At 43.8% G+C, this 238,380-nt stretch overlaps 1 long non-coding RNA gene across 1 annotated transcript; it reads right to left on the reverse strand.

The window, feature by feature from the left end:
- Window positions 1-64,214: 64,214 nt before the first annotated feature.
- On the reverse strand, window positions 64,215-209,469 carry LOC307181116. The gene is made up of 4 exons (XR_013825911.1): window positions 209,351-209,469; window positions 204,609-204,694; window positions 199,875-199,956; window positions 64,215-64,300 (listed from the first exon to the last, which is right to left on the reverse strand). It is a non-coding gene; the product is annotated as an uncharacterized lncRNA (long non-coding RNA).
- Window positions 209,470-238,380: the final 28,911 nt, after the last annotated feature.

The raw sequence follows: 238,380 nt of genomic DNA on the forward strand, positions 1-238,380 counted from the left end.
TCAACTACCCAGGTTTTAGGTATTCTTCCTACAGCTAAAACATGCATGTGGAACCTAGAGTATGATCAACCATGTGATCGGGAGACGTGTTCAAATATGTCTCAGTTTTCCTCCCCTGGTACTCGGGTGCAACATTCCAGACGCTTTACTAACACTCTCCCCACTTGGAGAGTCAGCGCCTTTAACCTCCTGTTTGGCACAGTTTGCAATTTCTGCGGAAGATGAACAGGAATAGCGAGAACCAATGAGAGGCTAGCTGGAGGTGTCTGGACGGGCAAATTTAACTCTCATTTCCCAACAGGAAGAGGAAATAACCAAAGGCTCAGCGTGCCGTACCGGAACCAGATTAGGGCCTGAAGCCATCCTGCGGTGTTGCGGCCAGCTCAAAAGAAACCGAGTTGAAGAAAGGAGCTCAGGGGCACTGTAATTCACAAACCTGCAGAGTTATAAATGACAGCTATCGTCCAAAAATAGACTGAAGTAAGGCTGCCAAGAGGACTTGAAAGCGGGGCAGAATTGCAGGAAACCGATTTCAGGAGGTAGACTGGAATTGCATTGAAAGCATAGGAAAAGAGGCAGAACGTCCACAATGATGCACTTGGCCAAAAAGGGCGTATGCGTTTTTTCCTGAATATATTCAGGAAAAAACGCATACGCCCTTTTTGGCCAACCAAGCAAGCTTGCAAAGGAAATCTGCACTACAATGAAGTCTCACTTCCCCCCGGTCAAAAGGGCCATCTGAAAAAAGTGTAAAATCCAGAAAGGCAGGACAGGCCATGGAGAACTGGGAGCCTTGTTATGCTGATGGGCGGGATGTAAATTGCCAACAACCACTCGGGAGAAGTGTATGGTGTTTCCTGAAACATCTAAAAAACAAAGCAACAGAGCCTAGGGCACTGCCACTTATGGTCCTATAGCTTAGGGAAATTAAAATCAAAAAGACACAGCCACCCCAAAGTTTGGAACGGCTCTGTTTACAAGAACCTCGTTTACAGTACAAGTTCAACATCGCAGAAAGTGAAAAATGGATAAAGAACTTGTGGTACTTACGTACAATGCAGTATCACTCAGCAATGAAATCTATGTCATCAGGCCCGTAGCAGCATAATGAGTAGATTCAGGTACGATGATTCTAACTGAAATAAGTCACACAGAAAAAGAAACATCATAAGATATCAGTAATACATGGAATGTAAACTTGGCTACACAGGAACTGAATTACAGAACAGAACAGGGGCTAAAATTTAGAAAACCAACTTATGCTTGCTTAAGGGTAAAGGTGAGTTGGGGTGCTGCATAAAACCAGAGATTGAAATGAGCACAGATAAAGTTCCTTAAGCCAAATATGGAATAGACAAGAGCTACTCCTTGCTCAACGAAATGGACTCAACACCGCATATTAAACGCCTAAGAATGTACCTGACTAGTAAGTATCTTAAAACCTATAGATTGCTATGTCTCTGAAAGAGAATCAAGCATGTGTACAGGGGCATAAACGCAGCAGTGATAGGATTGGAGAGGTTCGGCGAGCAAATGAAGACCCTTTGAAGTCATATTGCATGGTACCCATTCCACGGGTTTCAACTACCCAGGTTTTAGGTATTCTTCCTTCAGCTAAAACATGCATGTGGAACCTAGAGTATGATCAACCATGTGATCGGGAGACGTGTTCAAATATGTCTCAGTTTTCCTACCCTGGTACTCGGGTGCAACATTCCAGACGCTTTACTAACACTCTCCCCAGTTGGAGAGTCAGCGCCTTTAACCTCCTGTTTGGCCCAGTTTGCAATTTCTGCGGAAGATGAACAGGAATAGCGAGAACCAATGAGAGGCTAGCTGGAGGTGTCTGGACGGGCAAATTTAACTCTCATTTCCCACCAGGAAGAGGAAATAACCAAAGGCTCAGCGTGCCTTACCAGAAACAGATTAGGGCCTGAAGCCATCCTGCGGTGTTGCGGCCAGCTCAAAAGAAAGCGAGTGGAAGAAAGGAGCTCAGGGGCACTGTAATTCACAAACCTGCAGAGTTATAAATGACAGCTATCGTCCAAAAATAGACTGAAGTAAGGCTGCCAAGAGGACTTGAAAGCGGGGCAGAATTGCAGGAAACCGATTTCAGGAGGTAGACTGGAATTGCATTGAAAGCATAGGAAAAGAGGCAGAACATCCACAATGATGCACTTGGCCAAAAAGGGCGTATGCGTTTTTTCCTGAATATATTCAGGAAAAAACGCATACGCCCTTTTTGGCCAACCAAGCAAGCTTGCAAAGGAAATCTGCACTACAATGAAGTCTCACTTCCCCCCGGTCAAAAGGGCCATCTGAAAAAAGTGTAAAATCCAGAAAGGCAGGACAGGCCATGGAGAACTGGGAGCCTTGTTATGCTGATGGGCGGGATGTAAATTGCCAACAACCACTCGGGAGAAGTGTATGGTGTTTCCTGAAACATCTAAAAAACAAAGCAACAGAGCCTAGGGCACTTCCACTTATGGTCCTATAGCTTAGGGAAATTAAAATCAAAAAGACACAGCCACCCCAAAGTTTGGGACGCCTCTGTTTACAAGAACCTCGTTTACAGTACAAGTTCAACATCGCAGAAAGTGAAAAATGGATAAAGAAGTTGTGGTATTTACTTACAAAGCAATATCACTCAGCAATGAAATCTGTGTCATCAGGCCCTTAGCAGCACAATGAGTGGATTCAGGTATGATGATTCTAACTGAAGTAAGTCACACAGAAAAAGAAACATCATAAGATATCAGTAATACACGGAATGTAAACTTGGCTACACAGGAACTGAATTACAGAACAGAACAGGGTCTCAAATTTAGAAAACCAACTTATGCTTGCTTAAGGATAAAGGTGAGTTGGGGTGCTGCATAAAACCAGAGATTGAAATGAGCACAGATAAAGTTCCTTAAGTCAAATATGGAATAGACAAGAGCTACTCCTTGCTCAACGAAATGGACTCAACACCGCATATTAAACGCCTAAGAATGTACCTGACTAGTAAGTATCTTAAAACCTATGGATTGCTATGTCTCCGAAAGAGAATCAAGCATGTGTACAGGGGCATAAACGCAGCAGTGATAGGATTGGAGAGGTTCGGTGAGCAAATGAAGACCCTTTGAAGTCATATTGCATGGTACCCATTACACGGGTCTTAACTCTCCAGGTTTAAGGTATTCTTCCTTCAGCTAAAACATGCATGTGGAACCCAAGTATGATCAACCATGTGAACGGGAGACGTGTTCAAATATGTCTCAGTTTTCCTTCCCTGGTACTCGGGTGCAACATTCCAGACACTTTACTAACACTCTCCCCACTTGGAGAGTCAGCGCCTTTAACCTCCTGTTTGGCACAGGTGGCAATTTCTGCGGAAGATGAACAGGAATAGTGAGAACCAATGAGAGGCTAGATGGAGGTGTCTGGACGGGCAAATTTAACTCTCATTTCCCAACAGGAAGAGGAAATAACCAAAGGCTCAGCATGCCGTGCCGGAACCAGATTAGGGCCTGAAGCCATCCTGCGGTGTTGCGGCCAGCTCAAAAGAAAGCGAGTTGAAGAAAGGAGCTCAGGGGCACTGTAATTCACAAACCTGCAGAGTTATAAATGACAGCTATCGTCCAAAAATAGACTGAAGTAAGGCTGCCAAGAGGACTTGAAAGCGGGGCAGAATTGCAGGAAACCGATTTCAGGAGGTAGACTGGAATTGCATTGAAAGCATAGGAAAAGAAGCAGAACATCCACAATGATGCACTTGGCCAAAAAGGGCGTATGCGTTTTTTCCTGAATATATTCAGGAAAAAACGCATACGCCCTTTTTGGCCAACCAAGCAAGCTTGCAAAGGAAATCTGCACTACAATGAAGTCTCACTTCCCCCCAGTCAAAAGGGCCATCTGAAAAAAGTGTAAAATCCAGAAAGGCAGGACAGGCCATGGAGAACTGGGAGCCTTGTTATGCTGATGGGCGGGATGTAAATTGCCAACAACCACTCGGGAGAAGTGTATGGTGTTTCCTGAAACATCTAAAAAACAAAGCAACAGAGCCTAGGGCACTTCCACTTATGGTCCTATAGCTTAGGGAAATTAAAATCAAAAAGACACAGCCACCCCAAAGTTTGGAACGGCTCTGTTTACAAGAACCTCGTTTACAGTACAAGTTCAACATCGCAGAAAGTGAAAAATGGATAAAGAACTTGTGGTACTTACGTACAATGCAGTATCACTCAGCAATGAAATCTATGTCATCAGGCCCGTAGCAACATAATGAGTAGATTCAGGTACGATGATTCTAACTGAAATAAGTCACACAGAAAAAGAAACATCATAAGATATCACTAATACACGGAATGTAAACTTGGCTACACAGGAACTGAATTCCAAAACAGAACAGGTTCTCAAATTTAGAAAACCAACTTATGCTTGCTTAAAGGGAAAGGTGAGTTGGGTTGCTGCATAAAACCAGAGATTGAAATGAGCACAGATAAAGTTCCTTAAGCCAAATATGGAATAGACAAGAGCTACTCCTTGCTCAACGAAATGGACTCAACACCGCATATTAAACGCCTAAGAATGTACCTGACTAGTAAGTATCTTAAAACCTATGGATTGCTATGTCTCTGAAAGAGAATCAAGCATGTGTACAGGGGCATAAACGCAGCAGTGATAGGATTGGAGAGGTTCGGTGAGCAAATGAAGACCCTTTGAAGTCATATTGCATGGTACCCATTCCACGGGTTTCAACTACCCAGGTTTAAGGTATTCTTCCTTCAGCTAAAACATGCATGTGGAACCTAGAGTATGATCAACCATGTGATCGGGAGACGTGTTCAAATATGTCTCAGTTTTCCTCCCCTGGTACTCGGGTGCAACATTCCAGACGCTTTACTAACACTCTCCCCACTTGGAGAGTCAGTCCCTTTAACCTCCTGTTTGGCCCAGTTTGCAATTTCTGTGGAAGATGAACAGGAATAGCGAGAACCAATGAGAGGCTAGCTGGAGGTGTCTGGACGGGCAAATTTAACTCTCATTTCCCACCAGGAAGAGGAAATAACCAAAGGCTCAGCGTGCCGTACCGGAACCAGATTAGGGCCTGAAGCTATCCTGCGGTGTTGCGGCCAGCTCAAAAGAAAGCGAGTTGAAGAAAGGAGCTCAGGGGCACTGTAATTCACAACCCTGCAGAGTTATAAATGACAGCTATCGTCCAAAAATAGACTGAAGTAAGGCTGCCAAGAGGACTTGAAAGCGGGGCAGAATTGCAGGAAACCGATTTCAGGAGGTAGACTGGAATTGCATTGAAAGCATAGGAAAAGAGGCAGAACGTCCACAATGATGCACTTGGCCAAAAAGGGCGTATGCGTTTTTTTCCTGAATATATTCAGGAAAAAACGCATACGCCCTTTTTGGCCAACCAAGCAAGCTTGCAAAGGAAATCTGCACTACAATGAAGTCTCACTTCCCCCTGGTCAAAAGGGCCATCTGAAAAAAGTGTAAAATCCAGAAAGGCAGGACAGGCCATGGAGAACTGGGAGCCTTGTTATGCTGATGGGCGGGATGTAAATTGCCAACAGACACTCGGGAGAAGTGTATGGTGTTTCCTGAAACATCTAAAAAACAAAGCAACAGAGCCTAGGGCACTTCCACTTATGGTCCTATAGCTTAGGGAAATTAAAATCAAAAAGACACAGCCACCCCAAAGTTTGGGACGCCTCTGTTTACAAGAACCTCGTTTACAGTACAAGTTCAACATCGCAGAAAGTGAAAAATGGATAAAGAAGTTGTGGTATTTACTTACAAAGCAATATCACTCAGCAATGAAATCTATGTCATCAGGCACTTAGCATCACAATGAGTGGATTCAGGTATGATGATTCTAACTGAAATAAGTCACACAGAAAAAGAAACATCATAAGATATCAGTAATACACGGAATGTAAACTTGGCTACACAGGAACTGAATTACAGAACAGAACAGGGTCTCAAATTTAGAAAACCAACTTATGCTTGCTTAAGGGTAAAGGTGAGTTGGGGTGCTGCATAAAACCAGAGATTGAAATGAGCACAGATAAAGTTCCTTAAGTCAAATATGGAATAGACAAGAGCTACTCCTTGCTCAACGAAATGGACTCAACACCGCATATTAAACGCCTAAGAATGTACCTGACTAGTAAATATCGGAAAACCTATGGATTGCTATGTCTCCGAAAGAGAATCAAGCATGTGTACAGGGGCATAAACGCAGCAGTGATAGGATTGGAGAGGTTCGGTGAGCAAATGAAGACCCTTTGAAGTCATATTGCATGGTAGCCATTACACGGGTCTCAACTCTCCAGGTTTAAGGTATTCTTCCTTCAGCTAAAACATGCATGTGGAACCCAGATTATGATCAACCATGTGAACGGGAGACGTGTTCAAATATGTCTCAGTTTTCCTCCCCTGGTACTCGGGTGCAACATTCCAGACGCTTTACTAACACTCTCCCGACTTGGAGAGTCAGTCCCTTTAACCTCCTGTTTGGCCCAGTTTGCAATTTCTGCGGAAGATGAACAGGAATAGCGAGAACCAATGAGAGACTAGCTGGAGGTGTCTGAACGGGCAAATTTAACTCTCATTTCCCACCAGGAAGAGGAATTAACTAAAGACTCAGCATGCCGGGCCGGAACCAGATTAGGGCCTGAAGCCATCCTGCGGTGTTGCGGCCAGGTCACAAGAAAGCGAGTTGAAGAAAGGAGCTCAGGGACACTGTAATTCACAAACCTGCAGACTTATAAATGACAGCTATCGTCCAAAAATAGACTGAAGTAAGGCTGCCAAGAGGACTTGAAAGCGGGGCAGAATTGCAGGAAACCGATTTCAGGAGGTAGACTGGAATTGCATTGAAAGCATAGGAAAAGAGGCAGAACGTCCACAATGATGCACTTGGCCAAAAAGGGCGTATGCGTTTTTTCCTGAACATATTCAGGAAAAAACGCATACGCCCTTTTTGGCCAACCAAGCAAGCTTGCAAAGGAAATCTGCACTACAATGAAGTCTCACTTCCCCCCGGTCAAAAGGGCCATCTGAAAAAAGTGTAAAATCCAGAAAGGCAACAGGCCATTGAGAACTGGGAGCCTTGTTATGCTGATGGGCGGGATGTAAATTGCCAACAGACACTCGGGAGAAGTGTATGGTGTTTCCTGAAACATCTAAAAAACAAAGCAACAGAGCCTAGGGCACTTCCACTTATGGTCCTATAGCTTAGGGAAATTAAAATCAAAAAGACACAGCCACCCCAAAGTTTGGAACGGCTCTGTTTACAAGAACCTCGTTTACAGTACAAGTTCAACATCGCAGAAAGTGAAAAATGGATAAAGAACTTGTGGTACTTACGTACAATGCAGTATCACTCAGCAATGAAATCTATGTCATCATGCCCGTAACAGCATAATTAGTAGATTCAGGTACGATGATTCTAACTGAAATAAGTCACACAGAAAAAGAAACATCATAAGATATCACTAATACACGGAATGTAAACTTGGCTACACAGGAACTGAATTCCAAAACAGAACAGGTTCTCAAATTTAGAAAACCAACTTATGCTTGCTTAAGGGGAAAGGTGAGTTGGGTTGCTGCATAAAACCAGAGATTGAAATGAGCACAGATAAAGTTCCTTAAGCCAAATATGGAATAGACAAGAGCTACTCCTTGCTCAACGAAATGGACTCAACACCGCATATTAAATGCCTAAGAATGTACCTGACTAGTAAGTATCTTAAAACCTATGGATTGCTATGTATCCGAAAAAGAATCAAGCATGTGTACAGGGGCATAAATGCAGCAGTGATAGGATTGGAGAGGTTCGGTGAGCAAATGAAGACCCTTTGAAGTCATATTGAATTGTACCCATTCCACGGGTTTCAACTACCCAGGTTTTAGGTATTCTTCCTTCAGCTAAAACATGCATGTGGAACCCAGAGTATGATCAACCATGTGATCGGGAGACGTGTTCAAATATGTCTCAGTTTTCCTCCCCTGGTACTCGGGTGCAACATTCCAGACGCTTTACTAACACTCTCCCCACTTGGAGAGTCAGCGCCTTTAACCTCCTGTTTGGCACAGTTTGCAATTTCTGCGGAAGATGAACAGGAATAGCGAGAACCAATGAGAGGCTAGCTGGAGGTGTCTGGACGGGCAAATTTAACTCTCATTTCCCAACAGGAAGAGGAAATAACCAAAGGCTCAGCGTGCCGTACCGGAACCAGATTAGGGCCTGAAGCCATCCTGCGGTGTTGCGGCCAGCTCAAAACAAACCGAGTTGAAGAAAGGAGCTCAGGGGCACTGTAATTCACAAACCTGCAGAGTTATAAATGACAGCTATCGTCCAAAAATAGACTGAAGTAAGGCTGCCAAGAGGACTTGAAAGCGGGGCAGAATTGCAGGAAACCGATTTCAGGAGGTAGACTGGAATTGCATTGAAAGCATAGGAAAAGAGGCAGAACGTCCACAATGATGCACTTGGCCAAAAAGGGCGTATGCGTTTTTTCCTGAATATATTCAGGAAAAAAAGCATACGCCCTTTTTGGCCAACCAAGCAAGCTTACAAAGGAAATCTGCACTACAATGAAGTCTCACTTCCCCCCGGGCAAAAGGGCCATCTGAAAAAAGTGTAAAATCCAGAAAGGCAGGACAGGCCATGGAGAACTGCGAGCCTTGTTATGCTGATGGGCGGGATGTAAATTGCCAACAACCACTCGGGAGAAGTGTATGGTGTTTCCTGAAACATCTAAAAAACAAAGCAACAGAGCCTAGGGCACTTTCACTTATGGTCCTATAGCTTAGGGAAATTAAAATCAAAAAGACACAGCCACCCCAAAGTTTGGAACGGCTCTGTTTACAAGAACCTCGTTTACAGTACAAGTTCAACATCGCAGAAAGTGAAAAATGGATAAAGAACTTGTGGTACTTACGTACAATGCAGTATCACTCAGCAATGAAATCTATGTCATCAGGCCCGTAGCAGCATAATGAGTAGATTCAGGTACGATGATTCTAACTGAAATAAGTCACACAGAAAAAGAAACATCATAAGATATCACTAATACACGGAATGTAAACTTGGCTACACAGGAACTGAATTCCAAAACAGAACAGGTTCTCAAATTTAGAAAACCAACTTATGCTTGCTTAAGGGGAAAGGTGAGTTGGGTTGCTGCATAAAACCAGAGATTGAAATGAGCACAGATAAAGTTCCTTAAGCCAAATATGGAATAGACAAGAGCTACTCCTTGCTCAACGAAATGGACTCAACACCGCATATTAAACGCCTAAGAATGTACCTGACTAGTAAGTATCTTAAAACCTATGGATTGCTATGTATCCGAAAAAGAATCAAGCATGTGTACAGGGGCATAAATGCAGCAGTGATAGGATTGGAGAGGTTCGGTGAGCAAATGAAGACCCTTTGAAGTCATATTGCATGGTACCCATTCCACGGGTTTCAACTACCCAGGTTTTAGGTATTCTTCCTACAGCTAAAACATGCATGTGGAACCTAGAGTATGATCAACCATGTGATCGGGAGACGTGTTCAAATATGTCTCAGTTTTCCTCCCCTGGTACTCGGGTGCAACATTCCAGACGCTTTACTAACACTCTCCCCACTTGGAGAGTCAGCGCCTTTAACCTCCTGTTTGGCACAGTTTGCAATTTCTGCGGAAGATGAACAGGAATAGCGAGAACCAATGAGAGGCTAGCTGGAGGTGTCTGGACGGGCAAATTTAACTCTCATTTCCCAACAGGAAGAGGAAATAACCAAAGGCTCAGCGTGCCGTACCGGAACCAGATTAGGGCCTGAAGCCATCCTGCGGTGTTGCGGCCAGCTCAAAAGAAAGCGAGTTGAAGAAAGGAGCTCAGGGGCACTGTAATTCACAAACCTGCAGAGTTATAAATGACAGCTATCGTCCAAAAATAGACTGAAGTAAGGCTGCCAAGAGGACTTGAAAGCGGGGCAGAATTGCAGGAAACCGATTTCAGGAGGTAGACTGGAATTGCATTGAAAGCATAGGAAAAGAGGCAGAACGTCCACAATGATGCACTTGGCCAAAAAGGGCGTATGCGTTTTTTCCTGAATATATTCAGGAAAAAACGCATACGCCCTTTTTGGCCAACCAAGCAAGCTTGCAAAGGAAATCTGCACTACAATGAAGTCTCACTTCCCCCCGGTCAAAAGGGCCATCTGAAAAAAGTGTAAAATCCAGAAAGGCAGGACAGGCCATGGAGAACTGGGAGCCTTGTTATGCTGATGGGCGGGATGTAAATTGCCAACAGACACTCGGGAGAAGTGTATGGTGTTTCCTGAAACATCTAAAAAACAAAGCAACAGAGCCTAGGGCACTTCCACTTATGGTCCTATAGCTTAGGGAAATTAAAATCAAAAAGACACAGCCACCCCAAAGTTTGGGACGCCTCTGTTTACAAGAACCTCGTTTACAGTACAAGTTCAACATCGCAGAAAGTGAAAAGTGGATAAAGAAGTTGTGGTATTTACTTACAAAGCAATATCACTCAGCAATGAAATCTCTGTCATCAGGCCCTTAGCAGCACAATGAGTGGATTCAGGTATGATGATTCTAACTGAAATAAGTCACACAGAAAAAGAAACATCATAAGATATCAGTAATACACGGAATGTAAACTTGGCTACACAGGAACTGAATTACAGAACAGAACAGGGTCTCAAATTTAGAAAACCAACTTATGCTTGCTTAAGGGTAAAGGTGAGTTGGGGTGCTGCATAAAACCAGAGATTGAAATGAGCACAGATAAAGTTCCTTAAGTCAAATATGGAATAGACAAGAGCTACTCCTTGCTCAACGAAATGGACTCAACACCGCATATTAAACGCCTAAGAATGTACCTGACTAGTAAGTATCTTAAAACCTATGGATTGCTATGTCTCCGAAAGAGAATCAAGCATGTGTACAGGGGCATAAATGCAGCAGTGATAGGATTGGAGAAGTTCGGTGAGCAAATGAAGACCCTTTGAAGTCATATTGCATGGTACCCATTACACGGGTCTCAACTCTCCAGGTTTAAGGTATTCTTCCTTCAGCTAAAACATGCATGTGGAACCCAAGTATGATCAACCATGTGAACGGGAGACGTGTTCAAATATGTCTCAGTTTTCCTCCCCTGGTACTCGGGTGCAACATTCCAGACGCTTTACTAACACTCTCCCGACTTGGAAAGTCAGCGCCTTTAACCTCCTGTTTGGCCCAGTTTGCAAATTCTGCGGAAGATGAACAGGAATAGCGAGAACCAATGAGAGGCTAGCTGGAGGTGTCTGGACGGGCAAATTTAACTCTCATTTCCCACCAGGAAGAGGAAATAACCAAAGGCTGAGCGTGCCGTACCGGAACCAGATTAGGGCCTGAAGCCATCCTGCGGTGTTGCGGCCAGCTCAAAAGAAAGCGAGTTGAAGAAAGGAGCTCAGGGGCACTGTAATTCACAAACCTGCAGAGTTATAAATGACAGCTATCGTCCAAAAATAGACTGAAGTAAGGTTGCCAAGAGGACTTGAAAGCGGGGCAGAATTGCAGGAAACCGATTTCAGGAGGTAGACTGGAATTGCATTGAAAGCATAGGAAAAGAGGCAGAACGTCCACAATGATGCACTTGGCCAAAAAGGGCGTATGCGTTTTTTCCTGAATATATTCAGGAAAAAACGCATACGCCCTTTTTGGCCAACCAAGCAAGCTTGCAAAGGAAATCTGCACTACAATGAAGTCTCACTTCCCCCCGGTCAAAAGGGCCATCTGAAAAAAGTGCAAAATCCAGAAAGGCAGGACAGGCCATGGAGAACTGGGAGCCTTGTTATGCTGATGGGCGGGATGTAAATTGCCAACAACCACTCGGGAGAAGTGTATGGTGTTTCCTGAAACATCTAAAAAACAAAGCAACAGAACCTAGGGCACTTCCACTTATGGTCCTATAGCTTAGGGAAATTAAAATCAAAAAGACACAGCCACCCCAAAGTTTGGAACGGCTCTGTTTACAAGAACCTCGTTTACAGTACAAGTTCAACATCGCAGAAAGTGAAAAATGGATAAAGAAGTTGTGGTATTTACTTACAAAGCAATATCACTCAGCAATGAAATCTGTGTCATCAGGCCCTTAGCAGCACAATGAGTGGATTCAGGTATGATGATTCTAACTGAAGTAAGTCACACAGAAAAAGAAACATCATAAGATATCAGTAATACACGGAATGTAAACTTGGCTACACAGGAACTGAATTACAGAACAGAACAGGGTCTCAAATTTAGAAAACCAACTTATGCTTGCTTAAGGGTAAAGGTGAGTTGGGGTGCTGCATAAAACCAGAGATTGAAATGAGCACAGATAAAGTTCCTTAAGTCAAATATGGAATAGACAAGAGCTACTCCTTGCTCAACGAAATGGACTCAACACCGCATATTAAACGCCTAAGAATGTACCTGACTAGTAAGTATCTTAAAACCTATGGATTGCTATGTCTCCGAAAGAGAATCAAGCATGTGTACAGGGGCATAAACGCAGCAGTGATAGGATTGGAGAGGTTCGGTGAGCAAATGAAGACCCTTTGAAGTCATATTGCATGGTACCCATTACACGGGTCTTAACTCTCCAGGTTTAAGGTATTCTTCCTTCAGCTAAAACATGCATGTGGAACCCAAGTATGATCAACCATGTGAACGGGAGACGTGTTCAAATATGTCTCAGTTTTCCTTCCCTGGTACTCGGGTGCAACATTCCAGACGCTTTACTAACACTCTCCCCACTTGGAGAGTCAGCGCCTTTAACCTCCTGTTTGGCACAGGTGGCAATTTCTGCGGAAGATGAACAGGAATAGCGAGAACCAATGAGAGGCTAGATGGAGGTGTCTGGACGGGCAAATTTAACTCTCATTTCCCAACAGGAAGAGGAAATTACCAAAGGCTTAGCATGCCGTGTCAGAACCAGATTAGGGCCTGAAGCCATCCTGCGGTGTTGCGGCCAGCTCAAAAGAAAGCGAGTTGAAGAAAGGAGCTCAGGGGCACTGTAATTCACAAACCTGCAGACTTATAAATGACAGCTATCGTCCAAAAATAGACTGAAGTAAGGCTGCCAAGAGGACTTGAAAGCGGGGCAGAATTGCAGGAAACCGATTTCAGGAGGTAGACTGGAATTGCATTGAAAGCATAGGAAAAGAGGCAGAACGTCCACAATGATGCACTTGGCCAAAAAGGGCGTATGCGTTTTTTCCTGAATATATTCAGGAAAAAACGCATACGCCCTTTTTGGCCAACCAAGCAAGCTTGCAAAGGAAATCTGCACTACAATGAAGTCTCACTTCCCCCCGGTCAAAAGGGCCATCTGAAAAAAGTGTAAAATCCAGAAAGGCAGGACAGGCCATGGAGAACTGGGAGCCTTGTTATGCTGATGGGCGGGATGTAAATTGCCAACAGACACTCGGGAGAAGTGTATGGTGTTTCCTGAAACATCTAAAAAACAAAGCAACAGAGCCTAGGGCACTGCCACTTATGGTCCTATAGCTTAGGGAAATTAAAATCAAAAAGACACAGCCACCCCAAAGTTTGGGACGCCTCTGTTTACAAGAACCTCGTTTACAGTACAAGTTCAACATCGCAGAAAGTGAAAAATGGATAAAGAAGTTGTGGTATTTACTTACAAAGCAATATCACTCAGCAATGAAATCTATGTCATCAGGCCCTTAGCATCACAATGAGTGGATTCAGGTATGATGATTCTAACTGAAATAAGTCACACAGAAAAAGAAACATCATAAGATATCAGTAATACACGGAATGTAAACTTGGCTACACAGGAACTGAATTACAGAACAGAACAGGGTCTCAAATTTAGAAAACCATCTTATGCTTGCTTAAGGGTAAAGGTGAGTTGGGGTGCTGCATAAAACCAGAGATTGAAATGAGCACAGATAAAGTTTCTTAAGCCAAATATGGAATAGACAAGAGCTACTCCTTGCTCAACGAAATGGACTCAAGACCACACATTAAATGCCTAAGAATGTTCCTGACTAGTAAGTATCTTAAAACCTATGGATTGCTATGTCTCCGAAAGAGAATCAAGCATGTGTACAGGGGCATAAACGCAGCAGTGATAGGATTGGAGAGGTTCGGTGAGCAAATGAAGACCCTTTGAAGTCATATTGCATGGTACCCATTCCACGGGTTTCAACTACCCATGTTTAAGGTATTCTTCCTTCAGCTAAAACATGCATGTGGAACCTAGAGTATGATCAACCATGTGATCGGGAGACGTGTTCAAATATGTCTCAGTTTTCCTCCCCTGGTACTCGGGTGCAACATTCCAGACGCTTTACTAACACTCTCCCCACTTGGAGAGTCAGTCCCTTTAACCTCCTGTTTGGCCCAGTTTGCAATTTCTGCGGAAGATGAACAGGAATAGCGAGAACCAATGAGAGACTAGCTGGAGGTGTCTGGACGGGCAAATTTAACTCTCATTTCCCACCAGTAAGAGGAAATAACCAAAGGCTCAGCGTGCCGTGCCGGAACCAGATTAGGGCCTGAAGCCATCCTGCGGTGTTGCGGCCAGGTCACAAGAAAGCAAGTTGAAGAAAGGAGCTCAGGGGCACTGTAATTCACAAACCTGCAGAGTTATAAATGACAGCTATCGTCCAAAAATAGACTGAAGTAAGGCTGCCAAGAGGACTTGAAAGCGGGGCAGAATTGCAGGAAACCGATTTCAGGACGTAGACTGGAATTGCATTGAAAGCATAGGAAAAGAGGCAGAACGTCCACAATGATGCACTTGGCCAAAAAGGGCGTATGCGTTTTTTCCTGAATATATTCAGGAAAAAACGCATACGCCCTTTTTGGCCAACCAAGCAAGCTTGCAAAGGAAATCTGCACTACAATGAAGTCTCAATTCCCCCCGGTCTAAAGGGCCATCTGAAAAAAGTGTAAAATCCAGAAAGGCAGGACAGGCCATGGAGAACTGGGAGCCTTGTTATGCTGATGGGCAGGATGTAAATTGCCAACAACCACTCGGGAGAAGTGTATGGTGTTTCCTGAAACATCTAAAAAACAAAGCAACAGAACCTAGGGCACTTCCACTTATGGTCCTATAGCTTAGGGAAATTAAAATCAAAAAGACACAGCCACCCCAAAGTTTGGAACGGCTCTGTTTACAAGAACCTCGTTTACAGTACAAGTTCAACATCGCAGAAAGTGAAAAATGGATAAAGAAGTTGTGGTATTTACTTACAAAGCAATATCACTCAGCAATGAAATCTGTGTCATCAGGCCCTTAGCAGCACAATGAGTGGATTCAGGTATGATGATTCTAACTGAAATAAGTCACACAGAAAAAGAAACATCATAAGATATCAGTAATACACGGAATGTAAACTTGGCAACACAGGAACTGAATTACAGAACAGAACAGGGTCTCAAATTTAGAAAACCAACTTATGCTTGCTTAAGGGTAAAGGTGAGTTGGGGTGCTGCATAAAACCAGAGATTGAAATGAGCACAGATAAAGTTCCTTAAGCCAAATATGGAATAGACAAGAGCTACTCCTTGCTCAACGAAATGGACTCAACACCGCATATTAAACGCCTAAGAATGTACCTGACTAGTAAGTATCTTAAAACCTATAGATTGCTATGTCTCTGAAAGAGAATCAAGCATGTGTACAGGGGCATAAACGCAGCAGTGATAGGATTGGAGAGGTTCGGTGAGCAAATGAAGACCCTTTGAAGTCATATTGCATGGTACCCATTCCACGGGTTTCAACTACCCAGGTTTTAGGTATTCTTCCTTCAGCTAAAACATGCATGTGGAACCTAGAGTATGATCAACCATGTGATCGGGAGACGTGTTCAAATATGTCTCAGTTTTCCTCCCCTGGTACTCGGGTGCAACATTCCAGACGCTTTACTAACACTCTCCCCACTTGGAGAGTCAGCGCCTTTAACCTCCTGTTTGGCACAGTTTGCAATTTCTGTGGAAGATGAACAGGAATAGCGAGAACCAATGAGAGGCTAGCTGGAGGTGTCTGGACGGGCAAATTTAACTCTCATTTCCCACCAGGAAGAGGAAATAACCAAAGGCTCAGCGTGCCGTGCCAGAACCAGATTAGGGCCTGAAGCCATACTGCGGTGTTGCGGCCAGCTCAAAAGAAAGCGAGTTGAAGAAAGGAGCTCAGGGGCACTGTAATTCACAAACCTGCAGAGTTATAAATGACAGCTATCGTCCAAAAATAGACTGAAGTAAGGCTGCCAAGAGGACTTGAACGCGGGGCAGAATTGCAGGAAACCGATTTCAGGAGGTAGACTGGAATTGCATTGAAAGCATAGGAAAAGAGGCAGAACGTCCACAATGATGCACTTGGCCAAAAAGGGCGTATGTGTTTTTTCCTGAATATATTCAGGAAAAAACGCATACGCCCTTTTTGGCCAACCAAGCAAGCTTGCAAAGGAAATCTGCACTACAATGAAGTCTCACTTCCCCCCGGTCAAAAGGGCCATCTGAAAAAAGTGTAAAATCCAGAAAGGCAACAGGCCATTGAGAACTGGGAGCCTTGTTATGCTGATGGGCGGGATGTAAATTGCCAACAGACACTCGGGAGAAGTGTATGGTGTTTCCTGAAACATCTAAAAAACAAAGCAACAGAGCCTAGGGCACTTCCACTTATGGTCCTATAGCTTAGGGAAATTAAAATCAAAAAGACACAGCCACCCCAAAGTTTGGAACGGCTCTGTTTACAAGAACCTCGTTTACAGTACAAGTTCAACATCGCAGAAAGTGAAAAATGGATAAAGAACTTGTGGTACTTACGTACAATGCAGTATCACTCAGCAATGAAATCTATGTCATCATGCCCGTAACAGCATAATTAGTAGATTCAGGTACGATGATTCTAACTGAAATAAGTCACACAGAAAAAGAAACATCATAAGATATCACTAATACACGGAATGTAAACTTGGCTACACAGGAACTGAATTCCAAAACAGAACAGGTTCTCAAATTTAGAAAACCAACTTATGCTTGCTTAAGGGGAAAGGTGAGTTGGGTTGCTGCATAAAACCAGAGATTGAAATGAGCACAGATAAAGTTCCTTAAGCCAAATATGGAATAGACAAGAGCTACTCCTTGCTCAACGAAATGGACTCAACACCGCATATTAAATGCCTAAGAATGTACCTGACTAGTAAGTATCTTAAAACCTATGGATTGCTATGTATCCGAAAAAGAATCAAGCATGTGTACAGGGGCATAAATGCAGCAGTGATAGGATTGGAGAGGTTCGGTGAGCAAATGAAGACCCTTTGAAGTCATATTGAATTGTACCCATTCCACGGGTTTCAACTACCCAGGTTTTAGGTATTCTTCCTTCAGCTAAAACATGCATGTGGAACCCAGAGTATGATCAACCATGTGAACGGGAGACGTGTTCAAATATGTCTCAGTTTTCCTCCCCTGGTACTCGGGTGCAACATTGCAGACGCTTTACTAACACTCTCCCCACTTGGAGAGTCAGCGCCTTTAACCTCCTGTTTGGCACAGTTTGCAATTTCTGCGGAAGATGAACAGGAATAGCGAGAACCAATGAGAGGCTAGCTGGAGGTGTCTGGACGGGCAAATTTAACTCTCATTTCCCACCAGGAAGAGGAAATAACCAAAGGCTCAGCGTGCCGTACCGGAACCAGATTAGGGCCTGAAGCCATCCTGCGGTGTTGCGGCCAGCTCAAAACAAACCGAGTTGAAGAAAGGAGCTCAGGGGCACTGTAATTCACAAACCTGCAGAGTTATAAATGACAGCTATCGTCCAAAAATAGACTGAAGTAAGGCTGCCAAGAGGACTTGAAAGCAGGGCAGAATTGCAGGAAACCGATTTCAGGAGGTAGACTGGAATTGCATTGAAAGCATAGGAAAAGAGGCAGAACGTCCACAATGATGCACTTGGCCAAAAAGGGCGTATGCGTTTTTTCCTGAATATATTCAGGAAAAAAAGCATACGCCCTTTTTGGCCAACCAAGCAAGCTTACAAAGGAAATCTGCACTACAATGAAGTCTCACTTCCCCCCGGGCAAAAGGGCCATCTGAAAAAAGTGTAAAATCCAGAAAGGCAGGACAGGCCATGGAGAACTGCGAGCCTTGTTATGCTGATGGGCGGGATGTAAATTGCCAACAACCACTCGGGAGAAGTGTATGGTGTTTCCTGAAACATCTAAAAAACAAAGCAACAGAGCCTAGGGCACTTTCACTTATGGTCCTATAGCTTAGGGAAATTAAAATCAAAAAGACACAGCCACCCCAAAGTTTGGAACGGCTCTGTTTACAAGAACCTCGTTTACAGTACAAGTTCAACATCGCAGAAAGTGAAAAATGGATAAAGAACTTGTGGTACTTACGTACAATGCAGTATCACTCAGCAATGAAATCTATGTCATCAGGCCCGTAGCAGCATAATGAGTAGATTCAGGTACGATGATTCTAACTGAAATAAGTCACACAGAAAAAGAAACATCATAAGATATCACTAATACACGGAATGTAAACTTGGCTACACAGGAACTGAATTCCAAAACAGAACAGGTTCTCAAATTTAGAAAACCAACTTATGCTTGCTTAAGGGGAAAGGTGAGTTGGGTTGCTGCATAAAACCAGAGATTGAAATGAGCACAGATAAAGTTCCTTAAGCCAAATATGGAATAGACAAGAGCTACTCCTTGCTCAACGAAATGGACTCAACACCGCATATTAAACGCCTAAGAATGTACCTGACTAGTAAGTATCTTAAAACCTATGGATTGCTATGTATCCGAAAAAGAATCAAGCATGTGTACAGGGGCATAAATGCAGCAGTGATAGGATTGGAGAGGTTCGGTGAGCAAATGAAGACCCTTTGAAGTCATATTGCATGGTACCCATTCCACGGGTTTCAACTACCCAGGTTTTAGGTATTCTTCCTACAGCTAAAACATGCATGTGGAACCTAGAGTATGATCAACCATGTGATCGGGAGACGTGTTCAAATATGTCTCAGTTTTCCTCCCCTGGTACTCGGGTGCAACATTCCAGACGCTTTACTAACACTCTGCCCACTTGGAGAGTCAGCGCCTTTAACCTCCTGTTTGGCACAGTTTGCAATTTCTGCGGAAGATGAACAGGAATAGCGAGAACCAATGAGAGGCTAGCTGGAGGTGTCTGGACGGGCAAATTTAACTCTCATTTCCCAACAGGAAGAGGAAATAACCAAAGGCTCAGCGTGCCGTACCGGAACCAGATTAGGGCCTGAAGCCATCCTGCGGTGTTGCGGCCAGCTCAAAAGAAACCGAGTTGAAGAAAGGAGCTCAGGGGCACTGTAATTCACAAACCTGCAGAGTTATAAATGACAGCTATCGTCCAAAAATAGACTGAAGTAAGGCTGCCAAGAGGACTTGAAAGCGGGGCAGAATTGCAGGAAACCGATTTCAGGAGGTAGACTGGAATTGCATTGAAAGCATAGGAAAAGAGGCAGAACGTCCACAATGATGCACTTGGCCAAAAAGGGCGTATGCGTTTTTTCCTGAATATATTCAGGAAAAAACGCATACGCCCTTTTTGGCCAACCAAGCAAGCTTGCAAAGGAAATCTGCACTACAATGAAGTCTCACTTCCCCCCGGTCAAAAGAGCCATCTGAAAAAAGTGTAAAATCCAGAAAGGCAGGACAGGCCATGGAGAACTGGGAGCCTTGTTATGCTGATGGGCGGGATGTAAATTGCCAACAGACACTCGGGAGAAGTGTATGGTGTTTCCTGAAACATCTAAAAAACAAAGCAACAGAGCCTAGGGCACTTCCACTTATGGTCCTATAGCTTAGGGAAATTAAAATCAAAAAGACACAGCCACCCCAAAGTTTGGGACGCCTCTGTTTACAAGAACCTCGTTTACAGTACAAGTTCAACATCGCAGAAAGTGAAAAGTGGATAAAGAAGTTGTGGTATTTACTTACAAAGCAATATCACTCAGCAATGAAATCTCTGTCATCAGGCCCTTAGCAGCACAATGAGTGGATTCAGGTATGATGATTCTAACTGAAATAAGTCACACAGAAAAAGAAACATCATAAGATATCAGTAATACACGGAATGTAAACTTGGCTACACAGGAACTGAATTACAGAACAGAACAGGGTCTCAAATTTAGAAAACCAACTTATGCTTGCTTAAGGGTAAAGGTGAGTTGGGGTGCTGCATAAAACCAGAGATTGAAATGAGCACAGATAAAGTTCCTTAAGTCAAATATGGAATAGACAAGAGCTACTCCTTGCTCAACGAAATGGACTCAACACCGCATATTAAACGCCTAAGAATGTACCTGACTAGTAAGTATCTTAAAACCTATGGATTGCTATGTCTCCGAAAGAGAATCAAGCATGTGTACAGGGGCATAAATGCAGCAGTGATAGGATTGGAGAAGTTCGGTGAGCAAATGAAGACCCTTTGAAGTCATATTGCATGGTACCCATTACACGGGTCTCAACTCTCCAGGTTTAAGGTATTCTTCCTTCAGCTAAAACATGCATGTGGAACCCAAGTATGATCAACCATGTGAACGGGAGACGTGTTCAAATATGTCTCAGTTTTCCTCCCCTGGTACTCGGGTGCAACATTCCAGACGCTTTACTAACACTCTCCCGACTTGGAAAGTCAGCGCCTTTAACCTCCTGTTTGGCCCAGTTTGCAAATTCTGCGGAAGATGAACAGGAATAGCGAGAACCAATGAGAGGCTAGCTGGAGGTGTCTGGACGGGCAAATTTAACTCTCATTTCCCACCAGGAAGAGGAAATAACCAAAGGCTGAGCGTGCCGTACCGGAACCAGATTAGGGCCTGAAGCCATCCTGCGGTGTTGCGGCCAGCTCAAAAGAAAGCGAGTTGAAGAAAGGAGCTCAGGGGCACTGTAATTCACAAACCTGCAGAGTTATAAATGACAGCTATCGTCCAAAAATAGACTGAAGTAAGGTTGCCAAGAAGACTTGAAAGCGGGGCAGAATTGCAGGAAACCGATTTCAGGAGGTAGACTGGAATTGCATTGAAAGCATAGGAAAAGAGGCAGAACGTCCACAATGATGCACTTGGCCAAAAAGGGCGTATGCGTTTTTTCCTGAATATATTCAGGAAAAAACGCATACGCCCTTTTTGGCCAACCAAGCAAGCTTGCAAAGGAAATCTGCACTACAATGAAGTCTCACTTCCCCCCGGTCAAAAGGGCCATCTGAAAAAAGTGCAAAATCCAGAAAGGCAGGACAGGCCATGGAGAACTGGGAGCCTTGTTATGCTGATGGGCGGGATGTAAGTTGCCAACAACCACTCGGGAGAAGTGTATGGTGTTTCCTGAAACATCTAAAAAACAAAGCAACAGAACCTAGGGCACTTCCACTTATGGTCCTATAGCTTAGGGAAATTAAAATCAAAAAGACACAGCCACCCCAAAGTTTGGAACGGCTCTGTTTACAAGAACCTCGTTTACAGTACAAGTTCAACATCGCAGAAAGTGAAAAATGGATAAAGAAGTTGTGGTATTTACTTACAAAGCAATATCACTCAGCAATGAAATCTGTGTCATCAGGCCCTTAGCAGCACAATGAGTGGATTCAGGTATGATGATTCTAACTGAAGTAAGTCACACAGAAAAAGAAACATCATAAGATATCAGTAATACACGGAATGTAAACTTGGCTACACAGGAACTGAATTACAGAACAGAACAGGGTCTCAAATTTAGAAAACCAACTTATGCTTGCTTAAGGGTAAAGGTGAGTTGGGGTGCTGCATAAAACCAGAGATTGAAATGAGCACAGATAAAGTTCCTTAAGTCAAATATGGAATAGACAAGAGCTACTCCTTGCTCAACGAAATGGACTCAACACCGCATATTAAACGCCTAAGAATGTACCTGACTAGTAAGTATCTTAAAACCTATGGATTGCTATGTCTCCGAAAGAGAATCAAGCATGTGTACAGGGGCATAAACGCAGCAGTGATAGGATTGGAGAGGTTCGGTGAGCAAATGAAGACCCTTTGAAGTCATATTGCATGGTACCCATTACACGGGTCTTAACTCTCCAGGTTTAAGGTATTCTTCCTTCAGCTAAAACATGCATGTGGAACCCAAGTATGATCAACCATGTGAACGGGAGACGTGTTCAAATATGTCTCAGTTTTCCTTCCCTGGTACTCGGGTGCAACATTCCAGACGCTTTACTAACACTCTCCCCACTTGGAGAGTCAGCGCCTTTAACCTCCTGTTTGGCACAGGTGGCAATTTCTGCGGAAGATGAACAGGAATAGCGAGAACCAATGAGAGGCTAGATGGAGGTGTCTGGACGGGCAAATTTAACTCTCATTTCCCAACAGGAAGAGGAAATAACCAAAGGCTTAGCATGCCGTGTCAGAACCAGATTAGGGCCTGAAGCCATCCTGCGGTGTTGCGGCCAGCTCAAAAGAAAGCGAGTTGAAGAAAGGAGCTCAGGGGCACTGTAATTCACAAACCTGCAGAGTTATAAATGACAGCTATCGTCCAAAAATAGACTGAAGTAAGGCTGCCAAGAGGACTTGAAAGCGGGGCAGAATTGCAGGAAACCAATTTCAGGAGGTAGACTGGAATTGCATTGAAAGCATAGGAAAAGAGGCAGAACGTCCACAATGATGCACTTGGCCAAAAAGGGCGTATGCGTTTTTTCCTGAATATATTCAGGAAAAAACGCATACGCCCTTTTTGGCCAACCAAGCAAGCTTGCAAAGGAAATCTGCACTACAATGAAGTCTCACTTCCCCCCGGTCAAAAGGGCCATCTGAAAAAAGTGTAAAATCCAGAAAGGCAGGACAGGCCATGGAGAACTGGGAGCCTTGTTATGCTGATGGGCGGGATGTAAATTGCCAACAGACACTCGGGAGAAGTGTATGGTGTTTCCTGAAACATCTAAAAAACAAAGCAACAGAGCCTAGGGCACTGCCACTTATGGTCCTATAGCTTAGGGAAATTAAAATCAAAAAGACACAGCCACCCCAAAGTTTGGGACGCCTCTGTTTACAAGAACCTCGTTTACAGTACAAGTTCAACATCGCAGAAAGTGAAAAATGGATAAAGAAGTTGTGGTATTTACTTACAAAGCAATATCACTCAGCAATGAAATCTATGTCATCAGGCCCTTAGCATCACAATGAGTGGATTCAGGTATGATGATTCTAACTGAAATAAGTCACACAGAAAAAGAAACATCATAAGATATCAGTAATACACGGAATGTAAACTTGGCTACACAGGAACTGAATTACAGAACAGAACAGGGTCTCAAATTTAGAAAACCATCTTATGCTTGCTTAAGGGTAAAGGTGAGTTGGGGTGCTGCATAAAACCAGAGATTGAAATGAGCACAGATAAAGTTTCTTAAGCCAAATATGGAATAGACAAGAGCTACTCCTTGCTCAACGAAATGGACTCAACACCACACATTAAATGCCTAAGAATGTTCCTGACTAGTAAGTATCTTAAAACCTATGGATTGCTATGTCTCCGAAAGAGAATCAAGCATGTGTACAGGGGCATAAACGCAGCAGTGATAGGATTGGAGAGGTTCGGTGAGCAAATGAAGACCCTTTGAAGTCATATTGCATGGTACCCATTCCACGGGTTTCAACTACCCATGTTTAAGGTATTCTTCCTTCAGCTAAAACATGCATGTGGAACCTAGAGTATGATCAACCATGTGATCGGGAGACGTGTTCAAATATGTCTCAGTTTTCCTCCCCTGGTACTCGGGTGCAACATTCCAGACGCTTTACTAACACTCTCCCCACTTGGAGAGTCAGTCCCTTTAACCTCCTGTTTGGCCCAGTTTGCAATTTCTGCGGAAGATGAACAGGAATAGCGAGAACCAATGAGAGACTAGCTGGAGGTGTCTGGACGGGCAAATTTAACTCTCATTTCCCACCAGTAAGAGGAAATAACCAAAGGCTCAGCGTGCCGTGCCGGAACCAGATTAGGGCCTGAAGCCATCCTGCGGTGTTGCGGCCAGGTCACAAGAAAGCGAGTTGAAGAAAGGAGCTCAGGGGCACTGTAATTCACAAACCTGCAGAGTTATAAATGACAGCTATCGTCCAAAAATAGACTGAAGTAAGGCTGCCAAGAGGACTTGAAAGCGGGGCAGAATTGCAGGAAACCGATTTCAGGACGTAGACTGGAATTGCATTGAAAGCATAGGAAAAGAGGCAGAACGTCCACAATGATGCACTTGGCCAAAAAGGGCGTATGCGTTTTTTCCTGAATATATTCAGGAAAAAACGCATACGCCCTTTTTGGCCAACCAAGCAAGCTTGCAAAGGAAATCTGCACTACAATGAAGTCTCACTTCCCCCCGGTCTAAAGGGCCATCTGAAAAAAGTGTAAAATCCAGAAAGGCAGGACAGGCCATGGAGAACTGGGAGCCTTGTTATGCTGATGGGCAGGATGTAAATTGCCAACAACCACTCGGGAGAAGTGTATGGTGTTTCCTGAAACATCTAAAAAACAAAGCAACAGAACCTAGGGCACTTCCACTTATGGTCCTATAGCTTAGGGAAATTAAAATCAAAAAGACACAGCCACCCCAAAGTTTGGAACGGCTCTGTTTACAAGAACCTCGTTTACAGTACAAGTTCAACATCGCAGAAAGTGAAAAATGGATAAAGAAGTTGTGGTATTTACTTACAAAGCAATATCACTCAGCAATGAAATCTGTGTCATCAGGCCCTTAGCAGCACAATGAGTGGATTCAGGTATGATGATTCTAACTGAAATAAGTCACACAGAAAAAGAAACATCATAAGATATCAGTAATACACGGAATGTAAACTTGGCTACACAGGAACTGAATTACAGAACAGAACAGGGTCTCAAATTTAGAAAACCAACTTATGCTTGCTTAAGGGGAAAGGTGAGTTGGGGTGCTGCATAAAACCAGAGATTGAAATGAGCACAGATAAAGTTCCTTAAGCCAAATATGGAATAGACAAGAGCTACTCCTTGCTCAACGAAATGGACTCAACACCGCATATTAAACGCCTAAGAATGTACCTGACTAGTAATATCTTAAAACCTATAGATTGCTATGTCTCTGAAAGAGAATCAAGCATGTGTACAGGGGCATAAACGCAGCAGTGATAGGATTGGAGAGGTTCGGTGAGCAAATGAAGACCCTTTGAAGTCATATTGCATGGTACCCATTCCACGGGTTTCAACTACCCAGGTTTTAGGTATTCTTCCTTCAGCTAAAACATGCATGTGGAACCTAGAGTATGATCAACCATGTGATCGGGAGACGTGTTCAAATATGTCTCAGTTTTCCTCCCCTGATACTCGGGTGCAACATTCCAGACGCTTTACTAACACTCTCCCCACTTGGAGAGTCAGCGCCTTTAACCTCCTGTTTGGCACAGTTTGCAATTTCTGTGGAAGATGAACAGGAATAGCGAGAACCAATGAGAGGCTAGCTGGAGGTGTCTGGACGGGCAAATTTAACTCTCATTTCCCACCAGGAGGAGGAAATAACCAAAGGCTCAGCGTGCCGTGCCAGAACCAGATTAGGGCCTGAAGCCATCCTGCGGTGTTGCGGCCAGCTCAAAGAAAGCGAGTTGAAGAAAGGAGCTCAGGGGCACTGTAATTCACAAACCTGCAGAGTTATAAATGACAGCTATCGTCCAAAAATAGACTGAAGTAAGGCTGCCAAGAGGACTTGAACGCGGGGCAGAATTGCAGGAAACCGATTTCAGGAGGTAGACTGGAATTGCATTGAAAGCATAGGAAAAGAGGCAGAACGTCCACAATGATGCACTTGGCCAAAAAGGGCGTATGTGTTTTTTCCTGAATATATTCAGGAAAAAACGCATACGCCCTTTTTGGCCAACCAAGCAAGCTTGCAAAGGAAATCTGCACTACAATGAAGTCTCACTTCCCCCCGGTCAAAAGGGCCATCTGAAAAAAGTGTAAAATCCAGAAAGGCAGGACAGGCCATGGAGAACTGGGAGCCTTGTTATGCTGATGGGCGGGATGTAAATTGCCAACAGACACTCGGGAGAAGTGTATGGTGTTTCCCGAAACATCTAAAAAACAAAGCAACAGAGCCTAGGGCACTGCCACTTATGGTCCTATAGCTTAGGGAAATTAAAATCAAAAAGACACAGCCACCCCAAAGTTTGGAACGGCTCTGTTTACAAGAGCCTCGTTTACAGTACAAGTTCAACATCGCAGAAAGTGAAAAATGGATAAAGAACTTGTGGTACTTACGTACAATGCAGTATCACTCAGCAATGAAATCTATGTCATCAGGCCCGTAGCAGCATAATGAGTAGATTCAGGTACGATGATTCTAACTGAAATAAGTCACACAGAAAAAGAAACATCATAAGATATCACTAATACACGGAATGTAAACTTGGCTACACAGGAACTGAATTCCAAAACAGAACAGGTTCTCAAATTTAGAAAACCAACTTATGCTTGCTTAAAGGGAAAGGTGAGTTGGGTTGCTGCATAAAACCAGAGATTGAAATGAGCACAGATAAAGTTCCTTAAGCCAAATATGGAATAGACAAGAGCTACTCCTTGCTCAACGAAATGGACTCAACACCGCATATTAAATGCCTAAGAATGTACCTGACTAGTAAGTATCTTAAAACCTTTGGATTGCTATGTCTCCGAAAGAGAATCAAGCATGTGTACAGGGGCATAAACGCAGCAGTGATAGGATTGGAGAGGTTCGGTGAGCAAATGAAGACCCTTTGAAGTCATATTGCATGGTACCCATTCCACGGGTTTCAACTACCCAGGTTTTAGGTATTCTTCCTTCAGCTAAAACATGCATGTGGAACCCAGAGTATGATCAACCATGTGATCGGGAGACGTGTTCAAATATGTCTCAGTTTTCCTCCCCTGGTACTCTGGTGCAACATTCCAGACGCTTTACTAACACTCTCCCCACTTGGAGAGTCAGCGCCTTTAACCTCCTGTTTGGCACAGGTTGCAATTTCTGCGGAAGATGAACAGGAATAGCGAGAACCAATGAGAGGCTAGATGGAGGTGTCTGGACGGGCAAATTTAACTCTCATTTCCCAACAGGAAGAGGAAATAACCAAAGGCTCAGCATGCCGTGCCGGAACCAGATTAGGGCCTGAAGCCATCCTGCGGTGTTGCGGCCAGGTCACAAGAAAGCGAGTTGAAGAAAGGAGCTCAGGGGCACTGTAATTCACAAACCTGCAGAGTTATAAATGACAGCTATCGTCCAAAAATAGACTGAAGTAAGGCTGCCAAGAGGACTTGAAAGCGGGGCAGAATTGCAGGAAACCGATTTCAGGACGTAGACTGGAATTGCATTGAAAGCATAGGAAAAGAGGCAGAACGTCCACAATGATGCACTTGGCCAAAAAGGGCGTATGCGTTTTTTCCTGAATATATTCAGGAAAAAACGCATACGCCCTTTTTGGCCAACCAAGCAAGCTTGCAAAGGAAATCTGCACTACAATGAAGTCTCACTTCCCCCCGGTCTAAAGGGCCATCTGAAAAAAGTGTAAAATCCAGAAAGGCAGGACAGGCCATGGAGAACTGGGAGCCTTGTTATGCTGATGGGCAGGATGTAAATTGCCAACAACCACTCGGGAGAAGTGTATGGTGTTTCCTGAAACATCTAAAAAACAAAGCAACAGAACCTAGGGCACTTCCACTTATGGTCCTATAGCTTAGGGAAATTAAAATCAAAAAGACACAGCCACCCCAAAGTTTGGGACGGCTCTGTTTACAAGAACCTCGTTTACAGTACAAGTTCAACATCGCAGAAAGTGAAAAATGGATAAAGAAGTTGTGGTATTTACTTACAAAGCAATATCACTCAGCAATGAAATCTATGTCATCAGGCCCTTAGCATCATAATGAGTGGATTCAGGTATGATGATTCTAACTGAAATAAGTCACACAGAAAAAGAAACATCATAAGATATCAGTAATACACGGAATGTAAACTTGGCTACACAGGAACTGAATTACAGAACAGAACAGGGTCTCAAATTTAGAAAACCAACTTATGCTTGCTTAAGGGGAAAGGTGAGTTGGGGTGCTGCATAAAACCAGAGATTGAAATGAGCACAGATAAAGTTCCTTAAGCCAAATATGGAATAGACAAGAGCTACTCCTTGCTCAACGAAATGGACTCAACACCCCATATTAAACGCCTAAGAATGTACCTGACTAGTAAGTATCTTAAAACCTATGGATTGCTATGTCTCCAAAAGAGAATCAAGCATGTGTACAGGGGCATAAACGCAGCAGTGATAGGATTGGAGAGGTTCGGTGAGCAAATGAAGACCCTTTGAAGTCATATTGCATGGTACCCATTCCACGGGTCTCAACTCTCCAGGTTTAAGGTATTCTTCCTTCAGCTAAAACATGCATGTGGAACCCAGAGTATGATCAACCATGTGAACGGGAGACGTGTTCAAATATGTCTCAGTTTTCCTCCCCTGGTACTCGGGTGCAACATTCCAGACGCTTTACTAACACTCTCCCGACTTGGAGAGTCAGTCCCTTTAACCTCCTGTTTGGCCCAGTTTGCAATTTCTGCGGAAGATGAACAGGAATAGCGAGAACCAATGAGAGACTAGCTGGAGGTGTCTGAACGGGCAAATTTAACTCTCATTTCCCACCAGGAAGAGGAATTAACTAAAGACTCAGCATGCCGGGCCGGAACCAGATTAGGGCCTGAAGCCATCCTGCGGTGTTGCGGCCAGGTCACAAGAAAGCGAGTTGAAGAAAGGAGCTCAGGGACACTGTAATTCACAAACCTGCAGAGTTATAAATGACAGCTATCGTCCAAAAATATACTGAAGTAAGGCTGCCAAGAGGACTTGAAAGCGGGGCAGAATTGCAGGAATCCGATTTCAGGAGGTAGACTGGAATTGCATTGAAAGCATAGGAAAAGAGGCAGAACGTCCACAATGATGCACTTGGCGAAAAAGGGCGTATGCGTTTTTTCCTGAACATATTCAGGAAAAAACGCATACGCTCTTTTTGGCCAACCAAGCAAGCTTGCAAAGGAAATCTGCACTACAATGAAGTCTCACTTCCCCCCGGTCAAAAGGGCCATCTGAAAAAAGTGTAAAATCCAGAAAGGCAACAGGCCATTGAGAACTGGGAGCCTTGTTATGCTGATGGGCGGGATGTAAATTGCCAACAGACACTCGGGAGAAGTGTATGGTGTTTCCTGAAACATCTAAAAAACAAAGCAACAGAGCCTAGGGCACTGCCACTTATGGTCCTATAGCTTAGGGAAATTAAAATCAAAAAGACACAGCCACCCCAAAGTTTGGAACGGCTCTGTTTACAAGAACCTCGTTTAGAGTACAAGTTCAACATCGCAGAAAGTGAAAAATGGATAAAGAACTTGTGGTACTTACGTACAATGCAGTATCACTCAGCAATGAAATCTATGTCATCATGCCCGTAGCAGCATAATGAGTAGATTCAGGTACGATGATTCTAACTGAAATAAGTCACACAGAAAAAGAAACATCATAAGATATCAGTAATACACGGAATGTAAACTTGGCTACACAGGAACTGAATTCCAAAACAGAACAGGGTCTCAAATTTAGAAAACCAACTTATGCTTGCTTAAGGGGAAAGGTGAGTTGGGTTGCTGCATAAAACCAGAGATTGAAATGAGCACAGATAAAGTTCCTTAAGCCAAATATGGAATAGACAAGAGCTACTCCTTGCTCAACGAAATGGACTCAACACCGCATATTAAACGCCTAAGAATGTACCTGACTAGTAAGTATCTTAAAACCTATGGATTGCTATGTATCCGAAAATGAATCAAGCATGTGTACAGGGGCATAAATGCAGCAGTGATAGGATTGGAGAGGTTCGGTGAGCAAATGAAGACCCTTTGAAGTCATATTGCATGGTACCCATTCCACGGGTTTCAACTACCCAGGTTTTAGGTATTCTTCCTACAGCTAAAACATGCATGTGGAACCCAGAGTATGATCAACCATGTGATCGGGAGACGTGTTCAAATATGTCTCAGTTTTCCTCCCCTGGTACTCGGGTGCAACATTCCAGACGCTTTACTAACACTCTCCCCACTTGGAGAGTCAGCGCCTTTAACCTCCTGTTTGGCACAGTTTGCAATTTCTGCGGAAGATGAACAGGAATAGCGAGAACCAATGAGAGGCTAGCTGGAGGTGTCTGGACGGGCAAATTTAACTCTCATTTCCCAACAGGAAGAGGAAATAACCAAAGGCTCAGCGTGCCGTACCGGAACCAGATTAGGGCCTGAAGCCATCCTGCGGTGTTGCGGCCAGCTCAAAAGAAAGCGAGTTGAAGAAAGGAGCTCAGGGGCACTGTAATTCACAAACCTGCAGAGTTATAAATGACAGCTATCGTCCAAAAATAGACTGAAGTAAGGCTGCCAAGAGGACTTGAAAGCGGGGCAGAATTGCAGGAAACCGATTTCAGGAGGTAGACTGGAATTGCATTGAAAGCATAGGAAAAGAGGCAGAACGTCCACAATGATGCACTTGGCCAAAAAGGGCGTATGCGTTTTTTCCTGAATATATTCAGGAAAAAACGCATACGCCCTTTTTGGCCAACCAAGCAAGCTTGCAAAGGAAATCTGCACTACAATGAAGTCTCACTTCCCCCCGGTCAAAAGGGCCATCTGAAAAAAGTGTAAAATCCAGAAAGGCAGGACAGGCCATGGAGAACTGGGAGCCTTGTTATGCTGATGGGCGGGATGTAAATTGCCAACAGACACTCGGGAGAAGTGTATGGTGTTTCCTGAAACATCTAAAAAACAAAGCAACAGAACCTAGGGCACTTCCACTTATGGTCCTATAGCTTAGGGAAATTAAAATCAAAAAGACGCAGCCACCCAAAGTTTGGAACGGCTCTGTTTACAAGAAACTCGTTTACAGTACAAGTTCAACATCGCAGAAAGTGAAAAATGGATAAAGAAGTTGAGGTATTTACTTACAAAGCAATATCACTCAGCAATGAAATCTATGTCATCAGGCCCTTAGCATCACAATGAGTGGATTCAGGTACGATGATTCTAACTGAAATAAGTCACACAGAAAAAGAAACATCATAAGATATCAGTAATACACGGAATGTAAACTTGGCTACACAGGAACTGAATTACAGAACAGAACAGGGTCTCAAATTTAGAAAACCAACTTATGCTTGCTTAAGGGTAAAGGTGAGTTGGGGTGCTGCATAAAACCAGAGATTGAAATGAGCACAGATAAAGTTCCTTAAGTCAAATATGGAATAGACAAGAGCTACTCCTTGCTCAACGAAATGGACTCAACACCGCATATTAAACGCCTAAGAATGTACCTGACTAGTAAGTATCTTAAAACCTATGGATTGCTATGTCTCCGAAAGAGAATCAAGCATGTGTACAGGGGCATAAATGCAGCAGTGATAGGATTGGAGAGGTTCGGTGAGCAAATGAAGACCCTTTGAAGTCATATTGCATGGTACCCATTACACGGGTCTTAACTCTCCAGGTTTAAGGTATTCTTCCTTCAGCTAAAACATGCATGTGGAACCCAAGTATGATCAACCATGTGAACGGGAGACGTGTTCAAATATGTCTCAGTTTTCCTTACCTGGTACTCGGGTGCAACATTCCAGACGCTTTACTAACACTCTCCCCACTTGGAGAGTCAGCGCCTTTAACCTCCTGTTTGGCACAGGTGGCAATTTCTGCGGAAGATGAACAGGAATAGCGAGAACCAATGAGAGGCTAGATGGAGGTGTCTGGACGGGCAAATTTAACTCTCATTTCCCAACAGGAAGAGGAAATTACCAAAGGCTTAGCATGCCGTGTCAGAACCAGATTAGGGCCTGAAGCCATCCTGCGGTGTTGCGGCCAGCTCAAAAGAAAGCGAGTTGAAGAAAGGAGCTCAGGGGCACTGTAATTCACAAACCTGCAGACTTATAAATGACAGCTATCGTCCAAAAATAGACTGAAGTAAGGCTGCCAAGAGGACTTGAAAGCGGGGCAGAATTGCAGGAAACCGATTTCAGGAGGTAGACTGGAATTGCATTGAAAGCATAGGAAAAGAGGCAGAACATCCACAATGATGCACTTGGCCAAAAAGGGCGTATGCGTTTTTTCCTGAATATATTCAGGAAAAAACGCATACGCCCTTTTTGGCCAACCAAGCAAGCTTGCAAAGGAAATCTGCACTACAATGAAGTCTCACTTCCCCCCGGTCAAAAGGGCCATCTGAAAAAAGTGTAAAATCCAGAAAGGCAGGACAGGCCATGGAGAACTGGGAGCCTTGTTATGCTGATGGGCGGGATGTAAATTGCCAACAGACACTCGGGAGAAGTGTATGGTGTTTCCTGAAACATCTAAAAAACAAAGCAACAGAGCCTAGGGCACTGCCACTTATGGTCCTATAGCTTAGGGAAATTAAAATCAAAAAGACACAGCCACCCCAAAGTTTGGGACGCCTCTGTTTACAAGAACCTCGTTTACAGTACAAGTTCAACATCGCAGAAAGTGAAAAATGGATAAAGAAGTTGTGGTATTTACTTACAAAGCAATATCACTCAGCAATGAAATCTATGTCATCAGGCCCTTAGCATCACAATGAGTGGATTCAGGTATGATGATTCTAACTGAAATAAGTCACACAGAAAAAGAAACATCATAAGATATCAGTAATACACGGAATGTATACTTGGCTACACAGGAACTGAATTACAGAACAGAACAGGGTCTCAAATTTAGAAAACCATCTTATGCTTGCTTAAGGGTAAAGGTGAGTTGGGGTGCTGCATAAAACCAGAGACTGAAATGAGCACAGATAAAGTTCCTTAAGCCAAATATGGAATAGACAAGAGCTACTCCTTGCTCAACGAAATGGACTCAACACCGCATATTAAATGCCTAAGAATGTACCTGACTAGTAAGTATCTTAAAACCTATGGATTGCTATGTATCCGAAAAAGAATCAAGCATGTGTACAGGGGCATAAATGCAGCAGTGATAGGATTGGAGAGGTTCGGTGAGCAAATGAAGACCCTTTGAAGTCATATTGAATTGTACCCATTCCACGGGTTTCAACTACCCAGGTTTTAGGTATTCTTCCTTCAGCTAAAACATGCATGTGGAACCCAGAGTATGATCAACCATGTGAACGGGAGACGTGTTCAAATATGTCTCAGTTTTCCTCCCCTGGTACTCGGCTGCAACATTCCAGACGCTTTACTAACACTCTCCCCACTTGGAGAGTCAGCGCCTTTAACCTCCTGTTTGGCACACTTTGCAATTTCTGCGGAAGATGAACAGGAATAGCGAGAACCAATGAGAGGCTAGCTGGAGGTGTCTGGACGGGCAAATTTAACTCTCATTTCCCACCAGGAAGAGGAAATAACCAAAGGCTCAGCGTGCCGTACCGGAACCAGATTAGGGCCTGAAGCCATCCTGCGGTGTTGCGGCCAGCTCAAAACAAACCGAGTTGAAGAAAGGAGCTCAGGGGCACTGTAATTCACAAACCTGCAGAGTTATAAATGACAGCTATCGTCCAAAAATAGACTGAAGTAAGGCTGCCAAGAGGACTTGAAAGCGGGGCAGAATTGCAGGAAACCGATTTCAGGAGGTAGACTGGAATTGCATTGAAAGCATAGGAAAAGAGGCAGAACGTCCACAATGATGCACTTGGCCAAAAAGGGCGTATGCGTTTTTTCCTGAATATATTCAGGAAAAAAAGCATACGCCCTTTTTGGCCAACCAAGCAAGCTTACAAAGGAAATCTGCACTACAATGAAGTCTCACTTCCCCCCGGGCAAAAGGGCCATCTGAAAAAAGTGTAAAATCCAGAAAGGCAGGACAGGCCATGGAGAACTGCGAGCCTTGTTATGCTGATGGGCGGGATGTAAATTGCCAACAGACACTTGGGAGAAGTGTATGGTGTTTCCTGAAACATCTAAAAAACAAAGCAACAGAGCCTAGGGCACTGCCACTTATGGTCCTATAGCTTAGGGAAATTAAAATCAAAAAGACACAGCCACCCCAAAGTTTGGAACGGCTCTGTTTACAAGAACCTCGTTTAGAGTACAAGTTCAACATCGCAGAAAGTGAAAAATGGATAAAGAACTTGTGGTACTTACGTACAATGCAGTATCACTCAGCAATGAAATCTATGTCATCATGCCCGTAGCAGCATAATGAGTAGATTCAGGTACGATGATTCTAACTGAAATAAGTCACACAGAAAAAGAAACATCATAAGATATCAGTAATACACGGAATGTAAACTTGGCTACACAGGAACTGAATTCCAAAACAGAACAGGGTCTCAAATTTAGAAAACCAACTTATGCTTGCTTAAGGGGAAAGGTGAGTTGGGTTGCTGCATAAAACCAGAGATTGAAATGAGCACAGATAAAGTTCCTTAAGCCAAATATGGAATAGACAAGAGCTACTCCTTGCTCAACGAAATGGACTCAACACCGCATATTAAACGCCTAAGAATGTACCTGACTAGTAAGTATCTTAAAACCTATGGATTGCTATGTATCCGAAAAAGAATCAAGCATGTGTACAGGGGCATAAATGCAGCAGTGATAGGATTGGAGAGGTTCGGTGAGCAAATGAAGACCCTTTGAAGTCATATTGCATGGTACCCATTCCACGGGTTTCAACTACCCAGGTTTTAGGTATTCTTCCTACAGCTAAAACATGCATGTGGAACCCAGAGTATGATCAACCATGTGATCGGGAGACGTGTTCAAATATGTCTCAGTTTTCCTCCCCTGGTACTCGGGTGCAACATTCCAGACGCTTTACTAACACTCTCCCCACTTGGAGAGTCAGCGCCTTTAACCTCCTGTTTGGCACAGTTTGCAATTTCTGCGGAAGATGAACAGGAATAGCGAGAACCAATGAGAGGCTAGCTGGAGGTGTCTGGACGGGCAAATTTAACTCTCATTTCCCAACAGGAAGAGGAAATAACCAAAGGCTCAGCGTGCCGTACCGGAACCAGATTAGGGCCTGAAGCCATCCTGCGGTGTTGCGGCCAGCTCAAAAGAAAGCGAGTTGAAGAAAGGAGCTCAGGGGCACTGTAATTCACAAACCTGCAGAGTTATAAATGACAGCTATCGTCCAAAAATAGACTGAAGTAAGGCTGCCAAGAGGACTTGAAAGCGGGGCAGAATTGCAGGAAACCGATTTCAGGAGGTAGACTGGAATTGCATTGAAAGCATAGGAAAAGAGGCAGAACGTCCACAATGATGCACTTGGCCAAAAAGGGCGTATGCGTTTTTTCCTGAATATATTCAGGAAAAAACGCATACGCCCTTTTTGGCCAACCAAGCAAGCTTGCAAAGGAAATCTGCACTACAATGAAGTCTCACTTCCCCCCGGTCAAAAGGGCCATCTGAAAAAAGTGTAAAATCCAGAAAGGCAGGACAGGCCATGGAGAACTGGGAGCCTTGTTATGCTGATGGGCGGGATGTAAATTGCCAACAGACACTCGGGAGAAGTGTATGGTGTTTCCTGAAACATCTAAAAAACAAAGCAACAGAACCTAGGGCACTTCCACTTATGGTCCTATAGCTTAGGGAAATTAAAATCAAAAAGACGCAGCCACCCAAAGTTTGGAACGGCTCTGTTTACAAGAAACTCGTTTACAGTACAAGTTCAACATCGCAGAAAGTGAAAAATGGATAAAGAAGTTGAGGTATTTACTTACAAAGCAATATCACTCAGCAATGAAATCTATGTCATCAGGCCCTTAGCATCACAATGAGTGGATTCAGGTACGATGATTCTAACTGAAATAAGTCACACAGAAAAAGAAACATCATAAGATATCAGTAATACACGGAATGTAAACTTGGCTACACAGGAACTGAATTACAGAACAGAACAGGGTCTCAAATTTAGAAAACCAACTTATGCTTGCTTAAGGGTAAAGGTGAGTTGGGGTGCTGCATAAAACCAGAGATTGAAATGAGCACAGATAAAGTTCCTTAAGTCAAATATGGAATAGACAAGAGCTACTCCTTGCTCAACGAAATGGACTCAACACCGCATATTAAACGCCTAAGAATGTACCTGACTAGTAAGTATCTTAAAACCTATGGATTGCTATGTCTCCGAAAGAGAATCAAGCATGTGTACAGGGGCATAAATGCAGCAGTGATAGGATTGGAGAGGTTCGGTGAGCAAATGAAGACCCTTTGAAGTCATATTGCATGGTACCCATTACACGGGTCTTAACTCTCCAGGTTTAAGGTATTCTTCCTTCAGCTAAAACATGCATGTGGAACCCAAGTATGATCAACCATGTGAACGGGAGACGTGTTCAAATATGTCTCAGTTTTCCTTACCTGGTACTCGGGTGCAACATTCCAGACGCTTTACTAACACTCTCCCCACTTGGAGAGTCAGCGCCTTTAACCTCCTGTTTGGCACAGGTGGCAATTTCTGCGGAAGATGAACAGGAATAGCGAGAACCAATGAGAGGCTAGATGGAGGTGTCTGGACGGGCAAATTTAACTCTCATTTCCCAACAGGAAGAGGAAATTACCAAAGGCTTAGCATGCCGTGTCAGAACCAGATTAGGGCCTGAAGCCATCCTGCGGTGTTGCGGCCAGCTCAAAAGAAAGCGAGTTGAAGAAAGGAGCTCAGGGGCACTGTAATTCACAAACCTGCAGACTTATAAATGACAGCTATCGTCCAAAAATAGACTGAAGTAAGGCTGCCAAGAGGACTTGAAAGCGGGGCAGAATTGCAGGAAACCGATTTCAGGAGGTAGACTGGAATTGCATTGAAAGCATAGGAAAAGAGGCAGAACGTCCACAATGATGCACTTGGCCAAAAAGGGCGTATGCGTTTTTTCCTGAATATATTCAGGAAAAAACGCATACGCCCTTTTTGGCCAACCAAGCAAGCTTGCAAAGGAAATCTGCACTACAATGAAGTCTCACTTCCCCCCGGTCAAAAGGGCCATCTGAAAAAAGTGTAAAATCCAGAAAGGCAGGACAGGCCATGGAGAACTGGGAGCCTTGTTATGCTGATGGGCGGGATGTAAATTGCCAACAGACACTCGGGAGAAGTGTATGGTGTTTCCTGAAACATCTAAAAAACAAAGCAACAGAGCCTAGGGCACTGCCACTTATGGTCCTATAGCTTAGGGAAATTAAAATCAAAAAGACACAGCCACCCCAAAGTTTGGGACGCCTCTGTTTACAAGAACCTCGTTTACAGTACAAGTTCAACATCGCAGAAAGTGAAAAATGGATAAAGAAGTTGTGGTATTTACTTACAAAGCAATATCACTCAGCAATGAAATCTATGTCATCAGGCCCTTAGCATCACAATGAGTGGATTCAGGTATGATGATTCTAACTGAAATAAGTCACACAGAAAAAGAAACATCATAAGATATCAGTAATACACGGAATGTATACTTGGCTACACAGGAACTGAATTACAGAACAGAACAGGGTCTCAAATTTAGAAAACCATCTTATGCTTGCTTAAGGGTAAAGGTGAGTTGGGGTGCTGCATAAAACCAGAGACTGAAATGAGCACAGATAAAGTTCCTTAAGCCAAATATGGAATAGACAAGAGCTACTCCTTGCTCAACGAAATGGACTCAACACCGCATATTAAATGCCTAAGAATGTACCTGACTAGTAAGTATCTTAAAACCTATGGATTGCTATGTATCCGAAAAAGAATCAAGCATGTGTACAGGGGCATAAATGCAGCAGTGATAGGATTGGAGAGGTTCGGTGAGCAAATGAAGACCCTTTGAAGTCATATTGAATTGTACCCATTCCACGGGTTTCAACTACCCAGGTTTTAGGTATTCTTCCTTCAGCTAAAACATGCATGTGGAACCCAGAGTATGATCAACCATGTGAACGGGAGACGTGTTCAAATATGTCTCAGTTTTCCTCCCCTGGTACTCGGCTGCAACATTCCAGACGCTTTACTAACACTCTCCCCACTTGGAGAGTCAGCGCCTTTAACCTCCTGTTTGGCACAGTTTGCAATTTCTGCGGAAGATGAACAGGAATAGCGAGAACCAATGAGAGGCTAGCTGGAGGTGTCTGGACGGGCAAATTTAACTCTCATTTCCCACCAGGAAGAGGAAATAACCAAAGGCTCAGCGTGCCGTACCGGAACCAGATTAGGGCCTGAAGCCATCCTGCGGTGTTGCGGCCAGCTCAAAACAAACCGAGTTGAAGAAAGGAGCTCAGGGGCACTGTAATTCACAAACCTGCAGAGTTATAAATGACAGCTATCGTCCAAAAATAGACTGAAGTAAGGCTGCCAAGAGGACTTGAAAGCGGGGCAGAATTGCAGGAAACCGATTTCAGGAGGTAGACTGGAATTGCATTGAAAGCATAGGAAAAGAGGCAGAACGTCCACAATGATGCACTTGGCCAAAAAGGGCGTATGCGTTTTTTCCTGAATATATTCAGGAAAAAAAGCATACGCCCTTTTTGGCCAACCAAGCAAGCTTACAAAGGAAATCTGCACTACAATGAAGTCTCACTTCCCCCCGGGCAAAAGGGCCATCTGAAAAAAGTGTAAAATCCAGAAAGGCAGGACAGGCCATGGAGAACTGCGAGCCTTGTTATGCTGATGGGCGGGATGTAAATTGCCAACAACCACTCGGGAGAAGTGTATGGTGTTTCCTGAAACATCTAAAAAACAAAGCAACAGAGCCTAGGGCACTTTCACTTATGGTCCTATAGCTTAGGGAAATTAAAATCAAAAAGACACAGCCACCCCAAAGTTTGGAACGGCTCTGTTTACAAGAACCTCGTTTACAGTACAAGTTCAACATCGCAGAAAGTGAAAAATGGATAAAGAACTTGTGGTACTTACGTACAATGCAGTATCACTCAGCAATGAAATCTATGTCATCAGGCCCGTAGCAGCATAATGAGTAGATTCAGGTACGATGATTCTAACTGAAATAAGTCACACAGAAAAAGAAACATCATAAGATATCACTAATACACGGAATGTAAACTTGGCTACACAGGAACTGAATTCCAAAACAGAACAGGTTCTCAAATTTAGAAAACCAACTTATGCTTGCTTAAGGGGAAAGGTGAGTTGGGTTGCTGCATAAAACCAGAGATTGAAATGAGCACAGATAAAGTTCCTTAAGCCAAATATGGAATAGACAAGAGCTACTCCTTGCTCAACGAAATGGACTCAACACCGCATATTAAACGCCTAAGAATGTACCTGACTAGTAAGTATCTTAAAACCTATGGATTGCTATGTATCCGAAAAAGAATCAAGCATGTGTACAGGGGCATAAATGCAGCAGTGATAGGATTGGAGAGGTTCGGTGAGCAAATGAAGACCCTTTGAAGTCATATTGCATGGTACCCATTCCACGGGTTTCAACTACCCAGGTTTTAGGTATTCTTCCTACAGCTAAAACATGCATGTGGAACCTAGAGTATGATCAACCATGTGATCGGGAGACGTGTTCAAATATGTCTCAGTTTTCCTCCCCTGGTACTCGGGTGCAACATTCCAGACGCTTTACTAACACTCTGCCCACTTGGAGAGTCAGCGCCTTTAACCTCCTGTTTGGCACAGTTTGCAATTTCTGCGGAAGATGAACAGGAATAGCGAGAACCAATGAGAGGCTAGCTGGAGGTGTCTGGACGGGCAAATTTAACTCTCATTTCCCAACAGGAAGAGGAAATAACCAAAGGCTCAGCGTGCCGTACCGGAACCAGATTAGGGCCTGAAGCCATCCTGCGGTGTTGCGGCCAGCTCAAAAGAAACCGAGTTGAAGAAAGGAGCTCAGGGGCACTGTAATTCACAAACCTGCAGAGTTATAAATGACAGCTATCGTCCAAAAATAGACTGAAGTAAGGCTGCCAAGAGGACTTGAAAGCGGGGCAGAATTGCAGGAAACCGATTTCAGGAGGTAGACTGGAATTGCATTGAAAGCATAGGAAAAGAGGCAGAACGTCCACAATGATGCACTTGGCCAAAAAGGGCGTATGCGTTTTTTCCTGAATATATTCAGGAAAAAACGCATACGCCCTTTTTGGCCAACCAAGCAAGCTTGCAAAGGAAATCTGCACTACAATGAAGTCTCACTTCCCCCCGGTCAAAAGAGCCATCTGAAAAAAGTGTAAAATCCAGAAAGGCAGGACAGGCCATGGAGAACTGGGAGCCTTGTTATGCTGATGGGCGGGATGTAAATTGCCAACAGACACTCAGGAGAAGTGTATGGTGTTTCCTGAAACATCTAAAAAACAAAGCAACAGAGCCTAGGGCACTTCCACTTATGGTCCTATAGCTTAGGGAAATTAAAATCAAAAAGACACAGCCACCCCAAAGTTTGGGACGCCTCTGTTTACAAGAACCTCGTTTACAGTACAAGTTCAACATCGCAGAAAGTGAAAAGTGGATAAAGAAGTTGTGGTATTTACTTACAAAGCAATATCACTCAGCAATGAAATCTCTGTCATCAGGCCCTTAGCAGCACAATGAGTGGATTCAGGTATGATGATTCTAACTGAAATAAGTCACACAGAAAAAGAAACATCATAAGATATCAGTAATACACGGAATGTAAACTTGGCTACACAGGAACTGAATTACAGAACAGAACAGGGTCTCAAATTTAGAAAACCAACTTATGCTTGCTTAAGGGTAAAGGTGAGTTGGGGTGCTGCATAAAACCAGAGATTGAAATGAGCACAGATAAAGTTCCTTAAGTCAAATATGGAATAGACAAGAGCTACTCCTTGCTCAACGAAATGGACTCAACACCGCATATTAAACGCCTAAGAATGTACCTGACTAGTAAGTATCTTAAAACCTATGGATTGCTATGTCTCCGAAAGAGAATCAAGCATGTGTACAGGGGCATAAATGCAGCAGTGATAGGATTGGAGAAGTTCGGTGAGCAAATGAAGACCCTTTGAAGTCATATTGCATGGTACCCATTACACGGGTCTCAACTCTCCAGGTTTAAGGTATTCTTCCTTCAGCTAAAACATGCATGTGGAACCCAAGTATGATCAACCATGTGAACGGGAGACGTGTTCAAATATGTCTCAGTTTTCCTCCCCTGGTACTCGGGTGCAACATTCCAGACGCTTTACTAACACTCTCCCGACTTGGAAAGTCAGCGCCTTTAACCTCCTGTTTGGCCCAGTTTGCAAATTCTGCGGAAGATGAACAGGAATAGCGAGAACCAATGAGAGGCTAGCTGGAGGTGTCTGGACGGGCAAATTTAACTCTCATTTCCCACCAGGAAGAGGAAATAACCAAAGGCTGAGCGTGCCGTACCGGAACCAGATTAGGGCCTGAAGCCATCCTGCGGTGTTGCGGCCAGCTCAAAAGAAAGCGAGTTGAAGAAAGGAGCTCAGGGGCACTGTAATTCACAAACCTGCAGAGTTATAAATGACAGCTATCGTCCAAAAATAGACTGAAGTAAGGTTGCCAAGAAGACTTGAAAGCGGGGCAGAATTGCAGGAAACCGATTTCAGGAGGTAGACTGGAATTGCATTGAAAGCATAGGAAAAGAGGCAGAACGTCCACAATGATGCACTTGGCCAAAAAGGGCGTATGCGTTTTTTCCTGAATATATTCAGGAAAAAACGCATACGCCCTTTTTGGCCAACCAAGCAAGCTTGCAAAGGAAATCTGCACTACAATGAAGTCTCACTTCCCCCCGGTCAAAAGGGCCATCTGAAAAAAGTGCAAAATCCAGAAAGGCAGGACAGGCCATGGAGAACTGGGAGCCTTGTTATGCTGATGGGCGGGATGTAAATTGCCAACAACCACTCGGGAGAAGTGTATGGTGTTTCCTGAAACATCTAAAAAACAAAGCAACAGAACCTAGGGCACTTCCACTTATGGTCCTATAGCTTAGGGAAATTAAAATCAAAAAGACACAGCCACCCCAAAGTTTGGAACGGCTCTGTTTACAAGAACCTCGTTTACAGTACAAGTTCAACATCGCAGAAAGTGAAAAATGGATAAAGAAGTTGTGGTATTTACTTACAAAGCAATATCACTCAGCAATGAAATCTGTGTCATCAGGCCCTTAGCAGCACAATGAGTGGATTCAGGTATGATGATTCTAACTGAAGTAAGTCACACAGAAAAAGAAACATCATAAGATATCAGTAATACACGGAATGTAAACTTGGCTACACAGGAACTGAATTACAGAACAGAACAGGGTCTCAAATTTAGAAAACCAACTTATGCTTGCTTAAGGGTAAAGGTGAGTTGGGGTGCTGCATAAAACCAGAGATTGAAATGAGCACAGATAAAGTTCCTTAAGTCAAATATGGAATAGACAAGAGCTACTCCTTGCTCAACGAAATGGACTCAACACCGCATATTAAACGCCTAAGAATGTACCTGACTAGTAAGTATCTTAAAACCTATGGATTGCTATGTCTCTGAAAGAGAATCAAGCATGTGTACAGGGGCATAAACGCAGCAGTGATAGGATTGGAGAGGTTCGGTGAGCAAATGAAGACCCTTTGAAGTCATATTGCATGGTACCCATTACACGGGTCTTAACTCTCCAGGTTTAAGGTATTCTTCCTTCAGCTAAAACATGCATGTGGAACCCAAGTATGATCAACCATGTGAACGGGAGACGTGTTCAAATATGTCTCAGTTTTCCTTCCCTGGTACTCGGGTGCAACATTCCAGACGCTTTACTAACACTCTCCCCACTTGGAGAGTCAGCGCCTTTAACCTCCTGTTTGGCACAGGTGGCAATTTCTGCGGAAGATGAACAGGAATAGCGAGAACCAATGAGAGGCTAGATGGAGGTGTCTGGACGGGCAAATTTAACTCTCATTTCCCAACAGGAAGAGGAAATAACCAAAGGCTTAGCATGCCGTGTCAGAACCAGATTAGGGCCTGAAGCCATCCTGCGGTGTTGCGGCCAGCTCAAAAGAAAGCGAGTTGAAGAAAGGAGCTCAGGCGCACTGTAATTCACAAACCTGCAGAGTTATAAATGACAGCTATCGTCCAAAAATAGACTGAAGTAAGGCTGCCAAGAGGACTTGAAAGCGGGGCAGAATTGCAGGAAACCGATTTCAGGAGGTAGACTGGAATTGCATTGAAAGCATAGGAAAAGAGGCAGAACGTCCACAATGATGCACTTGGCCAAAAAGGGCGTATGCGTTTTTTCCTGAATATATTCAGGAAAAAACGCATACGCCCTTTTTGGCCAACCAAGCAAGCTTGCAAAGGAAATCTGCACTAAAATGAAGTCTCACTTCCCCCCGGTCAAAAGGGCCATCTGAAAAAAGTGTAAAATCCAGAAAGGCAGGACAGGCCATGGAGAACTGGGAGCCTTGTTATGCTGATGGGCGGGATGTAAATTGCCAACAGACACTCGGGAGAAGTGTATGGTGTTTCCTGAAACATCTAAAAAACAAAGCAACAGAGCCTAGGGCACTGCCACTTATGGTCCTATAGCTTAGGGAAATTAAAATCAAAAAGACACAGCCACCCCAAAGTTTGGGACGCCTCTGTTTACAAGAACCTCGTTTACAGTACAAGTTCAACATCGCAGAAAGTGAAAAATGGATAAAGAAGTTGTGGTATTTACTTACAAAGCAATATCACTCAGCAATGAAATCTATGTCATCAGGCCCTTAGCATCACAATGAGTGGATTCAGGTATGATGATTCTAACTGAAATAAGTCACACAGAAAAAGAAACATCATAAGATATCAGTAATACACGGAATGTAAACTTGGCTACACAGGAACTGAATTACAGAACAGAACAGGGTCTCAAATTTAGAAAACCATCTTATGCTTGCTTAAGGGTAAAGGTGAGTTGGGGTGCTGCATAAAACCAGAGATTGAAATGAGCACAGATAAAGTTTCTTAAGCCAAATATGGAATAGACAAGAGCTACTCCTTGCTCAACGAAATGGACTCAACACCACACATTAAATGCCTAAGAATGTTCCTGACTAGTAAGTATCTTAAAACCTATGGATTGCTATGTCTCCGAAAGAGAATCAAGCATGTGTACAGGGGCATAAACGCAGCAGTGATAGGATTGGAGAGGTTCGGTGAGCAAATGAAGACCCTTTGAAGTCATATTGCATGGTACCCATTCCACGGGTTTCAACTACCCATGTTTAAGGTATTCTTCCTTCAGCTAAAACATGCATGTGGAACCTAGAGTATGATCAACCATGTGATCGGGAGACGTGTTCAAATATGTCTCAGTTTTCCTCCCCTGGTACTCGGGTGCAACATTCCAGACGCTTTACTAACACTCTCCCCACTTGGAGAGTCAGTCACTTTAACCTCCTGTTTGGCCCAGTTTGCAATTTCTGCGGAAGATGAACAGGAATAGCGAGAACCAATGAGAGACTAGCTGGAGGTGTCTGGACGGGCAAATTTAACTCTCATTTCCCACCAGTAAGAGGAAATAACCAAAGGCTCAGCGTGCCGTGCCGGAACCAGATTAGGGCCTGAAGCCATCCTGCGGTGTTGCGGCCAGGTCACAAGAAAGCGAGTTGAAGAAAGGAGCTCAGGGGCACTGTAATTCACAAACCTGCAGAGTTATAAATGACAGCTATCGTCCAAAAATAGACTGAAGTAAGGCTGCCAAGAGGACTTGAAAGCGGGGCAGAATTGCAGGAAACCGATTTCAGGACGTAGACTGGAATTGCATTGAAAGCATAGGAAAAGAGGCAGAACGTCCACAATGATGCACTTGGCCAAAAAGGGCGTATGCGTTTTTTCCTGAATATATTCAGGAAAAAACGCATACGCCCTTTTTGGCCAACCAAGCAAGCTTGCAAAGGAAATCTGCACTACAATGAAGTCTCACTTCCCCCCGGTCTAAAGGGCCATCTGAAAAAAGTGTAAAATCCAGAAAGGCAGGACAGGCCATGGAGAACTGGGAGCCTTGTTATGCTGATGGGCAGGATGTAAATTGCCAACAACCACTCGGGGAAGTGTATGGTGTTTCCTGAAACATCTAAAAAACAAAGCAACAGAACCTAGGGCACTTCCACTTATGGTCCTATAGCTTAGGGAAATTAAAATCAAAAAGACACAGCCACCCCAAAGTTTGGAACGGCTCTGTTTACAAGAACCTCGTTTACAGTACAAGTTCAACATCGCAGAAAGTGAAAAATGGATAAAGAAGTTGTGGTATTTACTTACAAAGCAATATCACTCAGCAATGAAATCTGTGTCATCAGGCCCTTAGCAGCACAATGAGTGGATTCAGGTATGATGATTCTAACTGAAATAAGTCACACAGAAAAAGAAACATCATAAGATATCAGTAATACACGGAATGTAAACTTGGCTACACAGGAACTGAATTACAGAACAGAACAGGGTCTCAAATTTAGAAAACCAACTTATGCTTGCTTAAGGGTAAAGGTGAGTTGGGGTGCTGCATAAAACCAGAGATTGAAATGAGCACAGATAAAGTTCCTTAAGCCAAATATGGAATAGACAAGAGCTACTCCTTGCTCAACGAAATGGACTCAACACCGCATATTAAACGCCTAAGAATGTACCTGACTAGTAAGTATCTTAAAACCTATAGATTGCTATGTCTCTGAAAGAGAATCAAGCATGTGTACAGGGGCATAAACGCAGCAGTGATAGGATTGGAGAGGTTCGGTGAGCAAATGAAGACCCTTTGAAGTCATATTGCATGGTACCCATTCCACGGGTTTCAACTACCCAGGTTTTAGGTATTCTTCCTTCAGCTAAAACATGCATGTGGAACCTAGAGTATGATCAACCATGTGATCGGGAGACGTGTTCAAATATGTCTCAGTTTTCCTCCCCTGGTACTCGGGTGCAACATTCCAGACGCTTTACTAACACTCTCCCCACTTGGAGAGTCAGCGCCTTTAACCTCCTGTTTGGCACAGTTTGCAATTTCTGTGGAAGATGAACAGGAATAGCGAGAACCAATGAGAGGCTAGCTGGAGGTGTCTGGACGGGCAAATTTAACTCTCATTTCCCACCAGGAGGAGGAAATAACCAAAGGCTCAGCGTGCCGTGCCAGAACCAGATTAGGGCCTGAAGCCATCCTGCGGTGTTGCGGCCAGCTCAAAGAAAGCGAGTTGAAGAAAGGAGCTCAGGGGCACTGTAATTCACAAACCTGCAGAGTTATAAATGACAGCTATCGTCCAAAAATAGACTGAAGTAAGGCTGCCAAGAGGACTTGAAAGCGGGGCAGAATTGCAGGAAACCGATTTCAGGAGGTAGACTGGAATTGCATTGAAAGCATAGGAAAAGAGGCAGAACGTCCACAATGATGCACTTGGCCAAAAAGGGCGTATGTGTTTTTTCCTGAATATATTCAGGAAAAAACGCATACGCTCTTTTTGGCCAACCAAGCAAGCTTGCAAAGGAAATCTGCACTACAATGAAGTCTCACTTCCCCCCGGTCAAAAGGGCCATCTGAAAAAAGTGTAAAATCCAGAAAGGCAGGACAGGCCATGGAGAACTGGGAGCCTTGTTATGCTGATGGGCGGGATGTAAATTGCCAACAGACACTCGGGAGAAGTGTATGGTGTTTCCCGAAACATCTAAAAAACAAAGCAACAGAGCCTAGGGCACTGCCACTTATGGTCCTATAGCTTAGGGAAATTAAAATCAAAAAGACACAGCCACCCCAAAGTTTGGAACGGCTCTGTTTACAAGAGCCTCGTTTACAGTACAAGTTCAACATCGCAGAAAGTGAAAAATGGATAAAGAACTTGTGGTACTTACGTACAATGCAGTATCACTCAGCAATGAAATCTATGTCATCAGGCCCGTAGCAGCATAATGAGTAGATTCAGGTACGATGATTCTAACTGAAATAAGTCACACAGAAAAAGAAACATCATAAGATATCACTAATACACGGAATGTAAACTTGGCTACACAGGAACTGAATTCCAAAACAGAACAGGTTCTCAAATTTAGAAAACCAACTTATGCTTGCTTAAAGGGAAAGGTGAGTTGGGTTGCTGCATAAAACCAGAGATTGAAATGAGCACAGATAAAGTTCCTTAAGCCAAATATGGAATAGACAAGAGCTACTCCTTGCTCAACGAAATGGACTCAACACCGCATATTAAATGCCTAAGAATGTACCTGACTAGTAAGTATCTTAAAACCTTTGGATTGCTATGTCTCCGAAAGAGAATCAAGCATGTGTACAGGGGCATAAACGCAGCAGTGATAGGATTGGAGAGGTTCGGTGAGCAAATGAAGACCCTTTGAAGTCATATTGCATGGTACCCATTCCACGGGTTTCAACTACCCAGGTTTTAGGTATTCTTCCTTCAGCTAAAACATGCATGTGGAACCCAGAGTATGATCAACCATGTGATCGGGAGACGTGTTCAAATATGTCTCAGTTTTCCTCCCCTGGTACTCTGGTGCAACATTCCAGACGCTTTACTAACACTCTCCCCACTTGGAGAGTCAGCGCCTTTAACCTCCTGTTTGGCACAGGTTGCAATTTCTGCGGAAGATGAACAGGAATAGCGAGAACCAATGAGAGGCTAGATGGAGGTGTCTGGACGGGCAAATTTAACTCTCATTTCCCAACAGGAAGAGGAAATAACCAAAGGCTCAGCATGCCGTGCCGGAACCAGATTAGGGCCTGAAGCCATCCTGCGGTGTTGCGGCCAGGTCACAAGAAAGCGAGTTGAAGAAAGGAGCTCAGGGGCACTGTAATTCACAAACCTGCAGAGTTATAAATGACAGCTATCGTCCAAAAATAGACTGAAGTAAGGCTGCCAAGAGGACTTGAAAGCGGGGCAGAATTGCAGGAAACCGATTTCAGGACGTAGACTGGAATTGCATTGAAAGCATAGGAAAAGAGGCAGAACGTCCACAATGATGCACTTGGCCAAAAAGGGCGTATGCGTTTTTTCCTGAATATATTCAGGAAAAAACGCATACGCCCTTTTTGGCCAACCAAGCAAGCTTGCAAAGGAAATCTGCACTACAATGAAGTCTCACTTCCCCCCGGTCTAAAGGGCCATCTGAAAAAAGTGTAAAATCCAGAAAGGCAGGACAGGCCATGGAGAACTGGGAGCCTTGTTATGCTGATGGGCAGGATGTAAATTGCCAACAACCACTCGGGAGAAGTGTATGGTGTTTCCTGAAACATCTAAAAAACAAAGCAACAGAACCTAGGGCACTTCCACTTATGGTCCTATAGCTTAGGGAAATTAAAATCAAAAAGACACAGCCACCCCAAAGTTTGGAACGGCTCTGTTTACAAGAACCTCGTTTACAGTACAAGTTCAACATCGCAGAAAGTGAAAAATGGATAAAGAAGTTGTGGTATTTACTTACAAAGCAATATCACTCAGCAATGAAATCTGTGTCATCAGGCCCTTAGCAGCACAATGAGTGGATTCAGGTATGATGATTCTAACTGAAATAAGTCACACAGAAAAAGAAACATCATAAGATATCAGTAATACACGGAATGTAAACTTGGCTACACAGGAACTGAATTACAGAACAGAACAGGGTCTCAAATTTAGAAAACCAACTTATGCTTGCTTAAGGGTAAAGGTGAGTTGGGGTGCTGCATAAAACCAGAGATTGAAATGAGCACAGATAAAGTTCCTTAAGCCAAATATGGAATAGACAAGAGCTACTCCTTGCTCAACGAAATGGACTCAACACCGCATATTAAACGCCTAAGAATGTACCTGACTAGTAAGTATCTTAAAACCTATGGATTGCTATGTCTCCGAAAGAGAATCAAGCATGTGTACAGGGGCATAAACGCAGCAGTGATAGGATTGGAGAGGTTCGGTGAGCAAATGAAGACCCTTTGAAGTCATATTGCATGGTACCCATTCCACGGGTTTCAACTACCCAGGTTTAAGGTATTCTTCCTTCAGCTAAAACATGCATGTGGAACCTAGAGTATGATCAACCATGTGATCGGGAGACGTGTTCAAATATGTCTCAGTTTTCCTCCCCTGGTACTCGGGTGCAACATTCCAGATGCTTTACTAACACTCTCCCCACTTGGAGAGTCAGTCCCTTTAACCTCCTGTTTGGCCCAGTTTGCAATTTCTGCGGAAGATGAACAGGAATAGCGAGAACCAATGAGAGGCTAGCTGGAGGTGTCTGGACGGGCAAATTTAACTCTCATTTCCCACCAGGAAGAGGAATTAACTAAAGACTCAGCATGCCGGGCCGGAACCAGATTAGGGCCTGAAGCCATCCTGCGGTGTTGCGGCCAGGTCACAAGAAAGCGAGTTGAAGAAAGGAGCTCAGGGACACTGTAATTCACAAACCTGCAGAGTTATAAATGACAGCTATCGTCCAAAAATATACTGAAGTAAGGCTGCCAAGAGGACTTGAAAGCGGGGCAGAATTGCAGGAATCCGATTTCAGGAGGTAGACTGGAATTGCATTGAAAGCATAGGAAAAGAGGCAGAACGTCCACAATGATGCACTTGGCGAAAAAGTGCGTATGCGTTTTTTCCTGAACATATTAAGGAAAAAACGCATACGCTCTTTTTGGCCAACCAAGCAAGCTTGCAAAGGAAATCTGCACTACAATGAAGTCTCACTTCCCCCCGGTCAAAAGGGCCATCTGAAAAAAGTGTAAAATCCAGAAAGGCAACAGGCCATTGAGAACTGGGAGCCTTGTTATGCTGATGGGCGGGATGTAAATTGCCAACAGACACTCGGGAGAAGTGTATGGTGTTTCCTGAAACATCTAAAAAACAAAGCAACAGAGCCTAGGGCACTGCCACTTATGGTCCTATAGCTTAGGGAAATTAAAATCAAAAAGACACAGCCACCCCAAAGTTTGGAACGGCTCTGTTTACAAGAACCTCGTTTACAGTACAAGTTCAACATCGCAGAAAGTGAAAAATGGATAAAGAACTTGTGGTACTTACGTACAATGCAGTATCACTCAGCAATGAAATCTATGTCATCATGCCCGTAGCAGCATAATGAGTAGATTCAGGTACGATGATTCTAACTGAAATAAGTCACACAGAAAAAGAAACATCATAAGATATCACTAATACACGGAATGTAAACTTGGCTACACAGGAACTGAATTCCAAAACAGAACAGGTTCTCAAATTTAGAAAACCAACTTATGCTTGCTTAAGGGGAAAGGTGAGTTGGGTTGCTGCATAAAACCAGAGATTGAAATGAGCACAGATAAAGTTCCTTAAGCCAAATATGGAATAGACAAGAGCTACTCCTTGCTCAACGAAATGGACTCAACACCGCATATTAAACGCCTAAGAATGTACCTGACTAGTAAGTATCTTAAAACCTATGGATTGCTATGTATCCGAAAAAGAATCAAGCATGTGTACAGGGGCATAAATGCAGCAGTGATAGGATTGGAGAGGTTCGGTGAGCAAATGAAGACCCTTTGAAGTCATATTGCATGGTACCCATTCCACGGGTTTCAACTACCCAGGTTTTAGGTATTCTTCCTACAGCTAAAACATGCATGTGGAACCCAGAGTATGATCAACCATGTGATCGGGAGACGTGTTCAAATATGTCTCAGTTTTCCTCCCCTGGTACTCGGGTGCAACATTCCAGACGCTGTACTAACACTCTCCCCACTTGGAGAGTCAGCGCCTTTAACCTCCTGTTTGGCACAGTTTGCAATTTCTGCGGAAGATGAACAGGAATAGCGAGAACCAATGAGAGGCTAGCTGGAGGTGTCTGGACGGGCAAATTTAACTCTCATTTCCCAACAGGAAGAGGAAATAACCAAAGGCTCAGCGTGCCGTACCGGAACCAGATTAGGGCCTGAAGCCATCCTGCGGTGTTGCGGCCAGCTCAAAAGAAAGCGAGTTGAAGAAAGGAGCTCAGGGGCACTGTAATTCACAAACCTGCAGAGTTATAAATGACAGCTATCGTCCAAAAATAGACTGAAGTAAGGCTGCCAAGAGGACTTGAAAGCGGGGCAGAATTGCAGGAAACCGATTTCAGGAGGTAGACTGGAATTGCATTGAAAGCATAGGAAAAGAGGCAGAACGTCCACAATGATGCACTTGGCCAAAAAGGGCGTATGCGTTTTTTCCTGAATATATTCAGGAAAAAACGCATACGCCCTTTTTGGCCAACCAAGCAAGCTTGCAAAGGAAATCTGCACTACAATGAAGTCTCACTTCCCCCCAGTCAAAAGGGCCATCTGAAAAAAGTGTAAAATCCAGAAAGGCAGGACAGGCCATGGAGAATTGGGAGCCTTGTTATGCTGATGGGCGGGATGTAAATTGCCAACAGACACTCGGGAGAAGTGTATGGTGTTTCCTGAAACATCTAAAAAACAAAGCAACAGAACCTAGGGCACTTCCACTTATGGTCCTATAGCTTAGGGAAATTAAAATCAAAAAGACACAGCCACCCAAAGTTTGGAACGGCTCTGTTTACAAGAAACTCGTTTACAGTACAAGTTCAACATCGCAGAAAGTGAAAAATGGATAAAGAAGTTGTGGTATTTACTTACAAAGCAATATCACTCAGCAATGAAATCTATGTCATCAGGCCCTTAGCATCACAATGAGTGGATTCAGGTACGATGATTCTAACTGAAATAAGTCACACAGAAAAAGAAACATCATAAGATATCACTAATACACGGAATGTAAACTTGGCTACACAGGAACTGAATTACAGAACAGAACAGGGTCTCAAATTTAGAAAACCAACTTATTCTTGCTTAAGGGTAAAGGTGAGTTGGGGTGCTGCATAAAACCAGAGATTGAAATGAGCACAGATAAAGTTCCTTAAGCCAAATATGGAATAGACAAGAGCTACTCCTTGCTCAACGAAATGGACTCAACACCCCATATTAAACGCCTAAGAATGTACCTGACTAGTAAGTATCTTAAAACCTATGGATTGCTATGTCTCCGAAAGAGAATCAAGCATGTGTACAGGGGCATAAACGCAGCAGTGATAGGATTGGAGAGGTTCGGTGCGCAAATGAAGACCCTTTGAAGTCATATTGCATGGTACCCATTCCACGGGTTTCAACTACCCAGGTTTAAGGTATTCTTCCTTCAGCTAAAACATGCATGTGGAACCTAGAGTATGATCAACCATGTGATCGGGAGACGTGTTCAAATATGTCTCAGTTTTCCTCCCCTGGTACTCGGGTGCAACATTCCAGACGCTTTACTAACACTCTCCCCACTTGGAGAGTCAGTCCCTTTAACCTCCTGTTTGGCCCAGTTTGCAATTTCTGCGGAAGATGAACAGGAATACCGAGAACCAATGAGAGGCTAGCTGGAGGTGTCTGGACGGGCAAATTTAACTCTCATTTCCCACCAGGAAGAGGAATTAACCAAAGGCTCAGCATGCCGGGCCGGAACCAGATTAGGGCCTGAAGCCATCCTGCGGTGTTGCGGCCAGCTCAAAAGAAAGCGAGTTGAAGAAAGGAGCTCAGGGGCACTGTAATTCACAAACCTGCAGAGTTATAAATGACAGCTATCGTCCAAAAATAGACTGAAGTAAGGCTGCCAAGAGGACTTGAAAGCGGGGCAGAATTGCAGGAAACCGATTTCAGGAGGTAGACTGGAATTGCATTGAAAGCATAGGAAAAGAGGCAGAACGTCCACAATGATGCACTTGGCCAAAAAGGGCGTATGCGTTTTTTCCTGAATATATTCAGGAAAAAACGCATACGCCCTTTTTGGCCAACCAAGCAAGCTTGCAAAGGAAATCTGCACTACAATGAAGTCTCACTTCCCCCCGGTCAAAAGGGCCATCTGAAAAAAGTGTAAAATCCAGAAAGGCAGGACAGGCCATGGAGAACTGGGAGCCTTGTTATGCTGATGGGCGGGATGTAAATTGCCAACAGACACTCGGGAGAAGTGTATGGTGTTTCCTGAAACATCTAAAAAACAAAGCAACAGAGCCTAGGGCACTTCCACTTATGGTCCTATAGCTTAGGGAAATTAAAATCAAAAAGACACAGCCACCCCAAAGTTTGGAACGGCTCTGTTTACAAGAACCTCGTTTACAGTACAAGTTCAACATCGCAGAAAGTGAAAAATGGATAAACAAGTTGTGGTATTCACTTACAAAGCAATATCATTCAGCAATGAAATCGATGTCATCAGGCCCTTAGCATCACAATGAGTGGATTCAGATATGATGATTCTAACTGAAATAAGTCACACAGAAAAAGAAACATCATAAGATATCAGTAATACACGGAATGTAAACTTGGCTACACAGGAACTGAATTACAGAACAGAACAGGGTCTCAAATTTAGAAAACCAACTTATGCTTGCTTAAGGGTAAAGGTGAGTTGGGGTGCTGCATAAAACCAGAGATTGAAATGAGCACAGATAAAGTTCCTTAAGCCAAATATGGAATAGACAAGAGCTACACCTTGCTCAACGAAATGGACTCAACACCCCATATTAAACGCCTAAGAATGTACCTGACTAGTAAGTATCGTAAAACCTATGGATTGCTATGTCTCCAAAAGAGAATCAAGCATGTGTACAGGGGCATAAACGCAGCAGTGATAGGATTGGAGAGGTTCGGTGAGCAAATGAAGACCCTTTGAAGTCATATTGCATGGTACCCATTACACGGGTCTCAACTCTCCAGGTTTAAGGTATTCTTCCTTCAGCTAAAATATGCATGTGGAACCCAAGTATGATCAACCATGTGAACGGGAGACGTGTTCAAATATGTCAGTTTTCCTCCCCTGGTACTCGGGTGCAACATTCCAGACGCTTTACTAACACTCTCCCCACTTGGAGAGTCAGCGCCTTTAACCTCCTGTTTGGCCCAGTTTGCAATTTCTGCGGAAGATGAACAGGAATAGCGAGAACCAATGAGAGGCTAGCTGGAGGTGTCTGGACGGGCAAATTTAACTCTCATTTCCCACCAGGAAGAGGAAATAACCAAAGGCTCAGCGTGCCATACCGGAACCAGATTAGGGCCTGAAGCCATCCTGCGGTGTTGCGGCCAGCTCAAAAGAAAACGAGTTGAAGAAAGGAGCTCAGGGGCACTGTAATTCACAAACCTGCAGAGTTATAAATGACAGCTATCGTCCAAAAATAGACTGAAGTAAGGCTGCCAAGAGGACTTGAAAGCGGGGCAGAATTGCAGGAAACCGATTTCAGGAGGTAGACTGGAATTGCATTGAAAGCATAGGAAAAGAGGCAGAACGTCCACAATGATGCACTTGGCCAAAAAGGGCGTATGCGTTTTTTCCTGAATATATTCAGGAAAAAACGCATACGCCCTTTTTGGCCAACCAAGCAAGCTTGCAAAGGAAATCTGCACTACAATGAAGTCTCACTTCCCCCCGGTCAAAAGGGCCATCTGAAAAAAGTGTAAAATCCAGAAAGGCAGGACAGGCCATGGAGAACTGGGAGCCTTGTTATGCTGATGGGCGGGATGTAAATTGCCAACCACCACTCGGGAGAAGTGTATGGTGTTTCCTGAAACATCTAAAAAACAAAGCAACAGAACCTAGGGCACTTCCACTTATGGTCCTATAGCTAAGGGAAATTAAAATCAAAAAGACACAGCCACCCCAAAGTTTGGGACGCCTCTGTTTACAAGAACCTCGTTTACAGTACAAGTTCAACATCGCAGAAAGTGAAAAATGGATAAAGAAGTTGTGGTATTTACTTACAAAGCAATATCACTCAGCAATGAAATCTGTGTCATCAGGCCCGTAGCAGCACAATGAGTGGATTCAGGTATGATGATTCTAACTGAAATAAGTCACACAGAAAAGAAACCTCATAAGATATCAGTAATACACGGAATGTAAACTTGGCTACACAGGAACTGAATTACAGAACAGAACAGGGTCTCAAATTTAGAAAACCAACTTATGCTTGCTTAAGGGTAAAGGTGAGTTGGGGTGCTGCATAAAACCAGAGATTGAAATGAGCACAGATAAAGTTCCTTAAGTCAAATATGGAATAGACAAGAGCTACTCCTTGCTCAACGAAATGGACTCAACACCCCATATTAAACGCCTAAGAATGTACCTGACTAGTAAGTATCGTAAAACCTATGGATTGCTATGTCTCCAAAAGAGAATCAAGCATGTGTACAGGGGCATAAACGCAGCAGTGATAGGATTGGAGAGGTTCGGTGAGCAAATGAAGACCCTTTGAAGTCATATTGCATGGTACCCATTACACGGGTCTCAACTCTCCAGGTTTAAGGTATTCTTCCTTCAGCTAAAATATGCATGTGGAACCCAAGTATGATCAACCATGTGAACGGGAGACGTGTTCAAATATGTCTCAGTTTTCCTCCCCTGGTACTCGGGTGCAACATTCCAGACGCTTTACTAACACTCTCCCCACTTGGAGAGTCAGCGCCTTTAACCTCCTGTTTGGCCCAGTTTGCAATTTCTGCGGAAGATGAACAGGAATAGCGAGAACCAATGAGAGGCTAGCTGGAGGTGTCTGGACGGGCAAATTTAACTCTCATTTCCCACCAGGAAGAGGAAATAACCAAAGGCTCAGCGTGCCATACCGGAACCAGATTAGGGCCTGAAGCCATCCTGCGGTGTTGCGGCCAGCTCAAAAGAAAACGAGTTGAAGAAAGGAGCTCAGGGGCACTGTAATTCACAAACCTGCAGAGTTATAAATGACAGCTATCGTCCAAAAATAGACTGAAGTAAGGCTGCCAAGAGGACTTGAAAGCGGGGCAGAATTGCAGGAAACCGATTTCAGGAGGTAGACTGGAATTGCATTGAAAGCATAGGAAAAGAGGCAGAACGTCCACAATGATGCACTTGGCCAAAAAGGGCGTATGCGTTTTTTCCTGAATATATTCAGGAAAAAACGCATACGCCCTTTTTGGCCAACCAAGCAAGCTTGCAAAGGAAATCTGCACTACAATGAAGTCTCACTTCCCCCCGGTCAAAAGGGCCATCTGAAAAAAGTGTAAAATCCAGAAAGGCAGGACAGGCCATGGAGAACTGGGAGCCTTGTTATGCTGATGGGCGGGATGTAAATTGCCAACAACCACTCGGGAGAAGTGTATGGTGTTTCCTGAAACATCTAAAAAACAAAGCAACAGAACCTAGGGCACTTCCACTTATGGTCCTATAGCTTAGGGAAATTAAAATCAAAAAGACACAGCCACCCCAAAGTTTGGGACGCCTCTGTTTACAAGAACCTCGTTTACAGTACAAGTTCAACATCGCAGAAAGTGAAAAATGGATAAAGAAGTTGTGGTATTTACTTACAAAGCAATATCACTCAGCAATGAAATCTGTGTCATCAGGCCCGTAGCAGCACAATGAGTGGATTCAGGTATGATGATTCTAACTGAAATAAGTCACACAGAAAAGAAACATCATAAGATATCAGTAATACACGGAATGTAAACTTGGCTACACAGGAACTGAATTACAGAACAGAACAGGGTCTCAAATTTAGAAAACCAACTTATGCTTGCTTAAGGGTAAAGGTGAGTTGGGGTGCTGCATAAAACCAGAGATTGAAATGAGCACAGATAAAGTTCCTTAAGTCAAATATGGAATAGACAAGAGCTACTCCTTGCTCAACGAAATGGACTCAACACCGCATATTAAACGCCTAAGAATGTACCTGACTAGTAAGTATCGTAAAACCTATGGATTGCTATGTCTCCAAAAGAGAATCAAGCATGTGTACAGGGGCATAAACGCAGCAGTGATAGGATTGGAGAGGTTCGGTGAGCAAATGAAGACCCTTTGAAGTCATATTGCATGGTACCCATTACACGGGTCTCAACTCTCCAGGTTTAAGGTATTCTTCCTTCAGCTAAAATATGCATGTGGAACCCAAGTATGATCAACCATGTGAACGGGAGACGTGTTCAAATATGTCTCAGTTTTCCTCCCCTGGTACTCGGGTGCAACATTCCAGACGCTTTACTAACACTCTCCCCACTTGGAGAGTCAGCGCCTTTAACCTCCTATTTGGCCCAATTTGCAATTTCTGCGGAAGATGAACAGGAATAGCGAGAACCAATGAGAGGCTAGCTGGAGGTGTCTGGACGGGCAAATTTAACTCTCATTTCCCACCAGGAAGAGGAAATAACCAAAGGCTCAGCGTGCCGTGCCGGAACCAGATTAGGGCCTGAAGCAATCCTGCGGTGTTGAGGCCAGGTCACAATAAAGCGAGTTGAAGAAAGGAACTCAGGGGCACTGTAATTCACAAACCTGCAGAGTTATAAATGACAGCTATCGTCCAAAAATATACTGAGGTAAGGCTGCCAAGAGGACTTGAAAGCGGGGCAGAATTGCAGGAAACCGATTTCAGGAGGTAGACTGGAATTGCATTGAAAGCATAGGAAAAGAGGCAGAACGTCCACAATGATGCACTTGGCCAAAAAGGGCGTATGCGTTTTTTCCTGAATATATTCAGGAAAAAACGCATACGCCCTTTTTGGCCAACCAAGCAAGCTTGCAAAGGAAATCTGCACTACAATGAAGTCTCACTTCCCCCCAGTCAAAAGGGCCATCTGAAAAAAGTGTAAAATCCAGAAAGGCAGGACAGGCCATGGAGAACTGGGAGCCTTGTTATGCTGATGGGCAGGATGTAAATTGCCAACAGACACTTGGGAGAAGTGTATGGTGTTTCCTGAAACATCTAAAAAACAAAGCAACAGAGCCTAGGGCACTGCCACTTATGGTCCTATAGCTTAGGGAAATTAAAATCAAAAAGACACAGCCACCCCAAAGTTTGGAACGGCTCTGTTTACAAGAACCTCGTTTACAGTACAAGTTCAACATCACAGAAAGTGAAAAATGGATAAAGAAGTTGTGGTATTTACTTACAAAGCAATATCACTCAGCAATGAAATCTGTGTCATCAGGCCCGTAGCAGCACAATGAGTGGATTCAGGTATGATGATTCTAACTGAAATAAGTCACACAGAAAAGAAACATCATAAGATATCAGTAATACACGGAATGTAAACTTGGCTACACAGGAACTGAATTACAGAACAGAACAGGGTCTCAAATTTAGAAAACCAACTTATGCTTGCTTAAGGGTAAAGGTGAGTTGGGGTGCTGCATAAAACCAGAGATTGAAATGAGCACAGATAAAGTTCCTTAAGTCAAATATGGAATAGACAAGAGCTACTCCTTGCTCAACGAAATGGACTCAACACCGCATATTAAACGCCTAAGAATGTACCTGACTAGTAAGTATCGGAAAACCTATGGATTGCTATGTCTCCAAAAGAGAATCAAGCATGTGTACAGGGGCATAAACGCAGCAGTGATAGGATTGGAGAGTTTCGGTGAGCAAATGAAGACCCTGTGAAGTCATATTGCATGGTACCCATTACACGGGTCTCAACTCTCCAGGTTTAAGGTATTCTTCCTTCAGCTAAAACATGCATGTGGAACCCAAGTATGATCAACCATGTGAATGGGAGACGTGTTCAAATATGTCTCAGTTTTCCTCCCCTGGTACTCGGGTGCAACATTCCAGACGCTTTACTAACACTCTCCCCACTTGGAGAGTCAGCACCTTTAACCTCCTGTTTGGCCCAGTTTGCAATTTCTGCGGAAGATGAACAGGAATAGCGAGAACCAATGAGAGGCTAGCTGGAGGTGTCTGGACGGGCAAATTTAACTCTCATTTCCCACCAGGAAGAGGAATTAAACAAAGGCTCAGCGTTCCGTGACGGAACCAGATTAGGGCCTGAAGCCATCCTGCGGTGTTGCAGCTAGCTCACAAGAAAGCGAGTTGAACAAAGGAGCTCAGGGGCAATGTAATTCACAAACCTGCAGACTTATAAATGACAGCTATCGTCCAAAAATAGACTGAAGCAAGGCTGCCAAGAGGACTTGAAAGCGGGGCAGAATTGCAGGAAACCGATTTCAGGAGGTAGACTGGAATTGCATTGAAAGCATAGGAAAAGAGGCAGAACGTCCACAATGATGCACTTGGCCAAAAAGGGCGTATGTGTTTTTTCCTGAATATATTCAGGAAAAAACGCATACGCCCTTTTTGGCCAACCAAGCAAGCTTGCAAAGGAAATCTGCACTACAATGAAGTATCACTTCCCACCGGTCAAAAGGGCCATCTGAAAAAAGTGTAAAATCCAGAAAGGCAGGACAGGCCATGGAGAACTGGGAGCCTTGTTATGCTGATGGGCGGGATGTAAATTGCCAACAACCACTTGGGAGAAGTGTATGGTGTTTCCTGAAACATCTAAAAAACAAAGCAACAGAACCTAGGGCACTTCCACTTATGGTCCTATAGCTTAGGGAAATTAAAATCAAAAAGACACAGCCACCCCAAAGTTTGGAACGGCTCTGTTTACAAGAACCTCGTTTACAGTACAAGTTCAACATCGCAGAAAGTGAAAAATGGATAAAGAAGTTGTGGTATTTACTTACAAAGCAATATCACTCAGCAATGAAATCTATGTCATCAGGCCCGTAGCAGCACAATGAGTGGATTCAGGTACGATGATTCTAACTGAAATAACTCACACAGAAAAAGAAACATCATAAGATATCATTAATACACGGAATGTAAACTTGGCTACACAGGAACTGCATTCCAAAACAGAACAGGGTCTCAAATTTAGAAAACCAACTTATGCTTGCTTAAGGGGAAAGGTGAGTTGGGGTGCTGCATAAAACCAGAGATTGAAATGAGCACAGATAAAGTTCCTTAAGCCAAATATGGACTAGACAAGAGCTACTCCTTGCTCAACGAAATGGACTCAACACCCCATATTAAACGCCTAAGAATGTACCTGACTAGTAAGTATCTTAAAACCTATGGATTGCTATGTCTCCAAAAGAGAATCAAGCGTGTGTACAGGGGCATAAACGCAGCAGTGATAGGATTGGAGAGGTTCGGTGAGCAAATGAAGACCCTTTGAAGTCATATTGCATGGTACCCATTCCACAGGTCTCAACTCTCCAGGTTTAAGGTATTCTTCCTTCAGCTAAAACATGCATGTGGAACCCAGAGTATGATCAACCATGTGAACGGGAGACGTGTTCAAATATGTCTCAGTTTTCCTCCCCTGGTACTCGGGTGCAACATTCCAGACGCTTTACTAACACTCTCCCGACGTGGAGAGTCAGTCCCTTTAACCTCCTGTTTGGCCCAGTTTGCAATTTCTGCGGAAGATGAACAGGAATAGCGAGAACCAATGAGAGGCTAGCTGGAGGTGTCTGGACGGGCAAATTTAACTCTCATTTCCCACCAGGAAGAGGAATTAACCAAAGGCTCAGCGTGCCGTGCCAGAACCAGATTAGGGCCTGAAGCCATCCTGCGGTGTTGCGGCCAGGTCACAAGAAAGCGAGTTGAAGAAAGGAGCTCAGGGGCACTGTAATTCACAAACCTGCAGACTTATAAATGACAGCTATCGTCCAAAAATAGACTGAAGTAAGGCTGCCAAGAGGACTTGAAAGCGGGGCAGAATTGCAGGAAACCGATTTCTGGAGGTAGACTGGAATTGCATTGAAAGCATAGGAAAAGAGGCAGAACGTCCACAATGATGCACTTGGCCAAAAAGGGCGTATGCGTTTTTTCCTGAATATATTCAGGAAAAAACGCATACGCCCTTTTTGGCCAACCAAGCAAGCTTGCAAAGGAAATCTGCACTACAATGAAGTCTCACTTCCCCCCGGTCAAAAGGGCCATCTGAAAAAAGTGTATAATCCAGAAAGACAAGACAGGCCATGGAGAACTGGGAGCCTTGTTATGCTGATGGGCGGGATGTAAATTGCCAACAACCACTCGGGAGAAGTGTATGGTGTTTCCTGAAACATGTAAAAAACAAAGCAACAGAACCTAGGGCACTTCCACTTATGGTCCTATAGCTTAGGGAAATTAAAATCAAAAAGACACAGCCACCCCAAAGTTTGGAACGGCTCTGTTTACAAGAACCTCGTTTACAGTACAAGTTCAACATCGCAGAAAGTGAAAAATGGATAAAGAAGTTGTGGTATTTACTTACAAAGCAATATCACTCAGCAATGAAATCTGTGTCATCAGGCCCTTAGCAGCACAATGAGTGGATTCAGGTACGATGATTCTAACTGAAATAAGTCACACAGAAAAAGAAACATCATAAGATATCACTAATACACGGAATGTAAACTTGGCTACACAGGAACTGCATTCCAGAACAGAACAGGGTCTCAAATTTAGAAAACCAACTTATGCTTGCTTAAGGGGAAAGGTGAGTTGGGGTGCTGCATAAAACCAGAGATTGAAATGAGCACAGATAAAGTTCCTTAAGCCAAATATGGAATAGACAAGAGCTACTCCTTGCTCAACGAAATGGACTCAAAACCCCATATTAAACCCCTAAGAATGTACCTGACTAGTAAGTATCTTAAAACCTATGGATTGCTATGTCTCCAAAAGAGAATCAAGCGTGTGTACAGGGGAATAAACGCAGCAGTGGTAGGATTGGAGAGGTTCGGTGAGCAAATGAAGACCCTTTGAAGTCATATTGCATGGTACCCATTACACGAGTCTCAACTCTCCAGGTTTAAGGTATTCTTCCTTCAGCTAAAACATGCATGTGGAACCCAGAGTATGATCAACCATGTGAACGGGAGACGTTTTCAAATATGTCTCAGTTTTCCTCCCCTGGTACTCGGGTGCAACATTCCAGACGCTTTACTAACACTCTCCCCACTTGGAGAGTCAGTCCCTTTAACCTCCTGTTTGGCCCAGTTTGCAATTTCTGCGGAAGATGAACAGGAATAGCGAGAACCAATGAGAGGCTAGCTGGAGGTGTCTGGACGGGCAAATTTAACTCTCATTTCCCACCAGGAAGAGGAAATAACCAAAGACTCAGCGTGCCGTCACGGAACCAGATTAGGGCCTGAAGCCATCCTGCAGTGTTGCGGCCAGCTCAAAAGAAAGCGAGTTGAAGAAAGGAGCCCAGGGGCACTGTAATTTACAAACCTGCAGAGTTATAAATGACAGCTATCGTCCAAAAATATACTGAAGTAAGGCTGCCAAGAGGACTTGAAAGCGGGGCAGAATTGCAGGAAACCGATTTCAGGAGGTAGACTGGAATTGCATTGAAAGCATAGGAAAAGAGGCAGAACGTCCACAATGATGCACTTGGCCAAAAAGGGCGTATGCGTTTTTTCCTGAATATATTCAGGAAAAAACGCATACGCCCTTTTTGGCCAACCAAGCAAGCTTGCAAAGGAAATCTGCACTACAATGAAGTCTCACTTCCCCCCGGTCAAAAGGGCCATCTGAAAAAAGTGTAAAATCCAGAAAGGCAGGACAGGCCATGGAGAACTGGGAGCCTTGTTATGCTGATGGGCGGGATGTAAATTGCCAACAACCACTCGGGAGAAGTGTATGGTGTTTCCTGAAACATCTAAAAAACAAAGCAACAGAGCCTAGGGCACTGCCACTTATGGTCCTATAGCTTAGGGAAATTAAAATCAAAAAGACACAGCCACCCCAAAGTTTGGAACGGCTCTGTTTACAAGAACCTCGTTTACAGTACAAGTTCAACATCGCAGAAAGTGAAAAATGGATAAAGAAGTTGTGGTATTTACTTACAAAGCAATATCACTCAGCAATGAAATCTATGTCATCAGGCCCTTAGCATCACAATGAGTGGATTCAGGTATGATGATTCTAACTGAAATAAGTCACACAGAAAAGAAACATCATAAGATATCAGTAATACACGGAATGTAAACTTGGCTACACAGGAACTGAATTACAGAACAGAACAGGGTCTCAAATTTAGAAAACCAACTTATGCTTGCTTAAGGGTAAAGGTGAGTTGGGGTGCTGCATAAAACCAGAGATTGAAATGAGCACAGATAAAGTTCCTTAAGTCAAATATGGAATAGACAAGAGCTACTCCTTGCTCAACGAAATGGACTCAACACCGCATATTAAACGCCTAAGAATGTACCTGACTAGTAAGTATCTTAAAACCTATGGATTGCTATGTCTCCGAAAGAGAATCAAGCATGTGTACATGGGGCATAAACGCAGCAGTGATAGGATTGGAGAGGTTCGGTGAGCAAATGAAGACCCTTTGAAGTCATATTGCATGGTACGCATTACACGGGTCTCAACTCTCCAGGTTTAAGGTATTCTTCCTTTAGCTAAAACATGCATGTGGAACCTAGAGTATGATCAACCATGTGATCGGGAGACGTGTTCAAATATGTCTCAGTTTTCCTCCCCTGGTACTCGGGTGCAACATTCCAGACGCTTTCCTAACACTCTCCCGACTTGGAGAGTCAGTCCCTTTAACCTCCTGTTTGGCCCAGTTTGCAATTTCTGTGGAAGATGAACAGAAATAGCGAGAACCAATGAGAGACTAGCTGGAGGTGTCTGGACGGGCAAATTTAACTCTCATTTCCCACCAGGAAGAGGAATTAACCAAAGGCTCAGCGTGCCGTGCCAGAACCAGATTAGGGCCTGAAGCCATCCTGCGGTGTTGCGGCCAGGTCACAAGAAAGCGAGTTGAAGAAAGGAGCTCAGGGGCACTGTAATTCACAAACCTGCAGACTTATAAATGACAGCTATCGTCCAAAAATAGACTGAAGTAAGGCTGCCAAGAGGACTTGAAAGCGGGGCAGAATTGCAGGAAACCGATTTCAGGAGGTAGACTGGAATTGCATTGAAAGCATAGGAAAAGAGGCAGAACGTCCACAATGATGCACTTGGCCAAAAAGGGCGTATGCGTTTTTTCCTGAATATATTCAGGAAAAAACGCATACGCCCTTTTTGGCCAACCAAGCAAGCTTGCAAAGGAAATCTGCACTACAATGAAGTCTCACTTCCCCCCGGTCAAAAGGGCCATCTGAAAAAAGTGTAAAATCCAGAAAGACAAGACAGGCCATGGAGAACTGGGAGCCTTGTTATGCTGATTGGCGGGATGTAAATTGCCAACAACCACTCGGGAGACATGTATGGTGTTTCCTGAAACATCTAAAAAACAAAGCAACAGAGCCTAGGGCACTGCCACTTATGGTCCTATAGCTTAGGGAAATTAAAATCAAAAAGACACAGCCACCCCAAAGTTTGAGACGCCTCTGTTTACAAGAACCTCGTTTACAGTACAAGTTCAACATCGCAGAAAGTGAAAAATGGATAAAGAACTTGTGGTACCTACGTACAATGCAGTATCACTCAGCAATGAAATCTATGTCATCAGGCCCGTAGCAGCATAATGAGTGGATTCAGGTATGATGATTCTAACTGAAATAAGTCACACAGAAAAAGAAACATCATAATATATCACTAATACACGGAATGTAAACTTGGCTTCACAGGAACTGAATTCCAAAACAGAACAGTGTCTCAAATTTAGAAAACCAACTTATGCTTGCTTAAGGGGAAAGGTGAGTTGGGGTGCTGCATAAAACCAGAGATTGAAATGAGCACAGATAAAGTTCCTTAAGTCAAATATGGAATAGACAAGAGCTACTCCTTGCTCAACGAAATGGACTCAACACCGCATATTAAACGCCTAAGAATGTACCTGACTAGTAAGTATCTTAAAACCTATGGATTGCTATGTCTCTGAAAGAGAATCAAGCATGTGTACAGGGGCATAAACGCAGCAGTGATAGGATTGGAGAGGTTCGGTGAGCAAATGAAGACCCTTTGAAGTCATATTCCATGGTACCCATTCCACGGGTTTCAACTACCCAGGTTTAAGGTATTCTTCCTTCAGCTAAAACATGCATGTGGAACCCAAGTATGATCAACCATGTGAACGGGAGACGTGTTCAAATATGTCTCAGCTTTCCTCCCCTGGTACTCGGGTGCAACATTCCAGACGCTTTACTAACACTCTCCCCACTTGGAGAGTCAGCGCCTTTAACCTCCTGTTTGGCCCAGTTTGCAATTTCTGCGGAAGATGAACAGGAATAGCGAGAACCAATGAGAGACTAGCTGGAGGTGTCTGGACGGGCAAATTTAACTCTCATTTCCCACCAGGAAGAGGAAATAACCAAAGGCTCAGCGTGCCGTGCCGGAACCAGATTAGGGCCTGAAGCCATCCTGCGGTGTTGCGGCCAACTCAAAGAAAGCGAGTTGAAGAAAGGAGCTCAGGGGCACTGTAATTCACAAACCTGCAGACTTATAAATGACAGCTATCGTCCAAAAATAGACTGAAGTAAGGCTGCCAAGAGGACTTGAAAGCGGGGCAGAATTGCAGGAAACCGATTTCAGGAGGTAGACTGGAATTGCATTGAAAGCATAGGAAAAGAGGCAGAACGTCCACAATGATGCACTTGGCCAAAAAGGGCGTATGCGTTTTTTCCTGAATATATTCAGGAAAAAACGCATACGCCCTTTTTGGCCAACCAAGCAAGCTTGCAAAGGAAATCTGCACTACAATGAAGTCTCACTTCCCCCGGTCAAAAGGGCCATCTGAAAAAAGTGTAAAATCCAGAAAGGCAGGACAGGCCATGGAGAACTGGGAGCCTTGTTATGCTGATGGGCGGGATGTAAATTGCCAACAGACACTCGGGAGAAGTGTATGGTGTTTCCTGAAACATCTAAAAAACAAAGGAACAGAGCCTAGGGCACTTCCACTTATGGTGCTATAGCTAAGGGAAATTAAAATCAAAAAGACACAGCCACCCCAAAGTTTGGGACGCCTCTGTTTACAAGAACCTCGTTTACAGTACAACTTCAACATCGCAGAAAGTGAAAAATGGATAAAGAAGTTGTGGTATTTACTTACAAAGCAATATCACTCAGCAATGAAATCTGTGTCATCAGGCCCTTAGCAGCACAATGAGTGGATTCAGGTATGATGATTCTAACTGAAATAAGTCACACAGAAAAAGAAACATCATAAGATATCAGTAATACACGGAATGTAAACTTGGCTACACAGGAACTGAATTACAGAACAGAACAGGGTCTCAAATTTAGAAAACCAACTTATGCTTGCTTAAGGGTAAAGGTGAGTTGGGGTGCTGCATAAAACCAGAGATTGAAATGAGCACAGATAAAGTTTCTTAAGTCAAATATGGAATAGACAAGAGCTACTCCTTGCTCAACGAAATGGACTCAACACCGCATATTAAACGCCTAAGAATGTACCTGACTAGTAAGTATCGGAACACCTATGGATTGCTATGTCTCCAAAAGAGAATCAAGCGTGTGTACAGGGGCATAAACGCAGCAGTGATAGGATTGGAGAGGTTCGGTGAGCAAATGAAGACCCTTTGAAGTCATATTGCATGGTACCCATTCCACGGGTTTCAACTACCCAGGTTGAAGGTATTCTTCCTTCAGCTAAAACATGCATGTGGAACCTAGAGTATGATCAACCATGTGATCGGGAGACGTGTTCAAATATGTCTCAGTTTTCCTCCCCTGGTACTCGGGTGCAACATTCCAGACGCTTTACTAACACTCTCCACACTTGGAGAGTCAGCGCCTTTAACCTCCTGTTTGGCACAGTTTGCAATTTCTGTGGAAGATGAACAGGAATAGCGAGAACCAATGAGAGGCTAGCTGGAGGTGTCTGGACGGGCAAATTTAACTCTCATTTCCCAACAGGAAGAGGAAATAACCAAAGGCTCAGCGTGCCGTACCGGAACCAGATTAGGGCCTGAAGCCATCCTGCGGTGTTGCGGCCAGCTCAAAAGAAACCGAGTTTAAGAAAGGAGCTCAGGGGCACTGTAATTCACAAACCTGCAGAGTTATAAATGACAGCTATCGTCCAAAAATATACTGAAGTAAGGCTGCCAAGAGGACTTGAAAGCGGGGCAGAATTGCAGGAAACCGATTTCAGGAGGTAGACTGGAATTGCATTGAAAGCATAGGAAAAGAAGCAGAACGTCCACAATGATGCACTTGGCCAAAAAGGGCATATGCGTTTTTTCCTGAATATATTCAGGAAAAAACGCATACGCACTTTTTGGCCAACCAAGCAAGCTTGCAAAGGAAATCTGCACTACAATGAAGTCTCACTTCCCCCCGGGCAAAAGGGCCATCTGAAAAAAGTGTAAAATCCAGAAAGGCAGGACAGGCCATGGAGAACTGGGAGCCTTGTTATGCTGATGGGCGGGATGTAAATTGCCAACAGACACTCGGGAGAAGTGTATGGTGTTTCCTGAAACATCTAAAAAACAAAGCAACAGAGCCTAGGGCACTTCCACTTATGGTCCTATAGCTTAGGGAAATTAAAATCAAAAAGACACAGCCACCCCAAAGTTTGGGACGCCTCCGTTTACAAGAACCTCGTTTACCATACAAGTTCAATATCACAGAAACTGAAAAATGGATAAAGAACTTGTGGTACTTACGTACAATGCAGTATCACTCAGCAATGAAATCTATGTCATCAGGCCTGTAGCAGCATAATGAGTGGATTCAGGTACGATGATTCTAACTGAAATAAGTCACACAGAAAAAGAAACATCATAAGATATCATTAATACACAGAATGTAAACTTGGCTACACAGGAACTGCATTCCAAAACAGAACAGGGTCTCAAATTTAGAAAACCAACTTATGCTTGCTTAAGGGGAAAGGTGAGTTGGGGTGCTGCATAAAACCAGAGATTGAAATGAGCACAGATAAAGTTCCTTAAGCCAAATATGGAATAGACAAGAGCTACTCCTTGCTCAACAAAATGGACTCAACACCGCATATTAAACGCCTAAGAATGTACCTGACTAGTAAGTATCTTAAAACCTATGGATTGCTATGTCTCCAAAAGAGAATCAAGCGTGGGTACAGGGGCATAAACGCAGCAGTGATAGGATTGGAGAGGTTCGGTGAGCAAATGAAGACCCTTTGAAGTCATATTGCATGGTACCCATTCCACGGGTCTCAACTCTCCAGGTTTAAGGTATTCTTCCTTCAGCTAAAACATGCATGTGGAACCCAGAGTATGATCAACCATGTGAACGGGAGACGTGTTCAAATATGTCTCAGTTTTCCTCCCCTGGTACTCGGGTGCAACATTCCAGACGCTTTACTAACATTCTCCCCACTTGGAGAGTCAGTCCCTTTAACCTCCTGTTTGGCCCAGTTTGCAATTTCTGCGGAAGATGAACAGGAATAGCGAGAACCAATGAGAGACTAGCTGGAGGTGTCTGGACAGGCAAATTTAACTCTCATTTCCCACCAGGAAGAGGAATTAACCAAAGGCTCAGCGTGCCGTGCCGGAACCAGATTAGGGTCTGAAGCCATCCTGCGGTGTTGCGGCCAGGTCACAATAAAGCGAGTTGAAGAAAGGAGCTCAGGGGCACTGTAATTCACAAACCTGCAGAGTTATAAATGACAGCTATCGTCCAAAAATAGACTGAAGTAAGGCTGCCAAGAGGACTTGAAAGCGGGGCAGAATTGCAGGAAACCGATTTCAGGAGGTAGACTGGAATTGCATTGAAAGCATAGGAAAAGAGGCAGAACGTCCACAATGATGCACTTGGCGAAAAAGGGCATATGCGTTTTTTCCTGAATATATTCAGGAAAAAACGCATACGCCCTTTTTGGCCAACCAAGCAAGCTTGCAAAGGAAATCTGCACTACAATGAAGTCTCACTTCCCCCCGGTCAAAAGGGCCATCTGAAAAAAGTGTAAAATCCAGAAAGGCAGGACAGGCCATGGAGAACTGGGAGCCTTGTTATGCTGATGGGCAGGATGTAAATTGCCAACAGACACTTGGGAGAAGTGTATGGTGTTTCCTGAAACATCTAAAAAACAAAGCAACAGAGCCTAGGGCACTGCCACTTATGGTCCTATAGCTTAGGGAAATTAAAATCAAAAAGACACAGCCACCCCAAAGTTTGGAACGGCTCTGTTTACAAGAACCTCGTTTACAGTAGAAGTTCAACATCACAGAAAGTGAAAAATGGATAAAGAAGTTGTGGTATTTACTTACAAAGCAATATCACTCAGCAATGAAATCTGTGTCATCATGCCCGTAGCAGCACAATGAGTGGATTCAGGTATGATGATTCTAACTGAAATAAGTCACACAGAAAAGAAACATCATAAGATATCAGTAATACACGGAATGTAAACTTGGCTACACAGGAACTGAATTACAGAACAGAACAGGGTCTCAAATTTAGAAAACCAACTTATGCTTGCTTAAGGGTAAAGGTGAGTTGGGGTGCTGCATAAAACCAGAGATTGAAATGAGCACAGATAAAGTTCCTTAAGTCAAATATGGAATAGACAAGAGCTACTCCTTGCTCAACGAAATGGACTCAACACCGCATATTAAACGCCTAAGAATGTACCTGACTTGTAAGTATCGGAAAACCTATGGATTGCTATGTCTCCAAAAGAGAATCAAGCATGTGTACAGGGGCATAAACGCAGCAGTGATAGCATTGGAGAGTTTCGGTGAGCAAATGAAGACCCTGTGAAGTCATATTGCATGGTACCCATTACACGGGTCTCAACTCTCCAGGTTTAAGGTATTCTTCCTTCAGCTAAAACATGCATGTGGAACCCAAGTATGATCAACCATGTGAATGGGAGACGTGTTCAAATATGTCTCAGTTTTCCTCCCCTGGTACTCGGGTGCAACATTCCAGACGCTTTACTAACACTCTCCCCACTTGGAGAGTCAGCGCCTTTAACCTCCTGTTTGGCCCAGTTTGCAATTTCTGCGGAAGATGAACAGGAATAGCGAGAACCAATGAGAGGCTAGCTGGAGGTGTCTGGACGGGCAAATTTAACTCTCATTTCCCACCAGGAAGAGGAATTAACCAAAGGCTCAGCATGCCGGGCCGGAACCAGATTAGGGCCTGAAGCCATCCTGCGGTGTTGCGGCCAGCTCAAAAGAAAGCGAGTTGAAGAAAGGAGCTCAGGGGCACTGTAATTCACAAACCTGCAGAGTTATAAATGACAGCTATCGTCCAAAAATAGACTGAAGTAAGGCTGCCAAGAGGACTTGAAAGCGGGGCAGAATTGCAGGAAACCGATTTCAGGAGGTAGACTGGAATTGCATTGAAAGCATAGGAAAAGAGGCAGAACGTCCACAATGATGCACTTGGCCAAAAAGGGCGTATGCGTTTTTTCCTGAATATATTCAGGAAAAAACGCATACGCCCTTTTTGGCCAACCAAGCAAGCTTGCAAAGGAAATCTGCACTACAATGAAGTCTCACTTCCCCCCGGTCAAAAGGGCCATCTGAAAAAAGTGTAAAATCCAGAAAGGCAGGACAGGCCATGGAGAACTGGGAGCCTTGTTATGCTGATGGGCGGGATGTAAATTGCCAACAACCACTTGGGAGAAGTGTATGGTGTTTCCTGAAACATCTAAAAAACAAAGCAACAGAACCTAGGGCACTTCCACTTATGGTCCTATAGCTTAGGGAAATTAAAATCAAAAAGACACAGCCACCCCAAAGTTTGGAATGGCTCTGTTTACAAGAACCTCGTTTACAGTACAAGTTCAACATCGCAGAAAGTGAAAAATGGATAAAGAAGTTGTGGTATTTACTTACAAAGCAATATCACTCAGCAATGAAATCTGTGTCATCAGGCCCTTAGCAGCACAATGAGTGGATTCAGGTATGATGATTCTAACTGAAGTAAGTCACACAGAAAAAGAAATATCATAAGATATCAGTAATACACGGAATGTAAACTTGGCTACACAGGAACTGAATTACAGAACAGAACAGGGTCTCAAATTTAGAAAACCAACTTATGCTTGCTTAAGGGTAAAGGTGAGTTGGGGTGCTGCATAAAACCAGAGATTGAAATGAGCACAGATAAAGTTCCTTAAGTCAAATATGGAATAGACAAGAGCTACTCCTTGCTCAACGAAATGGACTCAACACCGCATATTAAACACCTAAGAATGTACCTGACTAGTAAGTATCGGAAAACCTATGGATTGCTATGTCTCTGAAAGAGAATCAAGCATGTGTACAGGGGCATAAACGCAGCAGTGATAGGATTGGAGAGGTTCGGTGAGCAAATGAAGACCCTTTGAAGTCATATTGCATGGTACCCATTACACGGGTCTCAACTCTCCAGGTTTAAGGTATTCTTCCTTCAGCTAAAACATGCATGTGGAACCCAAGTATGATCAACCATGTGAATGGGAGACGTGTTCAAATATGTCTCAGTTTTCCTCCCCTGGTACTCGGGTGCAACATTCCAGACGCTTTACTAACACTCTCCCCACTTGGAGAGTCAGCGCCTTTAACCTCCTGTTTGGCCCAGTTTGCAATTTCTGCGGAAGATGAACAGGAATAGCGAGAACCAATGAGAGGCTAGCTGGAGGTGTCTGGACGGGCAAATTTAACTCTCATTTCCCACCAGGAAGAGGAATTAAACAAAGGCTCATCGTTCCGTGACGGAACCTGATTAGGGCCTGAAGCCATCCTGCGGTGTTGCAGCTAGCTCACAAGAAAGCGAGTTGAACAAAGGAGCTCAGGGGCACTGTAATTCACAAACCTGCAGACTTATAAATGACAGCTATCGTCCAAAAATAGACTGAAGTAAGGCTGCCAAGAGGACTTGAAAGCGGGGCAGAATTGCAGGAAACCGATTTCTGGAGGTAGACTGGAATTGCATTGAAAGCATAGGAAAAGAGGCAGAACGTCCACAATGATGCACTTGGCCAAAAAGGGCGTATGCGTTTTTTCCTGAATATATTCAGGAAAAAACGCATACGCCCTTTTTGGCCAACCAAGCAAGCTTGCAAAGGAAATCTGCACTACAATGAAGTCTCACTTCCCCCCGGTCAAAAGGGCCATCTGAAAAAAGTGTAAAATCCAGAAAGGCAGGACAGGCCATGGAGAACTGGGAGCCTTGTTATGCTGATGGGCGGGATGTAAATTGCCAACAGACACTCGGGAGAAGTGTATGGTGTTTCCTGAAACATCTAAAAAACAAAGCAACAGAGCCTAGGGCACTTCCACTTATGGTCCTATAGCTTAGGGAAATTAAAATCAAATAGACACAGCCACCCCAAAGTTTGGGACGCCTCCGTTTACAAGAACCTCGTTTACCATACAAGTTCAATATCACAGAAAGTGAAAAATGGATAAAGAACTTGTGGTACTTACGTACAATGCAGTATCACTCAGCAATGAAATCTATGTCATCAGGCCCGTAGCAGCACAATGAGTGGATTCAGGTACGATGATTCTAACTGAAATAACTCACACAGAAAAAGAAACATCATAAGATATCATTAATACACGGAATGTAAACTTGGCTACACAGGAACTGCATTCCAAAACAGAACAGGGTCTCAAATTTAGAAAACCAACTTATGCTTGCTTAAGGGGAAAGGTGAGTTGGGGTGCTGCATAAAACCAGAGATTGAAATGAGCACAGATAAAGTTCCTTAAGCCAAATATGGACTAGACAAGAGCTACTCCTTGCTCAACGAAATGGACTCAACACCCCATATTAAACGCCTAAGAATGTACCTGACTAGTAAGTATCTTAAAACCTATGGATTGCTATGTCTCCAAAAGAGAATCAAGCGTGTGTACAGGGGCATAAACGCAGCAGTGATAGGATTGGAGAGGTTCGGTGAGCAAATGAAGACCCTTTGAAGTCATATTGCATGGTACCCATTCCACAGGTCTCAACTCTCCAGGTTTAAGATATTCTTCCTTCAGCTAAAACATGCATGTGGAACCCAGAGTATGATCAACCATGTGAACGGGAGACGTGTTCAAATATGTCTCAGTTTTCCTCCCCTGGTACTCGGGTGCAACATTCCAGACGCTTTACTAACACTCTCCCGACGTGGAGAGTCAGTCCCTTTAACCTCCTGTTTGGCCCAGTTTGCAATTTCTGCGGAAGATGAACAGGAATAGCGAGAACCAATGAGAGGCTAGCTGGAGGTGTCTGGACGGGCAAATTTAACTCTCATTTCCCACCAGGAAGAGGAATTAACCAAAGGCTCAGCGTGCCGTGCCAGAACCAGATTAGGGCCTGAAGCCATCCTGCGGTGTTGCGGCCAGGTCACAAGAAAGCGAGTTGAAGAAAGGAGCTCAGGGGCACTGTAATTCACAAACCTGCAGACTTATAAATGACAGCTATCGTCCAAAAATAGACTGAAGTAAGGCTGCCAAGAGGACTTGAAAGCGGGGCAGAATTGCAGGAAACCGATTTCTGGAGGTAGACTGGAATTGCATTGAAAGCATAGGAAAAGAGGCAGAACGTCCACAATGATGCACTTGGCCAAAAAGGGCGTATGCGTTTTTTCCTGAATATATTCAGGAAAAAACGCATACGCCCTTTTTGGCCAACCAAGCAAGCTTGCAAAGGAAATCTGCACTACAATGAAGTCTCACTTCCCCCCGGTCAAAAGGGCCATCTGAAAAAAGTGTATAATCCAGAAAGACAAGACAGGCCATGGAGAACTGGGAGCCTTGTTATGCTGATGGGCGGGATGTAAATTGCCAACAACCACTCGGGAGAAGTGTATGGTGTTTCCTGAAACATGTAAAAAACAAAGCAACAGAACCTAGGGCACTTCCACTTATGGTCCTATAGCTTAGGGAAATTAAAATCAAAAAGACACAGCCACCCCAAAGTTTGGAACGGCTCTGTTTACAAGAACCTCGTTTACAGTACAAGTTCAACATCGCAGAAAGTGAAAAATGGATAAAGAAGTTGTGGTATTTACTTACAAAGCAATATCACTCAGCAATGAAATCTGTGTCATCAGGCCCTTAGCAGCACAATGAGTGGATTCAGGTATGATGATTCTAACTGAAGTAAGTCACACAGAAAAAGAAATATCATAAGATATCAGTAATACACGGAATGTAAACTTGGCTACACAGGAACTGAATTACAGAACAGAACAGGGTCTCAAATTTAGAAAACCAACTTATGCTTGCTTAAGGGTAAAGGTGAGTTGGGGTGCTGCATAAAACCAGAGATTGAAATGAGCACAGATAAAGTTCCTTAAGTCAAATATGGAATAGACAAGAGCTACTCCTTGCTCAACGAAATGGACTCAACACCGCATATTAAACACCTAAGAATGTACCTGACTAGTAAGTATCGGAAAACCTATGGATTGCTATGTCTCTGAAAGAGAATCAAGCATGTGTACAGGGGCATAAACGCAGCAGTGATAGGATTGGAGAGGTTCGGTGAGCAAATGAAGACCCTTTGAAGTCATATTGCATGGTACCCATTCCACGGGTTTCAACTACCCAGGTTTAAGGTATTCTTCCTTCAGCTAAAACATGCATGTGGAACCCAAGTATGATCAACCATGTGAATGGGAGACGTGTTCAAATATGTCTCAGTTTTCCTCCCCTGGTACTCGGGTGCAACATTCCAGACGCTTTACTAACACTCTCCCCACTTGGAGAGTCAGCGCCTTTAACCTCCTGTTTGGCCCAGTTTGCAATTTCTGCGGAAGATGAACAGGAATAGCGAGAACCAATGAGAGGCTAGCTGGAGGTGTCTGGACGGGCAAATTTAACTCTCATTTCCCACCAGGAAGAGGAATTAAACAAAGGCTCAGCGTTCCGTGACGGAACCAGATTAGGGCCTGAAGCCATCCTGCGGTGTTGCAGCTAGCTCACAAGAAAGCGAGTTGAACAAAGGAGCTCAGGGGCACTGTAATTCACAAACCTGCAGACTTATAAATGACAGCTATCGTCCAAAAATAGACTGAAGTAAGGCTGCCAAGAGGACTTGAAAGCGGGGCAGAATTGCAGGAAACCGATTTCAGGAGGTAGACTGGAATTGCATTGAAAGCATAGGAAAAGAGGCAGAACGTCCACAATGATGCACTTGGCCAAAAAGGGCGTATGCGTTTTTTCCTGAATATATTCAGGAAAAAACGCATACGCCCTTTTTGGCCAACCAAGCAAACTTGCAAAGGAAATCTGCACTACAATGAAGTCTCACTTCCCCCCGGTCAAAAGGGCCATCTGAAAAAAGTGTAAAATCCAGAAAGGCAGGACAGGCCATGGAGAACTGGGAGCCTTGTTATGCTGATGGGCGGGATGTAAATTGCCAACAGACACTCGGGAGAAGTGTATGGTGTTTCCTGAAACATCTAAAAAACAAAGCAACAGAGCCTAGGGCACTTCCACTTATGGTCCTATAGGTTAGGGAAATTAAAATCAAAAAGACACAGGCACCCCAAAGTTTGGGACGCCTCCGTTTACAAGAACCTCGTTTACCGTACAAGTTCAATATCACAGAAAGTGAAAAATGGATAAAGAACTTGTGGTACTTACGTACAATGCAGTATCACTCAGCAATGAAATCTATGTCATCAGGCCCGTAGCAGCATAATGAGTGGATTCAGGTACGATGATTCTAACTGAAATAAGTCACACAGAAAAAGAAACATCATAAGATATCACTAATACACGGAATGTAAACTTGGCTACACAGGAATTGCATTCCAAAACAGAACAGGGTCTCAAATTTAGAACACCAACTTATGCTTGCTTAAGGGTAAAGGTGAGTTGGGGTGCTGCATAAAACCAGAGATTGAAATGAGCACAGATAAAGTTCCTTAAGCCAAATATGGAATAGACAAGAGCTACTCCTTGCTCAATGAAATGGACTCAAAACCCCATATTAAACGCCTAAGAATGTACCTGACTAGTAAGTATCTTAAAACCTTTGGATTGCTATGTCTCCAAAAGAGAATCAAGCGTGTGTACAGGGGCATAAACGCAGCAGTGATAGGATTGGAGAGGTTCGGTGAGCAAATGAAGACCCTTTGAAGTCATATTGCATGGTACCCATTACACGGTTCTCAGCTCTCCAGGTTTAAGGTATTCTTCCTTCAGCTAAAACATGCATGTGGAACCCAGAGTATGATCAACCACGTGAACGGGAGACGTGTTCAAATATGTCTCAGTTTTCGTACCCTGGTACTCGGGTGCAACATTCCAGACGCTTTACTAACACTCTCCCGACTTGGAGAGTCAGTCCCTTTAACCTCCTGTTTGGCCCAGTTTGCAATTTCTGCGGAAGATGAACAGGAATAGCGAGAACCAATGAGAGGCTAGCTGGAGGTGTCTGGACGGGCAAATTTAACTCTCATTTCCCACCAGGAAGAGGAATTAACCAAAGGCTCAGCATGCCGGGCCGGAACCAGATTTGGGCCTGAAGCCATCCTGCGGTGTTGCGGCCAGGTCACAAGAAAGCAAGTTGAAGAAAGGAGCTCAGGGGCACTGTAATTCACAAACCTGCAGAGTTATAAATGACAGCTATCGTCCAAAAATAGACTGAAGTAAGGCTGCCAAGAGGACTTGAAAGCGGGGCAGAATTGCAGGAAACCGATTTCAGGAGGTAGACTGGAATTGCATTGAAAGCATAGGAAAAGAGGCAGAACGTCCACAATGATGCACTTGGCCAAAAAGGGCGTATGCGTTTTTTCCTGAATATATTCAGGAAAAAACGCATACGCCCTTTTTGGCCAACCAAGCAAGCTTGCAAAGGAAATCTGCACTACAATGAAGTCTCACTTCCCCCCGGTCAAAAGGGCCATCTGAAAAAAGTGTAAAATCCAGAAAGGCAGGACAGGCCATGGAGAACTGGGAGCCTTGTTATGCTGATGGGCGGGATGTAAATTGCCAACAGACACTCCGGAGAAGTGTATGGTGTTTCCTGAAACATCTAAAAAACAAAGCAACAGAGCCTAGGGCACTGCCACTTATGGTCCTATAGCTTAGGGAAATTAAAATCAAAAAGACACAGCCACCCCAAAGTTTGGGACACCTCTGTTTACAAGAACCTCATTTACAGTACAAGTTCAACATCGCAGAAAGTGAAAAATGGATAAAGAAGTTGTGGTATTTACTTACAAAGCAATATCACTCAGCAATGAAATCTATGTCATCAGGCCCTTAGCATCACAATGAGTGGATTCAGGTATGATGATTCTAACTGAAATAAGTCACACAGAAAAAGAAACATCATAAGATATCAGTAATACACGGAATGTAAACTTGGCTACACAGGAACTGAATTACAGAACAGAACAGGGTCTCAAATTTAGAAAACCAACTTATGCTTGCTTAAGGCGAAAGGTGAGTTGGGGTGCTGCATAAAATCAGAGATTGAAATGAGCACAGATAAAGTTCCTTAAGCCAAATATGGAATAGACAAGAGCTACTCCTTGCTCAACGAAATGGACTCAACACCGCATATTAAACGCCTAAGAATGTACCTGACTAGTAAGTATCGTAAAACCTATGGATTGCTATGTCTCCAAAAGAGAATCAAGCATGTGTACAGGGGCATAAACGCAGCAGTGATAGGATTGGAGAGGTTCGGTGAGCAAATGAAGACCCTTTGAAGTCATATTGCATGGTACCCATTACACAGGTCTCAACTCTCCAGGTTTAAGGTATTCTTCCTTCAGCTAAAACATGCATGTGGAACCCAAGTATGATCAACCATGTGAACGGGAGACGTGTTCAAATATGTCTCAGTTTTCCTCCCCTGGTACTCGGGTGCAACATTCCAGACGCTTTACTAACACTCTCCCCACTTGGAGAGTCAGCGCCTTTAACCTCCTGTTTGGCCCAGTTTGCAATTTCTGCGGAAGATGAACAGGAATAGCGAGAACCAATGAGAGGCTAGCTGGAGGTGTCTGGACGGGCAAATTTAACTCTCATTTCCCACCAGGAAGAGGAAATAACCAAAGGCTCAGCATGCCGTACCGGAACCAGATTAGGGCCTGAAGCCATCCTGCGGTGTTGCGGCCAGCTCAAAAGAAAGCGAGTTGAAGAAAGGAGCTCAGGGGTACTGTAATTCACAAACCTGCAGAGTTTTAAATGACAGCTATCGTCCAAAAATAAACTGAAGTAAGGCTGCCAAGAGGACTTGAAATCTGGGCAGAATTGCAGGAAACCGATTTCAGGAGGTAGACTGGAATTGCATTGAAAGCATAGGAAAAGAGGCAGAACGTCCACAATGATGCACTTGGCCAAAAAGGGCGTATGCGTTTTTTCCTGAATATATTCAGGAAAAAACGCATACGCCCTTTTTGGCCAACCAAGCAAGCTTGCAAAGGAAATCTGCACTACAATGAAGTCTCACTTCCCCCCGGTCAAAAGGGCCATCTGAAAAAAGTGTAAAATCCAGAAAGGCAGGACAGGCCATGGAGAACTGGGAGCCTTGTTATGCTGATGGGCGGGATGTAAATTGCCAACAACCACTCGGGAGAAGTGTATGGTGTTTCCTAAAACATCTAAAAAACAAAGCAACAGAACCTAGGGCACTTCCACTTATGGTCCTATAGCTTAGGGAAATTAAAATCAAAAAGACACAGCGACCCCAAAGTTTGGAACGGCTCTGTTTACAAGAACCTCGTTTACAGTACAAGTTCAACATCGCAGAAAGTGAAAAATGGATAAAGAAGTTGTGGTATTTACTTACAAAGCAATATCACTCAGCAATGAAATCTGTGTCATCAGGCCCTTAGCAGCACAATGAGTGGATTCAGGTATGATGATTCTAACTGAAATAAGTCACACAGAAAAAGAAACATCATAAGATATCAGTAATACACGGAATGTAAACTTGGCTACACAGGAACTGAATTACAGAACAGAACAGGGTCTCAAATTTAGAAAACCAACTTATGCTTGCTTAAGGGGAAAGGTGAGTTGGGGTGCTGCATAAAACCAGAGATTGAAATGAGCACAGATAAAGTTCCTTAAGCCAAATATGGAATAGACAAGAGCTACTCCTTGCTCAACGAAATGGACTCAACACCCCATATTAAACGCCTAAGAATGTACCTGACTAGTAAGTATCTTAAAACCTATGGATTGCTATGTCTCCGAAAGAGAATCAAGCATGTGTACAGGGGCATAAACGCAGCAGTGATAGGACTGCAGAGGTTCGGTGAGCAAATGAAGACCCTTTGAAGTCATATTGCATGGTACCCATTCCACGGGTTTCAACTACCCAGGTTTAAGGTATGATTCCTTCAGCTAAAACATGCATGTGGAACCTAGAGTATGATCAACCATGTGATCGGGAGACGTGTTCAAATATGTCTCAGTTTTCCTGCCCTGGTACTCGGGTGCAGCATTCCAGACGCTTTACTAACACTCTCCCACACTTGGAGAGTCAGTCCCTTTAACCTCCTGTTTGGCCCAGTTTGCAATTTCTGCGGAAGATGAACAGGAATAGCGAGAACCAATGAGAGGCTAGCTGGAGGTGTCTGGACGGGCAAATTTAACTCTCATTTCCCACCAGGAAGAGGAATTAACCAAAGGCTCAGCATGCCGGGCCAGAACCAGATTAGGGCCTGAAGCCATCCTGCGGTGTTTCGGCCAGGTCACAAGAAAGCGAGTTGAAGAAAGGAGCTCAGGGGCACTGTAATTCACAAACCTGCAGAGTTATAAATGACAGCTATCGTCCAAAAATAGACTGAAGTAAGGCTGCCAAGAGGACTTGAAAGCGGGGCAGAATTGCAGGAAACCGATTTCAGGAGGTAGACTGGAATTGCATTGAAAGCATAGGAAAAGAGGCAGAACGTCCACAATGATGCACTTGGCCAAAAAGGGCGTATGCGTTTTTTCCTGAATATATTCAGGAAAAAACGCATACGCCCTTTTTGGCCAACCAAGCAAGCTTGCAAAGGAAATCTGCACTACAATGAAGTCTCACTTCCCCCCGGTCAAAAGGGCCATCTGAAAAAAGTGTAAAATCCAGAAAGGGAACAGGCCATTGAGAACTGGGAGCCTTGTTATGCTGATGGGCGGGATGTAAATTGCCAACAGACACTTGGGAGAAGTGTATGGTGTTTCCTGAAACATTTAAAAAACAAAGCAACAGAGCCTAGGGCACTTCCACTTATGGTCCTATAGCTTAGGGAAATTAAAATCACAAAGACACAGCCACCCCAAAGTTTGGAACGGCTCTGTTTACAAGAACCTCGTTTACAGTACAAGTTCAACATCGCAGAAAGTGAAAAATGGATAAAGAAGTTGTGGTATTTACTTACAAAGCAATATCACTCAGCAATGAAATCTGTGTCATCAGGCCCTTAGCAGCACAATGAGTGGATTCAGGTATGATGATTCTAACTGAAATAAGTCACACAGAAAAAGAAACATCATAAGATATCAGTAATACACGGAATGTAAACTTGGCTACACAGGAACTGAATTACAGAACAGAACAGGGTCTCAAATTTACAAAACCAACTTATTCTTGCTTAAGGGTAAAGGTGAGTTGGGGTGCTGCATAAAACCAGAGATTGAAATGAGCACAGATAAAGTTCCTTAAGCCAAATATGGAATAGACAAGAGCTACTCCTTGCTCAACGAAATGGACTCAACACCGCATATTAAACGCCTAAGAATGTACCTGACTAGTAAGTATCGTAAAACCTATGGATTGCTATGTCTCCAAAAGAGAATCAAGCATGTGTACAGGGGCATAAACGCAGCAGTGATAGGATTGGAGAGGTTTGGTGAGCAAATGAGGACCCTTTGAAGTCATATTGCATGGTACCCATTACACGGGTCTCAACTCTCCATGTTTAAGGTATTCTTCCTTCAGCTAAAACATGCATGTGGAACCCAAGTATGATCAACCATGTGAACGGGAGACGTGTTCAAATATGTCTCAGTTTTCCTCCCCTGGTACTCGGGTGCAACATTCCAGACGCTTTACTAACACTCTCCCCACTTGGAGAGTCAGCGCCTTTAACCTCCTGTTTGGCCCAGTTTGCAATTTCTGCGGAAGATGAACAGGAATAGCGAGAACCAATGAGAGGCTAGCTGGAGGTGTCTGGACGGGCAAATTTAACTCTCATTTCCCACCAGGAAGAGGAAATAACCAAAGGCTCAGCGTGCCGTACCGGAACCAGATTAGGGCCTGAAGCCATCCTGCGGTGTTGCGGCCAGCTCAAAAGAAAGCGAGTTGAAGAAAGGAGCTCAGGGGTACTGTAATTCACAAACCTGCAGAGTTATAAATGACAGCTATCGTCCAAAAATAAACTGAAGTAAGGCTGCCAAGAGGACTTGAAAGCGGGGCAGAATTGCAGGAAACCGATTTCAGGAGGTAGACTGGAATTGCATTGAAAGCATAGGAAAAGAGGCAGAACGTCCACAATGATGCACTTGGCCAAAAAGGGCGTATGCGTTTTTTCCTGAATATATTCAGGAAAAAACGCATACGCCCTTTTTGGCCAACCAAGCAAGCTTGCAAAGGAAATCTGCACTACAATGAAGTCTCACTTCCCCCCGGTCAAAAGGGCCATCTGAAAAAAGTGTAAAATCCAGAAAGGCAGGACAGGCCATGGAGAACTGGGAGCCTTGTTATGCTGATGGGCGGGATGTAAATTGCCAACAGACACTTGGGAGAAGTGTATGGTGTTTCCTGAAACATTTAAAAAACAAAGCAACAGAGCCTAGGGCACTGCCACTTATGGTCCTATAGCTTAGGGAAATTAAAATCACAAAGACACAGCCACCCCAAAGTTTGGAACGGCTCTGTTTACAAGAACCTCGTATACAGTACAAGTTCAACATCGCAGAAAGTGAAAAATGGATAAAGAAGTTGTGGTATTTACTTACAAAGCAATATCACTCAGCAATGAAATCTGTGTCATCAGGCCCTTAGCAGCACAATGAGTGGATTCAGGTATGATGATTCTAACTGAAATAAGTCACACAGAAAAAGAAACATCATAAGATATCAGTAATACACGGAATGTAAACTTGGCTACACAGGAACTGAATTACAGAACAGAACAGGGTCTCAAATTTAGAAAACCAACTTATTCTTGCTTAAGGGTAAAGGTGAGTTGGGGTGCTGCATAAAACCAGAGATTGAAATGAGCACAGATAAAGTTCCTTAAGCCAAATATGGAATAGACAAGAGCTACTCCTTGCTCAACGAAATGGACTCAACACCGCATATTAAACGCCTAAGAATGTACCTGACTAGTAAGTATCGTAAAACCTATGGATTGCTATGTCTCCAAAAGAGAATCAAGCATGTGTACAGGGGCATAAACGCAGCAGTGATAGGATTGGAGAGGTTCGGTGAGCAAATGAAGACCCTTTGAAGTCATATTGCATGGTACCCATTACACGGGTCTCAACTCTCCATGTTTAAGGTATTCTTCCTTCAGCTAAAACATGCATGTGGAACCCAAGTATGATCAACCATGTGAACGGGAGACGTGTTCAAATATGTCTCAGTTTTTCTCCCCTGGTACTCGGGTGCAACATTCCAGACGCTTTACTAACACTCTCCCCACTTGGAGAGTCAGCGCCTTTAACCTCCTGTTTGGCCCAGTTTGCAATTTCTGCGGAAGATGAACAGGAATAGCGAGAACCAATGAGAGGCTAGCTGGAGGTGTCTGGACGGGCAAATTTAACTCTCATTTCCCACCAGGAAGAGGAAATAACCAAAGGCTCAGCGTGCCGTACCGGAACCAGATTAGGGCCTGAAGCCATCCTGCAGTGTTGCGGCCAGCTCAAAAGAAAGCGAGTTGAAGAAAGGAGCTCAGGGGTACTGTAATTCACAAACCTGCAGAGTTATAAATGACAGCTATCGTCCAAAAATAAACTGAAGTAAGGCTGCCAAGAGGACTTGAAAGCGGGGCAGAATTGCAGGAAACCGATTTCAGGAGGTAGACTGGAATTGCATTGAAAGCATAGGAAAAGAGGCAGAACGTCCACAATGATGCACTTGGCCAAAAAGGGCGTATGCGTTTTTTCCTGAATATATTCAGGAAAAAACGCATACGCCCTTTTTGGCCAACCAAGCAAGCTTGCAAAGGAAATCTGCACTACAATGAAGTCTCACTTCCCCCCGGTCAAAAGGGCCATCTGAAAAAAGTGTAAAATCCAGAAAGGCAGGACAGGCCATGGAGAACTGGGAGCCTTGTTATGCTGATGGGCGGGATGTAAATTGCCAACAACCACTCGGGAGAAGTGTATGGTGTTTCCTAAAACATCTAAAAAACAAAGCAACAGAACCTAGGGCACTTCCACTTATGGTCCTATAGCTTAGGGAAATTAAAATCAAAAAGACACAGCCACCCCAAAGTTTGGAACGGCTCTGTTTACAAGAACCTCGTTTACAGTACAAGTTCAACATCGCAGAAAGTGAAAAATGGATAAAGAAGTTGTGGTATTTACTTACAAAGCAATATCACTCAGCAATGAAATCTGTGTCATCAGGCCCTTAGCAGCACAATGAGTGGATTCAGGTATGATGATTCTAACTGAAGTAAGTCACACAGAAAAAGAAACATCATAAGATATCAGTAATACACGGAATGTAAACTTGGCTACACAGGAACTGAATTACAGAACAGAACAGGGTCTCAAATTTAGAAAACCAACTTATGCTTGCTTAAGGGGAAAGGTGAGTTGGGGTGCTGCATAAAACCAGAGATTGAAATGAGCACAGATAAAGTTCCTTAAGCCAAATATGGAATAGACAAGAGCTACTCCTTGCTCAACGAAATGGACTCAACACCCCATATTAAACGCCTAAGAATGTACCTGACTAGTAAGTATCTTAAAACCTATGGATTGCTATGTCTCCGAAAGAGAATCAAGCATGTGTACAGGGGCATAAACGCAGCAGTGATAGGATTGCAGAGGTTCGGTGAGCAAATGAAGACCCTTTGAAGTCATATTGCATGGTACCCATTCCACGGGTTTCAACTACCCAGGTTTAAGGTATGATTCCTTCAGCTAAAACATGCATGTGGAAACTAGAGTATGATAAACCATGTGATCGGGAGACGTGTTCAAATATGTCTCAGTTTTCCTCCCCTGGTACTCGGGTGCAACATTCCAGACGCTTTACTAACACTCTCCCACACTTGGAGAGTCAGTCCCTTTAACCTCCTGTTTGGCCCAGTTTGCAATTTCTGCGGAAGATGAACAGGAATAGCGAGAACCAATGAGAGGCTAGCTGGAGGTGTCTGGACGGGCAAATTTAACTCTCATTTCCCACAATGAAGAGGAATTAACCAAAGGCTCAGCATGCCGGGCCGGAACCAGATTAGGGCCTCAAGCCATCCTGCGGTGCTGCGGCCAGGTCACAAGAAAGTGAGTTGAAGAAAGGAGCTCAGGGTCACTGTAATTCACAAACCTGCAGAGTTATAAATGACAGCTATCGTCCAAAAATAGACTGAAGTAAGGCTGCCAAGAGGACTTGAAAGCGGGGCAGAATTGCAGGAAACCGATTTCAGGAGGTAGACTGGAATTGCATTGAAAGCATAGGAAAAGAGGCAGAACGTCCACAATGATGCACTTGGCCAAAAAGGGCGTATGCGTTTTTTCCTGAATATATTCAGGAAAAAACGCATACGCCCTTTTTGGCCAACCAAGCAAGCTTGCAAAGGAAATCTGCACTACAATGAAGTCTCACTTCCCCCCGGTCAAAAGGGCCATCTGAAAAAAGTGTAAAATCCAGAAAGGCAACAGGCCATTGAGAACTGGGAGCCTTGTTATGCTGATGGGCGGGATGTAAATTGCCAACAGACACTTGGGAGAAGTGTATGGTGTTTCCTGAAACATTTAAAAAACAAAGCAACAGAGCCTAGGGCACTTCCACTTATGGTCTTATAGCTTAGGGAAATTAAAATCAAAAAGACACAGCCACCCCAAAGTTTGGAACGGCTCTGTTTACAAGAACCTCGTTTACAGTACAAGTTCAACATCGCAGAAAGTGAAAAATGGATAAAGAAGTTGTGGTATTTACTTACAAAGCAATATCACTCAGCAATGAAATCTGTGTCATCAGGCCCTTAGCAGCACAATGAGTGGATTCAGGTATGATGATTCTAACTGAAATAAGTCACACAGAAAAAGAAACATCATAAGATATCAGTAATACACGGAATGTAAACTTGGCTACACAGGAACTGAATTACAGAACAGAACAGGGTCTCAAATTTAGAAAACCAACTTATTCTTGCTTAAGGGTAAAGGTGAGTTGGGGTACTGCATAAAACCAGAGATTGAAATGAGCACAGATAAAGTTCCTTAAGCCAAATATGGAATAGACAAGAGCTACTCCTTGCTCAACGAAATGGACTCAACACCCCATATTAAACGCCTAAGAATGTACCTGACTAGTAAGTATCTTAAAACCTATGGATTGCTATGTCTCCAAAAGAGAATCAAGCATGTGTACAGGGGCATAAACGCAGCAGTGATAGGATTGGAGAGGTTCGGTGAGCAAATGAAGACCCTTTGAAGTCATATTGCATGGTACCCATTCCACGGGTTTCAAATACCCAGGTTTAAGGTATTCTTCCTTCAGCTAAAACATGCATGTGGAACCTAGAGTATGATCAACCATGTGATCGGGAGACGTGTTCAAATATGTCTCAGTTTTCCTCCCCTGGTACTCGGGTGCAACATTCCAGACGCTTTACTAACACTCTCCCCACTTGGAGAGTCAGCGCCTTTAACCTCCTGTTTGGCCCAGTTTGCAATTTCTGCGGAAGATGAACAGGAATAGCGAGAACCAATGAGAGGCTAGCTGGAAGTGTCTGGACGGGCAAATTTAACTCTCATTTCCCACCAGGAAGAGGAAATAACCAAAGGCTCAGCGTGCCGTACCGGAACCAGATTAGGGCCTGAAGCCATCCTGCGGTGTTGCGGCCAGCTCAAAAGAAAGCGAGTTGAAGAAAGGAGCTCAGGGGTACTGTAATTCACAAACCTGCAGAGTTATAAATGACAGCTATCGTCCAAAAATAAACTGAAGTAAGGCTGCCAAGAGGACTTGAAAGCGGGGCAGAATTGCAGGAAACCGATTTCAGGAGGTAGACTGGAATTGCATTGAAAGCATAGGAAAAGAGGCAGAACGTCCACAATGATGCACTTGGCCAAAAAGAGCGTATGCGTTTTTTCCTGAATATATTCAGGAAAAAACGCATACGCCCTTTTTGGCCAACCAAGCAAGCTTGCAAAGGAAATCTGCACTACAATGAAGTCTCACTTCCCCCCGGTCAAAAGGGCCATCTGAAAAAAGTGTAAAATCCAGAAAGGCAGGACAGGCCATGGAGAACTGGGAGCCTTGTTATGCTGATGGGCGGGATGTAAATTGCCAACAACCACTCGGGAGAAGTGTATGGTGTTTCCTAAAACATCTAAAAAACAAAGCAACAGAACCTAGGGCACTTCCACTTATGGTCCTATAGCTTAGGGAAATTAAAATCAAAAAGACACAGCCACCCCAAAGTTTGGAACGGCTCTGTTTACAAGAACCTCATTTACAGTACACGTTCAACATCGCAGAAAGTGAAAAATGGATAAAGAAGTTGTGGTATTTACTTACAAAGCAATATCACTCAGCAATGAAATCTGTGTCATCAGGACCTTAGCAGCACAATGAGTGGATTCAGGTATGATGATTCTAACTGAAGTAAGTCACACAGAAAAAGAAACATCATAAGATATCAGTAATACACGGAATGTAAACTTGGCTACACAGGAACTGAATTACAGAACAGAACAGGGTCTCAAATTTAGAAAACCAACTTATGCTTGCTTAAGGGGAAAGGTGAGTTGGGGTGCTGCATAAAACCAGAGATTGAAATGAGCACAGATAAAGTTCCTTAAGCCAAATATGGAATAGACAAGAGCTACTCCTTGCTCAACGAAATGGACTCAACACCCCATATTAAACGCCTAAGAATGTACCTGACTAGTAAGTATCTTAAAACCTATGGATTGCTATATCTCCGAAAGAGAATCAAGCATGTGTACAGGGGCATAAACGCAGCAGTGATAGGATTGCAGAGGTTCGGTGAGCAAATGAAGACCCTTTGAAGTCATATTGCATGGTACCCATTCCACGGGTTTCAACTACCCAGGTTTAAGGTATGATTCCTTCAGCTAAAACATGCATGTGGAAACTAGAGTATGATAAACCATGTGATCGGGAGACGTGTTCAAATATGTCTCAGTTTTCCTCCCCTGGTACTCGGGTGCAACATTCCAGACGCTTTACTAACACTCTCCCACACTTGGAGAGTCAGTCCCTTTAACCTCCTGTTTGGCCCAGTTTGCAATTTCTGCGGAAGATGAACAGGAATAGCGAGAACCAATGAGAGGCTAGCTGGAGGTGTCTGGACGGGCAAATTTAACTCTCATTTCCCACAATGAAGAGGAATTAACCAAAGGCTCAGCATGCCTGGCCGGAACCAGATTAGGGCCTCAAGCCATCCTGCGGTGCTGCGGCCAGGTCACAAGAAAGTGAGTTGAAGAAAGGAGCTCAGGGTCACTGTAATTCACAAACCTGCAGAGTTATAAATGACAGCTATCGTCCAAAAATAGACTGAAGTAAGGCTGCCAAGAGGACTTGAAAGCGGGGCAGAATTGCAGGAAACCGATTTCAGGAGGTAGACTGGAATTGCATTGAAAGCATAGGAAAAGAGGCAGAACGTCCACAATGATGCACTTGGCCAAAAAGGGCGTATGCGTTTTTTCCTGAATATATTCAGGAAAAAACGCATACGCCCTTTTTGGCCAACCAAGCAAGCTTGCAAAGGAAATCTGCACTACAATGAAGTCTCACTTCCCCCCGGTCAAAAGGGCCATCTGAAAAAAGTGTAAAATCCAGAAAGGCAACAGGCCATTGAGAACTGGGAGCCTTGTTATGCTGATGGGCGGGATGTAAATTGCCAACAGACACTTGGGAGAAGTGTATGGTGTTTCCTGAAACATTTAAAAAACAAAGCAACAGAGCCTAGGGCACTTCCACTTATGGTCTTATAGCTTAGGGAAATTAAAATCAAAAAGACACAGCCACCCCAAAGTTTGGAACGGCTCTGTTTACAAGAACCTCGTTTACAGTACAAGTTCAACATCGCAGAAAGTGAAAAATGGATAAAGAAGTTGTGGTATTTACTTACAAAGCAATATCACTCAGCAATGAAATCTGTGTCATCAGGCCCTTAGCAGCACAATGAGTGGATTCAGGTATGATGATTCTAACTGAAATAAGTCACACAGAAAAAGAAACATCATAAGATATCAGTAATACACGGAATGTAAACTTGGCTACACAGGAACTGAATTACAGAACAGAACAGGGTCTCAAATTTAGAAAACCAACTTATTCTTGCTTAAGGGTAAAGGTGAGTTGGGGTGCTGCATAAAACCAGAGATTGAAATGAGCACAGATAAAGTTCCTTAAGCCAAATATGGAATAGACAAGAGCTACTCCTTGCTCAACGAAATGGACTCAACACCCCATATTAAACGCCTAAGAATGTACCTGACTAGTAAGTATCTTAAAACCTATGGATTGCTAGGTCTCCGAAAGAGAATCAAGCATGTGTACAGGGGCATAAACGCAGCAGTGATAGGATTGGAGAGGTTCGGTGAGCAAATGAAGACCCTTTGAAGTCATATTGCATGGTACCCATTCCACGGGTTTCAAATACCCAGGTTTAAGGTATTCTTCCTTCAGCTAAAACATGCATGTGGAACCTAGAGTATGATCAACCATGTGATCGGGAGACGTGTTCAAATATGTCTCAGTTTTCCTCCCCTGGTACTCGGGTGCAACATTCCAGATGCTTTACTAACACTCTCCCCACTTGGAGAGTCAGCGCCTTTAACCTCCTGTTTGGCCCAGTTTGCAATTTCTGCGGAAGATGAACAGGAATAGCGAGAACCAATGAGAGGCTAGCTGGAGGTGTCTGGACGGGCAAATTTAACTCTCATTTCCCACCAGGAAGAGGAATTAACCAAAGGTTCAGCATGCCGGGCCGGAACCAGATTAGGGCCTGAAGCCATCCTGCGGTGTTGCGGCCAGCTCAAAAGAAAGCGAGTTGAAGAAAGGAGCTCAGGGGCACTGTAATTCACAAACCTGCAGAGTTATAAATGACAGCTATCGTCCAAAAATAGACTGAAGTAAGGCTGCCAAGAGGACTTGAAAGCGGGGCAGAATTGCAGGAAACCGATTTCAGGAGGTAGACTGGAATTGCATTGAAAGCATAGGAAAAGAGGCAGAACGTCCACAATGATGCACTTGGCCAAAAAGGGCGTATGCGTTTTTTCCTGAATATATTCAGGAAAAAACGCATACGCCCTTTTTGGCCAACCAAGCAAGCTTGCAAAGGAAATCTGCACTACAATGAAGTCTAACTTCCCCCCGGTCAAAAGGGCCATCTGAAAAAAGTGTAAAATCCAGAAAGGCAGGACAGGCCATGGAGAACTGGGAGCCTTGTTATGCTGATGGGCAGGATGTAAATTGCCAACAGACACTCGGGAGAAGTGTATGGTGTTTCCTGAAACATCGAAAAAACAAAGCAACAGAGCCTAGGGCACTGCCACTTATGGTCCTATAGCTTAGGGAAATTAAAATCAAAAAGACACAGCCACCCCAAAGTTTGGGACGCCTCTGTTTACAAGAACCTCGTTTACAGTACAAGTTCAACATCGCAGAAAGTGAAAAATGGATAAAGAAGTTGTGGTATTTACTTACAAAGCAATATCACTCAGCAATGAAATCTGTGTCATCAGGCCCTTAGCAGCACAATGAGTGGATTCAGGTATGATGATTCTAACTGAAATAAGTCACACAGAAAAAGAAACATCATAAGATATCAGTAATACACGGAATGTAAACTTGGCTACACAGGAACTGAATTACAGAACAGAACAGGGTCTCAAATTTAGAAAACCAACTTATTCTTGCTTAAGGGTAAAGGTGAGTTGGGGTGCTGCATAAAACCAGAGATTGAAATGAGCACAGATAAAGTTCCTTAAGCCAAATATGGAATAGACAAGAGCTACTCCTTGCTCAACGAAATGGACTCAACACCGCATATTAAACGCCTAAGAATGTACCTGACTAGTAAGTATCGTAAAACCTATGGATTGCTATGTCTCCAAAAGAGAATCAAGCATGTGTACAGGGGCATAAACGCAGCAGTGATAGGATTGGAGAGGTTCGGTGAGCAAATGAAGACCCTTTGAAGTCATATTGCATGGTACCCATTACACGGGTCTCAACTCTCCAGGTTTAAGGTATTCTTCCTTCAGCTAAAACATGCATGTGGAACCCAAGTATGATCAACCATGTGAACGGGAGACGTGTTCAAATATGTCTCAGTTTTCCTCCCCTGGTACTCGGGTGCAACATTCCAGACGCTTTACTAACACTCTCCCCACTTGGAGAGTCAGCGCCTTTAACCTCCTGTTTGGCCCAGTTTGCAATTTCTGCGGAAGATGAACAGGAATAGCGAGAACCAATGAGAGGCTAGCTGGAGGTGTCTGGACGGGCAAATTTAACTCTCATTTCCCACCAGGAAGAGGAAATAACCAAAGGCTCAGCGTGCCGTACCGGAACCAGATTAGGGCCTGAAGCCATCCTGCGGTGTTGCGGCCAGCTCAAAAGAAAGCGAGTTGAAGAAAGGAGCTCAGGGGTACTGTAATTCACAAACCTGCAGAGTTATAAATGACAGCTATCGTCCAAAAATAAACTGAAGTAAGGCTGCCAAGAGGACTTGAAAGCGGGGCAGAATTGCAGGAAACCGATTTCAGGAGGTAGACTGGAATTGCATTGAAAGCATAGGAAAAGAGGCAGAACGTCCACAATGATGCACTTGGCCAAAAAGGGCGTATGCGTTTTTTCCTGAATATATTCAGGAAAAAACGCATACGCCCTTTTTGGCCAACCAAGCAAGCTTGCAAAGGAAATCTGCACTACAATGAAGTCTCACTTCCCCCCGGTCAAAAGGGCCATCTGAAAAAAGTGTAAAATCCAGAAAGGCAGGACAGGCCATTGAGAACTGGGAGCCTTGTTATGCTGATGGGCGGGATGTAAATTGCCAACAGACACTTGGGAGAAGTGTATGGTGTTTCCTGAAACATTTAAAAAACAAAGCAACAGAGCCTAGGGCACTTCCACTTATGGTCCTATAGCTTAGGGAAATTAAAATCACAAAGACACAGCCACCCCAAAGTTTGGAACGGCTCTGTTTACAAGAACCTCGTTTACAGTACAAGTTCAACATCGCAGAAAGTGAAAAATGGATAAAGAAGTTGTGGTATTTACTTACAAAGCAATATCACTCAGCAATGAAATCTGTGTCATCAGGCCCTTAGCAGCACAATGAGTGGATTCAGGTATGATGATTCTAACTGAAATAAGTCACACAGAAAAAGAAACATCATAAGATATCAGTAATACACGGAATGTAAACTTGGCTACACAGGAACTGAATTACAGAACAGAACAGGGTCTCAAATTTAGAAAACCAACTTATTCTTGCTTAAGGGTAAAGGTGAGTTGGGGTGCTGCATAAAACCAGAGATTGAAATGAGCACAGATAAAGTTCCTTAAGCCAAATATGGAATAGACAAGAGCTACTCCTTGCTCAACGAAATGGACTCAACACCGCATATTAAACGCCTAAGAATGTACCTGATTAGTAAGTATCGTAAAACCTATGGATTGCTATGTCTCCAAAAGAGAATCAAGCATGTGTACAGGGGCATAAACGCAGCAGTGATAGGATTGGAGAGGTTCGGTGAGCAAATGAAGACCCTTTGAAGTCATATTGCATGGTACCCATTACACGGGTCTCAACTCTCCATGTTTAAGGTATTCTTCCTTCAGCTAAAACATGCATGTGGAACCCAAGTATGATCAACCATGTGAACGGGAGACGTGTTCAAATATGTCTCAGTTTTTCTCCCCTGGTACTCGGGTGCAACATTCCAGACGCTTTACTAACACTCTCCCCACTTGGAGAGTCAGCGCCTTTAACCTCCTGTTTGGCCCAGTTTGCAATTTCTGCGGAAGATGAACAGGAATAGCGAGAACCAATGAGAGGCTAGCTGGAGGTGTCTGGACGGGCAAATTTAACTCTCATTTCCCACCAGGAAGAGGAAATAACCAAAGGCTCAGCGTGCCGTACCGGAACCAGATTAGGGCCTGAAGCCATCCTGCGGTGTTGCGGCCAGCTCAAAAGAAAGCGAGTTGAAGAAAGGAGCTCAGGGGTACTGTAATTCACAAACCTGCAGAGTTATAAATGACAGCTATCGTCCAAAAATAAACTGAAGTAAGGCTGCCAAGAGGACTTGAAAGCGGGGCAGAATTGCAGGAAACCAATTTCAGGAGGTAGACTGGAATTGCATTGAAAGCATAGGAAAAGAGGCAGAACGTCCACAATGATGCACTTGGCCAAAAAGGGCGTATGCGTTTTTTCCTGAATATATTCAGGAAAAAACGCATACGCCCTTTTTGGCCAACCAAGCAAGCTTGCAAAGGAAATCTGCACTACAATGAAGTCTCACTTCCCCCCGGTCAAAAGGGCCATCTGAAAAAAGTGTAAAATCCAGAAAGGCAGGACAGGCCATGGAGAACTGGGAGCCTTGTTATGCTGATGGGCGGGATGTAAATTGCCAACAACCACTCGGGAGAAGTGTATGGTGTTTCCTGAAACATCTAAAAAACAAAGCAACAGAACCTAGGGCACTTCCACTTATGGTCCTATAGCTTAGGGAAATTAAAATCAAAAAGACACAGCCACCCCAAAGTTTGGAACGGCTCTGTTTACAAGAACCTCATTTACAGTACACGTTCAACATCGCAGAAAGTGAAAAATGGATAAAGAAGTTGTGGTATTTACTTACAAAGCAATATCACTCAGCAATGAAATCTGTGTCATCAGGCCCTTAGCAGCACAATGAGTGGATTCAGGTATGATGATTCTAACTGAAGTAAGTCACACAGAAAAAGAAACATCATAAGATATCAGTAATACACGGAATGTAAACTTGGCTACACAGGAACTGAATTACAGAACAGAACAGGGTCTCAAATTTAGAAAACCAACTTATGCTTGCTTAAGGGGAAAGGTGAGTTGGGGTGCTGCATAAAACCAGAGATTGAAATGAGCACAGATAAAGTTCCTTAAGCCAAATATGGAATAGACAAGAGCTACTCCTTGCTCAACGAAATGGACTCAACACCCCATATTAAACGCCTAAGAATGTACCTGACTAGTAAGTATCTTAAAACCTATGGATTGCTATATCTCCGAAAGAGAATCAAGCATGTGTACAGGGGCATAAACGCAGCAGTGATAGGATTGCAGAGGTTCGGTGAGCAAATGAAGACCCTTTGAAGTCATATTGCATGGTACCCATTCCACGGGTTTCAACTACCCAGGTTTAAGGTATGATTCCTTCAGCTAAAGCATGCATGTGGAAACTAGAGTATGATAAACCATGTGATCGGGAGACGTGTTCAAATATGTCTCAGTTTTCCTCCCCTGGTACTCGGGTGCAACATTCCAGACGCTTTACTAACACTCTCCCACACTTGGAGAGTCAGTCCCTTTAACCTCCTGTTTGGCCCAGTTTGCAATTTCTGCGGAAGATGAACAGGAATAGCGAGAACCAATGAGAGGCTAGCTGGAGGTGTCTGGACGGGCAAATTTAACTCTCATTTCCCACAATGAAGAGGAATTAACCAAAGGCTCAGCATGCCGGGCCGGAACCAGATTAGGGCCTCAAGCCATCCTGCGGTGCTGCGGCCAGGTCACAAGAAAGTGAGTTGAAGAAAGGAGCTCAGGGTCACTGTAATTCACAAACCTGCAGAGTTATAAATGACAGCTATCGTCCAAAAATAGACTGAAGTAAGGCTGCCAAGAGGACTTGAAAGCGGGGCAGAATTGCAGGAAACCGATTTCAGGAGGTAGACTGGAATTGCATTGAAAGCATAGGAAAAGAGGCAGAACGTCCACAATGATGCACTTGGCCAAAAAGGGCGTATGCGTTTTTTCCTGAATATATTCAGGAAAAAACGCATACGCCCTTTTTGGCCAACCAAGCAAGCTTGCAAAGGAAATCTGCAGTACAATGAAGTCTCACTTCCCCCCGGTCAAAAGGGCCATCTGAAAAAAGTGTAAAATCCAGAAAGGCAACAGGCCATTGAGAACTGGGAGCCTTGTTATGCTGATGGGCGGGATGTAAATTGCCAACAGACACTTGGGAGAAGTGTATGGTGTTTCCTGAAACATTTAAAAAACAAAGCAACAGAGCCTAGGGCACTTCCACTTATGGTCTTATAGCTTAGGGAAATTAAAATCAAAAAGACACAGCCACCCCAAAGTTTGGAACGGCTCTGTTTACAAGAACCTCGTTTACAGTACAAGTTCAACATCGCAGAAAGTGAAAAATGGATAAAGAAGTTGTGGTATTTACTTACAAAGCAATATCACTCAGCAATGAAATCTGTGTCATCAGGCCCTTAGCAGCACAATGAGTGGATTCAGGTATGATGATTCTAACTGAAATAAGTCACACAGAAAAAGAAACATCATAAGATATCAGTAATACACGGAATGTAAACTTGGCTACACAGGAACTGAATTACAGAACAGAACAGGGTCTCAAATTTAGAAAACCAACTTATTCTTGCTTAAGGGTAAAGGTGAGTTGGGGTGCTGCATAAAACCAGAGATTGAAATGAGCACAGATAAAGTTCCTTAAGCCAAATATGGAATAGACAAGAGCTACTCCTTGCTCAACGAAATGGACTCAACACCCCATATTAAACGCCTAAGAATGTACCTGACTAGTAAGTATCTTAAAACCTATGGATTGCTAGGTCTCCGAAAGAGAATCAAGCATGTGTACAGGGGCATAAACGCAGCAGTGATAGGATTGGAGAGGTTCGGTGAGCAAATGAAGACCCTTTGAAGTCATATTGCATGGTACCCATTCCACGGGTTTCAAATACCCAGGTTTAAGGTATTCTTCCTTCAGCTAAAACATGCATGTGGAACCTAGAGTATGATCAACCATGTGATCGGGAGACGTGTTCAAATATGTCTCAGTTTTCCTCCCCTGGTACTCGGGTGCAACATTCCAGACGCTTTACTAACACTCTCCCCACTTGGAGAGTCAGCGCCTTTAACCTCCTGTTTGGCCCAGTTTGCAATTTCTGCGGAAGATGAACAGGAATAGCGAGAACCAATGAGAGGCTAGCTGGAGGTGTCTGGACGGGCAAATTTAACTCTCATTTCCCACCAGGAAGAGGAATTAACCAAAGGTTCAGCATGCCGGGCCGGAACCAGATTAGGGCCTGAAGCCATCCTGCGGTGTTGCGGCCAGCTCAAAAGAAAGCGAGTTGAAGAAAGGAGCTCAGGGGCACTGTAATTCACAAACCTGCAGAGTTATAAATGACAGCTATCGTCCAAAAATAGACTGAAGTAAGGCTGCCAAGAGGACTTGAAAGCGGGGCAGAATTGCAGGAAACCGATTTCAGGAGGTAGACTGGAATTGCATTGAAAGCATAGGAAAAGAGGCAGAACGTCCACAATGATGCACTTGGCCAAAAAGGGCGTATGCGTTTTTTCCTGAATATATTCAGGAAAAAACGCATACGCCCTTTTTGGCCAACCAAGCAAGCTTGCAAAGGAAATCTGCACTACAATGAAGTCTCACTTCCCCCCGGTCAAAAGGGCCATCTGAAAAAAGTGTAAAATCCAGAAAGGCAGGACAGGCCATGGAGAACTGGGAGCCTTGTTATGCTGATGGGCAGGATGTAAATTGCCAACAGACACTCGGGAGAAGTGTATGGTGTTTCCTGAAACATCGAAAAAACAAAGCAACAGAGCCTAGGGCACTGCCACTTATGGTCCTATAGCTTAGGGAAATTAAAATCAAAAAGACACAGCCACCCCAAAGTTTGGGACGCCTCTGTTTACAAGAACCTCGTTTACAGTACAAGTTCAACATCGCAGAAAGTGAAAAATGGATAAAGAAGTTGTGGTATTTACTTACAAAGCAATATCACTCAGCAATGAAATCTGTGTCATCAGGCCCTTAGCAGCACAATGAGTGGATTCAGGTATGATGATTCTAACTGAAATAAGTCACACAGAAAAAGAAACATCATAAGATATCAGTAATACACGGAATGTAAACTTGGCTACACAGGAACTGAATTACAGAACAGAACAGGGTCTCAAATTTAGAAAACCAACTTATTCTTGCTTAAGGGTAAAGGTGAGTTGGGGTGCTGCATAAAACCAGAGATTGAAATGAGCACAGATAAAGTTCCTTAAGCCAAATATGGAATAGACAAGAGCTACTCCTTGCTCAACGAAATGGACTCAACACCGCATATTAAACGCCTAAGAATGTACCTGACTAGTAAGTATCGTAAAACCTATGGATTGCTATGTCTCCAAAAGAGAATCAAGCATGTGTACAGGGGCATAAACGCAGCAGTGATAGGATTGGAGAGGTTCGGTGAGCAAATGAAGACCCTTTGAAGTCATATTGCATGGTACCCATTACACGGGTCTCAACTCTCCAGGTTTAAGGTATTCTTCCTTCAGCTAAAACATGCATGTGGAACCCAAGTATGATCAACCATGTGAACGGGAGACGTGTTCAAATATGTCTCAGTTTTCCTCCCCTGGTACTCGGGTGCAACATTCCAGACGCTTTACTAACACTCTCCCCACTTGGAGAGTCAGCGCCTTTAACCTCCTGTTTGGCCCAGTTTGCAATTTCTGCGGAAGATGAACAGGAATAGCGAGAACCAATGAGAGGCTAGCTGGAGGTGTCTGGACGGGCAAATTTAACTCTCATTTCCCACCAGGAAGAGGAAATAACCAAAGGCTCAGCGTGCCGTACCGGAACCAGATTAGGGCCTGAAGCCATCCTGCGGTGTTGCGGCCAGCTCAAAAGAAAGCGAGTTGAAGAAAGGAGCTCAGGGGTACTGTAATTCACAAACCTGCAGAGTTATAAATGACAGCTATCGTCCAAAAATAAACTGAAGTAAGGCTGCCAAGAGGACTTGAAAGCGGGGCAGAATTGCAGGAAACCGATTTCAGGAGGTAGACTGGAATTGCATTGAAAGCATAGGAAAAGAGGCAGAACGTCCACAATGATGCACTTGGCCAAAAAGGGCGTATGCGTTTTTTCCTGAATATATTCAGGAAAAAACGCATACGCCCTTTTTGGCCAACCAAGCAAGCTTGCAAAGGAAATCTGCACTACAATGAAGTCTCACTTCCCCCCGGTCAAAAGGGCCATCTGAAAAAAGTGTAAAATCCAGAAAGGCAGGACAGGCCATTGAGAACTGGGAGCCTTGTTATGCTGATGGGCGGGATGTAAATTGCCAACAGACACTTGGGAGAAGTGTATGGTGTTTCCTGAAACATTTAAAAAACAAAGCAACAGAGCCTAGGGCACTTCCACTTATGGTCCTATAGCTTAGGGAAATTAAAATCACAAAGACACAGCCACCCCAAAGTTTGGAACGGCTCTGTTTACAAGAACCTCGTTTACAGTACAAGTTCAACATCGCAGAAAGTGAAAAATGGATAAAGAAGTTGTGGTATTTACTTACAAAGCAATATCACTCAGCAATGAAATCTGTGTCATCAGGCCCTTAGCAGCACAATGAGTGGATTCAGGTATGATGATTCTAACTGAAATAAGTCACACAGAAAAAGAAACATCATAAGATATCAGTAATACACGGAATGTAAACTTGGCTACACAGGAACTGAATTACAGAACAGAACAGGGTCTCAAATTTAGAAAACCAACTTATTCTTGCTTAAGGGTAAAGGTGAGTTGGGGTGCTGCATAAAACCAGAGATTGAAATGAGCACAGATAAAGTTCCTTAAGCCAAATATGGAATAGACAAGAGCTACTCCTTGCTCAACGAAATGGACTCAACACCGCATATTAAACGCCTAAGAATGTACCTGATTAGTAAGTATCGTAAAACCTATGGATTGCTATGTCTCCAAAAGAGAATCAAGCATGTGTACAGGGGCATAAACGCAGCAGTGATAGGATTGGAGAGGTTCGGTGAGCAAATGAAGACCCTTTGAAGTCATATTGCATGGTACCCATTACACGGGTCTCAACTCTCCATGTTTAAGGTATTCTTCCTTCAGCTAAAACATGCATGTGGAACCCAAGTATGATCAACCATGTGAACGGGAGACGTGTTCAAATATGTCTCAGTTTTTCTCCCCTGGTACTCGGGTGCAACATTCCAGACGCTTTACTAACACTCTCCCCACTTGGAGAGTCAGCGCCTTTAACCTCCTGTTTGGCCCAGTTTGCAATTTCTGCGGAAGATGAACAGGAATAGCGAGAACCAATGAGAGGCTAGCTGGAGGTGTCTGGACGGGCAAATTTAACTCTCATTTCCCACCAGGAAGAGGAAATAACCAAAGGCTCAGCGTGCCGTACCGGAACCAGATTAGGGCCTGAAGCCATCCTGCGGTGTTGCGGCCAGCTCAAAAGAAAGCGAGTTGAAGAAAGGAGCTCAGGGGTACTGTAATTCACAAACCTGCAGAGTTATAAATGACAGCTATCGTCCAAAAATAAACTGAAGTAAGGCTGCCAAGAGGACTTGAAAGCGGGGCAGAATTGCAGGAAACCAATTTCAGGAGGTAGACTGGAATTGCATTGAAAGCATAGGAAAAGAGGCAGAACGTCCACAATGATGCACTTGGCCAAAAAGGGCGTATGCGTTTTTTCCTGAATATATTCAGGAAAAAACGCATACGCCCTTTTTGGCCAACCAAGCAAGCTTGCAAAGGAAATCTGCACTACAATGAAGTCTCACTTCCCCCCGGTCAAAAGGGCCATCTGAAAAAAGTGTAAAATCCAGAAAGGCAGGACAGGCCATGGAGAACTGGGAGCCTTGTTATGCTGATGGGCGGGATGTAAATTGCCAACAACCACTCGGGAGAAGTGTATGGTGTTTCCTGAAACATCTAAAAAACAAAGCAACAGAACCTAGGGCACTTCCACTTATGGTCCTATAGCTTAGGGAAATTAAAATCAAAAAGACACAGCCACCCCAAAGTTTGGAACGGCTCTGTTTACAAGAACCTCATTTACAGTACAAGTTCAACATCGCAGAAAGTGAAAAATGGATAAAGAAGTTGTGGTATTTACTTACAAAGCAATATCACTCAGCAATGAAATCTGTGTCATCAGGCCCTTAGCAGCACAATGAGTGGATTCAGGTATGATGATTCTAACTGAAGTAAGTCACACAGAAAAAGAAACATCATAAGATATCAGTAATACACGGAATGTAAACTTGGCTACACAGGAACTGAATTACAGAACAGAACAGGGTCTCAAATTTAGAAAACCAACTTATGCTTGCTTAAGGGGAAAGGTGAGTTGGGGTGCTGCATAAAACCAGAGATTGAAATGAGCACAGATAAAGTTCCTTAAGCCAAATATGGAATAGACAAGAGCTACTCCTTGCTCAACGAAATGGACTCAACACCCCATATTAAACGCCTAAGAATGTACCTGACTAGTAAGTATCTTAAAACCTATGGATTGCTATATCTCCGAAAGAGAATCAAGCATGTGTACAGGGGCATAAACGCAGCAGTGATAGGATTGCAGAGGTTCGGTGAGCAAATGAAGACCCTTTGAAGTCATATTGCATGGTACCCATTCCACGGGTTTCAACTACCCAGGTTTAAGGTATGATTCCTTCAGCTAAAGCATGCATGTGGAAACTAGAGTATGATAAACCATGTGATCGGGAGACGTGTTCAAATATGTCTCAGTTTTCCTCCCCTGGTACTCGGGTGCAACATTCCAGACGCTTTACTAACACTCTCCCACACTTGGAGAGTCAGTCCCTTTAACCTCCTGTTTGGCCCAGTTTGCAATTTCTGCGGAAGATGAACAGGAATAGCGAGAACCAATGAGAGGCTAGCTGGAGGTGTCTGGACGGGCAAATTTAACTCTCATTTCCCACAATGAAGAGGAATTAACCAAAGGCTCAGCATGCCGGGCCGGAACCAGATTAGGGCCTCAAGCCATCCTGCGGTGCTGCGGCCAGGTCACAAGAAAGTGAGTTGAAGAAAGGAGCTCAGGGTCACTGTAATTCACAAACCTGCAGAGTTATAAATGACAGCTATCGTCCAAAAATAGACTGAAGTAAGGCTGCCAAGAGGACTTGAAAGCGGGGCAGAATTGCAGGAAACCGATTTCAGGAGGTAGACTGGAATTGCATTGAAAGCATAGGAAAAGAGGCAGAACGTCCACAATGATGCACTTGGCCAAAAAGGGCGTATGCGTTTTTTCCTGAATATATTCAGGAAAAAACGCATACGCCCTTTTTGGCCAACCAAGCAAGCTTGCAAAGGAAATCTGCAGTACAATGAAGTCTCACTTCCCCCCGGTCAAAAGGGCCATCTGAAAAAAGTGTAAAATCCAGAAAGGCAACAGGCCATTGAGAACTGGGAGCCTTGTTATGCTGATGGGCGGGATGTAAATTGCCAACAGACACTTGGGAGAAGTGTATGGTGTTTCCTGAAACATTTAAAAAACAAAGCAACAGAGCCTAGGGCACTTCCACTTATGGTCTTATAGCTTAGGGAAATTAAAATCAAAAAGACACAGCCACCCCAAAGTTTGGAACGGCTCTGTTTACAAGAACCTCGTTTACAGTACAAGTTCAACATCGCAGAAAGTGAAAAATGGATAAAGAAGTTGTGGTATTTACTTACAAAGCAATATCACTCAGCAATGAAATCTGTGTCATCAGGCCCTTAGCAGCACAATGAGTGGATTCAGGTATGATGATTCTAACTGAAATAAGTCACACAGAAAAAGAAACATCATAAGATATCAGTAATACACGGAATGTAAACTTGGCTACACAGGAACTGAATTACAGAACAGAACAGGGTCTCAAATTTAGAAAACCAACTTATTCTTGCTTAAGGGTAAAGGTGAGTTGGGGTGCTGCATAAAACCAGAGATTGAAATGAGCACAGATAAAGTTCCTTAAGCCAAATATGGAATAGACAAGAGCTACTCCTTGCTCAACGAAATGGACTCAACACCCCATATTAAACGCCTAAGAATGTACCTGACTAGTAAGTATCTTAAAACCTATGGATTGCTAGGTCTCCGAAAGAGAATCAAGCATGTGTACAGGGGCATAAACGCAGCAGTGATAGGATTGGAGAGGTTCGGTGAGCAAATGAAGACCCTTTGAAGTCATATTGCATGGTACCCATTCCACGGGTTTCAACTACCCAGGTTTAAGGTATTCTTCCTTCAGCTAAAACATGCATGTGGAACCTAGAGTATGATCAACCATGTGATCGGGAGACGTGTTCAAATATGTCTCAGTTTTCCTCCCCTGGTACTCGGGTGCAACATTCCAGACGCTTTACTAACACTCTCCCCACTTGGAGAGTCAGCGCCTTTAACCTCCTGTTTGGCCCAGTTTGCAATTTCTGCGGAAGATGAACAGGAATAGCGAGAACCAATGAGAGGCTAGCTGGAGGTGTCTGGACGGGCAAATTTAACTCTCATTTCCCACCAGGAAGAGGAATTAACCAAAGGTTCAGCATGCCGGGCCGGAACCAGATTAGGGCCTGAAGCCATCATGCGGTGTTGCGGCCAGCTCAAAAGAAAGCGAGTTGAAGAAAGGAGCTCAGGGGCACTGTAATTCACAAACCTGCAGAGTTATAAATGACAGCTATCGTCCAAAAATAGACTGAAGTAAGGCTGCCAAGAGGACTTGAAAGCGGGGCAGAATTGCAGGAAACCGATTTCAGGAGGTAGACTGGAATTGCATTGAAAGCATAGGAAAAGAGGCAGAACGTCCACAATGATGCACTTGGCCAAAAAGGGCGTATGCGTTTTTTCCTGAATATATTCAGGAAAAAACGCATACGCCCTTTTTGGCCAACCAAGCAAGCTTGCAAAGGAAATCTGCACTACAATGAAGTCTCACTTCCCCCCGGTCAAAAGGGCCATCTGAAAAAAGTGTAAAATCCAGAAAGGCAGGACAGGCCATGGAGAACTGGGAGCCTTGTTATGCTGATGGGCAGGATGTAAATTGCCAACAGACACTCGGGAGAAGTTTATGGTGTTTCCTGAAACATCGAAAAAACAAAGCAACAGAGCCTAGGGCACTGCCACTTATGGTCCTATAGCTTAGGGAAATTAAAATCAAAAAGACACAGCCACCCCAAAGTTTGGGACGCCTCTGTTTACAAGAACCTCGTTTACAGTACAAGTTCAACATCACAGAAAGTGAAAAATGGATAAAGAAGTTGTGGTATTTACTTACAAAGCAATATCACTCAGCAATGAAATCTGTGTCATCAGGCCCTTAGCAGCACAATGAGTGGATTCAGGTATGATGATTCTAACTGAAATAAGTCACACAGAAAAAGAAACATCATAAGATATCAGTAATACACGGAATGTAAACTTGGCTACACAGGAACTGAATTACAGAACAGAACAGGGTCTCAAATTTAGAAAACCAACTTATTCTTGCTTAAGGGTAAAGGTGAGTTGGGGTGCTGCATAAAACCAGAGATTGAAATGAGCACAGATAAAGTTCCTTAAGCCAAATATGGAATAGACAAGAGCTACTCCTTGCTCAACGAAATGGACTCAACACCGCATATTAAACGCCTAAGAATGTACCTGACTAGTAAGTATCGTAAAACCTATGGATTGCTATGTCTCCAAAAGAGAATCAAGCATGTGTACAGGGGCATAAACGCAGCAGTGATAGGATTGGAGAGGTTCGGTGAGCAAATGAAGACCCTTTGAAGTCATATTGCATGGTACCCATTACACGGGTTTCAACTCTCCATGTTTAAGGTATTCTTCCTTCAGCTAAAACATGCATGTGGAACCCAAGTATGATCAACCATGTGAACGGGAGACGTGTTCAAATATGTCTCAGTTTTCCTCCCCTGGTACTCGGGTGCAACATTCCAGACGCTTTACTAACACTCTCCCCACTTGGAGAGTCAGCGCCTTTAACCTCCTGTTTGGCCCAGTTTGCAATTTCTGCGGAAGATGAACAGGAATAGCGAGAACCAATGAGAGGCTAGCTGGAGGTGTCTGGACGGGCAAATTTAACTCTCATTTCCCACCAGGAAGAGGAAATAACCAAAGGCTCAGCGTGCCGTACCGGAACCAGATTAGGGCCTGAAGCCATCCTGCGGTGTTGCGGCCAGCTCAAAAGAAAGCGAGTTGAAGAAAGGAGCTCAGGGGTACTGTAATTCACAAACCTGCAGAGTTATAAATGACAGCTATCGTCCAAAAATAAACTGAAGTAAGGCTGCCAAGAGGACTTGAAAGCGGGGCAGAATTGCAGGAAACCGATTTCAGGAGGTAGACTGGAATTGCATTGAAAGCATAGGAAAAGAGGCAGAACGTCCACAATGATGCACTTGGCCAAAAAGGGCGTATGCGTTTTTTCCTGAATATATTCAGGAAAAAACGCATACGCCCTTTTTGGCCAACCAAGCAAGCTTGCAAAGGAAATCTGCACTACAATGAAGTCTCACTTCCCCCCGGTCAAAAGGGCCATCTCAAAAAAGTGTAAAATCCAGAAAGGCAGGACAGGCCATGGAGAACTGGGAGCCTTGTTATGCTGATGGGCGGGATGTAAATTGCCAACAACCACTCGGGAGAAGTGTATGGTGTTTCCTAAAACATCTAAAAAACAAAGCAACAGAACCCAGGGCACTTCCACTTATGGTCCTATAGCTTAGGGAAATTAAAATCAAAAAGACACAGCCACCCCAAAGTTTGGAACGGCTCTGTTTACAAGAACCTCGTTTACAGTACAAGTTCAACATCGCAGAAAGTGAAAAATGGATAAAGAAGTTGTGGTATTTACTTACAAAGCAATATCACTCAGCAATGAAATCTATGTCATCAGGCCCTTAGCAGCACAATGAGTGGATTCAGGTATGATGATTCTAACTGAAGTAAGTCACACAGAAAAAGAAACATCATAAGATATCAGTAATACACGGAATGTAAACTTGGCTACACAGGAACTGAATTACAGAACAGAACAGGGTCTCAAATTTAGAAAACCAACTTATGCTTGCTTAAGGGGAAAGGTGAGTTGGGGTGCTGCATAAAACCAGAGATTGAAATGAGCACAGATAAAGTTCCTTAAGCCAAATATGGAATAGACAAGAGCTACTCCTTGCTCAACGAAATGGACTCAACACCGCATATTAAACGCCTAAGAATGTACCTGACTAGTAAGTATCTTAAAACCTATGGATTGCTATGTCTCCGCAAGAGAATCAAGCATGTGTACAGGGGCATAAACGCAGCAGTGATAGGATTGCAGAGGTTCGGTGAGCAAATGAAGACCCTTTGAAGTCATATTGCATGGTACCCATTCCACGGGTTTCAACTACCCAGGTTTAAGGTATGATTCCTTCAGCTAAAACATGCATGTGGAAACTAGAGTATGATAAACCATGTGATCGGGAGACGTGTTCAAATATGTCTCAGTTTTCCTCCCCTGGTACTCGGGTGCAACATTCCAGACGCTTTACTAACACTCTCCCACACTTGGAGAGTCAGTCCCTTTAACCTCCTGTTTGGCCCAGTTTGCAATTTCTGCGGAAGATGAACAGGAATAGCGAGAACCAATGAGAGGCTAGCTGGAGGTGTCTGGACGGGCAAATTTAACTCTCATTTCCCACAATGAAGAGGAATTAACCAAAGGCTCAGCATGCCGTACCGGAACCAGATTAGGGCCTGAAGCCATCCTGCGGTGCTGCGGCCAGGTCACAAGAAAGCGAGTTGAAGAAAGGAGCTCAGGGGCACTGTAATTCACAAACCTGCAGAGTTATAAATGACAGCTATCGTCCAAAAATAGACTGAAGTAAGGCTGCCAAGAGGACTTGAAAGCGGGGCAGAATTGCAGGAAACCGATTTCAGGAGGTAGACTGGAATTGCATTGAAAGCATAGGAAAAGAGGCAGAACGTCCACAATGATGCACTTGGCCAAAAAGGGCGTATGCGTTTTTTCCTGAATATATTCAGGAAAAAACGCATACGCCCTTTTTGGCCAACCAAGCAAGCTTGCAAAGGAAATCTGCAGTACAATGAAGTCTCACTTCCCCCCGGTCAAAAGGGCCATCTGAAAAAAGTGTAAAATCCAGAAAGGCAACAGGCCATTGAGAACTGGGAGCCTTGTTATGCTGATGGGCGGGATGTAAATTGCCAACAGACACTTGGGAGAAGTGTATGGTGTTTCCTGAAACATTTAAAAAACAAAGCAACAGAGCCTAGGGCACTTCCACTTATGGTCTTATAGCTTAGGGAAATTAAAATCAAAAAGACACAGCCACCCCAAAGTTTGGAACGGCTCTGTTTACAAGAACCTCGTTTACAGTACAAGTTCAACATCGCAGAAAGTGAAAAATGGATAAAGAAGTTGTGGTATTTACTTACAAAGCAATATCACTCAGCAATGAAATCTGTGTCATCAGGCCCTTAGCAGCACAATAAGTGGATTCAGGTATGATGATTCTAACTGAAATAAGTCACACAGAAAAAGAAACATCATAAGATATCAGTAATACACGGAATGTAAACTTGGCTACACAGGAACTGAATTACAGAACAGAACAGGGTCTCAAATTTAGAAAACCAACTTATTCTTGCTTAAGGGTAAAGGTGAGTTGGGGTGCTGCATAAAACCAGAGATTGAAATGAGCACAGATAAAGATCCTTAAGCCAAATATGGAATAGACAAGAGCTACTCCTTGCTCAACGAAATGGACTCAACACCGCATATTAAACGCCTAAGAATGTACCTGACTAGTAAGTATCGTAAAACCTATGGATTGCTATGTCTCCAAAAGAGAATCAAGCATGTGTACAGGGGCATAAACGCAGCAGTGATAGGATTGGAGAGGTTCGGTGAGCAAATGAAGACCCTTTGAAGTCATATTGCATGGTACCCATTACACAGGTCTCAACTCTCCAGGTTTAAGGTATTCTTCCTTCAGCTAAAACATGCATGTGGAACCCAAGTATGATCAACCATGTGAACGGGAGACGTGTTCAAATATGTCTCAGGTTTCATACCCTGGTACTCGGGTGCAACATTCCAGACGCTTTACTAACACTCTCCCCACTTGGAGAGTCAGCGCCTTTAACCTCCTGTTTGGCCCAGTTTGCAATTTCTGCGGAAGATGAACAGGAATAGCGAGAACCAATGAGAGGCTAGCTGGAGGTGTCTGGACGGGCAAATTTAACTCTCATTTCCCACCAGGAAGAGGAAATAACCAAAGGCTCAGCGTGCCGTACCGGAACCAGATTAGGGCCTGAAGCCATCCTGCGGTGTTGCGGCCAGCTCAAAAGAAAGCGAGTTGAAGAAAGGAGCTCAGGGGTACTGTAATTCACAAACCTGTAGAGTTATAAATGACAGCTATCGTCCAAAAATAAACTGAAGTAAGGCTGCCAAGAGGACTTGAAAGCGGGGCAGAATTGCAGGAAACCGATTTCAGGAGGTAGACTGGAATTGCATTGAAAGCATAGGAAAAGAGGCAGAACGTCCACAATGATGCACTTGGCCAAAAAGGGCGTATGCGTTTTTTCCTGAATATATTCAGGAAAAAACGCATACGCCCTTTTTGGCCAACCAAGCAAGCTTGCAAAGGAAATCTGCAGTACAATGAAGTCTCACTTCCCCCCGGTCAAAAGGGCCATCTGAAAAAAGTGTAAAATCCAGAAAGGCAACAGGCCATTGAGAACTGGGAGCCTTGTTATGCTGATGGGCGGGATGTAAATTGCCAACAGACACTTGGGAGAAGTGTATGGTGTTTCCTGAAACATTTAAAAAACAAAGCAACAGAGCCTAGGGCACTTCCACTTATGGTCCTATAGCTTAGGGAAATTAAAATCACAAAGACACAGCCACCCCAAAGTTTGGAACGGCTCTGTTTACAAGAACCTCGTTTACAGTACAAGTTCAACATCGCAGAAAGTGAAAAATGGATAAAGAAGTTGTGGTATTTACTTACAAAGCAATATCACTCAGCAATGAAATCTGTGTCATCAGGCCCTTAGCAGCACAATGAGTGGATTCAGGTATGATGATTCTAACTGAAATAAGTCACACAGAAAAAGAAACATCATAAGATATCAGTAATACACGGAATGTAAACTTGGCTACACAGGAACTGAATTACAGAACAGAACAGGGTCTCAAATTTAGAAAACCAACTTATCCTTGCTTAAGGGTAAAGGTGAGTTGGGGTGCTGCATAAAACCAGAGATTGAAATGAGCACAGATAAAGTTCCTTAAGCCAAATATGGAATAGACAAGAGCTACTCCTTGCTCAACGAAATGGACTCAACACCGCATATTAAACGCCTAAGAATGTACCTGACTAGTAAGTATCGTAAAACCTATGGATTGCTATGTCTCCAAAAGAGAATCAAGCATGTGTACAGGGGCATAAACGCAGCAGTGATAGGATTGGAGAGGTTCGGTGAGCAAATGAAGACCCTTTGAAGTCATATTGCATGGTACCCATTCCACGGGTTTCAACTACCCAGGTTTAAGGTATGATTCCTTCAGCTAAAACATGCATGTGGAAACTAGAGTATGATAAACCATGTGATCGGGAGACGTGTTCAAATATGTCTCAGTTTTCCTCCCCTGGTACTCGGGTGCAACATTCCAGACGCTTTACTAACACTCTCCCACACTTGGAGAGTCAGTCCCTTTAACCTCCTGTTTGGCCCAGTTTGCAATTTCTGCGGAAGATGAACAGGAATAGCGAGAACCAATGAGAGGCTAGCTGGAGGTGTCTGGACGGGCAAATTTAACTCTCATTTCCCACAATGAAGAGGAATTAACCAAAGGCTCAGCATGCCGGGCCAGAACCAGATTAGGGCCTCAAGCCATCCTGCGGTGCTGCGGCCAGGTCACAAGAAAGTGAGTTGAAGAAAGGAGCTCAGGGTCACTGTAATTCACAAACCTGCAGAGTTATAAATGACAGCTATCGTCCAAAAATAGACTGAAGTAAGGCTGCCAAGAGGACTTGAAAGCGGGGCAGAATTGCAGGAAACCGATTTCAGGAGGTAGACTGGAATTGCATTGAAAGCATAGGAAAAGAGGCAGAACGTCCACAATGATGCACTTGGCCAAAAAGGGCGTATGCGTTTTTTCCTGAATATATTCAGGAAAAAACGCATACGCCCTTTTTGGCCAACCAAGCAAGCTTGCAAAGGAAATCTGCAGTACAATGAAGTCTCACTTCCCCCCGGTCAAAAGGGCCATCTGAAAAAAGTGTAAAATCCAGAAAGGCAACAGGCCATTGAGAACTGGGAGCCTTGTTATGCTGATGGGCGGGATGTAAATTGCCAACAGACACTTGGGAGAAGTGTATGGTGTTTCCTGAAACATTTAAAAAACAAAGCAACAGAGCCTAGGGCACTTCCACTTATGGTCTTATAGCTTAGGGAAATTAAAATCAAAAAGACACAGCCACCCCAAAGTTTGGAACGGCTCTGTTTACAAGAACCTCGTTTACAGTACAAGTTCAACATCGCAGAAAGTGAAAAATGGATAAAGAAGTTGTGGTATTTACTTACAAAGCAATATCACTCAGCAATGAAATCTGTGTCATCAGGCCCTTAGCAGCACAATGAGTGGATTCAGGTATGATGATTCTAACTGAAATAAGTCACACAGAAAAAGAAACATCATAAGATATCAGTAATACACGGAATGTAAACTTGGCTACACAGGAACTGAATTACAGAACAGAACAGGGTCTCAAATTTAGAAAACCAACTTATTCTTGCTTAAGGGTAAAGGTGAGTTGGGGTGCTGCATAAAACCAGAGATTGAAATGAGCACAGATAAAGTTCCTTAAGCCAAATATGGAATAGACAAGAGCTACTCCTTGCTCAACGAAATGGACTCAACACCCCATATTAAACGCCTAAGAATGTACCTGACTAGTAAGTATCTTAAAACCTATGGATTGCTAGGTCTCCGAAAGAGAATCAAGCATGTGTACAGGGGCATAAACGCAGCAGTGATAGGATTGGAGAGGTTCGGTGAGCAAATGAAGACCCTTTGAAGTCATATTGCATGGTACCCATTCCACGGGTTTCAAATACCCAGGTTTAAGGTATTCTTCCTTCAGCTAAAACATGCATGTGGAACCTAGAGTATGATCAACCATGTGATCGGGAGACGTGTTCAAATATGTCTCAGTTTTCCTCCCCTGGTACTCGGGTGCAACATTCCAGACGCTTTACTAACACTCTCCCCACTTGGAGAGTCAGCGCCTTTAACCTCCTGTTTGGCCCAGTTTGCAATTTCTGCGGAAGATGAATAGGAATAGTGAGAACCAATGAGAGGCTAGCTGGAGGTGTCTGGACGGGCAAATTTAACTCTCATTTCCCACCAGGAAGAGGAATTAACCAAAGGTTCAGCATGCCGGGCCGGAACCAGATTAGGGCCTGAAGCCATCCTGCGGTGTTGCGGCCAGCTCAAAAGAAAGTGAGTTGAAGAAAGGAGCTCAGGGGCACTGTAATTCACAAACCTGCAGAGTTATAAATGACAGCTATCGTCCAAAAATAGACTGAAGTAAGGCTGCCAAGAGGACTTGAAAGCGGGGCAGAATTGCAGGAAACCGATTTCAGGAGGTAGACTGGAATTGCATTGAAAGCATAGGAAAAGAGGCAGAACGTCCACAATGATGCACTTGGCCAAAAAGGGCGTATGCGTTTTTTCCTGAATATATTCAGGAAAAAACGCATACGCCCTTTTTGGCCAACCAAGCAAGCTTGCAAAGGAAATCTGCACTACAATGAAGTCTCACTTCCCCCCGGTCAAAAGGGCCATCTGAAAAAAGTGTAAAATCCAGAAAGGCAGGACAGGCCATGGAGAACTGGGAGCCTTGTTATGCTGATGGGCAGGATGTAAATTGCCAACAGACACTCGGGAGAAGTGTATGGTGTTTCCTGAAACATCGAAAAAACAAAGCAACAGAGCCTAGGGCACTGCCACTTATGGTCCTATAGCTTAGGGAAATTAAAATCAAAAAGACACAGCCACCCCAAAGTTTGGGACGCCTATGTTTACAAGAACCTCGTTTACAGTACAAGTTCAACATCGCAGAAAGTGAAAAATGGATAAAGAAGTTGTGGTATTTACTTACAAAGCAATATCACTCAGCAATGAAATCTATGTCATCAGGCCCTTAGCATCACAATGAGTGGATTCAGGTATGATGATTCTAACTGAAATAAGTCAAACAGAAAAAGAAACATCATAAGATATCAGTAATACACGGAATGTAAACTTGGCTACACAGGAACTGAATTACAGAACAGAACAGGGTCTCAAATTTAGAAAACCAACTTATGCTTGCTTAAGGGGAAAGGTGAGTTGGGGTGCTGCATAAAACCAGAGATTGAAATGAGCACAGATAAAGTTCCTTAAGTCAAATATGGAATAGACAAGAGCTACTCCTTGCTCAACGAAATGGACTCAACACCGCATATTAAACGCCTAAGAATGTACCTGACTAGTAAGTATCGTAAAACCGATGGATTGCTATGTCTCCAAAAGAGAATCAAGCATGTGTACAGGGGCATAAACACAGCAGTGATAGGATTGGAGAGGTTCGGTGAGCAAATGAAGACCCTTTGAAGTCATATTGCATGGTACCCATTACACGGGTCTCAACTCTCCAGGTTTAAGGTATTCTTCCTTCAGCTAAAACATGCATGTGGAAGCCAAGTATGATCAACCATGTGAACGGGAGACGTGTTCAAATATGTCTCAGTTTTCCTCCCCTGGTACTCGGGTGCAACATTCCAGACGCTTTACTAACACTCTCCCCACTTGGAGAGTCAGCGCCTTTAACCTCCTGTTTGGCCCAGTTTGCAATTTCTGCGGAAGATGAACAGGAATAGCGAGAACCAATGAGAGGCTAGCTGGAGGTGTCTGGACGGCAAATTTAACTCTCATTTCCCACCAGGAAGAGGAAATAACCAAAGGCTCAGCGTGCCGTACCGGAACCAGATTAGGGCCTGAAGCCATCCTGCGGTGTTGTGGCCAGCTCAAAAGAAAGCGAGTTGAAGAAAGGAGCTCAGGGGCACTGTAATTCACAAACCTGCAGAGTTATAAATGACAGCTATCGTCCAAAAATAAACTGAAGTAAGGCTGCCAAGAGGACTTGAAAGCGGGGCAGAATTGCAGGAAACCGATTTCAGGAGGTAGACTGGAATTGCATTGAAAGCATAGGAAAAGAGGCAGAACGTCCACAATGATGCACTTGGCCAAAAAGGGCGTATGCGTTTTTTCCTGAATATATTCAGGAAAAAACGCATACGCCCTTTTTGGCCAACCAAGCAAGCTTGCAAAGGAAATCTGCACTACAATGAAGTCTCACTTCCCCCCGGTCAAAAGGGCCATCTGAAAAAAGTGTAAAATCCAGAAAGGCAGGACAGGCCATGGAGAACTGGGAGCCTTGTTATGCTGATGGGCGGGATGTAAATTGCCAACAACCACTCGGGAGAAGTGTATGGTGTTTCCTGAAACATCTAAAAAACAAAGCAACAGAACCTAGGGCACTTCCACTTATGGTCCTATAGCTTAGGGAAATTAAAATCAAAAAGACACAGCCACCCCAAAGTTTGGAACGGCTCTGTTTACAAGAACCTCGTTTACAGTACAAGTTCAACATCGCAGAAAGTGAAAAATGGATAAAGAAGTTGTGGTATTTACTTACAAAGCAATATCACTCAGCAATGAAATCTGTGTCATCAGGCCCTTAGCAGCACAATGAGTGGATTCAGGTATGATGATTCTAACTGAAGTAAGTCACACAGAAAAAGAAACATCATAAGATATCAGTAATACACGGAATGTAAACTTGGCTACACAGGAACTGAATTACAGAACAGAACAGAGTCTCAAATTTAGAAAACCAACTTATGCTTGCTTAAGGGGAAAGGTGAGTTGGGGTGCTGCATAAAACCAGAGACTGAAATGAGCACAGATAAAGTTCCTTAAGTCAAATATGGAATAGACAAGAGCTACTCCTTGCTCAACGAAATGGACTCAACACCGCATATTAAACGCCTAAGAATGTACCTGACTAGTAAGTATCTTAAAACCTATGGATTGCTATGTCTCCGAAAGAGAATCAAGCATGTGTACAGGGGCATAAACGTAGCAGTGATAGGATTGGAGAGGTTTGGTGAGCAAATAAAGACCCTTTGTAGTCATATTGCATGGTACCCATTACACGGGTCTTAACTCTCCAGGTTTAAGGTATTCTTCCTTCAGCTAAAACATGCATGTGGAACCCAAGTATGATCAACCATGTGAACGGGAGACGTGTTCAAATATGTCTCAGTTTTCCTCCCCTGGTACTCGGGTGCAACATTCCAGACGCTTTACTAACACTCTCCCCACTTGGAGAGTCAGCGCCTTTAACCTCCTGTTTGGCCCAGTTTGCAATTTCTGCGGAAGATGAACAGGAATAGCGAGAACCAATGAGAGACTAGCTGGAGGTGTCTGGACGGGCAAATTTAACTCTCATTTCCCACCAGGAAAAGGAAATAACCAAAGGCTCAGCGTGCCGTGCCGGAACCAGATTAGGGCCTGAAGCCATCCTGCGGTGTTGCGGCCAGGTCACAAGAAAGCGAGTTGAAGAAAGGAGCTCAGGGGCACTGTAATTCACAAACCTGCAGAGTTATAAATGACAGCTATCGTCCAAAAATAGACTGAAGTAAGGCTGCCAAGAGGACTTGAAAGCGGGGCAGAATTGCAGGAAACCGATTTCAGGAGGTAGACTGGAATTGCATTGAAAGCATAGGAAAAGAGGCAGAACGTCCACAATGATGCACTTGGCCAAAAAGGGCGTATGCGTTTTTTCCTGAATATATTCAGGAAAAAACGCATACGCCCTTTTTGGCCAACCAAGCAAGCTTGCAAAGGAAATCTGCACTACAATGAAGTCTCACTTCCCCCCGGTCAAAAGGGCCATCTGAAAAAAGTGTAAAATCCAGAAAGGCAGGACAGGCCATGGAGAACTGGGAGCCTTGTTATGCTGATGGGCGGGATGTAAATTGCCAACAACCACTCGGGAGAAGTGTATGATGTTTCCTGAAACATCTAAAAAACAAAGCAACAGAACCTAGGGCACTTCCACTTATGGTCCTATAGCTTAGGGAAATTAAAATCAAAAAGACACAGCCACCCCAAAGTTTGGAAAGGCTCTGTTTACAAGAACCTCGTTTACAGTACAAGTTCAACATCGCAGAAAGTGAAAAATGGATAAAGAAGTTGTGGTATTTACTTACAAAGCAATATCACTCAGCAATGAAATCTGTGTCATCAGGCTCTTAGAAGCACAATGAGTGGATTCAGGTATGATGATTCTAACTGAAGTAAGTCACACAGAAAAAGAAACATCATAAGATATCAGTAATACACGGAATGTAAACTTGGCTACACAGGAACTGAATTACAGAACAGAACAGGGTCTCAAATTTAGAAAACCAACTTATGCTTGCTTAAGGGTAAAGGTGAGTTGGGGTGCTGCATAAAACCAGAGATTGAAATGAACACAGATAAAGTTCCTTAAGTCAAATATGGAATAGACAAGAGCTACTCCTTGCTCAACGAAATGGACTCAACACCGCATATTAAACGCCTAAGAATGTACCTGACTAGTAAGTATCTTAAAACCTATGGATTGCTATGTCTCCGAAAGAGAATCAAGCATGTGTACAGGGGCATAAACGCAGCAGTGATAGGATTGGAGAGGTTTGGTGAGCAAATGAAGACCCTTTGAAGTCATATTGCATGGTACCCATTACACGGGTCTTAACTCTCCAGGTTTAAGGTATTCTTCCTTCAGCTAAAACATGCATGTGGAAGCCAAGTATGATCAACCATGTGAACGGGAGACGTGTTCAAATATGTCTCAGTTTTCCTCCCCTGGTACTCGGGTGCAACATTCCAGACGCTTTACTAACACTCTCCCCACTTGGAGAGTCAGCGCCTTTAACCTCCTGTTTGGCCCAGTTTGCAATTTCTGCGGAAGATGAACAGGAATAGCGAGAACCAATGAGAGACTAGCTGGAGGTGTCTGGACGGGCAAATTTAACTCTCATTTCCCACCAGGAAAAGGAAATAACCAAAGGCTCAGCGTGCCGTGCCGGAACCAGATTAGGGCCTGAAGCCATCCTGCAGTGTTGCGGCCAGGTCACAAGAAAGCAAGTTGAAGAAAGGAGCTCAGGGGCACTGTAATTCACAAACCTGCAGAGTTATAAATGACAGCTATCGTCCAAAAATAGACTGAAGTAAGGCTGCCAAGAGGACTTGAAAGCGGGGCAGAATTGCAGGAAACCGATTTCAGGAGGTAGACTGGAATTGCATTGAAAGCATAGGAAAAGAGGCAGAACGTCCACAATGATGCACTTGGCCAAAAAGGGCGTATGCGTTTTTTCCTGAATATATTCAGGAAAAAACGCATACGCCCTTTTTGGCCAACCAAGCAAGCTTGCAAAGGAAATCTGCACTACAATGAAGTCTCACTTCCCCCCGGTCAAAAGGGCCATCTGAAAAAAGTGTAAAATCCAGAAAGGCATGACAGGCCATGGAGAACTGGGAGCCTTGTTATGCTGATGGGCGGGATGTAAATTGCCAACAACCACTCGGGCGAAGTGTATGGTGTTTCCTGAAACATCTAAAAAACAAAGCAACAGAACCTAGGGCACTTCCACTTATGGTCCTATAGCTTAGGGAAATTAAAATCAAAAAGACACAGCCACCCCAAAGTTTGGAACGGCTCTGTTTACAAGAACCTCGTTTACAGTACAAGTTCAACATCGCAGAAAGTGAAAAATGGATAAAGAAGTTGTGGTATTTACTTACAAAGCAATATCACTCAGCAATGAAATCTGTGTCATCAGGCCCTTAGCAGCACAGTGAGTGGATTCAGGTATGATGATTCTAACTGAAATAAGTCACACAGAAAAAGAAACATCATAAGATATCAGTAATACACGGAATGGAAACTTGGCTACACAGGAACTGAATTACAGAACAGAACAGGGTCTCAAATTTAGAAAACGAACTTATTCTTGCTTAAGGGTAAAGGTGAGTTGGGGTGCTGCATAAAACCAGAGATTGAAATGAGCACAGATAAAGTTCCTTAAGCCAAATATGGAATAGACAAGAGCTACTCCTTGCTCAACGAAATGGACTCAACACCGCATATTAAACGCCTAAGAATGTACCTGACTAGTAAGTATCGTAAAACTTATGGATTGCTATGTCTCCGAAAGAGAATCAAGCGTGTGTACAGGGGCATAAACGCAGCAGTGATAGGATTGGAGAGGTTCGGTGAGCAAATGAAGACCCTTTGAAGTCATGTTGCGTGGTACCCATTCCACGGGTTTCAACTACCCAGGTTTTAGGTATTCTTCCTTCAGCTAAAATATGCATGTGGAACCCAGAGTATGATCAACCATGTGATCGGGAGACGTGTTCAAATATGTCTCAGTTTTCCTCCCCTGGTACTCGGGTGCAACATTCCAGACGCTTTACTAACACTCTCCCCACTTGGAGAGTCAGCGCCTTTAACCTCCTGTTTGGCACAGTTTGCAATTTCTGCGGAAGATGAACAGGAATAGCGAGAACCAATGAGAGGGTAGCTGGAGGTGTCTGGACGGGCAAATTTAACTCTCATTTCCCACCAGGAAGAGGAAATAACCAAAGGCTCAGCGTGCCGTACCGGAACCAGATTAGGGCCTGAAGCCATCCTGCGGTGTTGCGGCCAGGTCACAAGAAAGCGAGTTGAAGAAAGGAGATCAGGGGCACTGTAATTCACAAACCTGCAGAGTTATAAATGACAGCTATTGTCCAAAAATAGACTGAAGTAAGGCTGCCAAGAGGACTTGAATGCGGGGCAGAATTGCAGGAAACCGATTTCAGGAGGTAGACTGAAATTGCATTGAAAGCATAGGAAAAGAGGCAGAACGTCCACAATGATGCACTTGGCCAAAAAGGGCGTATGCGTTTTTTCCTGAATATATTCAGGAAAAAACGCATACGCCCTTTTTGGCCAACCAAGCAAGCTTGCAAAGGAAATCTGCACTACAATGAAGTCTCACTTCCCCCCGGTCAAAAGGGCCATCTGAAAAAAGTGTAAAATCCAGAAAGGCAACAGGCCATTGAGAACTGGGAGCCTTGTTATGCTGATGGGCGGGATGTAAATTGCCAACAGACACTTGGGAGAAGTGTATGGTGTTTCCTGAAACATTTGAAAAACAAAGCAACAGAGCCTAGGGCACTTCCACTTATGGTCCTATAGCTTAGGGAAATTAAAATCAAAAAGACACAGCCACCCCAAAGTTTGGAACGGCTCTGTTTACAAGAACCTCGTTTACAGTACAAGTTCAACATCGCAGAAAGTGAAAAATGGATAAAGAAGTTGTGGTATTCACTTACAAAGCAATATCACTCAGCAATGAAATCTATGTCATCAGGTCCTTAGCAGCACAATGAGTGGATTCAGGTATGATGATTCTAACTGAAATAAGTCACACAGAAAAAGAAACATCATAAGATAACAGTAATACACGGAATGGAAACTTGGCTACACAGGAACTGAATTACAGAACAGAACAGGGTCTCAAATTTAGAAAAACAACTTATGCTTGCTTAAGGGTAAAGGTGAGTTGGGGTGCTGCATAAAACCAGAGATTGAAATGAGCACAGATAAAGTTCCTTAAGCCAAATATGGAATAGACAAGAGCTACTCCTTGCTCAACGAAATGGACTCAACACCCCATATTAAACGCCTAAGAATGTACCTGACTTGTAAGTATCTTAAAACCTATGGATTGCTATGTCTCCGAAAGAGAATCAAGCATGCGTACAGGGGCATAAACGCAGCAGTGATAGGATTGGAGAGGTTCGGTGAGCAAATGAAGACCCTTTGAAGTCATATTGCATGGTACCCATTACACGGGTCTTAACTCTCCAGGTTTAAGGTATTCTTCCTTCAGCTAAAACATGCATGTGGAACCCAAGTATGATCAACCATGTGAACGGGAGACGTGTTCAAATATGTCTCAGTTTTCCTCCCCTGGTACTCGGGTGCAACATTCCAGACGCTTTACTAACACTCTCCCCACTTGGAGAGTCAGCGCCTTTAACCGCCTGTTTGGCCCAGTTTGCAATTTCTGCGGAAGATGAACAGGAATAGCGAGAACCAATGAGAGACTAGCTGGAGGTGTCTGGACGGGCAAATTTAACTCTCATTTCCCACCAGGAAGAGGAATTAACCAGAGGCTCAGCGTGCTGTGCCGGAAACAGATTAGGACCTGAAGCCATCCTGCGGTGTTGCGGCCAGCTCACAAGAAAGCAAGTTGAAGAAAAGAGCTCAGGGGCACTGTAATTCACAAACCTGCAGAGTTATAAATGAGAGCTATCGTCCAAAAATAGACTGAAGTAAGGCTGCCAAGAGGACTTGAAAGCGGGGCAGAATTGCAGGAAACCGATTTCAGGAGGTAGACTGGAATTGCATTCAAAGCATAGGAAAAGAGGCAGAACGTCCACAATGATGCACTTGGCCAAAAAGGGCGTATGCGTTTTTTCCTGAATATATTCAGGAAAAAACGCATACGCCCTTTTTGGCCAACCAAGCAAGCTTGCAAAGGAAATCTGCACTACAATGAAGTCTCACTTCCCCCCGGTCAAAAGGGCCATCTGAAAAAAGTGTAAAATCCAGAAAGGCAGGACAGGCCATGGAGAACTGGGAGCCTTGTTATGCTGATGGGCGGGATGTAAATTGCCAAGCACCACTCGGGAGAAGTGTATGGTGTTTCCTGAAACATCTAAAAAACAAAGCAACAGAACCTAGGGCACTTCCACTTATTGTCCTATAGCTTAGGGAAATTAAAATCAAAAAGACACAGCCACCCAAAAGTTTGGAACGGCTCTGTTTACAAGAACCTCGTTTACAGTACAAGTTCAACATCGCAGAAAGTGAAAAATGGATAAAGAAGTTGTGGTATTTACTTACAAAGCAATATCACTCAGCAATGAAATCTGTGTCATCAGGCCCTTAGCAGCACAGTGAGTGGATTCAGGTATGATGATTCTAACTGAAATAAGTCACACAGAAAAAGAAACATCATAAGATATCAGTAATACACGGAATGGAAACTTGGCTACACAGGAACTGAATTCCAAAACAGAACAGGTTCTCAAATTTCGAAAACCAACTTATGCTTGCTTAAGGGTAAAGGTGAGTTGGGGTGCTGCATAAAACCAGAGATTGAAATGAGCACAGATAAAGTTCCTTAAGCCAAATATGGAATAGACCAGAGCTACTCCTTGCTCAACGAAATGGACTCAACACCGCATATTAAACGCCTAAGAATGTACCTGACTAGTAAGTATCGTAAAACCTATGGATTGCTATATCTCCAAAAGAGAATCAAGCATGTGTACAGGGGCATAAACGCAGCAGTGATAGGATTGGAGACGTTCGGTGAGCAAATGAAGACCCTTTGAAGTCATATTGCATGGTACCCATTCCACGGGTTTCAACTACCCAGGTTTTAGGTATTCTTCCTTCAGCTAAAATATGCATGCGGAAGCCAGAGTATGATCAACCATGTGATCGGGAGACGTGTTCAAATATGTCTCAGTTTTCCTCCCCTGGTACTCGGGTGCAACATTCCAGACGCTTTTCTAACACTCTCCCCACTTGGAGAGTCAGCGCCTTTAACCTCCTGTTTGGCACAGTTTGCAATTTCTGCGGAAGATGAACAGGAATAGCGAGAACCAATGAGAGGCTAGCTGGAGGTGTCTGGACGGGCAAATTTAACTCTCATTTCCCACCAGGAAGAGGAAATAACCAAAGGCTCAGTGTGCCGTACCGGAACCAGATTAGGGCCTGAAGTCATCCTGCGGTGTTGCGGCCAACTCACAAGAAAGCGAGTTGAAGAAAGGAGCTCAGGGGCACTGTAATTCACAAACCTGCAGAGTTATAAATGACAGCTATCGTCCAAAAATAGACTGAAGTAAGGCTGCCAAGAGGACTTGAAAGCGGGGCAGAATTGCAGGAAACCGATTTCAGAAGGTAGACTGGAATTGCATTGAAAGCATAGGAAAAGAGGCAGAACGTCCACAATGATGCACTTGGCCAAAAAGGGCGTATGCGTTTTTTCCTGAATATATTCAGGAAAAAACGCATACGCCCTTTTTGGCCAACCAAGCAAGCTTGCAAAGGAAATCTGCACTACAATGAAGTCTCACTTCCCTCCGGTCAAAAGGGCCATCTGAAAAAAGTGTAAAATCCAGAAAGGCAGGACAGGCCATGGAGAACTGGGAGCCTTGTTATGCTGATGGGCGGGATGTAAATTGCCAACAGACACTCGGGAGAAGTGTATGGTGTTTCCTGAAACATCTAAAAAACAAAGCAACAGAGCCTAGGGCACTGCCACTTATGGTCCTATAGCTTAGGGAAATTAAAATCAAAAAGACACAGCCACCCCAAAGTTTGGGACACCTCTGTTTACAAGAACCTCGTTTACAGTACAAGTTCAACATCGCAGAAAGTGAAAAATGGATAAAGAAGTTGTGGTATTTACTTACAAAGCAATATCACTCAGCAATGAAATCTGTGTCATCAGGCCCTTAGCAGCACAATGAGTGGATTCAGGTATGATGATTCTAACTGAAGTAAGTCACACAGAAAAAGAAACATCATAAGATATCAGTAATACACGGAATGGAAACTTGGCTACACAGGAACTGAATTACAGAACAGAACAGGGTCTCAAATTTAGAAAACCAACTTATGCTTGCTTAAGGGTAAAGGTGAGTTGGGGTGCTGCATAAAACCAGAGATTGAAATGAGCACAGATAAAGTTCCTTAAGCCAAATATGGAATAGACAAGAGCTACTCCTTGCTCAACGAAATGGACTCAACACCGCATATTAAACGCCTAAGAATGTACCTGACTTGTAAGTATCTTAAAACCTATGGATTGCTATGTCTCCGAAAGAGAATCAAGCATGTGTACAGGGGCATAAACGCAGCAGTGATAGGATTGCAGAGGTTCGGTGAGCAAATGAAGACCCTTTGAAGTCATATTGCATGGTACCCATTCCACGGGTTTCAACTACCCAAGTTTAAGGTATGATTCCTTCAGCTAAAACATGCATGTGGAACCTAGAGTATGATCAACCATGTGATCGGGAGACGTGTTCAAATATGTCTCAGTTTTCCTCCCCTGGTACTCGGGTGCAACATTCCAGACGCTTTACTAACACTCTCCCCCACTTGGAGAGTCAGTCCCTTTAACCTCCTGTTTGGCCCAGTTTGCAATTTCTGCGGAAGATGAACAGGAATAGCGAGAACCAATGAGAGGGTAGCTGGAGGTGTCTGGACGGGCAAATTTAACTCTCATTTCCCACCAGGAAGAGGAATTAACCAAAGGCTCAGCATGCCGGGCCGGAACCAGATTAGGGCCTGAAGCCATCCTGCGGTGTTCCGGCCAGGTCACAAGAAAGCGAGTTGAAGAAAGGAGCTCAGGGGCACTGTAATTCACAAACCTGCAGAGTTATAAATGACAGCTATCGTCCAAAAATAGACTGAAGTAAGGCTGCCAAGAGGACTTGAAAGCAGGGCAGAATTGCAGGAAACCGATTTCAGGAGGTAGACTGGAATTGCATTGAAAACATAGGAAAAGAGGCAGAACGTCCACAATGATGCACTTGGCCAAAAAGGGCGTATGCGTTTTTCCCTGAATATATTCAGGAAAAAACGCATACGCCCTTTTTGGCCAACCAAGCAAGCTTGCAAAGGAAATCTGCACTACAATGAAGTCTCACTTCCCCCCGGTCAAAAGGGCCATCTGAAAAAAGTGTAAAATCCAGAAAGGCAACAGGCCATTGAGAACTGGGAGCCTTGTTATGCTGATGGGCGGGATGTAAATTGCCAACAGACACTTGGGAGAAGTGTATGGTGTTTCCTGAAACATTTAAAAAACAAAGCAACAGAGCCTAGGGCACTTCCACTTATGGTCCTATAGCTTAGGGAAATTAAAATCAAAAAGACACAGCCACCCCAAAGTTTGGAACGGCTCTGTTTACAAGAACCTCGTTTACAGTACAAGTTCAACATCGCAGAAAGTGAAAAATGGATAAAGAAGTTGTGGTATTCACTTACAAAGCAATATCACTCAGCAATGAAATCTATGTCATCAGGTCCTTAGCAGCACAATGAGTGGATTCAGGTATGATGATTCTAACTGAAATAACTCACACAGAAAAAGAAACATCATAAGATATCAGTAATACACGGAATGGAAACTTGGCTACACAGGAACTGAATTACAGAACAGAACAGGGTCTCAAATTTAGAAAAACAACTTATGCTTGCTTAAGGGTAAAGGTGAGTTGGGGTGCTGCATAAAACCAGAGATTGAAATGAGCACAGATAAAGTTCCTTAAGCCAAATATGGAATAGACAAGAGCTACTCCTTGCTCAATGAAATGGACTCAACACCCCATATTAAACGCCTAAGAATGTACCTGACTTGTAAGTATCTTAAAACCTATGGATTGCTATGTCTCCGAAAGAGAATCAAGCATGTGTACAGGGGCATAAACGCAGCAGTGATAAGATTGGAGAGGTTCGGTGAGCAAATGAAGACCCTTTGAAGTCATATTGCATGGTACACATTCCACGGGTTTCAACTACCCAGGTTTAAGGTATTCTTCCTTCAGCTAAAACATGCATGTGGAACCTAGAGTATGATCAACCATGTGATCGGGAGACGTGTTCAAATATGTCTCAGTTTTCCTCCCCTGGTACTCGGGTGCAACATTCCAGACGCTTTACTAACACTCTCCCCACTTGGAGAGTCAGTCCCTTTAACCTCCTGTTTGGCCCAGTTTGCAATTTCTGCGGAAGATGAACAGGAATAGCGAGAACCAATGAGAGGCTAGCTGGAGGTGTCTGGACGGGCAAATTTAACTCTCATTTCCCACCAGGAAGAGGAATTAACCAAAGGCTCAGCATGCCGGGCCGGAACCAGATTAGGGCCTGAAGCCATCCTGCGGTGTTGCGGCCAGGTCACAAGAAAGCGAGTTGAAGAAAGGAGCTCAGGGGCACTGTAATTCACAAACCTGCAGAGTTATAAATGACAGCTATCGTCCAAAAATAGACTGAAGTAAGGCTGCCAACAGGACTTGAAAGCGGGGCAGAATTGCAGGAAACCGATTTCAGGAGTTAGACTGGAATTGCATTGAAAGCATAGGAGAAGAGGCAGAACGTCCACAATGATGCACTTGGCCAAAAAGGGCGTATGCGTTTTTTCCTGAATATATTCAGGAAAAAACGCATACGCCCTTTTTGGCCAACCAAGCAAGCTTGCAAAGGAAATCTGCACTACAATGAAGTCTCACTTCCCCCCGGTCAAAAGGGCCATCTGAAAAAAGTGTAAAATCCAGAAAGGCAGGACAGGCCATGGAGAACTGGGAGCCTTGTAATGCTGATGGGCGGGATGTAAATTGCCAACAGACACTTGGGAGAAGTGTATGGTGTTTCCTGAAACATCTAAAAAACAAAGCAACAGAACCTAGGGCACTTCCACTTATGGTCCTATAGCTTAGGGAAATTAAAATCAAAAAGACACAGCCACCCCAAAGTTTGGAACGGCTCTGTTTACAAGAACCTCGTTTACAGTACAAGTTCAACATCGCAGAAAGTGAAAAATGGATAAAGAAGTTGTGGTATTTACTTACAAAGCAATATCACTCAGCAATGAAATCTGTGTCATCAGGCCCTTAGCAGCACAATGAGTGGATTCAGGTATGATGATTCTAACTGAAGTAAGTCACACAGAAATAGAAACATCATAAGATATCAGTAATACACGGAATGTAAACTTGGCTACACAGGAACTGAATTACAGAACAGAACAGGGTCTCAAATTTAGAAAACCAACTTATGCTTGCTTAAGGGGAAAGGTGAGTTGGGGTGCTGCATAAAACCAGAGATTGAAATGAGCACAGATAAAGTTCCTTAAGTCAAATATGGAATAGACAAGAGCTACTCCTTGCTCAATGAAATGGACTCAACACCGCATATTAAACGCCTAAGAATGTACCTGACTAGTAAGTATCTTAAAACCTATGGATTGCTATGTCTCCGAAAGAGAATCAAGCATGTGTACAGGGGCATAAACGCAGCAGTGATAGGATTGGAGAGGTTCGGTGAGCAAATGAAGACCCTTTGAAGTCATATTGCATGGTACCCATTACACGGGTCTTAACTCTCCAGGTTTAAGGTATTCTTCCTTCAGCTAAAACATGCATGTGGAACCCAAGTATGATCAACCATGTGAATGGGAGACGTGTTCAAATATGTCTCAGTTTTCCTCCCCTGGTACTCGGGTGCAACATTCCAGACGCTTTACTAACACTCTCCCCACTTGGAGAGTCAGCGCCATTAACCTCCTGTTTGGCCCAGTTTGCAATTTCTGCGGAAGATGAACAGGAATAGCGAGAACCAATGAGAGACTAGCTGGAGGTGTCTGGACGGGCAAATTTAACTCTCATTTCCCACCAGGAAGAGGAAATAACCAAAGGCTCAGCGTGCCGTGCCGGAACCAGATTAGGACCTGAAGCCATCCTGCGGTGTTGCGGCCAGGTCACAAGAAAGCAAGTTGAAGAAAGGAGCTCAGGGGCACTGTAATTCACAAACCTGCAGAGTTATAAATGACAGCTATCGTCCAAAAATAGACTGAAGTAAGGCTGCCAAGAGGACTTGAAAGCGGGGCAGAATTGCAGGAAACCGATTTCAGGAGGTAGACTGGAATTGCATTGAAAGCATAGGAAAAGAGGCAGAACGTCCACAATGATGCACTTGGCCAAAAAGGGCGTATGCCTTTTTTCCTGAATATATTCAGGAAAAAACGCATACGCCCTTTTTGGCCAACCAAACAAGCTTGCAAAGGAAATCTGCACTACAATGAAGTCTCACTTCCCCCCGGTCAAAAGGGCCATATGAAAAAAGTGTAAAATCCAGAAAGGCAGGACAGGCCATGGAGAACTGGGAGCCTTGTTATGCTGATGGGCGGGATGTAAATTGCCAAGAGGCACTCGGGAGAAGTGTATGGTGTTTCCTGAAACATCTAAAAAACAAAACAACAGAGCCAAGGGCACTTCCACTTATGGTCCTATAGCTTAGGGAAATTAAAATCAAAAAGACACAGCCACCCCAAAGTTTGGAACGGCTCTGTTTACAAGAACCTCGTTTACAGTACAAGTTCAACATCGCAGAAAGTGAAAAATGGATAAAGAAGTTGTGGTATTTACTTACAAAGCAATATCACTCAGCAATGAAATCTGTGTCATCAGGCCCTTAGCAGCACAATGAGTGGATTCAGGTATGATGATTCTAACTGAAATAAGTCACAGAGAAAAAGAAACATCATAAGATATCAGTAATACACGGAATGTAAACTTGGCTACACAGGAACTGAATTACAGAACAGAACAGGGTCTCAAATTTAGAAAACCAACTTATTCTTGCTTAAGGGTAAAGGTGAGTTGGGGTGCTGCATAAAACCAGAGATTGAAATGAGCACAGATAAAGTTCCTTAAGCCAAATATGGAATAGACAAGAGCTACTCCTTGCTCAACGAAATGGACTCAACACCCCATATTAAACGCCTAAGAATGTACCTGACTAGTAAGTATCTTAAAACCTATGGATTGCTATGTCTCTGAAAGAGAATCAAGCATGTGTACAGGGGCATAAACGCAGCAGTGATAGGATTGGAGAGGTTCGGTGAGCAAATGAAGACCCTTTGAAGTCATAATTCATGGTACCCATTCCACGGGTTTCAACTACCCAGGTTTAAGGTATTCTTCCTTCAGCTAAAACATGCATGTGGAACCTAGAGTATGATCAACCATGTGATCGGGAGACGTGTTCAAATATGTCTCAGTTTTCCTCCCCTGGTACTCGGGTGCAACATTCCAGACGCTTTACTAACACTCTCCCCACTTGGAGAGTCAGTCCCTTTAACCTCCTGTTTGGCCCAGTTTGCAATTTCTGCGGAAGACGAACAGGAATAGCGAGAACCAATGAGAGGCTAGCTGGAGGTGTCTGGACGGGCAAATTTAACTCTCATTTCCCACCAGGAAGAGGAATTAACCAAAGGCTCAGCATGCCGGGCCGGAACCAGATTAGGGCCTGAAGCCATCCTGCAGTGTTGCGGCCAGGTCACAAGAAAGCGAGTTGAAGAAAGGAGCTCAGGGGCACTGTAATTCACAAACCTGCAGAGTTATAAATGACAGCTATCGTCCAAAAATAGACTGAAGTAAGGCTGCCAAGAGGACTTGAAAGCGGGGCAGAATTGCAGGAAACCGATTTCAGGAGGTAGACTGGAATTGCATTGAAAGCATAGGAAAAGAGGCAGACCGTCCACAATGATGCACTTGGCCAAAAAGGGCGTATGCGTTTTTTCCTGAATATATTCAAGAAAAAACGCATACGCCCTTTTTGGCCAACCAAGCAAGCTTGCAAAGGAAATCTGCACTACAATGAAGTCTCACTTCCCCCCGGTCAAAAGGGCCATCTGAAAAAAGTGTAAAATCCAGAAAGGCAACAGGCCATTGAGAACTGGGAGCCTTGTTATGCTGATGGGCGGGATGTAAATTGCCAACAGACACTTGGGAGAAGTGTATGGTGTTTCCTGAAACATCTAAAAAACAAAACAACAGAGCCTAGGGCACTTCCACTTATGGTCCTATAGCTTAGGGAAATTAAAATCTAAAAGACACAGCCACCCCAAAGTTTGGAACGGCTCTGTTTACAAGAACCTCGTTTACAGTACAAGTTCAACATCGCAGAAAGTGAAAAATGGATAAAGAAGTTGTGGTATTCACTTACAAAGCAATATCACTCAGCAATGAAATCTATGTCATCAGGCCCTTAGCAGCACAATGAGTGGATTCAGGTATGATGATTCTAACTGAAATAAGTCACACAGAAAAAGAAACATCATAAGATATCAGTAATACACGGAATGGAAACTTGGCTACACAGGAACTGAATTACAGAACAGAACAGGGTCTCAAATTTAGAAAAACAACTTATTCTTGCTTAAGGGTAAAGGTGAGTTGGGGTGCTGCATAAAACCAGAGATTGAAATGAGCACAGATAAAGTTCCTTAAGCCAAATATGGAATAGACAAGAGCTACTCCTTGCTCAACGAAATGGACTCAACACCGCATATTAAACGCCTAAGAATGTACCTGACTTGTAAGTATCTTAAAACCTATGGATTGCTATGTCTCCGAAAGAGAATCAAGCATGTGTACAGGGGCATAAACGCAGCAATGATAGGATTGGAGAGGTTCGGTGAGCAAATGAAGACCCTTTGAAGTCATATTGCATGGTACCCATTCCACGGGTTTCAACTACCCAGGTTTAAGGTATTCTTCCTTCAGCTAAAACATGCATGTGGAACCTAGAGTATGATCAACCATGTGATCGGGAGACGTGTTCAAATATGTCTCAGTTTTCCTCCCCTGGTACTCGGGTGCAACATTCCAGACGCTTTACTAACACTCTCCCCACTTGGAGAGTCAGTCCATTTAACCTCCTGTTTGGCCCAGTTTGCAATTTCTGTGGAAGATGAACAGGAATAGCGAGAACCAATGAGAGGCTAGCTGGAGGTGTCTGGACGGGCAAATTTAACTCTCATTTCCCACCAGGAAGAGGAAATAACCAAAGGCTCAGCGTGCCGTACCGGAACCAGATTAGGGCCTGAAGCCATCCTGCGGTGTTGCGGCCAGCTCAAAAGAAAGCGAGTTGAAGAAAGGAGCTCAGGGGCACTGTAATTCACAAACCTGCAGAGTTATAAATGACAGCTATCGTCCAAAAATAGACTGAAGTAAGGCTGCCAAGAGGACTTGAAAGCGGGGCAGAATTGCAGGAAACCGATTTCAGGAGGTAGACTGGAATTGCATTGAAAGCATAGGAAAAGAGGCAGAACGTCCACAATGATGCACTTGGCCAAAAAGGGCGTATGCGTTTTTTCCTGAATATATTCAGGAAAAAACGCATACGCCCTTTTTGGCCAACCAAGCAAGCTTGCAAAGGAAATCTGCACTACAATGAAGTCTCACTTCCCCCCGGTCAAAAGGGACATCTGAAAAAAGTGTAAAATCCAGAAAGGCAGGACAGGCCATGGAGAACTGGGAGCCTTGTTATGCTGATGGGCGGGATGTAAATTGCCAACAACCACTCGGGAGAAGTGTATGGTGCTTCCTGAAACATCTAAAAAACAAAGCAACAGAACCTAGGGCACTTCCACTTATGGTTCTATAGCTTAGGGAAATTAAAATCAAAAAGACACAGCCACCCCAAAGTTTGGAACGGCTCTGTTTACAAGAACCTCGTTTACAGTACAAGTTCAACATCGCAGAAAGTGAAAAATGGATAAAGAAGTTGTGGTATTTACTTACAAAGCAATATCACTCAGCAATGAAATCTGTGTCATCAGGCCCTTAGCAGCACAATGAGTGGATTCAGGTATGATGATTCTAACTGAAATAAGTCACACAGAAAAAGAAACATCATAAGATATCAGTAATACACGGAATGTAAACTTGGCTACACAGGAACTGAATTACAGAACAGAACAGGGTCTCAAATTTAGAAAAACAACTTATGCTTGCTTAAGGGTAAAGGTGAGTTGGGGTGCTGCATAAAACCAGAGATTGAAATGAGCACAGATAAAGTTCCTTAAGTCAAATATGGAATAGACAAGAGCTACTCCTTGCTCAACGAAATGGACTCAACACCGCATATTAAACGCCTAAGAATGTACCTGACTAGTAAGTATCTTAAAACCTATGGATTGCTATGTCTCCGAAAGAGAATCAAGCATGTGTACAGGGGCATAAACGCAGCAGTGATAGGATTGGAGAGGTTCGGTGAGCAAATGAAGACCCTTTGAAGTCATATTGCATGGTACCCATTACACGGGTCCCAACTCTCCAGGTTTAAGGTATTCTTCCTTCAGCTAAAACATGCATGTGGAACCCAAGTATGATCAACCATGTGAATGGGAGACGTGTTCAAATATGTCTCAGTTTTCCTCCCCTGGTACTCGGGTGCAACATTCCAGACGCTTTACTAACACTCTCCCCACTTGGAGAGTCAGCGCCTTTAACCTCCTGTTTGGCCCAGTTTGCAATTTCTGCGGAAGATGAACAGGAATAACGAGAACCAAAGAGAGGCTAGCTGGAGGTGTCTGGACGGGCAAATTTAACTCTCATTTCCCACCAGGAAGAGGAAATAACCAAAGGCTCAGCGTGCCGTGCCGGAACCAGATTAGGGCCTGAAGCCATCCTGCGGTGTTGCGGCCAGCTGAAAAGAAACCGAGTTGAAGAAAGGAGCTCAGGGGCACTGTAATTCACAAACCTGCAGAGTTATAAATGACAGCTATCGTCCAAAAATAGACTGAAGTAAGGCTGCCAAGAGGACTTGAAAGCGGGGCAGAATTGCAGGAAACCGATTTCAGGAGGTAGACTGGAATTGCATTGAAAGCATAGGAAAAGAGGCAGAACGTCCACAATGATGCACTTGGCCAAAAAGGGCGTATGCATTTTTTCCTGAATATATTCAGGAAAAAACGCATACGCCCTTTTTGGCCAACCAAGCAAGCTTGCAAAGGAAATCTGCACTACAATGAAGTCTCACTTCCCCCCGGTCAAAAGGGCCATCTGAAAAAAGTGTAAAATCCAGAAAGGCAACAGGCCATTGAGAACTGGGAGCCTTGTTATGCTGATGGGTGGGATGTAAATTGCCAACAGACACTTGGGAGAAGTGTATGGTGTTTCCTGAAACATCTAAAAAACAAAGCAACAGAGCCTAGGGCACTTCCACTTATGGTCCTATAGCTTAGGGAAATTAAAATCAAAAAGACACAGCCACCCCAAAGTTTGGAACGGCTCTGTTTACAAGAACCTCGTTTACAGTACAAGTTCAACATCGCAGAAAGTGAAAAATGGATAAAGAACTTGTGGTACTTACGTACAATGCAGTATCACTCAGCAATTAAATCTATGTCATCAGGCCCGTAGCAGCATAATGAGTAGATTCAGGTACGATGATTCTAACTGAAATAAGTCACACAGAAAAAGAAACATCATAAGATATCAGTAATACACGGAATGGAAACTTGGCTACACAGGAACTGAATTACAGAACAGAACAGGGTCTCAAATTTAGAAAACCAACTTATGCTTGCTTAAGGGTAAAGGTGAGTTGGGGTGCTGCATAAAACCAGAGATTGAAATGAGCACAGATAAAGTTCCTTAAGCCAAATATGGAATAGACAAGAGCTACTCCTTGCTCAACGAAATGGACTCAACACCGCATATTAAACGCCTAAGAATGTACCTGACTTGTAAGTATCTTAAAACCTATGGATTGCTATGTCTCCGAAAGAGAATCAAGCATGTGTACAGGGGCATAAACGCAGCAGTGATAGGATTGCAGAGGTTCGGTGAGCAAATGAAGACCCTTTGAAGTCATATTGCATGGTACCCATTCCACGGGTTTCAACTACCCAGGTTTAAGGTATGATTCCTTCAGCTAAAACATGCATGTGGAACCTAGAGTATGATCAACCATGTGATCGGGAGACGTGTTCAAATATGTCTCAGTTTTCCTCCCCTGGTACTCGGGTGCAACATTCCAGACGCTTTACTAACACTCTCCCCCACTTGGAGAGTCAGTCCCTTTAACCTCCTGTTTGGCCCAGTTTGCAATTTCTGCGGAAGATGAACAGGAATAGCGAGAACCAATGAGAGGCTAGCTGGAGGTGTCTGGACGGGCAAATTTAACTCTCATTTCCCACCAGGAAGAGGAATTAACCAAAGGCTCAGCATGCCGGGCCGGAACCAGATTAGGGCCTGAAGCCATCCTGCGGTGTTCCGGCCAGGTCACAAGAAAGCGAGTTGAAGAAAGGAGCTCAGGGGCACTGTAATTCACAAACCTGCAGAGTTATAAATGACAGCTATCGTCCAAAAATAGACTGAAGTAAGGCTGCCAAGAGGACTTGAAAGCAGGGCAGAATTGCAGGAAACCGATTTCAGGAGGTAGACTGGAATTGCATTGAAAACATAGGAAAAGAGGCAGAACGTCCACAATGATGCACTTGGCCAAAAAGGGCGTATGCGTTTTTCCCTGAATATATTCAGGAAAAAACGCATACGCCCTTTTTGGCCAACCAAGCAAGCTTGCAAAGGAAATCTGCACTACAATGAAGTCTCACTTCCCCCCGGTCAAAAGGGCCATCTGAAAAAAGTGTAAAATCCAGAAAGGCAACAGGCCATTGAGAACTGGGAGCCTTGTTATGCTGATGGGCCGGATGTAAATTGCCAACAGACACTTGGGAGAAGTGTATGGTGTTTCCTGAAACATTTAAAAAACAAAGCAACAGAGCCTAGGGCACTTCCACTTATGGTCCTATAGCTTAGGGAAATTAAAATCAAAAAGACACAGCCACCCCAAAGTTTGGAACGGCTCTGTTTACAAGAACCTCGTTTACAGTACAAGTTCAACATCGCAGAAAGTGAAAAATGGATAAAGAAGTTGTGGTATTCACTTACAAAGCAATATCACTCAGCAATGAAATCTATGTCATCAGGTCCTTAGCAGCACAATGAGTGGATTCAGGTATGATGATTCTAACTGAAATAAGTCACACAGAAAAAGAAACATCATAAGATATCAGTAATACACGGAATGGAAACTTGGCTACACAGGAACTGAATTACAGAACAGAACAGGGTCTCAAATTTAGAAAAACAACTTATGCTTGCTTAAGTGTAAAGGTGAGTTGGGGTGCTGCATAAAACCAGAGATTGAAATGAGCACAGATAAAGTTCCTTAAGCCAAATATGGAATAGACAAGAGCTACTCCTTGCTCAATGAAATGGACTCAACACCCCATATTAAACGCCTAAGAATGTACCTGACTTGTAAGTATCTTAAAACCTATGGATTGCTATGTCTCCGAAAGAGAATCAAGCATGTGTACAGGGGCATAAACGCAGCAGTGATAAGATTGGAGAGGTTCGGTGAGCAAATGAAGACCCTTTGAAGTCATATTGCATGGTACCCATTCCACGGGTTTCAACTACCCAGGTTTAAGGTATTCTTCCTTCAGCTAAAACATGCATGTGGAACCTAGAGTATGATCAACCATGTGATCGGGAGACGTGTTCAAATATGTCTCAGTTTTCCTCCCCTGGTACTCGGGTGCAACATTCCAGACGCTTTACTAACACTCTCCCCACTTGGAGAGTCAGTCCCTTTAACCTCCTGTTTGGCCCAGTTTGCAATTTCTGCGGAAGATGAACAGGAATAGCGAGAACCAATGAGAGGCTAGCTGGAGGTGTCTGGACGGGCAAATTTAACTCTCATTTCCCACCAGGAAGAGGAATTAACCAAAGGCTCAGCATGCCGGGCCGGAACCAGATTAGGGCCTGAAGCCATCCTGCGGTGTTGCGGCCAGGTCACAAGAAAGCGAGTTGAAGAAAGGAGCTCAGGGGCACTGTAATTCACAAACCTGCAGAGTTATAAATGACAGCTATCGTCCAAAAATAGACTGAAGTAAGGCTGCCAACAGGACTTGAAAGCGGGGCAGAATTGCAGGAAACCGATTTCAGGAGGTAGACTGGAATTGCATTGAAAGCATAGGAGAAGAGGCAGAACGTCCACAATGATGCACTTGGCCAAAAAGGGCGTATGCGTTTTTTCCTGAATATATTCAGGAAAAAACGCATACGCCCTTTTTGGCCAACCAAGCAAGCTTGCAAAGGAAATCTGCACTACAATGAAGTCTCACTTCCCCCCGGTCAAAAGGGCCATCTGAAAAAAGTGTAAAATCCAGAAAGGCAGGACAGGCCATGGAGAACTGGGAGCCTTGTAATGCTGATGGGCGGGATGTAAATTGCCAACAGACACTTGGGAGAAGTGTATGGTGTTTCCTGAAACATCTAAAAAACAAAGCAACAGAACCTAGGGCACTTCCACTTATGGTCCTATAGCTTAGGGAAATTAAAATCAAAAAGACACAGCCACCCCAAAGTTTGGAACGGCTCTGTTTACAAGAACCTCGTTTACAGTACAAGTTCAACATCGCAGAAAGTGAAAAATGGATAAAGAAGTTGTGGTATTTACTTACAAAGCAATATCACTCAGCAATGAAATCTGTGTCATCAGGCCCTTAGCAGCACAATGAGTGGATTCAGGTATGATGATTCTAACTGAAGTAAGTCACACAGAAATAGAAACATCATAAGATATCAGTAATACACGGAATGTAAACTTGGCTACACAGGAACTGAATTACAGAACAGAACAGGGTCTCAAATTTAGAAAACCAACTTATGCTTGCTTAAGGGGAAAGGTGAGTTGGGGTGCTGCATAAAACCAGAGATTGAAATGAGCACAGATAAAGTTCCTTAAGTCAAATATGGAATAGACAAGAGCTACTCCTTGCTCAACGAAATGGACTCAACACCGCATATTAAACGCCTAAGAATGTACCTGACTAGTAAGTATCTTAAAACCTATGGATTGCTATGTCTCCGAAAGAGAATCAAGCATGTGTACAGGGGCATAAACGCAGCAGTGATAGGATAGGAGAGGTTCGGTGAGCAAATGAAGACCCTTTGAAGTCATATTGCATGGTACCCATTACACGGGTCTTAACTCTCCAGGTTTAAGGTATTCTTCCTTCAGCTAAAACATGCATGTGGAACCCAAGTATGATCAACCATGTGAATGGGAGACGTGTTCAAATATGTCTCAGTTTTCCTCCCCTGGTACTCGGGTGCAACATTCCAGACGCTTTACTAACACTCTCCCCACTTGGAGAGTCAGCGCCATTAACCTCCTGTTTGGCCCAGTTTGCAATTTCTGCGGAAGATGAACAGGAATAGCGAGAACCAATGAGAGACTAGCTGGAGGTGTCTGGATGGGCAAATTTAACTCTCATTTCCCACCAGGAAGAGGAAATAACCAAAGGCTCAGCGTGCCGTGCCGGAACCAGATTAGGACCTGAAGCCATCCTGCGGTGTTGCGGCCAGGTCACAAGAAAGCAAGTTGAAGAAAGGAGCTCAGGGGCACTGTAATTCACAAACCTGCAGAGTTATAAATGACAGCTATCGTCCAAAAATAGACTGAAGTAAGGCTGCCAAGAGGACTTGAAAGCGGGGCAGAATTGCAGGAAACCGATTTCAGGAGGTAGACTGGAATTGCATTGAAAGCATAGGAAAAGAGGCAGAACGTCCACAATGATGCACTTGGCCAAAAAGGGCGTATGCGTTTTTTCCTGAATATATTCAGGAAAAAACGCATACGCCCTTTTTGGCCAACCAAACAAGCTTGCAAAGGAAATCTGCACTACAATGAAGTCTCACTTCCCCCCGGTCAAAAGGGCCATATGAAAAAAGTGTAAAATCCAGAAAGGCAGGACAGGCCATGGAGAACTGGGAGCCTTGTTATGCTGATGGGCGGGATGTAAATTGCCAAGAGGCACTCCGGAGAAGTGTATGGTGTTTCCTGAAACATCTAAAAAACAAAACAACAGAGCCAAGGGCACTTCCACTTATGGTCCTATAGCTTAGGGAAATTAAAATCAAAAAGACACAGCCACCCCAAAGTTTGGAACGGCTCTGTTTACAAGAACCTCGTTTACAGTACAAGTTCAACATCGCAGAAAGTGAAAAATGGATAAAGAAGTTGTGGTATTTACTTACAAAGCAATATCACTCAGCAATGAAATCTGTGTCATCAGGCCCTTAGCAGCACAATGAGTGGATTCAGGTATGATGATTCTAACTGAAATAAGTCACAGAGAAAAAGAAACATCATAAGATATCAGTAATACACGGAATGTAAACTTGGCTACACAGGAACTGAATTACAGAACAGAACAGGGTCTCAAATTTAGAAAACCAACTTATTCTTGCTTAAGGGTAAAGGTGAGTTGGGGTGCTGCATAAAACCAGAGATTGAAATGAGCACAGATAAAGTTCCTTAAGCCAAATATGGAATAGACAAGAGCTACTCCTTGCTCAACGAAATGGACTCAACACCCCATATTAAACGCCTAAGAATGTACCTGACTAGTAAGTATCTTAAAACCTATGGATTGCTATGTCTCTGAAAGAGAATCAAGCATGTGTACAGGGGCATAAACGCAGCAGTGATAGGATTGGAGAGGTTCGGTGAGCAAATGAAGACCCTTTGAAGTCATATTGCATGGTACCCATTCCACGGGTTTCAACTACCCAGGTTTAAGGTATTCTTCCTTCAGCTAAAACATGCATGTGGAACCTAGAGTATGATCAACCATGTGATCGGGAGACGTGTTCAAATATGTCTCAGTTTTCCTCCCCTGGTACTCGGGTGCAACATTCCAGACGCTTTACTAACACTCTCCCCACTTGGAGAGTCAGTCCATTTAACCTCCTGTTTGGCCCAGTTTGCAATTTCTGTGGAAGATGAACAGGAATAGCGAGAACCAATGAGAGGCTAGCTGGAGGTGTCTGGACGGGCAAATTTAACTCTCATTTCCCACCAGGAAGAGGAAATAACCAAAGGCTCAGCGTGCCGTACCGGAACCAGATTAGGGCCTGAAGCCATCCTGCGGTGTTGCGGCCAGCTCAAAAGAAAGCGAGTTGAAGAAAGGAGCTCAGGGGCACTGTAATTCACAAACCTGCAGAGTTATAAATGACAGCTATCGTCCAAAAATAGACTGAAGTAAGGCTGCCAAGAGGACTTGAAAGCGGGGCAGAATTGCAGGAAACCGATTTCAGGAGGTAGACTGGAATTGCATTGAAAGCATAGGAAAAGAGGCAGAACGTCCACAATGATGCACTTGGCCAAAAAGGGCGTATGCGTTTTTTCCTGAATATATTCAGGAAAAAACGCATACGCCCTTTTTGGCCAACCAAGCAAGCTTGCAAAGGAAATCTGCACTACAATGAAGTCTCACTTCCCCCCGGTCAAAAGGGCCATCTGAAAAAAGTGTAAAATCCAGAAAGGCAGGACAGGCCATGGAGAACTGGGAGCCTTGTTATGCTGATGGGCGGGATGTAAATTGCCAACAACCACTCGGGAGAAGTGTATGGTGCTTCCTGAAACATCTAAAAAACAAAGCAACAGAACCTAGGGCACTTCCACTTATGGTTCTATAGCTTAGGGAAATTAAAATCAAAAAGACACAGCCACCCCAAAGTTTGGAACGGCTCTGTTTACAAGAACCTCGTTTACAGTACAAGTTCAACATCGCAGAAAGTGAAAAATGGATAAAGAAGTTGTGGTATTTACTTACAAAGCAATATCACTCAGCAATGAAATCTGTGTCATCAGGCCCTTAGCAGCACAATGAGTGGATTCAGGTATGATGATTCTAACTGAAATAAGTCACACAGAAAAAGAAACATCATAAGATATCAGTAATACACGGAATGTAAACTTGGCTACACAGGAACTGAATTACAGAACAGAACAGGGTCTCAAATTTAGAAAAACAACTTATGCTTGCTTAAGGGTAAAGGTGAGTTGGGGTGCTGCATAAAACCAGAGATTGAAATGAGCACAGATAAAGTTCCTTAAGTCAAATATGGAATAGACAAGAGCTACTCCTTGCTCAACGAAATGGACTCAACACCGCATATTAAACGCCTAAGAATGTACCTGACTAGTAAGTATCTTAAAACCTATGGATTGCTATGTCTCCGAAAGAGAATCAAGCATGTGTACAGGGGCATAAACGCAGCAGTGATAGGATTGGAGAGGTTCGGTGAGCAAATGAAGACCCTTTGAAGTCATATTGCATGGTACCCATTACACGGGTCTTAACTCTCCAGGTTTAAGGTATTCTTCCTTCAGCTAAAACATGCATGTGGAACCCAAGTATGATCAACCATGTGAACGGGAGACGTGTTCAAATATGTCTCAGTTTTCCTCCCCTGGTACTCGGGTGCAACATTCCAGACGCTTTACTAACACTCTCCCCACTTGGAGAGTCAGCGCCTTTAACCTCCTGTTTGGCCCAGTTTGCAATTTCTGCGGAAGATGAACAGGAATAACGAGAACCAAAGAGAGGCTAGCTGGAGGTGTCTGGACGGGCAAATTTAACTCTCATTTCCCACCAGGAAGAGGAAATAACCAAAGGCTCAGCGTGCCGTGCCGGAACCAGATTAGGGCCTGAAGCCATCCTGCGGTGTTGCGGCCAGCTGAAAAGAAACCGAGTTGAAGAAAGGAGCTCAGGGGCACTGTAATTCACAAACCTGCAGAGTTATAAATGACAGCTATCGTCCAAAAATAGACTGAAGTAAGGCTGCCAAGAGGACTTGAAAGCGGGGCAGAATTGCAGGAAACCGATTTCAGGAGGTAGACTGGAATTGCATTGAAAGCATAGGAAAAGAGGCAGAACGTCCACAATGATGCACTTGGCCAAAAAGGGCGTATGCATTTTTTCCTGAATATATTCAGGAAAAAACGCATACGCCCTTTTTGGCCAACCAAGCAAGCTTGCAAAGGAAATCTGCACTACAATGAAGTCTCACTTCCCCCCGGTCAAAAGGGCCATCTGAAAAAAGTGTAAAATCCAGAAAGGCAACAGGCCATTGAGAACTGGGAGCCTTGTTATGCTGATGGGTGGGATGTAAATTGCCAACAGACACTTGGGAGAGGTGTATGGTGTTTCCTGAAACATCTAAAAAACAAAGCAACAGAGCCTAGGGCACTTCCACTTATGGTCCTATAGCTTAGGGAAATTAAAATCAAAAAGACACAGCCACCCCAAAGTTTGGAACGGCTCTGTTTACAAGAACCTCGTTTACAGTACAAGTTCAACATCGCAGAAAGTGAAAAATGGATAAAGAACTTGTGGTACTTACGTACAATGCAGTATCACTCAGCAATTAAATCTATGTCATCAGGCCCGTAGCAGCATAATGAGTAGATTCAGGTACGATGATTCTAACTGAAATAAGTCACACAGAAAAAGAAACATCATAAGATATCAGTAATACACGGAATGTAAACTTGGCTACACAGGAACTGAATTACAGAACAGAACAGGGTCTCAAATTTAGAAAAACAACTTATGCTTGCTTAAGGGTAAAGGTGAGTTGGGGTGCTGCATAAAACCAGAGATTGAAATGAGCACAGATAAAGTTCCTTAAGCCAAATATGGAATAGACAAGAGCTACTCCTTGCTCAACGAAATGGACTCAACACCCCATATTAAACGCCTAAGAATGTACCTGACTAGTAAGTATCTTAAAACCTATGGATTGCTATGTCTCTGAAAGAGAATCAAGCATGTGTACAGGGGCATAAACGCAGCAGTGATAGGATTGGAGAGGTTCGGTGAGCAAATGAAGACCCTTTGAAGTCATAATTCATGGTACCCATTCCACGGGTTTCAACTACCCAGGTTTAAGGTATTCTTCCTTCAGCTAAAACATGCATGTGGAACCTAGAGTATGATCAACCATGTGATCGGGAGACGTGTTCAAATATGTCTCAGTTTTCCTCCCCTGGTACTCGGGTGCAACATTCCAGACGCTTTACTAACATTCTCCCCACTTGGAGAGTCAGTCCCTTTAACCTCCTGTTTGGCCCAGTTTGCAATTTCTGCGGAAGACGAACAGGAATAGCGAGAACCAATGAGAGGCTAGCTGGAGGTGTCTGGACGGGCAAATTTAACTCTCATTTCCCACCAGGAAGAGGAATTAACCAAAGGCTCAGCATGCCGGGCCGGAACCAGATTAGGGCCTGAAGCCATCCTGCAGTGTTGCGGCCAGGTCACAAGAAAGCGAGTTGAAGAAAGGAGCTCAGGGGCACTGTAATTCACAAACCTGCAGAGTTATAAATGACAGCTATCGTCCAAAAATAGACTGAAGTAAGGCTGCCAAGAGGACTTGAAAGCGGGGCAGAATTGCAGGAAACCGATTTCAGGAGGTAGACTGGAATTGCATTGAAAGCATAGGAAAAGAGGCAGACCGTCCACAATGATGCACTTGGCCAAAAAGGGCGTATGCGTTTTTTCCTGAATATATTCAGGAAAAAACGCATACGCCCTTTTTGGCCAACCAAGCAAGCTTGCAAAGGAAATCTGCACTACAATGAAGTCTCACTTCCCCCCGGTCAAAAGGGCCATCTGAAAAAAGTGTAAAATCCAGAAAGGCAGGACAGGCCATGGAGAACTGGGAGCCTTGTTATGCTGATGGGCGGGATGTAAATTGCCAACAACCACTCCGGAGAAGTGTATGGTGTTTCCTGAAACATCTAAAAAACAAAGCAACAGAGCCTAGGGCACTTCCACTTATGGTCCTATAGCTTAGGGAAATTAAAATCAAAAAGACACAGCCACCCCAAAGTTTGGGACGCCTCTGTTTACAAGAACCTCGTTTACAGTACAAGTTCAACATCGCAGAAAGTGAAAAATGGATAAAGAAGTTGTGGTATTTACTTACAAAGCAATATCACTCAGCAATGAAATCTGTGTCATCAGGCCCTTAGCAGCACAATGAGTGGATTCAGGTATGATGATTCTAACTGAAGTAAGTCACACAGAAAAAGAAACATCATAAGATATTAGTAATACACGGAATGTAAACTTGGCTACACAGGAACTGAATTACAGAACAGAACAGGGTCTCAAATTTAGAAAACCAACTTATGCTTGCTTAAGGGTAAAGGTGAGTTGGGGTGCTGTATAAAACCAGAGATTGAAATGAGCACAGATAAAGTTCCTTAAGCCAAATATGGAATAGACAAGAGCTACTCCTTGCTCAACAAAATGGACTCAACACCGCATATTAAACGCCTAAGAATGTACCTGACTTGTAAGTATCTTAAAACCTATGGATTGCTATGTCTCCGAAAGAGAATCAAGCATGTGTACAGGGGCATAAACGCAGCAGTGATAGGATTGGAGAGGTTCGGTGAGCAAATGAAGACCCTTTGAAGTCATATTGCATGGTACCCATTCCACGGGTTTCAACTACCCAGGTTTAAGGTATTCTTCCTTCAGCTAAAACATGCATGTGGAACCTAGAGTATGATCAACCATGTGATCGGGAGACGTGTTCAAATATGTCTCAGTTTTCCTCCCCTGGTACTCGGGTGCAACATTCCAGACGCTTTACTAACACTCTCCCCACTTGGAGAGTCAGTCCATTTAACCTCCTGTTTGGCCCAGTTTGCAATTTCTGCGGAAGATGAACAGGAATAGCGAGAACCAATGAGAGGCTAGCTGGAGGTGTCTGGACGGGCAAATTTAACTCTCATTTCCCACCAGGAAGAGGAAATAACCAAAGGCTCAGCGTGCCGTACCGGAACCAGATTAGGGCCTGAAGCCATCCTGCGGTGTTGCGGCCAGCTCAAAAGAAAGCGAGTTGAAGAAAGGAGCTCAGGGGCACTGTAATTCACAAACCTGCAGAGTTATAAATGACAGCTATCGTCCAAAAATAGACTGAAGTAAGGCTGCCAAGAGGACTTGAAAGCGGGGCAGAATTGCAGGAAACCGATTTCAGGAGGTAGACTGGAATTGCATTGAAAGCATAGGAAAAGAGGCAGAACGTCCACAATGATGCACTTGGCCAAAAAGGGCGTATGCGTTTTTTCCTGAATATATTCAGGAAAAAACGCATACGCCCTTTTTGGCCAACCAAGCAAGCTTGCAAAGGAAATCTGCACTACAATGAAGTCTCACTTCCCCCCGGTCAAAAGGGCCATCTGAAAAAAGTGTAAAATCCAGAAAGGCAGGACAGGCCATGGAGAACTGGGAGCCTTGTTATGCTGATGGGCGGGATGTAAATTGCCAACAACCACTCGGGAGAAGTGTATGGTGTTTCCTGAAACATCTAAAAAACAAAGCAACAGAACCTAGGGCACTTCCACTTATGGTCCTATAGCTTAGGGAAATTAAAATCAAAAAGACACAGCCACCCCAAAGTTTGGAACGGCTCTGTTTACAAGAACCTCGTTTACAGTACAAGTTCAACATCGCAGAAAGTGAAAAATGGATAAAGAAGTTGTGGTATTTACTTACAAAGCAATATCACTCAGCAATGAAATCTGTGTCATCAGGCCCTTAGCAGCACAATGAGTGGATTCAGGTATGATGATTCTAACTGAAATAAGTCACACAGAAAAAGAAACATCATAAGATATCAGTAATACACGGAATGTAAACTTGGCTACACAGGAACTGAATTACAGAACAGAACAGGGTCTCAAATTTAGAAAACCAACTTATGCTTGCTTAAGGGTAAAGGTGAGTTGGGGTGCTGCATAAAACCAGAGATTGAAATGAGCACAGATAAAGTTCCTTAAGTCAAATATGGAATAGACAAGAGCTACTCCTTGCTCAACGAAATGGACTCAACACCGCATATTAAACGCCTAAGAATGTACCTGACTAGTAAGTATCTTAAAACCTATGGATTGCTATGTCTCCGAAAGAGAATCAAGCATGTGTACAGGGGCATAAACGCAGCAGTGATAGGATTGGAGAGGTTCGGTGAGCAAATGAAGACCCATTGAAGTCATATTGCATGGTACCCATTACACGGGTCTTAACTCTCCAGGTTTAAGGTATTCTTCCTTCAGCTAAAACATGCATGTGGAACCCAAGTATGATCAACCATGTGAACGGGAGACGTGTTCAAATATGTCTCAGTTTTCCTCCCCTGGTACTCGGGTGCAACATTCCAGACGCTTTACTAACACTCTCCCCACTTGGAGAGTCAGTCCCTTTAACCTCCTGTTTGGCCCAGTTTGCAATTTCTGCGGAAGATGAACAGGAATAGCGAGAACCAATGAGAGGCTAGCTGGAGGTGTCTGGACGGGCAAATTTAACTCTCATTTCCCACCAGGAAGAGGAATTAACCAAAGGCTCAGCATGCCGGGCCGGAACCAGATTAGGGCCTGAAGCCATCCTGCGGTGTTGCGGCCAGGTCACAAGAAAGCAAGTTGTAGAAAGGAGCTCAGGGGCACTGTAATTCACAAACCTGCAGAGTTATAAATGACAGCTATCGTCCAAAAATAGACTGAAGTAAGGCTGCCAAGAGGACTTGAAAGCGGGGCAGAATTGCAGGAAACCGATTTCAGGAGGTAGACTGGAATTGCATTGAAAGCATAGGAAAAGAGGCAGACCGTCCACAATGATGCACTTGGCCAAAAAGGGCGTATGCGTTTTTTCCTGAATATATTCAGGAAAAAACGCATACGCCCTTTTTGGCCAACCAAGCAAGCTTGCAAAGGAAATCTGCACTACAATGAAGTCTCACTTCCCCCCGGTCAAAAGGGCCATCTGAAAAAAGTGTAAAATCCAGAAAGGCAACAGGCCATTGAGAACTGGGAGCCTTGTTATGCTGATGGGCGGGATGTAAATTGCCAACAGACACTTGGGAGAAGTGTATGGTGTTTCCTGAAACATCTAAAAAACAAAACAACAGAGCCTAGGGCACTTCCACTTATGGTCCTATAGCTTAGGGAAATTAAAATCAAAAAGACACAGCCACCCCAAAGTTTGGAACGGCTCTGTTTACAAGAACCTCGTTTACAGTACAAGTTCAACATCGCAGAAAGTGAAAAATGGATAAAGAAGTTGTGGTATTTACTTACAAAGCAATATCACTCAGCAATGAAATCTGTGTCATCAGGCCCTTAGCAGCACAATGAGTGGATTCAGGTATGATGATTCTAACTGAAATAAGTCACACAGAAAAAGAAACATCATACGATATCAGTAATACACGGAATGGAAACTTGGCTACACAGGAACTGAATTACAGAACAGAACAGGGTCTCAAATTTAGAAAAACAACTTATTCTTGCTTAAGGGTAAAGGTGAGTTGGGGTGCTGCATAAAACCAGAGATTGAAATGAGCACAGATAAAGTTCCTTAAGCCAAATATGGAATAGACAAGAGCTACTCCTTGCTCAACGAAATGGACTCAACACCGCATATTAAACGCCTAAGAATGTACCTGACTTGTAAGTATCTTAAAACCTATGGATTGCTATGTCTCCGAAAGAGAATCAAGCATGTGTACAGGGGCATAAACGCAGCAGTGATAGGATTGGAGAGGTTCAGTGAGCAAATGAAGACCCTTTGAAGTCATATTGCATGGTACCCATTCCACGGGTTTCAACTACCCAGGTTTAAAGTATTCTTCCTTCAGCTAAAACATGCATGTGGAACCTAGAGTATGATCAACCATGTGATCGGGAGACGTGTTCAAATATGTCTCAGTTTTCCTCCCCTGGTACTCGGGTGCAACATTCCAGATGCTTTACTAACACTCTCCCCACTTGGAGAGTCAGTCCATTTAACCTCCTGTTTGGCCCAGTTTGCAATTTCTGCGGAAGATGAACAGGAATAGCGAGAACCAATGAGAGGCTAGCTGGAGGTGTCTGGACGGGCAAATTTAACTCTCATTTCCCACCAGGAAGAGGAAATAACCAAAGGCTCAGCGTGCCGTGCCGGAACCAGATTAGGGACTGAAGCCATCCTGCGGTGTTGCGGCCAGCTCAAAAGAAACCGAGTTGAAGAAAGGAGCTCAGGGGCACTGTAATTCACAAACCTGCAGAGTTATAAATGACAGCTATCGTCCAAAAATAGACTGAAGTAAGGCTGCCAAGAGGACTTGAAAGCGGGGCAGAATTGCAGGAAACCGATTTCAGGAGGTAGACTGGAATTGCATTGAAAGCATAGGAAAAGAGGCAGAACGTCCACAATGATGCACTTGGCCAAAAAGGGCGTATGCGTTTTTTCCTGAATATATTCAGGAAAAAACGCATACGCCCTTTTTGGCCAACCAAGCAAGCTTGCAAAGGAAATCTGCACTACAATGAAGTCTCACTTCCCCCCGGTCAAAAGGGCCATCTGAAAAAAGTGTAAAATCCAGAAAAGCAACAGGCCATTGAGAACTGGGAGCCTTGTTATGCTGATGGGTGGGATGTAAATTGCCAACAGACACTTGGGAGAAGTGTATGGTGTTTCCTGAAACATCTAAAAAACAAAGCAACAGAGCCTAGGGCACTTCCACTTATGGTCCTATAGCTTAGGGAAATTAAAATCAAAAAGACACAGCCACCCCAAAGTTTGGAACGGCTCTGTTTACAAGAACCTCGCTTACAGTACAAGTTCAACATCGCAGAAAGTGAAAAATGGATAAAGAACTTGTGGTACTTACGTACAATGCAGTATCACTCAGCAATGAAATCTATGTCATCAGGCCCGTAGCAGAATAATGAGTAGATTCAGGTACGATGATTCTAACTGAAATAAGTCACACAGAAAAAGAAACATCATAAGATATCAGTAATACACGGAATGTAAACTTGGCTACACAGGAACTGAATTACAGAACAGAACAAGGTCTCAAATTTAGAAAACCAACTTATGCTTGCTTAAGGGTAAAGGTGAGTTGGGGTGCTGCATAAAACCAGAGATTGAAATGAGCACAGATAAAGTTCCTTAAGCCAAATATGGAATAGACAAGAGCTACTCCTTGCTCAACGAAATGGACTCAACACCCCATATTAAACGCCTAAGAATGTACCTGACTTGTAAGTATCTTAAAGCCTATGGATTGCTATGTCTCCGAAAGAGAATCAAGCATGTGTACAGGGGCATAAACGCAGCAGTTATAGGATTGGAGAGGTTCGGTGAGCAAATGAAGACCCTTTGAAGTCATATTGCATGGTACCCATTCCACGGGTTTCAACTACCCAGGTTTAAGGTATTCTTCCTTCAGCTAAAACATGCATGTGGAACCTAGAGTATGATCAACCATGTGATCGGGAGACGTGGTCAAATATGTCTCAGTTTTCCTCCCCTGGTACTCGGGTGCAACATTCCAGACGCTTTACTAACACTCTCCCCACTTGGAGAGTCAGTCCCTTTAACCTCCTGTTTGGCCCAGTTTGCAATTTCTGCGGAAGATGAACAGGAATAGCGAGAACCAATGAGAGGCTAGCTGGAGGTGTCTGGACGGGCAAATTTAACTCTCATTTCCCACCAGGAAGAGGAATTAACCAAAGGCTCAGCATGCCGGGCCGGAACCAGATTAGGGCCTGAAGCCATCCTGTGGTGTTGCGGCCAGGTCACAAGAAAGCGAGTTGAAGAAAGGAGCTCAGGGGCACTGTAATTCACAAACCTGCAGAGTTATAAATGACAGCTATCGTCCAAAAATAGACTGAAGTAAGGCTGCCAAGAGGACTTGAAAGCGGGGCAGAATTGCAGGAAACCGATTTCAGGAGGTAGACTGGAATTGCATTGAAAGCATAGGAGAAGAGGCAGAACGTCCACAATGATGCACTTGGCCAAAAAGGGCGTATGCGTTTTTTCCTGAATATATTCAGGAAAAAACGCATACGCCCTTTTTGGCCAACCAAGCAAGCTTGCAAAGGAAATCTGCACTGCAATGAAGTCTCACTTCCCCCTGGTCAAAAGGGCCATCTGAAAAAAGTGTAAAATCCAGAAAGGCAGGACAGGCCATGGAGAACTGGGAGCCTTGTTATGCTGATGGGCGGGATGTAAATTGCCAACAACCACTCGGGAGAAGTGTATGGTGTTTCCTGAAACATCTAAAAACAAAGCAACAGAACCTAGGGCACTTCCACTTATGGTCCTATAGCTTAAGGAAATTAAAATCAAAAAGACACAGCCACCCCAAAGTTTGGAACGGCTCTGTTTACAAGAACCTCGTTTACAGTACAAGTTCAACATCGCAGAAAGTGAAAAATGGATAAAGAAGTTGTGGTATTTACTTACAAAGCAATATCACTCAGCAATGAAATCTGTGTCATCAGGCCCTTAGCAGCACAATGAGTGGATTCAGGTATGATGATTCTAACTGAAGTAAGTCACACAGAAATAGAAACATCATAAGATATCAGTAATACACGGAATGTAAACTTGGCTACACAGGAACTGAATTACAGAACAGAACAGGGTCTCAAATTTAGAAAACCAACTTATGCTTGCTTAAGGGGAAAGGTGAGTTGGGGTGCTGCATAAAACCAGAGATTGAAATGAGCACAGATAAAGTTCCTTAAGTCAAATATGGAATAGACAAGAGCTACTCCTTGCTCAATGAAATGGACTCAACACCCCATATTAAACGCCTAAGAATGTACCTGACTAGTAAGTATCTTAAAACCTATGGATTGCTATGTCTCTGAAAGAAAATCAAGCATGTGTACAGGGGCATAAACGCAGCAGTGATAGGATTGGAGAGGTTCGGTGAGCAAATGAAGACCCTTTGAAGTCATATTGCATGGTACCCATTACACGGGTCTTAACTCTCCAGGTTTAAGGTATTCTTCCTTCAGCTAAAACATGCATGTGGAACCCAAGTATGATCAACCATGTGAATGGGAGACGTGTTCAAATATGTCTCAGTTTTCCTCCCCTGGTACTCGGGTGCAACATTCCAGACGCTTTACTAACACTCTCCCCACTTGGAGAGTCAGCGCCTTTAACCGCCTGTTTGGCCCAGTTTGCAATTTCTGCGGAAGATGAACAGGAATAGCGAGAACCAATGAGAGACTAGCTGGAGGTGTCTGGACGGGCAAATTTAACTCTCATTTCCCACCAGGAAGAGGAATTAACCAAAGGCTCAGCGTGCCGTGCCGGAACCAGATTAGGACCTGAAGCCATCCTGCGGTGTTGCGGCCAGGTCACAAGAAAGCAAGTTGAAGAAAGGAGCTCAGGGGCACTGAAATTCACAAACCTGCAGAGTTATAAATGACAGCTATTGTCCAAAAATAGACTGAAGTAAGGCTGCCAAGAGGACTTGAAAGCGGGGCAGAATTGCAGGAAACCGATTTCAGGAGGTAGACTGGAATTGCATTGAAAGCATAGGAAAAGAGGCAGAACGTCCACAATGATGCACTTGGCCAAAAAGGGCGTATGCGTTTTTTCCTGAATATATTCAGGAAAAAACGCATACGCCCTTTTTGGCCAACCAAGCAAGCTTGCAAAGGAAATCTGCACTACAATGAAGTCTCACTTCCCCCCGGTCAAAAGGGCCATCTGAAAAAAGTGTAAAATCCAGAAAGGCAACAGGCCATTGAGAACTGGGAGCCTTGTTATGCTGATGGGTGGGATGTAAATTGCCAACAGACACTTGGGAGAAGTGTATGGTGTTTCCTGAAACATCTAAAAAACAAAGCAACAGAGCCTAGGGCACTTCCACTTATGGTCCTATAGCTTAGGGAAATTAAAATCAAAAAGACACAGCCACCCCAAAGTTTGGAACGGCTCTGTTTACAAGAACCTCGTTTACAGTACAAGTTCAACATCGCAGAAAGTGAAAAATGGATAAAGAACTTGTGGTACTTACGTACAATGCAGTATCACTCAGCAATGAAATCTATGTCATCAGGCCCGTAGCAGCATAATGAGTAGATTGAGGTACGATGATTCTAACTGAAATAAGTCACACAGAAAAAGAAACATCATAAGATATCACTAATACACGTAATGTAAACTTGGCTACACAGGAACTGAATTACAGAACAGAACAGAGTCTCAAATTTAGAAAACCAACTTATGCTTGCTTAAGGGTAAAGGTGAGTTGGGGTGCTGCATAAAACCAGAGATTGAAATGAGCACAGATAAAGTTCCTTAAGCCAAATATGGAATAGACAAGAGCTACTCCTTGCTCAACGAAATGGACTCAACACCCCATATTAAACGCCTAAGAATGTACCTGACTAGTAAGTATCTTAAAACCTATGGATTGCTATGTCTCCGAAAGAGAATCAAGCTTGTGTACAGGGGCATAAACGCAGCAGTGGTAGGATTGCAGAGGTTCGGTGAGCAAATGAAGACCCTTTGAAGTCATATTGCATGGTACCCATTCCACGGGTTTCAACTACCCAGGTTTAAGGTATGATTACTTCAGCTAAAACATGAATGTGGAACCTAGAGTATGATCAACCATGTGATCGGGAGACGTGTTCAAATATGTCTCAGTTTTCCTCCCCTGGTACTCGGGTGCAACATTCCAGACGCTTTACTAACACTCTCCCCCACTTGGAGAGTCAGTCCCTTTAACCTCCTGTTTGGCCCAGTTTGCAATTTCTGCGGAAGATGAACAGGAATAGCGAGAACCAATGAGAGGCTAGCTGGAGGTGTCTGGACTTGCAAATTTAAATCTCATTTCCCACCAGGAAGAGGAATTAACCAAAGGCTCAGCATGCCAGGCCGGAAGAAGATTAGGGCCTGAAGCCATCCTGCGGTGTTGCGGCCAGGTCACAAGAAAGCGAGTTGAAGAAAGGAGCTCAGGGGCACTGTAATTCACAAACCTGCAGAGTTATAAATGACAGCTATCGTCCAAAAATAGACTGAAGTAAGGCTGCCAAGAGGACTTGAAAGCGGGGCAGAATTGCAGGAAACCGATTTCAGGAGGTAGACTGGAATTGCATTGAAAGCATAGGAAAAGAGGCAGAACGTCCACAATGATGCCCTTGGCCAAAAAGGGCGTATGCGTTTTTTCCTGAATATATTCAGGAAAACACGCATACGCCCTTTTTGGCCAACCAAGCAAGCTTGCAAAGGAAATCTGCACTACAATGAAGTCTCACTTCCCCCCGGTTCAAAGGGCCATCTGAAAAAAGTGTAAAATCCAGAAAGGCAACAGGCCATTGAGAACTGGGAGCCTTGTTATGCTGATGGGCGGGATGTAAATTGCCAACAGACACTTGGGAGAAGTGTATGGTGTTTCCTGAAACATTTAAAAAACAAAGCAACAGAGCCTAGGGCACTTCCACTTATGGTCCTATAGCTTAGGGAAATTAAAATCCAAAAGGCACAGCCACCCCAAAGTTTGGAACGGCTCTGTTTACAAGAACCTCGTTTACAGTACAAGTTCAACATCGCAGAAAGTGAAAAATGGATAAAGAAGTTGTGGTATTCACTTACAAAGCAATATCGCTCAGCAATGAAATCTATGTCATCAGGTCCTTAGCAGCACAATGAGTGGATTCAGGTATGATGATTCTAACTGAAATAAGTCACACAGAAAAAGAAACATCATAAGATATCAGTAATACACGGAATGGAAACTTGGCTACACAGGAACTGAATTACAGAACAGAACAGGTTCTCAGATTTAGAAAAACAACTTATGCTTGCTTAAGGGTAAAGGTGAGTTGGGGTGCTGCATAAAACCAGAGATTGAAATGAGCACAGATAAAGTTCCTTAAGCCAAATATGGAATAGACAAGAGCTACTCCTTGCTCAACGAAATGGACTCAACACCCCATATTAAACGCCTAAGAATGTACCTGACTTGTAAGTATCTTAAAACCTATGGATTGCTATGTCTCCGAAAGAGAATCAAGCATGTGTACAGGGGCATAAACGCAGCAGTGATAGGATTGGAGAGGTTCGGTGAGCAAATGAAGACCCTTTGAAGTCATATTGCATGGTACCCATTCCACGGGTTTCAACTACCCAGGTTTAAGGTATTCTTCCTTCAGCTAAAACATGCATGTGGAACCTAGAGTATGATCAACCATGTGATCAGGAGACGTGTTCAAATATGTCTCAGTTTTCCTCCCCTGGTACTCGGGTGCAACATTCCAGACGCTTTACTAACACTCTCCCCACTTGGAGAGTCAGTCCCTTTAACCTCCTGTTTGGCCCAGTTTGCAATTTCTGCGGAAGATGAACAGGAATAGCGAGAACCAATGAGAGGCTAGCTAGAGGTGTCTGGACGGGCAAATTTAACTCTCATTTCCCACCAGGAAGAGGAATTAACCAAAGGCTCAGCATGCCGGGCCGCAACCAGATTAGGGCCTGAAGCCATCCTGCGGTGTTGCGGCCAGCTCAAAAGAAAGCGAGTTGAAGAAAGGAGCTCAGGGGCACTGTAATTCACAAACCTGCAGAGTTATAAATGACAGCTATCGTCCAAAAATAGACTGAAGTAAGGCTGCCAAGAGGACTTGAAAGCGGGGCAGAATTGCAGGAAACCGATTTCAGGAGGTAGACTGGAATTGCATTGAAAGCATAGGAGAAGAGGCAGAACGTCCACAATGATGCACTTGGCCAAAAAGGGCGTATGCGTTTTTTCCTGAATATATTCAGGAAAAAACGCATACGCCCTTTTTGGCCAACCAAGCAAGCTTGCAAAGGAAATCTGCACTACAATGAAGTCTCACTTCCCCCCGGTCAAAAAGGGCCATCTGAAAAAAGTGTAAAATCCAGAAAGGCAGGACAGGCCATGGAGAACTGGGAGCCTTGTTATGCTGACGGGCGGGATGTAAATTGCCAACAACCACTCGGGAGAAGTGTATGGTGTTTCCTGAAACATCTAAAAAACAAAGCAACAGAAACTAGGGCACTTCCACTTATGGTCCTATAGCTTAGGGAAATTAAAATCAAAAAGACACAGCCACCCCAAAGTTTGGAACGGCTCTGTTTACAAGAACCTCGTTTACAGTACAAGTTCAACATCGCAGAAAGTGAAAAATGGATAAAGAAGTTGTGGTATTTACTTACAAAGCAATATCACTCAGCAATGAAATCTGTGTCATCAGGCCCTTAGCAGCACAATGAGTGGATTCAGGTATGATGATTCTAACTGAAGTAAGTCACACAGAAAAAGAAACATCATAAGATATCAGTAATACACGGAATGGAAACTTGGCTACACAGGAACTGAATTACAGAACAGAACAGGGTCTCAAATTTAGAAAACCAACTTATGCTTGCTTAAGGGGAAAGGTGAGTTGGGGTGCTGCATAAAACCAGAGATTGAAATGAGCACAGATAAAGTTCCTTAAGTCAAATATGGAATAGACAAGAGCTACTCCTTGCTCAACGAAATGGACTCAACACCGCATATTAAACGCCTAAGAATGTACCTGACTAGTAAGTATCTTAAAACCTATGGATTGCTATGTCTCCGAAAGAGAATCAAGCATGTGTACAGGGGCATAAACGCAGCAGTGATAGGATTGGAGAGGTTCGGTGAGCAAATGAAGACCCTTTGAAGTCATATTGCATGGTACGCATTCCACGGGTTTCAACTACCCAGGTTTAAGGTATTCTTCCTTCAGCTAAAACATGCATGTGGAACCTAGCGTATGATCAACCATGTGATCGGGAGACGTGTTCAAATATGTCTCAGTTTTCCTCCCCTGGTACTCGGGTGCAACATTCCAGACGCTTTACTAACACTCTCCCCACTTGGAGAGTCAGTCCCTTTAACCTCCTGTTTGGCCCAGTTTGTAATTTCTGTGGAAGATGAACAGGAATAGCGAGAACCAATGAGAGGCTAGCTGGAGGTGTCTGGACGGGCAAATTTAACTCTCATTTCCCACCAGGAAGAGGAAATATCCAAAGGCTCAGCGTGCCGTACCGGAACCAGATTAGGGCCTGAAGCCATCCTGCGGTGTTGCGGCCAGCTCAAAAGAAAGCGAGTTGAAGAAAGGAGCTCAGGGGCACTGTAATTCACAAACCTGCAGAGTTATAAATGACAGCTATCGTCCAAAAATAGACTGAAGTAAGGCTGCCAAGAGGACTTGAAAGCGGGGCAGAATTGCAGGAAACCAATTTCAGGAGGTAGACTGGAATTGCATTGAAAGCATAGGAAAAGAGGCAGAACGTCCACAATGATGCACTTGGCCAAAAAGGGCGTATGCGTTTTTTCCTGAATATATTCAGGAAAAAACGCATACGCCCTTTTTGGCCAACCAAGCAAGCTTGCAAAGGAAATCTGCACTACAATGAAGTCTCACTTCCCCCCGGTCAAAAGGGCCATCTGAAAAAAGTGTAAAATCCAGAAAGGCAACAGGCCATTGAGAACTGGGAGCCTTGTTATGCTGATGGGCGGGATGTAAATTGCCAACAGACACTTGGGAGAAGTGTATGGTGTTTCCTGAAACATCTAAAAAACAAAGCAACAGAGCCTAGGGTACTTCCACTTATGGTCCTATAGCTTAGGGAAATTAAAATCAAAAAGACACAGCCACCCCAAAGTTTGGAACGGCTCTGTTTACAAGAACCTCGTTTACAGTAGAAGTTCAACATCGCAGAAAGTGAAAAATGGATAAAGAAGTTGTGGTATTCACTTACAAAGCAATATCAATCAGCAATGAAATCTGTGTCATCAGGCCCTTAGCAGCACAATGAGTGGATTCAGGTATGATGATTCTAACTGAAATAAGTCACACAGAAAAAGAAACATCATAAGATATCAGTAACACACGGAATGGAAACTTGGCTACACAGGAACTGAATTACAGAACAGAACAGGGTCTCAAATTTAGATAACCAACTTATTCTTGCTTAAGGGTAAAGGTGAGTTGGGGTGCTGCATAAAACCAGAGATTGAAATGAGCACAGATAAAGTTCCTTAAGCCAAATATGGAATAGACAAGAGCTACTCCTTGCTCAACGAAATGGACTCAACACCCCATATTAAACGCCTAAGAATGTACCTGACTAGTAAGTATCTTAAAACCTATGGATTGCTATGTCTCCGAAAGAGAATCAAGCATGTGTACAGGGGCATTAACGCAGCAGTGATAGGATTGGAGAGGTTCGGTGAGCAAATGAAGACCCTTTGAAGTCATATTGCATGGTACCCATTCCACGGGTTTCAACTACCCAGGTTTAAGGTATTCTTCCTTCAGCTAAACCATGCATGTGGAACCTAGAGTATGATCAACCATGTGATCGGGAGACGTGTTCAAATATGTCTCAGTTTTCCTCCCCTGGTACTCGGGTGCAACAATCCAGACGCTTTACTAACACTCTCCCCACTTGGAGAGTCAGTCCCTTTAACCTCCTGTTTGGCCCAGTTTGCAATTTCTGCGGAAGATGAACAGGAATAGCGAGAACCAATGAGAGGCTAGCTGGAGGTGTCTGGACGGGCAAATTTAACTCTCATTTCCCACCAGGAAGAGGAATTAACCAAAGGCTCAGCATGCCGGGCCGGAACCAGATTAGGGCCTGAAGCCATCCTGCGGTGTTGCGGCCATGTCACAAGAAAGCGAGTTGAAGAAAGGAGCTCAGGGGCATTGTAATTCACAAACCTGCAGAGTTATAAATGACAGCTATCGTCCAAAAATAGACTGAAGTAAGGCTGCCAAGAGGACTTGAAAGCGGGGCAGAATTGCAGGAAACCGATTTCAGAAGGTAGACTGGAATTGCATTGAAAGCATAGGAAAAGAGGCAGAACGTCCACAATGATGCACTTGGCCAAAAAGGGCGTATGCGTTTTTTCCTGAATATATTCAGGAAAAAACGCATACGCCCTTTTTGGCCAACCAAGCAAGCTTGCAAAGGAAATCTGCACTACAATGAAGTCTCACTTCCCCCCGGTCAAAAGGGCCATCTGAAAAAAGTGTAAAATCCAGAAAGGCAGGACAGGCCATGGAGAACTGGGAGCCTTGTTATGCTGATGGGCGGGATGTAAACTGCCAACAGACACTCGGGAGAAGTGTATGGTGTTTCCTGAAACATCTAAAAAACAAAGCAACAGAGCCTAGGGCACTGCCACTTATGGTCCTATAGCTTAGGGAAATTAAAATCAAAAAGACACAGCCACCCCAAAGTTTGAGACGCCTCTGTTTACAAGAACCTCGTTTACAGTACAAGTTCAACATCGCAGAAAGTGAAAAATGGATAAAGAAGTTGTGGTATTTACTTACAAAGCAATATCACTCAGCAATGAAATCTATGTCATCAGGCCCTTAGCATCACAATGAGTGGATTCAGGTATGATGATTCTAACTGAAATAAGTCACACAGAAAAAGAAACATCATAAGATATCAGTAATACACGGAATGTAAACTTGGCTACACAGGAACTGCATTCCAAAACAGAACAGGGTCTCAAATTTAGAAAACCAACTTATGCTTGCTTAAGGGGAAAGGTGAGTTGGGGTGCTGCATAAAACCAGAGATTGAAATGAGCACAGATAAAGTTCCTTAAGCCAAATATGGACTAGACAAGAGCTACTCCTTGCTCAACGAAATGGACTCAACACCCCATATTAAACGCCTAAGAATGTACCTGACTAGTAAGTATCTTAAAACCTATGGATTGCTATGTCTCCGAAAGAGAATCAAGCATGTGTACAGGGGCATAAACGCAGCAGTGATAGGATTGGAGAGGTTCGGTGAGCAAATGAAGACCCTTTGAAGTCATATTGCATGGTACCCATTACACGGGTCTCAACTCTCCAGGTTTAAGGTATTCTTCCTTCAGCTAAAACATGCATGTGGAACCCAAGTATGATCAACCATGTGAACGGGAGACGTGTTCAAATATGTCTCAGTTTTCCTCCCCTGGTACTCGGGTGCAACATTCCAGACGCTTTACTAACACTCTCCCGACTTGGAGAGTCAGTCCCTTTAACCTCCTGTTTGGCCCAGTTTGCAATTTCTACGGAAGATGAACAGAAATAGCGAGAACCAATGGAGACTAGCTGGAGGTGTCTGGACGGGCAAATTTAACTCTCATTTCCTACCAGGAAGAGGAATTAACCAAAGGCTCAGCGTGCCATGCCAGAACCAGATTAGGGCCTGAAGCCATCCTGCGGTGTTGCGGCCAGCTCAAAAGAAAGCGAGTTGAAGAAAGGAGCTCAGGGGCACTGTAATTCACAAACCTGCAGAGTTATAAATGACAGCTATCGTCCAAAAATAGACTGAAGTAAGGTTGCCAAGAGGACTTGAAAGCGGGGCAGAATTGCAGGAAACCGATTTCAGGAGGTAGACTGGAATTGCATTGAAAGCATAGGAAAAGAGGCAGAACGTCCACAATGATGCACTTGGCCAAAAAGTGCGTATGCGTTTTTTCCTGAATATATTCAGGAAAAAACGCATACGCCCTTTTTGGCCAACCAAGCAAGCTTGCAAAGGAAATCTGCACTACAATGAAGTCTCACTTCCCCCCGGTCAAAAGGGCCATCTGAAAAAAGTGTAAAATCCAGAAAGGCAGGACAGGCCATGGAGAACTGGGAGCCTTGTTATGCTGATGGGCGGGATGTAAATTGCCAACAACCACTCGGGAGAAGTGTATGGTGTTTCCTGAAACATCTAAAAAACAAAGCAACAGAGCCTAGGGCACTTCCACTTATGGTCCTATAGCTTAGGGAAATTAAAATCAAAAAGACACAGCCACCCCAAAGTTTGGGACGCCTCCGTTTACAAGAACCTCGTTTACCGTACAAGTTCAATATCACAGAAAGTGAAAAATGGATAAAGAACTTGTGGTACTTACGTACAATGCAGTATCACTCAGCAATGAAATCTATGTCATCAGGCCCGTAGCAGCATAATGAGTGGATTCAGGTACGATGATTCTAACTGAAATAAGTCACACAGAAAAAGAAACATCATAAGATATCAGTAATACACGGAATGGAAACTTGGCTACACAGGAACTGAATTACAGAACAGAACAGGGTCTCAAATTTAGAAAACCAACTTATGCTTGCTTAAGGGGAAAGGTGAGTTGGGGTGCTGCATAAAACCAGAGATTGAAATGAGCACAGATAAAGTTCCTTAAGCCAAATATGGAATAGACAAGAGCTACTCCTTGCTCAACGAAATGGACTCAACACCCCATATTAAACGCCTAAGAATGTACCTGACTTGTAAGTATCTTAAAACCTATGGATTGCTATGTCTCCGAAAGAGAATCAAGCATGTGTACAGGGGCATAAACGCAGCAGTGATAGGATTGGAGAGGTTCGGTGATCAAATGAAGACCCTTTGAAGTCATATTGCATGGTACCCATTCCACGGGTTTCAACTACCCAGGTTTAAGGTATTCTTCCTTCAGCTAAAACATGCATGTGGAACCTAGAGTATGATCAACCATGTGATCAGGAGACGTGTTCAAATATGTCTCAGTTTTCCTCCCCTGGTACTCGGGTGCAACATTCCAGACGCTTTACTAACACTCTCCCCACTTGGAGAGTCAGTCCCTTTAACCTCCTGTTTGGCCCAGTTTGCAATTTCTGCGGAAGATGAACAGGAATAGCGAGAACCAATGAGAGGCTAGCTGGAGGTGTCTGGACGGGCAAATTTAACTCTCATTTCCCACCAGGAAGAGGAATTAACCAAAGGCTCAACATGCCGGCCCGGAACCAGATTAGGGCCTGAAGCCATCCTGTGGTGTTGCGACCAGCTCAAAAGAAAGCAAGTTGAAGAAAGGAGCTCAGGGGCACTGTAATTCACAAACCTGCAGAGTTATAAATGACAGCTATCGTCCAAAAATAGACTGAAGTAAGGCTGCCAAGAGGACTTGAAAGCGGGGCAGAATTGCAGGAAACCGATTTCAGGAGGTAGACTGGAATTGCATTGAAAGCATAGGAAAAGAGGCAGAACGTCCGCAATGATGCACTTGGCCAAAAAGGGCGTATGCGTTTTTTCCTGAAAATATTCAGGAAAAAACGCATACGCCCTTTTTGGCCAACCAAGCAAGCTTGCAAAGGAAATCTGCACTACAATGAAGTCTCACTTCCCCCCGGTCAAAAGGGCCATCAGAAAAAAGTGTAAAATCCAGAAAGGCAGGACAGGCCATGGAGAACTGGGAGCCTTGTTATGCTGATGGGCGGGATGTAAATTGCCAACAGACACTCGGGAGAAGTGTATGGTGTTTCCTGAAACATCTAAAAAACAAAGCAACAGAGCCTAGGGCACTGCCACTTATGGTCCTATAGCTTAGGGAAATTAAAATCAAACAGACACAGCCACCCCAAAGTTTGGGACGCCTCTGTTTACAAGAACCTCGTTTACAGTACAAGTTCAACATCGCAGAAAGTGAAAAATGGATAAAGAAGTTGTGGTATTTACTTACAAAGCAATATCACTCAGCAATGAAATCTATGTCATCAGGCCCTTAGCATCACAATGAGTGGATTCAGGTATGATGATTCTAACTGAAATAAGTCACACAGAAAAAGAAACATCATAAGATATCAGTAATACACGGAATGTAAACTTGCCTACACAGGAACTGAATTACAGAACAGAACAGGGTCTCCAATTTAGAAAACCAACTTATGCTTGCTTAAGGGTAAAAGTGAGTTGGGGTGCTGCATAAAACCAGAGATTGAAATGAGCACAGATAAAGTTCCTTAAGTCAAATATGGAATAGACAAGAGCTACTCCTTGCTCAACGAAATGGACTCAACACCGCATATTAAACGCCTAAGAATGTACCTGACTAGTAAGTATCTTAAAACCTATGGATTGCTATGTCTCCGAAAGAGAATCAAGCATGTGTACAGGGGCATAAACGCAGCAGTGATAGGATTGGAGAGGTTCGGTGAGCAAATGAAGACCCTTTGAAGTCATATTGCATGGTACCCATTACACGGGTCTCAACTCTCCAGGTTTAAGGTATTCTTCCTTCAGCTAAAACATGCATGTGGAACCCAAGTATGATCAACCATGTGAACGGGAGACGTGTTCAAATATGTCTCAGTTTTCCTCCCCTGGTACTCGGGTGCAACATTCCAGACGCTTTACTAACACTCTCCCCACTTGGAGAGTCAGTCCCTTTAACCTCTTGTTTGGCACAGTTTGCAATTTCTGTGGAAGATGAACAGGAATAGCGAGAACCAATGAGAGGCTAGCTGGAGGTGTCTGGACGGGCAAATTTAACTCTCATTTCCCAACAGGAAGAGGAAATAACCAAAGGCTCAGCGTGCCGTGCCGGAACCAGATTAGGGCCTGAAGCCATCCTGCGGTGTTGCGGCCAACTCAAAAGAAAGCGAGTTGAAGAAAGGAGCTCAGGGGCACTGTAATTCACAAACCTGCAGAGTTATAAATGACAGCTATCGTCCAAAAATAGACTGAAGTAAGGCTGCCAAGAGGACTTGAAAGCGGGGCAGAATTGCAGGAAACTGATTTCAGGAGGTAGACTGGAATTGCATTGAAAGCATAGGAAAAGAGGCAGAATGTCCACAATGATGCACTTGGCCAAAAAGGGCGTATGCGTTTTTTCCTGAATATATTCAGGAAAAAACGCATACGCCCTTTTTGGCCAACCAAGCAAGCTTGCAAAGGAAATCTGCACTACAATGAAGTCTCACTTCCCCCCGGTCAAAAGGGCCATCTGAAAAAAGTGTAAAATCCAGAAAGGCAGGACAGGCCATGGAGAACTGGGAGCCTTGTTATGCTGATGGGCGGGATGTAAATTGCCAACAACCACTCGGGAGAAGTGTATGGTGTTTCCTGAAACATCTAAAAAACAAAGCAACAGAACCTAGGGCACTTCCACTTATGGTCCTATATCTTAGGGAAATTAAAATCAAAAACACACAGCCACCCCAAAGTTTGGAACGGCTCTGTTTACAAGAACCTCGTTTACAGTACAAGTTCAACATCGCAGAAAGTGAAAAATGGATAAAGAAGTTGTGGTATTTACTTACAAAGCAATATCACACAGCAATGAAATCTGTGTCATCAGGCCCTTAGCAGCACAATGAGTGGATTCAGGTACGATGATTCTAACTGAAATAAGTCACACAGAAAAAGAAACATCATAAGATATCACTAATACACGGAATGTAAACTTGGCTACACAGGAACTGAATTACAGAACAGAACAGGGTCTCAAATTTAGAAAACCAACTTATTCTTGCTTAAGGGTAAAGGTGAGTTGGGGTGCTGCATAAAACCAGAGATTGAAATGAGCACAGATAAAGTTCCTTAAGTCAAATATGGAATAGACAAGAGCTACTCCTTGCTCAACGAAATGGACTCAACACCGCATATTAAACGCCTAAGAATGTACCTGACTAGTAAGTATCTTAAAACCTATGGATTGCTATGTCTCCGAAAGAGAATCAAGCATGTGTACAGGGGCATAAACGCAGCAGTGATAGGATTGGAGAGGTTCGGTGAGCAAATGAAGACCCTTTGAAGTCATATTGCATGGTACCCATTACACGGGTCCCAACTCTCCAGGTTTAAGGTATTCTTCCTTCAGCTAAAACATGCATGTGGAACCCAAGTATGATCAACCATGTGAACGGGAGACGTGTTCAAATATGTCTCAGTTTTCCTCCCCTGGTACTCGGGTGCAACATTCCAGACGCTTTACTAACACTCTCCCCACTTGGAGAGTCAGTCCCTTTAACCTCCTGTTTGGCCCAGTTTGCAATTTCTGCGGAAGATGAACAGGAATAGCGAGAACCAATGAGAGGTTAGCTGGAGGTGTCTGGACGGGCAAATTTAACTCTCATTTCCCACCAGGAAGAGGAAATAACCAAAGGCTCAGCGTGCCGTACCGGAACCAGATTAGGGCCTGAAGCCATCCTGCGGTGTTGCGGCCAGCTCAAAAGAAACCGACTTGAAGAAAGGAGCTCAGGGGCACTGTAATTCACAAACCTGCAGAGTTATAAATGACAGCTATCGTCCAAAAATAGACTGAAGTAAGGCTGCCAAGAGGACTTGAAAGCGGGGCAGAATTGCAGGAAACCGATTTCAGGAGGTAGACTGGAATTGCATTGAAAGCATAGGAAAAGAGGCAGAACGTCCACAATGATGCACTTGGCCAAAAAGGGCGTATGCATTTTTTCATGAATATATTCAGGAAAAAACGCATACGCACTTTTTGGCCAACCAAGCAAGCTTGCAAAGGAAATCTGCACTACAATGAAGTCTCACTTCCCCCCGGTCAAAAGGGCCATCTGAAAAAAGTGTAAAATCCAGAAAGGCAGGACAGGCCATGGAGAACTGGGAGCCTTGTTATGCTGATGGGCGGGATGTAAATTGCCAACAACCACTCGGGAGAAGTGTATGGTGTTTCCTGAAACATCTAAAAAACAAAGCAACAGAACCTAGGGCACTTCCACTTATGGTCCTATAGCTTAGGGAAATTAAAATCAAAAAGACACAGCCACCCCAAAGTTTGGAACGGCTCTGTTTACAAGAACCTCGTTTACAGTACAAGTTCAACATCGCAGAAAGTGAAAAATGGATAAAGAAGTTGTGGTATTTACTTACAAAACAATATCACTCAGCAATGAAATCTGTGTCATCAGGCCCTTAGCATCACAATGAGTGGATTCAGGTATGATGATTCTAACTGAAGTAAGTCACACAGAAAAAGAAACATCATAAGATATCAGTAATACACGGAATGGAAACTTGGCTACACAGGAACTGAATTACAGAACAGAACAGGGTCTCAAATTTAGAAAACCAACTTATGCTTGCTTAAGGGTAAAGGTGAGTTGGGGTGCTGCATAAAACCAGAGATTGAAATGAGCACAGATAAAGTTCCTTAAGTCAAATATGTAATAGACAAGAGCTACTCCTTGCTCAACGAAATGGACTCAACACCGCATATTAAACGCCTAAGAATGTACCTGACTAGTAAGTATCTTAAAACCTATGGATTGCTATGTCTCCGAAAGAGAATCAAGCATGTGTACAGGGGCATAAACGCAGCAGTGATAGGATTGGAGAGGTTCGGTGAGCAAATGAAGACCCTTTGAAGTCATATTGCATGGTACCCATTACACGAGTCTTAACTCTCCAGGTTTAAGGTATTCTTCCTTCAGCTAAAACATGCATGTGGAACCCAAGTATGATCAACCATGTGAACGGGAGACGTGTTCAAATATGTCTCAGTTTTCCTCCCCTGGTACTCGGGTGCAACATTCCAGACGCTTTACTAACACTCTCCCCACTTGGAGAGTCAGCGCCTTTAACCTCCTGTTTGGCCCAGTTTGCAATTTCTGCGGAAGATGAACAGGAATAGCGAGAACCAATGAGAGGCTAGCTGGAGGTGTCTGGACGGGCAAATTTAACTCTCATTTCCCACCAGGAAGAGGAAATAACCAAAGGCTCAGCGTGCCGTACCGGAACCAGATTAGGGCCTGAAGCCATCCTGCGGTGTTGCGGCCAGCTCAAAAGAAAGCGAGTTGAAGAAAGGAGCTCAGGGGCACTGTAATTCACAAACCTGCAGAGTTATAAATGACAGCTATCGTCCAAAAATAGACTGAAGTAAGGCTGCCAAGAGGACTTGAAAGCGGGGCAGAATTGCAGGAAACCGATTTCAGGAGGTAGACTGGAATTGCATTGAAAGCATAGGAAAAGAGGCAGAACGTCCACAATGATGCACTTGGCCAAAAAGGGCGTATGCGTTTTTTCCTGAATATATTCAGGAAAAAACGCATACGCCCTTTTTGGCCAACCAAGCAAGCTTGCAAAGGAAATCTGCACTACAATGAAGTCTCACTTCCCCCCGGTCAAAAGGGCCATCTGAATAAAGTGTAAAATCCAGAAAGGCAGGACAGGCCATGGAGAACTGGGAGCCTTGTTATGCTGATGGGCAGGATGTAAATTGCCAACAACCACTCGGGAGAAGTGTATGGTGTTTCCTGAAACATCTAAAAAACAAAGCAACAGAGCCTAGGGCACTTCCACTTATGGTCCTATAGCTTAGGGAAATTAAAATCAAAAAGACACAGCCACCCCAAAGTTTGGGACGCCTCCGTTTACAAGAACCTCGTTTACCGCACAAGTTCAATATCACAGAAAGTGAAAAATGGATAAAGAACTTGTGGTACTTACGTACAATGCAGTATCACTCAGCAATGAAATCTATGTCATCAGGCCCGTAGCAGCATAATGAGTGGATTCAGGTACGATGATTCTAACTGAAATAAGTCACACAGAAAAAGAAACATCATAAGATATCACTAATACACGGAATGTGAACTTGGCTACACAGGAACTGCATTCCAAAACAGAACAGGGTCTCAAATTTAGAAAACCAACTTATGCTTGCTTAAGGGGAAAGGTGAGTTGGGGTGCTGCATAAAACCAGAGATTGAAATGAGCACAGATAAAGTTCCTTAAGCCAAATATGGAATAGACAAGAGCTACTCCTTGCTCAACGAAATGGACTCAACACCGCATATTAAACGCCTAAGAATGTACCTGACTAGTAAGTACCTTAAAACCTATGGATTGCTATGTCTCCGAAAGACAATCAAGCATGTGTACAGGGGCATAAACGCAGCAGTGATAGGATTGGAGAGGTTCGGTGAGCAAATGAAGACCCTTTGAAGTCATATTGCATGGTACCCATTCCACGGGTTTCAACTACCCAGGTTTTAGGTATTCTTCCTTCAGCTAAAACATGCATGTGGAACCCAGAGTATGATCAACCATGTGATCGGGAGACGTGTTCAAATATGTCTCAGTTTTCCTCCCCTGGTACTCGGGTGCAACATTCCAGACGCTTTACTAACACTCTCCCCACTTGGAGAGTCAGCGCCTTTAACCTCCTGTTTGGCACAGTTTGCAATTTCTGCGGAAGATGAACAGGAATAGCGAGAACCAATGAGAGGCTAGCTGGAGGTGTCTGGACGGGCAAATTTAACTCTCATTTCCCACCAGGAAGAGGAAATAACCAAAGGCTCAGCGTGCCGTACCGGAACCAGATTAGGGCCTGAAGTCATCCTGCGGTGTTGCGGCCAGGTCACAAGAAAGCGAGTTGAAGAAAGGAGCTCAGGGGCACTGTAATTCACAAACCTGCAGAGTTATAAATGACAGCTATCGTCCAAAAATAGACTGAAGTAAGGCTGCCAAGAGGACTTGAAAGCGGGGCAGAATTGCAGGAAACCGATTTCAGGAGGTAGACTGGAATTGCATTGAAAGCATAGGAAAAGAGGCAGAACGTCCACAATGATGCACTTGGCCAAACAGGGCGTATGCGTTTTTTCCTGAATATATTCAGGAAAAAACGCATACGCCCTTTTTGGCCAACCAAGCAAGCTTGCAAAGGAAATCTGCACTACAATGAAGTCTCACTTCCCCCCGGTCAAAAGGGCCATCTGAAAAAAGTGTAAAATCCAGAAAGGCAGGACAGGCCATGGAGAACTGGGAGCCTTGTTATGCTGATGGGCGGGATGTAAATTGCCAACAACCACTCGGGAGAAGTGTATGGTGTTTCCTGAAACATCTAAAAAACAAAGCAACAGAACCTAGGGCACTTCCACTTATGGTCCTATAGCTTAGGGAAATTAAAATCAAAAAGACACAGCCACCCCAAAGTTTGGAACGGCTCTGTTTACAAGAACCTCGTTTACAGTACAAGTTCAACATCGCAGAAAGTGAAAAATGGATAAAGAAGTTGTGGTATTTACTTACAAAGCAATATCACTCAGCAATGAAATCTGTGTCATCAGGCCCTTAGCAGCACAATGAGTGGATTCAGGTATGATGATTCTAACTGAAATAAGTCACACAGAAAAAGAAACATCATAAGATATCAGTAATACACGGAATGGAAACTTGGCTACACAGGAACTGAATTACAGAACAGAACAGGGTCTCAAATTTAGAAAACCAACTTATGCTTGCTTAAGGGTAAAGGTGAGTTGGGGTGCTGCATAAAACCAGAGATTGAAATGAGCACAGATAAAGTTCCTTAAGTCAAATATGGAATAGACAAGAGCTACTCCTTGCTCAACGAAATGGACTCAACACCGCATATTAAACGCCTAAGAATGTACCTGACTAGTAAGTATCGTTAAACCTATGGATTGCTATGTCTCCAAAAGAGAATCAAGCATGTGTACAGGGGCATAAACGCAGCAGTGATAGGATTGGAGAGGTTCGGTGAGCAAATGAAGACCCTTTGAAGTCATATTGCATGGTACCCATTCCACGGGTCTCAACTCTCCAGGTTTAAGGTATTCTTCCTTCAGCTAAAACATGCATGTGGAACCCAAGTATGATCAACCATGTGAACGGGAGATGTGTTCAAATATGTCTCAGTTTTCCTCCCCTGGTACTCGGGTGCAACATTCCAGACGCTTTACTAACACTCTCCCCACTTGGAGAGTCAGCGCCTTTAACCTCCTGTTTGGCCCAGTTTGCAATTTCTGCGGAAGATGAACAGGAATAGCGAGAACCAATGAGAGGCTAGCTGGAGGTGTCTGGACGGGCAAATTTAACTCTCATTTCCCACCAGGAAGAGGAAATAACCAAAGGCTCAGCGTGCCGTACCGGAGCCAGATTAGGGCCTGAAGCCATCCTGCGGTGTTGCGACCAGCTCAAAAGAAAGCGAGTTGAAGAAAGGAGCTCAGGGGCACTGTAATTCACAAACCTGCAGAGTTATAAATGACAGCTATCGTCCAAAAATAGACTGAAGTAAGGCTGCCAAGAGGACTTGAAAGCGGGGCAGAATTGCAGGAAACCGATTTCAGGAGGTAGACTGGAATTGCATTGAAAGCATAGGAAAAGAGGCAGAACGTCCACAATGATGCACTTGGCCAAAAAGGGCGTATGCGTTTTTTCCTGAATATATTCAGGAAAAAACGCATACGCCCTTTTTGGCCAACCAAGCAAGCTTGCAAAGGAAATCTGCACTACAATGAAGTCTCACTTCCCCCCGGTCAAAAGGGCCATCTGAAAAAAGTGTAAAATCCAGAAAGGCAGGACAGGCCATGGAGAACTGGGAGCCTTGTTATGCTGATGGGCGGGATGTAAATTGCCAACAACCACTCGGGAGAAGTGTATGGTGTTTCCTGAAACATCTAAAAAACAAAGCAACAGAACCTAGGGCACTTCCACTTTTGGTCCTATATTTAGGGAAATTAAAATCAAAAAGACACAGCCACCCCAAAGTTTGGAACGGCTCTGTTTACAAGAACCTCGTTTACAGTACAAGTTCAACATCGCAGAAAGTGAAAAATGGATAAAGAAGTTGTGGTATTTACTTACAAAGCAATATCACTCAGCAATGAAATCTGTGTCATCAGGCCCTTAGCAGCACAATGAGTGGATTCAGGTATGATGATTCTAACTGAAGTAAGTCACACAGAAAAAGAAACATCATAAGATATCAGTAATACACGGAATGTAAACTTGGCTACACAGGAACTGCATTCCAAAACAGAACAGGGTCTCAAATTTAGAAAACCAACTTATGCTTGCTTAAGGGGAAAGGTGAGTTGGGGTGCTGCATAAAACCAGAGATTGAAATGAGCACAGATAAAGTTCCTTAAGCCAAATATGGAATAGACAAGAGCTACTCCTTGCTCAACGAAATGGACTCAAAACCCCATATTAAACCCCTAAGAATGTACCTGACTAGTAAGTATCTTAAAACCTATGGATTGCTATGTCTCCAAAAGAGAATCAAGCGTGTGTACAGGGGAATAAACGCAGCAGTGATAGGATTGGAGAGGTTCGGTGAGCAAATGAAGACCCTTTGAAGTCATATTGCATGTTACCTATTACACGGGTCTCAACTCTCCAGGTTTAAGGTATTCTTCCTTCAGCTAAAACATGCATGTGGAACCCAGAGTATCATCAACCATGAGAACGGGAGACGTGTTCAAATATGTCTCAGTTTTCCTCCCCTGGTACTCGGGTGCAACATTCCAGACGCTTTACTAACACTCTCCCCACTTGGAGAGTCAGTCCCTTTAACCTCCTGTTTGGCCCAGTTTGCAATTTCTGCGGAAGATGAACAGGAATAGCGAGAACCAATGAGAGGCTAGCTGGAGGTGTCTGGACGGGAAAATTTAACTCTCATTTCCCACCAGGAAGAGGAAATAACCAAAGGCTCAGCGTGCCGTACCGGAACCAGATTAGGGCCTGAAGCCATCCTGCGGTGTTGCGGCCATGTCACAAGAAAGCGAGTTGAAGAAAGGAGCTCAGGGGCACTGTAATTCACAAACCTGCAGAGTTATAAATGACAGCTATCGTCCAAAAATAGACTGAAGTAAGGCTGCCAAGAGGACTTGAAAGCGGGGCAGAATTGCAGGAAACCGATTTCAGGAGGTAGACTGGAATTGCATTGAAAGCATAGGAAAAGAGGCAGAACGTCCACAATGATGCACTTGGCCAAAAAGGGCGTATGCGTTTTTTCCTGAATATATTCAGGAAAAAACGCATACGCCCTTTTTGGCCAACCAAGCAAGCTTGCAAAGGAAATCTGCACTACAATGAAGTCTCACTTCCCCCCGGTCAAAAGGGCCATCTGAAAAAAGTGTAAAATCCAGAAAGGCAGGACAGGCCATGGAGAACTGGGAGCCTTGTTATGCTGATGGGCGGGATGTAAATTGCCAACAACCACTCGGGAGAAGTGTATGGTGTTTCCTGAAACATCTAAAAAACAAAGCAACAGAACCTAGGGCACTTCCACTTATGGTCCTATAGCTTAGGGAAATTAAAATCAAAAAGACACAGCCACCCCAAAGTTTGGAACGGCTCTGTTTACAAGAACCTCGTTTACAGTACAAGTTCAACATCGCAGAAAGTGAAAAATGGATAAAGAAGTTGTGGTATTTACTTACAAAGCAATATCACTCAGCAATGAAATCTGTGTCATCAGGCCCTTAGCAGCACAATGAGTGGATTCAGGTATGATGATTCTAACTGAAGTAAGTCACACAGAAAAAGAAACATCATAAGATATCAGTAATACACGGAATGTAAACTTGGCTACACAGGAACTGAATTACAGAACAGAACAGGGTCTCAAATTTAGAAAACCAACTTATGCTTGCTTAAGGGTAAAGGTGAGTTGGGGTGCTGCATAAAACCAGAGATTGAAATGAGCACAGATAAAGTTCCTTAAGTCAAATATGGAATAGACAAGAGCTACTCCTTGCTCAACGAAATGGACTCAACACCGCATATTAAACGCCTAAGAATGTACCTGACTAGTAAGTATCTTAAAACCTATGGATTGCTATGTCTCCGAAAGAGAATCAAGCATGTGTACAGGGGCATAAACGCAGCAGTGATAGGAATGGAGAGGTTCGGTGATCAAATGAAGACCCTTTGAAGTCATATTGCATGGTTCCCATTACACGGGTCTTAACTCTCCAGTTTTAAGGTATTCTTCCTTCAGCTAAAACATGCATGTGGAACCCAAGTATGATCAACCATGTGAACGGGAGATGTGTTCAAATATGTCTCAGTTTTCCTCCCCTGGTACTCGGGTGCAACATTCCAGACGCTTTACTAACACTCTCCCCACTTGGAGAGTCAGCGCCTTTAACCTCCTGTTTGGCCCAGTTTGCAATTTCTGCGGAAGATGAACAGGAATAGCGAGAACCAATGAGAGGCTAGCTGGAGGTGTCTGGACGGGCAAATTTAACTCTCATTTCCCACCAGGAAGAGGAATTAACCAAAGGCTCAGCATGCCGGGCCGGAACCAGATTAGGGCCTGAAGCCATCCTGCGGTGTTTCGGCCACGTCACAAGAAAGCAAGTTGAAGAAAGGAGCTCAGGGGCACTGTAATTCACAAACCTGCAGAGTTATAAATGACAGCTATCGTCCAAAAATAGACTGAAGTAAGGCTGCCAAGAGGACTTGAAAGCGGGGCAGAATTGCAGGAAACCGATTTCAGGAGGTAGACTGGAATTGCATTGAAAGCATAGGAAAAGAGGCAGAACGTCCACAATGATGCACTTGGCCAAAAAGTGCGTATGCGTTTTTTCCTGAATATATTCAGGAAAAAACGCATATGCCCTTTTTGGCCAACCAAGCAAGCTTGCAAAGGAAATCTGCACTACAATGAAGTCTCACTTCCCCCGGTCAAAAGGGCCATCTGAAAAAAGTGTAAAATCCAGAAAGGCAGGACAGGCCATGGAGAACTGGGAGCCTTGTTATGCTGATGGGCGGGATGTAAATTGCCAACAACCACTCGGGAGAAGTGTATGGTGTTTCCTGAAACATCTAAAAAACAAAGCAACAGAACCTAGGGCACTTCCACTTATGGTCCTATAGCTTAGGGAAATTAAAATCAAAAAGACACAGCCACCCCAAAGTTTGGAACGGCTCTGTTTACAAGAACCTCGTTTACAGTACAAGTTCAACATCGCAGAAAGTGAAAAATGGATAAACAACTTGTGGTACTTACGTACAATGCAGTATCACTCAGCAATGAAATCTATGTCATCAGGCCCATAGCAGCATAATGAGTGGATTCAGGTACGATGATTCTAACTGAAGTAAGTCACACAGAAAAAGAAACATCATAAGATATCACTAATACACGGAATGTAAACTTGGCTACACAGGAACTGAATTCCAAAACAGAACAGGTTCTCAAATTTAGAAAACCAACTTATGCTTGCTTAAGGGGAAAGGTGAGTTGGGGTGCTGCATAAAACCAGAGATTGAAATGAGCACAGATAAAGTTCCTTAAGCCAAATATGGAATAGACAAGAGCTACTCCTTGCTCAACGAAATGGACTCAACACCGCATATTAAACGCCTAAGAATGTACCTGACTAGTAAGTATCTTAAAACCTATGGATTGCTATGTCTCCGAAAGAGAATCAAGCATGTGTACAGGGGCATAAACGCAGCAGTGATAGGATTGGAGAGGTTCGGTGAGCAAATGAAGACCCTTTGAAGTCATATTGCATGGTACCCATTCCACGGGTTTCAACTACCCAGGTTTTAGGTATTCTTCCTTCAGCTAAAACATGCATGTGGAACCCAGAGTATGATCAACCATGTGAACGGGAGACGTGTTCAAATATGTCTCAGTTTTCCTCCCCTGGTACTCGGGTGCAACATTCCAGACGCTTTACTAACACTCTCCCCACTTGGAGAGTCAGCGCCTTTAACCTCCTGTTTGGCACAGTTTGCAATTTCTGCGGAAGATGAACAGGAATAGCGAGAACCAATGAGAGGCTAGCTGGAGGTGTCTGGACGGGCAAAGTTAACTCTCATTTCCCAACAGGAAGAGGAAATAACCAAAGGCTCAGCATGCCGTGCCGGAACCAGATTAGGGCCTGAAGCCATCCTGCGGTGTTGCGGCCAGGTCACAAGAAAGCGAGTTGAAGAAAGGAGCTCAGGGGCACTGTAATTCACAAACCTGCAGAGTTATAAATGACAGCTATCGTCCAAAAATAGACTGAAGTAAGGCTGCCAAGAGGACTTGAAAGCGGGGCAGAATTGCAGGAAACCGATTTCAGGAGGTAGACTGGAATTGCATTGAAAGCATAGGAAAAGAGGCAGAACGTCCACAATGATGCACTTGGCCAAAAAGGGCGTATGCGTTTTTTCCTGAATATATTCAGGAAAAAACGCATACGCCCTTTTTGGCCAACCAAGCAAGCTTGCAAAGGAAATCTGCACTACAATGAAGTCTCACTTCCCCCCGGTCAAAAGGGCCATCTGAAAAAAGTGTAAAATCCAGAAAGGCAGGACAGGCCATGGAGAACTGAGAGCCTTGTTATGCTGATGGGCGGGATGTAAATTGCCAACAGACACTTGGGAGAAGTGTATGGTGTTTCCTGAAACATTTAAAAAACAAAGCAACAGAGCCTAGGGCACTTCCACTTATGGTCCTATAGCTTAGGGAAATTAAAATCCAAAAGGCACAGCCACCCCAAAGTTTGGAACGGCTCTGTTTACAAGAACCTCGTTTACAGTACAAGTTCAACATCGCAGAAAGTGAAAAATGGATAAAGAAGTTGTGGTATTCACTTACAAAGCAATATCGCTCAGCAATGAAATCTATGTCATCAGGTCCTTAGCAGCACAATGAGTGGATTCAGGTATGATGATTCTAACTGAAATAAGTCACACAGAAAAAGAAACATCATAAGATATCAGTAATACACGGAATGGAAACTTGGCTACACAGGAACTGAATTACAGAACAGAACAGGGTCTCAGATTTAGAAAAACAACTTATGCTTGCTTAAGGGTAAAGGTGAGTTGGGGTGCTGCATAAAACCAGAGATTGAAATGAGCACAGATAAAGTTCCTTAAGCCAAATATGGAATAGACAAGAGCTACTCCTTGCTCAACGAAATGGACTCAACACCCCATATTAAACGCCTAAGAATGTACCTGACTTGTAAGTATCTTAAAACCTATGGATTGCTATGTCTCCGAAAGAGAATCAAGCATGTGTACAGGGGCATAAACGCAGCAGTGATAGGATTGGAGAGGTTCGGTGAGCAAATGAAGACCCTTTGAAGTCATATTGCATGGTACGCATTCCACGGGTTTCAACTACCCAGGTTTAAGGTATTCTTCCTTCAGCTAAAACATGCATGTGGAACCTAGCGTATGATCAACCATGTGATCGGGAGACGTGTTCAAATATGTCTCAGTTTTCCTCCCCTGGTACTCGGGTGCAACATTCCAGACGCTTTACTAACACTCTCCCCACTTGGAGAGTCAGTCCCTTTAACCTCCTGTTTGGCCCAGTTTGTAATTTCTGTGGAAGATGAACAGGAATAGCGAGAACCAATGAGAGGCTAGCTGGAGGTGTCTGGACGGGCAAATTTAACTCTCATTTCCCACCAGGAAGAGGAAATATCCAAAGGCTCAGCGTGCCGTACCGGAACCAGATTAGGGCCTGAAGCCATCCTGCGGTGATGCGGCCAGCTCAAAAGAAAGCGAGTTGAAGAAAGGAGCTCAGGGGCACTGTAATTCACAAACCTGCAGAGTTATAAATGACAGCTATCGTCCAAAAATAGACTGAAGTAAGGCTGCCAAGAGGACTTGAAAGCGGGGCAGAATTGCAGGAAACCAATTTCAGGAGGTAGACTGGAATTGCATTGAAAGCATAGGAAAAGAGGCAGAACGTCCACAATGATGCACTTGGCCAAAAAGGGCGTATGCGTTTTTTCCTGAATATATTCAGGAAAAAACGCATACGCCCTTTTTGGCCAACCAAGCAAGCTTGCAAAGGAAATCTGCACTACAATGAAGTCTCACTTCCCCCCGGTCAAAAGGGCCATCTGAAAAAAGTGTAAAATCCAGAAAGGCAACAGGCCATTGAGAACTGGGAGCCTTGTTATGCTGATGGGCGGGATGTAAATTGCCAACAGACACTTGGGAGAAGTGTATGGTGTTTCCTGAAACATCTAAAAAACAAAGCAACAGAGCCTAGGGTACTTCCACTTATGGTCCTATAGCTTAGGGAAATTAAAATCAAAAAGACACAGCCACCCCAAAGTTTGGAACGGCTCTGTTTACAAGAACCTCGTTTACAGTAGAAGTTCAACATCGCAGAAAGTGAAAAATGGATAAAGAAGTTGTGGTATTCACTTACAAAGCAATATCAATCAGCAATGAAATCTGTGTCATCAGGCCCTTAGCAGCACAATGAGTGGATTCAGGTATGATGATTCTAACTGAAATAAGTCACACAGAAAAAGAAACATCATAAGATATCAGTAATACACGGAATGGAAACTTGGCTACACAGGAACTGAATTACAGAACAGAACAGGGTCTCAAATTTAGATAACCAACTTATTCTTGCTTAAGGGTAAAGGTGAGTTGGGGTGCTGCATAAAACCAGAGATTGAAATGAGCACAGATAAAGTTCCTTAAGCCAAATATGGAATAGACAAGAGCTACTCCTTGCTCAACGAAATGGACTCAACACCCCATATTAAACGCCTAAGAATGTACCTGACTAGTAAGTATCTTAAAACCTATGGATTGCTATGTCTCCGAAAGAGAATCAAGCATGTGTACAGGGGCATCAACGCAGCAGTGATAGGATTGGAGGAGAGGTTCGGTGAGCAAATGAAGACCCTTTGAAGTCATATTGCATGGTACCCATTCCACGGGTTTCAACTACCCAGGTTTAAGGTATTCTTCCTTCAGCTAAAACATGCATGTGGAACCCAAGTATGATCAACCATGTGATCAGGAGACGTGTTCAAATATGTCTCAGTTTTCCTCCCCTGGTACTCGGGTGCAACAATCCAGACGCTTTACTAACACTCTCCCCACTTGGAGAGTCAGTCCCTTTAACCTCCTGTTTGGCCCAGTTTGCAATTTCTGCGGAAGATGAACAGGAATAGCGAGAACCAATGAGAGGCTAGCTGGAGGTGTCTGGACGGGCAAATTTAACTCTCATTTCCCACCAGGAAGAGGAATTAACCAAAGGCTCAGCATGCCGGGCCGGAACCAGATTAGGGCCTGAAGCCATCCTGCGGTGTTGCGGCCATGTCACAAGAAAGCGAGTTGAAGAAAGGAGCTCAGGGGCACTGTAATTCACAAACCTGCAGAGTTATAAATGACAGCTATCGTCCAAAAATAGACTGAAGTAAGGCTGCCAAGAGGACTTGAAAGCGGGGCAGAATTGCAGGAAACCGATTTCAGAAGGTAGACTGGAATTGCATTGAAAGCATAGGAAAAGAGGCAGAACGTCCACAATGATGCACTTGGCCAAAAAGGGCGTATGCGTTTTTTCCTGAATATATTCAGGAAAAAACGCATACGCCCTTTTTGGCCAACCAAGCAAGCTTGCAAAGGAAATCTGCACTACAATGAAGTCTCACTTCCCCCCGGTCAAAAGGGCCATCTGAAAAAAGTGTAAAATCCAGAAAGGCAGGACAGGCCATGGAGAACTGGGAGCCTTGTTATGCTGATGGGCGGGATGTAAACTGCCAACAGACACTCGGGAGAAGTGTATGGTGTTTCCTGAAACATCTAAAAAACAAAGCAACAGAGCCTAGGGCACTGCCACTTATGGTCCTATAGCTTAGGGAAATTAAAATCAAAAAGACACAGCCACCCCAAAGTTTGAGACGCCTCTGTTTACAAGAACCTCGTTTACAGTACAAGTTCAACATCGCAGAAAGTGAAAAATGGATAAAGAAGTTGTGGTATTTACTTACAAAGCAATATCACTCAGCAATGAAATCTATGTCATCAGGCCCTTAGCATCACAATGAGTGGATTCAGGTATGATGATTCTAACTGAAATAAGTCACACAGAAAAAGAAACATCATAAGATATCAGTAATACACGGAATGTAAACTTGGCTACACAGGAACTGAATTACAGAACAGAACATGGTCTCAAATTTAGAAAACCAACTTATGCTTGCTTAAGGGTAAAAGTGAGTTGGGGTGCTGCATAAAACCAGAGATTGAAATGAGCACAGATAAAGTTCCTTAAGTCAAATATGGAATAGACAAGAGCTACTCCTTGCTCAACGAAATGGACTCAACACCGCATATTAAACGCTTAAGAATGTACCTGACTAGTAAGTATCTTAAAACCTATGGATTGCTATGTCTCCGAAAGAGAATCAAGCATGTGTACAGGGGCATAAACGCAGCAGTGATAGGATTGGAGAGGTTCGGTGAGCAAATGAAGACCCTTTGAAATCATATTGCATGGTACCCATTACACGGGTCTCAACTCTCCAGGTTTAAGGTATTCTTCCTTCAGCTAAAACATGCATGTGGAACCCAAGTATGATCAACCATGTGAACGGGAGACGTGTTCAAATATGTCTCAGTTTTCCTCCCCTGGTACTCGGGTGCAACATTCCAGACGCTTTACTAACACTCTCCCCACTTGGAGAGTCAGTCCCTTTAACCTCCTGTTTGGCCCAGTTTGCAATTTCTGCGGAAGATGAACAGGAATAGCGAGAACCAATGGAGACTAGCTGGAGGTGTCTGGACGGGCAAATTTAACTCTCATTTCCTACCAGGAAGAGGAATTAACCAAAGGCTCAGCGTGCCATGCCAGAACCAGATTAGGGCCTGAAGCCATCCTGCGGTGTTGCGGCCAGCTCAAAAGAAAGCGAGTTGAAGAAAGGAGCTCAGGGGCACTGTAATTCACAAACCTGCAGAGTTATAAATGACAGCTATCGTCCAAAAATAGACTGAAGTAAGGCTGCCAAGAGGACTTGAAAGCGGGGCAGAATTGCAGGAAACCGATTTCAGGAGGTAGACTGGAATTGCATTGAAAGCATAGGAAAAGAGGCAGAACGTCCACAATGATGCACTTGGCCAAAAAGGGCGTATGCGTTTTTTCCTGAATATATTCAGGAAAAAACGCATACGCCCTTTTTGGCCAACCAAGCAAGCTTGCAAAGGAAATCTGCACTACAATGAAGTCTCACTTCCCCCCGGTCAAAAGGGCCATCTGAAAAAAGTGTAAAATCCAGAAACGCAGGACAAGCCATGGAGAAATGGGAGCCTTGTTATGCTGATGGGCGGGATGTAAATTGCCAACAACCACTCGGGAGAAGTGTATGGTGTTTCCTGAAACATCTAAAAAACAAAGCAACAGAGCCTAGGGCACTGCCACTTATGGTCCTATAGCTTAGGGAAATTAAAATCAAAAAGACACAGCCACCCCAAAGTTTGGGACGCCTCCGTTTACAAGAACCTCGTTTACAGTACAAGTTCAATATCACAGAAAGTGAAAAATGGATAAAGAACTTGTGGTACTTACGTACAATGCAGTATCACTCAGCAATGAAATCTATGTCATCAGGCCCGTAGCAGCATAATGAGTGGATTCAGGTACGATGATTCTAACTGAAATAAGTCACACAGAAAAAGAAACATCATAAGATATCACTAATACACGGAATGTAAACTTGGCTACACAGGAACTGCATTCCAAAACAGAACAGGGTCTCAAATTTAGAAAACCAACTTATGCTTGCTTAAGGGGAAAGGTGAGTTGGGGTGCTGCATAAAACCAGAGATTGAAATGAGCACAGATAAAGTTCCTTAAGCCAAATATGGACTAGACAAGAGCTACTCCTTGCTCAACGAAATGGACTCAACACCCCATATTAAACGCCTAAGAATGTACCTGACTAGTAAGTATCTTAAAACCTATGGATTGCTATGTCTCCGAAAGAGAATCAAGCATGTGTACAGGGGCATAAACGCAGCAGTGATAGGATTGGAGAGGTTCGGTGAGCAAATGAAGACCCTTTGAAGTCATATTGCATGGTACCCATTACACGGGTCTCAACTCTCCAGGTTTAAGGTATTCTTCCTTCAGCTAAAACATGCATGTGGAACCCAAGTATGATCAACCATGTGAACGGGAGACGTGTTCAAATATGTCTCAGTTTTCCTCCCCTGGTACTCGGGTGCAACATTCCAGACGCTTTACTAACACTCTCCCGACTTGGAGAGTCAGTCCCTTTAACCTCCTGTTTGGCCCAGTTTGCAATTTCTACGGAAGATGAACAGAAATAGCGAGAACCAATGGAGACTAGCTGGAGGTGTCTGGACGGGCAAATTTAACTCTCATTTCCTACCAGGAAGAGGAATTAACCAAAGGCTCAGCGTGCCATGCCAGAACCAGATTAGGGCCTGAAGCCATCCTGCGGTGTTGCGGCCAGCTCAAAAGAAAGCGAGTTGAAGAAAGGAGCTCAGGGGCACTGTAATTCACAAACCTGCAGAGTTATAAATGACAGCTATCGTCCAAAAATAGACTGAAGTAAGGCTGCCAAGAGGATTTGAAAGCGGGGCAGAATTGCAGGAAACCGATTTCAGGAGGTAGACTGGAATTGCATTGAAAGCATAGGAAAAGAGGCAGAACGTCCACAATGATGCACTTGGCCAAAAAGGGCGTATGCGTTTTTTCCTGAATATATTCAGGAAAAAACGCATACGCCCTTTTTGGCCAACCAAGCAAGCTTGCAAAGGAAATCTGCACTACAATGAAGTCTCACTTCCCCCCGGTCAAAAGGGCCATCTGAAAAAAGTGTAAAATCCAGAAAGGCAGGACAGGCCATGGAGAACTGGGAGCCTTGTTATGCTGATGGGCGGGATGTAAATTGCCAACAGACACTCGGGAGAAGTGTATGGTGTTTCCTGAAACATCTAAAAAACAAAGCAACAGAACCTAGGGCACTTCCACTTATGGTCCTATAGCTTAGGGAAATTAAAATCAAAAAGACACAGCCACCCCAAAGTTTGGAACGGCTCTGTTTACAAGAACCTCGTTTACAGTACAAGTTCAACATCGCAGAAAGTGAAAAAAGGATAAAGAAGTTGTGGTATTTACTTACAAAGCAATATCACTCAGCAATGAAATCTGTGTCATCAGGCCCTTAGCATCACAATGAGTGTATTCAGGTATGATGATTCTAACTGAAATAAATCACACAGAAAAAGAAACATCATAAGATATCAGTAATACACGGAATGTAAACTTGGCTACACAGGAACTGAATTACAGAACAGAACAGGGTCTCAAATTTAGAAAACCAACTTATGCTTGCTTAAGGGTAAAGGTGAGTTGGGGTGCTGCATAAAACCAGAGATTGATATGAGCACAGATAAAGTTCCTTAAGCCAAATATGGAATAGACAAGAGCTACTCCTTGCTCAACGAAATGGACTCAACACCGCATATTAAACGCCTAAGAATGTACCTGACTAGTAAGTATCTTAAAACCTATAGATTGCTATGTCTCCGAAAGAGAATCAAGCATGTGTACAGGGGCATAAACGCAGCAGTGATAGGATTGGAGAGGTTCGGTGAGCAAATGAAGACCCTTTGAAGTCATATTGCATGGTACCCATTCCACGGGTTTCAACTACCCAGGTTTTAGGTATTCTTCCTTCAGCTAAAACATGCATGTGGAACCCAGAGTATGATCAACCATGTGATCGGGAGACGTGTTCAAATATGTCTCAGTTTTCCTCCCCTGGTACTCGGGTGCAACATTCCAGACGCTTTACTAACACTCTCCCCACTTGGAGAGTCAGCGCCTTTAACCTCCTGTTTGGCACAGTTTGCAATTTCTGCGGAAGATGAACAGGAATAGCGAGAACCAATGAGAGGCTAGCTGGAGGTGTCTGGACGGGCAAATTTAACTCTCATTTCCCACCAGGAGGAGGAAATAACCAAAGGCTCAGCGTGCCGTGCCGGGACCAGATTAGGGCCTGAAGCCATCCTGCGGTGTTGCGGCCAGGTCACAAGAAAACGAGTTGAAGAAAGGAGCTCAGGGGCACTGTAATTCACAAACCTGCAGAGTTATAAATGACAGCTATCGTCCAAAAATAGACTGAAGTAAGGCTGCCAAGAGGACTTGAAAGCGGGGCAGAATTGCAGGAAACCGATTTCAGGAGGTAGACTGGAATTGCATTGAAAGCATAGGAAAAGAGGCAGAACGTCCACAATGATGCACTTGGCCAAAAAGGGCGTATGCGTTTTTTCCTGAATATATTCAGGAAAAAACGCATACGCCCTTTTTGGCCAACCAAGCAAGCTTGCAAAGGAAATCTGCACTACAATGAAGTCTCACTTCCCCCCGGTCAAAAGGGCCATCTGAAAAAAGTGTAAAATCCAGAAAGGCAGGACAGGCCATGGAGAACTGGGAGCCTTGTTATGCTGATGGGCGGGATGTAAATTGCCTACAGACACTCGGGAGAAGTGTATGGTGTTTCCTGAAACATCTAAAAAACAAAGCAACAGAGCCTAGGGCACTGCCACTTATGGTCCTATAGCTTAGGGAAATTAAAATCAAAAAGACACAGCCACCCCAAAGTTTGGGACGCCTCTGTTTACAAGAACCTCGTTTACAGTACAAGTTCAACATCGCAGAAAGTGAAAAAGGGATAAAGAAATTGTGGTACTTATGTACAATGCAGTATCACTCAGCAATGAAATCTATGTCATCAGGCCCGTAGCAGCATAATGAGTGGATTCAGGTACGATGATTCTAACTGAAATAAGTCACACAGAAAAAGAAACATCATAAGGTATCACTAATACACGGAATGTAAACTTGGCTACACAGGAACTGCATTCCAAAACAGAACAGGGTCTCAAATTTAGAAAACCAACATATGCTTGCTTAAGGGTAAAGGTGAGTTGGGGTGCTGCATAAAACCAGAGATTGAAATGAGCATAGATAAAGTTCCTTAAGTCAAATATGGAATAGACAAGAGCTACTCCTTGCTCAACGAAATGGACTCAACACCGCATATTAAACGCCAAAGAATGTACCTGACTAGTAAGTATCCTAAAACCTATGGATTGCTATGTCTCCAAAAGAGAATCAAGCGTGTGTACAGGGGCATAAACGCAGCAGTGATAGGATTGGAGAGGTTCGGTGAGCAAATGAAGACCCTTTGATGTCATATTGCATGGTACCCATTACACGGGTCTCAACTCTCCAGATTTAAGGTATTCTTCCTTCAGCTAAAACATGCATGTGGAAGCCAAGTATGATCAACCATGTGAATGGGAGATGTGTTCAAATATATCTCAGTTTTCCTCCCCTGGTACTCGGGTGCAACATTCCAGACGCTTTACTAACACTCTCCCCACTTGGAGAGTCAGCGCCTTTAACCTCCCGTTTGGCCCAGTTTGCAATTTCTGCGGAAGATGAACAGGAATAGCGAGAACCAATGAGAGGCTAGCTGGAGGTGTCTGGACGGGCAAATTTAACTCTCATTTCCCACCAGGAAGAGGAAATAACCAAAGGCTCAGCGTGCCGTACCGGAACCAGATTAGGGCCTGAAGCCATCCTGCGGTGTTGCGGCCAGCTCAAAAGAAAGCGAGTTGAAGAAAGGAGCTCAGGGGCACTGTAATTCACAAACCTGCAGAGTTATAAATGACAGCTATCGTCCAAAAATAGACTGAAGTAAGGCTGCCAAGAGGACTTGAAAGCGGGGCAGAATTGCAGGAAACCGATTTCAGGAGGTAGACTGGAATTGCATTGAAAGCATAGGAAAAGAGGCAGAACGTCCACAATGATGCACTTGGCCAAAAAGGGCGTATGCGTTTTTTCCTGAATATATTCAGGAAAAAACGCATACGCCCTTTTTGGCCAACCAAGCAAGCTAGCAAAGTAAATCTGCACTACAATGAAGTCTCACTTCCCCCCGGTCAAAAGGGCCATCTGAAAAAAGTGTAAAATCCAGAAAGGTAGGACAGGCCATGGAGAACTGGGAGCCTTGTTATGCTGATGGGCGGGATGTAAATTGCCAACAACCACTCAGGAGAAGTGTATGGTGTTTCCTGAAACATCTAAAAAACAAAGCAACAGAACCTAGGGCACTTCCACTTATGGTCCTATAGCTTAGGGAAATTAAAATCAAAAAGACACAGCCACCCCAAAGTTTGGAACGGTTCTGTTTACAAGAACCTCGTTTACAGTACAAGTTCAACATCGCAGAAAGTGAAAAATGGATAAAGAAGTTGTGGTATTCACATACAAAGCAATATCACTCAGCAATGAAATCTATGTCATCAGGCCCTTAGCAGCACAATGAGTGGATTCAGGTATGATGATTCTAACTGAAATAAGTCACACAGAAAAAGAAACATCATAAGATATCAGTAATACACGGAATGTAAACTTGGCTACACAGGAACTGAATTACAGAACAGAACAGGGTCTCAAATTTAGAAAACCAACTTATGCTTGCTTAAGGGTAAAGGTGAGTTGGGGTGCTGCATAAAACCAGAGATTGAAATGAGCACAGATAAAGTTCCTTAAGCCAAATATGGAATAGACAAGAGCTACTCCTTGCTCAACGAAATGGACTCAACACCGCATATTAAACGCCTAAGAATGTACCTGACTTGTAAGTATCTTAAAACCTATGGATTGCTATGTCTCCGAAAGAGAATCAAGCATGTGTACAGGGGCATAAAGGCAGCAGTGATAGGATTGGAGAGGTTCGGTGACCAAATGAAGACCCTTTGAAGTCATATTGCATGGTACCCATTCCACGGGTTTCAACTACCCAGGTTTAAGGTATTCTTCCTTCAGCTAAAACATGCATGTGGAACCTAGAGTATGATCAACCATGTGATCGGGAGACGTGTTCAAATATGTCTCAGTTTTCCTCCCCTGGTACTCGGGTGCAACATTCCAGACGCTTTACTAACACTCTCCCCACTTGGAGAGTCAGTCCCTTTAACCTCCTGTTTGGCCCAGTTTGCAATTTCTGCGGAAGATGAACAGGAATAGCGAGAACCAATGAGAGGCTAGCTGGAGGTGTCTGGACGGGCAAATTTAACTCTCATTTCCCACCAGGAATAGGAATTAACCAAAGGCTCAGCATGCCGGGCCGGAACCAGATTAGGGCCTGAAGCCATCCTGCGGTGTTGCGGCCAGGTCACAAGAAAGCGAGTTGAAGAAAGGAGCTCAGGGGCACTGTAATTCACAAACCTGCAGAGTTATAAATGACAGCTATCGTCCAAAAATAGACTGAAGTAAGGCTGCCAAGAGGACTTGAAAGCGGGGCAGAATTGCAGGAAACCGATTTCAGGAGGTAGACTGGAATTGCATTGAAAGCATAGGAAAAGAGGCAGAACGTCCACAATGATGCACTTGGCCAAAAAGGGCGTATGCGTTTTTTCCTGAATATATTCAGGAAAAAACGCATACGCCCTTTTTGGCCAACCAAGCAAGCTTGCAAAGGAAATCTGCACTACAATGAAGTCTCACTTCCCCCCGGTCAAAAGGGCCATCTGAAAAAAGTGTAAAATCCAGAAAGGCAGGACAGGCCATGGAGAACTGGGAGCCTTGTTATGCTGATGGGCGGGATGTAAATTGCCAACAGCGACTCCGGAGAAGTGTATGGTGTTTCCTGAAACATCTAAAAAACAAAGCAACAGAACCTAGGGCACTTCCACTTATGGTCCTATAGCTTAGGGAAATTAAAATCAAAAAGACACAGCCACCCCAAAGTTTGGAACGGCTCTGTTTACAAGAACCTCGTTTACAGTACAAGTTCAACATCGCAGAAAGTGAAAAATGGATAAAGAAGTTGTGGTATTTACTTACAAAGCAATATCACTCAGCAATGAAATCTATGTCATCAGGCCCTTAGCATCACAATGAGTGGATTAAGCTACGATGATTCTAACTGAAATAAGTCACACAGAAAAAGAAACATCATAAGATATCAGTAATACACGGAATGTAAACTTGGCTACACAGGAACTGAATTACAGAACAGAACAGGGTCTCAAATTTAGAAAACCAACTTATGCTTGCTTAAGGGTAAAGGTGAGTTGGGGTGCTGCATAAAACCAGAGATTGAAATGAGCACAGATAAAGTTCCTTAAGCCAAATATGGAATAGACAAGAGCTACTCCTTGCTCAACGAAATGGACTCAACACCGCATATTAAACGCCTAAGAATGTACCTGACTAGTAAGTATCTTAAAACCTATGGATTGCTATGTCTCCAAAAGAGAATCAAGCATGTGTACAGGGGCATAAACGCAGCAGTGATAGGATTGGAGAGGTTCGGTGAGCAAATGAATACCCTTTGAAGTCATATTGCATGGTACCCATTACACAGGTCTCAACTCTCCAGGTTTAAGGTATTCTTCCTTCAGCTAAAACATGCATGTGGAACCCAAGTATGATCAACCATGTGAACGGGAGACGTGTTCAAATATGTCTCAGTTTTCCTCCCCTGGTACTCGGGTGCAACATTCCAGACGCTTTACTAACACTCTCCCGACTTGGAGAGTAAGTCCCTTTAACCTCCTGTTTGGCCCAGTTTGCAATTTCTGCGGAAGATGAACAGGAATAGCGAGAACCAATGAGAGGCTAGCTGGAGGTGTCTGGACGGGCAAATTTAACTCTCATTTCCCACCAGGAAGAGGAATTAACCAAAGGCTCAGCGTGCCGTGCCGGAACCAGATTAGGGCCTGAAGCCATCCTGCGGAGTTGCGGCCAGCTCAAAGAAAGCGAGTTGAAGAAAGGAGCTCAGGGGCACTGTAATTCACAAACCTGCAGAGTTATAAATGACAGCTATCGTCCAAAAATAGACTGAAGTAAGGCTGCCAAGAGGACTTGAAAGCGGGGCAGTATTGCAGGAAACCGATTTCAGGAGGTAGACTGGAATTGCATTGAAAGCATAGGAAAAGAGGCAGAACGTCCACAATGATGCACTTGGCCAAAAAGGGCGTATGCGTTTTTTCCTGAATATATTCAGGAAAAAACGCATACGCCCTTTTTGGCCAACCAAGCAAGCTTGCAAAGGAAATCTGCACTACAATGAAGTCTCACTTCCCCCCGGTCAAAAGGGCCATCTGAAAAAAGTGTAAAATCCAGAAAGGCAGGACAGGCCATGGAGAACTGGGAGCCTTGTTATGCTGATGGGCGGGATGTAAATTGCCAACAACCAGTCGGGAGAAGTGTATGGTGTTTCCTGAAACATCTAAAAAACAAAGCAACAGAACCTAGGGCACTTCCACTTATGGTCCTATAGCTTAGGGAAATTAAAATCAAAAAGACACAGCCACCGCAAAGTTTGGAACGGCTCTGTTTACAAGAACCTCGGTTACAGTACAAGTTCAACATCGCAGAAAGTGAAAAATGGATAAAGAAGTTGTGGTATTTACTTACAAAGCAATATCACTCAGCAATGAAATCTGTGTCATCACGCCCTTAGCAGCACAATGAGTGTATTCAGGTATGATGATTCTAACTGAAGTAAGTCACACAGAAAAAGAAACATCATAAGATATCAGTAATACACGGAATGTAAACTTGGCTACACAGGAACTGAATTACAGAACAGAACAGGGTCTCAAATTTAGAAAACCAACTTATGCTTGCTTAAGGGTAAAGGTGAGTTGGGGTGCTGCATAAAACCAGAGATTGAAATGAGCACAGATAAAGTTCCGTAAGCCAAATATGGAATAGACAAGAGCTACTCCTTGCTCAACGAAATGGACTCAACACCGCATATTAAACGCCTAAGAATGTACCTGACTAGTAAGTATCTTAAAACCTATGGATTGCTATGTCTCCGAAAGAGAATCAAGCATGTGTACAGGGGCATAAACGCAGCAGTGATAGGATTGGAGAGGTTCGGTGAGCAAATGAAGACCCTTTGAAGTCACATTGCATGGTACCCATTCCACGGGTTTCAACTACCCAGGTTTAAGGTATTCTTCCTTCAGCTAAAACATGCATGTGGAACCTAGAGTATGATCAACCATGTGATCGGGAGACGTGTTCAAATATGTCTCAGTTTTCGTACCCTGGTACTCGGGTGCAACATTCCAGACGCTTTACTAACACTCTCCCGACTTGGAGAGTCAGTCCCTTTAACCTCCTGTTTGGCCCAGTTTGCAATTTCTGCGGAAGATGAACAGGAATAGCGAGAACCAATGAGAGACTAGCTGGAGGTGTCTGGACGGGCAAATTTAACTCTCATTTCCCACCAGGAAGAGGAATTAACCAAAGGCTCAGCGTGCCATGCCAGAACCAGATTAGGGCCTGAAGCCATCCTGCGGTGTTGCGGCCAGGTCACAAGAAAGCGAGTTGAAGAAAGGAGCTCAGGGGCACTGTAATTCACAAACCTGCAGAGTTATAAATGACAGCTATCGTCCAAAAATATACTGAGGTAAGGCTGCCAAGAGGACTTGAAAGCGGGGCAGAATTGCAGGAAACCGATTTCAGGAGGTAGACTGGAATTGCATTGAAAGCATAGGAAAAGAGGCAGAACGTCCACAATGATGCACTTGGCCAAAAAGGGCGTATGCGTTTTTTCCTGAATATATTCAGGAAAAAACGCATACGCCCTTTTTGGCCAACCAAGCAAGCTTGCAAAGGAAATCTGCACTACAATGAAGTCTCACTTCCCCCCGGTCAAAAGGGCCATCTGAAAAAAGTGTAAAATCCAGAAAGGCAGGACAGGCCATGGAGAACTGGGAGCCTTGTTATGCTGATGGGCGGGATGTAAATTGCCAACAGACACTCGGGAGAAGTGTATGGTGTTTCCTGAAACATCTAAAAAACAAAGCAACAGAGCCTAGGGCACTGCCACTTATGGTCCTATAGCTTAGGGAAATTAAAATAAAAAAGACACAGCCACCCCAAAGTTTGGGACGCCTCTGTTTACAAGAACCTCATTTACCGTACAAGTTCAATTTCACAGAAAGTGAAAAATGGATAAAGAACTTGTGGTACTTACGTACAATGCAGTATCACTCAGCAATGAAATCTATGTCATCAGGCCCGTAGCAGCATAATGAGTGGATTCAGGTACGATGATTCTAACTGAAATAAGTCACACAGAAAAAGAAACATCATAAGATATCACTAATACACAGAATGTAAACTTGGCTACACAGGAACTGAATTACAGAACAGAACAGGGTCTCAAATTTAGAAAAGCAACTTATGCTTGCTTAAGGGGAAAGGTGAGTTGGGGTGCTGCATAAAACCAGAGATTGAAATGAGCACAGATAAAGTTCCTTAAGCCAAATATGGAATAGACAAGAGCTACTCCTTGCTCAACGAAATGGACTCAACACCCCATATTAAACGCCTAAGAATGTACCTGACTAGTAAGTATCTTAAAACCTATGGATTGCTATGTCTCCAAAAGAGAATCAAGTGTGTGTACAGGGGCATAAACGCAGCAGTGATAGGATTGGAGAGGTTCGGTGAGCAAATGAAGACCCTTTGAAGTCATATTGCATGGGACCCATTCCACGGGTCTCAACTCTCCAGGTTTAAGGTATTCTTCCTTCAGCTAAAACATGCATGTGGAACCCAAGTATGATCAACCATGTGAACGGGAGACGTGTTCAAATATGTCTCAGTTTTCCTCCCCTGGTACTCGGGTGCAACATTCCAGACGCTTTATTAACACTCTCCCCACTTGGAGAGTCAGCGCCTTTAACCTCCTGTTTGGCTCAGTTTGCAATTTCTGCGGAAGATGAACAGGAATAGCGAGAACCAATGAGAGGCTAGCTGGAGGTGTCTGGACGGGCAAATTTAACTCTCATTTCCCACCAGGAAGAGGAAATAACCAAAGGCTCAGTGTGCCGTGCCGGAACCAGATTAGGGCCTGAAGCCATCCTGCGGTGTTGTGGCCAGCTCAAAAGAAATCGAGTTGAAGAAAGGAGCTCAGGGGCACTGTAATTCAAAAACCTGCAGAGTTATAAATGACAGCTATCGTCCAAAAATAGACTGAAGTAAGGCTGCCAAGAGGACTTGAAAGCGGGGCAGAATTGCAGGAAACCGATTTCAGGAGGTAGACTGGAATTGCATTGAAAGCATAGGAAAAGAGGCAGAACGTCCACAATGATGCACTTGGCTGTAGGGCGCGGTCAGCTAACTGCTACGCGGCAGGAAGCTGAAATAAGCTGAGTCATCCTTCCTGTGGCCACTGCGCTTGCGCTAAGTATACTAATGAGGTTTTAAAGTAGCGACCTATCCGATGCTGGCTCACAAATCGCACCATCGGCGAAAGCCAATCACAGAGCGACACATGTTCTTAATCCCTATATAAGCAGACTGCTATAGGATTGCGGGGTCTTCCTTCCATCTTTCTTCAACCAAGCTGTGCTCCAATAAAGTGTGATACGAGAAGAATCTTGCGTGTGGCGGCTCGTTATTCTGCTGGTCGGAAACGGCTCGCCGCATTTGGTGCCGAAACCCGGGAACTTCGCGCCCTGCATGGAGGACCGATTCAGAACTCGACACACGGAGTGGTAACCGTCGGTGAGTAGTCCAGTCAGGATCAAGATCCGATCTGGGTGCCATCAAGACTGACGAGAATTGTTGAAGAAAACTTCGGAGAAGATGCTGAGCTGGATGTTCCTGATGATTCTTAATCGAAGTCTTTGTATTAGTTGGAATTCCACAAAGGATAATTCAGATTGTGCAACTGAGTGCTGCCGGGCTGGAGCCTGTTGCCTTTGGAGATTTTGCCTCTTGGCTCTCTTCTGCCTTTTCCTTCTTTGGGGAGTGGGTGGGGGTAGGAATCTTTGGAGTCTGCTGTGTATTTGGGATTATGCTGTGTCTCTGGTTGGTCTGTCGTGTGCGCATCAGGGCACATCGAGATAGGGTCCTGCTCACTCAGGCACTTCTGGCTATTAATGAAGGAGATTCTCCCGCAGCCTGGCTCTCCGCCCTGAATAATTCGAAATGATTGCCCTTGCACAGAGAGGCCTTGTTGCCATTGCACCTCTATAGGGAGTCATCCATTCACCTCTATAGGGAGTCCTGATTGCCCTTGCACAGAGAGGCCTTGTCGCCATCGCACCTCTATAGGGAATCAGCCATTATTCTGAGGCAGCCTTTGCACCCTGCGGCCCTTGTTGGCATTGCACGCAGGAGGGTGCCTCAGACATGCCAACAGAAAACTGCCCTCGTACGGGCTATGTTCTGCTTGGTGTTCTAATAAATAAAAAAGGGGGAGATGTAGGGCGCGGTCAGCTAACTGCTACGCGGCAGGAAGCTGAAATAAGCTGAGTCATCCTTCCTGTGGCCACTGCGCTTGCGCTAAGTATACTAATGAGGTTTTAAAGTAGCGACCTATCCGATGCTGGCTCACAAATCGCACCATCGGCGAAAGTCAATCACAGAGCGACACATGTTCTTAATCCCTATATAAGCAGACTGCTATAGGATTGCGGGGTCTTCCTTCCATCTTTCTTCAACCAAGCTGTGCTCCAATAAAGTGTGATACGAGAAGAATCTTGCGTGTGGAGGCTCGTTATTCTGCTGGTCGGAAACGGCTCGCCGCACTTGGCCAAAAAGGGCGTATGCGTTTTTTCCTGAATATATTCAGGAAAAAACGCATACGCCCTTTTTGGCCAACCAAGCAAGCTTGCAAAGGAAATCTGCACTACAATGAAGTCTCACTTCCCCCCGGTCAAAAGGGCCATCTGAAAAAAGTGTAAAATCCAGAAAGGCAGGACAGGCCATGGAGAACTGGGAGCCTTGTTATGCTGATGGGCGGGATGTAAATTGCCAACAACCACTCGGGAGAAGTGTATGGTGTTTCCTGAAACATCTAAAAAACAAAGCAACAGAGCCTAGGGCACTTCCACTTATGGTCCTATAGCTTAGGGAAATTAAAATCAAAAAGACACAGCCACCCCAAAGTTTGGGACGCCTCCGTTTACAAGAACCTCGTTTATCATACAAGTTCAATATCACAGAAAGTGAAAAATGGATAAAGAACTTGTGGTACTTACGTACAATGCAGTATCACTCAGCAATGAAATCTATGTCATCAGGCCCGTAGCAGCATAATGAGTGGATTCAGGTACGATGATTCTAACTGAAATAAGTCACACAGAAAAGAAACATAATAAGATATCAGTAATACACGGAATGTAAACTTGGCTACACAGGAACTGAATTACAGAACAGAACAGGGTCTCAAATTTAGAAAACCAACTTACGCTTGCTTAAGGGTAAAGGTGAGTTGGGGTGCTGCATAAAACCAGAGATTGAAATGAGCACAGATAAAGTTCCTTAAGTCAAATATGGAATAGACAAGAGCTACTCCTTGCTCAACGAAATGGACTCAACACCGCATATTAAACGCCTAAGAATGTACCTGACTAGTAAGTATCGGAAAACCTATGGATTGCTATGTCTCCAAAAGAGAATCAAGCATGTGTACAGGGGCATAAACGCAGCAGTGATAGGATTGGAGAGGTTCGGTGACCAAATGAAGACCCTTTGAAGTCATATTGCATGGTACCCATTCCACGGGTTTCAACTACCCAGGTTTAAGGTATTCTTCCTTCAGCTAAAACATGCATGTGGAACCCAGAGTATGATCAACCATGTGAACGGGAGACGTGTTCAAATATGTCTCAGTTTTCCTCCCCTGGTACTCGGGTGCAACATTCCAGACGCTTTACTAACACTCTCCCCACTTGGAGAGTCAGTCCCTTTAACCTCCTGTTTGGCCCAGTTTGCAATTTCTGCGGAAGATGAACAGGAATAGCGAGAACCAATGAGAGGCTAGCTGGAGGTGTCTGGACGGGCAAATTTAACTCTCATTTCCCACCAGGAAGAGGAATTAACCAAAGGCTCAGCGTGCCGTGCCGGAACCAGATTAGGGCCTGAAGCCATCCTGCGGTGTTGCGGCCAGGTCACAAGAAAGCGAGTTGAAGAAAGGAGCTCAGGGGCACTGTAATTCACAAACCTGCAGACTTATAAATGACAGCTATCGTCCAAAAATAGACTGAAGTAAAGCTGCCAAGAGGACTTGAAAGCGGGGCAGAATTGCAGGAAACCGATTTCAGGAGGTAGACTGGAATTGCATTGAAAGCATAGGAAAAGAGGCAGAACGTCCACAATGATGCACTTGGCCAAAAAGGGCGTATGCGTTTTTTCCTGAATATATTCAGGAAAAAACGCATACGCCCTTTTTGGCCAACCAAGCAAGCTTGCAAAGGAAATCTGCACTACAATGAAGTCTCACTTCCCCCCGGTCAAAAGGGCCATCTGAAAAAAGTGTAAAATCCAGAAAGGCAGGACAGGCCATGGAGAACTGGGAGCCTTGTTATGCTGATGGGCGGGATGTAAATTGCCAACAGACACTCGGGAGAAGTGTATGGTGTTTCCTGAAACATCTAAAAAACAAAGCAACAGAGCCTAGGGCACTGCCACTTATGGTCCTATAGCTTAGGGAAATTAAAATCAAAAAGACACAGCCACCCCAAAGTTTGGAACGGCTCTGTTTACAAGAACCTCGTTTACAGTACAAGTTCAACATCGCAGAAAGTGAAAAATGGATAAAGAAGTTGTGGTATTTACTTACAAAGCAATATCACTCAGCAATGAAATCTGTATCATCAGGCCCGTAGCAGCACAATGAGTGGATTCAGGTATGATGATTCTAACTGAAATAAGTCACACAGAAAAGAAACATCATAAGATATCAGTAATACACGGAACGTAAACTTGGCTACACAGGAACTGAATTACAGAACAGAACAGGGTCTCAAATTTAGAAAACCAACTTATGCTTGCTTAAGGGTAAAGGTGAGTTGGGGTGCTGCATAAAACCAGAGATTGAAATGAGCACAGATAAAGTTCCTTAAGTCAAATATGGAATAGACAAGAGCTACTCCTTGCTCAACGAAATGGACTCAACACCGCATATTAAACGCCTAAGAATGTACCTGACTAGTAAGTATCGTAAAACCTATGGATTGCTATGTCTCCAAAAGAGAATCAAGCATGTGTACAGCGGCATAAACGCAGCAGTGATAGGATTGGAGAGGTTCGGTGAGCAAATGAAGACCCTTTGAAGTCATATTGCATGGTACCCATTACACGGGTCTCAACTCTCCAGGTTTAAGGTATTCTTCCTTCAGCTAAAACATGCATGTGGAACCCAAGTATGATCAACCATGTGAATGGGAGACGTGTTCAAATATGTCTCAGTTTTCCTCCCCTGGTACTCGGGTGCAACATTCCAGACGCTTTACTAACACTCTCCCCACTTGGAGAGTCAGCGCCTTTAACCTCCTGTTTGGCCCAGTTTGCAATTTCTGCGGAAGATGAACAGGAATAGCGAGAACCAATGAGAGGCTAGCTGGAGGTGTCTGGACGGGCAAATTTAACTCTCATTTCCCACCAGGAAGAGGAATTAAACAAAGGCTCATCGTTCCGTGATGGAACCAGATTAGGGCCTGAAGCCATCCTGCGGTGTTGCAGCTAGCTCACAAGAAAGCGAGTTGAACAAAGGAGCTCAGGGGCACTGTAATTCACAAACCTGCAGACTTATAAATGACAGCTATCGTCCAAAAATAGACTGAAGTAAGGCTGCCAAGAGGACTTGAAAGCGGGGCAGAATTGCAGGAAACCGATTTCAGGAGGTAGACTGGAATTGCATTGAAAGCATAGGAAAAGAGGCAGAACGTCCACAATGATGCACTTGGCCAAAAAGGGCGTATGCGTTTTTTCCTGAATATATTCAGGAAAAAACGCATACGCCCTTTTTGGCCAACCAAGCAAGCTTGCAAAGGAAATCTGCACTACAATGAAGTCTCACTTCCCCCCGGTCAAAAGGGCCATCTGAAAAAAGTGTAAAATCCAGAAAGGCAGGACAGGCCATGGAGAACTGGGAGCCTTGTTATGCTGATGGGCGGGATGTAAATTGCCAACAACCACTCGGGAGAAGTGTATGGTGTTTCCTGAAACATCTAAAAAACAAAGCAACAGAGCCTAGGGCACTTCCACTTATGGTCCTATAGCTTAGGGAAATTAAAATCAAAAAGACACAGCCACCCCAAAGTTTGGAACGGCTCTGTTTACAAGAACCTCGTTTACAGTACAAGTTCAACATCGCAGAAAGTGAAAAATGGATAAAGAAGTTGTGGTATTTACTTACAAAGCAATATCACTCAGCAATGAAATCTGTGTCATCAGGCCCTTAGCAGCACAATGAGTGGATTCAGGTATGATGATTCTAACTGAAGTAAGTCACACAGAAAACAAACATCATAAGATATCAGTAATACACGGAATGTAAACTTGGCTACACAGGAACTGAATTACAGAACAGAACAGGGACTCAAATTTAGAAAACCAACTTATGCTTGCTTAAGGGTAAAGGTGAGTTGGGGTGCTGCATAAAACCAGAGATTGAAATGAGCACAGATAAAGTTCCTTAAGTCAAATATGGAATAGACAAGAGCTACTCCTTGCTCAACGAAATGGACTCAACACCGCATATTAAACGCCTAAGAATGTACCTGACTAGTAAGTATCGGAAAACCTATGGATTGCTATGTCTCCAAAAGAGAATCAAGCATGTGTACAGGGGCATAAACGCAGCAGTGATAGGATTGGAGAGGTTCGGTGAGCAAATGAAGACCCTTTGAAGTCATATTGCATGGTACCCATTACACGGGTCTCAACTCTCCAGGTTTAAGGTATTCTTCCTTCAGCTAAAACATGCATGTGGAACCCAAGTATGATCAACCATGTGAATGGGAGACGTGTTCAAATATGTCTCAGTTTTCCTCCCCTGGTACTCGGGTGCAACATTCCAGACGCTTTACTAACACTCTCCCCACTTGGAGAGTCAGCGCCTTTAACCTCCTGTTTGGCCCAGTTTGCAATTTCTGCGGAAGATGAACAGGAATAGCGAGAACCAATGAGAGGCTAGCTGGAGGTGTCTGGACGGGCAAATTTAACTCTCATTTCCCACCAGGAAGAGGAATTAAACAAAGGCTCATCGTTCCGTGATGGAACCAGATTAGGGCCTGAAGCCATCCTGCGGTGTTGCAGCTAGCTCACAAGAAAGCGAGTTGAACAAAGGAGCTCAGGGGCACTGTAATTCACAAACCTGCAGACTTATAAATGACAGCTATCGTCCAAAAATAGACTGAAGTAAGGCTGCCAAGAGGACTTGAAAGCGGGGCAGAATTGCAGGAAACCGATTTCAGGAGGTAGACTGGAATTGCATTGAAAGCATAGGAAAAGAGGCAGAACGTCCACAATGATGCACTTGGCCAAAAAGGGCGTATGCGTTTTTTCCTGAATATATTCAGGAAAAAACGCATACGCCCTTTTTGGCCAACCAAGCAAGCTTGCAAAGGAAATCTGCACTACAATGAAGTCTCACTTCCCCCCGGTCAAAAGGGCCATCTGAAAAAAGTGTAAAATCCAGAAAGGCAGGACAGGCCATGGAGAACTGGGAGCCTTGTTATGCTGATGGGCGGGATGTAAATTGCCAACAACCACTCGGGAGAAGTGTATGGTGTTTCCTGAAACATCTAAAAAACAAAGCAACAGAGCCTAGGGCACTTCCACTTATGGTCCTATAGCTTAGGGAAATTAAAATCAAAAAGACACAGCCACCCCAAAGTTTGGAACGGCTCTGTTTACAAGAACCTCGTTTACAGTACAAGTTCAACATCGCAGAAAGTGAAAAATGGATAAAGAAGTTGTGGTATTTACTTACAAAGCAATATCACTCAGCAATGAAATCTGTGTCATCAGGCCCTTAGCAGCACAATGAGTGGATTCAGGTATGATGATTCTAACTGAAGTAAGTCACACAGAAAACAAACATCATAAGATATCAGTAATACACGGAATGTAAACTTGGCTACACAGGAACTGAATTACAGAACAGAACAGGGACTCAAATTTAGAAAACCAACTTATGCTTGCTTAAGGGTAAAGGTGAGTTGGGGTGCTGCATAAAACCAGAGATTGAAATGAGCACAGATAAAGTTCCTTAAGTCAAATATGGAATAGACAAGAGCTACTCCTTGCTCAACGAAATGGACTCAACACCGCATATTAAACGCCTAAGAATGTACCTGACTAGTAAGTATCGGAAAACCTATGGATTGCTATGTCTCCAAAAGAGAATCAAGCATGTGTACAGGGGCATAAACGCAGCAGTGATAGGATTGGAGAGGTTCGGTGAGCAAATGAAGACCCTTTGAAGCCATATTGCATGGTACCCATTCCACGGGTCTCAACTCTCCAGGTTTAAGGTATTCTTCCATCAGCTAAAACATGCATGTGGAACCTAGAGTATGATCAACCATGTGATCGGGAGACGTGTTCAAATATGTCTCAGTTTTCGTACCCTGGTACTCGGGTGCAACATTCCAGACGCTTTACTAACACTCTCCCGACTTGGAGAGTCAGTCCCTTTAACCTCCTGTTTGGCCCAGTTTGCAATTTCTGCGGAAGATGAACAGGAATAGCGAGAACCAATGAGAGGCTAGCTGGAGGTGTCTGGACGGGCAAATTTAACTCTCATTTCCCACCAGGAAGAGGAATTAACCAAAGGCTCAGCGTGCCGTGCCGGAACCAGATTAGGGCCTGAAGCCATCCTGCGGAGTTGCGGCCAGCTCAAAGAAAGCGAATTGAAGAAAGGACCTCAGGGGCACTGTAATTCACAAACCTGCAGAGTTATAAATGACAGCTATCGTCCAAAAATAGACTGAAGTAAGGCTGCCAAGAGGACTTGAAAGCGGGGCAGAATTGCAGGAAACCGATTTCAGGAGGTAGACTGGAATTGCATTGAAAGCATAGGAAAAGAGGCAGAACGTCCACAATGATGCACTTGGCCAAAAAGGGCGTATGCGTTTTTTCCTGAATATATTCAGGAATAAATGCATACGCCCTTTTTGGCCAACCAAGCAAGCTTGCAAAGGAAATCTGCACTACAATGAAGTCTCACTTCCCCCCGGGCAAAAGGGCCATCTGAATAAAGTGTAAAATCCAGAAAGGCAGGACAGGCCATGGAGAACTGGGAGCCTTGTTATGCGGACGGGCGGGGTGTAAATTGCCAACAACCACTCGGGAGAAGTGTATGGTGTTTCCTGAAACATCTAAAAAACAAAGCAACAGAGCCTAGGGCACTTCCACTTATGGTCCTATAGCTTAGGGAAATTAAAATCAAAAAGACACAGCCACCCCAAAGTTTGGGACGCCTCCGTTTACAAGAACCTCGTTTACAGTACAAGTTCAATATCACAGAATGTGAAAAATGGATAAAGAACTTGTGGTACTTACGTACAATGCAGTATCACTCAGCAATGAAATCTATGTCATCAGGCCCGTAGCAGCATAATGAGTGGATTCAGGTACGATGATTCTAACTGAAATAAGTCACACAGAAAAAGAAACATCATAAGATATCACTAATACACGGAATGTAAACTTGGCTACACAGGAACTGCATTCCAAAACAGAACAGGGTCTCAAATTTAGAAAACCAACTTATGCTTGCTTAAGGGGAAAGGTGAGTTGGGGTGCTGCATAAAACCAGAGATTGAAATGAGCACAGATAAAGTTCCTTAAGCCAAATATGGACTAGACAAGAGCTACTCCTTGCTCAACGAAATGGACTCAACACCCCATATTAAACGCCTAAGAATGTACCTGACTAGTAAGTATCTTAAAACCTATGGATTGCTATGTCTCCAAAAGAGAATCAAGCGTGTGTACAGGGGCATAAACGCAGCAGTGATAGGATTGGAGAGGTTCGGTGAGCAAATGAAGACCCTTTGAAGTCATATTGCATGGTACCCATTCCACAGGTCTCAACTCTCCAGGTTTAAGGTATTCTTCCTTCAGCTAAAACATGCATGTGGAACCCAAGTATGATCAACCATGTGAACGGGAGACGTGTTCAAATATGTCTCAGTTGTCCTCCCCTGGTACTCGGGTGCAACATTCCAGACGCTTTACTAACACTCTCCCGACTTGGAGAGTCAGTCCCTTTAACCTCCTGTTTGGCCCAGTTTGCAATTTCTGCGGAAGATGAACAGGAATAGCGAGAACCAATGAGAGGCTAGCTGGAGGTGTCTGGACGGGCAAATTTAACTCTCATTTCCCACCAGGAAGAGGAATTAACCAAAGGCTCAGCGTGCCGTGCCGGAACCAGATTAGGGCCTGAAGCCATCCTGCGGTGTTGCGGCCAGCTCAAAGAAAGCGAGTTGAAGAAAGGAGCTCAGGGGCACTGTAATTCACAAACCTGCAGAGTTATAAATGACAGCTATCGTCCAAAAATAGACTGAAGTAAGGCTGCCAAGAGGACTTGAAAGCGGGGCAGAATTGCAGGAAACCGATTTCAGGAGGTAGACTGGAATTGCATTGAAAGCATAGGAAAAGAGGCAGAACGTCCACAATGATGCACTTGGCCAAAAAGGGCATATGCGTTTTTTCCTGAATATATTCAGGAAAAAACGCATACGCACTTTTTGGCCAACCAAGCAAGCTTGCAAAGGAAATCTGCACTACAATGAAGTCTCACTTCCCCCCGGTCAAAAGGGCCATCTGAAAAAAGTGTAAAATCCAGAAAGGCAGGACAGGCCATGGAGAACTGGGAGCCTTGTTATGCTGATGGGCGGGATGTAAATTGCCAACAGACACTCGGGAGAAGTGTATGGTGTTTCCTGAAACATCTAAAAAACAAAGCAACAGAGCCTAGGGCACTTCCACTTATGGTCCTATAGAATAGGGAAATTAAAATCAAAAAGACACAGCCACCCCAAAGTTTGGGACGCCTCTGTTTACAAGAACCTCGTTTACAGTACAAGTTCAACATCGCAGAAAGTGAAAAATGGATAAAGAAGTTGTGGTATTTACTTACAAAGCAATATCATTCAGCAATGAAATCTATGTCATCCGGCCCTTAGCATCACAATGAGTGGATTCAGGTATGATGATTCTAACTGAAATAAGTCACACAGAAAAAGAAACATCATAAGATATCAGTAATACACGGAATGTAAACTTGGCTACACAGGAACTGAATTACAGAACAGAACAGGGTCTCAAATTTAGAAAACCAACTTATGCTTGCTTAAGGGTAAAGGTGAGTTGGGGTGCTGCATAAAACCAGAGATTGAAATGAGCACAGATAAAGTTCCTTAAGTCAAATATGGAATAGACAAGAGCTACTCCTTGCTCAACGAAATGGACTCAACACCGCATATTAAACGCCTAAGAATGTACCTGACTAGTAAGTATCTTAAAACCTAGGGATTGCTATGTCTCCAAAAGAGAATCAAGCATGTGTACAGGGGCATAAACGCAGCAGTGATAGGATTGGAGAGGTTCGGTGACCAAATGAAGACCCTTTGAAGTCATATTGCATGGTACCCATTCCACGGGTTTCAACTACCCAGGTTTAAGGTATTCTTCCTTCAGCTAAAACATGCATGTGGAACCCAGAGTATGATCAACCATGTGAACGGGAGACGTGTTCAAATATGTCTCAGTTTTCCTCCCCTGGTACTCGGGTGCAACATTCCAGACGCTTTACTAACACTCTCCCCACTTGGAGAGTCAGCGCCTTTAACCTCCTGTTTGGCCCAGTTTGCAATTTCTGCGGAAGATGAACAGGAATAGCGAGAACCAATGAGAGACTAGCTGGAGGTGTCTGGACGGGCAAATTTAACTCTCATTTCCCACCAGGAAGAGGAATTAACCAAAGGCTCAGCATGCCGGGCCGGAACCAGATTAGGGCCTGAAGCCATCCTGCGGTGTTGCGGCCAGGTCACAAGAAAGCGAGTTGAAGAAAGGAGCTCAGGGGCACTGTAATTCACAAACCTGCAGAGTTATAAATGACAGCTATCGTCCAAAAATAGACTGAAGTAAGGCTGCCAAGAGGACTTGAAAGCGGGGCAGAATTGCAGGAAACTGATTTCAGGAGGTAGACTGGAATTGCATTGAAAGCATAGGAGAAGAGGCAGAACGTCCACAATGATGCACTTGGCCAAAAAGGGCGTATGCGTTTTTTCCTGAATATATTCAGGAAAAAACGCATACGCCCTTTTTGGCCAACCAAGCAAGCTTGCAAAGGAAATCTGCACTACAATGAAGTCTCACTTCCCCCCGGTCAAAAGGGCCATCCGAAAAAAGTGTAAAATCCAGAAAGGCAGGACAGGCCATGGAGAACTGGGAGCCTTGTTATGCTGATGGGCGGGATGTAAATTGCCAACAACCACTCGGGAGAAGTGTATGGTGTTTCCTGAAACATCTAAAAAACAAAGCAACAGAGCCTAGGGCACTGCCACTTATGGTCCTATAGCTTAGGGAAATTAAAATCAAAAAGACACAGCCACCCCAAAGTTTGGGACGCCTCCGTTTACAAGAACCTCGTTCACCATACAAGTTCAATATCACAGAAAGTGAAAAATGGATAAAGAACATGTGGTACTTACGTACAATGCAGTATCACTCAGCAATGAAATCTATGTCATCAGGCCCGTAGCAGCATAATGAGTGGATTCAGGTACGATGATTCTAACTGAAATAAGTCACACAGAAAAAGAAACATCATAAGATATCACTAATACACGGAATGTAAACTTGGCAACAGAGGAACTGCATTCCAAAACAGAACAGGGTCTCAAATTTAGAAAACCAACTTATGCTTGCTTAAGGGGAAAGGTGAGTTGGGGTGCTGCATAAAACCAGAGATTGAAATGAGCACAGATAAAGTTCCTTAAGCCAAATATGGAATAGACAAGAGCTACTCCTTGCTCAACGAAATGGACTCAACACCCCATATTAAATGCCTAAGAATGTACCTGACTAGTAAGTATCTTAAAACCTATGGATTGCTACGTCTCCAAAAGAGAATCAAGCGTGTGTACAGGGGCATAAACGCAGCAGTGATAGGATTGGAGAGGTTCGGTGAGCAAATGAAGACCCTTTGAAGTCATATTGCATGGTACCCATTACACGGGTCTCAACTCTCCAGGTTTAAGGTATTCTTCCTTCAGCTAATACATGCATGTGGAACCCAAGTATGATCAACCATGTGAACGGGAGACGTGTTCAAATATGTCTAAGTTTTCCTCCCCTGGTACTCGGGTGCAACATTCCAGACGCTTTACTAACACTCTCCCCACTTGGAGAGTCAGCGCCTTTAACCTCCTGTTTGGCACAGTTTGCAATTTCTGCGGAAGATGAACAGGAATAGCGAGAACCAATGAGAGGCTAGCTGGAGGTGTCTGGACGGGCAAATTTAACTCTCATTTCCCAACAGGAAGAGGAAATAACCAAAGGCTCAGCGTGCCGTGCCGGAAACAGATTAGGGCCTGAAGCCATCCTGCGGTGTTGCGGCCAGGTCACAAGAAAGCGAGTTGAAGAAAGGAGCTCAGGGGCACTGTAATTCACAAACCTGCAGAGTTATAAATGACAGCTATCGTCCAAAAATAGACTGAAGTAAGGCTGCCAAGAGGACTTGAAAGCGGGGCAGAATTGCAGGAAACCGATTTCAGGAGGTAGACTGGAATTGCATTGAAAGCATAGGAAAAGAGGCAGAACGTCCACAATGATGCACTTGGCCAAAAAGGGCGTATGCGTTTTTTCCTGAATATATTCAGGGAAAAACGCATACGCCCTTTTTGGCCAACCAAGCAAGCTTGCAAAGGAAATCTGCACTACAATGAAGTCTCACTTCCCCCCGGTCAAAAGGGCCATCTGAAAAAAGTGTAAAATCCAGAAAGGCAGGACAGGCCATGGAGAACTGGGAGCCTTGTTATGCTGATGGGCGGGATGTAAATTGCCAACAACCACTCAGGAGAAGTGTATGGTGTTTCCTGAAACATCTAAAAAACAAAGCAACAGAACCTAGTGCACTTCCACTTATGGTCCTATAGCATAGGGAAATTAAAATCAAAAAGACACAGCCACCCCAAAGTTTGGAACGGCTCTGTTTACAAGAACCTCGTTTACAGTACAAGTTCAACATCGCAGAAAGTGAAAAATGGATAAAGAAGTTGTGGTATTTACTTACAAAGCAATATCACTCAGCAATGAAATCTGTGTCATCAGGCCCTTAGCAGCACAATGAGTGGATTCAGGTATGATGATTCTAACTGAAGTAAGTCACACAGAAAAAGAAACATCATAAGATATCAGTAATACACGGAATGTAAACTTGGCTACACAGGAACTGAATTACAGAACAGAACAGGGTCTCAAATTTAGAAAACCAACTTATGCTTGCTTAAGGGTAAAGGTGAGTTGGGGTGCTGCATAAAACCAGAGATTGAAATGAGCACAGATAAAGTTCCTTAAGTCAAATATGGAATAGACAAGAGCTACTCCTTGCTCAACGAAATGGACTCAACACCGCATATTAAACACCTAAGAATGTACCTGACTAGTAAGTATCTTAAAACCTATGGATTGCTATGTCTCCGAAAGAGAATCAAGCATGTGTACAGGGGCATAAACGCAGCAGTGATAGGATTGGAGAGGTTCGGTGAGCAAATGAAGACCCTTTGAAGTCATATTGCATGGTACCCATTCCACGGGTTTCAACTACCCAGGTTTAAGGTATTCTTCCTTCAGCTAAAACATGCATGTGGAACCTAGAGTATGATCAACCATGTGATCGGGAGACGTGTTCAAATATGTCTCAGTTTTCGTACCCTGGTACTCGGGTGCAACATTCCAGACGCTTTACTAACACTCTCCCGACTTGGAGAGTCAGTCCCTTTAACCTCCTGTTTGGCCCAGTTTGCAATTTCTGCAGAAGATGAACAGGAATAGCGAGAACCAATGAGAGACTAGCTGGAGGTGTCTGGACGGGCAAATTTAACTCTCATTTCCCAACAGGAAGAGGAAATAACCAAAGGCTCAGCGTGCCGTGCCGGAACCAGATTAGGGCCTGAAGCCATCCTGCGGTGTTGCGGCCAGGTCACAAGAAAGCGAGTTGAAGAAAGGAGCTCAGGGGCACTGTAATTCACAAACCTGCAGAGTTATAAATGACAGCTATCGTCCAAAAATAGACTGAAGTAAGGCTGCCAAGAGGACTTGAAAGCGGGGCAGAATTGCAGGAAACCGATTTCAGGAGGTAGACTGGAATTGCATTGAAAGCATAGGAAAAGAGGCAGAACCTCCACAATGATGCACTTGGCCAAAAAGGGCGTATGCGTTTTTTCCTGAATATATTCAGGAAAAAACGCATACGCCCTTTTTGGCCAACCAAGCAAGCTTGCAAAGGAAATCTGCACTACAATGAAGTCTCACTTCCCCCCGGTCAAAAGGGCCATCTGAAAAAAGTGTAAAATCCAGAAAGGCAGGACAGGCCATGGAGAACTGGGAGCCTTGTTATGCTGATGGGCGGGATGTAAATTGCCAACAGACACTCGGGAGAAGTGTATGGTGTTTCCTGAAACATCTAAAAAACAAAGCAACAGAGCCTAGGGCACTTCCACTTATGGTCCTATAGCTTAGGGAAATTAAAATCAAAAAGACACAGCCACCCCAAAGTTTGGAACGGCTCTGTTTACAAGAACCTCGTTTACAGTACAAGTTCAACATCGCAGAAAGTGAAAAATGGATAAAGAACTTGTGGTACTTACGTACAATGCAGTATCACTCAGCAATGAAATCTATGTCATCAGGCCCGTAGCAGCATAATGAGTAGATTCAGGTACGATGATTCTAACTGAAATAAGTCACACAGAAAAAGAAACATCATAAAATATCAGTAATACACGGAATGTAAACTTGGCTACACAGGAACTGAATTCCAAAACAGAACAGGGTCTCAAATTTAGAAAACCAACTTATGCTTGCTTAAGGGGAAAGGTGAGTTGGGGTGCTGCATAAAACCAGAGATTGAAATGAGCACAGATAAAGTTCCTTAAGCCAAATATGGAATAGACAAGAGCTACTCCTTGCTCAACGAAATGGACTCAATACCGCATATTAAACGCCTAAGAATGTACCTGACTAGTAAGTATCTTAAAACCTATGGATTGCTATGTCTCCGAAAGAGAATCAAGCATGTGTACAGGGGCATAAACGCAGCAGTGATAGGATTGGAGAGGTTCGGTGAGCAAATGAAGACCTTTGAAGTCATATTGCATGGTACCCATTCCACGGGTTTCAACTACCCAGGTTTTAGGTATTCTTCCTTCAGCTAAAACATGCATGTGGAACCCAAGTATGATCAACCATGTGAACGGGAGACGTGTTCAAATATGTCTCAGTTTTCCTCCCCTGGTACTCGGGTGCAACATTCCAGACGCTTTACTAACACTGTCCCCACTTGGAGAGTCAGCGCCTTTAACCTCCTGTTTGGCCCAGTTTGCAATTTCTGCGGAAGATGAACAGGAATAGCGAGAACCAATGAGAGGCTAGCTGGAGGTGTCTGGACGGGCAAATTTAACTCTCATTTCCCACCAGGAAGAGGAAATAACCAAAGGCTGAGCGTGCCGTACCGGAACCAGATTAGGGCCTGAAGCCATCCTGCGGTGTTGTGGCCAGCTCAAAAGAAACCGAGTTGAAGAAAGGAGCTCAGGGGCACTGTAATTCACAAACCTGCAGAGTTATAAATGACAGCTATCGTCCAAAAATAGACTGAAGTAAGGCTGCCAAGAGGACTTGAAAGCGGGGCAGAATTGCAGGAAACCGATTTCAGGAGGTAGACTGGAATTGCATTGAAAGCATAGGAAAAGAGGAAGAACGTCCACAATGATGCACTTGGCCAAAAAGGGCGTATGCGTTTTTTCCTGAATATATTCAGGAAAAAACGCATACGCCCTTTTTGGCCAACCAAGCAAGCTTGCAAAGGAAATCTGCACTACAATGAAGTCTCACTTCCCCCCGGTCAAAAGGGCCATCTGAAAAAAGTGTAAAATCCAGAAAGGCAGGACAGGCCATGGAGAACTGGGAGCCTTGTTATGCTGATGGGCGGGATGTAAATTGCCAACAACCACTCGGGAGAAGTGTATGGTGTTTCCTGAAACATCTAAAAAACAAAGCAACAGAACCTAGGGCACTTCCACTTATGGTCCTATAGCTTAGGGAAATTAAAATCAAAAAGACACAGCCACCCCAAAGTTTGGAACGGCTCTGTTTACAAGAACCTCGTTTACCGTACAAGTTCAACATCGCAGAAAGTGAAAAATGGATAAAGAAGTTGTGGTATTTACTGAAAAAGCAATATCACTCAGCAATGAAATCTGTGTCATCAGGCCCTTAGCAGCACAATGAGTGGATTCAGGTATGATGATTCTAACTGAAGTAAGTCACACAGAAAAAGAAACATCATAAGATATCAGTAATACACGGAATGTAAACTTGGCTACACAGGAACTGAATTACAGAACAGAACAGGGTCTCAAATTTAGAAAACCAACTTATGCTTGCTTAAGGGTAAAGGTGAGTTGGGGTGCTGCATAAAACCAGAGATTGAAATGAGCACAGATAAAGTTCCTTAAGTCAAATATGGAATAGACAAGAGCTACTCCTTGCTCAACGAAATGGACTCAACACCGCATATTAAACGCCTAAGAATGTACCTGACTAGTAAGTATCTTAAAAACTTATGGATTGCTATGTCTCCGAAAGAGAATCAAGCATGTGTACAGGGGCATAAACGCAGCAGTGATAGGATTGGAGAGGTTCGGTGAGCAAATGAAGACCCTTTGAAGTCATATTGCATGGTACCCATTACACGCGTCTTAACTCTCCAGGTTTACGGTATTCTTCCTTCAGCTAAAACATGCATGTGGAACCCAAGTATGATCAACCATGTGAACGGGAGACGTGTTCAAATATGTCTCAGTTTTCCTCCCCTGGTACTCGGGTGCAACATTCCAGACGCTTTACTAACACTCTCCCCACTTGGAGAGTCAGCGCCTTTAACCTCCTGTTTGGCCCAGTTTGCAATTTCTGCGGAAGATGAACAGGAATAGCGAGAACCAATGAGAGACTAGCTGGAGGTGTCTGGACGGGTAAATTTAACTCTCATTTAACACCAGGAAAAGGAAATAACCAAAGGCTCAGCGTGCCGTGCCAGAACCAGATTAGGGCCTGAAGCCATCCTGCGGTGTTGCGGCCAGGTCACAAGAAAGCAAGTTGAAGAAAGGAGCTCAGGGGCACTGTAATGCACGAACCTGCAGAGTTATAAATGACAGCTATCGTCCAAAAATAGACTGAAGTAAGGCTGCCAAGAGGACTTGAAAGTGGGGCAGAATTGCAGGAAACCGATTTCAGGAGGTAGACTGTAATTGCTTTGAAAGCATAGGAGAAGAGGCAGAACGTCCACAATGATGCACTTGGCCAAAAAGGGCGTATGCGTTTTTTCCTGAATATATTTAGGAAAAAACGCATACGCCCTTTTTGGCCAACCAAGCAAGCTTGCAAAGGAAATCTGCACTACAATGAAGTCTCACTTCCCCCCGGTCAAAAGGGCCATCTGAAAAAAGTGTAAAATCCAGAAAGGCAGGACAGGCCATGGAGAATTGGGAGCCTTGTTATGATGATGGGCGGGATGTAAATTGCCAACAACCACTCGGGAGAAGTGTATGGTGTTTCCTGAAACATCTAAAAAACAAAGCAACAGAACCTAGGGCACTTCCACTTATGGTCCTATAGCTTAGGGAAATTAAAATCAAAAAGACACAGCCACCCCAAAGTTTGGAACGGCTCTGTTTTCAAGAACCTCGTTTACAGTACAAGTTCAACATCGCAGAAAGTGAAAAATGGATAAAGAAGTTGTGGTATTTACTTACAAAGCAATATCACTCAGCAATGAAATCTGTGTCATCAGGCACTTAGCAGCACAATGAGAGGATTCAGGTATGATGATTCTAACTGAAATAAGTCACACAGAAAAAGAAACATCATAAGATATCAGTAATACACGGAATGTAAACTTGGCTACACAGGAACTGAATTACAGAACAGAACAGGGTCTCAAATTTAGAAAACCAACTTATGCTTGCTTAAGGGTAAAGGTGAGTTGGGGTGCTGCATAAAACCAGAGATTGAAATGAGCACAGATAAAGTTCCTTAAGCCAAATATGGAATAGACAAGAGCTACTCCTTGCTCAACGAAATGGATTCAACACCCCATATTAAACGCCTAAGAATGTTCCTGACTAGTAAGTATCTTAAAACCTATGGATTGCTATGTCTCCGAAAGAGAATCAAGCATGTGTACAGGGGAATAAACGCAGCAGTGATAGGATTGGAGAGGTTCGGTGAGCAAATGAAGACCCTTTGAAGTCATATTGCATGGTACCCATTACACGGGTCTCAACTCTCCAGGTTTAAGGTATTCTTCCTTCAGCTAAAACATGCATGTGGAACCCAGAGTATGATCAACCATGTGAACGGGAGACGTGTTCAAATATGTCTCAGTTTTCCTCCCCTGGTACTCGGGTGCAACATTCCAGACGCTTTACTAACACTCTCCCCACTTGGAGAGTCAGCGCCTTTAACCTCCTGTTTGGCCCAGTTTGCAATTTCTGCGGAAGATGAACAGGAATAGCGAGAACCAATGAGAGACTAGCTGGAGGTGTCTGGACGGGCAAATTTAACTCTCATTTCCCACCAGGAAGAGGAATTAACCAAGGGCTCAGCATGCCGGGCCGGAACCAGATTAGGGCCTGAAGCCATCCTGCGGTGTTGCGGCCAGGTCACAAGAAAGCGAGTTGAAGAAAGGAGCTCAGGGGCACTGTAATTCACAAACCTGCAGAGTTATAAATGACAGCTATCGTCCAAAAATAGACTGAAGTAAGGCTGCCAAGAGGACTTGAAAGCGGGGCAGAATTGCAGGAAACCGATTTCAGGAGGTAGACTGGAATTGCATTGAAAGCATAGGAAAAGAGGCAGAACGTCCACAATGATGCACTTGGCCAAAAAGGGCGTATGCGTTTTTTCCTGAATATATTCAGGAAAAAACGCATACGCACTTTTTGGCCAACCAAGCAAGCTTGCAAAGGAAATCTGCACTACAATGAAGTCTCACTTCCCCCCGGTCAAAAGGGCCATCCGAAAAAAGTGTAAAATCCAGAAAGGCAACAGGCCATTGAGAACTGGGAGCCTTGTTATGCTGATGGGCGGGATGTAAATTGCCAACAACCACTCAGGAGAAGTGTATGGTGTTTCCTGAAACATCTAAAAAACAAAGCCACAGAGCCTAGGGCACTTCCACTTATGGTCCTATAGCTTAGGGAAATTAAAATCAAAAAGACACAGCCACCCCAAAGTTTGGAACGGCTCTGTTTACAAGAACCTCGTTTACAGTACAAGTTCAACATCGCAGAAAGTGAAAAATGGATAAAGAACTTGTGGTACTTACGTACAATGCAGTATCACTCAGCAATGAAATCTATGTCATCAGGCCCGTAGCAGCATAATGAGTAGATTCAGGTACGATGATTCTAACTGAAATAAGTCACACAGAAAAAGAAACATCATAAAATATCAGTAATACACGGAATGTAAACTTGGCTACACAGGAACTGAATTCCAAAACAGAACAGGGTCTCAAATTTAGAAAACCAACTTATGCTTGCTTAAGGGGAAAGGTGAGTTGGGGTGCTGCATAAAACCAGAGATTGAAATGAGCACAGATAAAGTTCCTTAAGCCAAATATGGAATAGACAAGAGCTACTCCTTGCTCAACGAAATGGACTCAATACCGCATATTAAACGCCTAAGAATGTACCTGACTAGTAAGTATCTTAAAACCTATGGATTGCTATGTCTCCGAAAGAGAATCAAGCATGTGTACAGGGGCATAAACGCAGCAGTGATAGGATTGGAGAGGTTCGGTGAGCAAATGAAGACCTTTGAAGTCATATTGCATGGTACCCATTCCACGGGTTTCAACTACCCAGGTTTTAGGTATTCTTCCTTCAGCTAAAACATGCATGTGGAACCCAAGTATGATCAACCATGTGAACGGGAGACGTGTTCAAATATGTCTCAGTTTTCCTCCCCTGGTACTCGGGTGCAACATTCCAGACGCTTTACTAACACTGTCCCCACTTGGAGAGTCAGCGCCTTTAACCTCCTGTTTGGCCCAGTTTGCAATTTCTGCGGAAGATGAACAGGAATAGCGAGAACCAATGAGAGGCTAGCTGGAGGTGTCTGGACGGGCAAATTTAACTCTCATTTCCCACCAGGAAGAGGAAATAACCAAAGGCTGAGCGTGCCGTACCGGAACCAGATTAGGGCCTGAAGCCATCCTGCGGTGTTGTGGCCAGCTCAAAAGAAAGCGAGTTGAAGAAAGGAGCTCAGGGGCACTGTAATTCACAAACCTGCAGTTATAAATGACAGCTATCGTCCAAAAATATACTGAAGTAAGGCTGCCAAGAGGACTTGAAAGCGGGGCAGAATTGCAGGAAACCGATTTCAGGAGGTAGACTGGAATTGCATTGAAAGCATAGGAAAAGAGGAAGAACGTCCACAATGATGCACTTGGCCAAAAAGGGCGTATGCGTTTTTTCCTGAATATATTCAGGAAAAAACGCATACGCCCTTTTTGGCCAACCAAGCAAGCTTGCAAAGGAAATCTGCACTACAATGAAGTCTCACTTCCCCCCGGTCAAAAGGGCCATCTGAAAAAAGTGTAAAATCCAGAAAGGCAGGACAGGCCATGGAGAACTGGGAGCCTTGTTATGCTGATGGGCGGGATGTAAATTGCCAACAACCACTCGGGAGAAGTGTATGGTGTTTCCTGAAACATCTAAAAAACAAAGCAACAGAACCTAGGGCACTTCCACTTATGGTCCTATAGCTTAGGGAAACTAAAATCAAAAAGACACAGCCACCCCAAAGTTTGGAACGGCTCTGTTTACAAGAACCTCGTTTACCGTACAAGTTCAACATCGCAGAAAGTGAAAAATGGATAAAGAAGTTGTGGTATTTACTTAAAAAGCAATATCACTCAGCAATGAAATCTGTGTCATCAGGCCCTTAGCAGCACAATGAGTGGATTCAGGTATGATGATTCTAACTGAAGTAAGTCACACAGAAAAAGAAACATCATAAGATATCAGTAATACACGGAATGTAAACTTGGCTACACAGGAACTGAATTACAGAACAGAACAGGGTCTCAAATTTAGAAAACCAACTTATGCTTGCTTAAGGGTAAAGGTGAGTTGGGGTGCTGCATAAAACCAGAGATTGAAATGAGCACAGATAAAGTTCCTTAAGTCAAATATGGAATAGACAAGAGCTACTCCTTGCTCAACGAAATGGACTCAACACCGCATATTAAACGCCTAAGAATGTACCTGACTAGTAAGTATCTTAAAAACTTATGGATTGCTATGTCTCCGAAAGAGAATCAAGCATGTGTACAGGGGCATAAACGCAGCAGTGATAGGATTGGAGAGGTTCGGTGAGCAAATGAAGACCCTTTGAAGTCATATTGCATGGTACCCATTACACGCGTCTTAACTCTCCAGGTTTACGGTATTCTTCCTTCAGCTAAAACATGCATGTGGAACCCAAGTATGATCAACCATGTGAACGGGAGACGTGTTCAAATATGTCTCAGTTTTCCTCCCCTGGTACTCGGGTGCAACATTCCAGACGCTTTACTAACACTCTCCCCACTTGGAGAGTCAGCGCCTTTAACCTCCTGTTTGGCCCAGTTTGCAATTTCTGCGGAAGATGAACAGGAATAGCGAGAACCAATGAGAGACTAGCTGGAGGTGTCTGGACGGGTAAATTTAACTCTCATTTAACACCAGGAAAAGGAAATAACCAAAGGCTCAGCGTGCCGTGCCAGAACCAGATTAGGGCCTGAAGCCATCCTGCGGTGTTGCGGCCAGGTCACAAGAAAGCAAGTTGAAGAAAGGAGCTCAGGGGCACTGTAATGCACGAACCTGCAGAGTTATAAATGACAGCTATCGTCCAAAAATAGACTGAAGTAAGGCTGCCAAGAGGACTTGAAAGTGGGGCAGAATTGCAGGAAACCGATTTCAGGAGGTAGACTGTAATTGCTTTGAAAGCATAGGAGAAGAGGCAGAACGTCCACAATGATGCACTTGGCCAAAAAGGGCGTATGCGTTTTTTCCTGAATATATTCAGGAAAAAACGCATACGCCCTTTTTGGCCAACCAAGCAAGCTTGCAAAGGAAATCTGCACTACAATGAAGTCTCACTTCCCCCCGGTCAAAAGGGCCATCTGAAAAAAGTGTAAAATCCAGAAAGGCAGGACAGGCCATGGAGAATTGGGAGCCTTGTTATGATGATGGGCGGGATGTAAATTGCCAACAACCACTCGGGAGAAGTGTATGGTGTTTCCTGAAACATCTAAAAAACAAAGCAACAGAACCTAGGGCACTTCCACTTATGGTCCTATAGCTTAGGGAAATTAAAATCAAAAAGACACAGCCACCCCAAAGTTTGGAACGGCTCTGTTTTCAAGAACCTCGTTTACAGTACAAGTTCAACATCGCAGAAAGTGAAAAATGGATAAAGAAGTTGTGGTATTTACTTACAAAGCAATATCACTCAGCAATGAAATCTGTGTCATCAGGCACTTAGCAGCACAATGAGAGGATTCAGGTATGATGATTCTAACTGAAATAAGTCACACAGAAAAAGAAACATCATAAGATATCAGTAATACACGGAATGTAAACTTGGCTACACAGGAACTGAATTACAGAACAGAACAGGGTCTCAAATTTAGAAAACCAACTTATGCTTGCTTAAGGGTAAAGGTGAGTTGGGGTGCTGCATAAAACCAGAGATTGAAATGAGCACAGATAAAGTTCCTTAAGCCAAATATGGAATAGACAAGAGCTACTCCTTGCTCAACGAAATGGATTCAACACCCCATATTAAACGCCTAAGAATGTTCCTGACTAGTAAGTATCTTAAAACCTATGGATTGCTATGTCTCCAAAAGAGAATCCAGCATGTGTACAGGGGCATAAACGCAGCAGTGATAGGATTGGAGAGGTTCGGTGAGCAAATGAAGACCCTTTGAAGTCATATTGCATGGTACCCATTCCACGGGTTTCAACTACCCAGGTTTAAGGTATTCTTCCTTCAGCTAAAACATGCATGTGGAACCTAGAGTATGATCAACCATGTGATCGGGAGACGTGTTCAAATATGTCTCAGTTTTCGTACCCTGGTACTCGGGTGCAACATTCCAGAGGCTTTACTAACACTCTCCCCACTTGGAGAGTCAGTCCCTTTAACCTCCTGTTTGGCCCAGTTTGCAATTTCTGCGGAAGATGAACAGGAATAGCGAGAACCAATGAGAGACTAGCTGGAGGTGTCTGGACGGGCAAATTTAACTCTCATTTCCCACCAGGAAGAGGAATTAACCAAAGGCTCAGCGTGCCGTGCCGGAACCAGATTAGGGCCTGAAGCCATCCTGCGGTGTTGCGGCCAGGTCACAAGAAAGCGAGTTGAAGAAAGGAGCTCAGGGGCACTGTAATTCACAAACCTGCAGAGTTATAAATGACAGCTATCGTCCAAAAATAGACTGAAGTAAGGCTGCCAAGAGGACTTGAAAGCGGGGCAGAATTGCAGGAAACCGATTTCAGGAGGTAGACTGGAATTGCATTGAAAGCATAGGAGAAGAGGCAGAACGTCCACAATGATGCACTTGGCCAAAAAGGGCGTATGCGTTTTTTCCTGAATATATTCAGGAAAAAACGCATACGCCCTTTTTGGCCAACCAAGCAAGCTTGCAAAGGAAATCTGCACTACAATGAAGTCTCACTTCCCCCCGGTCAAAAGGGCCATCTGAAAAAAGTGTAAAATCCAGAAAGGCAGGACAGGCCATGGAGAACTGGGAGCCTTGTTATGCTGATGGGCGGGATGTAAATTGCCAACAACCACTCGGGAGAAGTGTATGGTGTTTCCTGAAACATCTAAAAAACAAAGCAACAGAGCCTAGGGCACTGCCACTTATGGTCCTATAGCTTAGGGAAATTAAAATCAAAAAGACACAGCCACCCCAAAGTTTGGAACGGCTCTGTTTACAAGAACCTCGTTTACAGTACAAGTTCAACATCGCAGAAAGTGAAAAATGGATAAAGAAGTTGTGGTATTTACTTACAAAGCAATATCACTCAGCAATGAAATCTGTGTCATCAGGCCCTTAGCAGCACAATGAGTGGATTCAGGTATGATGATTCTAACTGAAGTAAGTCACACAGAAAAAGAAACATCATAAGATATCAGTAATACACGGAATGTAAACTTGGCTACACAGGAACTGAATTACAGAACAGAACAGGGTCTCAAATTTAGAAAACCAACTTATGCTTGCTTAAGGGTAAAGGTGAGTTGGGGTGCTGCATAAAACCAGAGATTGAAATGAGCACAGATAAAGTTCCTTAAGCCAAATATGGAATAGACAAGAGCTACTCCTTGCTCAACGAAATGGACTCAACACCGCATATTAAACGCCTAAGAATGTACCTGACTAGTAAGTATCTTAAAACCTATGGATTGCTATGTCTCCGAAAGAGAATCAAGCATGTGTACAGGGGCATAAACGCAGCAGTGATAGGATTGGAGAGGTTTGGTGAGCAAATGAAGACCCTTTGAAGTCATATTGCATGGTACCCATTACACGGGTCTTAACTCTCCAGGTTTAAGGTATTCTTCCTTCAGCTAAAACATGCATGTGGAACCCAAGTATGATCAACCATGTGAACGGGAGACGTGTTCAAATATGTCTCAGTTTTCCTCCCCTGGTACTCGGGTGCAACATTCCAGACGCTTTACGAACACTCTCCCCACTTGGAGAGTCAGCGCCTTTAACCTCCTGTTTGGCCCAGTTTGCAATTTCTGCGGAAGATGAACAGGAATAGCGAAACCAATGAGAGGCTAGCTGGAGGTGTCTGGACGGGCAAATTTAACTCTCATTTCCCACCAGGAAGAGGAATTAACCAAAGGCTCAGCATGCCGGGCCGCAACCAGATTAGGGCCTGAAGCCATCCTGCGGTGTTGCGGCCAGCTCAAAAGAAAGCGAGTTGAAGAAAGGAGCTCAGGGGCACTGTAATTCACAAACCTGCAGAGTTATAAATGACAGCTATCGTCCAAAAATAGACTGAAGTAAGGCTGCCAAGAGGACTTGAAAGCGGGGCAGAATTGCAGGAAACCGATTTCAGGAGGTAGACTGGAATTGCATTGAAAGCATAGGAAAAGAGGCAGAACGTCCACAATGATGCACTTGGCCAAAAAGGGCGTATGCGTTTTTTCCTGAATATATTCAGGAAAAAACGCATACGCCCTTTTTGGCCAACCAAGCAAGCTTGCAAAGGAAATCTGCACTACAATGAAGTCTCACTTCCCCCCGGTCAAAAGGGCCATCTGAAAAAAGTGTAAAATCCAGAAAGGAAGGACAGGCCATGGAGAACTGGGAGCCTTGTTATGCTGATGGGCGGGATGTAAATTGCCAACAACCACTCGGGAGAAGTGTATGGTGCTTCCTGAAACATCTAAAAAACAAAGCAACAGAACCTAGGGCACTTCCACTTATGGTCCTATAGCTTAGGGAAATTAAAATCAAAAAGACACAGCCACCCCAAAGTTTGGAACGGCTCTGTTTACAAGAACCTCGTTTACAGTACAAGTTCAACATCGCAGAAAGTGAAAAATGGATAAAGAAGTTGTGGTATTTACTTACAAAACAATATCACTCAGCAATGAAATCTGTGTCATCAGGCCCTTAGCAGCACAATGAGTGGATTCAGGTATGATGATTCTAACTGAAGTAAGTCACACAGAAAAAGAAACATCATAAGATATCAGTAATACACGGAATGTAAACTTGGCTACACAGGAACTGAATTACAGAACAGAACAGGGACTCAAATTTAGAAAAACAACTTATGCTTGCTTAAGGGTAAAGGTGAGTTGGGGTGCTGCATAAAACCAGAGATTGAAATGAGCACAGATAAAGTTCCTTAAGCCAAATATGGAATAGACAAGAGCTACTCCTTGCTCAACGAAATGGACTCAACACCGCATATTAAACGCCTAAGAATGTACCTGACTTGTAAGTATCTTAAAACCTATGGATTGCTATGTCTCCAAAAGAGAATCAAGCATGTGTACAGGGGCATAAACGCAGCAGTGATAGGATTGGAGAGGTTCGGTGAGCAAATGAAGACCCTTTGAAGTCATATTGCATGGTACCCATTCCACGGGTTTCAACTACCCAGGTTTAAGGTATTCTTCCTTCAGCTAAAACATGCATGTGGAACCTAGAGTATGATCAACCATGTGATCGGGAGACGTGTTCAAATATGTCTCAGTTTTCGTACCCTGGTACTCGGGTGCAACATTCCAGACGCTTTACTAACACTCTCCCCACTTGGAGAGTCAGTCCCTTTAACCTCCTGTTTGGCCCAGTTTGCAATTTCTGCGGAAGATGAACAGGAATAGCGAGAACCAATGGAGACTAGCTGGAGGTGTCTGGACGGGCAAATTTAACTCTCATTTCCCACCAGGAAGAGGAATTAACCAAAGGCTCAGCGTGCCATGCCAGAACCAGATTAGGGCCTGAAGCCATCCTGCGGTGTTGCGGCCAGCTCAAAAGAAAGCGAGTTGAAGAAAGGAGCTCAGGGGCACTGTAATTCACAAACCTGCAGAGTTATAAATGACAGCTATCGTCCAAAAATAGACTGAAGTAAGGCTGCCAAGAGGACTTGAAAGCGGGGCAGAATTGCAGGAAACCGATTTCAGGAGGTAGACTGGAATTGCATTGAAAGCATAGGAAAAGAGGCAGAACGTCCACAATGATGCACTTGGCCAAAAAGGGCGTATGCGTTTTTTCCTGAATATATTCAGGAAAAAACGCATACGCCCTTTTTGGCCAACCAAGCAAGCTTGCAAAGGAAATCTGCACTACAATGAAGTCTCACTTCCCCCCGGTCAAAAGGGCCATCTGAAAAAAGTGTAAAATCCAGAAAGGCAGGACAGGCCATGGAGAACTGGGAGCCTTGTTATGCTGATGGGCGGGATGTAAATTGCCAACAACCACTCGGGAGAAGTGTATGGTGTTTCCTGAAACATCTAAAAAACAAAGCAACAGAACCTAGGGCACTTCCACTTATGGTCCTATAGCTTAGGGAAATTAAAATCAAAAAGACACAGCCACCCCAAAGTTTGGAACGGCTCTGTTTACAAGAACCTCGTTTACAGTACAAGTTCAACATCGCAGAAAGTGAACAATGGATAAAGAAGTTGTGGTATTTACTTACAAAGCAATATCACTCAGCAATGAAATCTGTGTCATCAGGCCCTTAGCAGCACAATGAGTGGATTCAGGTACGATGATTCTAACTGAAATAAGTCACACAGAAAAAGAAACATCATAAGATATCAGTAATACACGGAATGTAAACTTGGCTACACAGGAACTGTATTACAGAACAGAACAGGGTCTCAAATTTAGAAAACCAACTTATTCTTGCTTAAGGGTAAAGGTGAGTTGGGGTGCTGCATAAAACCAGAGATTGAAATGAGCACAGATAAAGTTCCTTAAGCCAAATATGGAATAGACAAGAGCTACTCCTTGCTCAACGAAATGGACTCAACACCGCATATTAAACGCCTAAGAATGTACCTGACTAGTAAGTATCTTAAAACCTATGGATTGCTATGTCTCCGAAAGAGAATCAAGCATGTGTACAGGGGCATAAACGTAGCAGTGATAGGATTGGAGAGGTTCGGTGAGCAAATGAAGACCCTTTGAAGTCATATTGCATGGAACCCATTCCACGGGTCTCAACTCTCCAGGTTTAAGGTATTCTTCCTTCAGCTAAAACATGCATGTGGAACCCAAGTATGATCAACCATGTGATCGGGAGACGTGTTCAAATATGTCTCAGTTTTCCTCCCCTGGTACTCGGGTGCAACATTCCAGACGCTTTACTAACACTCTCCCCACTTGGAGAGTCAGCGCCTTTAACCTCCTGTTTGGCCCAGTTTGCAATTTCTGCGGAAGATGAACAGGAATAGCGAGAACCAATGAGAGGCTAGCTGGAGGTGTCTGGACGGGCAAATTTAACTCTCATTTCCCACCAGGAAGAGGAATTAACCAAAGGCTCAGCATGCCGGGCCGCAACCAGATTAGGGCCTGAAGCCATCCTGCGGTGTTGCGGCCAGCTCAAAAGAAAGCGAGTTGAAGAAAGGAGCTCAGGGGCACTGTAATTCACAAACCTGCAGAGTTATAAATGACAGCTATCGTCCAAAAATAGACTGAAGTAAGGCTGCCAAGAGGACTTGAAAGCGGGGCAGAATTGCAGGAAACCGATTTCAGGAGGTAGACTGGAATTGCATTGAAAGCATAGGAAAAGAGGCAGAACGTCCACAATGATGCACTTGGCCAAAAAGGGCGTATGCGTTTTTTCCTGAATATATTCAGGAAAAAACGCATACGCCCTTTTTGGCCAACCAAGCAAGCTTGCAAAGGAAATCTGCACTACAATGAAGTCTCACTTCCCCCCGGTCAAAAGGGCCATCTGAAAAAAGTGTAAAATCCAGAAAGGCAGGACAGGCCATGGAGAACTGGGAGCCTTGTTATGCTGATGGGCGGGATGTAAATTGCCAACAACCACTCGGGAGAAGTGTATGGTGCTTCCTGAAACATCTAAAAAACAAAGCAACAGAACCTAGGGCACTTCCATTTATGGTCCTATAGCTTAGGGAAATTAAAATCAAAAAGACACAGCCACCCCAAAGTTTGGAACGGCTCTGTTTACAAGAACCTCGTTTACAGTACAAGTTCAACATCGCAGAAAGTGAAAAATGGATAAAGAAGTTGTGGTATTTACTTACAAAGCAATATCACTCAGCAATGAAATCTGTGTCATCAGGCCCTTAGCAGCACAATGAGTGGATTCAGGTATGATGATTCTAACTAAAGTAAGTCACACAGAAAAAGAAACATCATAAGATATCAGTAATACACGGAATGTAAACTTGGCTACACAGGAACTGAATTACAGAACAGAACAGGGACTCAAATTTAGAAAAACAACTTATGCTTGCTTAAGGGTAAAGGGGAGTTGGGGTGCTGCATAAAACCAGAGATTGAAATGAGCACAGATAAAGTTCCTTAAGCCAAATATGGAATAGACAAGAGCTACTCCTTGCTCAATGAAATGGACTCAACACCGCATATTAAACGCCTAAGAATGTACCTGACTTGTATGTATCTTAAAACCTATGGATTGCTATGTCTCCAAAAGAGAATCAAGCATGTGTACAGGGGCATAAACGCAGCAGTGATAGGATTGGAGAGGTTCGGTGAGCAAATGAAGACCCTTTGAAGTCATATTGCATGGTACCCATTCCACGGGTTTCAACTACCCAGGTTTTAGGTATTCTTCCTTCAGCAAAAATATGCATGTGGAACCCAGAGTATGATCAACCATGTGATCGGGAGACGTGTTCAAATATGTCTCAGTTTTCCTCCCCTGGTACTCGGGTGCAACATTCCAGACGCTTTACTAACACTCTCCCCACTTGGAGAGTCAGTCCCTTTAACCTCCTGTTTTGCCCAGTTTGCAATTTCTGCGGAAGATGAACAGGAATAGCGAGAACCAATGAGAGGCTAGCTGGAGGTGTCTGGACGGGCAAATTTAACTCTCATTTCCCAACAGGAAGAGGAAATAACCAAAGGCTCAGCGTGCCGTACCGGAACCAGATTAGGGCCTGAAGCCATCCTGCGGTGTTGCGGCCAGCTCAAAAGAAACCGAGTTGAAGAAAGGAGCTCAGGGGCACTATAATTCACAAACCTGCAGAGTTATAAATGACAGCTATCGTCCAAAAATAGACTGAAGTAAGGCTGCCAAGAGGACTTGAAAGCGGGGCAGAATTGCAGGAAACCGATTTCAGGAGGTAGACTGGAATTGCATTGAAAGCATAGGAAAAGAGGCAGAACGTCCACAATGATGCACTTGGCCAAAAAGGGCGTATGCGTTTTTTCCTGAATATATTCAGGAAAAAACGCATACGCCCTTTTTGGCCAACCAAGCAAGCTTGCAAAGGAAATCTGCACTACAATGAAGTCTCACTTCCCCCCGGTCAAAAGGGCCATCTGAAAAAAGTGTAAAATCCAGAAAGGCAGGACAGGCCATGGAGAACTGGGAGCCTTGTTATGCTGATGGGCGGGATGTAAATTGCCAACAACCACTCCGGAGATGTGTATGGTGTTTCCTGAAACATCTAAAAAACAAAGCAACAGAGCCTAGGGCACTTCCACTTATGGTCCTATAGCTTAGGGAAATTAAAATCAAAAAGACACAGCCACCCCAAAGTTTGGGACGCCTCCGTTTACAAGAACCTCGTTTACAGTACAAGTTCAATATCACAGAAAGTGAAAAATGGATAAAGAAGTTGTGGTATTTACTTAGAAAGCAATATCACTCAGCAATGAAATCTGTGTCATCAGGCCCTTAGCAGCACAATGAGTGGATTCAGGTATGATGATTCTAACTGAAATAAGTCACACAGAAAAAGAAACATCATAAGATATCAGTAATACACGGAATGTAAACTTGGCTACACAGGAACTGAATTACAGAACAGAACAGGGTCTCAAATTTAGAAAACCAACTTATGCTTGCTTAAGGGGAAAGGTGAGTTGGGGTGCTGTATAAAACCAGAGATTGACATGAGCACAGATAAAGTTCCTTAAGCCAAATATGGAATAGACAAGAGCTACTCCTTGCTCAACGAAATGGACTCAACACCGCATATTAAACGCCTAAGAATGTACCTGACTAGTAAGTATCTTAAAACCTATGGATTGCTATGTCGCCGAAACAAAATCAAGCATGTGTACAGGGGCATAAACGCAGCAGTGATAGGATTGGAGAGGTTCGGTGAGCAAATGAAGACCCTTTCAAGTCATATTGCATGGTACCCATTCCACGGGTTTCAACTACCCAGGTTTTAGGTATTCTTCCTTCAGCTAAAACATGCATGTGGAACCCAAGTATGATCAACCATGTGAACGGGAGACGTGTTCAAATATGTCTCAGTTTTCCTCCCCTGGTACTCGGGTGCAACATTCCAGATGTTTTACTAACACTCTCCCCACTTGGAAAGTCAGCGCCTTTAACCTCCTGTTTGGCCCAGTTTGCAATTTCTGCGGAAGATGAACAGGAATAGCGAGAACCAATGAGAGGCTAGCTGGAGGTGTCTGGACGGACAATTTTAACTCTCATTTCCCACCAGGAAGAGGAAATAACCAAAGGCTCAGTGTGCCGTGCCGGAACCAGATTAGGGCCTGAAGCCATCCTGCGGTGTTGCGGCCAGCTCAAAAGAAAGCGAGTTGAAGAAAGGAGCTCAGGGGCACTGTAATTCACAAACCTGCAGAGTTATAAATGACAGCTATCGTCCAAAAATAGACTGAAGTAAGGCTGCCAAGAGGACTTGAAAGCGGGGCAGAATTGCAGGAAACCGATTTCAGGAGGTAGACTGGAATTGCATTGAAAGCATAGGAAAAGAGGCAGAACGTCCACAATGATGCACTTGGCCAAAAAGGGCGTATGCGTTTTTTCCTGAATATATTCAGTAAAAAACGCACACGCCCTTTTTGGCCAACCAAGCAAGCTTGCAAAGGAAATCTGCACTACAATGAAGTCTCACTTCCCCCCGGTCAAAAGGGCCATCTGAAAAAAGTGTAAAATCCAGAAAGGCAGGACAGGCCATGGAGAACTGGGAGCCTTGTTATGCTGATGGGTGGGATGTAAATTGCCAAAAACCACTCGGGAGAAGTGTATGGTGTTTCCTGAAACATCTAAAAAACAAAGCAACAGAGCCTAGGGCACTTCCACTTATGGTCCTATAGCTTAGGGAATTTAAAATCAAAAAGACACAGCCACTCCAAAGTTTGGAATGGCTCTGTTTACAAGAACCTCGTTTACAGTACAAGTTCAACATCGCAGAAATTGAAAAATGGATAAAGAAGTTGTGGTATTTACTTACAAAGCAATATCACTCAGCAATGAAATCTGTGTCATCAGGCCCTTAGCAGCACAATGAGTGGATTCAGGTATGATGATTCTAACTGAAATAAGTCACACAGAAAAAGAAACATCATAAGATATCAGTAATACACGGAATGTAAACTTGGCTACACAGGAACTGAATTACAGAACAGAACAGGGTCTCAAATTTAGAAAACCAACTTATGCTTGCTTAAGGGGAAAGGTGAGTTGGGGTGCTGCATAAAACCAGAGATTGAAATGAGCACAGATAAAGTTCCTTAAGCCAAATATGGAATAGACAAGAGCTACTCCTTGCTCAACGAAATGGACTCAACACCGCATATTAAACGCCTAAGAATGTACCTGACTAGTAAGTATCTTAAAACCTATGGATTGCTATGTCTCCGAAAGAGAATCAAGCATGTGTACAGGGGCATAAACGAAGCAGTGATAGGATTGGAGAGGTTCGGTGAGCAAATGAAGACCCTTTGAAGTCATATTGCATGGTACCCATTACACGGGTCTCAACTCTCCAGGTTTAAGGTATTCTTCCTTCAGCTAAAACATGCATGTGGAACCCAAGTATGATCAACCATGTGATCGGGAGACGTGTTCAAATATGTCTCAGTTTTCGTACCCTGGTACTCGGGTGCAACATTCCAGACGCTTTACTAACACTCTCCCCACTTGGAGAGTCAGCGCCTTTAACCTCCTGTTTGGCCCAGTTTGCAATTTCTGCGGAAGATGAACAGGAATAGCGAGAACCAATGAGAGGCTAGCTGGAGGTGTCTGGACGGGCAAATTTAACTCTCATTTCCCACCAGGAAGAGGAATTAACCAAAGGCTCAGCATGCCGGGCCGCAACCAGATTAGGGCCTGAAGCCATCCTGCGGTGTTGCGGCCAGCTCAAAAGAAAGCGAGTTGAAGAAAGGAGCTCAGGGGCACTGTAATTCACAAACCTGCAGAGTTATAAATGACAGCTATCGTCCAAAAATAGACTGAAGTAAGGCTGCCAAGAGGACTTGAAAGCGGGGCAGAATTGCAGGAAACCGATTTCAGGAGGTAGACTGGAATTGCATTGAAAGCATAGGAAAAGAGGCAGAACGTCCACAATGATGCACTTGGCCAAAAAGGGCGTATGCGTTTTTTCCTGAATATATTCAGGAAAAAACGCATACGCCCTTTTTGGCCAACCAAGCAAGCTTGCAAAGGAAATCTGCACTACAATGAAGTCTCACTTCCCCCCGGTCAAAAGGGCCATCTGAAAAAAGTGTAAAATCCAGAAAGGCAGGACAGGCCATGGAGAACTGGGAGCCTTGTTATGCTGATGGGCGGGATGTAAATTGCCAACAACCACTCGGGAGAAGTGTATGGTGTTTCCTGAAACATCTAAAAAACAAAGCAACAGAACCTAGGGCACTTCCACTTATGGTCCTATAGCTTAGGGAAATTAAAATCAAAAAGACACAGCCACCCCAAAGTTTGGAACGGCTCTGTTTACAAGAACCTCGTTTACAGTACAAGTTCAACATCGCAGAAAGTGAAAAATGGATAAAGAAGTTGTGGTATTTACTTACAAAGCAATATCACTCAGCAATGAAATCTGTGTCATCAGGCCCTTAGCAGCACAATGAGTGGATTCAGGTACGATGATTCTAACTGAAATAAGGCACACAGAAAAAGAAACATCATAAGATATCAGTAATACACGGAATGTAAACTTGGCTACACAGGAACTGTATTACAGAACAGAACAGGGTCTCAAATTTAGAAAACCAACTTATTCTTGCTTAAGGGTAAAGGTGAGTTGGGGTGCTGCATAAAACCAGAGATTGAAATGAGCACAGATAAAGTTCCTTAAGCCAAATATGGAATAGACAAGAGCTACTCCTTGCTCAACGAAATGGACTCAACACCGCATATTAAACGCCTAAGAATGTACCTGACTAGTAAGTATCTTAAAACCTATGGATTGCTATGTCTCCGAAAGAGAATCAAGCATGTGTACAGGGGCATAAACGCAGCAGTGATAGGATTGGAGAGGTTCGGTGAGCAAATGAAGACCCTTTGAAGTCATATTGCATGGAACCCATTCCACGGGTCTCAACTCTCCAGGTTTAAGGTATTCTTCCTTCAGCTAAAACATGCATGTGGAACCCAAGTATGATCAACCATGTGATCGGGAGACGTGTTCAAATATGTCTCAGTTTTCCTCCCCTGGTACTCGGGTGCAACATTCCAGACGCTTTACTAACACTCTCCCCACTTGGAGAGTCAGCGCCTTTAACCTCCTGTTTGGCCCAGTTTGCAATTTCTGCGGAAGATGAACAGGAATAGCGAGAACCAATGAGAGGATAGCTGGAGGTGTCTGGACGGGCAAATTTAACTCTCATTTCCCACCAGGAAGAGGAATTAACCAAAGGCTCAGCATGCCGGGCCGCAACCAGATTAGGGCCTGAAGCCATCCTGCGGTGTTGCGGCCAGCTCAAAAGAAAGCGAGTTGAAGAAAGGAGCTCAGGGGCACTGTAATTCACAAACCTGCAGAGTTATAAATGACAGCTATCGTCCAAAAATAGACTGAAGTAAGGCTGCCAAGAGGACTTGAAAGCGGGGCAGAATTGCAGGAAACCGATTTCAGGAGGTAGACTGGAATTGCATTGAAAGCATAGGAAAAGAGGCAGAACGTCCACAATGATGCACTTGGCCAAAAAGGGCGTATGCGTTTTTTCCTGAATATATTCAGGAAAAAACGCATACGCCCTTTTTGGCCAACCAAGCAAGCTTGCAAAGGAAATCTGCACTACAATGAAGTCTCACTTCCCCCCGGTCAAAAGGGCCATCTGAAAAAAGTGTAAAATCCAGAAAGGCAGGACAGGCCATGGAGAACTGGGAGCCTTGTTATGCTGATGGGCGGGATGTAAATTGCCAACAACCACTCGGGAGAAGTGTATGGTGCTTCCTGAAACATCTAAAAAACAAAGCAACAGAACCTAGGGCACTTCCATTTATGGTCCTATAGCTTAGGGAAATTAAAATCAAAAAGACACAGCCACCCCAAAGTTTGGAACGGCTCTGTTTACAAGAACCTCGTTTACAGTACAAGTTCAACATCGCAGAAAGTGAAAAATGGATAAAGAAGTTGTGGTATTTACTTACAAAGCAATATCACTCAGCAATGAAATCTGTGTCATCAGGCCCTTAGCAGCACAATGAGTGGATTCAGGTATGATGATTCTAACTAAAGTAAGTCACACAGAAAAAGAAACATCATAAGATATCAGTAATACACGGAATGTAAACTTGGCTACACAGGAACTGAATTACAGAACAGAACAGGGACTCAAATTTAGAAAAACAACTTATGCTTGCTTAAGGGTAAAGGGGAGTTGGGGTGCTGCATAAAACCAGAGATTGAAATGAGCACAGATAAAGTTCCTTAAGCCAAATATGGAATAGACAAGAGCTACTCCTTGCTCAATGAAATGGACTCAACACCGCATATTAAACGCCTAAGAATGTACCTGACTTGTATGTATCTTAAAACCTATGGATTGCTATGTCTCCAAAAGAGAATCAAGCATGTGTACAGGGGCATAAACGCAGCAGTGATAGGATTGGAGAGGTTCGGTGAGCAAATGAAGACCCTTTGAAGTCATATTGCATGGTACCCATTCCACGGGTTTCAACTACCCAGGTTTTAGGTATTCTTCCTTCAGCAAAAATATGCATGTGGAACCCAGAGTATGATCAACCATGTGATCGGGAGACGTGTTCAAATATGTCTCAGTTTTCCTCCCCTGGTACTCGGGTGCAACATTCCAGACGCTTTACTAACACTCTCCCCACTTGGAGAGTCAGTCCCTTTAACCTCCTGTTTGGCCCAGTTTGCAATTTCTGCGGAAGATGAACAGGAATAGCGAGAACCAATGAGAGGCTAGCTGGAGGTGTCTGGACGGGCAAATTTAACTCTCATTTCCCAACAGGAAGAGGAAATAACCAAAGGCTCAGCGTGCCGTACCGGAACCAGATTAGGGCCTGAAGCCATCCTGCGGTGTTGCGGCCAGCTCAAAAGAAACCGAGTTGAAGAAAGGAGCTCAGGGGCACTATAATTCACAAACCTGCAGAGTTATAAATGACAGCTATCGTCCAAAAATAGACTGAAGTAAGGCTGCCAAGAGGACTTGAAAGCGGGGCAGAATTGCAGGAAACCGATTTCAGGAGGTAGACTGGAATTGCATTGAAAGCATAGGAAAAGAGGCAGAACGTCCACAATGATGCACTTGGCCAAAAAGGGCGTATGCGTTTTTTCCTGAATATATTCAGGAAAAAACGCATACGCCCTTTTTGGCCAACCAAGCAAGCTTGCAAAGGAAATCTGCACTACAATGAAGTCTCACTTCCCCCCGGTCAAAAGGGCCATCTGAAAAAAGTGTAAAATCCAGAAAGGCAGGACAGGCCATGGAGAACTGGGAGCCTTGTTATGCTGATGGGCGGGATGTAAATTGCCAACAACCACTCCGGAGATGTGTATGGTGTTTCCTGAAACATCTAAAAAACAAAGCAACAGAGCCTAGGGCACTTCCACTTATGGTCCTATAGCTTAGGGAAATTAAAATCAAAAAGACACAGCCACCCCAAAGTTTGGGACGCCTCCGTTTACAAGAACCTCGTTTACCGTACAAGTTCAATATCACAGAAAGTGAAAAATGGATAAAGAAGTTGTGGTATTTACTTAGAAAGCAATATCACTCAGCAATGAAATCTGTGTCATCAGGCCCTTAGCAGCACAATGAGTGGATTCAGGTATGATGATTCTAACTGAAATAAGTCACACAGAAAAAGAAACATCATAAGATATCAGTAATACACGGAATGTAAACTTGGCTACACAGGAACTGAATTACAGAACAGAACAGGGTCTCAAATTTAGAAAACCAACTTATGCTTGCTTAAGGGGAAAGGTGAGTTGGGGTGCTGTATAAAACCAGAGATTGACATGAGCACAGATAAAGTTCCTTAAGCCAAATATGGAATAGACAAGAGCTACTCCTTGCTCAACGAAATGGACTCAACACCGCATATTAAACGCCTAAGAATGTACCTGACTAGTAAGTATCTTAAAACCTATGGATTGCTATGTCGCCGAAACAAAATCAAGCATGTGTACAGGGGCATAAACGCAGCAGTGATAGGATTGGAGAGGTTCGGTGAGCAAATGAAGACCCTTTCAAGTCATATTGCATGGTACCCATTCCACGGGTTTCAACTACCCAGGTTTTAGGTATTCTTCCTTCAGCTAAAACATGCATGTGGAACCCAAGTATGATCAACCATGTGAACGGGAGACGTGTTCAAATATGTCTCAGTTTTCCTCCCCTGGTACTCGGGTGCAACATTCCAGATGTTTTACTAACACTCTCCCCACTTGGAAAGTCAGCGCCTTTAACCTCCTGTTTGGCCCAGTTTGCAATTTCTGCGGAAGATGAACAGGAATAGCGAGAACCAATGAGAGGCTAGCTGGAGGTGTCTGGACGGACAATTTTAACTCTCATTTCCCACCAGGAAGAGGAAATAACCAAAGGCTCAGTGTGCCGTGCCGGAACCAGATTAGGGCCTGAAGCCATCCTGCGGTGTTGCGGCCAGCTCAAAAGAAAGCGAGTTGAAGAAAGGAGCTCAGGGGCACTGTAATTCACAAACCTGCAGAGTTATAAATGACAGCTATCGTCCAAAAATAGACTGAAGTAAGGCTGCCAAGAGGACTTGAAAGCGGGGCAGAATTGCAGGAAACCGATTTCAGGAGGTAGACTGGAATTGCATTGAAAGCATAGGAAAAGAGGCAGAACGTCCACAATGATGCACTTGGCCAAAAAGGGCGTATGCGTTTTTTCCTGAATATATTCAGTAAAAAACGCATACGCCCTTTTTGGCCAACCAAGCAAGCTTGCAAAGGAAATCTGCACTACAATGAAGTCTCACTTCCCCCCGGTCAAAAGGGCCATCTGAAAAAAGTGTAAAATCCAGAAAGGCAGGACAGGCCATGGAGAACTGGGAGCCTTGTTATGCTGATGGGTGGGATGTAAATTGCCAACAACCACTCGGGAGAAGTGTATGGTGTTTCCTGAAACATCTAAAAAACAAAGCAACAGAGCCTAGGGCACTTCCACTTATGGTCCTATAGCTTAGGGAATTTAAAATCAAAAAGACACAGCCACTCCAAAGTTTGGAATGGCTCTGTTTACAAGAACCTCGTTTACAGTACAAGTTCAACATCGCAGAAATTGAAAAATGGATAAAGAAGTTGTGGTATTTACTTACAAAGCAATATCACTCAGCAATGAAATCTGTGTCATCAGGCCCTTAGCAGCACAATGAGTGGATTCAGGTATGATGATTCTAACTGAAATAAGTCACACAGAAAAAGAAACATCATAAGATATCAGTAATACACGGAATGTAAACTTGGCTACACAGGAACTGAATTACAGAACAGAACAGGGTCTCAAATTTAGAAAACCAACTTATGCTTGCTTAAGGGGAAAGGTGAGTTGGGGTGCTGCATAAAACCAGAGATTGAAATGAGCACAGATAAAGTTCCTTAAGCCAAATATGGAATAGACAAGAGCTACTCCTTGCTCAACGAAATGGACTCAACACCGCATATTAAACGCCTAAGAATGTACCTGACTAGTAAGTATCTTAAAACCTATGGATTGCTATGTCTCCGAAAGAGAATCAAGCATGTGTACAGGGGCATAAACGCAGCAGTGATAGGATTGGAGAGGTTCGGTGAGCAAATGAAGACCCTTTGAAGTCATATTGCATGGTACCCATTACACGGGTCTCAACTCTCCAGGTTTAAGGTATTCTTCCTTCAGCTAAAACATGCATGTGGAACCCAAGTATGATCAACCATGTGATCGGGAGACGTGTTCAAATATGTCTCAGTTTTCGTACCCTGGTACTCGGGTGCAACATTCCAGACGCTTTACTAACACTCTCCCCACTTGGAGAGTCAGCGCCTTTAACCTCCTGTTTGGCCCAGTTTGCAATTTCTGTGGAAGATGAACAGGAATAGCGAGAACCAATGAGAGGCTAGCTGGAGGTGTCTGGACGGGCAAATTTAACTCTCATTTCCCACCAGGAAGAGGAATTAACCAAAGGCTCAGCATGCCGGGCCGCAACCAGATTAGGGCCTGAAGCCATCCTGCGGTGTTGCGGCCAGCTCAAAAGAAAGCGAGTTGAAGAAAGGAGCTCAGGGGCACTGTAATTCACAAACCTGCAGAGTTATAAATGACAGCTATCGTCCAAAAATAGACTGAAGTAAGGCTGCCAAGAGGACTTGAAAGCGGGGCAGAATTGCAGGAAACCGATTTCAGGAGGTAGAGTGGAATTGCATTGAAAGCATAGGAAAAGAGGCAGAACGTCCACAATGATGCACTTGGCCAAAAAGGGCGTATGCGTTTTTTCCTGAATATATTCAGGAAAAAACGCATACGCCCTTTTTGGCCAACCAAGCAAGCTTGCAAAGAAATCTGCACTACAATGAAGTCTCACTTCCTCCCGGTCAAAAGGGCCATCTGAAAAAAGTGTAAAATCCAGAAAGGAAGGACAGGCCATGGAGAACTGGGAGCCTTGTTATGCTGATGGGCGGGATGTAAATTGCCAACAACCACTCGGGAGAAGTGTATGGTGCTTCCTGAAACATCTAAAAAACAAAGCAACAGAACCTAGGGCACTTCCACTTATGGTCCTATAGCTTAGGGAAATTAAAATCAAAAAGACACAGCCACCCCAAAGTTTGGAACGGCTCTGTTTACAAGAACCTCGTTTACAGTACAAGTTCAACATCGCAGAAAGTGAAAAATGGATAAAGAAGTTGTGGTATTTACTTACAAAGCAATATCACTCAGCAATGAAATCTGTGTCATCAGGCCCTTAGCAGCACAATGAGTGGAATCAGGTATGATGATTCTAACTAAAGTAAGTCACACAGAAAAAGAAACATCATAAGATATCAGTAATACACGGAATGTAAACTTGGCTACACAGGAACTGAATTACAGAACAGAACAGGGACTCAAATTTAGAAAAACAACTTATGCTTGCTTAAGGGTAAAGGTGAGTTGGGGTGCTGCATAAAACCAGAGATTGAAATGAGCACAGATAAAGTTCCTTAAGCCAAATATGGAATAGACAAGAGCTACTCCTTGCTCAACGAAATGGACTCAACACCGCATATTAAACGCCTAAGAATGTACCTGACTTGTAAGTATCTTAAAACCTATGGATTGCTATGTCTCCAAAAGAGAATCAAGCATGTGTACAGGGGCATAAACGCAGCAGTGATAGGATTGGAGAGGTTCGGTGAGCAAATGAAGACCCTTTGAAGTCATATTGCATGGTACCCATTCCACGGGTTTCAACTACCCAGGTTTAAGGTATTCTTCCTTCAGCTAAAACATGCATGTGGAACCTAGAGTATGATCAACCATGTGATCGGGAGACGTGTTCAAATATGTCTCAGTTTTCGTACCCTGGTACTCGGGTGCAACATTCCAGACGCTTTACTAACACTCTCCCCACTTGGAAAGTCAGCGCCTTTAACCTCCTGTTTGGCCCAGTTTGCAATTTCTGCGGAAGATGAACAGGAATAGCGAGAACCAATGAGAGACTAGCTGGAGGTGTCTGGACGGACAAATTTAACTCTCATTTCCCAACAGGAAGAGGAAATAACCAAAGGCTCAGCGTGCCGTACCGGAACCAGATTAGGGCCTGAAGCCATCCTGCGGTGTTGCGGCCAGCTCAAAAGAAAGCGAGTTGAAGAAAGGAGCTCAGGGGCACTGTAATTCACAAACCTGCAGAGTTATAAATGACAGCTATCGTCCAAAAATAGACTGAAGTAAGGCTGCCAAGAGGACTTGAAAGCGGGGCAGAATTGCAGGAAACCGATTTCAGGAGGTAGACTGGAATTGCATTGAAAGCATAGGAAAAGAGGCAGAACGTCCACAATGATGCACTTGGCCAAAAAGGGCGTATGCGTTTTTTCCTGAATATATTCAGGAAAAAACGCATACGCCCTTTTTGGCCAACCAAGCAAGCTTGCAAAGGAAATCTTCACTACAATGAAGTCTCACTTCCCCCCGGTCAAAAGGGCCATCTGAAAAAAGTATAAAATCCAGAAAGGCAGGACAGGCCATGGAGAACTGGGAGCCTTGTTATGCTGATGGGCGGGATGTAAATTGCCAACAAACCCTGGGGAGAAGTGTATGGTGTTTCCTGAAACATCTAAAAAACGAAACAACACAGCCTAGAGCACTTCCACTTATGGTCCTATAGCTTAGGGAATTTAAAATCAAAAAGACACAGCCACCCCAAAGTTTCGAACGGCTCTGTTTACAAGAACCTCTTTTACAGTACAAGTTCAACATCGCAGAAAATGAAAAATGGATAAAGAAGTTGTGGTATTTACTTACAAAGCAATATCACTCAGCAATGAAATCTGTGTCATCAGGCCCTTAGCAGCACAATGAGTGGATTCAGGTACGATGAATCTAACTGAAATAAGTCACACAGAAAAAGAAACATCATAAGATATCAGTAATACACGGAATGTAAACTTGGCTACACAGGAACTGAATTATAGAACAGAACAGGGTCTCAAATTTAGAAAACCAACTTATGCTTGCTTAAGGGGAAAGGTGAGTTGGGGTGCTGCATAAAACCAGAGATTGAAATGAGCACAGATAAAGTTCCTTAAGCCAAATATGGAATAGACAAGAGCTACTCCTTGCTCAACGAAATGGACTCAACACCGCATATTAAACGCCTAAGAATGTACCTGACTAGTAAGTATCTTAAAACCTATGGACTGCTATGCCTCCGAAAGAGAATCAAGCATGTGTACAGGGGCATAAACGCAGCAGTGATAGGATTGGAGAGGTTCGGTGAGCAAATGAAGACCCTTTGAAGTCATATTGCATGGTACCCATTCCACGGGTTTCAATTACCCAGATTTTAGGTATTCCTCCTTCAGCTAAAACATGCATGTGGAACCCAGAGTATGATCAACCATGTGATCGGGAGACGTGTTCAAATATGTCTCAGTTTTCCGCCCCTGGTACTCGGGTGCAACATTCCAGACGCTTTACTAACACTCTCCCCACTTGGAGAGTCAGCGCCTTTAACCTCCTGTTTGGCCCAGTTTGCAATTTCTGCGGAAGATGAACAGGAATAGTGAGAACCAATGAGAGGCTAGCTGGAGGTGTCTGGACGGGCAAATTTAACTCTCATTTCCCACCAGTAAGAAGAAATAACCAAAGGCTCAGCGTGCCGTACCGGAACCAGATTAGGGCCTGAAGCCATCCTGCGGTGTTGCGGCCAGCTCAAAAGAAAGCGAGTTGAAGAAAGGAGCTCAGGGGCACTGTAATTCACAAACCTGCAGAGTTATAAATGACAGCTATCGTCCAAAAATAGACTGAAGTAAGGCTGCCAAGAGGACTTGAAAGCGGGGCAGAATTGCAGGAAACCGATTTCAGGAGGTAGACTGGAATTGCATTGAAAGCATAGGAAAAGAGGCAGAACGTCCACAATGATGCACTTGGCCAAAAAGGGCGTATGCGTTTTTTCCTGAATATATTCAGGAAAAAACGCATACGCCCTTTTTGGCCAACCAAGCAAGCTTGCAAAGGAAATCTGCACTACAATGAAGTCTCACTTCCCCCCGGTCAAAAGGGCCATCTGAAAAAAGTGTAAAATCCAGAAAGGCAGGACAGGCCATGGAGAACTAGGAGCCTTGTTATGCTGATGGGCGGGATGTAAATTGCCAACAGCGACTCCGGAGAAGTGTATGGTGTTTCCTGAAACATCTAAAAAACAAAGCAACAGAACCTAGGGCACTTCCACTTATGGTCCTATAGCTTAGGGAAATTAAAATCAAAAAGACACAGCCACCCCAAAGTTTGGGACGCCTCTGTTTACAAGAACCTCGTTTACAGTACAAGTTCAACATCGCAGAAAGTGAAAAATGGATAAAGAAGTTGTGGTATTTACTTACAAAGCAATATCACTCAGCAATGAAATCTGTGTCATCAGGCCCTTAGCAGCACAATGAGTGGATTCAGGTATGATGATTCTAACTGAAATAAGTCACACAGAAAAAGAAACATCATAAGATATCAGTAATACACGGAATGTGAACTTGGCTACACAGGAACTGAATTACAGAACAGAACAGGGTCTCAAATTTAGAAAACCAACTTATGCTTGCTTAAGGGTAAAGGTGAGTTGGGGTGCTGCATAAAACCAGATATTGAAATGAGCACAAAGTTCCTTAAGCCAAATATGGAATAGACAAGAGCTATTCCTTGCTCAACGAAATGGACTCAACACCGCATATTAAACGCCTAAGAATGTACCTGACTAGTAAGTATCTGAAAACCTATAGATTGCTATGTCTCCGAAAGAGAATCAAGCATGTGTACAGGGGCAGAAACGCAGCAGTGATAGGATTGGAGAGGTTCAGTGAGCAAATGAAGACCCTTTGAAGTCATATTGCATGGTACCCATTACACGGGTTTCAAGTACGCAGATTTTAGGTATTCTTCCTTCAGCTAAAACATGCATGTGGAACCTAGAGTATGATCAACCATGTGATCGGGAGACGTGTTCAAATATGTCTCAGTTTTCCTCCCCTGGTACTCGGGTGCAGCATTCCAGACGCTTTACTAACACTCTCCCCACTTGGAGAGTCAGTCTCTTTAACCTCCTGTTTGGCCCAGTTTGCAATTTCTGCGGAAGATGAACAGGAATAGCGAGAACCAATGAGAGGCTAGCTGGAGGTGTCTGGACGGGCAAATTTAACTCTCATTTCCCACCAGGAAGAGGAAATAACCAAAGGCTCAGCGTGCCGTACCGGAACCAGATTAGGGCCTGAAGCCATCCTGCGGTGTTGCGGCCAGCTCAAAAGAAAGCGAGTTGAAGAAAGGAGCTCAGGGGCACTGTAATTCACAAACCTGCAGAGTTATAAATGACAGCTATCGTCCAAAAATAGACTGAAGTAAGGCTGCCAAGAGGACTTGAAAGCGGGGCAGAATTGCAGGAAACCGATTTCAGGAGGTAGACTGGAATTGCATTGAAAGCATATGAAAAGAGGCAGAACGTCCACAATGATGCACTTGGCCATAAAGGGCGTATGCGTTTTTTCCTGAATATATTCAGGAAAAAACGCATACGCCCTTTTTGGACAACCAAGCAAGCTTGCAAAGGAAATCTGCACTACAATGAAGTCTCACTTCTCCCTGGTCAAAAGGGCCATCTGAAAAAAGTGTAAAATCCAGAAAGGCAGGACAGGACATGGAGAACTGGGAGCCTTGTTATGCTGATGGGCGGGATGTAAATTGCCAACAGACACTCGGGAGAAGTGTATGGTGTTTCCTGAAACATCTAAAAAACAAAGCAACAGAGCCTAGGGCACTTCCACTTATGGTCCTATAGCTTAGGGAAATTAAAATAAAAAAGACACAGCCACCCCAAAGTTTAGGACGCCTCTGTTTACAAGAACCTCGTTTACCTTACAAGTTCAATATCACAGAAAGTGAAAAATGGATAAAGAAGTTGTGGTACTCATGTACAAAGCAATATCACTCAGCAATGAAATCTATGTCACCAGGCCCGTAGCAGCATAATGAGTGGATTCGGGTATGGTGATTCTAACTGAAATAAGTCACACAGAAAAAGAAACATCAAAAAATATCACTAATACATGGAATTTAAACTTTGCTACAGAGGAACTGAATTACAAAACAGAACAGGGTCTCAAATTTAGAAAACCAACTTATGCTTGCTTAAGTGGAAAGGTGAGTTGGGGTGCTGCATAAAATCAGAGATTGAAATGAGCACAGATAAAGTTCCTTAAGCCAAATATGGAATAGACAAGAGCTACTCCTTGCTCAACGAAATGGACTCCACACCCCATATTAAACGCCTAAGAATATACCTGACTAGTAAGTATCTTAAAACCTAAGGATTGCTATGTCTCCAAAAGAGAATCAAGCGTGTGTACAAGGGTCATAAACGCAGCAGTGATAGGATTGGAGAGATTCGGTGAGCAAATGAAGACCCTTTGAAGTCATATTGCATGGTACCCATTCCACGGGTTTCAACTACCCAGGTTTAAGGTATTCTTCCTTCAGCTAAAACATGCATGTGGAACCTAGAGAATGATCAATCATGTGATCGGGAGACGTGTTCAAATATGTCTCAGTTTTCCTCCCCTGGTACTCGGGTGCAACATTCCAGACGCTTTACTAACACTCTCCCGACTTGGAGAGTCAGTCCCTTTAACCTCCTGTTTGGCCCAGTTTGCAATATCTGCGGAAGATGAACAGGAATAGCGAGAACCAATGAGAGGATAGCTGGAGGTGTCTGGACGGGCAAATTTAACTCTCATTTCCCACCAGGAAGAGGAATTAACCAAAGGCTCAGCATGCCGGGCCAGAACCAGATTAGGGCCTGAAGCCATCCTGCGGTGTTGCGGCCAGCTCACAAGAAAGCGAGTTGAAGAAAGGATCTCAGGGGCACTGTAATTCACAAACCTGCAGAGTTATAAATGACAGCTATCGCCCAAAAATAGACTGAAGTAAGGCTGCCAAGAGGACTTGAAAGCGGGGCAGAATTGCAGGAAACCGATTTCAGGAGGTAGACTGGAATTGCATTGAAAGCATAGGAAAAGAGGCAGAACGTCCACAATGATGCACTTGGCCAAAAAGGGCGTATGCGTTTTTTCCTGAATATATTCAGGAAAAAACGCATACGCCCTTTTTGGCCAACCAAGCAAGCTTGCAAAGGAAATCTGCACTACAATGAAGTCTCACTTCCCCCCGGTCAAAAGGGCCATCTGAAAAAAGTGTAAAATCCAGAAAGGCAGGACAGGCCATGGACAACTGGGAGCCTTGTTATGCTGATGGGCGGGATGTAAATCGCCAACAGACACTCGGCAGAAGTGTATGGTGTTTCCTGAAACATCTAAAAAACAAAGCAACAGAACCTAGGGCACTTCCACTTATGGTCCTATAGCTTAGGGAAATTAAAATCAAAAAGACACAGCCACCCCAAAGTTTGGGACGCCTCTGTTTACAAGAACCTCGTTTACAGTACAAGTTCAACATCGCAGAAAGTGAAAAATGGATAAAGAAGTTGTGGTATTTACTTACAAAGCAATATCACTCAGCAATGAAATCTGTGTCATCAGGCCCTTAGCAGCACAATGAGTGGATTCAGGTATGATGATTCTAACTGAAATAAGTCACACAGAAAACGAAACATCATAAGATATCAGTAATACACGGAATGTAAACTTGGCTACACAGGAACTGAATTACAGAACAGAACAGGGTCTCAAATTTAGAAAACCAACTTATTCTTGCTTAAGGGGAAAGGTGAGTTGGGGTGCTGCATAAAACCAGAGATTGAAATGAGCACAGATAAAGTTCCTTAAGCCAAATATGGAATAGACAAGAGCTACTCCTTGCTCAACGAAATGGACTCAACACCCCATATTAAACGCCTAAGAATGTACCTGACTAGTAAGTATCTTAAAACCTATGGATTGCTATGTCTCCGAAAGAGAAACAAGCATGTGTACAGGGGCATAAACGCAGCAGTGATAGGATTGGAGAGGTTCGGTGAGCAAATGAAGACCCTTTGAAGTCATATTGCATGGTACCCATTCCACGGGTTTCAACTACCCAGGTTTAAGGTATTCTTCCTTCAGCTAAAACATGCATGTGGAACCTAGAGAATGATCAATCATGTGATCGGGAGACGTGTTCAAATATGTCTCAGTTTTCCTCCCCTGGTACTCGGGTGCAACATTCCAGACGCTTTACTAACACTCTCCCGACTTGGAGAGTCAGTCCCTTTAACCTCCTGTTTGGCCCAGTTTGCAATTTCTGCGGAAGATGAACAGGAATAGCGAGAACCAATGAGAGGATAGCTGGAGGTGTCTGGACGGGCAAATTTAACTCTCATTTCCCACCAGGAAGAGGAATTAACCAAAGGCTCAGCATGCCGGGCCAGAACCAGATTAGGGCCTGAAGCCATCCTGCGGTGTTGCGGCCAGCTCACAAGAAAGCGAGTTGAAGAAAGGATCTCAGGGGCACTGTAATTCACAAACCTGCAGAGTTATAAATGACAGCTATCGTCCAAAAATAGACTGAAGTAAGGCTGCCAAGAGGACTTGAAAGCGGGGCAGAATTGCAGGAAACCGATTTCAGGAGGTAGACTGGAATTGCATTGAAAGCATAGGAAAAGAGGCAGAACGTCCACAATGATGCACTTGGCCAAAAAGGGCGTATGCGTTTTTTCCTGAATATATTCAGGAAAAAACGCATACGCCCTTTTTGGCCAACCAAGCAAGCTTGCAAAGGAAATCTGCACTACAATGAAGTCTCACTTCCCCCCGGTCAAAAGGGCCATCTGAAAAAAGTGTAAAATCCAGAAAGGCAGGACAGGCCATGGAGAACTGGGAGCCTTGTTATGCTGATGGGCGGGATGTAAATCGCCAACAGACACTCGGCAGAAGTGTATGGTGTTTCCTGAAACATCTAAAAAACAAAGCAACAGAGCCTAGGGCACTTCCACTTATGGTCCTATAGCTTAGGGAAATTAAAATCAAAAAGACACAGCCACCCCAAAGTTTTGGACGCCTCTGTTTACAAGAACCTCGTTTACAGTACAAGTTCAACATCGCAGAAAGTGAAAAATGGATAAAGAAGTTGTGGTATTTACTTACAAAGCAATATCACTCAGCAATGAAATCTGTGTCATCAGGCCCTTAGCAGCACAATGAGTGGATTCAGGTATGATGATTCTAACTGAAATAAGTCACACAGAAAACGAAACATCATAAGATATCAGTAATACACGGAATGTAAACTTGGCTACACAGGAACTGAATTACAGAACAGAACAGGGTCTCAAATTTAGAAAACCAACTTATTCTTGCTTAAGGGGAAAGGTGAGTTGGGGTGCTGCATAAAACCAGAGATTGAAATGAGCACAGATAAAGTTCCTTAAGCCAAATATGGAATAGACAAGAGCTACTTCTTGCTCAACGAAATGGACTCAACACCCCATATTAAACGCCTAAGAATGTACCTGACTAATAAGTATCTTAAAACCTATGGATTGCTATGTCTCCGAAAGAGAAACAAGCATGTGTACAGGGGCATAAACGCAGCAGTGATAGGATTGGAGAGGTTCGGTGAGCAAATGAAGACCCTTTGAAGTCATATTGCATGGTACCCATTCCACGGGTTTCAACTACCCAGGTTTAAGGTATTCTTCCTTCAGCTAAAACATGCATGTGGAGCCTAGAGTATGATCAATCATGTGATCGGGAGACGTGTTCAAATATGTCTCAGTTTTCCTCCCCTGGTACTCGGGTGCAACATTCCAGACGCTTTACTAACACTCTCCCGACTTGGAGAGTCAGTCCCTTTAACCTCCTGTTTGGCCCAGTTTGCAATTTCTGCGGAAGATGAACAGGAATAGCGAGAACCAATGAGAGGATAGCTGGAGGTGTCTGGACGGGCAAATTTAACTCTCATTTCCCACCAGGAAGAGGAATTAACCAAAGGCTCAGCATGCCGGGCCGGAACCAGATTAGGGCCTGAAGCCATCCTGCGGTGTTGCGGCCAGGTCACAAGAAAGCGAGTTGAAGAAAGGAGCTCAGGGGCACTGTAATTCACAAACATGCAGAGTTATAAATGACAGCTATCGTCCAAAAATAGACTGAAGTAAGGCTGCCAAGAGGACTTGAAAGCGGGGCAGAATTGCAGGAAACCGATTTCAGGAGGTAGACTGGAATTGCATTGAAAGCATAGGAAAAGAGGCAGAACGTCCACAATGATGCACTTGGCCAAAAAGGGCGTATGCGTTTTTTCCTGAATATATTCAGGAAAAAACGCATACGCCCTTTTTGGCCAACCAAGCAAGCTTGCAAAGGAAATCTGCACTACAATGAAGTCTCACTTCCCCCCGGTGAAAAGGGCCATCTGAAAAAAGTGTAAAATCCAGAAAGGCAGGACAGGCCATGGAGAACTGGGAGCCTTGTTATGCTGATGGGCGGGATGTAAATTGCCAACAGACACTCGGGAGAAGTGTATGGTGTTTCCTGAAACATCTAAAAAACAAAGCAACAGAGCCTAGGGCACTGCCACTTATGGTCCTATAGCTTAGGGAAATTAAAATCCAAAAGAAACAGCCACCCCAAAGTTTGGGACGCCTCTGTTTACAAGAACCTCGTTTACAGTACAAGTTCAACATCACAGAAAGTGAAAAATGGATAAAGAAGTTGTGGTATTTACTTACAAAGCAATAACACTCAGCAATGAAATCTATGTCATCAGGCCCTTAGCAGCACAATGAGTGGATTCAGGTATGATGATTCTAACTGAAATAAGTCACACAGAAAAAGAAACATCATAAGATATCAGTAATACACGGAATGGAAACTTGGCTACACAGGAACTGAATTACAGAACAGAACAGGGTCTCAAATTTAGAAAACCAACTTATGCTTGCTTAAGGGTAAAGGTGAGTTGGGGTGCTGCATAAAACCAGAGATTGAAATGAGCACAGATAAAGTTCCTTAAGTCAAATATGGAATAGACAAGAGCTACTCCTTGCTCAACGAAATGGACTCAACACCGCATATTAAACGCCTAAGAATGTACCTGACTAGTAAGTATCTTAAAACCTATGGATTGCTATGTCTCCGAAAGAGAATCAAGCATGTGTACAGGGGCATAAACGCAGCAGTGATAGGATTGGAGAGGTTCGGTGAGCAAATGAAGACCGTTTGAAGTCATATTGCATGGTACCCATTCCACGGGTTTCAACTACCCAGGTTTAAGGTATTCTTCCTTCAGCTAAAACATGCATGTGGAACCCAAGTATGATCAACCATGTGAACGGGAGACGTGTTCAAATATGTCTCAGTTTTCCTCCCCTGGTGCTCGGGTGCAACATTCCAGACGCTTTACTAACACTCTCCACACTTGGAGAGTCAGCGCCTTTAACCTCCTGTTTGGCCCAGTTTGCAATTTCTGCAGAAGATGAACAGGAATAGCGAGAACCAATGAGAGGCTAGCTGGAGGTGTCTGGACGGGCAAATTTAACTCTCATTTCCCACCAGGAAGAGGAATTAACCAAAGGCTCAGCATGCCGGGCCGGAACCAGATTAGGGCCTGAAGCCATCCTGCGGTGTTGCGGCCAGGTCACAAGAAAGCGAGTTGAAGAAAGGAGCTCAGGGGCACTGTAATTCACAAACCTGCAGAGTTATAAATGACAGCTATCGTCCAAAAGTAGACTGAAGTAAGGCTGCCAAGAGGACTTGAAAGTGGGGCAGAATTGCAGGAAACCGATTTCAGGAGGTAGACTGGAATTGCATTGAAAGCATAGGAAAAGAGGCAGAACGTCCACAATGATGCACTTGGCCAAAAAGGGCGTATGCGTTTTTTCCTGAATATATTCAGGAAAAAACGCATACGCCCTTTTTGGCCAACCAAGCAAGCTTGCAAAGGAAATCTGCACTACAATGAAGTCTCACTTCCCCCCGGTCAAAAGGGCCATCTGAAAAAAGTGTAAAATCCAGAAAGGCAGGACAGGCCATTGAGAACTGGGAGCCTTGTTATGCTGATGGGCGGGATGTAAATTGCCAACAGACACTTGGGAGAAGTGTATGGTGTTTCCTGAAACATCTAAAAAACAAAGCAACAGAGCCTAGGGCACTTCCACTTATGGTCCTATAGCTTAGGGAAATTAAAATCAAAAAGACACAGCCACCCCAAAGTTTGGAACGGCTCTGTTTACAAGAACCTCGTTTACAGTACAAGTTCAACATCGCAGAAAGTGAAAAATGGATAAAGAAGTTGTGGTATTCACTTACAAAGCAATATCACTCAGCAATGAAATCTATGTCATCAGGCCCTTAGCAGCACAATGAGTGGATTCAGGTATGATGATTCTAACTGAAATAAGTCACACAGAAAAAGAAACATCATAAGATATCAGTAATACACGGAATGTAAACTTGGCTACACAGGAACTGAATTACAGAACAGAACAGGGTCTCAAATTTAGAAAACCAACTTATGCTTGCTTAAGGGTAAAGGTGAGTTGGGGTGCTGCATAAAACCAGAGATTGAAATGAGCACAGATAAAGTTCCTTAAGTCAAATATGGAATAGACAAGAGCTACTCCTTGCTCAATGAAATGGACTCAACACCGCATATTAAACGCCTAAGAATGTACCTGACTAGTAAGTATCTTAAAACCTATGGATTGCTATGTCTCCAAAAGAGAATCAAGCATGTGTACAGGGGCATAAACGCAGCAGTGATAGGATTGGAGAGGTTCGGTGAGCAAATGAAGACCCTTTGAAGTCATATTGCATGGTACCCATTCCACGGGTTTCAACTACCCAGGTTTAAGGTATTCTTCCTTCAGCTAAAACATGCATGTGGAACCTAGAGTATGATCAACCATGTGATCGGGAGACGTGTTCAAATATGTCTCAGTTTTCGTACCCTGGTACTTGGGTGCAACATTCCAGACGTTTTACTAACACTCTCCTGACTTGGAGAGTCAGTCCCTTTAACCTCCTGTTTGGCCCAGTTTGCAATTTCTGCGGAAGATGAACAGGAATAGTGAGAACCAATGAGAGACTAGCTGGAGGTGTCTGGACGGGCAAATTTAACTCTCATTTCCCACCAGGAAGAGGAATTAACCAAAGGCTCAGCGTGCCCTGCCAGAACCAGATTAGGGCCTGAAGCCATCCTGCGGTGTTGCGGCCAGGTCACAAGAAAGCGAGTTGAAGAAAGGAGCTCAGGGGCACTGTAATTCACAAACCTGCAGAGTTATAAATGACAGCTATCGTCCAAAAATAGACTGAAGTAAGGCTTCCAAGAGGACTTGAAAGCGGGGCAGAATTGCAGGAAACCGATTTCAGGAGGTAGACTGGAATTGCATTGAAAGCATAGGAAAAGAGGCAGAACGTCCACAATGATGCACTTGGCCAAAAAGGGCGTATGCGTTTTTTCCTGAATATATTCAGGAAAAAACGCATACGCCCTTTTTGGCCAACCAAGCAAGCTTGCAAAGCAAATCTGCACTAAAATGAAGTCTCACTTCCCCCCGGTCAAAAGGGCCATCTGAAAAAAGTGTAAAATCCAGAAAGGCAGGACAGGCCATGGAGAACTGGGAGCCTTGTTATGCTGATGGGCGGGATGTAAATTGCCAACAACCACTCGGGAGAAGTGTATGGTGTTTCCTGAAACATCTAAGAAACAAAGCAACAGAGCCTAGGGCACTGCCACTTATGGTCCTATAGCTTAGGGAAATTAAAATCAAAAAGACACAGCCACCCCAAAATTTGCAACGCCTCTGTTTACAAGAACCTCGTTTACAGTACAAGTTCAACATCGCACAAAGTGAAAAATGGATAAAGAAGTTGTGGTATTTACTTACAAAGCAATATCACTCAGCAATGAAATCTGTGTCATCAGGGCCTTAGCAGCACAATGAGTGGATTCAGGTATGATGATTCTAACTGAAATAAGTCACACAGAAAAAGAAACATCATAAGATATCAGTAATACACGGAATGTAAACTTGGCTACACAGGAACTGAATTACAGAACAGAACAGGGACTCAAATTTAGAAAACCAACTTATGCTTGCTTAAGGGTAAAGGTGAGTTGGGGTGCTGCATAAAACCAGAGATTGAAATGAGCACAGATAAAGTTCCTTAAGCCAAATATGGAATAGACAAGAGCTACTCCTTGCTCAACGAAATGGACTCAACACTGCATATTAAACGCCTAAGAATGTACCTGACTAGTAAGTATCTTAAAAGCTATGGATTGCTATGTCTCCGAAAGAGAATCAAGCATGTGTACAGGGGCATAAACGCAGCAGTGATAGGATTGGAGAGGTTCTTGAGCAAATGAAGACCCTTTGAAGTCATATTGCATGGTACCCATTCCACGGGTTTCAACTACCCAGGATTAAGGTATTCTTTCTTCAGCTAAAACATGCATGTGGAACCTAGAGTATGATCAACCATGTGATCGGGAGACGTGTTCAAATATGTCTCAGTTTTCGTACGCTGGTACTCGGGTGCAACATTCCAGACGCTTTACTAACACTCTCCCGACTTGGAGAGTCAGTCCCTTTAACCTCCTGTTTGGCCCAGTTTGCAATTTCTGCGGAAGATGAACAGGAATAGCGAGAACCAATGAGAGGCTAGCTGGAGATGTCTGGATGGGCAAATTTAACTCTCATTTCCCACCAGGAAGAGGAATTAACCAAAGGCTCAGCGTGCCGTGCCAGAACCAGATTAGGGCCTGAAGACATCCTGCGGTGTTGCGGCCAGCTCACAAGAAAGCGAGTTGAAGAAAGGAGCTCAGGGGCGCTGTAATTCACAAAACTGCAGAGTTATAAATGACAGCTATCGTCCAAAAATAGACTGAAGTAAGGCTGCCAAGAGGACTTGAAAGCGGGGCAGAATTGCAGGAAACCGATTTCAGGAGGTAGACTGGAATTGCATTGAAAGCATAGGAAAAGAGGCAGAACGTCCACAATGATGCACTTGGCCAAAAAGGGCGTATGCGTTTTTTCCTGAATATATTCAGGAAAAAACGCATACGCCCTTTTTGGCCAACCAAGCAAGCTTGCAAAGGAAATCTGCACTACAATGAAGTCTCACTTCCCCCCGGTCCAAAGGGCCATCTGAAAAAAGTGTAAAATCCAGAAAGGCAGGACAGGCCATGGAGAACTGGGAGCCTTGTTATGCTGATGGGCGGGATGTAAATCGCCAACAGACACTAGGCAGAAGTGTATGGTGTTTCCTGAAACATCTAAAAAACAAAGCAACAGAGCCTAGGGCACTTCCACTTATGGTCCTATAGCTTAGGGAAATTAAAATCAAAAAGACACAGCCACCCCAAAGTTTTGGACGCCTCTGTTTACAAGAACCTCGTTTACAGTACAAGTTCAACATCGCAGAAAGTGAAAAATGGATAAAGAAGTTGTGGTATTTACTTACAAAGCAATATCACTCAGCAATGAAATCTGTGTCATCAGGCCCTTAGCAGCACAATGAGTGGATTCAGGTATGATGATTCTAACTGAAATAAGTCACACAGAAAACGAAACATCATAAGATATCAGTAATACACGGAATGTAAACTTGGCTACACAGGAACTGAATTACAGAACAGAACAGGTTCTCAAATTTAGAAAACCAACTTATGCTTGCTTAAGGGTAAAGGTGAGTTGGGGTGCTGCATAAAACCAGAGATTGAAATGAGCACAGATAAAGTTCCTTAAGTCAAATATGGAATAGACAAGAGCTACTCCTTGCTCAACGAAATGGACTCAACACCGCATATTAAACGCCTAAGAATGTACCTGACTAGTAAGTATCTTAAAACCTATGGATTGCTATGTCTCCGAAAGAGAATCAAGCATGTGTACAGGGGCATAAACGCAGCAGTGATAGGATTGGAGAGGTTCGGTGAGCAAATGAAGACCGTTTGAAGTCATATTGCATGGTACCCATTCCACGGGTTTCAACTACCCAGGTTTAAGGTATTCTTCCTTCAGCTAAAACATGCATGTGGAACCCAAGTATGATCAACCATGTGAA

The sequence above is a fragment of the Stenella coeruleoalba genome (genome assembly GCF_951394435.1).
Source record: "Stenella coeruleoalba genome assembly, contig: scaffold_196, whole genome shotgun sequence".
Classification (NCBI taxonomy): Eukaryota; Metazoa; Chordata; class Mammalia; order Artiodactyla; family Delphinidae; genus Stenella; species Stenella coeruleoalba.